Source organism: Haemorhous mexicanus, chromosome 5, assembly GCF_027477595.1.
Source record: "Haemorhous mexicanus isolate bHaeMex1 chromosome 5, bHaeMex1.pri, whole genome shotgun sequence".
In the NCBI taxonomy this organism is placed as follows: domain Eukaryota; kingdom Metazoa; phylum Chordata; class Aves; order Passeriformes; family Fringillidae; genus Haemorhous; species Haemorhous mexicanus.
In genome coordinates this window covers 72,493,289-72,777,704 of record NC_082345.1, presented here as the reverse complement: position 1 = coordinate 72,777,704, position 284,416 = coordinate 72,493,289, and the positions used below count along the sequence as shown (strand labels likewise).

The 284,416-nt window shown below is 44.6% G+C and overlaps 6 protein-coding genes and 4 long non-coding RNA genes across 24 annotated transcripts; 7 read left to right on the top strand and 3 right to left on the bottom strand.

The window, feature by feature from the left end:
- The first annotated feature begins 46,267 nt into the window (after positions 1-46,267).
- LOC132327896 (uncharacterized) lies at positions 46,268-167,545 on the top strand. 5 transcript variants are annotated; one of them, XR_009486647.1, is made up of 5 exons: positions 46,268-46,531; positions 81,806-82,064; positions 105,403-105,471; positions 165,608-166,212; positions 167,423-167,545. It is a non-coding gene; the product is annotated as an uncharacterized LOC132327896 (long non-coding RNA). The 5 variants fall into 5 exon arrangements; XR_009486646.1 differs by lacking the exon at positions 167,423-167,545 and having other exon boundaries at positions 165,608-166,483; XR_009486644.1 differs by lacking the exons at positions 165,608-166,212; positions 167,423-167,545 and having other exon boundaries at positions 105,403-105,539.
- On the bottom strand, positions 138,182-141,305 carry LOC132327890 (uncharacterized). The gene is made up of 3 exons (XR_009486641.1): positions 141,079-141,305; positions 140,279-140,436; positions 138,182-138,789 (listed from the first exon to the last, which is right to left on the bottom strand). It is a non-coding gene; the product is annotated as an uncharacterized LOC132327890 (long non-coding RNA).
- LOC132327895 (uncharacterized) lies at positions 157,872-174,936 on the bottom strand. 2 transcript variants are annotated; one of them, XR_009486643.1, is made up of 3 exons: positions 174,577-174,936; positions 173,908-174,055; positions 157,872-164,141 (listed from the first exon to the last, which is right to left on the bottom strand). It is a non-coding gene; the product is annotated as an uncharacterized LOC132327895 (long non-coding RNA). The 2 variants fall into 2 exon arrangements; XR_009486642.1 differs by lacking the exon at positions 157,872-164,141 and adding an exon at positions 166,840-169,344 and having other exon boundaries at positions 174,577-174,934.
- A 9,691-nt stretch (positions 174,937-184,627) lies between these two features.
- Positions 184,628-204,917, top strand: LOC132327892 (endonuclease domain-containing 1 protein-like). 4 transcript variants are annotated; one of them, XM_059847566.1, is made up of 4 exons: positions 184,628-184,782; positions 198,662-198,778; positions 201,397-201,712; positions 202,847-204,917. In XM_059847566.1, the coding sequence occupies exons 3-4, from the start codon at positions 201,431-201,433 to the stop codon at positions 203,390-203,392; spliced, it is 828 nt and encodes a 275-aa protein (XP_059703549.1). In that variant the 5' UTR covers positions 184,628-184,782; positions 198,662-198,778; positions 201,397-201,430; the 3' UTR covers positions 203,393-204,917. The 4 variants fall into 4 exon arrangements, with proteins under 4 accessions (XP_059703549.1, XP_059703548.1, XP_059703547.1 ...); XM_059847565.1 differs by lacking the exon at positions 184,628-184,782 and adding an exon at positions 189,323-189,464; XM_059847564.1 differs by lacking the exon at positions 184,628-184,782 and having other exon boundaries at positions 198,518-198,778.
- Positions 192,748-197,339, top strand: LOC132327894 (endonuclease domain-containing 1 protein-like). The gene is made up of 2 exons (XM_059847568.1): positions 192,748-193,785; positions 195,801-197,339. Exons 1-2 carry the CDS (start codon positions 193,501-193,503, stop codon positions 196,338-196,340), a joined length of 825 nt encoding a protein of 274 aa, XP_059703551.1. The 5' UTR covers positions 192,748-193,500; the 3' UTR covers positions 196,341-197,339.
- Positions 204,918-208,483: 3,566 nt separating the features above from the next.
- LOC132327891 (endonuclease domain-containing 1 protein-like) lies at positions 208,484-213,466 on the top strand. 2 transcript variants are annotated; one of them, XM_059847562.1, is made up of 3 exons: positions 208,484-208,634; positions 210,690-211,011; positions 211,639-213,466. In XM_059847562.1, the coding sequence occupies exons 2-3, from the start codon at positions 210,724-210,726 to the stop codon at positions 212,182-212,184; spliced, it is 834 nt and encodes a 277-aa protein (XP_059703545.1). In that variant the 5' UTR covers positions 208,484-208,634; positions 210,690-210,723; the 3' UTR covers positions 212,185-213,466. The 2 variants fall into 2 exon arrangements, with proteins under 2 accessions (XP_059703545.1, XP_059703546.1); XM_059847563.1 differs by lacking the exon at positions 208,484-208,634 and adding an exon at positions 209,031-209,134.
- A 9,596-nt stretch (positions 213,467-223,062) lies between these two features.
- LOC132327886 (endonuclease domain-containing 1 protein-like) lies at positions 223,063-229,312 on the top strand. Of its 2 annotated transcripts, none has more exons than XM_059847556.1 (3): positions 223,063-223,095; positions 225,151-225,472; positions 227,488-229,312. In XM_059847556.1, exons 2-3 carry the CDS (start codon positions 225,185-225,187, stop codon positions 228,028-228,030), a joined length of 831 nt encoding a protein of 276 aa, XP_059703539.1. In that variant the 5' UTR covers positions 223,063-223,095; positions 225,151-225,184; the 3' UTR covers positions 228,031-229,312. The 2 variants fall into 2 exon arrangements, with proteins under 2 accessions (XP_059703539.1, XP_059703540.1); XM_059847557.1 differs by lacking the exon at positions 223,063-223,095 and adding an exon at positions 223,461-223,592.
- A 1,346-nt stretch (positions 229,313-230,658) lies between these two features.
- On the bottom strand, positions 230,659-250,636 carry LOC132327888 (interleukin-2 receptor subunit alpha-like). 3 transcript variants are annotated; one of them, XM_059847560.1, is made up of 8 exons: positions 250,294-250,636; positions 246,347-246,400; positions 241,583-241,768; positions 241,260-241,373; positions 240,746-240,973; positions 238,953-239,006; positions 238,038-238,110; positions 236,248-236,770 (listed from the first exon to the last, which is right to left on the bottom strand). In XM_059847560.1, the coding sequence occupies exons 3-7, from the start codon at positions 241,716-241,718 to the stop codon at positions 238,058-238,060; spliced, it is 585 nt and encodes a 194-aa protein (XP_059703543.1). In that variant the 5' UTR covers positions 241,719-241,768; positions 246,347-246,400; positions 250,294-250,636; the 3' UTR covers positions 236,248-236,770; positions 238,038-238,057. The 3 variants fall into 3 exon arrangements, with proteins under 3 accessions (XP_059703542.1, XP_059703543.1, XP_059703541.1); XM_059847559.1 differs by lacking the exons at positions 236,248-236,770; positions 246,347-246,400 and adding an exon at positions 230,659-231,894 and having other exon boundaries at positions 250,294-250,635; XM_059847558.1 differs by lacking the exon at positions 246,347-246,400 and having other exon boundaries at positions 250,294-250,634.
- Positions 245,428-266,604, top strand: LOC132327889 (uncharacterized). The gene is made up of 2 exons (XR_009486640.1): positions 245,428-245,801; positions 261,043-266,604. It is a non-coding gene; the product is annotated as an uncharacterized LOC132327889 (long non-coding RNA).
- A 698-nt stretch (positions 266,605-267,302) lies between these two features.
- RBM17 (RNA binding motif protein 17) lies at positions 267,303-278,397 on the top strand. 3 transcript variants are annotated; one of them, XM_059847554.1, is made up of 13 exons: positions 267,320-267,371; positions 268,126-268,184; positions 268,578-268,718; positions 269,852-269,968; positions 270,820-270,986; positions 272,862-272,959; positions 273,479-273,535; positions 275,207-275,348; positions 276,266-276,417; positions 277,067-277,140; positions 277,481-277,579; positions 277,899-277,971; positions 278,117-278,397. In XM_059847554.1, the coding sequence occupies exons 3-13, from the start codon at positions 268,596-268,598 to the stop codon at positions 278,218-278,220; spliced, it is 1,206 nt and encodes a 401-aa protein (XP_059703537.1). In that variant the 5' UTR covers positions 267,320-267,371; positions 268,126-268,184; positions 268,578-268,595; the 3' UTR covers positions 278,221-278,397. The 3 variants fall into 3 exon arrangements, with proteins under 3 accessions (XP_059703536.1, XP_059703537.1, XP_059703538.1); XM_059847553.1 differs by lacking the exon at positions 268,126-268,184 and having other exon boundaries at positions 267,303-267,371; XM_059847555.1 differs by lacking the exon at positions 267,320-267,371 and having other exon boundaries at positions 268,006-268,184; positions 272,865-272,959.
- The last annotated feature ends 6,019 nt before the right edge of the window (positions 278,398-284,416 follow it).

Genomic DNA, 284,416 nt, shown 5'->3' with positions numbered 1-284,416 from the left:
TTTTATTTTGACTAATGTATTTTGCTTCTTTGTCTTAGGAAATACAAAAATTAGGGAAAAAAAGCCTTGGTCTGAAATGTGGTTTATACAAACTGAAAACACATTGGGATGCAGTCAGTAATCCTGAGCAGAAGTCGGCTACACAGAGCAAGGCCCAGTTACCAGGGCAGAACAAGAGTCAGGGCTAAAGATCAAGTTTCGTTAACATCTCTGCTAATGATCTGGAAGGGCAATGCATAAAATGAGATACACAGAGGATGGTAAATTTGAAGCAGTTTGGTAAATCATAAGGAGTTGTCCCTGGTTTTCTTGCGAACACCTGGAAATTTCCATCCAATATCAAGCAGTGTTGAGCGTGCTGAAACATATCCTCTCTCTGAGTGACATCTCCATTACTCACCACTTAGCCCACTCAGTGTCTCTTTTTAACCTTCCCAATTTACTTATGGGCATATTTCCCAGGTCTTGCTGCAGACCCAACCCTGGGTTGATATTTAGAGAGACACTTCTGGAGCAAACAAAGCAGCCCAGCACACACAACCACCTTCTCCAGGTTCATTCTCCTTTCCTCACCTGCAATGAACCCTGCTGGAAAGGATGATGATGATGAGCACTGTGCCTTCAAACATGTGTTCCATCCCTCTTCTCCTCCAGTGCTCTGACACAGCGTGGCTCAAACTGGTCCCCCCAGCTGCCTCCAAGGTCTGTGCTGGCCCCATGTTCCTCTGGCCGCCTCCTCTTTGCACTATTTGGGTGATTCACGGCTGTTGCTCAAGACCTTTCCATCCGTGAGGGATTGAGCAACAGCCGTGAGTTGCTGGAGTGGCCTGATCCAGGTCCCTGGAGCACTGAGCTCTCTGGGCCATCAGGAGACAGGGAGCAGCAGGGGACAGGGACCTGGCAGCATCTAGACAGACACAGGGTGTTTCTGGGGACGATTTCATGGCCTTTTGTCTTTTCTCACAGAACAAGTGCAGTGGTGGAAGGGAATCAGAGAAAGTGTTATCCTCAGTAAGGGAACCAGGAGTCACTATGGGAAGGAGACTCCTTCATCTGTCAATCTTCTGGTAAGGGAGAGAGGGAAGAGGTGAGGATTGCAGGAAAAGTGGTTTTCACCTACATTTTCTACAGTTCCAAATCCTCATTCCCTCTCCTGGCTGTCTCTGCCTGTGGCAGATGCCCTGGTCAGACCAATTGTCCTTGGGGCTGCAGCACCGTGGTCTCAGACACCAGCAGCACATCAGGAGGATAAGGCCTGAAGAAGGGAGGGACATAAAACATTGACACCCTCAGGTCTGCAGGTGTGGTGGGATCTGGTTCTCAGGGGTCCTCAGGAGGTGCATTATCTTATTCCAGAGCTTTAATAAAACTTTAAACAGGAGGTAGGGGTTGCAAACTCTGTCATCACCCACTGGAATTCATGAATGCCTCTGAGGCAGAGGAGGAAAAATCTTGAAGAGAGCAGAAATTATGGATAGAGTGACTGATGAGGGGAGCATGAGCAAAATTACCAGGTCTGGCTGGGTCAGCTGTGGAGGCTGTACCCTGCACAGGACAGGAGCAGGCGGTGTGGGGTAAAACTTTCTGGAGAGACAATATTTATCCAGTTTGGTTTGAGACTGTTTGAAGCCGCTGGATAATTTGCTTCCAAACAACCAAACGAACAGAGGAAAAAGAAATGCATGTGAATGGATCCAAATGTCTCCTTATGGTGTGGGGTTTCTTCCCTTTTTTTTTTTTTTCTTAATGAAATTTTTGGATTTAATGTTTGCAGCACATCAGGGCTAATTTTAGGAATTATTTTCTTTAAAAAAAATAGCTGGCGGAGGGGGAAGGGTTGCAAAAGATAATGCATGGTCTTCATCCCCAAAGGCTGAACCTTTGGGTTTCCTGCCAGAGAAGCAGCAATTCCTAGGGTGGGAGGGCAGGCTGTCAGCAAGGCCCTCCAACCAAGCCATGTTCCTCAAGCAGGGCAGGGGGCCAAAGAAAAATTCTGCCCTCAAGCACAGGAAGCAGGGTGGCCTTCCCAGCTCTGGGATTACCAGAAGCTGGTGGCACCTGCTGTCTGGTACCTCCTTGTCCCTCCCAGCCTCCAAGGGACCTCCTGGCTCAGCAGGGACAACAGCTGACCCTGTCCCCTCCCTTCACGCTGCTCCCCAGGACCATGCTGGAACTGGCCGCGGGCACCTCGTTCTCTGACTCAGCCGTTATATCTGGGGAATTTATGGCTTTTCCTTCCTGCCAGCCTTAGTAAATAACCCTGTCATCTGACTGGCTTTTGGGAGCCAACCAGGAGCAGGAGCCTCGCTGGCAGGCTGAGAGAAGGACCTGCACCCAAGCAGGAAGCAGCACTGCCAGAGCTGGGGGTCCCCAGCAGGACCCTCAGTTGTGGGAGCACTGTCCCCTCCACTGTGGAACTCTCACCATCCCCAGTGAGACCCTCACCCATGGCACCACCATTCCTGGTGGGATCCATGACATCAAAATCCCCAGCAGAATGCAGAACCAGGACCAGGAGGTCTAACCCAGAGTGTTTCCCCACTCAAGAAGGGGAACACTGGGCATAGCTGTGCTCCAACACCTGTGACATCTGGCTGGGATTTGGCTTTTATTCTCCTTTTTTTTGGAACATCATCCATGAAACTAGAATGAGGACATGGAGACAGGAGGGGGTGGGGGGATTGAGGCCATGGAGTAAGCAGATCTCCATCAGCCATGTGCTTCAGCACTGTTGGTACCTCCTTTGCTTCTTTATTCACCCAGTAGGAGCTGCTCAGGTAGAGAGATGCTTTCACCCAGGGCATCCCAAAGAGCATGGGGCTCCAGTGGGTTGAGCAGAGCAGGGAGACCCAGGTTCTGCCTGGTGGACACCTCATTGCTCCAGGACAGATCAAAGTCACCTCCATAGATTCCCTACAGCCAATTTGGGCATCCTGGCTTGCCCCCTGGAGGCGGCCCCAAGCACTTGGATGGAGGCAATGAAAATGATGCTGGCAGCAACAAGTGTGAGGATGAGCTGATGGAGAAGTTTGAGCACCTTTGAAGGGCTCTAGGGAGAAATATGCACTTTTGGAATGTTGAAGCAGCTCTTTTGGATAGATGGGACCATGCTGGACTGGGGATAGGATGAGCCAGAACTTAAATCCAGTGTCTAAGCCAAGGCATGTCCCAGGACGGATACTCATCCATCCCAGAGCACTTTCTCCCATTAGGCACCTCAAAGTTAATGGGAGTTTTGAGCAGGAAGATCAGAGAGGTGTTTTAACTCCCTGTGGTGAGGGAGGTCAGGCTGAGCCTCGGGGACTGCTGTGGAAACTGCCATCCCTGTGCCAGGAATTATGTGCTACATCCTCCTGGCATGGGCATGGGGAAATGCCTCTTCCTTCCTGGCCTTCCTCTCCCCTGTCATCACCTCGGCAGGCTTTGAGGACTGCTCCAACAGAGGGTCTCTGCTCCCTGTGTCATTGCTGAAGCCCAGATGACAATGAAATGCCATCAGGCAATGAATGCCATCTCTCGTCCTCCCCTTCCAGGAGTTTGCTCTTTGGAGGGTCTTCTCACAAGAAGACTTTTCCTTGTTGTCTCCTGCACCAGCCAGTTCTCCCCAGCATCCTCACATTACCTGTCACCAAAGCTGCCATTCTCTATTTAACATCCTCACAGCCCCCAAATCCCTCTCCTCCCTGCCATGGGTGTATACAATGATCTCAGCTGGGGAACTGATCCAGCACAGAATAAACTTGCAAATAAAAACCCTCCCGAGGCCCTGCTTGGACAGCATGGCTGCTGGAGAAATGTTCCTGGATACTTTAGGAGTGAGGCTGGCACATCCCTGCATCCACACAATAGTTTGAGTTTGAAAGCACCTTAAAGATCACCTACTTCCAGCCCCTCTGCCATGGGCAGGGACACCTTCCATGAGAAGCAGCCCTGTGCTACTCCTAGAAGGCTTCAGCACACAGTGAATTGGAGGAATAACATGGAACAAGAGCCAACCTCCAGACCCTGGAGTACCTGTGTGTACTCTTGGGAGCTGGGCTGCACAAGGTGTAAAATATCCTCTGTCTCAGGGCTGAGCATTATTTCACCTTCTCGTGGATGTTGAGCAGCTGATAGTACATAATTAATTCCTGTTCAGTGTGCACTTATCATGTCTGTGTGTTCTCTGCATTGGGTGGAGAGTTCATAAATCAAAAGCTTCCAAGAACTCTTCTGTCCCAAAGTGCTTTCGTGGGCAAGCAATTCCCAGGAGGCCCCAGAGCAGTGATTAATAGCACCCATCTCTCTGTTTGGGCTGGTTTAGGGCAGCCTGAGTTACTGTTCTCACTGAGAAATTCGTAGGTTGGCACAACTTCTCCCCCCCAGAAAGCTCAAGGCAGCAAATCCTTGTGAAACACCCGAGTCAAAAATAAGTGAATAAATAAAAAGTGCTGCTGGGAGCCTGCTGGAGACCCCGCAAGACAAAAATTGTAAAGACAATCTGCAAATTGCCACTCTGGACCAAGCTGCGGAGGCTGCCTCTAATCACTATCCTGATGTAGGGCTGCCTTAGTCATCCTTTATTGATTCCCTTTTCTGTGAATCATCAGCTCCTCGCGGGGAAGGGCTCTCCAGCTCCCCGGCTCGGAGAGACACAAATTACAAGGGAGCAGCACGTAAACAGGAGCGGGAGAGAGGAGATGCCGACGGAGATGCGCTCGGTCATGTGCCCGGCAATTTGTGGAGGCGATTAGAGCTGCTAACCAGGAGAAAAAAAAATAAAAAATTGAATTTTCAGTGGGAAAATGAGCCGAGTGAAAGGTAGCAGACACACAGAGGAGGCTGCTGGTCTTCTCCACGAGGGAAAGTCACCTCCTGTTCACTTTCCAGGGAGCAACAGGGAAGGGGTTTCTCCCTTTGATCAAGCACTCTCAGTGCTCTTATTTAATCAGGTGAGAGGCTCCTCAAGCCTGAAGCAGCGGGAGCAGGTCGGGAGCAGTGATTTGAGGTCACCTACTTCTCTCCAACCTGGTCTAAACCCCATTGAGTCATCCGCGCCCCATCACACCCGACTCATGCCCTCCCCTGCTCTTCCCAGGAGATCGCTCAGTCGCAAGACCCGAAATTTCCTCTGCTTGCCCCGTGGCCACATTTGCTCTCACTGTGCACGGAGCAAGGGGGGCACTAAGGAAGGAGTTGGACCTTTTTGGGGGGATCACAAGGAGAGCAGCCCTTGAGGCAGCTCCGGTCGGCTCTGCTGGCTCTGGCTCTGAGCACAGCTGGCCTCAGGAGCGGCTGCAGAGCATCCCTGGCTCCGCAAACACAAACTGCAGCAACAGCATCGCGGGGGGAGGAACGGCGGGTGCCAGCCAAAAACCGGGGTGGCTTCCTAAACGCTGAGGGCTGCGTCCTTGCGATTAACCCCCAGGACATGGGAAGGGCTGGAGTTCATCCCTGCTCCAGCCTGAGTTTATCCTCCTGCCTTGCCGGGGGAGACAGATGCCGCCGCAAGAGCGAGGCAGGCGGTTCCCCTGCAATCCAGAGCAGAGCGAAGGCGAGCAGGCGCTTCCGCTGCCAGGGAACGAGCTTGAAAGGGATCCAGCGGATAAAGAGATATTCAAAGTTCAGCTAATGAGTGAGATGAGTCACTGGCTCAACGAGACAAAGGTTAGGCTGGAAAATAAAAGCCCTCGCTGCAAGGAGCGGGGCTGGTGGGGATGCAGAAGGCAGAGGATGGGGCGTAGCTAGAAGCAATAAGTGCTGTCAGGGGCAGAGGGGCAAAGCAGCGGCTGTGGCTTGGTTGTGACCTCGCGTCTGCCCCAGATTTGGCCCAGGATGAGTGTGGGGAAGCTGGGAAGGTGGTCGTGGATATTCAGGTACATCGCAGCTCCCTCCAGCAGTCAGCAGCCTTTCCAGCCTCTCTCTGGGGTGAAGCACAGTTGTTTGGGGCCCCAAGTTGTTTGCAAATGAAACACAACAGCCCTTCCTTCACCACCCAGTGCTGATGAGAAGGGACAGGGGATGGTCAGACCTCAAAAAACACTAATTAATCACTGGGAAGCATCAGCCTACTTCCAATGCTCTCATTGTTACCACTGTGCCCAAAGAAGAGAAATACTGTGGTAAATGTGGGTCCTGCTCCAAACCATCCTGAAAATGAGGACAGGAAAACCATCACCTTCCTGCTCCTTGAGGGTGCTGGCTTGGGGGTACCCAAAATCCTGTTAGAGCACCCCTGTGTCACTGCTGAGCAAAACAGAGGAAAAGTTCTTCTCTCTCCATGGTCTTTTACAGTCCAGAAACCAAAAAGCTGCAGCTTATAGACAGCACAGAAGGGGTGTGTGTGGCATGGGGAAGGTGCAGTGCTGAGGGACTTTGCTAGAGATCCAAAGACTTCATTTTTGGATGGGCTTTTATTTCCTTCCCAGCCAGGTCCATCCTGGGCCAGCTGAATTGCCACCCGAACTGCTACACTGAAAAAAACATTCCCCTCCTCCTGAGAAAGTGAGAAAAAAAGAAATGGTAAAGCATGTCATGCAAATATTAAATTGACTGCATTTGGAGATTTTTATGGTCCTCAACATGCTTTGGAAGCCTTAATTAATCACACACTAGTTTTGCACACTCAAACTGGCTCTGCTTTGCCAGGTCACTGTCCCTCTGCTCACTGAGACCTGTGGGACAGGCTGGAAACAGTGGGATGCACATAAAAATTCCTGGCATAAGGGCCAGTGGTTTCAAACTGGAGGAGGGTTGATTTAGATAAGTCGTAAGGAAGAATTATTTTACAGTGAGGGTGGTGAAATACTGGCAGAGGTTGTCCAGAAAGGTTGTGGATGTTCCATCCCTGGAAACATCCAAGGTCAAGTTGAATGAGCAGGGGCATCTTCAACTAGATCAGAGCTCAGAGCCCCACCCAGCCTGGCCTTGAGTGTTTCCAGAAGTTCAGTCACCTCTCTGGGCAGCCTGTACCAGTGTTTTACCACCCTCTTTGATTTCAGACCTGAATGTGCAACCTGGGAATGAATGTCTGAGCTGGGCTGCCCCAAATGCATCACCTGCATTGGCAGTGTTAGAAAAGCCAGCTCAAAGAGGTCCTCCTGCAGCCCCAGATGTTGTCACTGCCAGGAGCTGGACCTGCTGCTGTCACCAGAGCTGATGGAAGCACCTCTCAAGATGTGAGGAATTGGGTGGGTTGAATAGAGATAAATGGATGGAGTCATCAGGGACTTCAAAGAAAATGGTGACAAGTCAAATTGTTTTTAAAAATTATTTCCACTCTAGTGGTTGAAGGCTGCCACGGATTTCTCTCAAAAGCCCTACTGATGGAGAGTGACTCAAAATGATGCCTTCTGGTAATCAGAGTGTTGGCATTCCTCAGGCTGCACAAAGAGGGCATGAAAAGATTTTGATTAAAATAAAACAATCCCATGACTGATTGATGTTTACAAAACAAAAACATGGTTAAAAGGTATCCATGTGGACAGAATAGGGCTCCTCACACTAAGAATCAGAGCAAATGCACCTCCTCAACATCATCACTGGTACACAGGGGAATCCAGCCTACAGTAAGGACTAGCCATACCCCACAGGCTCAAATCCTGCCCCCATCTCTGCTCCTGTGCCCCTGTGCTGTGATCAAAGCCCTCCAGCAGCTGTAGACTACAATGATTTGGTTATTCTGGTCACAGTCCTACCCAGGGCTTAAACAACATAATAACTGAGTAATTGGCCAGTGCAGCTGTGGCTGCCCCATCCCTGGAAGTGTCCAATGCCAGGTTGGATGGGGTTTGGAGCAACCTGGGATAGTGGAAGCTGTCCTTGCTCATGGCAGGGGATTGGAACTAGAGGGTCTTTAAGGTCTCTTCCAACCCAAACCATTCGGGGATTCAATGATTCCATGAACATGCACGGGGGGCTTAGAGAAAAGTTTCCTTGCAATAAAAAGTTTTGCCTGTGCATATTTTCTTGTGCATCTTGAGCTAATCCTTTCCCAGGGTGGTCCTGAGGAGCTTATTAATTTTATAAGAGTGAAAACCTACCAAAATACCCTATTTGTTTTCAACCATTGGTCTGAAATGCCCATAACTGAAGTGGAAGTGAAGGATCTTCTGCACAAAAGTGATGCAGCCAAGCTCTCAGCAGCTCGTGGTGCTGGAACAGCATCATCCCAGCTATCCCCTGGGAACACCACGGACAAAATACACCTTCTGAAAGCTTTGAATAAAACACCGCTTGTAAGGATGTGAAATACAAATGGGTTTGTGTCTGTACAGCCAGAGTAAAAATGAGACAAGGAGGCAAATGAAAATAAACAGATCGGGGTTGAGAGCGATTTATGCCCAAGGGATGAGGTGAGGGCTGGACTTTGAGAAGTCAGCACCGTGTTTTTGCCATGGGCTTCAGAGCAGTGAGTGTTTCAACAAATATTTACCCTTTGCATGCGTTTATCACACTTTTTTCCACCTTCAAGCACGACCTGGAGGAGACTGGCCTTTCTGATGATGCATGAAAACCCTACCTTTGTGCCAGAGAGGCATGAACAAGGAGGGGACCTGATGCAGGGAATCCATTCTGCATCATCTCAGGCACCTGGGAGCATTTAATTCACCCAGATGATGCTCCCAGGCTAAACAGACTCATCCCTTTAACGTGACATTATCTTGTTGCTGCTGTGACTCCTGTTATTAGCTTGGAAACAAGCTTTAGGACGGATTGCCAAGGGGATAAATTGGGAATACAGGGGTGAAATTAGCAGAGGGAGTGTTTAGGTTAAATGCTGAATTTCCTCCTGGTGGAAATACAGTAAGTTGCCTCCAGCATGTACACTTGGACAAGGCTGAAGATCAGAAAATAAATAGAACAACTCTACACTGGCAGGGATGAGAGCTGGGTGACCTGACATATCTTCCCTCTCTCTATGGCCAGAGCAAAGATTTTGCTTTAATTGGCTTTAAACCATCCATCTAAGTCACTCCTAGTACTCCAGAACCTGAACAACAGCCAAGTTTTTAATATACTCATCCTCATGCAGCTCTGCAGGGATAGGAAAATACCCAGACCTGTTTTGTACATGGAAAACTGAGGCAAGGAGAGGCCAAAAGCTTTAACCACAGCTTGCAGGGTGGGATGGCTTCACCACTGGGTGGGATACAGCACGCTTTCCCAAGAAAAGGCCAAAAGCATGGCACATCCCTTAGGATACAGAGAATGGCACTGACTGTGGCCAGCTTGAGAGAGATGCTGGACCACTGTGTAGAGCACCATTTCTTGACTGAGCTGGGTCTGTTCTGGCCAGATTTCTGTGGAGAATTTTCAGGTGTTGTCTGCAGTGTGAGTTCACCCACAGATGCCACATGGGCTAGAGTGGGAATCCTCTCTCCAACATCTATCCAACCCTGCCATTCCAAAATCCTGAAATGTGCTCCACTCCACACAATGAACCAACCACACTCCAGCACTGCAGAAAAATACTGCTGGCAACTTATATGAAATACCTGGATCTCCTGTGAGTCACCTAGGAAGCATCTCCCTGTCAGTGATGTATAGCAGGTCTACAACTGCTGGATTTGATGCCAATTTACAGCTTGTGTGAGCCCATGCCCCCCTCAGCAAGGCCATCAAGGGCATTGATCTCCAGCACCTCCAGCAAACACCCACCCAGAGATAAAAACATCCTTCCTCCTTCCCTCAACAGAGCAGCTCTTCACTTGGATGTTCTGCGTGACTTGATCCACTGCCAGGCTTTGAGCTTTGAGCAGATACCAAATTCATCAGCTTTTGCCTCAGTGTGTCCAGGCACACATTCCAGGTGTTGAGCTGATGAACTGGTGGGACCCAAGGTTGGCCAAAGGTGACTCTGTCATTGGCAACGACTCCAGAGTGATGCATCAGCTCCTCTCCAGCCAATGGCACAGCAGAGGGGGATCCCAGTTTTCCAGGCTCCTGCTCCACTGTGGAGTCACTGCTCCTTGTTCCTCGTGGCCTCTTCCCTGGTGGTCACATGAAGGCAATTCCTTGGTGAGACCCCAAGGGGATGGAGTCACACTGAGCAGGGGAGGACTTTACTCCTGCCCTGTCTTTGCAGCTAGTCCGGGACAAGGTTCAGTGTCTAGACATGAGTGACTGGCAACAAAACAGGATCATTCTGGGCAGCCTTTGCAAGTCAGCAGTGGCTGGGTTTTGGCAGGGACAGCGGGGACCAAGCCTGGCGCGGGAGCTGGCGGTGACACGGTTGGGCGCCATCCGCTGCAGCCCGAGGCTTGGACCTTTTCCTCTGCACAGTGAGGAAGGATTGTCCTTCCTTGTCCCAGCAGGACTGTGCCAGACTCCAGGGAAAGGGACAACACTCTTCTTCCCTGACTTTGGTGGCAAACAGGAGCCTTCTGCTACTCTCATCAGCCTCGGCTCCCTCCAGTCACCCGCTAAGGAGAGACACAGCTGCACTTGGAGGCTGGTCTGTCACTTTTGATGCAGACCTTAAAATGAAGCAAATCAGACCCTTCTGCTGCAATTGGCATTTATAATGTTATGATCTTTGTTTCTTGTGAGTTATAAAGGTGCTTCAGTGAGACACTCCACAGCCCACCCACGAAACCTGACCTTTCATATAAATGGTTCTGTTTGTCCTACAAACATGTCCAGGTCTTTTAACATGGCAAAGCCTGGCATCCATTTAAGGGGTACCACGTGCCTGTTGAGTTCACAGGATAGTACAAAGATAATCCCTACAAAAGCTTTTCATTCCTTGGGGAAGTACCTTCTCTCGTTTATTACAATGGTCAGCTCAAAATCTGTGGTTATGGAGCACATATCAGGAAGTCCATGAGCAGTCCGCCCTGGCTCACCAGAGAGCTCTGTGCAAGCCAAATCTCAAGGTCTCATTCTCAGTATTTTGCTCCAAATATTTCTTATAGATCTTGAATATCCTTCAGGGCTTTGTTTTTTACCTCTGGCACAGAGGAACCCTGGGCAGTGGGGAGTCACCAAGAAGATGGCTTTGTTGGCAGATGTTCTGTTGCCAGCTCTCAGTTTGGCCAAGGCATCCTCTCTCTCACAATGATGTTGGTCCTGAATTTCCACATCACATGGGGAGGAAAGGGATTGCAGACCTTGCAGGACTCTCAGGGGCCACGTCTGATGTGTTGGGAAGTACACAAAGATGATGGTTTTTATTATCAAGTTTTAGAGCTCTGGTTCCCTCTAAAATGGCTTTTTTCAGGCAATTTATAACACATCAGGTGTCTTTTTTGTTCAATTTTGTTTTCCTTAGTTAATACATTTATGAAAATTTCTACCTCCAAACAGAGACCCTGCAGTGGTGGGATTACAAGAGGTGTGGAAAGACTCGAGGTGTTTGTTTCTGTGCTTATCATGGGTATTTCTAATTTCAGTATTTCCTCATTGTCCTTCATCTCATCAGGTTGAGATTATAATTTTTTTGTTGTTAGTTCCATAATTATATTTTGTCTTCTGAACTCTTCAGAAGCCCTAAGGAAACAAAGTGGATTTTCTGGTATCTTTGATGGCTTGTTTGTTTAAAAGATTTTCTGTGGAAGAACAAGCAAAACATGGCTGAGTCTAATCTGGAAATTGGATCTTTCAAAGTGGTCCCCTTCCTGCCTGGCACTCAGCTGAGCTAGGCTGCTTCTGGAGCAGTTAATTCCACTGAGTGATGGAGACATATGATTTTTAACTTCTAGGTAGCACTCCAGGATGGGTTAGTAAATCACCCAGAGCTTCCCACCAGAAGATGTATTACCTTGCTTTTAACACTGTGAACTCTGGAACATTTGGGCAGAAGTTTTCTGTGCTGAATGTTTTGTACTAATGCTCAGCCTTCAGCCAAAACCAGGCAGCCATTTCTAAGACCAGGAATAGGGAAGAGCAAGATGTTTCTCCCTTTTAAGAAAATATCTGTGGATTTCAGCTGTGGAGTGGGATTGCTTTTACTTTGGATTCCATCATCTTCAAAAATGGCCATTGGCCATTCAGTGTCAGCCCCTGAAATCCCAGCACACTCAAAGCCCACCAGGTGCCTTCCCTGCACCTGGAGAAAGAGCAGGAGTATCCCTGTTCCACCAGGGCTGCCAGGTCCATCAGCTCTGCGGGGTTCAGCCTGGAGCAGCCGAAGAACAACACTGATTAGCTGCTCATTAACTGAGCACAGCACATCCTGAGCACTAAATGAGGCAGCAGCTCGGTGCAAAAAATAGCTCAATTAAGGGCCATCAGGACTCACCCACACAAGGGGGATCATTGCAGGTTGCAGGGATATTTTTAAGCCAGGGTCTTCCCAACTTTCATTTGCTCATCTTTGCTTGGTGAGGATGTCATATCACAAAAGTGCCTGGAGTCTTTTCTGCTGAGATTTTCATCTGTGACAAAAAGTACTAAAATTCAGCAGTGGTTTCTTCTTTCTCATGCCCCAAAAGGACCTTGCATCCCCTTGTAGGGGCAGACCCAAGAAGAGCCACATTCCTTTACCCACAGGAGCAACCACTCTCATTACTCCCAATGGGCACCAAGGCAGAACAAGTGTTCCAGAAGCACGTCCCAAGCACCTGCCCTGTCCCACCCGTGGTGGCAGGAGTAAGGTGACCCTGCCCTCGCTCTGCAGGGTCCCTGTGTCACCTCCCCTGCTCCAATTTCAGGGTGGTCACACGGTGCTTACTCAGAGGGGATGAGGTAACACCCCTGTCAGCATGACGCCATCGCCTTCCCCGTAAAGCACTCTTCTTATCACCTTCTCAGTCATGTTTTCCTGGCTGGCAGCCCAGCTAAAGGATATGGTAATCTCCAAACGCTATCAGGGTGATCAGCTGAGGCTGGGATATCTCTCTGTAGTGTTTGTGGTGATAGCATCCATCCCCGTGGAATAAAAGAGTCCTTCTGGCTGGAAAACGTCCTTAAGATCATCAAATCATTCTAGGTTGGAAAAGACCTCTTGGATAATGAAACCCAATCATGAACCCAGCACTGCTGTGTTTACCACTAAACCGTGTCCTCAAGTGCAAACAGTCTTTTAAACATTTCCAGAAATGGTGATTCCACCACATCCCTGCTCCAGTGCTGGACAGCTGTTTCAGTGAAGACATTTTTCCTAATATCCAACCTACACCTCTCCTGGTGCAATTTGAGGCTGTTTTCTCTCCTCCTGTCCCTATTCTCCAGGAGCAAAGACCATCCTGGCTGTCCCCTCCTGTCAGGGACTTGTGCAGAGCCACAAGGTCCCCCCTGAGCCTCCTTTGCTCCAGGCTGAGCCCCTTCCCAGCTCCCTCAGCCACTCCTGCTGCTCCCACCCCTTCCCCAACTCTATTCCCTTCTCTGGACACGCTCCAGCCCCTCAGCGTCTTTCCCATCATCAGGGCCATCAAGACAAGACAAAGATTTCTGGATCCCTCAGGCTCTCTCCCTCATCTCCTGTCATTCCCTTCCTGCTCTCCTCATGCCTCTCTCCTTTCCCACCATCCTCTGTCCCTTTTTGGTCTCACCACTGCCAATGGAATCATCCTGCTGCTGTCTCCTGGCCCTTCCAGGGTGATACAGAGGGGGTCTCCATGGGGTTCCTCATCTGGAAAGGAATCCTAAGTACCAGGTGTGGGTTGCCTAATGCACAGCCCAGGGTGGATTTTAGAAATGCACTTTTTTCCCCTCTGGATGGCATTCTTGTTTCTCATGGGAGGTTTCAGCGTTGCTGACTCATGTAATTTTATTATAAATCTTGTGATATTTCATGCCATCGGTGACGCAAGGGTGGCCAGGGTCAGGTGGTTCTGTGACAAGGAGCTTTCATGAGGGGCAAAAATAGTCTGGTGTATTTGTGCCTCTCATGCTATGAGGGAAGGAGGAAAATATGCCCCCTAAAGGTTTGGAAAGAAGGCACAGAAATTAAAGAAAAAACAAAACACAGCCTAAATCTGGATGGTCATTTAAAAAAATGCCATGATTTTTAACCTGCTGTGATTTTTCCTGGTGCTGGTTCACAATTCCTGCTCTCCCAAGAGCAGCTGCTGTGCTGGCTTCCAAGCTGTTCCCTGAAATGTGGAAATCCCCCTTACACAAACAATGGCACTGTTAGTCTTGCTGATTTTCTGGAAGCACAAAAACATGTTTGTTTTCAGCCATGATCCTCTGAGGGAATTTCCTCCCTGATTTGGAATTTGAGAATTTTTTTTATTTTTTTTTTTTTTATTCCTCTGAAAGCCATTTTCCCAGTTTCCAAGTTCCTCAATAAACTACAATCACCAAGATTAAGAGCATTATGTGGTTGGCATCGGACGCAGACACAGCCCCTGAATTGTGATTGCTTTGGTGGAATCTGGCTGGAATAACTGAGTGAAATGATCCCTTCTCCTGCAGAGGGTGAGGATGTGGAATTGATGTGCCCCTGTTTGGGACAACAGGTCACCTGTGGCAGAAATTTTGCATCCATGGAAGCTCAGGCACCTGCCCCAAGTGCTGAACTGTGGAGAATAGGCAGGGAGGACCTGCTGGCAGCATCACAAGGTGCTGCTGGGGCACTTGCAGGTTCATGGAAAGGAAGTTCAAGGGCTTTTCCCAATAATGACTGAGTCCCTGGTGTTGCTGCTGGCCAGCACATCCTGTGTGTTTTCTCCCATGGTAACACTGCATGGCTCTCACAGGAATTTGATGGAGGGATGGATGAAGGGAAGGGCAAGGGACTCAGGTCATCACCTGGCTGGGTGACAGGGAGGAACACACTGTCCTCATGAGGAGCATGAGAGCGTCACTCCTGGAGCTGGTGCTGGGTTTGAGGGCATGGAGCCTGTGACTCCTCTGAAATGATCCATCCTGACACTGGAGACAGGAGGAAGAGCTGCTCCATGGGTAGAGCTTCTCCACTGGCATCCCTGGCAAATGCTCTTGTGGTTCCTGGAGCTTCCTGCTGCTGTTGCTCCAGCTGCTTACGTGCCCTAGTCTGGAGAATTATCGGCAACACCAAATCCCGCCCAGAGCTCGCAGGGATGGCCCAGTGCCACCAGTGGAGAACAAACACTGACCCATCCCAGGGAGGCTTTTGGGAGCCAGATGAGCTGCAGCTCTTGGAGCTTCCAGTGCCGCCCTTCCTTCCTTTGTGTTTCACTGCCTGTGGCCACCCTGTCCCTGTGCCCCGAGCCTGGGTGGCACCTTGAGCCCTCTGATCTGTGCCACAAACTCAGCAGTGCTGTGCAGACACGGAGCAATGCCCAGCCAGCTTTGGGAGAGCACTGGGTGCCTCAGCTGAGGGATCTTGGCAGATCTGAAGGGAGGTTTGACCCTCCTGAAGGCGGCAGAGGTGGGGAGTGCCACGAAGGCTCCACGCACATCCCTCCCGAGGGAGGAAGAAGCTCCTCTGCCAGGTACACTTAAGAACTTCCCAGTAGGGAAGACAGCAGTTATTCAAGGAGGAAGTCTTTGAAACTGTACTCTGCTGCAAGTAGCTCAGACATCCTCAGTGACCCCAGGATGAGTAAGAAAGGACCTTTTTTTTTTCCTAGAAGAGGTTGAAGGATATGTGGGATTTCCTAAAATCCTCCTATTTCTGCGGCTACGTATCTTTGATTCCAAGCTGCCAGGCACATTAGCAGCTCAGCACATCCTTTGGAGGACAGAAACTGCTGTTGACCAAGGTGGATCTTTCCACCACAGGTACTCAGTGGAATACCTGTGGTGGAAAGATCACCCAGGTGATGCCAAAAATTTGCCAACATCCATTTTAATCAGGCACCCACAGCAGGCTTTACAAAAACATCCAAATCAGCCCTAAAGATCGTTGCAAGGGAAGTCTTCTCCTGCCACATCTGCAGCTTGATGGTGGGATTGCAGCCAGTGCAGGAGGATGAGGAGCCCTCACCCCTTTTTCTGGCTGACCCTGAGATACTCAGCACTGAACTAGATCCTGTTGGGCTCAGGAGAGCATCCCACAGATGGATGTGCAGCAGCAGCTACGCCCTGGTGGGCTCAGGAGAGCATCCTGCAGACAGACACGCTGCTTTTCCCACGGCGGCTTCCCTGCAACGCTCCACCAGCGCGAGAGCTGCGAGGGAGGCAGGACTTAATTAGAGGAATCTGGAGAAAGGCAGATTTTGTCATGTAAATGATTCCTGTCACAGGACACGTTCTAAATTTGGATTCTGAAGCTGGGGCTGAGCAGAACAATCTCTGCCGTAGCGTGGCAGCTGTCAAAGGTAGGGAGAAGCGTAGAATGCCTACAGGAGTGATGGCTGGTGCCTTTTATTTCACTGTGGGGTGCTTTCAACCTTTGAGCACATCAAGTGATTTCATATTGCTGGACAGGAACGATCCTGTGAGACAGCTTCCATCATCCCCACTCCTTTTAACTAAGGTAGCCAAACCCCCAAGTCCGTGTGGGCAATAAAAGGAGTTGTTATCGCAGACATGATTTGATCCTGGATTTCCAAACCCCTGTGCCTGTGCTGAGGCTGTCAGCCAATATCACAGCCTCTTTCTGTTTAATATTTTCTTTCTGGGTTGCTCAGCCCCGCACAGCATCACAATGGGAGGCAGCACTCTCTGCTCAGCTCCACCTGCTAATGGTGCCTCTCACTGTGCTTTTCTTGTGATGCTGCACCACAAGGTACTTATTCCTTTAAAATAACAACTTTTAAATACATTTTAAAACTCCCTAAAGTAGGTATGGTAGCAACAGATAAGGTTCCTGATAAGGATGCCTCCTGAGTGTGAATTCTCTTGTGCCTCATGGGGTTGAGGCTCACCTTGCTTGCAGGCAAAGGTCCTACAAGAGTTCATTTCTCTCTGGATTCCCCGGGGAGTTGCAGTCAGCCTGTAATCTTTCTTTTCCTTGCTGCTCCCTTTGCTTGTTTCATTAAACTTCCAAAAAACGCTCATAGAATCACAAAGTGGTTTGGGTTAGAAGGGACTTTACAGATCATCCACAGTTCCAGCCCCCTGCCATGGACAGGGACACGTCCCACTAGACCAGGCTGATCAGAGCTCCACCCAGCCTGGCCTTGGACACTTCCAGGGATGGGGCAGCCACAGCTTCTCTGGGCAATTTTCACTTCTCCATCTATTAAATTCAGATGAAGATGCCCACCAAGTTCAGCAGCTCTGAGAGGTGCTGGAGAGGCAGGTATGGAAGTGTGGCTCCAAATAAACGGTGCTCAAACATGTCAGCTTTGCTTCCTTGGGAATCCAAGCTAACAGGGAACAGTAAAAACTCTCCTTGGAAAACGGCTGGAACAAATCCTGCTGAATGTATAATGTGAATAATGTTCCAGCATCTGGGAGAAGAGCTAAGAGAACCAGAGCAGAGCGGTAAGTGCATCATTCATAAGCACCAGCTTCTTTAACAAACGTGGCTCCTTATTGTGCTCATGAATTATCCATGGAGGAATCACAACTCCTGATGGTGCTGGGCGCTCGCAGGCTCTGGGTTCAGCCACGTGACCCTGCAGGGACCAGGCACCGGCGCCACTCTGGAGCTGATTCCATTTGGATGGGATCATTCTGGCTGGCCTGAAAGCATGGCTGCTCCTGACTGACTGATTATTCCAACAGCTTCAGCCTCAATGTAAATCTCTCAGCTGTGAATATTTAGTTGTAAATTTGATGTACAGTTTCTGTAAGCCGCTAAAAGTTCACCTAGATTGGCAAAACTGTTATTGAGCTAAAGGACCCCACCCACTCAAAACACAAATCTAGCAAATCTCCTGGAATATGGAAGGAAATAGAGGCAAAACACTATTGGCAGCATTTGCTGAAGGTTCTGAGAGGTAAAATACTATTGGCAGCATCTGCTGAAGATTCTTTGTCAGATACCAGTTCTGTGACCCAGAAAACACATCCATATCATATTAAATCAAACACACCATCCTAATAAATCATTTTCAGGAGTAAAACCCCTGAGGGGGAGGTCCAAAAGTCAGACTGCTTGCTATGCCATCACGGACAGCAGTGATCAGCCCTCCTCCTGCCCTCTCCATCTGCAGGGAGTGAGAAGCAGCAATTAGCCAGCCTGGGGGTGTGTTCCCTGCTTGGGCTGAATGACTCCCTGAGCCCAAAAAGTTCAGGTGCGATCCTGTTTGGTGGCAAACCTGGCTTGGGTTCAGGCAGCCAGCGGTGAATGGGGCTCTAAGGTCAAGCTGAGTTGGCAAAGTGGAAAAACCCAGCGAGCAGCAGCCTGAAATCACACCCCAAGTGCCCTGATCCTGGAGCAGACATATGCCAGGCTCAGGACACCAGGTCCTGGGCTCTGGCTCATCTCCCACTCAAAGACGTGGTCCTGATTTTGGAGACCTGATCCTGAGCTTGGCTCAGCTCCAGGGTGGAGGAAATGACTCAAGTGACTCTTTAGCAGCAGCAGTGAAGAGGAAATAATAAAGAAATCCTTGAAAATAAAAATATACCATCATTAGCAAAGGACAGTGAAAATCCATCAGAGTTTTTGTGGACTTTTCCCCCAGGTGAACAACCAAACTCAGAGGGAAGCAGCACATGGTTCAGAGTCTTCCTGTACCTGGGACTGTATGTATGGACAAGGATGGGCTGTGCAAGGAGGACAAAGCCAGAGCAAAGGACTCACCTCACCCCAGTGATGGCTTCCACCTCCTGCGTTTGGCACAGGAGACAGCAGATGGACTCAGATTGAAGGACACATAAATGAATATGAGATCTCAGTGACAAAGCCATCTGTCTAGCCAAAGTCACCCACTTTTGTAGTCTGTGAGGCTTGGATCCACCCACTTGTGTTGTGGAGCCAGACTCTGAGCTCAGTGATTCTGCTCATGGTGGAGTGTGGTGTCTCTTTTATAGGGAGATGGATTGTACCCTAAGGGTTTGTACTTCTCTGTATTTACTGCAAACTCAGAGTAGGATTTATTTGTTGTTTTGTCATCTGTAGTCAACACATCCCAGGCAGACACTCAACAGTTCAGCTCGTGCTCCATTAGAGATAACTTTTTTTTAGTGTCTTGGTATTTAGGGCTTAAGTGATGGACAAGCAAAGAACTTCAGGATATTCTGATGACTTGACCAACCATCAACAGGATTTGTGCTCAGAAGGACCTTGTCCTACCTCTTCTCACCCACTGACACCTGAACACATCTTCTCTCAGACTAGGAAGAATTTAGGAAAGATTTCTCCACCAAAAGGGCTGTCAAGCACTGGAAAAGGCTGCTCAGGGCAGTGGTAAAATCATAATCCCCAAGGGAATTTAAACTACATGTAGATATGGCACTTGGAGTAGTGGCTTAGTGTTGACCTTGGCAGTGCTGGGTTAATGGACAAGACTTGATGGTCTTAGAGGTCTTTTCCAACCTCAGTGATTCTGTGGTTCTGAACTCAAAGGGCCCAGTAGGAGCACAGTGAAATAAAGCCTTTGAAATTTTGGTGCAATGATCTGTTCCAGCTGGAAGAGAGGTGAAGTTCCCTGCTGTGCCAGGAGTTTGCTTTTTGGTTTTGTGTGCTTGGATGTGAAGAACTGACTGCTCACCCAGCCATTCATCCCAGTGCAGTGTTTCCTTTGAGATCCTGCACACTGGGAACTGGCAGGAACACCTTGAGCCACTTGGAAGCACGGGGCTGAAGGAAGTAAACACCTCTTGGGCCACTAGAAAGAAGCCAGCCAAGAACTCTCATTTTCTTTGGATTAGGCTGGCTTTGTGCTGGTTTTTGTGTCTGCATTGGCCCCACAAGGCTCCTGTGGACCAAACCCAGAGCCCCTGGTGTGGGGCTGGCTCCCTCCCTTCCTCCCCACCCGTGTTGCTCACAAGGACCTGCCTGAAAATGAAGCTGCAATGTCTCCACCTCCATGAATCCCTAATTTCTATTTACTAAACAGTCCAGTGGGTAATAAAACCAACCACTTCTGCTGGTTTGTCCCACTGGATGGAGGGGGCTTCACTTGCTGAGGGAACTTGGGGCTTGGTAGGATTTTGTTTTCGTGTTGTTATTTTGAAATGTCAGGGCCACTTTGCATTGTGCTTCTTGACATCAACAGGAGCCACCCCACCACCCATGTGGGAGAGGACAGGGAACAGGGAGCTGGGTCTAGCCCTGGCAGAGCCTCATCCTGGGAGGGATTTGCAGAAGCCAGCAGAGAGCCCGTGCAGAGTCCCAGTGCTACAGTCAGGAAAGGCGGCAGCTCTGCTTCCAATGTGTTTCCTCTGCTGTCCTCCCACCCGAGCTCCTACAAGCTCCTCATCATCATTTTTACAGCACAGCTGACAATTGCCTCCTATATTTTCTGTCCCTGAGAACTCTCTGTTCAAAGCACCAGCAAGAACTGCCAGGTATTTAGACCGAGAGCTCACACAGGTTCCCCCTAAGAGCTGTTTCTCCACTATTTACCTGCTTTTTCCTTGTGCAGTCTACAAAGTATTCGAGGGAAAGTCATATTCACCCTCTGGGCTCCTGGGCTTTTTTGTGGAAAGAGCATCAAAAGCTCCAACCTTTCCAAGCTGTGCTGCAGAGCTTCTTGCGGAGTCATCTCTGTCCTCTGGCAGTGACTGTCTCGTTAAAATACAGGTTCCCATTATCTCTGGCTCGGCCAGGAGTGTTACAGGTGCCTTGCCAGTCCTGCACGTGTTTCTCCTGCAAATGCATCACTTTCCTCTGGTCAGGCTGATTTTTCCAACCCTTCCCACAGCCACTCATTGATTCTTTCAAGCAAATTGCAAAGCAAACAAAGAAAGAGGAACAAACCACACCAAAACTCCCAAATACAATACAAAACATAAAACAAACACCCCAAGCCTCATCAACCTGTGTAGTTTAAAGCCAGAGAATACATTAAAAATTTCCATAATGGAAATTTCCTAGCTCAGCATGGAGATTTCCCAGTATATTAGACTCTTCTGTTTTTCAGGGCTGCAAGCAAAGAATGGAAATTTCCAATTACTGCATCAAAGGCTGCTGCTCTCCTGACAGTCTGCTTAGCAGGGGTCATCTTCTGCTCCTGTAGGACATTAAATAATTTAAGGGAGGGACAGGGAGGATTTGCTCAGCTGCACCATTTCCTGCACGAGGCATGAGCATTTCCTCTGCTGCTTGGTGGAAGGGAAGGACCTAGGTAGTTGAGAAGGACCTCAGGGTCAGGATTTTGGGAAATGCTTCTCCCTCATGCTGGCAGACTGGTGTGCAGAGGTGGGACCAGGGGAGTCTGGCCACCTTTGCCTTGACTGGAGCTGTCCAGCCCTTGACCTGTTGCACAGCTGAATTCCCACCACTGGGATGCACAGGCAGAAAACTTCTCTCTGCCAATGGATTAGCACTTCTTTCTCCTCTCAGAGCATTGGACTGGGAGGAGAGGGGAGGAGGGAATATGCCAAATCAAGAAGGGATCATACAAACCCCCCACTTTGCAGCTGTGCCCCACCAGCACAGGCTGCAAAAAAAGCCTCACTGGCCCCTGCCAGCCAGGGTGTGGATGGAGGGAGTCAGACAGGCAGGAGAACCAGCCCCTGTTTCTTCTCCCACTCCACCATGGGACCAGCAAAGCCCACCAAGCCCTGACGTGGTGTTTGGCAAAGGGGGGTGATGCACAGTGGGGTTTAATCAGTTTGTGCTCGTGGATGGTGTTGAGCTCCCAGCTGCAGGTCCTGCACAAAAGTGCCAAGTAATGCCATTACACGGGGATTTTCCTTAACAAGTCTCGGTGCTGCAACACGAGAAGCACTGGGGATGATGCCATTAACAGTAACCAGCTCATCTCCTTTGGCAAAAGCAGCGGGGAAGGAGGAAAGGGAGGGAGGGAGGAGAAATGAATACATATGAGTCCTAGGAGAATTGAGATTTGAACTCGGGGTCTGATTTTTCACAGGCCGTGTCTTATCTGTCTTTGTAAATCTGGCTCCAGGGCATTTAAAGGAGCTCTTTTGTACTAATGCTTCTTCTGAGCTCTGGTACTTACAGTGTGTTTTTTGTAGGTCCCAGCTCATTACAGAGGTAATCATGTGAGCCTCTTTATTTGAAAGGGAAACTAGATCTGAATGTTCTCCAGACCCAGAACACCTTTTACGAGCATGAGTCTGCAGTAGTAACTGTCTGTACTTCTGCAACCTCTCCCATCCAAGAAATTCAGGACCCTTCATAAAGCAGAGTTGTTGTTTCACTCAGAGTGACAGGGAAATGGAGAGAAAAAGGGGCTTCTCTCAATGTTTCTTTCTGATTTATTGGTAAAACATGATTAGAAGCTTGGTCTTGTAGGCTCATAAAACTTCTCCATCCTCTCAGTTTTAAAATCAAGCCAGGCTGATTGTGGTCAAGCTCAAGAGCAGGTATTTGTAGCATCTGAGAATCAACATGGGTCACACAGTTGAAAAACAAAGTCAAATGAACTTTTTTACGAGTTCATCTTCATAGCACATTACAGAAAATGCAACTGTTTTTAAGAGGAACGTCAGCATGAGTCAGGTACAAAGACAAGTTTCCTGCAGCCAGCATTAAAAAACATCACCAAGCCTTCTTAAAATTAAAGGAGATAATTTCTGACACAAATGGTCTTGCACCAAATGTGAGCCAACTGGTTCAAGCCTCATAATGACAAATAAAATTATATTTATCACAGGGCTGGAAGCTGGTGGCTGTTCACAGCCTCGTGAACATCACCTGCAACAGCATTTGGTATGAACTAAGAGAGAACAGACCCAAAGAGAGATACAGCAGCTGGTGGCACAGTAGGTTTCCCAAAGCTGTGGAGAGAAATGGGATAAAACATTGAGATAGAGCCCCTTGAGTGGAAAAGGCAAGGTTGAGAGGAAGAGGTTTTTTTAGGATGTCCAAAAAACTCAAGTGTTCAGCGTGGTGCTCATCTTGGGTGAATAGTAAGATGAAAGCAGCAAGAAGAAATAAAAACCAGAAAACAATCAGCAAAAAGTAGGAGAAGAAGGGGATATAGACACTGGATAGAAAGTGTCATGCACCAATTAATTAGGGGAACTGTAACTGCAAGAGGTAACACAGGAATGGTTGGGCTGAGGGGCACAAGGAAGACAAGGAGAAGCACTCAAGGCAAATGAGGAGCAAAGGGAATGCTTGCAGTGGAGATGTTAAATCACTGGCAAAAGGGAAGAGGGCTACCCAGGCTCAGTGCCTGATGCAGCCGCCTGCTTTGCCTTTCTAAGCAGCTGATGGAGAGAGACACCTCTCCTGGAGAGTGATTCAGTCTCTCCAGAGATGGGTGGGATGAGTTGTTCTAAAACTGCTTCCCTCCATTGACTAGAGAGGGGGAGGCCAGACTTGGCTCACACCGAACACCTGACGTTTTGGCAGCTAAAATTAGGTGAGATGAGTCTCATCTGTTGGTGGAACCAAGGAGGATATTGGATATCTACTACAGACAAATATTTTTAGATTAGCCATCGAGGAAATTTGCATCAAGTGGTCCTCAGGAGCTGCCTCCATAGGCCTCTGGATTGATTGTGCTGATATTTCTGCATGCCTTGGCATATGGAGGAGTTCCTGAAGGCCAGGAGAAGGATAATTATAGAATCATCAAATCCTAGAATGGTTTGGGTTGGAAGGGACCTTAAAGATCATCTATTCCAACCCCTATGCCATGGGCAGGGACACCTTCCCCTGGACCAGGTTGCTCCAAGCCCCATGCAGTGCTGATTGGTGACAAGGCAAAGAGGAAAGCACAAGTAATTATAGGCATGACAACAGTCCCATGCAAAACAGTGGACATGCAATTCAGTCCATATGGTATAAAATTACAAGAATATAATCAGCATCAATCAAGTCAGTTTTGATAGAAAACCAGCATTTTCAGCTGAGTTTAGCTTAGCATTCTTGAGTGAAATTACAGGTTTGTTTGATGGTGGCAATGATGACAGTACAAAATGCTCAGACCTTTGTCCTTGCACCCCACACTCCCTCGTTGGGAATATATTTCCATTAAAAAACTGGCACTGAAAATGAGCACAAATTATTATTTGCAAAATGGATTAAAAAGTGTCTGCCTGGCAGACCTCGAATTCCAGCTTTGGCTGGGAATTAGCACCAAATGCAATTTGGAAGGTGAGGTGTCACAGGGATGAGCAGTCTGGTGGTAAACACAGAGTCACTGCTGCTGCTGTGCCTCTTTCTGATCACACGTGGTGGGATGAATAGATTGACTCGGGTTCCCCAAGCAAACTCTGCTCATTGAAATACTTGCTGATGGCAAATTCTCCACCCAGGGAGAAGGATGGCTGGTCATCCCTGTCTGCTGAAGGATTAAACTCTGGAAGATGGGATCATTCAGGAGACAAAGAACTCAATATGGTCTGCCAGTGTGAGACTGGTTGAAATGGTTGATGCAAACCCTTTGTAAGAAGCACATCCTCCTTTCTGTGCATGGTGGGGAGCTCTGTCCTGCCCATGGTTGTGAGAGGATGTTGGAAAAGGGGTAAAAGGATCAGGAGAGAAGTATCAAATCCAGAGTAAGGAACAGAGCTGGGGAAGGGTCTGGAGCAGCAGGAGAGACTGAGGGAGCTGGGAAAGGGGCTCAGCCTGGAGAAAAGGAGGCTCAGGGGGGACCTTGTGGCTCTGCACAAGTCCCAGCTGGGGGAAATCACGCTCTGCCCTCCAGGAACCAGCAATAGGATGAGAGGAAACAACCTCAAGTTGCACCAGAGGATGTTTAGATTGGATATTAGAGAAAATTTCTTCACTGAAAATGTCAAGCACTGGCACAGGCTTCCCAGGGAAGTGGTGGAGTCCCATCCTTGGAAGTGTTCAAAAGGCATGTGAACATATCTGGGGATGAGGTTTAGTGGGGAATTTGGTGTGTTGGGTTAATGGTTGTATTTGGTGATCTTAGAGGGCTTTTCCAGCTGTCATGACTCCCTGATTCTGTGATCAATGCCTTGGGGACTGGAGGCAAAATTTTGGAGGGAGTGGTCAGGAAATTCTGGCTTTTAGCTACTGATAAGCTGGGCAGAAGTTTGCCCTTCCACAGGATGTGAGGGAGTAGGCTCTCATGGGCTCTTTAAACATCAAACAGTCACAGCAAGACCCTATGACTCCAAGTGGAAGCCAGACAATCTCAAAGAAGAGAAGAGCTTCAAAACCACAGCAGGAAACCTGATCTACCAGGGATGAAGTGGTGGCTCCTTCCCTGTGTGATGATTTTCTGGAGCACATGGGCATGTGCAGGGACCCCCACGCTGGGCAAACCAGGGAAATGCATCAGCTCATCACCTCAGAAAGGCCCAGCCATTCTCACACCACTCATGACTCTGATTTGAGCTCCCCACGTCTCCATCTCCCTGGGCTGGGGCACTTGCCAAGCCCATCTCCCCTCCAAGGGGAGCTCTGTGTCAGAAGGAGGAGCCCTGCAGAGCCAGCAGTGCCTCCTCTGAGCCAGCTGTGCACCACTCACTGCTGGGATTTGCTCCAGCCCTTGGGGTTTTTATCCCGTCCCTGCTGCCGGTCACACGGCGGTGACAAGGTCCTGACTCACGATGGATGTGCCGTGTGTGCACGACTCCATCTGCCTCCCTGACCCACTGCTCCTGTGCCCAGTGGGCATTTCAGGCTCTGGATGTTTTCCTTGCACCAGCTCAGATGACTTCAGCCACAATATTTCCCCGAATGCCCACGGCTGCTTTTCCTGCAGACACTTCAGCACCAGCAGCTGTTTGGCAGCATTTTGTGCTGCTGCAGTTGGGATGGAGGACAGTGGATTTTGGGGTGTGCAGCCTGTGGCAGGGGTGGTGACAGCCCAGTGGTGCTGCTGGCACTGGTCTCGTTGCCAGCCAGGCAATTCCCCGTGACTGCTCAGCTCAGCTCAGCAGGGATGAGCCGTGCCACCCACGGCCTGAGCACAGGCTGGGGAGGGAGAGCTGCTACACAGGGATCTGCCTCAAAAAACACCTTCTCTCCCAGGAGTCTCCCACCACGTGGAGAACAAGACAGCTAGAAGATGGTGGCTTCCCCAGGTGCATCTTACAAAGTGGGATTTGGCCTCCTCACAGCTTGGGAAGGAGACGTGCAAGGAAAAGGCAGGTAGAAATGCTGTGTGTGAGCTAGCAGAGATTCTCCTTGCCTGTGTGAGGGGGATCTTATGGAGCACGTGGAGGAAACACCCTCCATCCCATGTCCAACCTGTTTGGTGATAGCTAATCTGTGCACTCATTCCCCTGCACGTGCCTCAGTTTCCCTGTTTATAAAACCCAATTCCATAACCTGAGCAATACAATGATCCCCAGCTGCATCCTACATATCAGGTGGGAAAGAAAGGTCCTGGCTGTGGACCACAGAAGGTTTTGTTCTTTCAAATCTTTTTCTTGGCTGAACCTGCTCATTTTCTTAAACATGGTTCCCTGTGAGGGTGGGGAGGCCGTGGCACAGGGTGCCCAGAGAAGCTGTGGCTGCCCCTGGATCCCTGGAAGTGTCCAAGGCCAGACTGGACAGTGCTTGGAGCACCCTGGGACAGTGGAAAGGTGTCCCTGCCCATGGCAGGGTGTTGAAACTGGATGAGCTCTAAGGTCCCTTCCAGCCCAAACCATTCTGAGATTTCTTCAGGCATCCTTTGGATACTTGGCCACCCAGGTGGAATTTCTCCTCATCCTCACAGTGAAGGTAAGGGGATTTTCCCCCTGCCCCATTCAGACAAGTTGTGTGTTGTCTCATTAGAGGCACCACCCAGCACCAATTTAATCCCATAATAAACCCCTCCAAATAATGAAAAGATCACTGAATAATTCAGTCTAGCCTTTCACACTCAAAGGACAGTGTTTTATGGATGGCAACAAATTTTCCAGATGGGTCCTACTGCTCTCCTCATACCACTCTGGACTTCCAGGGACTAATAAATAAATGTGATATAACATAGGATGCCTTTGTGCCAGCCAGTTACACTTTTAAAACAGAGTCAGAGATTTGCCACATGAGTTGGCAAAAATTACTCCAGTAGCCCAAAAAAAGCATTGCCAAGGCTTTTTTCATGGGATGCCCAAGCAATGATGCAATCTAATGCTTCTTGCAGCTTCACTATATCATGCAGAGACAGCAAGAGAAGTGTGCAGAAAGTATCCAAAAGTCCTGGGCTGAAATCCCAGAAAATCTGGTGGCAGGATTTCCATCCATTTCAGTAGAGCCAGGACATCTCCCCTGAGAATTCCTGCTGGCTCTGCTGGGCTGTGTGTCCATCTCCAGCTTTTTTTTATTTTTTTTTCCCCCTGTTACCAATACAAAGAACACAGGAGCCCATTTTACTCGTAGGGGTGTTGGGCAATTTAACTCACCCATTCTTGCATGGTGGGTGGGAATTACCTTTTTGGAGGGTCAAAACGACCTCATTATTCTCTTTATTGCCTGAATTTCTGCCTATGCTGAAGGGTAGGAGCAGATTCATGCTCCCAGGCCATGTTGTGCCTCCAGATGTGAGGTTTGTGGATGGAGTTCTGCTCCCTCTCCCCATCCTCCCTCATTACAGGCTTTAAACTGTGGCCAATTAATATGAATAATGGGATCAGAGGTGGGTTTTCCTGGTGTTTCCTCTTTCCTGCCTGGGTAACAGGTGAAATCCAGCCCAGTGGGATGCCTGGGCTGGGAGCTGGACCAACATTATGCCATTGCTACATAGGGATCCATCCATCCATCCATCCATCCATCCATCCATCCATCCATCCATCCATCCATCCACCCATCCTCTGAACAACTCATGGGTTCTCCTGCTCTACATTTTCTGGTCCAAAAGTAAAGTACAAGCTCCATGTATTTTTTAGATATTTTCATCATGCCAGTCGCTATTGCTCTACGTTCATCCTGGACCTTGGGTTTATATCCTTCAAAAAAAGCAACAAAACCAGGGCTCAGACTGTGCTGGGGGTGATTTCCTCCAGGAAAGATTCTCAGATCTTCATTGCCAAAGGGCTGAGTTAGACTCTGCAGCAAAGAACCATTCCCAGATGGTTTGGTTCCCCAGTGAAACTCATGGTGGTTGAAAATCCCTTCAAAACACAAAATCATAGAATCATAAGGTTGGAACAGACCTCCAGGACCATTGAGTCCAACCTTTGACTGAAAAGATCAAAGGATGGTGGGGTATCCTACATCTTCTCCATCGGATGAGCAAGGGTGAGCCAGTTCCTCATCAGTGTGTCATGCCCACGTCTTCCCAAAAAGCCAGGAGATATTTGCGTTTAAAGACTGAAATTTGTTTTCCTAAGCAAAAGAGAGCTCCTGACACAGCATCCCTGTGATCCCAAGACAACAGGAGAGGGCTTGAAGTTCAAAGAGGCAGAAGTGTGGGAGACAATTTTGCCACTGCATGTGTCATGGCGGGTCAAGGCCAGGAAGAAGGTGACATCACTGGTACATCATCCTGCAGATAAAAGTCATGGGTAGGATGGGAAACCAAGGGATGAGTCAGAGCCAGCTGCTGGGAAGGAGACAACCCTGCTGTGCTGGGTCTACATTCCCTTTGCTGTCTCAGGCAGAGGACTGCCTTGCTTGGGTTTATAGCTCAGTGTAATCATCCAGTGAGGTCCTGGAGTATTCCCTCTGGGGGATGGACTCAAGTACCTGGAGCAGGAGGCTCCATCCAGCCCTGGTAGGATCTATCCCAGCCTTACCTCTGGTATCCTGTGTGTCCTCCAAGGTCCCACATCCAATCCTCTGAGAGCTCCAACATCCCAGGTGGTTTTCTCCATTCTCACACTGCAAATCCATGAGGATCCAAGTGATCTGCGTGAACCCAGGCAACAAAGGGGAGCCCCAAAGAGCTTGCCAGCAGACCCACTGCAGCTTTTTCCTGGAGAACATTTTCAAGGCTTCCTTACTTCCCATGTGCCAGGCAAGCCCTGGGCTGGGGAGTGCTCAGGTAAGTTGCTGCAGCTCTGCCCATCAGCTTTTTCATGTGGTGATTCAGATCCCTTGTGTGGCTTCACCCCGAGCGCTCCGTCCTCGTGCAGCGCGGAGGCAAACACTGCCAGGAGTTTGTGAGTTTGAATATTCCTGGCTAGCAGGAAGCCAAGGCTTGAGTTGTTCAGCACTCAGGAGTGTTAGAGGAGCCCTAAATGGCCGAATTGTTACTTGTGCTGAAAGAAGCAGGCATGGTGTTTCCAATTATTCTTCATTTCAGACAACAGCGAGCTGTTTTGGTTTATTGGAGCAGCAGCTGGGTAGAGGAACAATATTGAGTAAACGATGCTGAAAAAGGCTCAGTGTGAGGCAACAAATTTTTCTGACATAGACCCAACCTTACTCTGGAATATTGCTGGCAAGTCAATAATAGGTAGGGCAGAAATCAATCGGGAATAATGTTGCAAATGAGGCAGGGAGCACAAAAAGTTCTTTCAGCGCCGTAAATAAATCCCTGTTTGTTCGAACAAGTTAGCATTTATGACATGATATGGAGCTCCCAAAAGCAGAGATTTGGGCAAGCAGGGGAAGATGTTGAGTTTATTAAGCAGACAAGAAATAGGCAACCTCTTTCTTCTTTTCCTCCCAACAGCGTAGAGATGAAATATTAGGAAAAAAAATGCAAGCAAATGGTTCTGGAGCTAAAACATCTTACAGAGATTCAGCTGGGGGGAGGCAGTCTCCTGCTAGAGACGCTGCTCTCTTGGGTATAAAATTATTTTTAGGTTACAAACCTATGTTAGGATCCTATAGAATTTAGCAGGAAATTATACCTCTCCGTCGAGCTCTTAGCTGATATTAAATCAGCGCAATAGAATTTTAGAGGTTATTAAAAACTTTGTAAAAATTAAATTATTCTCTGTTTAACTCTGCAGATTTTAAAATAACTTCTATAAAACTGAGTTACATTTCTATGGACTCCCACTGCTTTCTTTCCTTACCCAGTTCTACGAGATTTTTTCCCCATAAAGCTTTATTACGTAACATTAAAATTGCAGTTGATTTTCACTTGCAAGTGGACTGTCTTTTAGCTATTTTAGTATTTATTAAAATGTACTACTTGATAGTACTAAAAAATCAGTAGCATGGCAGAAAAATTGCATTAAATATCCACAGATACATATGAAAAGAAATGTTGTGTTAAATTCACTTAAAATATATTGAAATTGTGGGCTTTAAACCTTGGAAGGTCTGGTATCATCTAGATACTGAAAAGACCAAGGGAGAATCAAACTGCAAACAAGGAAGGGCATTAGAAAAAAAATCAGATTTTTTAATGCATGAGACGGAGTAAGGAAACCTGGAAGGAAACTGGCAATCTTTCAGACCATCAGAGAGTAAAAGGGGCAATTAGGATGTTGCAGAGAAGAGAAATGATTTCTTTGTGTCTGTTTCCAATCCAGAGGTTGTCAGTGAAATACTTGTTCTGTGCTTGCTCATTGCATGTAATAAATCTGGGAATATTGTCAAAGAATTAGGCTAAACTCATACTTAAACATTTTGCTGGAATAACTGTGTCAGCAGAAGCCCATGTGCTTTTTATATTATAGCAGAAAAAAGTCAGCATAATGCAAAAGACAGCTTATTCTGCTGGAGGGAGCCTGTTTACCCAAAATTAACAAAAACTGAAGTGTCAACAGAAGATAAATATGTGTAATATCCCCACTGAGGCTGCACAGCCACATCACTTCCAGGATGGGTCAGGGAAGACCTGCAGGGTTGAGTAGTTCCTTCCCCACAGAAGTGTCCAAGGCCAGGTTGGATGGGGTTTGGAGCAACCTGGGACAGTGGAAGTGTCCCTGCCATGGCAGGGGGTGGAACTGAAGGTCTGGAATGTCCCTTCTCACCCAAACCATTCTGGGATTCTGTAATTGGTGGCGCAAGGAGCCAGCCTGGGAGCACAGGAAGAGCCAGGCAGGAGAGCATGGTTAGGGTCCCAGAGGTGCTGCCTCAGGGGGCTCCCTGTGCCAGCTCTGGTCCTCTTGCTCCAGGGCTTGTGCTGTGGACCTGGTGCTCTCCTGGGGGCTTGGATGTCCTTGGCACACAGGACAGGCTGGTGCACATTGGTCTTTCTTGGGTACAGATTTAGGACATGGCCATAGAATCACAGAATCATTAAGGTTGGAAAACACCTCTAAGGTCATCCAGTCCAACCACCAACCCAACACTGCCAAATTTATCACTAATCCATGTCCCCAAATGCCACATCCACACCTCTTTTAAATCCCTTCAGGGATGGGGACTTCGCCTCTTCACTGAGCAGATTGCTCCAATGCTTGACCACCCTTCCATTAACAATTTTTTCCTAATATTCAACCTAAACTTCCCATTGTGCAACTTGATGCCATTTCTTCTTGTTCTGCCCCTGTTCCCTGGGAGCACAGCCCAACCCCCTCTGGCTGTCCCCTTCTGTCAAGGACTTGTGCAGATCTATAAGGTCCTCCCTGAGCCTCCTTTTCTCCAGGCTGAGCCCCTTTCCCAGCTCCCTCAGCCTCTCCTGCTGCTCCAGACCCTTCCCCAGCTCTGTTGCCCAGCTCTGGACACAAAGAAGGCCCAGGAACCAAGGAGCTGTTTTCTCAGTATGGACACAGCTAATGTCCCTTTCAGAACATCCCAGGCTGAGCCTCATCCCATACAGTGGATTGAGAGATGCAGGGATCCGTTCAGAATATACACCTGTAGTGCCTATTCCTGGTCCCTAGAGGACATTTTTGGATGTTCTCATGCAAACCACATCAACAATCCCCAAGAACGAGCAGGCAAGTGCCCAGGGCAGTGTCCCAGCCACGGTTTGTATGTGCTGGCTGTGCTGCCAAGTGCTCTGCTTTGGGACAACCCCAACTATTGAGTATTTCCTAGCACCTCTCTCTGAAGTGTTTATCTGGAGAAGTCATGTGAGGGCAGAAAGAGATGCTGGAAAAATAGAATGAACTGAAAAGCAAGAAGTTTTTAGGACTATTTCATGCATTTCCACATATTTTGGGGGAAATTAACTCTGAAGTATTAAAGCCATTAGGAAATACATGTGTTAATTGCATTAAAAACCTGTGACAAACCAAAGGCCTGGAGCACACCTGGGTAATAGTGCACTCTGCTATGAAAGAGCAGAGGAATATCAGCAATACTGGCTGTCTTCTCTGGCCCTGAGTCCAACTGGCAGCATCTGACCACCAGGATAAGCTCTTTCACTCTCCAGAACAGGGACCTCCTAGTCCAACTGCCCAGCAGAAGAGCTCAGACTCATGCCCCCACATGATGTGGGAGAGCATTCATTCACCTTTGCCAAAACTAGACCAGGGACCACCCTAAAAATTTAACAACGTGGGCAACGCTTGTCCCTGTGCCCTGATCCTGGTGTAGATGTCACTGTTGCATCAGACAAAGCTCCAAGCAGTCCAACAGACAAGCTCCTGAGATGCCCCCACACCCACAGGGCTGTTTGGAACAAGCAAGTCTCCACCCAGGAGGAATTTGTGACTGTGGGATCTGTCTCACGTCCTGCAGCATTGCGCAAAAACAGGAAAGCCGTGCAGTCACCGTGGCTAAAAGTAAATTCATGATGAGCTAATATGTTTTGCTCTAATAGTAACATAGTGATGTCTGGTGCTAGCTCAATAGCCAAAAATGACTGGTGATAGTTACACCCTGTGCTTTGCACAGAACAATAAATAAATGATCCAACAAAAATGCCTTGCTCGGCTTGTCCCGTTTCCTCGCTAAGGTGCAGGAAGGAGTGCCAGTCCCAAGCTCCTAGAGCCAGGAGTTGTCATGTTTTGGGCTGAGACTTCCAGCATCCTCCATTTATCACTGTCCTCAGTAGCTCTCAAAAATCTCAGCTATGAAGCAAGTATCCCAAGTGAATGCAACAGAAATAGTTGTGCTGGTGAAGGCTCAGCTTGTGCCCTGCGTGGTCACAGGCTACAGCCAAAGAGCTGCAGACATGCAGGGGAGACTTCCCTCAGGTTCATCAAAGGCCACAGCATGTGTTGGGGACAGCTTGTGTCCCCCAGGGCTGCTGTTGAGTGGCCTGGTGAGGGGGGAGAGGCAGCCTTGAATTCCTTCAAGGAGCACCATGTCCGTCCAGCAAGAAGAGTGCAATGGGATCCCAGCTCTCTCCACAAAGTAAAGTTTGTAACAAGCTGGGGCTGCCCCATTCCTGGAAATGTTCAAGGTCAGCTTGGACAGGGCTTGGAGCAACCTGGGATAGTGGAAGGTGTCCTTGCCCATGGCAGGGGGTTGGAACTGGGTGATCTTTAGAGTTCCTTCCAATCCAAACTATTCTATAAAAGGGCTGCAAGCACCTGCTGAACCTTTCTCCCTTTGGTTTCCAGCTGCAGAGCACTTCCCAAGGAGCCAGGCAGGATCTGGCCCAGCAGGAATGATGTGGCTTTCGGCTAGTGCTTTTCACCTGTGGCTCTCAAAGCATTTGGCATGGGGCTCCCCTCACTTTCCTGTAATTGCAATAATCTCAGCAATGCACATAATGACTCAGAGGTTTTATCATTACATACCTTCGTGCAAAGGACGTGGCACAAACCCGCCTATCTGCAACTCAAAATAATTTTCCCTCGTTAAGGTTGCAGTCAGGAGTTAATTGCAGGAAAGAAAATGCAGAAGACTCCAGTCGCAATCCCAAGAAATTGTTGCTGTCATTCATCCAGCTGGTCAAAATGTGACCATCAGGATCAGTTACTCAGCAACTGACCTGGCATTGGGCTCCTTTGATTTAAGGTCCCGTAGACTCACTTGAACTTGCAGGCAGAAATAAGTTCTCCTGAGGACAGATAGTCTCCTCTTGGAAAACTAGTACTTCTTGTGAATCCTGGAATTCCTTTGAATTGGAAGGGTGGAGTTTTTTCCACAGGGGAGCTGACTGCTTGTGAATCAGACTTCTGAAGAAAAAAATTTAATTTGGTGATAATTTAAGATTTAGCTAATGCACAGGACAATCTTTTGGCAACAGTGTGATGCAAGCTTGACGTTTTCAGGTTATAAACCTCAAGCATATAAAAAGAGAGAGAAGGATGGCTTCGGAAAAGTTCCATTGGGCTGTAAGTCAGAGGCTGTTCCACAACATTTTATCTCTGAAATGTCATGCTGTACTGGCCTCAAAGCAAGAAGAACAGACGGTTCATCTAATACAATTATTTTAGGATCCTTTCATCATAAGCAGTGTGCATGCCAAAATGAAAACGTATCATGGGAAAGCATTTCTCATTGAAGCCTGAATCTCCTCCCTAATGTTTATTCTATGTCACGGAGAACACTAGGGGCCAAATACACTCTGGGTTAAAAACACTGGCATCAGTTCTTGCAACACAAACCTGGCAGGGATTCAGGATGTGACAGCTGAAGGAGGCTGCAGCCTCTCTTGTACCAACAAACCAGTTGGTGCCCAGTGCTGGTCAGTGAGGAAGGGGGAGGATGAGGAGAAATCTGGAGCATGCTGTGGAGGTTTGCTCCCTTCTGGAGCTGCTGGCTGGCACCCTGGATCACAGCTGTGGTGTCCCAAGAGCCTGCAAGGTGCAAGGTAGGTGGGCAGCAGCAATATCCTCCTCCTGTCTTGAGGTGGTGAATGTACCTCCTGGCAACAGCTCTTTGAATGCTATCCTGGATGGCAAATTAATCTCTTCTTCATCTTCAAGAACATCCTGAAGTCTTTTTCTTGGAACAACAAAAAAAAAAAACTCTGCTTGATGTTAGTTGAGTTGGGGTACTGCAAAATTTTCTCAGCATGTTCCCATTTAGTGGATTATTAGGGTTGTTTTGTTGTTCCCACATTCTGGGCTGTTGTCTTTCTTCTTGCCAACACAATCCACACATTCAACAACAGTGACACTGCACTTTGGTGCATTTAAATTCACCTTATTTCCTTGGCTTTCTCCTGCCATGAGTCTGGAACTTCCACGTCATCCTCAAGTTTATCAGTGATGATTATTATCATTTCCTCTGGGTCAATCCCAAAGACACTGAACAACCCAAGGTCCAAAACAAATAAATGGAAGACTTCAATATCTCTAGTCTAATTGAATTTCAAATTGCATTATAAGATCTCTTGCTGAAATAGTTTTAAATCCATTTAGTATCCCAGATTAGGTTTTGTACTGTTTTCCTTTAATTGGGACTGTGTTCAGGAACTGTTCAATAACTTGCAGAAATCTAACTAATTTATAACAGGCTTATCTTTATTAACCAAACTTACATTCTCATTAAAAAAACATTCATTTGTTTGACATGACAGACTTTCCATAAAACTGCTCAGGCATATCAATCAGGTTAGCATCCTTTAATTCATTACTAATCATAGCCTATATCAGATTTTCTTTGATGCTGTTTGGGATCAGGTTTAAACCACTGAATTTGTAATTACCTGGGATTTTCCTATTATACAGTCTTTGGATTCTGCACAAAGTATCCTTACATATTTATGCAAAACAGAACCAACACGCTGGGGCAGCTTTGTAATTTTGCTGGCAATCAGCTGGAATGAGCAGGACAGCAATAGGACTGCCCCAGACCCACCCATACAGGATTTCAGCATCACAGAGATTTGAGGAGGGAAAGACCTTCAGGTATCTTCAGGCTCCTCTCTCACACCCTTCCATCAGATTTCCCAGAGCCTTTCCCTGGAAAAGGGGAGGATAGAGATCCCAAAAGCTCTCTGGACTCCTGTTCTAGTTGTTAACTACTTTAGTTGTATTTTTTTCCCCCTCCTAATATCTAGTTTTAACATCCTTTTCTGCCACTTTGGTTGGTTTTCTCTTGTCCTATCACTGTGCAACTTCAAGGAAAATCTGGTGTTGTCTTTTCCATGATCTCCTAGAGGCAGGTAATGACAGCAATAAGCCTTTTTATCTTAACCTCTACTCTTCTGGGTCCCACCAAGTGTTCTCTGTGGGCCCAGGGCTGCCTCCAGTGTGGAGAAATGCCCAGCTTCACCAGTAGCCCCTCTGAGAGCTGCTTGTTTAATGCTCTCTGCCAAAATAGAAGATATATTCACCCAGATATATTCACCCAGCCTAAATGCTACCTCAGTCCTTGGACCTGCTCAGTGGAGAGTGCCCATGAGCCTGGAGAGCCCAAGGAAAGCCTTGAGCAAGAGTCAGCTGTGTGCAGTTAATGAGAAAGAAGGGGCAGGTGGATCTACATGGAACTGCAGGTCTCTGTGACCTTGCAGGTTTGTGTTCTTCCTTGTTTACAGATGTAATCATTTTATGAAGAACAGTGACCCAGAGAGCCGGGGACTTAATTTAATACATCTCATATAGGCCTGGGGTTGTTGTCTGATTTATTAAAAGATAGCAGTACAATTTTTGGTGGGGAAAAAAATACCATCTCTGTGCTGGACACTATAAAATCTGAAAGGGTAAAGGGATGCTTCAATGCATGGTACACTCAGATCCCTTAACTGCCTTTCCTAAAAGCCTGCTTGGTCTCACACTGAGCTGGAGAGAGGAGCTTCAGCAGGCAGGTGATCTCTGAAGGGCTTGCAGGAGCATCATCCTCATCCACCACCCTAAAAAGGGTTTTAATGAAGCCTCCTAAATGCATGCCCTGGGAAGAAGAGGGAAAGAGATGAAGGGATGGAAAATGTCCTCTTCCAATCCTTCTGGATGGAGAAAAAAGACAGGGCAAGGACTGGCATATTGCAGAGGTGAGCATGGGTTTAAGAGACAAACTCTTTATTAATTAGATCTGCAATAATGGACTAAAATAAATAATGGTGTCCTACTTGGCAAATGAGCCAAGGGTGCTCTGCAAAGAGGGACTGTGCAAAAACTGCCTTGCAAGCCCAGCAGGAGGGTGTGAAACAGTGTTTGGAGGCAACAGAAGTGCAAAGGATGGAGCAAAGTTCCTGTGGGACAAGGACATTGGAGCTCTCTGGGATTGGACTGACTAACAGGGAGGAGACTGCTGAGGACAGGAAGGTGGGGGTTAATTAAGTTAGAGAGGTAAGAAAATGATGGAACATCTTCCTCCAAGGAAAGGAAGGAGTGAGGGAAGCAGAAAAAGGAGGATGAACATCAAGCTGTACAAAGGGGGGAAAGAAGACTGGGAAAATTACGTGTGTAAAAGAATAGTGTGACTATGGAGGACTAAAATGAGAAAGACCAGGGGCAAAATGAGTTTCAATTAGGAAGGGATATAAGGGGTGATAAAAGGGTGCTCTGCAAAGGCATTGAAATAGGAGGAAGGCAATGGAAATTATACATAACTGAATTAATGGAAAATGAGAGAACAGAAATAACAATAGAAAAAAGACTGGAGCATTCATTAGTTTTTATGCTTCAGCTATGGAGGAAAATAAAATATTTTAAAAAAAGATTATGAACTGGTAGTTATCAGGACCACTTTTACTGCAGAGGGTAGGACAATCCAAGCTAGCAAATAAACACCACTAAAATCATTCAGAGAAGTTAGGTAAATTCAAGTCAGCAGGACTGGATGAAGTTCCCCCTAGAGCACTTCAGGCACTGGCCAGAGCAATCTGACTCATTAGTAATTATCCAGGAGAGCTCATGGAGAAGGGAGGAGATCCCAGAGGAGGGGAGAAGGGCAAACACAGTGCCTGTCTTTAAAGAAGGGGAAGCAGGACTTGGGGAATTACACAGCAGCCAGTTCAGCGTGTAATGCAAAAACTGCAATACAATAAACTGTGCAACAATCTCTTTGTGAGCATTTGACTCACAATAGAAAAACATACAGTCAGTCAGACTGGATTTGTCATAGAGGAGTGATGGTAAAACCATCCAGATTCCATCTTTGTACCCAACAACTGTGTTGTAGAATAAGGAAGATGGAGCATATGTCATGAATTTTGAAAGAAGCAGGGTTTTTAACACCATTTCACATGACATTTCCATAAGCTGACCAGGAACTATGATCTCTGTCAAATCGTCTTAAGACATACTTAATAGAAAATAAATGTATTCACACAAGAATTACTAATTCCTTTCCTTTGGATTTAGAAGGTTTTCCAAAAGGGCTCCCTCAGGGTTTGCTCCTGGACCTGATTCTAATATTTTCATTAGTTATTTGGATGACAAAATAAAGACTATATAAATACTCCAGAGGACGTGTTCCAAAATGTGGCTGGGAAATCAGGATAACAGTATAAAATCAACCAGATTTGGTTCAGTAAAGTAAAAAGCAACACAATATGTCAATGCAAAGTGGCAAAACTCTGGTCAAGCAGGCATTCAACAGAAAAAGAGCTGTGAAAGAGGCACTGGAGAGGACACAGCTGTTGCAAAATAAGGCAAATCTGATTCTGGGGCGTATGAACAAGAGTGAAACATCAGAAGCAATGATTCCACTCTAACAAGGAAATACCAGGGGTGGGTTTGGATGCTGGGCTAGGAGAAGGTAGAAGAATGTCATAGACAAATTGTACAGGGGCTGGGGGAAAGCAGTGAGAATTATGAGTGGTTCAAAAAAAATTGGAGGATCTTCTTTGCTTTTTCCAGGAGGGAAAAAACATGTGAGAAGATGAAAACTGCCTTCTAAGGCAGCAGAGACTTATAAAAAGGTTATTGACAGTTGTTCTGGGTCCCACAGAAATAAATTGTCAAAGACTGTTGTTACTGGATATCTGGGAAAGAAGAAAACCCCACAAATTAAACCTAAAAGCTTTCTAATTCAAAGCAAATTTATATGAATTAAAATTTCTAAATCGGTTTGTAAGTATTTCTCTCTGGAAGTTGATTAGCTTCTCTCAGGGATGTTTGGATCCTGCTCAAGGCACCGAGGAGAATTTGTGGACTTTCTCCATCTCCCCTGTTCCATGACTGTCTCCTCAAGGCATAACAGGGCTTCCATCTTCCCCATGCCTGGCCAGAATGTGAAATACCGACGCAAATCCTGTGTTTGCACTTTAGCAGAGCTTCAAACACTCCGTTGGCGTTAATTAATTAGCCAACAACAGCAGGAAGCCAGTGATACCAAAGGCAGCACAGAGCTTCCCTGACCAATAACAAAAGCAATCCTTCCTCCTGTGCACTGCAGAGCTCCACCAATTCTCTTCCCTAATGCACCACAAGCAGAATGAAGAGCCTCCTTTTCTGCAGACCTCCCACAGACAGCGTGTGCCTGCTGGGGATGAATGTGGTGCTGAGGTCCTCGCTCCTGAGGGCCCCAAAAATTCAGGAGTGAGCTGGAGGGCAAAGCAGCCATGCAACAACACACACTGCATATCAGGGAAACAGTGTGTTCCTCATTTTTCCCTAAAATGAACATCTAATTTGTGAATAAAGGAATAATACATGGATAAAGTTTGCCAGAAGTGTTGTTCAAGAGGAGCAGGTGGTGAGGAAAAAGGAGGAGGACGTTCGCAGGCTATATTCCTATTTGGAAGAAATATACTTTCTCTGAACTCTAAGAAGATTATGAAACAATCTGCTGGATGTCTCTGGGTAGTGATAAAGGAAAAGAGAAATCAAACAAAACCAGGAGCACTCTCATGGTAGAGTCCATTGTACTTCAACTAATGAAAAAAAAAAAGGAGATATAGGAGCAGGTTTTTTAAAAAAAGAAAGCAATTATGTAATGAACAAGTGCTGGTAGACCTGAAGGAAAAGGATGCATCAAAGATATGGTGAACTTTAAAATGAGAAAAAAGAGAGGAAACAAAAAAAAGGAAAAGAGACTAAAAAGACAATAGGAGGAACTTTGGATTTTGACTGATGCACAGCACAGCCCTCAGGATCTTTGGGAATTTTCTGGTACTCTGAACATGTTGCCTTCTTCCTTCTTAGACTAGCACCAAGTTCTGAATGATCAGGTGGCAGAGATGGGTTTTTGTGGGCATCTTTTTTCTTGCAAAGCACTCAGCTTTCTCCATAAAAGTAGCATGACTGAAGACTGAACTTCTCAGTATAGATGTGCAGCATGAATTTGAGGAGGGAAAGATATCCATCTATATTTTTAGAGAGGGCAACTAGTCAGTTCAGCTGGTCAGGCAGCATGGAGAGACCCTAGTGCCTATGAATTTGCTGTTCTGTTTTACCTTGAATATTTAACAAAGGTATGGTACCAAAGGTTTTCAACTTAAATATCACTTCATGGATCTTGTATGATGCTCTCAGCCATGATTGTATGCTAATCCCTGTCCAGCAATTAAATAATTCCTGTTTCTAGGAGGATGATACAGAGACCAAGAATTCAGCAATGTATATTTGGCAGATTTGATGTTCCTTAAAGGTGGGACCCCTTTGTTCACTGGGGAGATAAGGTGTGAAATCAGTATTCATACAGTCTCTGCACCTCTCTGCTCGGTCGCTGGGGTGGCTGCAGCTACTGCACTTCTCATGCTGCTGAAGAGGTGGATGAGGAAATGATCTGGGAGGGTAGGATGTGGTTAAAGCCTCAGTTTGCTAACTGGGGCTAATATGAGGGAAACATATTATATCTCACATCCATTAAGGCCTCCAGCAATCACCTCCCACGAAGGCAAAGGAGTGGTGGAGAAGGAATTGTGACTTCCTGAGTCCCAGCAGCTCCTAGAGCTGTTCCTGTTAATATTCAATTATGTGTTTCCCTGGACTTAGAGCAGCTTAGAGCTGAACTACATCTCACTCCAGCCCTGAGGCTCAGCTGCAGCAAACACAGCTGCAGGAGGCTGAGCCACAGAGAGAAACAGCCCCAAAACAGGGTTATCGCACCTCCAGCTGCCTGTGCGGTACCAGCACGTAGGAGGAACTGCTCTGTTCACCCCTGCCCTCTCCAGCTCCCCTCTCCAGGCTGTGAGACTTTGGGGAGCTGGTTATTCTGTGAGCTGTGGCAAGGGTCATCAGACTCTTCCCCCCGTTTTTTACCCTGGATGTGCCAATTGACCACAGAATGTTCTGCATGTGTTTCCTCTGCATCCCACGCCACACAGCTTCTGCTGTGGCTTTTCCTTCATCTCATTCCCACCCCCCCTGAAGTGTGTCCCATTCTCATTGACCCACCCACCCTCTGATAAGCCCCTTCCACTTCCAGATCATGGCATTAACTTGACATTTGCAAAAGGTCATCATGTTTGCTCTGCCTGAGTGTTATATTGCTCACTCTTTTGTTGTTCTGCTTTGTAAGCTCTTCAAGGCAGAGGTTATCTCCTTGGGTGTGACTACACAGTGGCCAGGAGAACAAGGCCCCTGGTCTCAGCTGGTGTCTAACAGCTAAACCAAAAATAATAACTTGGTCATCGATGCGGAGGCTGGTTCCAATTTTATAGATTATTCATCAGAGTATAATGAATCTTAATTTAAATGCAAAACCCTTCCTTCCAGAAGAGGTCCATAAGCAGGATCACAACTAATGTCTTAATTTCAAAGACTACCAGCATCAGATCCCTGCTGTATTTCCAGGAGTCCGTTCGGACCATGTGGTATTGCTGGAGCATATGCCATTTGCTGCAGGAACAAATGTGGGACATAAGGGAGGTGACACACAATACATACTTGGTGCATCCAGTTTATGCAGATGAAGTCCTGGCTTTTTTTAGCCTGGAGTTTGTCACGCTGGAGCTGTTTGTTGCATCAAACTAATTGCAATGGAGATGAGCACGTATGGTACGTGCAGCGTCAGGGTGTCCCCCCTCTGGTGGCTGCTCCCAGCGAGATCAGCTGGTGGAGAAGGGACACATAAATTAATCCTTTACTCTCAGGTGGGAAAGGATCTGATCCTGTCTGCAGTCCTAACCTGACCAGCATTCCCTAAGGTGGAGATGCAGGGCTGGAGCTCTCCCATCTCCGTTAGGCAGCCGGGAGGGCTCCAGCCAAGGTCGAGACCCAGCACTACCCATAAGGAGACACCCCAGGCTCGGCTCTTCTCAAACATAAACCAATTCTGAGCCTCAGCTGCAGCCAGGCTATGCCAGAAAGGAAGATGGGAGAGTGGGGCTGTCAGATGCAGTAGCCTAAAGCCTGTGGTTGAGGCTGCTCTTCACTTGATGTTGGCATTGCAGAGGAAATGCATCCACGTCTGGAAGAGGTGCGGGTGGGGGATCTTGGCCTTTAGCTTTAGTGCCAAGAGCAACACGGCACCAGACTGACAGTTGTGCTGGCTCTAGGAACAGCCCGACCTGCTCCTCTGCCATGGTTTGTTTTGGGACTGACACAAAAACTAAATCATTGCCACAAACAATGTACAGCCATTCCCAGGTATTAACTTCTCCATTGCTTATAGTGGTACTCCTTAAATTCCTCTGTTATTTTGCCTTGAAAACAGCTCATTCCCTGAGTTAGCCCAGTTCCTCTGCTTTTCCCTGATATCCCTTGCCAGCCAGAGAAAACTGTACTAGGCAGGCTTGGGCAGTGCTGTGGCTCAGAGTCACTACACTCAGAGATTAATTGCCTGCCAGGAGTGGGTTGGTGGCTTGAAGGTGGATGCCAGCCTGGAGGCGTTGGCGCTGAGTTCTGCTTCAATTCCCGATCCGAGTCTCTCCCTCCTGCCCGTGTGCACCTCGCAGAAATAGAATTGAGTTTAAGTATCTGTTTCCTCCCAAATTCATCTGGAATTCATTAATGGGTTCAGAAGCTTTTGGGAGAGGGGGATGGACACCTACCTGCACAGAAAAGCAGCGCAGCAGAACCTTTATTTCCTTAGGGAGGCAGCCTAAAGAAATATTAGCATTTATTCTCATCTGTTGCTGAGCTTACGACCCACACAAATAACAGGGAATAGCGAGCGAGCAGCCGGCTGCAGAATGGGAAGAGGGAAAATGACTCAGCAAGCTTGGCACCAATCTGGAGAAAATGCAGGTACATCATAACCTTGCTTGAGCATCAATCTCATCCGCGACATGACGTAGAAACAGCAGCCAGTGTAGATATTTGGATCTGATGGAAACATTCCTTCTGATAAATGATTTAGCTCTGCTCTTGCAAGTAGTTATATCTAGGAGCAGAGCAGGTGAGAAGCTGCCTTCATATATGCCAGCAAAGGAGAGAAAAAGTTCAGTGAAAACCTCTCACTGTTTTATAAATATGCTTTTTTTCTTCTGCTATCAGTTGACAAATAGCTGCTGAATTATAGTTTCATGCTTTGTTCATGTCATTTTCCCCAAGAACAGCATTTCCTGCTACATCACCTTAGAAACTCGATCAACAAACACTCTGCTCTACACATAAACAAAGCTTTATTTTACCCCATTTTTGACAGCAGACTGCATTTTAGAAACCAGAACATTTTGGGTTCTCCGGGCTATTTGCCTCAATTTCACAATCTGATTTCGGTTTTGAGGGCCTGTCAGCATTGTTTATACCTATATCTGTTGGAGTAGTGATGTTTTTGTGTGAGTGGCAAGGAAAATATATTGCTGCAAATTGCTCTCTGGAATCAGACTTTCTTCTCTCAAGAGTCTAAATGAAACTGCACTTTCTAACACATGGGAACTAAAGAATGAAATGAATTGGAAAGAGAAGTGAAACAAGAAAACTCAGTGTCAACAACAAAAATGAATAAAAAAGCAGCAAAGACGACTCTGAGAATTAAGCAGGACCATCTTCAAAACTCACACTCCAAATTCAGGAGTGTTATCTCCAACAGAGAACCAGAAGAACTCTGCAGCCAACTTCAGCTGTTTCCTTGTGTAATAACATCAGATCTTGTCCTGACCTCATGACAAGGTCTTTCTTTTTAAATGTGGAAAAATAAGATCAGAGCCCTATAAAGTTTTCTTACTTTGTTTCACTAGATGTGCATTTCCCAGGTAGAGGCTGTGAAGAAACAAATTAATACAACAGCAAACAGTGGATTTTATCTGTCAGTTTTTTAAAACCTGCACAGGAGTCCCAGCTACTGAGCCTCCTGTGATCTGCCACCACAGAGTCCATCAGTTAGGGATTAATTTTAAGGCAGATATTAAAGCCTATCACATGATCAAGGATTTTCCTATATGTGGACTTCAATGGGATGCTTTAAATCCATGGGTGCACACGTGTATGTGCACGCTGGTGTTTATTCATGGGCAGACGCAGCCTCAGGCTGCTTCAGGCCTTTCCAAGAAACATAAATTTGGGAGAGGGGACAGAGAGAGAGAGAGAGAGGAGTCATCTCTAAACTTCAGATTTTTGAAAGCAAGTTTTTGAAGGAGACAGGCTGAGGGGGAGAGAGCCAAGATCGTAAAGATTTTATAACTAACAACATTTTTTAAGAGGAGACAGAATCTCTGCTCTTTTTTAGTGCAAGATCTTGCAATAATTTAAAGCAAATTTGGGAAATAGCTCTCTTTTGACAGAAATGCTTCATTTTCCTTTTCTGCTGGGCTGTAACCTAAAGCATCTTGGCTGGAGAAAATGAAATAAAGCTGAGCGATGACGTGCTGTCACTGCTGCTGCCGCCACTCTGCCTCCTGCAAAGCTCCCGGAATCGTGCACAGCTCTCCAGGTCAGAGCCCAGGAAGGCAGCAGTGCCTTCCCCTTCCAGAATCAATCCTGCACCAGACAAACTTACCCGGGGCATTGTAAAGCACAGCTGGGGTTTGCAGCGAGCGGCTCTGCCCGAGGTGCCACTTCCAAGGGTTGGTGTGGAGAGGAAACTCTTCCCATGACACAGCAGAACAGCCACAGCAGCAGCAGCAGAGTAAAACAGATCAGTTCTGGCAGTACTCCTAAAAGACTGCTTTAAATCGCAGCTCCAGCCTCTTCCTCCTTTAAGCATGATCTGAGGAAGGGAATACGGAATAAAAAGAGGCTTAGTGAGGCAGGGAAATGAGGCCTGGAGATATGGGAAGCAAGGCAAATTGTAGTTAGGCTCCGCAGCAGCGGGACAGCCTGGATAAATGGCAGAAAGGAGCCCAGAGAGGAAATTCCTCCAAAATTGGATAGGAAGGAGAGATAAACATAAACAGTGCGGAGGGTGGATGAAGGGAAGACTCTTGAGAAGAAGTAAGGAAAGAAGGATGAACTGCTCCTCACTTTGTTAACTCTTTTCAGCTAAAATCATTAGTAATTTTTACAAAACAAATTAAAAAATGAAAAAATAATAGTAGAGATATCTGAAACACTGTTCTGTTAGATATACAGCTCATTGCATGGGCACTGGAAATGAGTGGGGCAGAGAACAGGTATTCCAAGTCCAAAGCACAAAGGGGAGAGCTGATGGAGATGATCCACTGTCACTGCAGGATTGGGCCTGTGCCGGGTGGCCGGGCGGCTCTGGTCCCCTCCCGTGGCTGACAGCCATCAGCACCAACCCTGCAGTTAGCAAAAAGTCGTTTATCTGGCTCCCTTCAAGAAAACATGGTGGGCCACTGAAGAAATTAAATCCCCAACTTAAAATTTACTGCAACTGTGAATCGTGTCTTTTTAATCTGCTGAGGGGTTGCTGGAAGCTGTAAAGAAGGAGTGAATGCGGGATTGCTTTTCCTCCTTCAGTTTTTAACAACAAATCTATGTCTCTTCTCAATCTAGCCCCTAAAGCCTTGCACTTGATCACCAACACTAACATGATGCCACAAATTTGGGAGCAGAATCTGGGGGCCTCCCACAGGAACCTTCCAGAGGGAAAACCCCGAGAGCCCCCTGCGCGTTGTCAGCCCGGCGGTGGGACCGTGGAGCGGGTGGGCTTCAGCTCCCTGATCCCAAATCCTGGGGGCTGGTGGAGAGCAGGGAATAAAACCCACTTCAGCACCGCAGGCGGAACAGCAGCCGGAGGAACGCGGCGCTGCCGCCGGCCGGCCCCGCACCCCCGGCGGCTGCGGCCGGGCAGCGGGATGTGCGGGGAACCGGGGGCTGGCCGAACCACGGGGAATTGTCGGCATCTTCCCTTTGCCTTTCCGTGAGGGCTTTGCCTGCTTGCTGGTAGTGTTGCAGCGGCCAGCGCACATCCCTAGGAACGGCTTCTTCCAGCAGCTCGGCACAGAGCCGGCTGTCGGGAGCCGGCGGTGCGACGGGTCGGGACGGTGAAATCGCTTCGCTACCGACTGGCGGAGTCAGAAGCGGCGGTAGCGACCACCGCATCAACCCCGCACGGGCAGAACCGCTCACATCTGCTCCTCCTCAGTCCGACACAAACAAAAGGGGTTTTCCGCCTTATTTCTATTATTTTTATTTCTCTTTTGGTTGTTTTGGATTTTTTTTGTTGTTGTTTTTCTGCCTCTTCCAGGACCGGAGACCCGCCGCGGCCGCAGACGAGCACCGGATCCCGCAGCCTCCAGGAGCGGGGTCCATCCTTCCGCACGGTGCCTGCCCGGCCGGTTATTCCCCGGTTGTTCCTTTCTGCAAAAAGAGAAGGGGAAAAAGAAAAAAACCCCTAAAATCCAAACATCAGATCAACCCGTAATAAATAATAATAGAAGAAGCAAGCGCAGCAACTTGATTTAAGCAGAGGGCGGTAGGAGCAGGGAGCGCAGCCCCCCGAGGAGGGAAGGGAGGTAGCGGAGGGAGGGCAGGCAGGCACCGGCGGGGCTCGCTGCCCCCCGGGGGTACCGGCGGGTCCGGCGGCGGCGGACGTGAAAGTCCCCTTTAAGTTTCCATAGAGAGGCCTCCGGGTGTCACATGATGGACATGATATAACGAAACAACATCGTGGGGAGGGACGGAGGGAAGCAGTGGGGGAGCCTGGGGAGGCGTCGGGGAGGTGGCGGTGCCCCCCGACCCGCCCGCCCCGGCTGCACCTGTCTCGGCGCGCCGGGAGCGCGGTGTCCGCCCCGCTGATGGGGCTGCGGGCGGCACCTTCCCCCGGGGAGGAGGAGAAGGAGGAGGAGGAGAAGGAGGCGAGCCGGTGGCGGAGGTAAGTTACCGGCGGGACCGGGGCGGGGGGCGCAGGGCGCGGGCGCGGTGTGTGCGCGGAGGGGTTGCGGGGTGTGTGTGCGCGGGGTGTCCGCGGTGTCCCCGCGGAGCGCCGGGCGTGTGCGCGCCCTCCCGCCCTCCATGTCCGCATTCCAGCTCATGTTGCGCAGATAAAATTCAAACTTGAGGTAAACACAAGCGGCGGGGGGGGGCGGACGGGGAACTGGGGGGGAGGGAGGCTCGCTCCATCCCGGCTCCATCCCGGTTCCATTCCGGCTCCTGCCGCCCCCTCCCCGCCGCTCCCCCCGCTCCGCACCCGCGGAGCCCCCGCGCACCTGGGGGAGCGCCGGCATCGCGCTGCTTCCTCCGGGGAGGGAGATCCGAATGTCCCTTTCCCCGCAAACCCGGTAGGACACGGCTGGCCGGGGGCGGGGGGGGGACGCGGCGCGGCAGGTGCGCGGGGCGCTGTCGCGACATGGCGGGGGGGGGGGTGTGTGCGTCGCGACATGGGGGAAGCAGCCAAGTGACAGCGCGGAGTGGTTGGGGGGAAAAGAATGGGGCTGCGCCGCGTTGTTTTCCTCGGTGTTGCGTGGATATCCCGATTAGAGCGGGAATAACAGCGGTGCCCCCCCGATCCCGCTTTTCTCCATACGCATTTCTAAGTGCGTATGGAGAAAACAAGATGCGGAGCGGGGCGGGCCGGGGGGGGGGGGGAGGCGGGGAGGGCCGCACTGGCGTTCGCAGCCCCGGTCCGTGACACAGACGGTGCCGCCGCGGGGATATTTAAGCGCTTTAAGCAGGGCGATGATGGAGGCGGCTGAGGGCGCCCCACAGGTGGGTGCGTGCATGGAGAGGGGCCGAAGCGCTGGTTGTGTGGGGAGCGCCAGAGCGGTCCCATACTCCGCGGACTCGTGGCGTGCGGCGCTGCCGGGGCTGAGAGTGAAGTGGGGTGCGGGGACAAGACCTGGCAGCCGCCGGTTGTTGAGTGGCGCAGCTCCGGGTGCCGCGAGCGGTGCGGGGGTGACGGCGGTGCAGCCATGGCGGGTGTGAGGGAGCGGCGCCCTCAGGGGGGTCCCGCGGCTCCGCCGAGGGCGGGAAAAGCGCGCACGGCCCCCGCCTGGCGCCTCCTCAGCACTGCACCAAGGCGGCGGGGCGGGAGGGGGGGGCACAGGGGGGGAGGTGGCGGCCACGCCCACCGCGCCCCCCCGCCGGCCAATCGCCGGGGCGGCGCGGCGGGGACACGCCCCCCCGGCGCGCTCCGCGCCCTTCCGACCAATCGCAGCGCAGCTCGGCCCCCCCTCCATCGCCCCCCTTCGCCCACCCGCCTGTTTGTTACGGTCGGGGCCACGTGCCGGCGCCTCGGGCCGGTCACGTGGCCCCGGGGCCGAGGGGTCTGATGGGGACGGTGTGGTCTGGAGCTCTCCTGGCCTTGGGGGTCTGACGGGACCGTGGGGTCTGGAGCTCTCCTGGCCTTGGGGGTCTGACGGGACCGTGGGGTCTGCAGCTCTCCTGGCCTTGGGGGTCTGATGGGACCGTGGGGTCTGCAGCTCTCCTGGCCTTGGGGGTCTGACGGGACCGTGGGGTCTGCAGCTCTCCTGGCCTTGGGGGTCTGACGGGACCGTGTGGTCTGCAGCTCTCCTGGCCTTGGGGGTCTGACGGGACCGTGGGGTCTGCAGCTCTCCTGGCCTTGGGGGTGGGGTTGTTTGATGGGGATCTGGAGGTGGCCTGTTATGGGATCTAACAGGGTGACATTGCGGGGTGTGGAGCCCTCCTGTCCAGGGGGGGAGTCTGAATGGAAACAGGGGGGTCTGCAGCTGTCCTGTCTGTGGGGTCTGATGGGGAACACGGGGGTCTGCAGCTGTCCTGTCTATGGGGTCTGATGGGGAACAGAACTGGCTGCCAGCTTGGGTAGAGCCTGAAGCCCCCTAGCCCACAGGAGTCTGACTGGGCCTGACTCAGGCTTCCTGCCCATGGAGCCTGAATCCCCCCATGTCAGGGAATGCGGCCAGCATCCTCTTGCCATTGCCCCCAGGCCCTTGCTCACCGTCAGCGTCCATTTGGCCCTGGCCCCATTAAACCTTCACAGAAGGGCCTGTCCCTGGCTGCTGTTCCTGTCATGGCCGAGCCGTGACAGCCTGTCCGTGGCTGGCTCTGGCCTCCGGAGAGGGAGGTGTTTCTCTCCCGAGGAGAGCTGTTTATGCCCAGTGGTTTTTTTTTTTTTCCTAATTTTTTTTTTTTTTTTTTACTTCTTTCCCCTCCCTCTGTGCTCTCCTGCGTAAGCCACAGCAGCAGCTCGGTGTCTGCCCAGCCTGGCAGTGTCACGGCACGGCTCTTATGTAGGTGAAGCCGGGGAACGCTGCAAGGATCATGTGGAGCTCTCAGTCTCCTGAGCCTGGAGCTTTGAGCCTATTTATAGGTGGGTTGGGCAGTGTTCCGTGTGAAGGTCTTGCTCCACGTTCGAATCCGTGGCAAAACAAGGCGTTTTAACGATGGTGTTTTGGTTTTGGGTGGTTGTTCCTGGGAATAAGGTTTTATGAAAGGCTCTGGAGCACGGGGTGTTAGTTGGTTATGTGGAGAAAGGCGAGTCAGTTTGGAGTTAAGGAACGTGATGCCATTTTAATGCAACTTCTCGGGTGGCAGAGCAAACAGTAAGAGGATACTCGGTTCTAGATCAGCAGCTTTCGGCTTTGCAGGCAGTGGACAACTCAGGGTCAGTGGGAAGCCACAGAGGAAAGGACATTGTGTTTTCTGTAGGCTTATGCTCATTATACTGTTTTCTGCACTGGATTTGTGGCTGACAAGCTGGAAAAAAAAATAGAAATCCACTATTCTAGATCCCTGAGATGTTTTGGTTTAGAATAAGTGGAGGAGAGGTGGGAGAAAACCCCTCAACTGTGTGTTTTGTTGCATATGTTTCTATTGTACAGCTCAAAAATGTAAAATTCAGTGTATTTTTAAGAGTTACATAACCTTTAGTAACGTGGTGAGTCTCAAGTAGCCTTCAAGAGTTAAATAACAGCAGATCAACGAGGCTGGGTTGAGAAGAGGAAGAGAGGGTTTTATAACGGTGAGAACTATACACAGATATTTAAAACTGCTTTGGTGTTGCACTAGAAACAAGTCTTTGCTCAGGAGGAGGAGGTTTTTAATACCCTATAAATACAGAACATGAGAAGGAGGATAGAAAGATGAGGTTTGCAGTTTTATGCTGCTCTAGTCCGGTAAATGGATCAGGAATAGTTTATGATATTTCACATTCTTCAACTTCTCTACCATCTTGACTTTTCCAGTACAATTTTTTGCAATCTGAAATGATGAGAACTTCCAGATATTGACCACTGTGGGTGAGGAAGGAAATCCACCCTGAAAATAACAAATTCCTGAAAGGAGTGAGGGGCACTGCAGTGGTGAAAGAACTGGGGTGGTGACACATGTCCTGAGAAAGAGAGCTGGTGCTTTGTGTTGCTTACAGGAGTAATTCGACACGGTGTTACCTACAGAAAGATGTTTATTCAGCCGGGGTGGTTCGTGCTGGCATATCTGTGTTATCTTTGTATTTTTGGGGGCAGGGAAAGAGCCCTGCCTTGATAGAGGAAATTGCTGGGGAGCAGTTGACGTGCTGGAGATGTGAGGATACCTGGAGATGCGCGGCGTGCCGGCGCCTCGCAATTCGGAGTGTGCGTGGAAGTGCTGGCATGGAATTGATGCAGCAGGAAATTGCTTTCTCTCTTTTTGTTGGTGAGATGCAGTTAACATAAAACGAGCCCTTTGGATCCCCCATCCCATTTCTCTTTAATATAACTAAGATCATTTATCTCGTCAGGTGGTGAGAAGGGGGGGAAAAATACTTTTGTTTTGTAATTTGGTTCACCTTCTCTAGATTTGCTGTCAGCTTGAGACAAGCACAATGTGTGCTGCACACTGTGTTCCACTGAGCTGTTTTGGTGACAAATACACCATATAAAAAAAAAAAAGGGCTATGAAAAATAGGTGTTATGTCAGTTTTTATAGAAACAATCTCCATTTTTCTCTAAGGTACACAAAAAGTGTCATATTAGGGTCTTATGCCTTGTCAGTTTTGGTGGCAAAAAGCTCGATGTTTTAGTCTTCAGAAGTATTCAAAATGCAACTGAAAAGGAAATATTGAAATTAGTATTTGTATTGGTTCTGCAGTAGGAAGTAGTAAAACCTTTCGTCAGTTTTAATAAAAAGGGAAATTGTGAACTTATTTTAAAAAATGTCTGTTTATGCTGTATTAGGCTCCTGTATTGTTAAAATTAAGAGGATTTCTTTAATCCAAGCTAGTCTTAATTGCTATAATCACGTGTTTACTATATTTCTTTTGTGTTTATAAATAAAAACACAGAATCATGGTTTTTGACCCCGTGTATAGCATGACTGGCTGTAGTTCATCCCATATTTGCACGGTGTTTTTCCATAAACATCTTGCTCCTGGAATTATTAGTAGCACCAGAATAAGAGCTTGAAAATACTGTCACATAAAGGGTTCGAGCACTTGCAAACAGGAATGCCGAAATTGAAAGTTTAAAGAAAAAAAAAAAGCCTCTCCCCAGCAGTTCTTTCAAGTCAGTTTGATGATAATTTTGGATCCTGACTCGTGGGTTTCTAAATGGCTGGAGATGGAATTAATGGGGTTGCAACTCTTTGTCATGAATTTCAGCATAAACAATATTTTTCTTTCGGCTTTGGATTTCATTTCAAATGCAGTGAAAAATCCCCTGTCCTTTTCCAGTCCCTCAGGATGCTGCACCTCAGCCAACAGACGTAGTGTTGTTGTCTAACAGCGAGGCTGGAAATGGGAGTTGTTTGTGCTGAGTTTTACCCTTACCAAGGTCAGAGATTTCATCCTTCCTTAGATTCCTCATCTGGGAATTTAACACTTGCACTGGGTCCTGATTTAGGAATTTTCATGAACTTCTCAGAGCTCTGGAAGGAATTTAAATGTCCCTGTGTGGTGCTTGTTCCCAAACGTAAGTTTGGAAATGCCTGAAATGGTGACGTCTGTGTGGCAGAAATATTCATGATGGTAATAAAGCAGTCAAGCTGAAAATCCAAGTTTCTTACATAAAACTGATTTAATTGGCAGGACAAACAAAGGCGATAATTGTAATAATATTCCTGTTTTAAATAATTTTGGTTAATGTGGGCACTGAAGTTTTCTTTTGACAGTGGTTTATGAGTTGTGGGAAGTAATTTGGATAAAGAGAGATGGTCCTGCTCTGTCTCTCAGTGGGCTGAATTTCAATGTACTGTTACCTGAGAATTGGTTTTTCATAATTATGAAGTATTAGTGAAGTATTAGTGAGCCCATGGTAAATGCTTTGGTTGTGTTGTTTTTTTTTTTTCCCCCAATTCCTACTGTGATACAAATTTCTTACTAAAATATAAGCAAAGGAAATTGAGAAACAAATGGTTGAGAGGGCATTTATAGCACCAATTGTAAGCCCTGATTTTACAAACACTCCTCTGAATGTGTCTTGTGTAAGGAGCAGGTCCTATTAGGGAACATAAATTGTGCAATTGCGTAGAAAATCAGCAGAGTTGGTAAATTCTGAAGCAGTCATCCTGTTTTTTCTGTCCTATATTTCAAATCCTTGCTCTCTTGCAGCCAAGCCTGTGGTGTGCTTACATGTGCAGAGTGCTGAACAGTAGTCTCATCTAAACAAAAAACTTGTGAAGTCAGCCTGCCAGTAACAGTGACGTGATATTATTATTTATTTTATTTTATTTTTCATTTGTGTCATCTTGCCAATTATCAGAAGCAGCAATCAGTTGTCGGGGGGGGGGGGGTGGAAGGTGAGATGAACAAGATGGGGAGAAGGAATCCTGATAAACATAAATTTCTGGTGTTACAAAATTTAGCTATTTCTGCCCCAATTTACCTGTGAGCTACACCAAGATGTACCAGTTTTAGTGCAGAGCTTCAAGTAATCCTTGTTTTTTGTAATGATCATTAGCAAAATATAAATATAATAATCATATTATTAGATGATTATCATCATTATAATGATTATAATTAACATCATCCACAGAACTTCTCCTGGAATAGGTGGAGCACATTTGGATCTCTCTGGAAAATATACCTTGAATTGGGGCTAATTCTTTTTTATCTTTGTTGTCCTTGGGTATATTTTTTGGTAGCTTTCAGATTTTTCAGAAAAGCAAGATGATTTTTGTGTTCATTTAATAGCATTTTGTGTGGAATTCCCCTAAAATGTGCTGTTTTGAGTAATACCTGCGTTATGCTCAGGTTGCTGAATTTTAACACAACTGTAGTAGCTTCTCCAGGAGCTTCTGCAAAAATAGAGTTGTAAACTGAAGGCAGGTGCTGGCCTTGGATAAATTCCAGTGTGCTGAGGAAACAAGGCAAAATCAAACCGAGGTTCAGAAAGAAAACAAGCATTTCCCTGGGTTTTATGCTGATGATTATTTACATCAGCACAGGAGGGTGTTCACCGGTGATCAGGTGCTGGTGAGACGTGTCTGAAGCAGGAGGGATCCTTGTGTTTGGATTATTGGAACTTGGGAGATTTCTTGCTACGCAGCAGCTCATGTGAGCAGCTGTCAGCTCTCCTGGGAGGGAGACGAAGCCTCCAGCCACCGTGTTTACTTCCAGCAGGAGGAGGAAAAGGACATTTCTTGCTATTATCTGGCTGTGTTTTGTAAACTGAAAGCGCTCTTAATGCTCCTGAGCAGGCAGGGTGTAGTTGCTGTATCATTCTGCAGTGTCGTTCTCCACCCCCCCCCTTTTTTTTTTTTAAATTTTAGCATAACTTCAACACAGTGTTCGGCTGCGTATTGATGGATCATCCGTAGCTCTTGGGCGATCCTTACATCCTAATTTCTCTGGCTTCGTGGCGGTGCTCCAGGACCCTGGAGCGATCGGGATTGCATTTATCCCATTGATAGAGAGCGGGATTCCGAACGTGGGAAGCAGCAGGTAGATTTTTCGCTCTGTGAAAGGCCGGCACGGGAGATCCGTGCGGAGGAGAAGCCTCGGCAGCGCTGGAGCCGCGCGGAGCTGCGGGCGCTCCGAGGCAGATGCCGGTGGTGCCTCGCTTCCATGGAATAAATACTCCGCTCCTTCCCAGGCGGTTTTTCCAGCGTTGCCCTCTGCCGGAGGAGACCAGGGATTGCTGTGTGGGCTCCCTGGATGGAGTCTCTGGCGTTTCCTCGGCAGCTCCAGCTCCAAGAGCCTACCTTCCTCCTGGAGCCCCTGTTCCAGGCAGAGCATCTCATTCCTGCTCTTCCTCCTGGAGCCCCTGTTCCAGGCAGAGCATCTCATTCCTGCTCTTCCCTTCTCATCTCTCTCCGTGGGCATCTGTTCAGGGAAGCCGGTGGTTGTTTGGATAAACTGAAAGCCAAACAGTGGATCCAGCATTATGGGATCAGCTGCTTCTCCAAAGGTTATTGTCCCGGAGCCACAACTAATTCTGGCAGGGGGTTGTGCACCTTTCCCATAAAATAGATTTAACATTTGGATTGTTAGCCCTGTCTGCCTTTGGTAATCCAGACGGTTTTAAAACAATATTGATCTAAAAATCAGTATTTTGAATGTTAATGCACTTAAATTTGGTTTAGATTTGTTTGGTGTTGACACTATATGAAACAATAATAAGGTTGGATTAACACTGCCTGTATCTGCTGTTCTGATCAGCCTGTACTATAGCACAACTCTGTTGTGGGTTTTCTTTGTTTTGGTTTTGTTTTGTTGTTGTTTTGGGTTTGGGGTTTTTTTTTAGGTTTTTTTTTTTTTTTATTTGTCTGGTTTTTTGTTCTTGGTGGGGTTTTTTTTGTGGTTCGTTTTGTTTGGTTTATTTTTATTTATTAATAATAGTAAGATAATTGTAAGTTTTTGGGGAGGAGGGGCAAATTTTATTTTCCTTTGTGGTTTTGTGACTTAGGAAAAGGCCTTCTTGGTTTCCAAGAAACTGCAGGTTTCATGTGTTGCTGGTGTTGATGTTAAAAGGAGTTAAGCAGGGCAGAGTTCAGCTGTACTATTTCAGTAGGATTTGAGTGGAGACCTCTGTTCTCCCAGTCCTTGTTAATAGAAGTGCTGACATTCACGGGAAAGTCCTTGCTGAATATTGGAGACAAAAAAGGCAGAGCTGGTGACTGTGGAGAAGCAAGGAATTGTGAGCTGAAATGCTATTTATTTATTTATTGAATGAAGCTGAATTCCTCAAAAGCAGTATTACTTCAGCAGTGAATGAGTCACATCTATAAGCAGCAATAATTTGTACTGGAGCCCAAAATTGTGTAATACAGTGGGGGGAAAATGCTGGTAGGGACGTTTGATAGGTTAACCCAGGCCTCCAGCATTGTGATGGGAGAGCAGCATCTGTCAGAGCACTCTTTCAATTACAGAAGCATGGAAAATAGATCCTCATTGTGCAGCCTGGATGGCAGGATCCAGCCCTTCACTACTGCAAGCAGATGTGCAGTGTGATTCCTGCAGCAGATTTCAGGCTCCGAATTGGAGCTCTCATTGCTCCATTTTTCAGCTTTTTTGTGCCCTTCCCCCTTTCCAGGACACAGTGCAATCCCTTGTCATTTAAAGACCACTGGTTTCAAAAACAAGCCCTTGCAGCCTTTTCCTGTGAAGCAAATTTTGTTTTCCTGTGGTTAAAGTTACTCTGAGGAGGTTTATGGAAGATTATTCTCCTGGTTGCCTGGATCAGGTAAATACTATAAACATGATTTGTCATGTCTCATGTTCTCCTGGTCAAGTTCTCTGTAGGATATATCTGGTTGTATTTATCAGTTTTGTTGATGTTCTCTTTTGCAATTACAAAGTACTCCTATATCATGAAGAGGTTTAATTCTGTTCCAGATGCTATGGGCTGATAAAGTGCTAATGGGTCTTCTGGCAGTTTCTTGTGAGATCAGTTTCCATGAAAAAATTGTATTTACCCAACGTAAAGTCTGCTTTGGAGCACAGGTTTGTGATGTGCGTACAATTCCTGGTAGACAAGAATTGTAATTTGGTATTTTTTCTAATTCTGCTACTTCAGAAAAATCTCCCTGACTAGATGAAAACTGTAATTCAGCTCTGAGACGTTCAGATGCAGTCTCTCTGGTAGCTGTGTCAACATTAATTATTGTATAGCTCTAATGTTACGTATAAAAGTGACACGTCTTCTGGCCTGCAACATTTCTCCTGGGCAAGCTGTGCTTGGCTTATTTAGTTTTCATATTTGATACTTAAATCTTTGTAAAGATCTTAAACAGTGTTGTTCAGCTGCTCATTGTTCTTTCTGGTCATGTGGACAGAGACGCATCATGTTTTTGAAAGAGATTGCAGTGATTCTTTCCCAGTTCACGACTTTTCCCCTGAGATGTTCCTTCATGGTTATACCTGCAGTCAGTGTCCATACTAGGATTTGTTTTCAGGCTGCTGCTGCCTTGCAGGAAACAAAAATGAGGTGACTAAGTCTGTCCTTTCCCTGCAAGTGGCATTCGTGATTTGTCTGTTTTCTTCAGTTGTTTTTCTGCGTTTCCTGCAGCAGAAGGAGACTTTGCCTCATTCCTGAGAGCTGGGTTATCTTTGTGGTTTGTTGATTCTGGATATGCAAAGAAAGAATCTGCAAGAGCAGAAATTCCAGCAGGGAAGGGCAGTAGTAGGGAGGTTCTCTGTTCATCCAGTTGCAGTCAGACTCCTGAGGTCAGCTTTCCATCCTGATGAGTGTTTTATTTCCTTCTGCCCATCACTGCCACCAGGTATCCAAAGCACAGGGATGGGCAAAATCCATCCTGGGCTCTCAGCACTGCTTAAGGCAATGTTCCATGGATTGCAGCAGTGTGGTTGATAACTTAGAGGTTTCTGGAGTTAAGAATGGGATTGTGGAGTCATAAAATGATTTTGGTCGGAAGGGACTTTAAAGATCACCCAGTGCCACCCTCTGCCATGCACTGGGACACCTTTCACTGTCCCAGGCTGCTCCAAGCCCCATCCAGCCTGGCCTTGGACACTTCCAGGGATCAAGGGGCAGCCACAGCTTCTCTGGGCACCCTGTGCTAGGGCCTGCCCATCCTCACAGGGAAGGATTTCTTCCTATGAAATAATCCTTCCAGTTTTTTCCTCTAGACCAGGGCCTGTAAGTAGGTGATTTCCAATCCTGTGGTTGTAAATTATGTTTTCCTGGTATCTCTGCTGTGTATGCTAGATGGATGAAGGTTTTCAGCATACTTGATTTTAAGAATGATTTTCTTGCATAACTGACTACAGAATGAATTTCCCTGCTAGCATTTAGTTTAAAATGGATGAAGATTATAAATACATGTTTTTTCAGCTAATCTTACTCAGCTGACCCCTCTACTTCTACATTCTGTGTCTCTCAAGGGTTTTGTTAAGTAATATATATATTAATAGTACCATCTACTGCTGAATCCCTCCTGTGGTTTTTAAGAGCATATTTAAGTATTACATTATGTTAACCAGCTGCACTGGTAGCTCAGAATTCAAGCTGTTTGTATTTGCAGTTCTGCTGCTAAGTCCCTCATCTCCTGTGAGTGTTGTAAATAAGATTTGGACCTGCAGAGAAGGAGGCCTGGGATTGTCCAGCCCTGCAGGGAAAGGGGATGTCCAGAGATGAATCCACAGCCACCTTTGCTCCTGGGGAATTTGGGGGGTGTGGGTCACTGTCACCAGCATTGAGGGCACAGCAGAGGAGGTAGGGAGGGGATTCTTCTCTCTGAGAATCTGTGATGTCTGTGAGCACAGTGTAGAAACACAGAAACCCCAGATGGGTAAGATTTAAAAGTCAGAGACTGTGAAGAAGAGACGAGTGGCTTACATAGGGAGACCAGAGTAGAATCATAAAATAAATCAGATTGGAAAAGACCTTTAAGATTGAGTCCAGCCATTAACCTGGTGCTGCCATGTCCACAGCTTAATATAAAAAGTCAAACAGAACTGTTTCCTCTGTACACAAAAATCAAATTTGAAGAGTTCATTGAACTTTTCTATATTATATCTGCTTATTACTAATTCATGTTCCTAGTACATATTATTAGGCATTTTTGCTAACTTTAGGAGCCTGTCAGTTTACTTTTAGAAACTCTGTGTTATATTATTATATAATTATAGTACTATATTACCTACCTCTTGGTGGGCAAGATAGCTGTGTATCCATCTGGGAAGATGTCACCTCGTGCTCAGCTCCAAGAAGAAGCAGCAGTTTTGAGGCTTCCACTTTGCTGTCTCATCTTCATAAATGTTGGATTTCTACTGGGAACTTCCATAATCCTTCCAACTGGCTGTGCTTCCTGTTGATTTGCTTATTGCTCTTCCTAATGAGTGCTGGTGTTCAACCTGGTTGTGTAAACACAGAAGGGTTTGGTGCCTTTTATTGAAAGAAACTTGGAATTGATGGAGGAATTAACTTCAGGGATGTCAAATGCCTGGAGCTGTAGTGCAGAAGTTAGTGCAGGAATAATGCATGGATCTTAAATTTAGATTTCATGGAAAGATATATCTTTGTGTTGCCACTAGATTAATGTGTTGGCCCAGGATAATGCTGTCTTTTGAAGAGCTTATCTTAAAATGTTTAAAAATCTGTTCGTGTGTTTTACCATAAACTGATGTGGTCCAGCAGTCATCTGGCTCACATACTGGAAATATTTTGTTTTTCTTTTAACATGACTCATTACCATGCATTTGTAACTATGGTTATTTTCTCTTAAAGGATTTGTTCTGCCCTTTAATTATCATGTTTTGGGGCATTCAGGTTTGACTGATTACTAACGTAGAAATTCCTCCAGGGACTTCTAGCATCCAAAGAAATGTTTTAGGCTGCTTGCCCGTAAAATTAGCAGTCCTTATTACTTCTCTGTTAGTCTAAATTAGATCTTCAGTGAGGTTATGTTGCCCTAGTGCATGTGTGAATCTTACAACGTATTTAAGGTGTTAAAAGTGTTGCTTTTGATGTGTTTGGGGGAGTTCAGCTGCTGGAAGTGCTCTCACTTGCTCAGTAGCAGTGGTGTGTGTTTGTACTGATGAAATAACAAGTGAACTATTGTGGCAGATGTTATTACTGATCATTTGGATGTGAAAAAACATGAAGAAGCATTATCCATGTATTCCTGTTCTTAGTAAGGTATTCCATTAATAGCTAGTGACCAGTTCCCTTTCTCTGTCTATTATTATGTATGTTCTTCTGGTTTCTCTTAAGAGAAGGAATTCTTAAGAAGAAGAAACCTTTTTTTTTTTCAGTCAGAGAATTACAATATCTGTTTTTGTTTGTTTTCTGAAGGATGATCTTGCAGTTCCTGTTCATTTTTTTTTTATTGCTGAAGGGGTTATTTTAAATAGCAGAACTTTGGATTGGGTCAGTTTTGTTCATAATCTCTTCAGTATTGGATAATTCTCTTTCCCTACCTTGGTTTCCTGTCTAAGGCAGTTATTGCAGATGGTGTTTGTGATATTCCTGAGAATTAATACTAACTGCTAGTAAGAATATTGAACTGGGAATGGTTTCCTAGGATTCCAAGTCTGGTCACTTGATATAGGAAGCCTGATGTTGTATAATTGCTATAGAATTTGTACTTTAAAATATCAAACTCCATCTTAAGGACAGGGTTTTTTTACTTCCATTATTGGAATTAGAAAAAAGACTCCAATTTTCAGAGCAACCAGGATCTTAAAAGTCTTGAAATTGCCAGCCTAACATTTTGAAGAGCTGTTTCATGCTCACTTTTTCATGATAATGGCAGAGTTTGCCTTATGCCTCTTTGCTTGTATTTATTACTCTAATGCTTTTATGACCAGGAACTGTATCAGTTACTACCTCTTCAGTCAGGTAAGCAAACAAAGCCTCTAGTCTACATTCAGTATTGAATTTTCCATTCTCCCAAACTGTGCCTGCTCTGCATTCTTGGCTCAGCTCAGAGCTGGTGTTGCACCTTGCTTTGCCTGCAGCCAGAACAGTTAAACCAGCATGGGACACAGTGTCCCTCCCTGAGGATCTCTGTATTCCTCCAGAACGTCTGTGGTGAGTTCAGCTTGCCTTGCTGGGCTCTGACATGCACTTGGAATCGTTCATCAAAGCACAAACAGGATTTCAGGAACTGTTCCTAATCTTGTTGCTGTTGTTTGCTGCAGCTGAGGCTGCACGAAACGAGTGCTGGGCTCGCCCTCCATTTCCTGCCTCACAAACCTCGTGGTCCTGCCTTTCATTTTGGAGCTGCCCTGTTGTTTCCCAGTGTGGAGGCTGCAGGTGCTGCTTCTCCTCTCTGCTCTCAGCTGATTCCTGCATTGAATGCTTGAACACAAACCATGGATGGAGGAGAGGATGGCAGAGCAGGAGCTTGTCCAGGCTCTGCCATCCTCCTTCTTCAATTCTGGGAGGCAGCAAGAACCAGCAGCCACTGTCCTGTGACTGCTGACACTGATCTTGGCTGAGAAATCAGAGTTTTGGGTCTAAGGCTATGGCTAGTGGTCAAACAGTGTCCTCTTTTCTTTGTGTTTTTTTTTTTTTTTCTTTGTCCTCTTAAGTTTGCAGTGAAATGGGCCAGGTAAATCTGCCAAGCACAGAAGTTGCATCTGCTGCCATTCCTGCTACCTAAAACCACCTTTCTTTCCATGTTCCAGTATGAATCCAGTTCCCTTAAGCAGGGCATGCACAGTAATTAGGTGAATTTTCCAGGCAGCCATAAATTGGGGTTACAGTTGCTTTATTTAGCAGGTGTGTCACTCTGATGATCCATGGTCATGTAGTAATGGGCTAGGGTTTTTTTCCTCCTTCATAGTTTCCAAATAAAGGAGCTGTTCACCTGGTGGGAATATGTATTTTACCCAGGTATATGACTGCACATCTGCTGCTGTTGAAATTCAGCCTACTTTTATTATTTAATAATAAATAATCTGTTTTTTAAGTTCTTTTTGTACATTCTCCTGGTTCTCCTTTCCTAATTCAGTTTTATCAAAAGCCATAAACAAAATCCAGGATTACTAGTGGGGGGAAAAAAAACTTCAAAACTTACCTCAACCTGGCAAATTTATAATTCTCAGCATCTACACATGTCCACCAACCAAGACCATGACTAGTTACCTGTGAAGAACTTAGTGCAGCCCATGTGTTGAAAAAAATGGATTTTTGCATGTTCTCTTTTAGCAAGATTCAAAACTGTCCCAGAAAATATGGGTGGATTTAAAAAGCAGATGGTGTGGTCTTCTTGAAGGTGTTGCAGCTCACTTGGGAATCCTCTGCTCAGGGAGGTAAACAAGACAGAGATCCTGCAGATTTGAGGGCGTTCCTCCAATCAGTGGTACAAGAGCTCATAAGAGAATGGTTACATTTTTGTGTAATCTGGGTAGCAATAATGGCTTCAAATCCAAAAACTTGGCAGAGTTCATTAAAGAAGAAACAACGTAAAGAACGGAGAAAGGATTAAACCTGCTTTAAAAGATGAGATAAATAGAACCTGAAAGCCCCATGTCAGACAGTGATAAATAGATTTCAAAGAGTCTTCAGTCAATTCACATCAGAAAAAGAATGGGGAAACACAGCTCTCATTGCAGGTGATGGCATTTAACAGTTGGTTCCATCCTTTGGAAGGATGAGGAAAAGGTAATTAATGGACATGATGGTTTAGAAGGTGGCTAAGAGGTAGGGACAGGTGGTTTTGGAAGGGAAGGAAAAGGGTGGGTTGATAGAGAATATATGGATTTTTGGTGGTTGGCGTGGCTGTGAGGAGTCACATCATTTGCCTGTTGGGACTTGGCACAATGGAGTTAATATTCAAAATGTAAGAAAATCGTTGAAAGGTTGTGATATTACAGATAATTAATTGTGTTTAACTGCTTGGACATGGCAGGAGTGTTGCATTGATCTGTATTTTTAGACCTGTAAGAACCTGATCCCTTTGATCTGCAGTTTTCATTGTTGGGTGGCATTGAGTGAATAGTGAACATGCTAAAAGAAAGAAGCAGTGAGAAAATACTGCTCTTTTTCATGTTGTCATTGTGTGGTGTTTACATGAAGCTGTGAGGTCACTGGCTTCCGGTACGAGCCGCTTCCTGAAAACCTTCTACATGGTACATCTAAAAATGTACTTCTTAGAAAAACTCAGCTGATTTCTGTTTTTCCTCCTTCTGCTGCTGCCTGACCACCTGACTTTTGTTTCTACTGCAGAGCTTGTAGAGCAGTGCAGGATAGTGATCCCCTGGAATGGAGGGTGATGCTGCAGGAGGCACAGGATGTGCTGGAGAAGGTTCCACAGAGAAATTGGGCTCACAAAACCCAAAGCAGGCAGTGGGAGCATGGAAACAAACACAGTCTGACAGGTAGAAAGTATTGATAGTCTCAGGCTTTAGCAAACTTTGAGTCATACACTGGCAAGTGATGCAGTCAGGTTTGAAATAATGAGGTAAAACCAGCATCAGCAAAATCGCTCCGTGTTCCTATTTTCCTGTTGAGTTTCAAGTATGTAAAAAGCAATTAGTTACTTGCAAAACCTGTTGAAATTAAATAATTCTGTTTTTTTAATGCAAAGTTCTCATGCTGTTGTTGGCTTCTAAACTTGTGTGTTTGGGAATCATGGAATATTAGGCTTGGAAAAGACCTCTAAGATCATGGAGCCCAACCATTCCTTCAGCACTGGAGAAAAACACATTCTCAAATGCCACATCTTCGTGTCCTTTAAATCCCTGCATGGATGGGAAGTCTGATATGTGCTGGGCAGCCTGTTCTAATGCTTAACAACCCTTTTGGTGAAGAAATTTTCCATAATACCCAACCTAAACCTCCCCTGGTGGAAATTGCAGCAATTTCTTCTTGTCCTGTCTCTTGTTGCTCAGGAGATGGAAGTAGCCATCAAATTTCGGTAAGACATGAAAGATTTGGCAATAATAAAAAACCCCCAAGCTTATATATGTGTGTGTGATAAAGGAAACAGGCAGCCAAGCTTTATTACTCATCACATAGAACACAGTTTTGTATGACATTTATAATGTAAAAGAGTTGATTCCAACCAAAATGCCTTCTTTGAAGTGAAATATGGTCCTCACAGAGCAATATAAATTAACTAAACTCTGGCAGGTCAGCATGTGTGGGAACCAGGAAAGATGAAGAGCATGTCTGAAGGAAGAATTAGAATTCTAATGTAGTTTTAATAAAGTTATGTCTCTGTTTTTAATTCTTTTAACCAGATTAGATGAAGTGACATATTTCAAAAGTGTATGTATTTTTTTAAAATAACAGTATAATCCTAAAATGCCTGGATGAAATATTAGAGTTGAATATTTTTTTTATTTTGTGAGGATTTTTTTCTTCATAGTAATTAGCTAAAATACTACTTAAGGCTAGTACATAACCTAGCAGAGTAAAGACTAGCTAGAACACCTTTAAAGGAGTGCTTTTATTTATAAATTATCTAAGTGTTGCAGTATATGAAAATAAAGACATTCTGCTGTGAAAATGAGTGTTTGAACATCATGTGTCACTTTGAAGGTTGAAGATAAATGTGAATTTCTGGGGTTAGTAATACACTCACTAATATCAAATCAGGTTATTTTGTTTGATGACCATGCACAATATACTGCAACTTTCCAGACTTCACAGAAGTGATAACAATGGGAAATTCTTAAATACAAAAAGTTCTTAAATTCATAAGCACTTTTAACAATACTGTGGTTTTAGCCAGTCATCATGCTGTTTTGTAACAGCTATAAACTCTCTTTCCAGAAAGACATGCTGCCTGTCAACCTAAAGTTGGCAACATTCCTGTGAATTTCCATGGTAATTTTATTGGTAATTAGCATTTGTCAATAGCTTGTCTGTCGTAACCCTTACATGTCTCAAACGTCTTCTGTAGCAGTGAGATTCCTAAAATTCAGCTTTGTGGCTTTTGTCACCCCTGTGGGAAGAGCCAGGGGTTTAAACTCCCTCAAGGTATTCATGTTCACTGTTGTGTTGATATTACATTTTTTTTCCTGTCATTGTCTGGGTTTTAAACTTGTAGCTGTGACACCAACATCCTCACCTTCTGGTTTGTATTTTCTTTTATCCTGGGTCTTGGGGAGGACGACGTGTGGTCATAAGAATTGCAGGTTATCCCAAAAAGTTGTATTGCTTGAGGTCCAGGTGAACTTTTAGTCTGGTAGAGCCCTTGATGATTTTTGAATTTCTCTGTAGGTTGGTGTTGTAATTGATGTGAAATAATCTGGGAATATCTCTTTAATTAGTTTTTTTTTTTTTTTTTCAGTTCTCGGGTGAGTGCATGACCACCTGACAGGTGGGAAAAAACCTAGATAAAGTTCTGTTTTGGATGAAATGAGATAACCTGTGATAGAAAAGGGTTTAGATAAAGTGGCCTAAAGCCTTTGGCCTGCAGAGCTGTAGTCCAGCTGCACTGTAGAAATGAAGTCCATGAATCTTCTGCAGTGATCACACTGGAGGAACATTCGTGTTGATTCACATTTTAAAAGTTTTGTCTTTGGGTGAAACTGGCACATAGAACTTAGCTGAAAATTGTGTTAGGGTCACTTAGTTTTCTATGTTGCTTAAAATCCTAAACCTTGAAGTACTTTACACTTTGTGTGTTCTTCTGAAACATTAAATTGTTTTATTGGTTTTACATTTGCTGTGCAGTAGTTACTAGTTACCTTTGCATCTTGATTTTTATATCCCCAGTGAATCCCTAGTGCTGAGCTTGTGGGAGCTTTATTTGGGTGAGTAACAGCAGTATGAGGCTTGGCAGCTGGAATTTCCCAAAATCAAAGTGAAATGAAGGAAATTAAGAGTTAAAGCAAGGGCAGGAGCTTGCAGCAGCGGATCAGTGCAGTTTCAGATAGTTATCACTAGGAGGACACACAGACCGTGATATTAAAGAACTAATTGTTTATCTTTTCTTATTAACGGGTTTGATACTGAAAAATTTTGTCTTGAATGGGTGCCATATGGTAGTGTGTTAATTAAGATACTTGATTTTACTAGAAATTACAAGAGGGTTGTGTAATGGACAAAACTGGAGTGTGATGACATGAGGAAATCTCCCGGGGATTACTTTGTTGGTGAAGCAGAACGCGGATTCTCGAGGGCGTTCATCCACCAGACATAGGTGACATTTAGGTAGAAGTGATCCCTTTTTTTACCATTTACTTTCCAGCTTGGTGTTGCAAGGAATTCCTTACACCTTTCTGGGAAATATTTGTGGTGTTTCCTGCTGGTCAGGACACGACGTGAGGTGGATCAGTGGCTGGGATTTGATGCGGCTTTGGCTGTAATCTTCATTTAATCTGTTTGTTGGTGTTTCACAGTGTTTGCAAATAGCTTTTCTTTTACTTGTCTATATGTGTTTACTTAGATTCTGGTGTACAGTGTCTGTGTCAGGTTGAGTAATATGGAAATTAGTCTAATTGATTTAAATAGTTTGTAGACTGCCCATGTTGCTGAGGCAAGCTGTTACCTTATAAAGACTTTGGAATCTGACTCTTTCTGTATAGAATCATTATTGATATCACACATGCAGACAAAGATGATAACTGAAGCATATGCTTCAAATAAAATGACACGAGAAAATGAAAAATGGTTTCAAATTTGAAGTTACTGAAGGATGCACGGAAATAACACCAGATGGAGAGAAAGAGAAACTAAGACAGAGATTATTAATAAGTGTGGTGCGTTGCTGTGGTATAGAATAGAATCCTACAGTGTATAAATCTTGTTGTTACTTTGGTTATAGTCCCTGTGATGTGTAAAAGTGAAAATGCATCATTTCACTCCTCCAAAATAATAGTCCCTGAGGCTACAAAAAGTAGCACAAGCCAGTTCAAAGTCACTTTGGAAAATGTACTAAGAGTTTTGCCATGGTAGATGGTCAAGATTGAACTATATCTTCCTGAAAAATAATGTTTTGGAATGAATGTGATTTTATATCTCTGGCTTCATAAACTATCACTGGGAGACATTTTCCTCAATATTGAAACTTGTTTCTTTAGTTCCATTTTGTCAGACTAAAAAGCAAACCACCGAATCTCTCTTTGATAAAACACATGGTCTGGAACTGTTGCATTGTTGTTTTGTCAAAATTTCTGTGTGGGAACACACTGGTTCACCTTCCCCAAGGTGGCTGTGTCTAACTCAGTTTAATTTTTCACACATTTCTTTCATCTTTGCAGCAAATCCTGCATTTTACTTTTCCTGCAGGCTACAGTTCCTGTCCATCCATTTGTAGTCCCATCAGTTCAGTTGACTTTATCATTTTTCATGTAATCAGTCTCCACCTTCTAACAAAAACTTGGTGTTCTGTATGAGGCCCTCAGTTGTTGGAAAACAAGGATTCAGCCTGGTTCCAAACTCTTGAGTTGAGGATCTGTTCTGACTCTATGGACAGGACTGGGAAATCTGTAGATCTCAAGCTTCAGCCTCTTGAGTCAATTAATTCTTCATCATTTGGGCTAAATTGTCAAGGTTTGTCAGGGCACCGTTTTATTTTCTGACCCTGCAGAGATTTTCTGTATTTTGCAGAACTTTCTACAAGGCTTGGAGGAGGACCTGACTCAGCAGAGTTGTTCAAGTTCTTTTTATTTACTGCAGAAGTTTTAATGACTGAGGCTTCTCAGTCTGTCTTTATGATTTTTAAAAAGATCTTGTAATCACTCATCCTAAAAATAGCCTGGAATACTCTAAACAGTAATTGATGTATGAGCAGAAACACTGTATGATGTCATTAGAGGTCTGCACTGGTTTTCTGAATGATCTAATTTGAATTTTGGAGAATTTTGAGCTTGGAAGGGGAAGATGAGACCTCGTATTGCTACCCAGAGGAAAGATGAGGATCCTTTTTAATTTTATGAGGAGAATGAGGTTGAGGCTGCAACACTGAATTGTAGAATGTTAAAAATAAGGGTTGGGTTTTGTTGGGGGGGTTTTGCTGGTTTGTTTTGGGGCTTTTTTTTTCCCCAAAAACTGGGTGAAATTCTGTGTGCTGAGGAGTTGTACTAGATTACTGGAATAAGAGAAGTTGATCTCAGGATGAATAAATATTGAAGTACATTTCTTGTTCATACTAGGGAATAGTGGATGGTTCTGTCAGGGTGTTAACACAGAGTAATTATAGTAACACAGAATATTTGCAGTGTTGTAGCTAAGGAGATTTTTGATTATTCAGACCCTTTAAATTAAAAACTGCTTTGTAAGTTTATATTCAATTACACACATCAATTTGATCAGGTTTTTGTTTTACAACAGAGATTCTTGACCTTTGACTAAAAGCAGTCCTGTGGAAGTCATTCAAGGCGGCACATTAAGATAATCATCCAGATTTTGAGAGCAATGAAAACAGATCAATACTGACTTCTTGTTCTGTGAGTAGTAGCAAATTAAATCCTCATAAACTCAGCTGGGAGACTGAGGGATGGGCAGCTGGGGCAGGGCAGGATGGGGGGAGGCAGGAGGTTACAGCAGAGGGGCTGACTCTTCAGAAGGAGCAGTGCAGATGGCACCACTGCTGTGAGGATTGGTATTTGTAGGGTAGCACATGAGGATCCTGTGTGCACTTACCACTAGGAGTGTACTCACTCGTGAAATCCCAATTTCTGCAGCCTTTAGGCTCCCTTAGGACAGATTTGCCAGACTTGGTGTTTTGCAGCCCCGTGAGGTGTTGCAAGGAGCAGATCAGGGATGAATGAAGCAGCTTTCTGCCTTCATCTTCCCAGGTGGATAGTGTGAGATGGGGTAAAGGAACTGCTGAACAGAGGCAGGGGCTGAGGAAGTTCAGACTGAAATAGAGGGTTGCTATAGATCAGCTTTTCTCAGCTGGTTGCTAGAACTGCAGCACTTTTCCCAAGTTCTTGTGGGTTTATTTCCAGAACATATAAAGCATGAAACATCTATTTTGCTCTATTTAGAAGACCAAAAAAAAGTCCCCTGCTTATGGGGAAGGCTTTCCTTGTCTGCACAACTCTTTGGGATTTTTTATGCTGTTCTTTCAGTGAATAATCAGATGTGGTACTTGTTTGCCTTGGTGTAGAGGTGCATTAGTGGTGGTGAAAAACTGTGTTTGGAACACTTTATTGCCAAGATTGGCATCTTTTACATGGTAAATGTGGACAGAATCAGATCCTGTTATTGTAGCATGATTTGTTGTAGCTCCTCTGTAATTATTGCCAATTTCTGCTAATATAAGCTTAAAAGTAAGAAACCAGTTTTGCATGACTAACAAAATTTTCAAGAAATCATTTGCATTTGGATTTCTGAAAATTCTTAGGCTAAAGCAGAAATTCTAAAATTGATCTTACAATCATAACAAGCAATAAAAGGGTTCTATCAACTATTCTCCAGTAGTAGTAAATGGGGTTTTTTTTGCTGTACTCAATATTTGATAATTTTTACCCTCCTGCTTTACATTAAAATCTTTTTGTCCTTTTTTGTTTCCACCCTTTAGCCTTCTTTTAAAAACTAATAATGGTTTTTGTTGCAGAGTGGGTTTTCTGATTTTAAGTGCCACAGGTGGCAGCAGTATTGGGGTACTGGATGAGTTTGGGAATGACAAAGAACTGTACATTGTGCAGTTGTCAATGTTAGAACATGATCTTTTGTTTTGACCTGAAGGATTTGTTTTAACACTAAAGCAATTTCTATGTCTTTCATGTCTGTATTGTCATGTAAATAGTTCTGGGAGCTGCAGCAGAGAAGTTCATGCTCTCAGGGGCTTTATCCAAATCCATCTGTTGTGCAGTTTTGATGGAGATGCAGGGTGCAGGAGGGGAGATGCAGGGTGCAGCAGTCCCACAGAGTGCCCTGGGTGGCAGAGGAGTGTTTTTACACTTGTTTTTTTAACTGTCTTATGGGAAATAGATGCTGCAGCCCAGTGGAGCTGGCTTATTGAAGATGAAAGGTAATTGAACCAACATGGGATTAAATAAGGCTTTTCCATCTCTCCATGTGACCTGTCTTAACAGCTTTTAACCAAACAGTGGAAAAGTACAGAGTGTGTCCGTGGCCATTTGGCAGTAAATTTCTCCAGACACAATTTCCAGGGCCTTTGGTTGTTCCCTTCATTTGCTTTAGTCAGTTTGTTGAATTTGATAACAGTATTTGATGTTATTTGATAACAATATTTGATGTTATTTGATAACATATTCTTCAAGTTGGAATCAAAACAGAGTGGCAGAACAGAGAAGAATGAAGGAAGGTATGCACCCTGTTTAATGTGAATAGAATAGAAATAAATAAATCACATGAATTCTTGTGTGCAAATGGTGGCTGGGGTCTGCTCAGTACATGAGGGTTGGTCAAGTGTGGTTTGTTTTTTTTCCCAACAGAAACAGTGGAAATTGATATCCAGAGAGAGTTTCCCAACTCCATTTATTCTCAGTTATCTCAGAGCTGTTGGTCACTAAGGGTGAAGCTTGCTCAGCTTGCTTTAACCACAGGACTGATAAATTCCAATGGAATTATGGCTCTGGGTTTCAGAGGATGCCTTGAAATTTCTTGGGAGAGGAAGATGACTGACAAAAATGGATCCGAACAGGAAAGGAAGGATGTTATTCTTGGTATTGTTCAGGGTGTTTTTCTCTTCTGTGGAATCCAGTTGAATCAGTAACAGGAATGCCAGACTAGGAGGCTTGGAAGGGAGTGCAGTGATCAAACCTGATAGTCCTTGCTTAAGGAACCAGACCCCTTGCTGACACCAGGTCTGTGTCAGTGAAGTGCCTGTTAAAACAGCCCAGGAGCCCTTCTGGATCTCAAAGTGGCAAAGACTCAGTAGAAAACTTAGTAGTTGATTAATCTTTTTTTATTTAATTTTATGTATTTTTTTAAATTTTTTTAGAGAAAGCATTGAGTTTGCTGGGTATATTTTAGTGCTTTTTTTGGGGAGGGGGAAATGTTCTGTTTTGGTTTTCTAAGCAAATGCTGAGTAAATTAGGAGTTCCAATCTTGCAAGTTGTGTTATGGGGTAACAATATTGTCTAATTATAAGACATAGGTCACTGACTGATGTAAAGATCAGGTGAGGGGAGCTGATCTATACTGTGAAGGGGAGAAATTATGCTTTGCTACCTCCATTTCATTTGTGTTTTCTTCACCCTAAGGTTCTTGTCTATCTGTTGTATCCTCTCTGGATTTAAAAGACTCAGCAGTTTCAGGAAATAAAATCAGATGTGATGGTTCATTTCTCTCACAGAAAGATGAAAAATCATTTTGTCAACAGAGGGAGGTTGTGGTCAGGCCAGGAGGGCAGAATGTCTTTGTCCTCAGCGTCATTTCCTTGGCTGATGACCATGGGGTCACTGTGTCTTCAATTAATATTCTGGGCTTGTGTATATTATTTTTGATATCAGAAGTACAAATATTCCTTTGGCCAAGTGTTTAATTTTTTGGACAGGAGTATTACCTTGAAGCCACCTAGGAGAAACTTAGAGTTGCCAACAAGATGAATCCCTCCAGACTCCAGGAACAGCAGTGTCAGGGAATGACTGATCTGAGCAGGTCACTCTGGACTTCACAGTCAGTGGAGGGCTGCCTTAAGAAGTTTAGGATGGGATTCCTCATTTTCTCTTGGAGAGAGCTGGATTTAGTAAAGTGAATCATAGTGAAAGCTCTGCTAGTTTAAGAAGACCTCCTTTACCTACAGGGGCACCTGGACAGCTGGTCCTTGGTGTGGACAATTGAGATAAATCCCAATACTCCATGATTTGATTGCTGTACTTTGTAAAAAATAAGGGTTTGTTACAGATGTGGTGTTTTTCTGTGAAAATCTGCAGAATCCAGGTCTTTTGTCTCTCAAAATGAAGACAATATATGCCATAATATGCTTTTGAAAGCACAATTGAAAATTATTAACATTGCACTTCTCCTTTCTTTAACATAGGTGTTGATTTAAACAGAATCTTTCTTGAGTTGTAAGAATTGAGTCAGGCAGCTGGAGGGGAATGTGCTGGGTTAGAATAAAATTAGTCTGTCAAGTGTAGATACATAATAGACACCATGGTGCTACCTTGGCCACTGTGTCATTAAAATCCCAGAAATAGTCCTGATGAATTTAATTCTGTTCTTGTAATCAGACTGCAGTGCAGTTGACTGTAGCCTTTAAATACTTGTGTGGATTGAATAAGAGGTGCAGAATTACAGGGCTGTGCTGTGATGTTCCCAAATGATTTCACCATCTCTGGACATGTCACCTGCTGTTCAAATAATGGGAGGGAAAGTAACAATTGAGTCATGTTGGTGAAATTAGAGATTTTTTTGGAAGGTTTAGGTGGGCACTGAGTGCCCTGCTGAAATGATGAGGTGGGATTTTTCCCACTTGAGTGTTTTACACCCAGGAGTAAATGTTATCATGGAGTAGAATATTTCAGTTGGAAGGGACTTGCAGTGATCATCTAGTCCAACTGCCTGAGCAAGTCAGGGCTTGCTAAAGGGTTGAAGCATCCAGGTCATTGATAAATACCTTGATAAAACAGGACTGGCCCTAGGGCTGATCCCTGAGGAGCACTGCTGGTGACAGTCCCCAGGCACCTGGAACCTCATGGTGCTCTGCCCTTCAGCCAGTTTGTCACCCAGACCTTGCTCATCCCACAGTGGGACAACTTGCCCAGAAAGATACTGGGAATGCCAAAAGCCCTACTAAAATCCAGAAAAATGAAATCCCCTCCCTGCCCTTCATTCCCTGGGCAGTCGATCTTATCATAGATAGATATCAAATTAATTAACTTTGGGTTGACAGTGCCTGACAGATGTATTCTTCAAAAGCCCCTCAGCAGCATCCAGTATAATTCTCTACATTTTTTTTCCAGGAACTGAGGTCAGACTAACAAATCTGTCCTGTTTTTGGCTGGGATAGAGTTAATTTTCCCTAGTAGCTGGTGCAGTGCTGTGTTTTGGATTCAGCGTGAGAATAGAATTGATAACACACTGATGTTTTTAGTTGCTGCTGAGGAGTGATTATTCCAAGTCAAGGACTTTCAGTTTCCCAGGCTCTGCTGGTGAAGACATGAGTGGGACAATATCCCTGGACTGGCCAAAGGGATATTCCATACCGTGGGGCATCATGCCCAGTGTATACACTGGGGGATGTTATCCAGGAGTCAGGGATATTTTGGGATGTGCTTTACATCAAGTCACTGACTGGTGACTTGTGCATCACTTGTTGTCTCTCTTTTTATCATCTCCCTTCTCGTTGTATTGTATACTATTATTATAATAATATTTGACTTAAATTATTAAACTGCTCTTATCCCACCCCACTTTTAAACTTTTCCCAGTTCTCCCCATCCCCCTGTGCTGGGAGCAAGGGGCTGTGTGGAGCTTAGTTCCTGGCTGGCATTAAACCACAACACTTTTTGGTGTAAATTCTTCTCCACTTATTTTCAGCACAAGTGGATGTCTCTTGCAGATAGTTTAATTACCGTGGATTATTTTAGGTATCATATTGATGACATGGGTGAGCAGAAGGAAAGGGAATGGGGTTGTCATGACTACTGTGATTTTTTTTTTTTTTAATTTTTGTGCTTCGATTTAAAAATATTTATATCTCTAAATTTTTAGGAATAAGTGCTGTCCTTTGCTGATTGTAAATTACTGGTCATACTTCAGACTCCAGTAATTCTTGCAGAAGCAGTTTTTCAAGACATTTTTTCCTGGAAATCAGGAAAGGGTGAAGAGAGAGAGCATTCTTTTGGCAACTTATATAAAAGAAAACTGGGTTAGCTTAATACTCATGTAATAGTTGAATATAACTTACTGTGGTGCTTACAGAAGGGCTTGATTTGTTTCAAATCAAGTGATTTTATATAGAATTCTCTGGAAATTTTAAAAAATGCTGGTAATTTTTGCTTAAACTAGTAAATTCCTGCAAGCTTGCAGCTACCATTACTAACAATAATTTCATTGTTTTATTTAAATCAATATAATTATTTTTTCACGAGGAGATCTTGCAGTGCTCATGCCTTAGTTGTGGTCAGGAATGAGTTTCTCTTGTGGAACTGCTTTAGGCCTTTAATTATTTTCTAGCAAGGGGAAAACTGATGCAATTTTAAGGTATTTTCAGTCATTCAAAGGGTAAATGAACTTCTTCATGACTAATTAAGTAAATATTTCTCTAATGCACAAGAGTGGGTGTCTTTTTTGTTCCGGGTGTGTTCATTCTTGACCTTTGGATTACTTGGACCATAAACATGGTAATTCAGGGACAGAATTTCAGTGTTTTCAGCATTGATCAAGCAGGGATCCTTCCACAGTGAACAGCTCAGGCCTGGCTTTTAAAAAAGAGAAGGAATATTCTTGCATTTTTTAAAATATATCAATTAAAAAAAAAACACCAACAAACCCAAAAAAAACCCATCAAAAAACCAGTCCTTGCTTGGATTATCCCTAAACATATATATTTATGTGATTATTACCATATATATTTATGTGATTATTACCTACACAGTTCCCTCCTGAATTTGATTGATGCCTCTGGCCTCCTTTATGTGCTTACTCAGCAGCAGCACTGTCTCTGCTCTGATTCCCAAGCTGGTTTTAGCTCAGGTTGGTGATATAACCAGATCAGTCCAAGCTGAAAATGGGTTCATTTGTCCTGTTTCTGAGCCCTTGCTGAATTGCCTGGTACATGAGTAGGCTGCCACTTGTCCCCCTGGCTTGCTCAGTCTTGTTCTTAGACAGTCTGGCAGTCAGTGTTGGAATTAAACTGCAAAAAAAAAAATTACTTCTCAGTCATCCTTTGGTTGCTGGTATCTCTTAACTGGGTGGTTTTGTGCATGTACTGCAGGCTGATAATTTCAGGTATTAATTTTCTGAAAGACTGAAGTGCTCTTTTTTTTTTTGTTTTGGGTATTTAGAAACAGCACTGAATTTTTTTTTTGTTTTTTGTGAAACATTGTTAATAGTTTTGACTAATATAAATTATAGGATGAGGAATCTCCAGCAATGGATTTTTATGCTGACTGTGACCTGCAGCTCACTCAGCTGAGGAGTTTGTCTTAAATCCCACACCTGAGCTACTTAAAGGAGCAGATCTAAACAGAGGCTGTGAATTTGCAGGAAGTGTAAAAGGACTTTAAAGCCTTGTGTTGCTGAATATATTTCTGTGCAGTGTCTTCCTTTACAGATGGTTTCAAGGTGTGTAAAACCTGAAGCATCAGGTGTGAGAAGTGATGGGTTTGGCTCTCCCAGCCCTGGATTCCCATCCTGTGTATCCATGGCTGTTCCTGACCACTCTTCCCCAGTCCAGTCTGTCTCTGCATGCTGGATTTAAAAGTATAGTTTGCCCATGGTGGTGACAAATTCCACTTTCCTGGTCATGCTGAAAGCAGGAGAGAATTGGAAAAAATCCTGATTTTTCCCCCTGCTTGTTTTATTTCTACTTCTCTGACAGGTGCTGCTTTGTATGTCAAGGATCTTGTAGTTAAACGAGCACAGTCTTTATTTTAAAGTGAAAATAGGATTTTGGCAGAAGTTGGAAGATGCTCCTACTTTTGCCCTGAGTGGATTGTTTCTTTCCAGAGGGTGTTGTGTGTGTCAGAGGCTGGAAAAGAGAGGGATAAATGTGTGGAGGCATTGGCAGCAGGCCACACTCTTCAGGCCATGCTCTGGATCTCTGGATCATCCCTCCCTTCTCCCATTGCCTTGCAGAATGTATAGGCTCAGCTATATGAAATAATACATTGATTTCAAAATTGTGTTAAATGAGCTCATCTCAGTCACTCAGCAGTTATGAAATCCTGCCAAGTGCTACACGTCTTGTAAATTTAGAGGGCTTTTTTTTTTTTTTAATTTAATTTGCAAAGCATGAAATACTACACAAGTTACTGAGGCAGAGAGAAGGCATCTTCCTTCACCCATAACATACTGAGGCACGAAGGATGATGCTGAAAGCCAAGGTTTCTGATCTGACCCTCCTCCTCAGAGCTCCTGAACCTGAAGATTCCCAGCTCACAGAAGCTGTCTGCTTGTGGCAGGCAAAATTATCATTTCTTGCACTCACAGCTGAGGGTTTTGATGGGGTTGGTGACCAGCTCTAGCACAGCACAGCTCCTTTTCCTTCTCCTTTTCCTTCTCCTTCATCACCAGCTTGGAACCAGGAATGGGTGAGACTTCTGCTGCTTCCCTCCTAACGAGGTATGAATTCCAGATCAAATGTTAAGAGCTGCTTGTTTCTACGTGAAGAAATCAGATTCAACCCCTGGATTTGTTCCAAGCAGGGATATCATTACATTTGACTCTTGTGTTTGAAACTGTTAAAGCCTGCTGATCTGACACAGCTAGGGATGGAACTCAAATATATCAGCTTTTCAGAGATGGGAGGCAAAAGGAACTGCTGGGTAATTTAGTCTGACATTTAGGGTGTTGCAGGTCATTATATGGAACTGTTACTCCCTGTTTTGAGCTCAGTAGCTTATGTTTGACTGAAAAATTGAAAAATTAACAGGCATCTGCTGAAAATGCTTTTCAGAAGGGCAGGCTGGCTCATTTGGGAGTTACTTAGAAATGAGGATTTCAGTATCTCTCTTAGTAATTTTTTCTATGGGACAAACAGTCTGTGCTTGCTTCTTTCTCTTTTTTTTTCTTTTTTTTTTTTTGTATTTTGCTGCATTTCTAACTTGGATATGCATAATTCTTCATAGTTTCATGGAATTTTAAGCTAGCATAAACCAGCAGAATTGCTGAAAGAAGCAGTCAGCATCCCCCAGTTCCTGCCTGGACACCAGCTGGCCCCTGGTCCTGGCCTGGTGCTCCTATAACCATGGGTGAACCCACTGCAGAACCAGCCACAAAAGCAGCAAAATCAGATTTCTCCAGGATCAGTACCAAGATGTAGTTCATGGCACAGCTGCATGAAGGGGAATGAACAGTCAGGGATGAGAAATGGGTAAAGGCGGCTTCAGCAGCAGGTGGTGAAGCCACAGAGTTACTTTCAGCTGTTGGTTCTTGGCCCTTTTCTGATGGGAATAGTGGTGGTTTGTGTTGCTCTGGAGCCAGCAGGGTCTGTGGACTCATCCTCCTGGTGTTAACACCAAAACTTCACAACCAGGTGTGTGCCAGAATGCTGGAATGATAAAAAATTACAGTTACTTGATGTAGCAAAAGCAGTTCAAGTGTTATCTTGGTATTAACATTTACCTTGTTGTTGAGCTTTTAGTATCTGTGTTGTAGTAATTGGTAGCTGTACACAAGGGAAAAGGGCTTTGGATTTACTGGAGGGCTTATATGAGGCAAATTAGTCTGAGTGTTGGTAGGTAGAAGGTGGAAATTCTCAGTATGTGATGACTGTTTTTAGTAAAGATTTTTTCAAAAAATAAACTCTGCTTTAAAGACACAAATGGATATTTATCTTAAGACCAGATGTTGAACAGTATTTAGTGCTAAACCAGGTGACCTTCACACGAAATAATTTTGTTTCTCAATGGAATGATTATTTCTCTTAGGAGAGCATTTGGTAAGAAATCTCTGTGCCAGCTCTCATGCTTTTAATACTTTATCATGGTTTGTAATAAGAGGAGAGCATCTTTGCCTGTATAAATCTGAGATTTGCATCATACTAACATGGTATTAGTTTATTCTTCTTCCTCTGTAGTCTGAGGAGGAGGAGGTTTTCTGAGATAGAGGAAGAAAGAGCTGAAACTGTAAAGACCAGGATCCGAGGACAAGTCAACCCCAGCAACAGAGGATTGTGCAGTCTGGGCAGGGGGATGTCTATCACCACAAAACACTGTGGAGTTACAGACTAGAAATTCAGAATATGCCCATCTCCTGGAGCATCATATACTGATGTTGTTCTCTAAAGATGGAAAAAGATTTTTTTCCAGATACTGCTGAAAGCGTTGACTGATCGTTTTTTTTTTTAGTACTGTCAAAATAATTTTTGTTGTTTTCATTTCAGTTTAGCAGTAACTCTTACTGTAGTGAAAGTTGTTAAATAAAATTGGACTGTATTTTCTTCCCAAAAGATTCCAGTATTGTTTAAGTGATGGTGCTGAATGGTTGAAGCACAAAGTCACAATTCAGCACCCTGATTCCATGTCTCTTCTGCTAGCACAGAGCAAAACTTCCTTGTATTTAAGACTGAAAAGTATTCAGTTTTCTTTTCAGATGGATTTGCTTTTGGATAATTTGTGAATTATTTCAGCAAGAGTTCACCTTCACAAGTTTCAACTGGTACAGGTCTCATTTTAACCATGGGAGCTGCTGAACTCAGCTGTTCAGGCTTGTTTTGCAGAGGAATCTTCTTCCCCCTTCCATTTTTGTTCAGGAGCTCCTGACAGCCCAGGTCATCAGAACTGTTGCCACCACTCATGTGGAAACCCTTCCCACTGAGATCTGACCAAGTGTTCATTCAACTCAAAAACATCTTTTAAAGTGACCATCTGATTTTGGGCTGCCTTAATTGAAGCTTCTCAAAGTTGCCTGGCCACACTTGGTCCAAGGATGGTCCCAAGGATGGTCCCAAGGATGGTCTTGGTCCCAAGGATATTCTGCTGCTGTACCATGAGAGTTTTGGGTTCATGGTTGGACTTGCAGGTCTTCTTCCTAAACAAATTCTGTGATTCCTAAATTCTTCTTCCTGAATAATTCTGTGATTCCCTTCTCCAGGTGTTCTTGTTGCTACTGACTGAGCCTCCAAACTTTGATACCTTTCTTGCCTGTTTTACTTCCTTCTGTACTTAATTTCTGGTTGGCATCTGATCCTGAGTAGTCCTGTCCCAGGCAGTGCCTTGTGTCCTGGTTATTCTTTTTACCTGTGTTTTGTAAAATCTTCTGGTTGAATCTGTGGAAAAGCTTGCTTGGCTGAAATTTTTCTGGCAACCTGAAGTTTTTATAGGGGAAATTACCATATTTCTCATTTAAAATTCTTACTTTAGGTTTTTATTGAAGACAGCAAAGCATGCTTTTTCTGGTTTTGTTTTTGGTTTTTTTTTTGTTGTTGTTGGGTTTTTTAATTTGCTGTTACTGTTTCTTTTTTTAAAAAATACTTGTTTCAGTATTCATTGTGCAGTTGTGTATTACCCTGGTAAAGCTGTAAAGTAGCCAAGCTGTGCTGATCTTCACTGAGGTGGAATAGTTTAAAGAAAGCTTTGTGGTCTGCTTTAGTTGTTTATACTTCAAAATAATTTAAGGGAAAGGTGCCTTTTTATTTACCAAGCATTTGCAGGTAAACCTTAAAAACCCATCACAGCAAATAGTAAATAATTTTCTTTACAACACAGGGCCTCTTTTTTTCTGAAGAGATGGGATTCTTGCCAGCCTTCAAAGTTTTCAGAAGATTGCTCCTATTTTCTCCTTATTATGTGTCAAATTGTAAAACATAAAAAATTGTTGACAAGCTTTAAAAAAAAAAAAGATATCCAAGATTGACACCTTTTGCTAAAATACCATTTAACTTCTTTTCAGGTAGAAAATAATGGCTATTAGAAGAGAAGATCAGTGAACAGTGCTGAAATAGAAGTTGTTTGGGGTTTTTTGTCAGGTTTGGTTTTTTTTTTAAGAAAGAATCTTAAATCATTAATTGCTTCTGGAACCTTAATACAGTGGCTTTGGAGTTTTCCAAAGGGGGCAGTTGGACTCACTCTCAATGCAGTTCCAATCTGCTGTTGTAGCTATGACTTACTACTGGTATACATATATTTATCATATTTATAAGATATGTGTGTGTGTGTGTGTAATATTTGAAACATTGAATAAGAATGGAGTTTTGTACTTGGTTCAAGCTGTCTGGGTGCCTTCTGGGGATGTAAAAGTACAGTTATCAAGGAAACATCAATTTTCTAGCTGGCTAAAAAAGGTGGTTGTGGTTGTGTATCACTTCTGTGCGTCAGTTCTGAAGAATTTTAAAAAAACCCTACAACTAGAGAAACCAAAAGCTTCAACTAATGGTCATCTATCTATTCATTGAGCTGTGACTGAAACCCAGAACAGGGCAAAGAGCTTTGCCCTAAGAAGTCGTGGCTGAAATGTACCAGCCATGAACCAAACAGGAAATTCTGCAGAGAAAAAGGGGAAATAAGAACTTGGATCTTGTTAATTAAAGTTTTGGCAAGCTGACCTTTTGGGTCTTTTTGAAAACTCCAGTGTGGGATGCAGCACGACTGCTGTTGGAATTTCTTGGGTCTTTTCTGACCACAGGGTGGGGGAAATGTGTTTGCCATCAGGTGCAAGTCTCTGGCAGGAGGAGATGGAGCATTCCCTGAAAGTATCTGAGGGTATTTTTGGGAAGCAGCCTTTTGGAGGATGGGATAGAGACTGGTCAGAAAGGAGCCTTTGACCGGAATGGAGACTGAGGAAGGCAAAACTAGCAGTCTCTGGGAATGTTCAGACAGGGAAAGAAAGACTTATTTCAGGGATGCATAGGGATTTGGGAAATTAGGGTTTTAATGGATTGAGAACAAGTTTGGAAAAAAAAAAAAAGAAACCACAGTGGACCAGAGAAGTTACTTAAAAGTCTTTTATTCATCTTGCTTTTAATTTTACTATTCAGGAGTCCCATGTTTTATGTATTTTATTAATAACTTGGGGCTCTGGAGTTTACAGAGCTTTTAGTGTTTAATGATGCTCATTCTGAAGAAGGGAGCAGAGCACCTCCATCACTCTCTGTGACTCAGGGTCCCAGAGCAGGGGTGGTAGATGCAAGATGTGAACCTCGAGGCAGCCCTGGGCCAGGAGGCTGGAAATAAACCAAAACCTGTGTCCTCTCAAGCCTGAGTTAGAAGGTTTTATTTGTATTTTGAAGAGTCAGTAGCATTCTTCCACACAAGTCTGGAAAAGAATTGCAGAGTGTGACATCCCTTTCTTCCAAGGGTTGGTCAGAAGCTCCATGTACATCCAGGTGTGAGATGGATGAATGCTGCAGAAAACAAAGGAAACCCAAGTCTTTCACTGAGTTCATCCCATGGCTCCCATGCTTTAAATGAAAAGAGAGAAAGTCTGAGAGCCCAAGAATCCAGACAGATCACCAGACAGGCAGAGATTAAATTGGGATTAAGAAGTTTGAGCAGGAGGAACATGGCAGAGATAAACCACAGCACAGGTGGGATTGTTCACAGAAACAGAATGTCTGAAGGGTATGTGTTAAAATTAGCATATTTAGCATAAATAAATTGTATAGAGGTTTCCAAAATACATCGTAAAAAAAGGGAAAAAAGCTAGCAAGAACTCTCTTACAGTCTTTAAAGTTATTTACTTAGTCTGAGATGATGGAATGGGGAAGAGATGCAGTGGTTTCATCACCTCCTATAGGTGAAGAAAACAGAAATCAGCTTGTTGAGGCATTCCTGTAGAAAAGTATAGGATTTAAATCAAGTTAGAAGAAGACTTTCAATACAGCTTTTGACTTATTCTCAGAGCAGTATCACCCTGAGATTAAGGCAAATGAAAATGACAGGCATTGGTGCCTGTTGAGAACTGCATGCCCTGGTTTTCAGAACATCTCAGTGGGTTGAAAGAACTAACACTGGGAAATTGGTCAAGCACCAGATTCGGTCTGAGATAAAGTTCACCTGTCTGCCCTGTGAGAAAAAACAAAATGGGATCATGAGTGCAGAGTGAGGATGTGCTTGAGAGTACTGTTGAGGTGCCTGAGGCAGGGATGAAAAATCCACCTTTCCTCAGAGGAAGGAACCATCTGTGATAAAAGGGTCATTTTGAGGCTTTGGAGACTTGGTTTGCCAGAGACACTTGAGGGAGCTGGGGCAGAGGAGAGGTTTTCTCCTGCATTAACAGGACATGCAAGAGGTTAGAGCTGTTACTAGGAAGAGAGGAACAGAGAAAATGCTCTGGATTTTCCACAGTGTTTTAGAATGCCACTTCTGCAGGGAAAAATCCCCAAAAGATGTTTAACAAACCAAACCTGTTGGGCTGAAAAGGAGGCATATTTCCCCTCCCAAAGTATGGAGGGGGATGGCTGGATGGCGGGTGTGCCCTGGGCTGGTGGGATGAGGCAGTTGGGGAAACTCATGTTCATCCTAAATCGAATCCAGACAGGATTAAACAGGTCTCACTTCTGGAACTGCTGGGAATCAGGGAAAGCAAGTGCCTGGTTTTGTCATGTCATTTTCCAGAAATTTGTTCATAACTGGGAAAATGAGGTGACTGGAAGAGGTGTGGAGAGGGAAGCAAGAAAGGGAAAACTGTGGAACCCACCAGGATTTGCTTTGTTCTTGGTGGGATTTAGTGACAGAGAGAAAGAAAATGGCTTCAGATTCTAATTTTTAATCAAGCAAGTGACTGAAAAAGGCAAGAAAGGGACAAGGACCTGCTCTAGAAGGGCAAAGTGAGCACTGAGGAGATCACTCAGAAACTGTTTCATTTCTCTTACTTCACGGTAATTTTTTTCTGTGCAATAAATGGATATTTAATCCAGTTGGTTCTAGTAAAACTCAGCTCTGGAATTAACAAACACGCTCTTGTGTCTTTTGGGTGTCTCATCATGGATGGGTGGAAGCAAATCCACCTCTTACTGTTGGGGTGCTGCTAGGCAATTTGTGATAGCACAAATCCAAGCACTTACATAAGAGTGAGGTCTCAAGAAATCACTGACTTGGACATACTGATCATATCAGTAAAGAGAGGTGCAGGAGGTGCATGAAAATGGGTTTTTTAAGTCTTATGTTAACCTGGTTTTTGTTTAAAAAGTGAAAATAGGGAAACAAAAAAGATTTTTGGAAAATTGAAATTTATCGTTTTGACCAGTAGCAGAAAGTGAAATAAGATTTTGCTTTGGTTTGGTTTTTGGAGGTTTTATTGATATATTTATTTGTGTGCAAATTAACAGCTTTTGAAAAATGATGAGAAATCGGGGAAAAGGAAAATCTTGGTACTTTTAGACCAGCGACACAAATGCAGAGTTGGATGCTTTGCTGGGCTTCTAGCTGTGTTTTAAGTAAAGAGAATTTTCCTAGTTTTTCAGGCTGAGTGAAGTTGGGAGCAATTTGCTCTATGATACGGAATACAGTGAATCAGCATTCGCAATGGCAGCTATTTATAGTCACTCTATTTTTATTCAAAGCAAAACAATAGCACTGAATTTCAGGCAGTTGGACCAGACACTCAGGAAGGTCTCTTTGGAAGCTGAGGGGAAAATAATCTCATCTTGCTGGATCTTGAGGGCTGAGCTCGTGAGCTCCGCCGGCATCTCCATTTCAGTGCCGTCCTCCGAAGGTGAAATCCGGGGCTATGCTGGGGAGCTGCAGGAGCAGATGCCTCTAAAATGTGGTTTTATCCACTCTTCAGGGGCTATCAGCATTCCTTGTATTTTCTGTGTGAAGGACTGAGCAATGTAATTAATGCCTGTTAATTTTAACCATCTCTTCCAGGTTTTCTGTGACTGTTCCACATCCTCCTGCTGCAGCCAACGTGGATCTGAATGCCGTGGCTACAAAGGCTTGTCACTGTCTCATGCTGGGTCCCTCACATCCAAGAGCTACTTGGCAGTTTCCAAGGCAACCACCTGTGGAATAATTAAAAAGGATGAAGTGTTAGTGTGCCACATATAAGGAATTCTTGCCTGGAGAGAGCATTTCACTTTTCTTCCGCCTTGAAGAATCAAAACGTGCTTCTGCCAGCAAAGTTAAGGTAGTACAATTCAAAAGTAATGGTTTATTTTTCTGGCAAGTTTTGAGGTGGAGCAACAAGCCTGATATGGCTGTGTGCTGTACAAAAATGACCATGGTTCCTTCTGGGTTAATATTTTGGTTAGATTTAAATGGAAAATGCACGAGAAAGGTGGTGATGGAAAGGCAGTAATCAGCATTTTGCATTAGTAAAGCGGTTGCATGGACTGTTTTGCAATTTATGCCGTCTTCCCTCAGATGATTTTAAGCTGGGAAGGACTAAAATGGAGCATACATTAGTTGGAGCATAAATATAGGAAGTGCAGCCTTCATGCCAAGTACACTGAGATTTCTTTGGCATTCAGTGCAGTGATAGATATAAAAGGAATCTAGGAGTGGGCTCACTGCAAAATGACAGTCGGAATCAAGGCTTGATCTTTATCCCAGAGCTTAAAGGGTGGGCAGTGCCTGAGTCCATGCTGAACCAAACTGATAATCAGGTTTAGCTGCTTCAGTGAAGCAGCAGCTAAAACCATTTTGAAGTCACATATTCCCAGATTCAGAGCTGAAATTGCACGGTGGGGAAAAAACAAGTATTAAGCAAAAGAAGCCTGTCAGAATAACAAAAATGGCAAATTTGTTTCTGAAGGTTTGAAACGTTGCTTCAGAAGTTGATGGCAGAGGTGTTAGACTTCAGACAACTGGAAAAGTTCTTCTCCAAGTATTTTAGGTTACTGGATGTATTTGCTCATTATATCTTCCTTCTCTGCCAGTCATTCAAATATAGTTGAATAGAAAAATATTATTCATTTCTGACAATGGACTTAAATGGAGAAAAACCACATTCCCATTCTTCCCATAGTCCAAATAACTGCTCAGTTAAGTCTGGTTACCTTGCCTGATGCTCTCGTACAGTTAATTTTAGGCATGATGCCTTTGTGTAATTTATTTTAAGGGAAAAAAAAAAAGAATCCTAAATTTTCAAGTAGAAATATTTGGGATGCCATCTGGGCTTTACATAATAAATTTTTCCTGCCAAAATGTTTGTGGGATTCTGTTGGGATGTGGATGGGATTTCACATTCCATCCCTCTCCACAGCACAAGAAGATCATTGTTTTTTAGATATGGTGAATCCAAGAAGAAATAAGAATTGTGTGGTGGCAGCTCTATGATCTGGGGGAATACAAATAGAATATATCCAGTAAGGACTCTCACCTTTTACAGATGTTGCCTAATTTCAACAGCAGATATTTGCAGGTACCAGCTGAGTACAGCTGCAGTTTTCCACCCTAATACTTGATTTCCTGTCCATTGGTTGGTTGTCACCACATCTTAAATGCCAAAATGGTTTTCTTTCTGCAAAAATTCCTCAGCCTCTTAATTCCTTTCGGTATGGAGCTGAGGAAAGTGGTTTTTTCAGGCAAATGCTGTTTTCACATGTGGAAGGAGTGTTCTGGCAAAGTGTCTGCAGCAGGCACAGTGAGGAGGATACAGGATGGAGACACTCTGTAGGGTACAGTGAAGGTGGTTGGTGTGTGTGGATGCAGATCCCTGATCTTTCCAAGCAGCATCAGTAACTCTCAAAGATGGAATTGGGTACTTGTGAAAGAGCACAAGAGTGTATTTGTGGAAGCCTGATGTAGTAGCAATCAGGCACAATGATGCAGGATTCCAGGAGTGTACACAGAGGAGTTTCAGCTTGGATGCTTCTACAAAACATCCCAAACACATACAAATACCTCCATTTTTCTGTTTTACCTCAAATGCTGTGGGTGAGGTTTTTCTCATGAAGCTTAAATGTCCAGGTGCTGCTGAAGCCATGGGGAGCAGCTTCCTGACAGTTCCTATTCCACACCCCCTTGAGGGGGATGACTTCTCTCTGAAAAGGTGCCTGTAGAAATGAATCCATCTTTTCCATGGGTAGTTCTGCCTGGATTTAGATGATTTAGCCCAGCTGGCAAACCTTCCAGGAATTTCAAGTGTGTAATTAGATATATTTGTATATAGAATTAATTCATCTATGCTTGTTTCTCCATATTCCATTCCTATTCCAGACTTTTCAAGGCTGAGTGGAGTTGCAGTTGATCACTGGTACATCCCCCTTAATCATCCTCCTCTTCCCAACTCAGATATTTGACCCTGTCAGTTTTCCCAGCCTTCATCTGCAAGCCTGTGCTTCAGTGTCAGGGGTAGTGAAGAGCCCCACAGAGTTTGTTAACATAGTTTGTACGAGAAATAAAAACAGCCAGGCTAAATTTAGGCAGCTGTGCTGTGTGAAAGAGAATGCAGCAACAGGCAAAATTGATTTCTGATGTTTTTTGTATAGGTTATGTTCTAACAGTCTTTATCCCTGGGAAGTTTTACAAGACTGAAGGGAGGGAGTAGGTGGTTAGAGGCAGTGATTTGTTCAATAATTTTAATCTCTTAAAGTGATTCAGTACCTGTTGACATAGAAGTTGTTTCTGTAACCTTGTCTATTAAAAATTGGTGCTATATGCACCCAGAAAAGTAGAATTTTCTTTTGAATTCTCTTTCTGTGGCAGAAGATTTGTTTTGCTCCATGTTGGAGTAACTTGGTGTCTTTTTGAGAGGAAAAAAAATGGGACATAGTGATATGGTAACTCTGTCAAAGATGATTTTGATGCAGTGGTTAATATTTTCCTATTTTTATACCATCAGGTCAACTGTATCAAGAGTCAGTTACAGTGTGGTAGTCTAAAAATGTCATTAAAACACCCATTAATTTTGTTAAATGAATTAGGACTGTTTCCTGGAATAGATAGGACTTTTCATCTTGTTGCTTGGAAATCCAGGTGATTTTTGAAAGGGACTTTTTCCTTCTAACAAGAGCGGAAATGTAGGGGAAATTCAGGGAAAGAGCAATAAGCTCAAGTCACCTTTGTGGAAAAGGGAACTCAAATAATAAATGGACCCTTTTACCTATGCTTGATTTTCGTTTGAGAAGGAGGGAACTGTTTTGCTGCCCTTTGGTGGGTGGATGTTTTATGGGGAGCAAAGCTGCATTGTAACTTTAATGCAAACAGAATTCACCACAGGCTGACAGACTTTATGCTTAGGCACCTGATCCCTTTCACCCCTCCAGCTGCTCCTGCTGGGCATTTTGGATATGCTTTTCCAGCATTGTTCTGATGTTTTTCCCTGATAGACACCACAGAAAGTCTAGAATAGAATAGAAAAGTCTGACAACTTGGAGAGGAGTACTGAAGGTAGAAGGAGAAAAGCAGCTCTTGTCATTTACTGACCTGGAGCAGTGATTTGTCTCCAGCAGTGGCCACAGGTGGGTTATTGAGGAGCACAGCAACAGAATGGGAACAGGATCCTCCTTCTGCACACCCTTCATTGTCCAGACATCTGTAGGACAGGGGTGGACTGAGCTGGATAGTTTTTGGGGGTTTTTGTTTACTGGATTTCTCTTTTGGAATTCATTAGTGAGATGTACTGGGGAGTGTAAAGCTCTGTGGTTCTCCAGCTTTACTAACACATCAGCCTCCTCAGTTCAGTGAGGAACCATCTTCTTTTGTTAACTTTTGAGCCTGAACTCCATTTAAAATCCACTTCTTGCCCTGGAACAGGCTTAAGTAATTGACACATAACTATTTCCATTGCAACCATCATTTTCTAGAGCTCTGCCTGCTGCAAGTGTTGGGTCAGTTCAAAGCCTGCTGACCTATATACATGAAATAGGACCACTTGCCCCCACCTCCACTCATCCTACTTCACATTTCATTGAGAGTCCTCATTAATTTCACTCCTGAATTTCATTTCAAGATTTTAATGTCCTGTAAGTTATCTGCACGTATTTCTTTTTGGTTTTTCCTACTTATTTACTGCCTGTGCTACTGTGAATAACTTTACTATCATCAGCAGAGGTTGTCATCTCACTGTTGAGCCCTTTTCATGTCATTTATGAATTCATTGAACGGTGCTGGGAACAGATCCCAGCTGAGATCCCTGTGGAAAGAAGAGCTGAAATGGCACCAAGTCCTGCCAAAAGCAGAGTGGGTTTGCCCACTTCTGCACGTGGCACAGCTGAATTTGTGGTAGAATCCCTGTCCTGTTTTGGTACACTTGTAAATGTGGAGTCACTGTAAAATACTTTTTAGGAATAGATAATAATATGTAAGATACAATGTCATTCCTCATCACAGAATTGCTAAGGTTGGAAATGACCTCTAAGATGACCAAGTTCTGCCCTGAAGCACCACCATATTCACCACAAAACCATATCCATGCATTTTTGACTCCACCACTTCCCTGAGCAGAGTGTTCCAGTGCTGCCTATTTGTAATTTCACCTTTGAAATACAGGGTGGGCAAGGGATTCACCTTTTTGCATGACTGAGGATGATGTTCAGTGTTTAAAAGGTCCATGCCTGCTTTGTTCACAGCATTTTTCATCTTCTGAGTTTTTAGTCTCAAAACCAACTTGGTTGGAGCCTGCTGGTTTGTCACTCTCTGCATTGCCAGTAAATATTGAATAAGGGGAATTAGGTAAGAGAATCAATCTCCACAATCATAAATACACACTTCTTTTAGATGATTTTTTAGGAAATTGCCTGAGCAGTAGAACTGCTACTTGCTCTTGTTTTTCAACATTAATGTAGCAAACATCTAATGTTTGTAAAACTGGGCCAGATTTAAAGGATCTGTAGCATGAAATAACTTTTCTAATGGTGTCCTGCAGCTGCAGCCTAGGGTAGTAGAGAGTTGAGGACATGAAAGTGCTACATAAGAGTGCAGTGTCCCAGGGCTGCTTCCTCTTACCACCTCTGTTCATTCCTAATTACTCCTGGAATTCTCTTTGCTTTTTCACTGCTCCTGTTGTCAACCACTGTGAAAACTGTATTTTCACAAAGCTATCTTCAGTGACTTCAAGGTCTCTCCTAATCAAGAAAAAAAAAACTAATTTAGAACCCCTCATTTTCAGTGTGTAGTTGGCTGCTTTTTTCTATATACAGGGCCTTAGAATTAATCTACTTTGAATTTCATCTTCTGTTTTCTATCCCAGTCACGCTGTATAATAACTAGCTGGAAGAAAAGACTGAGGATAACTGCTTAGATGCATTTACTGGTTTATCTGTAATAGACCTGGGACCTCACAGTGTGTCCTTTTCAGCATAATTTATTGAAATGAGAGAGGTCTAACTCCAGACCTGTACAGGAGTCTGGTTTGATGTGTGTGTATAAGGGTTTATGTTCTCTGCATGTAAATTAAGTGTTGGTTAATAAGACCCTTCCTCTCTTCTGCTCTACAGCTGAGTTTTCTTCAAGATCTTGTGGAGAAGTTGGTAATTTTTAGGGACTCCCAGTATCCACAGAGCCCTTTCAGAGCCCTCCTGTCTGTGACCTGCAGACTGCAGTCCATCAGTTGGTATTTTTAATAATTTGGTTTCCTTAGAAATCTGGCTGTGTCCCCGTGCTCCTGGCTGTGTAATTCCTGGTAGGCTTTGGCAGTGAGCAATGCTCAACTTCCCGGAGAGGATCCTCTTTCCTGCTCCTCTCTGCAGGCAGGTGCCAGAGCTGGAAGTTCCCTGAACTGTTCTGTCCTGAGCACTGAGTTCATCTGGGTTTTCATGTGGCAGAGAAGCATTTCTGAGGTTTTTCCTCCTCCCCACAGCTTTGTCCTGTAAAGCCTTTTATCTTCTGTCACCTACTGGCCTAGCAGGCTTTCTCATAAGCTTCACTCTTCTGGTGCATTTGATAAAATTTCCTCTTAACACATCAGTTCTCAATATTTTTTTCAGCTTAAAATTTTGCCTTTAGTTTGTTGAAGTCTGTATTTTTTCCTGGAACCACAGTATGACTTCTCTTTTTGAAGGACGTGCTTTTGAACGCTTTCTTAATATTGTTCTTTATTTTGTTTTAAGTTGCACTTACTCTATTCTTCCGTATGCAGTATGGGATCTTTACCAAGCTATCATCCCCTTAATACCTTCCCCTTTTTTTGCCTGTTCATTTTAGTTTTCTTTGTAGCAGTTTCCTTGTTTTACCATCACAGAATGCCTGATCTTATTGAGGACCTGACTTAGGTCACCTGGTCCAACCTTCATGCTCAAGCAGGGATTTTTTTTTTTTTAGTTGCACAGCCAAAAATAGAGAAAACTACTGTTTCAAGTACTGAACTTGAGTGCTTTGTAATCAGTAATGCAGCCACTCTTCAGCAGTGAAGATCCTATACACAGGTCAGGACTGGGTCAAGTTCTGCCTCTGATGTGGGTTTTTGGAGTTGTTTGAAGGAGTGCTAATTAATGGTGTCTAAAAATGCAGTGTTTACATTACAGTGACTACACTGAGGATTCATCCACCTCCAGAATCCTGCAGTTTGGCCACTTGAATTTCAAGAGGTGCTGTTTGATGCTGATAACTGTCAGGTACCTTCATGGGGCTGGCACGTTTCAGAGCCACAGAATGGTTTGAGTTGGAAGAGACATTAAACACAATCCAGTTCCACCCCCTGACATGGGCAGGGACACTTTCCACTATCCCAGGTTGCTCCAATTCCTGTTCAACCTGGCCTTGGACACTTTCAGACCTGGAGCATTGTCTGGAACTGGGAAGTCTCCGTGTGCTGCTGATCTTGGTTTTGTCTTGTTTTTTTTATTGTTGGGAGAGGTTTTGAGCTTCATGGGCTTCCATACACTTTGAGATGCTCTTGTCAGACAAAATGACATGAGACAGTTTTTACCAGAAATTTTTACCAGAAAATTTCTCCTTCTTGTGGCTCTCATCCTGCTGGAATAATTGGAGGATGCTGCCCCAGCCAGTGAAGTGGAATGAGCAGTTTGGTTCATCTTTCTGTCACCATCTCTGTGTGGTCAGATGAGCTGCTGTCTGCATTCCCTGAGCTGTAGTGAGGGATTTGGATACCCAATATCCTCAGAGACCCTGTGCAGGTATTTGAAATAGAATGAAATAAATCCCACCCTGGTATTTCAGTATTCTGAACTGGCCAGTGCTTTCACTTTTAGAGAGTTTTTTCAATCATGATGGTTAAGAAAGAGAAATTTGATGCTTGATTAAAAGCAAGGAGAAGGCTTGCAAAGTCTCTTTGGATGAAAGAAATTACAGGTCTGTGGGTGACCTAAAAATATAAAATATGAGTGGAATTTTAAATCACATATAAAGGTGTTATAAAATAATGTTGATTGCAAGGAACAGCTTGGTTTGACTTGGGTGCTTGATAGTTTCCCCTGTTTTTCCTCATTCTTATATAAGTAAGTGAAAAATTTGGAGATGTACTCAGAGACCGTATTTCTAGCAGTATATATTCCATTTCAGGGACTGTTTGCAAAAGCATGGGGTGACAGGAAAAGGGGCTTCAAACTGAAAGAGAGCAGTTTTAGATGAGATATTGGGAATAAATTCTTTACTGTGAGGGTGGTGAGGCCCTGGCACAGGTTACTCAGAGAAGCTGTGGCTGCCCCATCCTTGGAATGTCCAGCCTGGGATAGTGGAAGGTGTCTCTGCCCATGGTAGGAGGTGGGACTGGATGGGCTTTAAGGTCTCTTCTTACTGAAATCATTCTGCAGTTCTTTGAAATGAGGAAAAACCCCAGCATACTCAACAGCAGAAACTGGGTGAGATCAATCTGCCTTTAAAGGTCAGACTGAATTTGTGTTACCACTTTCTGTTCGTTCCATATGGTCAGTGGCAGCATCAGTTGAGCTGTTTCTGAGTTTTTAAGATGAGTTTGTGTCTGGACTTATTCACACACTACCAGGAAAAGGAAAACCCAAACCCAACCCTGAAGCAGGTCTTTTAATTTATTAGTTGTTAGTGGTTGTTCATCCAAATGAAGGACTGATCTGACTCGCTGGAAATTTTGTGGTGCTTTACCCTCCTTAGTGCAAGGTTGCAGGGCTCAGGTTTGTGTGGGTGAGTGGGCAGTCCTGCCTCAGTGTGCACATACAGACTCCTCAGCAGCCCCTGGGCTGAGGTTGATGAACTTTTTCTGTTCTCTTTTGTTCTGTCTGTAGCTTCCTCAGTTTTGGGCTCTACAAGAATGCAGACTGGTCTAAAAACTAAGTAGATTACATAATGTAGGGCTGGGGTTTCTTCCAACTGAGTGCTAGCTGATCTCAGTTTCTTGCAGGTTTGAAAAACTCTTCTGCCCACCACACCTTAGAGCAGGTGTTTGCTTCAGCAGTGGCATTTGCTGATCTCTTTGTTATGTTAATTTGGGGAAAGACAGGATTTTCTGGAGGTCTGAAGGATGCTAAGAGCTTGGTGTTTATTTGTTCCCATCAAATAAGTGTGGATTGAATGCAAATGTTCAGGGATGGTGTCAGGACAGAGAGGGGTGTTTTCAGTTAATGTCTGCCAAGAATTAAGGAAAATTAACACAAAATTCTTGTGGTTTGGGACAATACTCACTGCAGGAATTGTCTGCTCCACAGATGGGGCTGTACAGAGTACTTGGGATAACTGGTTTGAAGCAAGGTTTGTGTACAGTTTGCAGGGGGGTGCTTGACCTTCTTTAGATGCAGCAATTTGTAGTTAGCTGTTGAGCACTTCTCAAGGGAAGGACCCCACAGTCCTTGCTCAGGCAGAAATCTCACTGAACTCAGTGGTAAGATTTGTTGGTATCAAGGCCTGAAAAGGTTCTCCAATCAGTGAATAATCACCTTGGTGTTTACTTGGAGAGTTTGTTTCCTTCAAGTTGTCTATTTTCACCTTCTGTAAGGTCCTAAGGTTATTTCAGGAATGGAGTTTCTGGTGTTGTCTATTTTAGACACTTGACGTGGGATTTCAGACTCTGCTAAGGTGTTGGCAGTGGTACAACATGTGGCTGGTTCATGGTGACTCCTGCTCAGATTTGTGATGCAAATACCATCTCTGCTGCAGGTTTTCAGAGCTCTGTTTCCCCTGCAACTGAGGGTTTCACCTAACCAGCATTGTGAAAAGTGACATTCATGTTATCCCACTGGATTAAGATTAATCTCACCTGCGTATCTGATTTTTAAAGTGAGATGAACTTTATCCAGAGTCTCCTAATTGCTGGCATCATTCCAAACAACAAGTAGTAAGATCTTATCTCCTTTTTATCATCATGGTTCTAACGAGGGAACTTGAGCTTCCTTCATAGTTATTTCTTGGTGTTCTGCCATAAAAAGCCTGTAACAGTCTAAAGATAATTGGGCAAAGGAAACTTGGTTCTCAATGTGGAGGGGTTTTTTTTGTTGGTAGAAGAGCATGAGCATCCTGAAGATTTAAGTGAAACTCACTTAAAAAAACCAACTTGATTTGGTATATAAGCAGTTTTTTAGAATGATGATGCTGCTGCTCCTCCTTGAAGCTCTTCCAACTGAAATACACACTGCCATATGCTGCTGGAATACCAGCACACGAGCTGGATTAAAATACAAATGAGCAGAACTGCAGTTTGAGGCATTAGTTCTGCAGAGGGATCCAAAATGGTTCCCTTTGTCACTCTACTAAACACCTAAAGTTAGTTTTACAGCATGCCTGTGCAAAACATTTCGGAGGCTTTGGGTCTGAAATGAGGATGAAGAGGTTAAGAGGGTGGGAGAAGGAATTTTTCCAATTTTCTGGCCTTAATCTAGGGGCAGGCACAGGTGATGTGATGCCACTGTACCACCTATAGCAAACAAAGAGATAAAGGGAATTTTGTAAGCAGCTCAAAAAGCTTGGATACTTCACTGGGCATCCAGTTATCCTTTTCCATGGGATTAATCAGCTATTTGGTAGCTTCCAGAACTGTAGCCATAGCTCCACACTCATCTCTACTGCTGCTCTTTCCTAAAAATAGCTTTAAGACTCCAATATTTAAGTGTTAGCTAGGATTTGGACTTTTTAATGTGTGTGTTAATCTTTTAAAATCTACTTGTGTAATATAGGAGAATTTGTGTACCATATAAACAGCCTTTGTAAGTGGGAGCAGATAGTTTAGATGCCTCATTTTTATGTTTTACATAGATACTTGCTAAGAAAAAAGGCAAGGTTTCTCAGCTAGTCCTCTCCTGAAAGTTGTTTTCAGCCAGAGTAATGATGAATAATAATGAGCAATAAATTCACAGAGCTGTGGATTGCTGTCATTGATGGGGAAGTGCTCCTGCTGATTTTATTCCAAATCCTGATCCCATAGTGGTTGATGCTGAGATACTGGGAGGAGACATCTTAGTTTAATTCATGTGTTTTATTAAAGCCATAGATAGTTACTTTAATAAAAACATCAGGTACTTGTACTCTTAAAAAGGCTGGAAAACTGTGATGCAAACTAGTTCTCCTTTCTTTCTTCTCCTCCTTTCTTTCTTCTCCTCCTTTCTTTCTTCTCCTCCTTTCTTTCTTCTCCTCCTTTCTTTCTTCTCCTCCTTTCTTTCTTCTCCTCCTTTCTTTCTTCTCCTCCTTTCTTTCTTCTCCTCCTTTCTTTCTTCTCCTCCTTTCTTTCTTCTCCTCCTTTCTTTCTTCTCCTCCTTTCTTTCTTCTCCTCCTTTCTTTCTTCTCCTCCTTTCTTTCTTCTCCTTCCTTTCTTCTCCTCCTTTCTTCTCCTTTTTTTTTTTAATTTCTTCTCTTTTTTTCCCTGGATAAAGAAGACCTGACAGGAATGCATGGAAATTATCAACATTCCTCACCAAGTATTCAGGAACAATTGGGCTACTAGTATTTCAATAACTGATAATTAATGAGACTTTATAAATAACACTTTGAGTTCTTTTTACGTGCCTGCTGGGGTTTTTTTGGAAGGGGGAGGAATGTCAGACAAATTTCTGGCGTTTCTGTGCTACCTTGGAGACTAGAAAATGTTTCATTATTGGCATATGAGATTCTTATGTAACTTGGAAATTCTGGGAACAAGAATTTTCAGAAAAATGCTGAGCAGTTCAAATCTCCTCGTAAAATTAGAAGATTTAAAACCACTGTGCTAAATACTTCTGTGATAAATTCCCCAGAAATACGAGTATTCCAGGCTCCTGGAATGCATGAATTTTTCTAGGATTGCATCCTTAAGGAGTTAAAGCTCCAAATCCTATGGAGTGAGTGACACACTGGCAGTTATTACATAAACCCAGTGTGTTTGCTTTTGCAGAATATTAAATTGGGATGCAGTGGAAGGTGAGGAGCTGCTGCCTCGTGGCATCAGGAGCAGAGCTGGTGCTGTTCAGGATGTGGTTTGTGTGTGCAGCCCTCAGCACAGGGCAGTGTGAAGGAGGTTGCCCTGATCTCTTACTGCTGTCAAGAGGTTTTTTATTTGTTTTCTCCAAGTTCAAGGTCTGTAATTCCAGTGGGACGAGCCAGGAAAGGACTTGCCCTACTTTTTTTGTGTAAAACAGCGTGGCTTATCTTATCCACTCTCTTCAGAACTCTTGTTATATTCCACAGAGAGGGCTTGATTGAATTTTTTTTTTTTTTCAGTATAAAGTGAAAATAGTGGTTTGTTAGTGTTCATACCTGCTGTGTGAATTTCCTGATTCTTAAGTGGATTAGAAATTGCCCTATTCCATTACCTTCTTGAGGGCACAGATAGTCTGACACAGGAATCCACTGATTTGGGATGACTCAGAATTAAAAATGAGTCAGTTATGCCTTACTTGGTTTAATTTTATTTTTTTGACTTACAGAATTAGAAATAAGCAGGAGGTCAGAATCTATATACTTTATTTCCTGTATCAGGAAATTATCTTCTTCATTAGATTATTTCTTTTTGTGTTTTTCATTTCTCAGGGCTCATTTGTGGTGTTGGCCAGTTTGTTCTCTTTGTTCTTCTCTCCTTGTGGAGTGCAAGGTGTTGGTAGAACAAGTACATCTGAAAGTCTTATCTTTTCCTGGATTACTGAACTGGCTGTGCTGCGCACTTTGGTGCCTCCAAGGACTGTCTAAACTTCAGTCAAAAATTCAGGTTCAGGAGTTGCAGAAGGGGTGGCAGTAAAATGTGTTTGGATGATAGAAGGGCTGGAAAGAGAGAGCTGTGTCATGCAAGCATATCTTTAGTCACTTCTGTTAAGTGCTTTTCTGGCTAAACCAGTGTCCTCTTGCATAAATTCTCATCATATTCTAATAATGCACAATCAGAGTTACCATTTACTTTGCCCCAAATTAAGGTAACACATTTTCTTTTTTTTTTTTTTTTTCCTCTCTCTCTATTTTTCATGTTACTTCCTGAGGTAATGAGGTGCAAGAAAAATAACAAATCAGGTATTTTCCATGCCTGTGTTTTTGCAGATAAGTTTACCAAGGAGGAAAACAATCTCTAAAATTCTTCTTTAAGGCAAGGGAGCACAGTTGATCTTGAGACAGCATAAAGCAGTAGGCATTACATAGCAGTAACAATAAAATTAAACATGAAAATTAACTTCATTACTAGCTTCAGGGTTTTTATTTCTTAGTAAAAGGCAATTAGTGTTAGGACAAGGGGATGATTAAAGCTGAAGGAGAGTAGGTTTAGATTGGTTATTAGGCAGAAATTCTTGGCTGTGAGGATAGGGGGGCCCTGGTACAGGTTGCCCAGAGAAACTGTGGCTGCCTCACCCCTGGAATTTTTCTAAACCATATTGGATGGGGCTTGGAGCAACCTGGGATAGTGGAAGGTATTCCTGCCCGTGGCAGAGGGTTGGAATTGGGTGGTCTTCAGGATCCCTTACATCCCAAATTATTCTGTGATTCCATGGAATTTTTAGATTCATGTCTCTGTATCAAGCCTGTGTGGTTCTCTGTGAAAGAAGGTAAGAACTTTTCCTCAGAAGTGCATCGTGATGTGCTGTTAGAAGCTCTGCCATCCTAAAACACCAATGAATGCTAAATATTTAGCACTGCTGTTGCTAAAAAAGCAAGAAATTACTTCCAATTCAAGCTTGTTTCTCTTCCAGCTGTAATATCTTGCTGTGCCTTTCTCTCCCAGCATTGAAGAGCTGTTTGTTACTTGACATATTCACCAAGTACCTATGAAAACAAGGTCAGGGACTCATCTCCCTGATGCAGGAGACGTTTGGCCTGGCGTCACAGAGTCTGTATCCCAGCCAGACCCACTGTTTTCTAAACTCTTCCCTGAACTCTTGCCAATCCCTTGGCGTCTCCTCAGCGTGGGTATCAGAACTGGACATGAAGTTCTAGCCTAGAACTCAGCTTGATTTGTTGCATGAGCACAACAAATCTGATGTCATCAGCCAAGCCCTCCATGTGGATTTGCCCTGCACTGGCTGTCCCTGCCAGGGTGATTCAGTACGGCTGCTCCCGAGCCCTTTTCCAGGAGAAAGTGTCCAGGTCATGGAGGAGTAGCTTGAACTCCTTCACATCTGGGTAACATTGATTTGTTAGGATTAAAATCAATTGTTAGGATTAAAATCAGTTGTTGCCTTCAATCGCTGTCTCCCTGTAGAGTGTTTACTGTTTCCTCTGCCAGTTCTTCAGTTATCCACAAACTTAACTCTCAAGTGTTTTTATTTTTATTATGTAGATTGTGGAAACCCAGGGCACTGGGAATATTTCTCTGTCTGCTCTGGGGTGCCCTGACCCCCAGGAGAGCACTGACTTTGACCCTCATTCAGGGAAAAAGTTTCCCAGACTTCAAGATGGACTGGAATCCACAAAAGTGTGAAATAGATTATACAGAGTAGGGTAGGTGTGTCACTGGGTGAGAAATTGAGGGTTTGGGATTTTTAGTGTGTTGTGGATGGAAGCAAGATGGAGGGCACAGGTTGTCATCCTGAGTTTCTTCTTCATGCTTCTTCTTCCTTCTTCTCCATGGTTTGGGTGGCATTTTGTAATTGGGCAGAAAAGTCCCCATTGTGGGCTCTGTGAGATCAGTTATTGGGTTAAAAGGGAAAATAATCCAGGTGTCAGTTCTTAATTGGATAGTTCAGTCTTAAAAGACCTTGTATCAAGAGATTGTTGGCCATTTTGTGTCCTCTAATGAAAAGCTGCTGAACTCCCAGTAGTGAGACTGTTTTACTGATAAGAAATAATAAACACCTGAGTCTGAACATGAACTGCCATCTCCAGTGCCTTCAATCCAGACACAGGAACCAATGACTGAGACCCCTAGAGTAGATGGTTTATAAAATTTCCAGGGCCCAGTTCCATGTCTGTTTCTCCTTCATGTCACCCACTGCTCTCATGGGGAAGCCACCATCCTTTGCAAGAAAAAGCAGTTACCAGCTCTGGAAAAGATGAGAGGACTTGGGTATCCCAGGTGAATATTCTTACGGACAGAATGAGTCATTTTTGTGTGGACTTCTAACATGTGGGTGAGTGAATCATCAGGTGTTGAACAGATTAATCTTTTTTAATAGGACATGCACAAGATAATGTTTCCTCACTGAGACAGCTTGTAGCTGCCCAAAGACAGTATTACAGAGGCAGAAACACAGGGATGTTGTGTGCTTTGGAGCATGGTGCCTTGGGAGATGATCCATGACACAGCCCAGTGTTGCTTTTCATAGTTCTTGGTGTGCCTTAAGTGGCCTTTAAAGAGTTGTTAAAAATAGAAGATTTTTGATGGGGGGGAATAATTCAAAGTTGACTGATAGTTGTGTAAGAAATTGAGTGAAAGTTTGACTTTCTGATGTTCTTGTGTTACAAAGCCAGCTGTAGGTAGGTTGTGCTTGTCTTTTCCTGGTGATAGGGTGGGAGGAAGTGGCCTCAAGTTGCACCAGGAGAGGCTCAGTTTGGATTTTAATAAAAATTTCTTCGTCATTGGGGTTGTCAGGCTCTGTCACAGGCTGCTCATGGCCGTGGTGAAGTTGCTGTCCCTGGAGGGATTTAAAAGATGTGGCACCTGGGGATGTGGTTTAATGATGGCCATGGCACTGCTGGGTAAATGGTTGGACTCTGTGATCTTAGAGGGGTTTTCCAACCTAAGTAATTCTGTTTAAATTTGCACACCTCATGGTGTTGGTCCAGCATGTATCAAGAGTTGTGAAAAAACAAAACCATGTCTTTGGGGAAGAGCTGTGCCCAAGGCCCATTTCAGTAGGAAAAAAAAAAATGCTGAATTTCTTAGATTATCTAAATGTTGGGGATTTTTTATTTTTTTCCAGTCCACAGCCAAGTTCCACTATCCAGAATTATGCTTAGTGCTGGGTTTTAATGAGGTCTGAAAATGACAGAGCAAAACCGTCTTCCTGTTATGGCTGATGTAGGATAGGAAATGAAGTATGACATTTAGCCATGGGTTGGCAGGGTTGAGGGCTTCAGTGAAAACTCACCACAAGTTTACATGAAAAGCTGGTGGTTCTTTCCTAGAACTTCATTTAAGGTTTAGTTTTGTACCAGCCCTGTGAGCTCAGGCAGTTTTCTTCAGGTTTCATTGGAAAGCCTTTCTCAGTAGGTGTCCTTTAGAGGGTTTTCAAGGGATGAAAATTATTTTGGAGAGCATTACATGGACAAAACAATTTTCTGAGCATCACCACTTTTTCCATAAGTCAGGACTACAGGCTAGAAACACATATTTTGGTCAGCAAAGTAAATTTGAAGAGAGATTCATTCATTGAAAAGAAGGTGCAGATGCTTTTAGAGCCTGACCAAATCCTTGTAGGTAAAAGCAACTTCATGCTCCCAGACTTCTGAATATGGATTTTCTATGGAGTAGAAGGGTTGAACACCAGAAGTGCAATAATAATAAAAAACCACAACACCACCCCCACTCTTCACACCCCCCCCTTCCCAGCTGTCTAGCTCAGTGAATTTCACACCACGGTTGCAAGGCCAGAATGATTATGAATTAGGGTTAGCACAAAATCTAGCTATTTGAAAATTTTACAGCATTTTACTGTAATGTAAAGGCTAGAACTTCTCCAGAAATCAAATCTGAAAAAAGCATGAGGGCAAGGAGGTCTCACTTTGAAAACCCAATTCATTGTGACAGAAAATGAGATTTTTAACCTTGTCTTTCACTCAGAACAAATTGTGCCTTGTCCCCTTGCACTTTGCCATTTGAGTTCTCATCTGTTCTGCACTCCTTCAAGCCAAGATCCACATCCCTGCTTGAAGCACATTAAAAATCTTGGGTATAATCAATGTTTTTTGACTACTGGTTAATTTTTGATCTTTTTTCTGAGTGTCCTTGGGCAGGGCCCCAGGCTGTCATGACCAAATTCACAGGAGGTGCAGGCTATGGTGAGGTTTTTTTGAAAGCATTACACTGTGAAGAGACTCTCTGAGGGAGTATCTTTATTGTGGTAAAAGTCATACAGCAGGTTTTCACTGTGATTGCAGCTTCAGCATAGCTCACTGTAATTTAGTTAGCCCAAGGCTATAACATGCTGCTTTTCAGGATTCTAGAATGGCCATTAATGGGAATTTGCTGAGAGTGGGTGTGTGTGCCTGAAGGAAAGTGTACATAAAAAATTAAAGCCTTCTGCTCATGATGGTAGTTGGTATGTGCTGTTGTCCTTGATCTAACTTAACTGGGTCCTGCAGGTGAGAGCAGCACAGCAGTTCTCTAAATTAGTCACTTCAGCCTTGAAGTCTGCATTTGATAAGATTTTGTTGGCCTCAGTAGTGTGCAGCTGGTTCTTACAGATGAGTTTTCATCTGTGTGCTCAGTGATTTACATTCTTGCATACAGGGAAGTGTCTTTGCTTTATGGATGGCAGAGCATACATGGCTTTCAACTCTCCTGTGGTTTTCAAATATCCTTCATGCAGGTGGTATTTAATTATATCTTACAGTAATTGGTGATAAAGATAAAATTCCAGAGCTCAGTGCACGACCCCTTGCTCTGGCCGCTGTCACCTTTTCTTGTATTGGCTTTTTTCATTTTATATGAAAAAAAGGCAAGTTTAGATGGAATTTTAGGAAGAAATTCTTCCCTCTGAGGGTGCTGAGACCCTGGCACAGGTTTCCTAAAGAAGCTGTGGCTGCTTCGTCCCTGGAAGAGCCCAAGGCCAGGTTGGACAGGGCTTGGAGCAGCCTGGGGTAGTGGAAGGTGTCCTTGTCCATTGCAGGCAGTCTGAACTAGGTATTCTTGAAAGTCCTTTCCAACCCAAGCCATTCAATGACTCTGTAATATTTAATAATACACATTTTTTCAGACTGCTGCTATTCATGGCAGTATCAAGAGGTAAAAATTCTTTTATTGCTGTGGAGGAGTATTTATAGAAATAAGCTCCATCCCAGCTCCCTGCTTGCTGCCATGTTTTAAAGGAGGTGTGAGGGCTGTGAATGCATCCTTCAGGGTTCCAGGAAAGCACTGATGCTTCAGTGTGCTGAGCCAGAACACCTCAGTGTTTGTTAGGATTTAGTGACATCCCCTAGAGATAAGTCAGAGTTCCCCAAGAAATCCCAGACAGAAAGGAAAACCAATGCACATGCAGGAGAAATGGTGCTTGCCACTGTAGATTTAACAATCTGCCTTAATTCTCCTGAGACAAAGTGAGGTGGCTTGATGGCTGCTCTTCTTCTTCCCACTCCTTTAGCACAGCCTATTCCTGTGGGATAGGAGGACAGGAAAACTGCTGTGTTCCACAAGGCACTTCCACACAGGGCTCTCTTAGCCCTCTCTAATTATGCTCGGTGTGGCAGCTACTGCTGTTAAGGACATGCTGCACTCATGGAAAAAAAAATTGCTAGAATTTAGCTTTTAATTTATTTGTCCTCCCATTTGGAGAGAACACTTAATGTGATTTTGTGTAATAAAGCCAACTATGTGTGCAGCCACCGAGGTGATTTTTCTAAATTTAAGGTTTCCTTTGAATTTATTCTTATCTCAAACAGATTGGATTACTATAGGCTGTGTCAGCGTGAGTCACTTGTAAGTGCCTGTTAATCCAATAAATCTGAGTGGTTTCTTATGAAAATACTGTTTTCTGATTTCTATTTCTATGATGGTCCTGGTCTTGTTGAATCCACGCTGACTTCACTGGAAATATCTCTTTGGAAAAAAAGTAGTACAATTCCCCATGCTAATGGAAATTGCAGTGAAGCAGTAAAATGAAAAATAGCCTCGAGTAATTAATAAATGGTTTAGAAGTTCTTTGTGTCACCTTGATTAGGTATTTTGTAGCAATACTGCCTGAGACTAAAAAGAATCATCAGAGGTGTTTTGTTTTGTTTGCTCTATGGGTTTTTCTCCTCAGTTATAATAATGCTGTTCAACTCTCCATACTATATTTTTACATTACCCTGCAAGTTTTTTTCATTCACTTGTTGCCACTGCCCTACTAAGGGGTATTGGTGTTTGCATCACTTTGGGCAGTAATTTCCCACCCATAACATAGTCAACTGCTGAAAACTAAACTCTTAAGTAGAGAAAAGAAGCTGTTTTAAAATAACTTCAGCCTTTTTCTGGTTTACTTCTGCAGCAACTGGTATTCAGTAGCAGCAGAAGGCAAAAGCTGTGCTATGGTTTGGAATTTTTGCCTGAAATAAGAAGGAAAAAATCAGTATAAGATATGTTTTTCCAGCCTGAGATCAGTGTGCTTCTGTACCAGAGAGGAAGGGTCTAAACAATCCTAAAAGCTGGCTGGTAAAACCTGGTCCTCGTTTGAGCTGGAAAGTGCAGAACATAACGATTTATACTATGCATTGGGAATTTCTAGTGCTGAGGTGGGGAAAAAAATGCATTTACTGGAAATAGTTTGACAAAATTCAGTGTTTGTAATGTGTGTAACAGTGCTGCTACTGTAAGGCACCACAATTTTCATAATCCTAAATTTGCTCCTATGTACCAAGTTTCCAAATACCTTCCTCCTCTCTGTCTCTGCTGTTGAATCTTCTCGTGCATGGTACGAGGGATGGGATGCTGAAAATCCCTGGATCTTTGACGTGTTAAGACAGACTTCTGTGGCTGTTCACTGCCTGCTTGATGACACATGGAATGTTTATTGAGCCTGTGCAGTAAAATGCTGCTGAAGCAGCTGGGTCTGTAGTGGAGGAGTTGAGAAATTTTAATCCTTAACTGTGGCGTTTTGCAGAGGCAGCTCAAGACTGTGAGGTTGAGATTCTGGACCTCTTAGGGGTAGTTGTTTATTGGTATCGACTCCAGATCCTGATTAATTGGGATTTCAGCTAATTTTGCCAGCTAAACATATGACCTGGTCTAGGGGAAGGTCCTGGTCTAGTGGAAAGTGTCCCTCCCCATTGCAGGGGTAAGAACTAGAGAATCTTGGAGGTCCCTTCCAACCCAATCCATTTATGATTCTGTGATCTCTCCAGAAGATGCTTAAAAGAAATACAGAGGATACAGAGACACTTGAAGGTTTACAATGTCTAGAATAAAATGAGAAGAGAAAAGGGAAAACAAAGCTGTGAGTCACATTGATATATTAAAGATGTCATTGGAAAAGCAGATACAAGGATACAATTAAAAATCAATGTAAAAGCACATTAGAAGCACAGAATGGTTTGGGTTGGAAAAGACCTTAAAGACCCTCTTGATCCACCCCCTTCCATGGGCAGGGACACCTTCCACTATCCCAGGTTGCTGCAAGCCCCATCCAACCTGGCCATGGACACTTCTGGGGCTGGGGCAGCCACAGCTTCTTTGGGTAACAATTAGATAGGGTTTATATGAAAGTCTAAGGTACAGAAAGATGAATAACCAGCATTGCTAAGGAACATGAAAAAACCCTTGTGAATACATTGGAAATTGGAGGAAGTCGAGGGAAAACGCAGGTCTCCTTAGCAGAGTGAAGATAATAAATCAGAGATACCACACTGAATAGAACTGCTGAGTGTAACTGTGTTTAATCATGGATCTTCTGAAGGAACCAAAATCCCTTTGGACTTGCTGTGAGAATAATTTTGGTAATTAACAGGTTATTTTGAAAACAGTGAATTGTGATTTTTCCCATCTGAGACCAGTGCAGACTCTGGCATTTTACTGGAGAAGCAGGTGTGGGCAGTGTGTGTGGGCAGGCTGACTGAGAGGCTTGGATGCCAATTTTTTTAAAACACTGGTAGTTTAGAAATAAGGAATTTATAACTGTTTAAGTAAGTATATTTGTTACAGTGGATTGGACAATTTAGGTAAAGCCAAATTGATGTATCTGACCCACACATCCTGCATAGCAAAAAGAGCAATGTGTAGAGAGATGAGGAGAGAAAAGTTGTGGTCTGAAACAAACCTGCTGTTTCCTAGATAAATCTGGTCTCAAAACCCAGTTTTTATTTCATACAGAGGTTAAAATTAAATTTTCTCATCTAGTAAAAGCACAGACCTGTTTCAAAAAAGGATTCTAAACCAAGAAAGGAAGGGCACAAATGTTTCCAGTACTGGGACACGGAAGCGTTTTTTGAATTTGTGGCCAGCAATGTGGCAGAAATTGCCAAGACCTGGGTTTGAAAGCACTGTTCCCTTCTAAACACAGACTAACCATAAAACCTAAAGAAAATAATTTTTTTGTGGTTTATGACCTTGTTGCACTCCCACAGAGTGGGAGAGAAAGGACTTTGACCCCAGGTGCTTGGGCACGTGAGTAAGGAAGGATGAGTTCACCTTGTAGGTTTGCTGGTTTATATGGAATCATGGAGTTCTTTGGGTTGGAAAAAACCTTTAAGGTCACTTAAATCCAACCACCAGCCTATCAGCACCATTGTGTTCACCACCACACAGTGTCCTCAATTGCTATATCCTTTTTTTTTTTTTTTTAACACAGGGCTAATGCCTCCACCACTGCTTTGGGCAGCCTGTTCCAGGGTTTGACCACTCTTCCCATGAAAAAATTCTTTCTAATGTGTAGTGTTAACCTCCCCTGGCACAACTTGAGGCCATTTCCTAAAATGAAAGGTTCAGTTAATAGGATATTTTAACAACAACAGCAACAAAGTGATGCAGTCTGTTCCATAGCCTTTGTGCAAACCTGGTGTTCCCTACTTGCTGCATACTCCAATGGAATGATGCATGTCCTTTTTAGAGCAGCAGATCCAATCTCTTTGCCATTTGATGGGTTAGGTTTGGTGCTGGCTGCTTATCAAACATTGAGAGCACTGCAGAGAGGGAAGTAGGGGAAGAAAAAACTCAAAAAGTAGTAGCAGAAGATGTTTTGGCAGTTAACTACTTCTCTTGTAGAAGAGTTGTTTCCAGGACAACAAGGTTGATGGAGTTACAAAGTGAGTGTGTGTTTTCTTTCCTCTTCAACTGGTTAATCAGTGAGGTAGGAAAACTTGCTTTGTAGGTGAGTTGGCTTTCATGAGTTATTTTTAGTCTGCATTTGATTGTCTGTGTGGCTCTTTTCAGCTATTTAGGAGATAACAGACATGCAATAAAATCACATTTGCTTCGTGGGTTTTTTTAAGGTCATACAGTATTTTTTTAAAATGACAATCTAGACTATTAACAGCTCTTTTTGGTATTTTTTAATGTGTTTGTTTCTCAAAGAAATAAAACAGCTTTGTTGCTTCAAGTTTCAAGCTCATCTCACTGGTGGGATGCGAGTTTCTTTCACTGTTTGCACAGAATTTTTCCTCTGTTGGTATAATACTTTTTTTTTTGTATATACTAATGATATACTGTCATGCAAATTAATTTGGAATAAATTAAAGTATTAATTTTCTCCCAGAGTATATTCAGCTGTAGGATTCCATTGTGAGATCTATTTTCAACTGGAGTTTGGAACTTGGAATAAGGCAGCACTGAATTAAATGAAGTTGCCAATTTTAAAGGGGCACAGCTCGCATAAAATCACACCCATCTCCAAAATATGTTGATCTATTTAAAATCTGGAGGAGTATGATGAAATCTGTACTTGTGTGGTTTTCCTTTGTATATTTGATTGTACTCTGAGTTTAATTTTTTTTAATGGTTTTTTTTTTCCTGCACAACAACGTTTTAAGAAAGAAATGCCTTTTTTAAAAAAAAAAAAACGCAAGTATTGGCTGTGCATTTTAGAGGCAGAAATAACAAAATAGTGTCCAGGTCATTAGTGAAAAACAAGTTCTGTAAAGCTCTATTGTTCTGCTAAATTAAATAGCTTCAAGTTTGACTGTGCCCCTTTTAAATGAGTTGATGATCATACCCCTTAATGATACATGTATTTATTTCATATTGACATTTTAGAATTTAGGATTAAGAACACACTGACTGTGCACAGTTACCTGATGAATTAATGAGATACTCAGCTTCTTTTGGCCTGTGTTGGGGTGCTGCTGGTGCTGAAAGTTGGATGCCATGTGCTAAGACTTGGTGATCACTTGAGAAACATTAAGTTTTATTCTCCAAATCCATGATCATTTATTGTTTTGAGACCATGACATGGCATAAAAGCAGCCATGCTCAGGTGATCCTGGTGATCACTGAATTATTTCTGTATCCTGGGGTTTTCTGACTTCTTGGAAAGGGAAGGGAAGCAGTTTGACAAAGCCACGCTGGCAATTACTTGTTGCTTTGTTATCCCTTCCTGGCAGCAAACTGTAGCCAGAGTCAGGATTCTTTCTGACTGGTGTCCTCCTCTTTCCATCTCTTTCTCTTTTTTTATTTTTATTTTTTTTTAATTTTTTTTTTGGCAAATATTTTTTTTCCCTTGCAAATTACCATTTTCAGCAGAACAAGAACTGCACTGACCTTGAGCGTTGAGATGTTCGGGGCTTTGTTTTCCACTCTGTCCCCAGTTATTTAGTTATTCCATCATCTGGAGCAATCCAGTTCTTCTTCGTGGAGGTTTGAGTAGTTCTTGCAGGTCGCTACTTAGCCTAGTAAGGGAATGAGGAATTCTTTTTTGCTGCTTCTGCTGGAAGTTTACTAATTATGTGTGGTTAAATAGAGAATGTAGCATCGGAGCATTCTTTTTCAGGACAATACTCTCATAACTCTACTTAGATTTTTCTGTTTGTTTTTCTGGTTGCTTGCTCTTCTTTTGCTGCAGTTCCCAGTAAGGTATGGATATAATTTTTCTGTTTCTATAGATTTGAATCCAAAGCACAAAGCAGGACATAAGGAACAACCCTTTCAATATTCAACTTCCACTGAAGTGTCTTAGGGTGCCTGGAACACAGGGGTAGCAGGTATGACCCCAAACCAAGAGCAACAAGTCATCACCTCTCTGAATTAGGTGCTAGAGGCCAACAAAAAACACTGACAGATATCAGAAGACACCACAAAGATATCTTTGAGCAATAAAATCCTTTAAAAAAATGTTTATTCACTTTATCTGTGACTGCAAGGGGTTTCTTTGGTAAACTCTGCAGTAGGTTTTGGAATTTATTTCTAGTTTGTCAGTGTTATGCTCAAATCACCAAGCAGTCTCCAAGGTTCATCTTGATAGAGCAGTTTCAGGAATACTCTGGCAATCAAAGTCAGAGAAACAGTCAAGAAGGATGGAAATATTTTCCAGTGTTGAAAGCAAGCAGTAAGCTTGAAGCATTACTTAACAATGTAATGAGAAACGTCAGTTCAAGCAAATACTTTATTTTTTTTAACAGAATTTGTTTTCTTTGTTGTGTTGCAGAAAAAGAAACGGTGGCCGAGTTGCGCAAGTGAACCAGGACGACGCAAAATTAGATCATTTTCCTATTTTGTAAGTCTGTTGGTCAGCTTTTCTATAAGACATCCATTTAATTATAAAGGCCATTAGTTTTCCTCATTTCTTGATTTGTGAGTGCAGTTTGTAGAACTGTCTGGGTCTCCTGTTTTTGAGCCACGTGGCTCAATGTGAGGGGCACAAGGTGGATCTTTTCTCTGCCTTTGTCATCACTGTGTCAAGGCACAAAGGAGGTCAAGGCTGGGTTGTGTCTTTATTACTGTTGTAGCTGTGGTGATCCAGGGATGTGCAGAGGAGAGGTTTGAAGGCAAGAAGGGCTGGAAAGGGATTTTGGCCTCCAAAAGTTGGTAGTATTGTCCATAATACCAGCTGGTGTAAGAAAAGCTTGGGACCTTACTTTGAGGCTGCTGTATTTTGGCTGAGTATTTTGGAATACATTTAAAACGTTCACTTGGGTACTGTAAGAGCTCATGATTTGATGGGGCTTGGAGCAGCCTGGTCTACTGGAAGGTTTAGCACAAGAGTTTTTCCATTTTGGTCAAAAGGGCAGCGTGTTCTTCAGTGGTATTTTGCATAGCAAGCCTTACAGACCATCTTTGTGATTCACTTGTAGTCTTCAGTGGCCCATTTTAAAGAGAGCTGCTTCCAACTGTCTTGAACAAGAGCCTGTTCTGTATGATAACAACATCTACCCTGCAGTTGTAATAACAAAACCCAAGGTGCTTTTACTGAATCTGGTTTCACACCAGCTAACAAGTGGACTCATTATAAGATGATGTGAGGTTTTCTATGTATTGACTCAACTCTAAAATATCTATAACTCTACAAAATGCGTCTCAGCTTGTTTACTAAGCGAGAAGTGTTATTTTTAATGCACAGGTTTTGAAATTATTGGTGACTCCAGTTTTTCCATCAGCTTTTGTGGGGTGTTTTAGTTAAAACTGTTTTGTACTTTTATGGTTGCCATTTTAGTTTATACCTATATCTTTATTTTTTAATTTTTTTTTTCTGTCAGAAAAGTTTTTAAGTAATTCTGCAGAGTTGCTTTTTATAGACACTCAATATTTAAAAACAAAAAGAAAAAAAAATCAGTAGAGCATGTGTCAGGCATCTGCAATTCCTTCAGCATCATGTTTTCCACAATGATTTAATAGCTATTGAGTCTCCTCAAATATGTTTGTTTCCAAGACCTGTTTTATGGTAATAAATCATCTTGGCTGTTAAATTCTTGAAACGATTCAGTAGGACAGTCGTTTCCTTAGCACATTCCCTGAGAGATCATAGATAGAAATGGAAAAGTCCTTAACCAGGTCAGCTTTTTCCCTGCAATACATGTGGTCAGTGCTGGAAGTGATAATGAAGTTGCCAGCATTTGTTCTGGTGAACTGCAGTTGTCCAATGTTCCCTGTTCATTTCTTGCTAATTTACAGTGAGTTTTCTGTTAGAGGTACTAAATTGCATTGAGAAATGCTGAGCCAGATACAGAATAAGAGACTTGTCATGGTGTGGTGGAACTTCTAATTTTAAAAAAGGTCTGTCTCAAAATTCATATAAAAATACCAATGAAATCACCCAAGACTTAATTTCCTCTTCCATTTGCGCCTGGGGTGGTGGTGGTGCAGTCCTTGGGGTAGAGGTTGATTTAATAAATTGGCAGGATATGTGAGGGTGGTTAAGTCGTGATACCTGTTCTCTCAATCCCTACCATGGGGTAGTCATGCATTATGTAACCCCTTGGGGCTTTCTGACACCTTGAAAAAACACTGTTTAAATTGGTTATTGCTTACTGGGAGCAGGCAAGGAGATAATTCAGCTAAGAGTAGGTGAGGAGTTTTCTGTATTAAGTTGGTCATCTAGAACATCACGTGTGTAAATAAAAAGGACGTGTGGTTTTGGTCAAAATTCTGGATATCTGGAGTTCAGGAAATAACCAGCAGGTTAGAGAGGGATTCAAGGAGAGATGGTATCTCTTGTCCTGAAGTGTGTGTTTCTGTGAATTACTGCTGGTTTCTTTCTGTGATGTTTTCCAAGTTGAACATCATATATGGTTGCAGCCTCTGTGGTTGTTGCCCAGAGAAGTTGTGTCTGTCATCCCTGGAAATGTCCAAGGCCAGGCTGGATGGGGCTTGGAGAAACCTGGAATAGTTTCCCTGCCCATGGGAGGGGGTTAGAACAAGATGATCTTTAAAGTCCTTTCAAATCCAAGCCTTGTTATGATACTTGAATCATCCTTTAGGTTGCGTGCTGAGGATAGCAGTAAGTTCTGGTGTTGATTACTCACATACACATTTCCTTAAAATAATCAGGCTTTGTGATCTGGGGTTCTTGGTTCTCTTTCCTGCCTCAGCAAAGGAAGCAAAGCTTTGCAGCTTCCCCAGAGTTTTGAGCAGATTAATGTATAAAATTAGATTAAGTCTTTTACATTTGTTTTGGGAAAGGAAGACTTGTATTCCTACAGGCCTCACCTGCCAGAGATAATTCCTTTTTGACTGTGCATTTTCATCAGGTGCTTTTACTGCTAGGCATAAACCTTCGTGTTTTCAGTGATGTCCTTTAAAGTTATCCAAAATAACTTTTGTTACAGTCACAATAGAGAACAACTTCTGCATTTAAAAGATTGACTCCAGAATTCCATCTTCCCTGTAGGCTCTTGGCAAGAGTATGCTGTGTCATGGCATTGTATTGATTCCAGTTGATGTTTTACAGAAAAAAAAAAACCACTTGTACCATGCACACAGACATATTTAGGGTTGGTAGAAGTATTTTCTGTCCTAGCCCTGTTTAAATTGTTGATGGGTTGTGTGAGGCTGGTCTTAAAAGGGACCAGATGATCAGAAGCTCTTCACTGGCTGAGGAAGCATTCTGCTAACTCATGTACCTTCCACCAAGTGGCTTTGTCATTGTCACTTGTACCTGTGAAGTGAGGGCACCAGGGCTGTTTCAGATCTCAGGAACAACAGTAACTATTGATATTTTAGCTCTTCATCAGTAAAAGCCCAATATCTGACCTCAGGGTGAGCTCACTCCTGCCTCATCTCTGTGCAAGTAGGTATCTTAGAGCAGGTTCCCCTTTACTCTGAATGAGAAGGAGGATTTGAAAAGAAAGTAGCAGACAGCAGAAAGCCATTTTCCTCTTTAGGAGTCCCTTTTCTTCTGAGAAGGTCCATGGGTGTGGATGGCATGAAAGGAGACAAACCCTGAAGGGGTCAGTGAGGGGAGTAGCCATTCACACAGGCAGGGGGTATTCAAAGAGAAACTCTCCATTTGACAGTGCTGTCTTCTAGATGACTTAGAAACATAAAAACACCGGTTGGTTTTAAAAGAGAGCTTTTAATTTATGTCAGATGTGAAAGTACCTGCGAGTTTAATGTGTGCTCTGCAAAAAAAAAAGAGGAGCTTGCTAAAATGAGTTCTTAGATGTCCTTTTTGTGCCTTGTCTCTGTGGTGAGGTGGCTCCACAGAGAAGACTGGCACCAGCATGGACACTGAGAACCTTTCATGTGTCTTTTGCTGGAGCAGTCCTTGTGCCACATGAGCTGTGTGCTGGAGTGATCTGTGTTACTCACTGCACTTCATGGGGCTACAGGATGGTTTGTCAGTGTTTTGGATAATTGCCTCATGTCTGCCTGCAGTGAGGTGTATCTGCATCTGAACAGATAATACATAAAATGCATTATACATGATATTAGTGCAGGAAATAGAAGCATCATAAATATATGTATTTAGTAGCATCTTAGCAATTTCAATTTTCATAGTTTCCAAGCAATGTTTTCTCTCTTCATAGTATGGAGTACTGCTTCAAATCTGTGTTCAATGTGCCCATATGAAAAGAATATTTGCTTTAGATAAAAATTTAGGACTTTCTTCTTTTTTCCTGTTTTCTTGGCTCTGAAATACTAATTCCTTTTCTATTGTACATGTACAGAGGAGGAGATAATGGATGAGATACCACATCAGGAAAAAGAAAAGTCTAACCAGCCCAGAATTAACACTTAAATCTATGTGGAAAACTTTGCTGGAGTGCAAAATGGATTTAGGTTTTTAAAATGAAAGAATGGTAGGACACAGAGATGGAGCCTGGAGATCTGTGTGTTGTTTGTGCTTCTCATCTGTTGCATAAGCTTGGACAAGCTGCTTTCCATTTTCCTGCTTCATTTCTACTGTCAGAGATCTGTGTGTTTTACTTGCTGTTGGTAAAGCACTTCAAAATCTTGAATTAGTATTATCATGGGCTTCTCTAAGCTTACTTAAAATCCATTTCCTCCTCACTTAGGCCTTCCTAAGGACAAGAATAAATAGACATTTCTTTTTTTTCCTGAATGCTGTGGATCGGCTGATACTCTGCAGCTGCTCAAGTCAGATTTAACTGCTCCTTTCTGCTGTCTGAGCATCCCCTGAGCAGCTCCAAATCCAGAGTCCTGTTGGGTACATTGTGTCTCTAATTCTCTTAGGGACATGATCTGTCAAGAGGTGTTTCCTTCTTCATTGTATTCAGCAGCTTAGAGTTTCCAAGCTCCAGGTGTAACAGACCTTCACAGGCTGATCTTGCACAGAAATCAGCCAGAGCCTGGAGCTCTGTGGGTGGGTGGCTGACCTGGGTGATGCTGCAAACTCAGTTTGTACCCCCCAAAAGCACTGCCAGGGCATCACTGTTCTCTGCAGCACCCTCAGGTGTGTGGCACAACGCTTCAGCACCTGTGCACCTCCTCACCTCCTGGTCCTCAGAAGTGCAGGACTGATGTTCCTGTGCCAAACTGGGGCACAGAGGGTGTGAACCTCAGTGCAGGGAGACGTTCTCGTCCTCAGGTGCTGCTGTTGCAAATACATGGTGTGAATTCAAGCAGGAGTTAGAGGGTGTGGATGCAGTGGTTACCTAGGAAAGTGCACTGATCCTGCTCAGCCAAGTTTTGCAGAAATTTAGTTTGTGGAGTGTTAAATCACTGCTGTTAGAAGAAGCCCCTCTCCAGTGAAACATCCCTGCTCAGAAGCAGCTGCCATGCTGCTGGGCAGCTCTGCCTGCTCCATTTAAAACATTACCAGCATCCTGGCAAGGATCCCAGGGACTGGGCTGAGGAAGTGGATGGTGTAAAGGAAGAACTGTTTGGGCTTTTTGTTCTGCCTCGATCCCTCAGCCTTGCTGGGGCTGTGCTGTGACAGAGCATCTGCATCCCACGTCTGGAGACACGGAGAGTGAGCTCCTGAAGGGTGGCTGCTCATCCCTGGGCTTCCGTTCAGGGGTGTTAAAAGCCCTGCAGGCTGTACACAAGCAAACTGTAATTTATTTTAATTAAATACAATAGCTGCATGCACGCTGCAGAAGGGATAAGACAGGGATTCCCCACCTCTGATTTATCGTCTTGCTGTTTGGATTTCTTTGCCATTGTCTTCCCACTCACAGATTTATGCAGGCATGTCTCATCCTCTCCCTCCTGTGTTGTTACCAATGGCATCTGTCTTTCAAAATACAATTTTTCTTAAATTTCTCTGTTGTTGAGAAGCCATTCTTGCTGTGTATAGCAGAGCTGTCCCTGCCTTCCTGACACACACACACACCTGTGCAACATTTATTTTAATCAGAGAGCTACAGGAAGCAAAATCCCCATCCTTTGCAAGCCTTCTCATAGCTGATTTTTTTTTTTTTTTTTTGAATTAGGGAGCTGGGAGTACCCACCCTGAGGCTGGCAGGCAGCCTGGCAGGAAGCTGGACAGACTGGCCTGCTGGCCAATCTTGTTGCCTTTTATAGAGCTTTTTGGTTAAATCAGCACATTTCCACGCAATTGGTGCTTTGCAGTGCAGAACTGTTGTATTTGGGAGGTTTTTGGCTGGCTCTGGTTTTAGTCTGCAGCTTGTGACTTCCAGAGATGGCTCACTAATTTTAATAATTACTAGAGATGATTTTGTGAGGAGAGAGGAGAGGAGATGTTTCTATGGAAGAAAATCCTTTTGGAATAATGCTCCTCAGCTGGTGTGAGGATTGCCTGATGCATGACACTGTTGGGGTAGGTGAGTTGGCTGGCAGCAACCTCACAGTCCCCATCCACAACTCTTGCACAGCAACTCTTTCTGATCAAATTGCTGCACAGTTTTTTCTTTGAGTGGCTTACCTGGGGGAAATTAAAACCATGCAGGACCTGGATCTCCCTCCCACCTCTTTTGGTAGGACAGAGCAGGGACAGTCAGTGGGGAAGCACAGCCTGGAGGAGCAGCAGAAGCCTTTGGGTCTGGAGGGCAGCATGTAGCTGTTCTTCATCTGCACAGCCGTGCCTGCTGCTCCATCAGGAGTCCTGGGAGGAGTTGAGGAAGGTTTGAAGGAGCTGGGGCTGTTTAGCCTGGAGAAGAGGAGGCTCAGAGGTGCCCTTATTGCTCTCTACAACTCCCTGAAGGGAGGTTGCAGACAGGTGGGGTTGGTCTCTCCCACCGGGCAGCACTGACAGAACCAGAGGACACAGCCTCAAGCTAGGGAAGGGATAGGTTGGATATTAGGAAGAAGTTTTTCACTGAAGAATAATAAAGTAATGGAATGCTCTTCCCAGGGAGGTGGTGGAATCACCATCTCTGGGTGTGTTTAAAAAAAGACTGGACATGGCATTTGGTGCTATAGTCTGGTTGAGGTGTTAGGGCACAGGTTGGACTTGATGATCTCAGAGGTCTCTTCCAACCTCATTATTCTGGGATTCTGTGATTCTTTGTGACTCTGGCCTTTGGGTCATGGAATTGCTGGGAGGAAGCCAGCTTGCATTCCAAGGCTGAAGGCTGAATGATGCTGGCTTCCTCAGCATCTGATGTAAAACCCCTCAAACCCACTGGCACAGCAGAACCATGCATCCAGCACTTGAGACTGATCAGGCTGATCATGAGTATATTTTCCCTCTTAGATCTCTTCAATAAATGAATTTGCCTCCTTGGAAGGTTCTTTAGATTATGAAGCATTTTGAGGCTCTGAGTATACAATGAATCACAAATTAGCAGTTCCTAAAAAAATAATGTCAAGTGAAATCAGTCTTTGCTTAAATTGTTGCTGCTTTCAGAGTAAACATGAGTGTGACATGGACTCTCAGAAGCAGCTCATACTGTTGTGGCCTTGTAGTATTCCTTAGAATGGATCTGATGTTTACACAGGCATAAATAATCATCTGGATAATTTTGCTGAGCCACTCTTAAATGGAGTGCCATCCACCAGGGAAGGATATATTTGGAAGTACAAAATACTTTATATGTTTGGGGTTTGTTGTTGGCTTTTGGAGCTCCAGTATTTGCAAAGTCACTGTGTGAAAGCTGAGTTTGTAAATCCCATTGGAGGAAACCTCAGATGATAACTGAGAGCACCAGTAAAAAAATAAATAGGAAAACTCTCCTATTGTGTAATTAGTTTGAATAAGTTTAGTGGTTCTTGTGTACAGAGTGTAACTTCACACGATCCCATCCAGGTACACAAGAGATAAGTAGTTCCTCAGAAATCAAAGGAAGTTTAATCTTACAAAACTTTCATAATAGGAAAGTGTGGCCTTTTTATCCAGAGGCTAAGCTGGCTAAGCAAACATCTAATATTGACTTGCTTCTTAGTCTGGCTTTCTGTGTGAAAAGTATCTCTTCCGAAATGAAACATGCCCCTTTTTTAAAAAATGTATTTATCTTCTTCCCCAAAAAACTGTGTGTGCCATGAGCTCCTGCCTTAGCAAAAGGTGACTCTTTTAAAACTCCCTTTGTGCTTGGTTTTCTCCCTGTGCTCTGCTCCAGTGCTCAAGGTGCACAGGGAAGTTGAGGTCTCATAATATGGCTGTTGTTAAATAAAACTAAACTGAGATTCAGGCCTTCAGAGCCTGCAGGAGTAAGTCTGCAAAATAGTTTTTTCCATGCCCAAAAGTGAGTCAGATTTTGCTAAATGAGTCAAAGCTGTCCTCAGATTCGTTTAAGATGCTGGAATGGATGTGTAAATTAGACCAGTATTAATACTGTGCACAGGAATGGCTTCTGAACTGATGTAGTTTGCAGTGTCCTCTTGAGTTCAGGGGGGACAGGGTGGACAGAGGTGATGAGGATGTGCAGCAGTTCAGTTTTTCTGGGAGCACAGGAAGGGCCAGGAATCCTCCTGCAGCACGGGGGGTGCACACAGGTTCCCTTTAGTTCATTGTTCCCCTGGGAGTCAGCCAGGGTCTGAGAGGTGTTAACGTGAGTGTGCTCATCCTGGGTGATGCTGCTCAGCTGTGCCTTCCTCCTGGCAGCCCCACAACACAAGGATGGCCATTGTCCCTGGGACTGAAAAGAACTGTGCCAAAACCCTACTCAACTCATCCCTTGGGAGGCGTGTTGGGCTTCCAGACACCACTCTCACAGCAAGAGCAATATTCTCCTCATGCCTTCCTGGAAATAAATGGCTTTCCCCATGCTTTCCATTCCTGATGCCAACATTCCTGTGCATAAAGCTGTCCTCCCAGGTCAAGTGTCTGGAGCTGCCACCCTTCGCCAGGATGTGAGTCCTGCATGGTTTGCTGCCTGTGTCATGCAGGAACCCTCCCTTTCCTCGGAAGGAACTACATGACCATTAAACCTCGAGCTACAGGAACCTTCCAAGTCTCAGTTTCTTCTCTTCTGTTCCTGTGTTTAACCCTCCCTCTGAGAAATCTCTCTTTGGATTGTGACTTTTTGACCGGGAAGTGAATTTGATGGCTCCGTTCTCAGTCGTCGCTCTTTGACTGGCCACAGTCAACAAACATCCTAATATTGTGCTCAGAAAAGTGACTAATCCCTCCTGTGTTGAATGAACTGGTAGACAGGCATGCATTTACTTTCCCTGTTCCTGTGTGTAATCAAACTAAAAGGAATTATTGAAATTTGCTTTTTTTCCCCAGTTTTTTTGGTGGGGACCCAGAGGAAGTGAGTGATGGAATTCAAATGTAGCAGTTGAAAGATTTCTGCCATTACTTACTTGTGGTACAGAGATGGGTTGGCAGCATCAGATACATGATATGCACAATCTCTTGTAGTTTTAATTCTTTATAACTCAAACCAGCACTCAGTTGTCTTCACTCTCAATGAAAAAGGTCATGTTTTTGAAATTTATTTGGTTTAGATCATTCAGATCTTCATTATCTTTCCTAAAGAGTTTTGATTTGTAAGATGATGATTGTAGAAGAGTGGAATTCAGGATTCCAGCAGCAATCTTGTCACTTTTTTTTTTTTTTTCCCCTCTAGTTTAATTCTGGCAAAGTTTTGTGAAACACAAAAAAAGGTGTTTTTAAAAGTGTTCTGTACTTTTTTTACTCCTTTTCTATCTTGTTCCTGACTTGTTCCATCTATGTGAGTTTGTGACTCCATTACCTTCCTTCATCTCCAATCTGCCAGTAATTTCTGAGTTAATTAGCAAGAAGCTGACAGCAACAGGTTTGAGATTTTTTTGTGCTAAGATTTCATTTTGGGAAACTCTGTGTTCCAGTTGGAGAAAGTATCTTTTGCCTGAGGGAATTCAGAAGCCTGCTTCCCTGTCATGCTGACCTGCAAAGCTGTTTCTCTCTCTGATGTTCATGTAAATTTTTATTTCTAAGGAATTTAACAAGATTCACCATTGTCAGTTGCCTCTCTCTGACAGCTGCTCGAGGAGGTAGTTTGAAGTAAGCCTGTAATTTTTTGGCACCTGTAGCTGAGTAAGATAAACCCAGTCCTGATCCATACCATAGTCTAGTCACTGTTGTATGGGTGCAGAGTCTTCCAGAAGGTGTTTTGTGTACATGAGTGCTTTATCCTATTCCCTGCAGATGGTTAGGGATGCTGGAGTGATTCCAGAGAAGACAGATTTCTAATCAGAACTCACTTTTATTCAGGATTTTGCACCACTTCCTGGACAGTATGATAAACAGTTACTTGAAAAAAAAAGAAAACTTTTTATCTTGTTTGGAATCTTTCTTGGGGTTGCTGCCCCACATGCTAAAGACAGATCTGGCTGTTTTGATGTACAGGAAAATGCTTGAGGATCTGGTGTTTAAAGACTGAGAAAAACCACTTTAGGGAGTACCAGTTGTATTTTCAACCACATACATTATTGCTCAGCTCTTTATGTGAGGCATGTGCCATGTCTCCTCAGACAGTACAGAGAAATTTGTCTTCATTGAATCTGTGTGTCATTTTTAAACACATAAAATAATAAAATCACATTGTTCTGGAACACCAGACAGTATCACAAACCCCACGTATAAAATTCACCCAGTTGATTCATGTTCTGTTGCTGCATTGTGTGAAATAGAATTGAGGTTTCTGACCCATAAGAAAATGAATTGCCATTATGGTTTTGTTGTCTGCACACGTAAAGTCTGTATTTTTCACCAAGTGTTTGTCAAAAGGGAGGAGAGTCCTTCACTATTTAAAAGAGGGCATCACATTAAAACTGAGCTCGTACCACAGTGTATTTTTTCTCTCTCCTCTTTTCCATTTTTGGGTCAGATGATTCAGGTTTTCCTCAGTGCTTTTAACCTTTTGCCATCTGACTGAGCTGCTCAGGGGACAGCAGAGCTGTGAGGGCATCACTGAAAAAAATGCCTCAGCTGGGAAAGCTCTGTTTCACTGTCTCACAATGTTTGCTTTCAGTTCCTAGCCCTTTGTTACTCTCTATTTTTCCTCAGCACTCAAGTGGCATTCTGGTAAACATTCCTATATGCTTTCACCTCTTGCATTTTCCCCTTCTAGTGTAGAAATCCATGTGTGAGATAGAGGAGAAAAAAGGGTTTGTAGCTTGTATAATTTACCAGCTCATCGTAGAAATGTAGACTTAATTGCTGGCAACAGAGCAAAAAGCCAGACCATTACTTTTTCTTACTGTTGTTTGGGCAAAAATTTCCATACCTTGCTGGATGTTACATCATAAAATCATCCTCACATTTTGTTCCCCAAATAATAAAGTGAATGAACACTTTAACTTCCTTTGTGAAATGCAGGAGAGAATTTCCAGTGCACTTGTGGGCTGCCCTTTGTTTTAATACTTAGAAATCCATTTTAAATAGGGGTGTGCAAGTGTACAAGAGTGTGTAGCACAGCAGTGAGTAGCTGGATTATTTGGATGCAGAGTGGTAGAGATGTCAGAAATATATTTGAAAATACCTTCCAAATAGTTCATGTGGTTCTTGTGCAGTGCAGAAATTCTTGACTGAGCAGACCTGAACCAATGATTGTGTTTGAAAAGCAGAGGCTAAATTTTGATTTTAAAATGGCTTTATGTCCTCACGAAAACCAAGTATTTTATCTTGTTTTGAACATTATAAATCTGCCAAAGGCAACGAAATTAGAACAGACCCTCATTGGTGCAAGTGAAAGCTGAATTTGGTCCTTTTTTTCTGTGCTTTTTGGCCATGTGATAATCTTTCCATAAATCATACACTTGAAAGGTTTTACTTCCTGCTTTTACCAATCAGATCATGTAAAATGCAGATGAGCCCAGCTTCTGGTTTATTAAGCATAAGCAGAGCACCCCCTCTAAATCCCCTTTGGTCACACCAGCCCTGTTTTCCCCTCCTGTGAAAAGAAGACAGCAAGAATGAGACAAACTTTGACTGATAAGGCAGAGTTTTTTGGTCTCCTCCCTTTCTTACTCTGACCTGCACTTTGCTTTCGTTATAAAGCGAATGTAGAAATGACCCTGTGGGAGTGGTGAAACTGCAGCACAGAAACAAAAACTATTTGGATTCACCCGAAAGCTGCTCATTCGCTTGCTCCTCTTTTTATTAACGGCTCCAAGCGTGCAGCCTGTCTTGTTCTGACTACGTGTCTGTCAGCAAGAGCAGAGGTAATTCTTCATGTGTCTCTTTCCTTTTAATAGTGCTTTAATTTTGCCAGAAAAGCTATTTATATCTTTATGATTATCTGTTATTTTAACTACTTTAAATATGTGCTTAGAGCTGCCTCCTTTTCCAGTAACTTTTATGGTTTTTTTGAGTAAAGAAAAGGGGGGAGTTTAGATTCAGAACCCATGTTTTACAGGTGGAAATCCCAGCTGTCTTTACTGGAGGTTGCAAAGCAGCTTCCAGCAGACATCAGCAGCCAAAATTCAGTCTGTAATAGGTTTTTGTTTTAATCATCCACGTCTACCACGATGAACATCTCTGTGTGCTGTTGGTGTTGCCAGCACTTTCGTGCTAGGGAAAGTACATTACTGTAAACTGATGAGCAAGTTCTTGTTGCTGTTTGCTCTGGCGGGGTAGGATATTTTTAGAAAGTCGCTTCAGAAGTGTAGAACTTCCTGATACTTTTTTGTTCATTCTCTTTGGACTGAAAGCGCAGGACTGGCAGCGTTTGAGTTCCGAGAGGATCGCTCTTCCCAAGGCACAGGGAAGTGTTCCTGGTCCCTGGCTGCCAGTGCAGGTTGTTAGAGTTATGAGACCAGAGGTATGTTAACGACCAAAGAAAAGTTTGGTTTGGCTGGTGGCTGAAGCAAAAAAGCCTCTTAAATATCACTGGGTAATTTCGTGCTCCTTAACGCCTTCGCAAGGTTTTTTGCGTGAGAGAAGGAAGGAAGGAAGGACAAACGGAAATCCTTTAGATTTTGGTAGCACTACCTTAGATAGACCCTTCTGGAGCTGTTCCAGAAATCTCACTGGGTGTATTTCTGTGTTCTTCACATGAAATATTTCCCAGAGCGTTAATCCTGGAAGGTCTTGGTTCTTCTGGCTTGTGTTGCACCAACAAACGTGATGACTCTGTGAGTGTGTGTCTGTGTGCAAGGGGAAGTGGTGGCTGCATGGGAGATGGCAAGATGACAAGTCTAAAGAAAGAAGGACCCTCTAGTTATGTGCCCTGGTTTTAAAGAATATTGTCAAGTGCTTAATGATATGTAGAAGTGTGGCTTCTGACGTTTGCATTAATTTTCATGGCTGCAGTACAGGTCAGTATTGTCTCTGCAAATGTAGATTTTCTGAAGTGCTTGATGAACTCTGTGTTTGTCAGTGCAAGGACTCGGAAGAACAGCAGTCAACTGTATTGAGCAGGGAAAATGTACATCAGAATCCTGAAGTTAAAGGTTAAAATTAGAGTTCTCTGCCTGTGATCTTGGGCATGTGATTGCATTCTTCCGTGTTGCAGTTTCCTATCTGGAAAATTTGGATTAATATTCCCTCTTGGTAGAAGTGGTGCTTAGGGACATGGTGTAGCGGTGGACCTGGCAGTGATAGGTTAATGGTTGACTCAGTGATCTTAGAGGGCTTTTCCAGCCTTAATGATTCTGCTTTTATTTCCTTATGTGAAGAAAATGGAATTAATTCTTTACTGTTGTTATCCCAACATAATCCGTAAGAACCAAGAATTGTTACAGTCAGGAATTCTTCCGAGTGACCCTAAAGGTTTGACAAACAAGACACGATGAGTTAAAATTAATGGTTAAACTCCATTCCTGTAGCAGCTCATGCCAGTACTCTGATTGCTTCTGTTGAGTTGCAAGCTGATTAGAGCCTAAAATTAGGTTTGTTGAAGAGCAAGAAGAGTTTACATGAGGGGTAGTCATTACCATCAGCTAAATAAGATTTTATTTAAATTAAAATTGTGCAGTAATTCATGGTTGGGGGGTGGAACTAGGTGATCTTGAAGTCCCTGCCCAACCTGACACCTTCAGTGACCAACCCAGGATGACAGAATTCTCAAAAATAGTTGTGCTGGCATGGCAGTTGTATTCAATGATTAACTGCGTGGGTTTTTTTTAAATTCTTTTTAATGTGTATTTCTCCAAACTTAAAAAATAGCTCAGCTCTTTGAAATTTGGATTTCAGCCTCTTTGCTCAAAAGCTGTGAAAGTGCTAACATACATTTACTGGGTGTAAGAAGCTGACTAAGTAGAAATTCAGTGTACAGTAGATAAGCAAGGTGATGCTGTCTCTTCTTGCTCTGTTTAATCTGGGATTTAAAGTAGTAGATCAGTGAATTGTTTTTAAAATATTTGTAGTTTTGCCGCCCATTTCCAAGTTTTTAAGGGAGGAATGGTTGTTCTCGTTTTTGCTGAAAAATGGACATGAGGGGAGCAGAGTTTTTTTTGCTCCCTGGCTTGCTGAGTCATTCCTGGGGTGGACTTGGTGTCCCTGTTGTCAGTAAAATGAGGATAATACATGAACGTGTTCACAGGTTCAGAAATTCTTCACTGATTCTAAGCCCCTATGAAAACAAGAGATGGGAACTTACAATTAGTGCCAATGTTTTGAAGTGGTTTTTAGGACCAAAACTTTGCAATCAGTTTGCACCTACATGGCAGCTGTAGAACCTGCCTATTTATGTCCTTTCTTTCAACCCTCTGCTGAACCACAGCACACATCAAAGTATTACCAAAAAATAGGAGCGTAGGAATTCATATTTGAAGAGCATTATCCATAGATGACTTCATGTTTATTCCAGTCTTCCTTATTTTGAGGTTCTGAAATGCTTTTGTAACTTTTTCCATTCACATCCCTGCCTTGAACTGAAGCCATGTTGAAAATGATTTTGCATTCTCTAACAAAACTTCCAGAATTTACGTCCAGCTCCACCAACACTTCACTGCTGTAGCCCTTTTTTTTCCTAATCTGCAGAAAGGAGCAAATGGAAATGAATAGAAGCTGGCATGTTTCTTCTTGTGCAGTTTTATTGGTGTGCATGTTTGTTCATTTGTCTCTTCACTTGTAGAATTCCATGATCTTACGAAGTGGTTTGCGGTTGGGTCTGAATTGGGGGAGACTTTTCCTGTTTTTCACATTTCAACCATTTCTTACATATTCTTGCGATAGAAACAATGCAGCAGAGGAGCCACTGTTCTTTTGAAAAAAGCCTTTAGATGCATTGGTGCCATCTCACTGCTTTGAGAAGCTTTGAAGAGTATCCTGATGGATTTTTAAGCATATTTTAATGAAGATTTTTAGAGGCCCATTCATTTGTATTTCCATGCCCAGTTGTCCAATGTGGATTTTATGCACAATCTTGATAAGGGTGCCTGCCGTTCTCGCTGATTTTTATGTGGAATATCTGGGTTGCTGCTTACCTGCAGTCACTCATTAGGTTGTTCTCATTCTTTGGCTTAAAATGGGGGAGAATTTGGCTGTATCCTAAGCATGGGACTGAGCAGCAGCCTGTGGAACAGGGTTTGGTCAGACTTATGTGACTGCTGGAACGTGGATTTGAGCTTGATGGCACATCCACAGCTGTATTTTCTTTCAAAAGCAACACTCTGTGCTGTACACACTGTAACAACAATAATACTCTGAAGCAAGAGGTCACATTGATCCACACTGAAGTTCACTGGTCCTCAGACTTCAGCTGAGGTCAGTAATGAACTGAAACAACCTTTCCAGCATTTGCTTTTCCTAGTAATGGTGCCAGTGGAGGAGCTGGGAACGGCCTCCTGGAGTTTTCAGGGAAACTCATTGTTCACATAAACCCTGAGAAGGAATTTCCCTTCCTTCTTGGCCTGCTAGGTATGCAGTGAACCATACAGTTTGCTTTAGCTAAATACCATCTGCATTTTATTTTTGTTTTGTTTACTGACTTTCCACCCTCCAGAGTATCACTATGTTGTTGTATAGTCCACCTTTGTCAGCAGCCTGAGATTTGCTGCTGGTGTTATGCAAGTTGTTGGGCATGGAAAAAATGGAAATAGGTGTAAATTTCACCTGTATTATGCCTTCAGGGAAATGAGCACAAGTGCTTTGGTTGTTTTGGGGCTGCAGTTTGCCCAGGGCACAAGTGGTTACGTATTTTGTCCTGGTGGACGTCTGTGTGCTGGGACCTGCACTCCTGGGAGGGCATCGCTCTCCTGAGGATGAAAGTGGCTTCTTGGTTGTGTCTCTAAAGAAGGTCCAAAGCTGGTGCACTGCAAGAACAACCCCAGGATGCCAGGAGTCCTCTGCTGTTGGAGCTGGTGTGCATGGTCAGGCTGGTGACATCCGTGTGCAGAGCTTGGGGTGGTGACCCTGTGGTGGCCAAAGAGCTGAGCAGCCCTGTTGGCTCTGGACTCTGGTTGTGGAGGATTTGTGCAAAGACAGGAACTGCTGTGTACAAGCCCTCAGGTGCTGCGTTAGAGGAACAGGGCCACGTTGCTCTGGGATCCAGGCTGGATCCGTGCCTCTCGGAAATACCATGGCCAAGGCAATAAAATCACCCAAAGATGCCAGGAGCTGGCTTTGCAAAGAATAGTATTGTTATGGATGGTTTTTCATTAACTAGGTTACTCCAGCTTCCTGTTATCAGACATATTTGAGAGTTGACTGTGCTGCATTGTATCAGAGTTCCTTTCTCCTGCTTCATGGTCCAGAAGTTCGGCGTTTCTTTAGAGATAGCATTAAGCTGTTTATTCAGTATCCCTTGTGATCCAAACATGGTCACGTTGTTTGGAGACACAAATCTTCAGTATCACTGTGGTCACTGTATGAGCTTCCTCAAAGCTGGGTAAGATTCAACAATTGGTTAATTTTCAGTGAGCAAAATTTCCTTTTTTTGTACAGAACTTGCCTCCACAAGCAATGTGATGATCAGGCTGGCTGCATGACCACATATAGTAAAACAGTCTCCTACCAAGGGTTCTTGCTGTTAAATAAATCAAAACACACTATTTCACTGGGTGGCTGGTGGGAAATTAAGTAAAAGTTTTATAATTGGAGCCTCTGCAAATGCTAAATAGCACATCACAATAAAATCATTCAAGTCTCCTTACGTAAATTGTTTATATGCTGCTAATCCTTTTTTACAATAAAAAGAGCATTCAGGGGAGGTTTAGTATGGGGAATTTGTATAATCTTGTACTTACTTACGCATTTGACTTTCATGGTTTGGCTGACAAACCTATTGACAGTTTTTAAATCTGAAGCTCCTACCAGCACCCAACTGGAAGTTTCTTGTCTGGAATATTTCTCAGATCTCCCATTAGAACTACAGAATAATCTGGATTACACTGACTCTGCAAAGGAAAGAGATTACACAAAATGCATTTTATTGTCAGTCTTTCCGGAGTGAAATTTCATGCTTCTTGCAGTACCTTTGTCCCCAACATTCTGCTAATGATCCTTCCCTTTTCACTTGCACACCAAGTCCTAAATCTTCGTTCTTGAGTGCTTGCATGTTGAAACCTGGGAGAGACCTTCTGTAGCCTTAACCTTTCCTTGCCATGGAGAGCAGCCAGCACATAGCAAAGCACTGGTGGAGAGTTCGGGATGCGATGGCCAACGCGCGCTTGCTGTACTGGGAGTGAAATCCCTGGGTTTGGCTGGAAAAAATTAACCCAAGAGCTCCAGATCCGTGTCACTGCTTGTGGAAGAAGACGTGAAAGGGGACTGGTTCTCAGAGGATTAAGTTCTCAAGGTTTTAGAAGACGTAAAGCAGCTTGGTTCATGTGTGCAGCACTGTGACCTTTATAACACGTTACATGTACGTGCGTGGGCTGGGGGAGGCTCAAGGAGAGGCTGAGCTGAAGTGGGGTGAAAACAGAATTAGGGCTGACCTAAAGTCTGCACTCAGACTCTGGGGAATAGAATGATGTACTGAGAGCAGCGTGGTTGGGTGGAAGTACATGGTCAGATTTTCCCTCAAACCCTCAAATCTGGATGGTAAATAAGAACACACTGTCTCTTTTGGTGACCTTCCTTCAGTTGTACCCATCTGGTTGCTCCATATCCTTGCTCTTTCCAAAGAGGAACTCACAGGGAAATAAATAAGGTATCACCGACTGTGCCAGAGTGAATTTGCTTATAGACATGTGAGCATGAATGGTGTTATGAAATGGAACAAGCTGGGTGTAGGGAATTTTCGGATCCCAAGAGGGAAATAATTTCGGAGAAGTATAGACAAGTTTGAAGCTTTACCACAAGAAGTGAAAGTTGGTAGGCTTTTTTTCTTTTTTTCTATTTTTCTTTTTTTTTTTTTTTTTTTGCTGCCACCTTATTCCCTACCTTTTGGCAGCAGACAAGGGTTTTGTTTTGTTTTGATTTTTTTCTCCACAAGACTCAAAAAACATGAACAAGCCTGCATGGATTTTTATAACATGATACTCGCATCATGGGATCACAGAACAATTTAAGTTGGAAGGGACTTCATGAGGTCTCCAGTCCAACCTCCTACTCAGAGCAGGATAAGCTTTCTCTGGCATTTACCTGGTAATGTTGCTGCAAATGAAATTTTAGAATTGGTTGTGATTATTTAGTCATTGTAGTGAAAAAATACCTGGGAGAATAAAGGCCACTGGTCAATGCTGTGGAAAGAAAATAGTTAATTTCCAAAAAGCAGGTGTTTTTGGGCGATGGAGGCAGAGAGGACAAAGGAAAGATCAGACACAGAAATAATGAACTTACTTTAATGATGATGCAGAGTTGGGAGAGTGTGAATGGTAGGAGGATGTGTGAGGTCCCCTGTTTCAGCAGAGCTTTGTTCCCTACTGGACTGCACTGGAATTGCTGGAAGAATTGGAGATCTCCTGATAGGTCCTTATCTAGCAAAGTGTTTTATGCATATCAGAAATCCACGTGAAATTAGGATTTTGTACACTGAGGCCTTAATTTTTAGTAACAGTTACTTCTGAAATTCCTCTAGGAACTGAAAGAACGACAATAAAAATAATTATGAAAATATCATATGTCTTCTAAAAAATGGGATTTCCTGACTTCATAATTAGACATAGTGGACTGACTTCAGAGTCTGAGTACTCCCAGTTAAGACTGGGGACCATTATTGCTGAATTTAAATGATATTTGAGGTGAAAATAATGTGACACAAATGTTGGACCTGGAAAGAAGTAGAAGGCTCATTATTTTTGTAACTAATGGAGCTAAGGAGAGAGTTAATTCCTGGGTACTGGCTGAGGCCAGTGGAGGGACGTGGGTGCATGTACTGAGAGAAGAAATTACATGACAAATCTTAGAAATATCCAGCACATTTGGAAGAAGAGGCGTTCAGATAAGCCCCTTTGAAAAGCAGGAAGTTGTGCTTGTTAAAATCAGTCCTTAAAATCAGTGAGCTGCAGGTCTCAGCACTGCTTGGCACTAGGGCTTGTCCAAGGAATATCTTGGCACGAGCTGGGCTTGACCAGGAAATGGTTTTTTCTGGAGCCTAGTGTTGAGGGGAAGCAGCTTCGCTTCTCTTTGAAGGCATATCTGGGGAAGGTGTATCACAAATGACTCTGCCTGAGCAAGTTGATAAAAGCGTGTCTGGGTGACAATAAATGTTTTCAGCTTTGCCCTAAGCAGCCACTTCCTTTGAAGTTCCTGTAGTTCCATTATATGATGTTTGCAGTGCTGGGAGAAGTATATCAAACACATTTACAAGGTAGCTTCTATGGTACAGAGAACTCCCAGAAGGTGAGAGAAAAATCTTTACAGAAAAATGAGGACCCTACTCCCCAAAGTGTATTTACAGGATCAAAATCTCATTTATCCCATGTTTTAATCCATGTTTTTCTGTGCAAGCTGTCATTTCCCAGTTTTAGTAAAATCTTTGTCCCTCCTAAATCTGGCTCAATCTACAGAGGAATTTTACTTCTCTTTCCATCAACCCGTCATGGGAGGGGAAAGAAAGGGAATATCAAAAACTGAGTTATGACTTAGTTGTCAGGGCAGATAGAGTTGAAAGGGAGCATCTGAGAGAATGTAAGGTTTTAATCCTAAATTAATTTTAGTGGTAGTGAGTAAAAATGGGCTGCAGAGTAAAGGCTTTATTAAATAATATTCTTAGGTGTTGGTTTAAGTTGGGCCTCTAATGTGTAGGAAGACTGACTGAGGGATGAACAGTGCAGAAGAGACTTTGGGCATCTGACTTTTACATACCCAGCAGAAATTGACAGGGTTCTAGTAGCAGCTTTTTTCTTCCTTTTTTTCCATTTAATTGTATCTCTTGTTCTGGGAAGTGTGTTCTGTCATGGAGTTTTATCTGCAGGACAGTGTGCTTGATATCTGCTTAAGGTTCCAGCATGCTGTACTTCAAATTTTCCATGGACAGGAGCTTGCAGCAGCTGATATCCCTGTTATTTGGCACACAGACACAGCAGGAGTGGGGTGGATAAAGGCAGTGTGGAAGCAGGAACCTGCTTCAGATACAGCCACAGAAGCAGTGATGGGTAATAGCAGTGCAGTGTTAACAAAATGTTCTTCTGTTAAAAGGCAAATACCCCTTCAGACCTGTGCTTCTGCCCTGGGAGACAGCTCTTGGCATTAACAGAGGGGTGTTGGGGCACAGTTTATAGGAATCTTATGCAACCTCCAAGTAAATGTTCAAACTGGGTGTAGCAGCCCTGACTGGATCAGGTGGGAGGCCAGGACTCAGGTGATGTGGAGCCTGATTTTATCCTGAGAGTCATCCTGTTATTTCAGCACACCACTTATTTCTCTGTGCATTAGCCTCCTGATTTTTGCAAAGGAAATCTAAAGGTTTCAGTCTTTAAAGTCTGAGTGAGGAAAAACACAGAGATGTAGGGATGGGAAAGGTGTGTTTGGCTCAGCTCTGTTGTTCATCAGTACAAGGGTAGCATGAAAGACCTCTCAAAGGTACAACAGGTGCTGAGGAATTCACTGAATCCATGTGGCTGTTTGGGGTGGGATAAAACACAATTTTTTTTTTTTAATTCACAGAATGAAATGAAAAGGTTCCTGTGGAGGGAGATTGGGTACAACCACAGGAATGTCAGCCGTGGGAATGCTAAATGAGAATTGCAGGTAGGTAGGTGGATAAACAGGGACAGAAGCTGTAATTATTGCCTGCTGTTTGGAAAGCACCCTGGTGCTCTCCAGGCCTCCCAGTGCAGCCCTGTGATGCCAACATACTGCAGAGGAGCCACAGCTGGGTGCCAGCGATTCATATCCATTTTGTGGAGTGGCTTTGAGATCTGCAGATGATAGAGCTGCTAAGTGTTGTTATGAATGATTCAGAGCTTCTGGCTCCTGTTTCCATACATGGATCATCAGGCTGTCTTTCTCTGCCATTTTAAAATAATTGTCTGAATGACCTGAATATCTTCGAAGTAGCTTGAATTTGCACTCAGGCGCTGGCTTTAGAAGTGAAGTCTTTCATCTGATACACTTAGCGTTAATTTTGCTTCTTTAATGGGATTCTCTTTACCCAAATTTACATGATTCAGCTTGCAGTCTGTTGGAGGTGATGTTCTCTCCCAGTGATAAATTTGCCCGAGCATCTCCCAGTATGTGTTGGGAGACACGTAGGTAGCTGTGTGTGTGCCACCCGCTTCCACAGGCACACCAACAATCAGGGGTTTGTTCGCTTGTTGCCCAAACAATACTTGGGAAAAGCTCGTGTCCCGCCTGGCTGTCATTTCTGTTGTTGTACTTTGCTCTTGGTGACATCATTTGGTGGCAGCTAAATGAAGTTTATTAATTGTTGGATGCTCTTTGGCCGAGGATGTTGGCTTTCCCTGGCAGCCAGGCAGGTTTTTCAGAAGAAGCTGCTAATCTACCATAATGCAGTAATTCAGTTACGAGCTTTCGTGAGAGTGGACTGGGGCTGTTTTTTGTAGATGGGAGATAAATAAAAAGAGAACTGAAAAGCTGGAGAGGGACTTCTGACAAGGGCATGTATTGAAGGGAGGAATGGCTTTAAACTGACAAAGGGCAGGGTTAGATTAGCTATTATGAAGAAATTCTTTACTGTGAGGCTGGTGAGACCCTGGCAGAGGTTGCCCAGAGAAGCTGTGCTTTCCCCATCCCTGGAAGCATTCCAAGTAAGGTTGGATAGGGCTTGGAGCAACCTGTGATAGTGGAAGGTGTCCCTGCCCATGGCAGGGGGTTGGAATGAGGTGAGCTTTAAGGTTCCTTCCAACCTGATTGTCTGAATTACTTTTTTGTTTCTGATTCTGCACCAGCAGGAGTGAGCTCAGAAATGACAGAACTGTCTGCTGTGTTCCCAGTGAGCGTGGTGTCTCAGAGGCCAGTCCTGGCATGGGGAACTCAGACAGTCCTGGCATGGAGAACAGACTGCACAGGGCACAAGGACACAGGGCCAGGCCAGTGACGCCCAGGGACACGCAGTTGACTTCCACAGAAGGTGATCCCTGTGCTCTCTCCAGTTTTTCAGAAAGCTGTTTATGTACTTCTGGTTGTCTGCTGAGGAGGAGAGCAGCAAGGTCAGCGAGGTTAAGGAAAGGCTTGTGCTCGTTCTCCTTACGCTGAGAACAAGGCTGAGTGGCCTGGGAGTTTCCAGATAAGATACATCAAATGCAGCCGTGCTGCAGAGGCCAGAGAAATGTCATGAGTTTCAGCTCTGCTCATTAATAGCCACGTGCTTGTGACTGTCCATGAGATCCATCCTCTTCGCAGTCAGCTTTTCCATACAAGGGGGGAGCTCAGCTCTTGATGCTGTGCTAGAGAAAAATGGCCTCATCTTCCTCCCAGTACTTCCTTCCCTGACTGTGTCCTCTTCAAAAATGTAGATCTGAGGCTTTAAACATAATGTGTGTGACACTGAGGTGGAGACAGTCATGAAAAATACAGTCTAGAGCTGGCAGTGCACTTTGAACATCTTGCCCTTAACTACAAGTTTATTCCTCCTTCCTCATAAAAATCCTTCTCTTAACATAAAAGGGTATTGCGTGATGAAATCCACTGTCTGCTCTTTAGGTTACTGTGTTTGCTTTCCAATTAATTCTTTTAAGAGGGAAATGGATCGGTGGCTTTCACATTGCCCAGAGTTCTTTGTCCATCTCTGTGTTCTGGGCCAGTGCTGCAAAATTTAGTTTGCAAATTTGAGGATGAAAATTCTTGGAACAAAAACTCTTAAGGGGCAACATTCTTACTTAGGGTTTTCCATTTAAATAAGTAAATAAAAGTTTATGCCACAAATCATTATCTAAAAGTTCCCTTTTTTTTCCCTTTCTTTTTCTTTTTTTTACAGTAGCTTTAAGCAGCATTTGAGAATTTGGTATCACTGTAACTCATCTGACAGGGCTGTGACGTTCCTGGCTTCCCTTCTGAGAGGGATAACATCCCAAATAACTGCCTGGAATAAGTCAGATGAATCATGTCATGCAAGTGACAATTTCTTTGCACTGACTTTAAAGGAGTTCCCTGTGACTAACCCAGATACCAACATCTGTGCTGCAGGTATTTAAATAGAAGTGAGAATGATCCCACTCATGAAGTATTTTCCTTGCTTTCACTTGGGATGCAGTGCATTGAGTGAGGTTCATTAGGAGGGAAATCTGAACCAGAATTCCAAGGATTTTCATTTATAGATGATCTACCATTTTTTCCCCCAACAAAGTTTAGCATTGGGATTTGTAGTTACACTGAGGAATTTGTCTGTTGGGGTACCTGTGGTCTTCATTTAAAAGGAGTCAAGGCACTGTGGTATGTTCCTACTGGTGAGAGGTTCAGCATCATCCACCACTAGAGAGAGGGATGATTAGAGGGACAGAGCTGCATCCAAAGGGAACTGGAAAGATTCAGATGAGATTCTTGCATCATTATGTTTGAAATTGAATCCTCTTGAGCTGTTTGTCCATTGAAATTACAGGCTTTGTTGGAATATTTCAGCAGGATGCTACAGCCACGTGTTGATGTCTTACAGACTTGCTGGCAGAGCCTGCAGACATTGACACACAGGTGTACTCTGGTGTGTTTTGAGGAATATTTGCCCAGCAGGTCCATACTGTGTATACAGGAGCATGTAAATGCACAAATAGTGCCAAACTGATGGAGCAGGGAAGAGCAGAATTCCCAAAGAGTGTAGGATGGATGGTGCTATGGCAAAGCTCTCTTGTGCTGCCTCAAGAGTGTGTTTTGGTCCTTCAGTGAGGCTGGTGATGGTGAGGGCACTTTGGGCACTTCAGCGCTAAATCCTACATAAGGAAAGCTTTTTTTTTTTTTTTTTTGGCTGCAGTTCTGGGGCTGAGCTCTTCTTTTTTGGAAGAAAGAAGATGGTATTTTTTTCTTCTACCCAGACAAGAAGCACTCTTCTGCCATTGCCCTTGTGGGGTTTATCAACATCTCTCTCCTTCTCCAGCTCAAATTGACAGGGTTTTTGGTTGTTTTTTTTTTTTTTTCATTGACACCAGTGCCCATTCCAAAGACTGAGTCAGATGTTGAAGTGCACATAGTAAATTGTTAATCCCTGTCTATTGAAGTTGCCCACGGAGGGAATGTGGGGTGCAATGCCATGACAAGTACCAGCTCCCAGCGCCCGCGATCGTTACGGTGGTGCTGAACTGACTTGTTCTTCTTTGAGGGAATGTTACTTGCTTGGTTGGAATGTTGGTACATGCTTGTGCTAATGCACTTTCTAAGTGGGTTGAGTTAAATTAAGGAACTGGCAGCAAGAGTGAGCCAGAAGCCTTAAGGAAGTGGTGCTGCCAGGCTCTGGCATCCCTGCCAAGGCCAGTATACCAGGGCACATCTAGGCACACTCCAAAACGTGTCCTGCACAAGAGGTGACTTGCTCATGAGGCTGTGACTCAGTGTCATGGGCTGCTGTGTGTTTGCTTATCTGTTGTGGAGGTCTGTGGGGCGGGAAGTGCTTGACATCTCTGGAAAAGTCACATCTTGCATGGGATGCTGTGGGTTGGCTACTTTTTCCCCTCTTGTTTGGTGGTACCCTGAATGTCTCCCTGCCATCAGTTCGTGCCAGTGATCTATTGGAGAGGCTGTGGATGGTTTTTGGTCTGTTGAGCTCTCAGGGACATGCAGAGAGCAGAGCATTGCTCAGCTCACAGTGGAGCGTGGCGTTGTACATCCAAAGGCTCAACTCTCACCCCCCCTTTGCCATTTTCCTCTTGTCTCAGCTCTCTCTGGCATTCAGATACTCAGCCAAGACATGAAGAGATTTACCAAGGCCACACTGAGATGAGAGCTGGAAGTTCTAGAGCTCAGCTCTCCTTGGCAGTCCCTCCCTCAGCTGGCTGGCAGACATTGCCTTCCCAAGCAGGCACATTTTTCCATGCCATTGTCTGCCTGTCCTGGTTCTTTGGCTCCTGAGATATCATTTTACCTGTACTTTTCCATCCCAGGAGGGGATAAGCACGATGTGATGCCGAGCAGAGACTTGTGATTTCACTGAGATGCCAGGAGTTTCAAACGTGCCATCTAGTGGTATGAGCTTGGAGCACTCAAAATAAAGGAAATCCCCCCAAAAATCCACCCTCCTCCAAACGCTCATTATTTCTGAAGTGTTCCCGTGTTTGGGGCAGAAAATGAGTGTTCATGGCCCCTGCTACCCTGTTGGGGTTTCTGAGTGCTGGGGAACTGAGCTGTTTAAGGATTTCTTAATCAGAAGAAGGAACAGGGAGTTTTTTAGTCTGTTATTTAAAGCATATGCTAAGAGATCTGTACCTTCATACCAAGAAAACATTCTTCATGCTGCTGTGGCTTCCTATTGGAGGAGCTGAATCAGCTTTGCAAACAAAATAAATCTTAAATTAAGATACCCTTTACTGGTGAGGACGGGAGAGGGAGGTAGCAGTGATGTGCTTGTCTGTATCTGTGCAACAAGTGAGATGCCCTGTGTTTGTGGATCAGTACTAGAACATATTCCACCCCAGCTCATAACCTGAAGTACTTCCAGCTTCCTCCCCAATAAAGAAGAGAGCACCAAAATTGCAAGAGGCTTGGGAAAAAACCAAACAAAAAACTTTCTAAAATCCTACATTCATCACCAAGATAAGAATAGGCTTACAATGAGGAGTGTTAAAAGGCATGAGGTTTGTACCACAATTCTGGCATGTTCATGCAGTAAATTACAGCCTGAATTAAATCTGTCTTGGGTGTTTGTCTTTGCTGTTATCTTCAGCTCAGGCTCTGGCACAGAATTAAAGTTGCTCAGGTTGATGTTTATGTGTGCTTGCTGTTCCCAGGATTTTTACCTAGAGGTCATCGTGCCCTTTTCTCTAATTACCAAGAAACTTGCTGGCTGTTTGCATTGGATTATATGATCCATCTGTTGTAGCTACCAGAGTAAGTCAGGAGAGCAATTCCATCCTGCCTTGCCTGCCCCTCACGTCATCCTTTCCATGCCAGAGTCACAATTCAGCCATTCCTGTCAGCTTCTACAGCTCCAGAATGGATTTGTGAACATGGCTTGTGTGCAGGCCCATGAAATGCAATCTAAAAAACTGCCAACCCTGGAAGTGCAGACCTAAAATAATACAGCAGACAGCTGTAGAATGAATGAGAAGAGTTAAGAATTTCTGAATTGCCGGCAAGTGAAATGGGAAGAAAAAGGTATGGCAATATTTAATGGTGTTCTGACTTGGGGTCTGCTTAAACAGCTTGGATAAAACACAGAAAGAGAATTAAGAAAAGAAATTAAAACATGGACTTCCAAATGCCCTGAGAAACCCTTTTCTCTGTAGGGTAAGGGTCAGTCATCCTGCTTGGAGCCTTTTATGTGATTTGGGAGCTGGGGCATATTTCAGAAGGAGGAGTGAGAGGTCACTACTCTGCTCATAAATGTGTAGTATCAAAATGTGCATCAGTGCCAGTGCCAGGCTGTAGGCAAAGGAGGAGAAAAAAAATACAAGTCTCCCCATTCCTAGGGAAGAGACTTTGCAATAGGAGGATGCAGAAGGGCGAGTAGCATCTCTTTCCCAAAGAGAATGTTAAAAACTGTTGTGCTTTGTGCTAAACCTCAGTGCTGGGTCGTGAACCCCTCTGAAAAGCTGGGCCAAGGTATCTGCAAGGTCAGTCCTGTAATAATTTAATCTTAAGCAAGAGGAGGTTTAGTTTTGATCTGGTTTAGTCCTTGAGCTGCCTCTGCGTGGCAACACAAAATGGGACGTGGCCGCGGGGAAAAAGCCTTGGTGCTATCAATGAAGTGCTGTGCAAAGTGCATGTGCTAATCCAGTGGAGACTGATTTATTTATTTATTTGGATGTAGACACCTAAATGGCACCAGAGTGGCTGTTTCTGTCTCCCTGGCTGTGTCTGTGCTGCCCTGTGTCTGTCCTCCCAGCCCACCTCAGGCATAGATGCGTTGTGCCCAAACAGCTTCTCTGCAGCTACGCAGCGTGGAGACCACCACAAGATTTTAATCACAGCCTGTCATTTCTGTCAAGTGGGGTTTTTTTGTTGGTTTGTAGGGTTTCAGTGGTATTTTTCATTTTAAAGCTTCTGCTGCTTATTACCAATTTAGTGGTTTTTATTTTGAGTACAAGAGCTTGAGTTTTAACACCTAGTCACATACCCAGCTTTTTGGTCCTGATGACAATTTGAATTTGGAGGGAATTGACTCCCTAGTGATCCTTGGAAGCGTAGATTCTGCTGGAGCAGTGCCAGAAGCCTGCATGGGGATGTGGGAACCAAACCTGTGAGATGGCCTGACCTGTGCTGCATCCTGGAGGGTTTTTGGAGCAAGCCATCCCTGCAAGCACGCTGGCCTGTGCTCCCTCCTACCAGGGCACAGGGATAATCTAACAGGTTTATGCTGCAGCCCACGGTTCAGAAAGCTGTGTTATTTATTAGTCAGAGTGGACGTACCTGGCAGGAAATATTTGTTTGTACTAGTGGGAAGCAGCATTTGACTTTATGACGGCAATGCAGGTCTTTTATTAGTAAAACTTAATGTGTAACAGAATAATTCCGTTGCACCTACTACTATACTGGCATGATTTTGTACAAAATAAGTTTCTGTTTCCTTGAAGGCCTTATATAAGGCTTAAAACTGGGAATGAATCCAGCCTGTTCGATCATAATAAAGGAGCTGCTTCAGAACAGGCTCTTCTTTGGGAATAGCCGTAAACACATTTATATATAGGCACTGCTATTATACACAAAACTTGCTGAAGAAATGTTTCCTGAGATCCGTGGTTTTACTGTGTGCCATGGGGACTCTGCTCAGGCTAAACCTGTTGTAGGAATCAGGGGGAAGGTTTAAAACACAAGATCATCTCTCAAATCCGTGTCTGCTGGCAGGGCTGGGTGTTGAATGGTTGTAAAAAAGGCATTTGATAAAAAGGCTCGGAAACTTCGGCTGGCATCCTTCATATGCAAATGTAGGTGCTGTCCATGTTATATTTGGATTTTAGGGTTTTTCAGATCCATTTCCAGGCAATGGGTAGCAGCCTTATGTGGTTTGATGGCTGGCTTTCATCACCCATCCTCAATTATTATACATGAGATCCACCAGCCCCCTCGAAGCCACAGTGCCTGCAGCTGAGCATCAGCACGGTTGGGAACAATAAGGGGCTGGCATTTGGGAGTTTCTTTCCCTTCTAATTGGGCAGGACCCAAAATTACCCCCCTGCACAGCTCACCCATCAGGCTCCTGTCTTCAACAGGTACACTTCCATATGAGCAGCGTGGGGATGTGAGATTTTGGGAGATTTGTGATCCGTTTGCATTCAGCATCGTTGGTTGTGTGCTCCGATAGAGTTTCAGAGAGGTGCAGGACAAAACATGGGAAGACTTCTGCCTTTGTGATTGATTTTTAAGGATAATTTGCCATTTTGTTCCTCGCCTCCTTCCTAATGAGCTGAATTGTTAAAATATGTTAATGTAAAGAGACACACGAGGAAGGGTGAAGCAATATACTGACACGTTGGATAATTAGATCATCTCCTGCGCAGGAAAAAAGTCAAGTACGAAACAGGAACAAGAAACGCTTCCCTCCCCCCCCTTGTAGAGGCACCAGGTCTGGCTCTTTCTGCATGCAGAAGCAGGTTAGACAATTAGATCTTTAGTATTAATTAATTTTTGTGAAATTCCTGGAGATTCAAAGCAGCATTTGTAGTAACTGTCTCGTATTTGTCGGTTGCTTTTTTGGGGAGAAGTTGGGAGCCTTGTTTCACAGGGCTGAATTTGTGTGCTGCGTAATGCGTGATGAAACAAAAAATGTCTGTTGCTGGGACTGAATTTGTGAATGTTGTAAGTGGTTAATCAGATCTTCTCAGGAAAATACTAGTGAATTTTGTCCTGAATAGGCATTAGAGCAAGGGGATTTTGTAGAGAGGCACAGGACATTGTGGCTGCCTTAATGCTAGTATTTGGTGTTTTGGCAAAGCTGTGCTTCGTATTTCTAATAAGACTTACTTCTTTGAAATAATAATTAATTCATATTCACTAAGATCCCAGCCCAGTGTGAACTGATGCCTGCAGGGAGGGCTGTGACGGTACTCCACCTTTACTCACAGGAGTAAGCCCTCTCCATGGGTTAAGTTCACTTGTTTGATAAACATAACACTTTGCTTTTGTTCTCTTAATCACTTCCTTCGAAGAGTTAACTTCCTAAGCAGCCACAGATTAGTTCTCTCAGTTGTTTTAATTATTTTTCTTGTCACGCACAGTGAAGGTCTCGTGTTTGTGAAATGTCTTCTTTTATTTTTGTCCCCCCTTCCATGGCAGCCTCCGTGATGCTGGCACTGAGAACCCAGCTGGAACGCGCTCTCCCCGCACTCCTGGCATTCATTTTTATCCTTATTTTAAACCAAATTTCACTTTTTTTTGAATGGGAGTGCTACAGGACGTAACACTTTCCTTTCAGGGTGATCCCAGTGCTCCAGAATGTTGCATTCCCGTAAGGGGTACGCCAGAGGCTGTAGCAGAGGCTTCCACGTGCTCGCTGCTGAGTAATTTCCTTTTGTATTGCTGACAGGTGACTCAAAGCAGGAGGGAGCAGATGGCCACGTCGTTAGCTGGTGGCCACAGCCTTCCCAGATGAGTTTTGGAATTTCCATCAAAGTCGGGATTAGGCTCAGGATATGGCACAGAGCACCCCTGGGGAGCGTGGAAGAAGAGGAAACTCATTCATAGCGACTCATCTCGTGGTTGGGTGAGTCAGGGGTCTGCTGTTGGTGGTCAGAAAGGCACGTGGCTGACGACACCGCCTTTGTGTGCTCTGCAGGATGCAGACTGTCTCCAAAAATTAATTCTCCCTGCTTGATTTGTCCAGTGAGTTATTTCCAGAAAGGAGTTACTGTATTTTCTGGAATGAGTATTGTGAAATTCTTTCTCTCTCTCGTTTTTATTTTTTTTAAATACAGTGGGCAAGTTTTCAGCTGGTGATTTATCAACAAAGTATTTTACAGGATCGTAGTTAAAGGCTCATCTTAAAAAAACCTACACCCTGTGCAATAGGGAAAGTAAAAGCATCTCGGTTTCCAAGTGATGAAGGAATAACCGAAAGAGCTGGTTCTTGGAATAGTAGCTCCATTGGCAGTCATTGGTGATTTCCTGTGCATTTGCTGCAAGAATCGCTCTGTGATGTGAGTAGGTGGTACTAAAGGGTTATTACGAAACCAATTTTCAACCAGACGGTTTTGAGTCATGGATGGGGAAGAGGGCTAGCAGCTCCGGAGCTTTCTCTTTGTTCAGGCGCTGCTCCTGAAATGCACACCCGGGATATTCTGTGCCTGCACGGAACCAGGCACGCCAGGGGACAGCCGTGGGGTCACACCAAGCGCTCTCCTTTGTGCCACTCCATCCCAGGCACGGGAGATGGGAGCGTGGGCTGCCAGCCGGCACAGCCTGCGCAAGGTGCACGCGAAGCAGTTTGCCCGGCTGCCTTTTCCATTGTAAGTATTTTCTCATGGCTTTTCCCAGACGTGGGAGACAAAATGGAGTTGCGTCAGGATGGATGCCTGTGCCAAAACGAGGTGGTGGTTTGGAGTGCTTTGGTTCTGTTCTGGAAGCAGATGGGCTGCCACTGGCAGGAGACAGTTGGCTTCTCCATCAGAAAGAAAAAAAAAAAGAAAAGAAGGGATGTTTAAGGGAATTGGTCTGGCTCCTAAACCGAAGGAATTGTTGACCCACTGACTCAGTTCTGAAGCATTAGGGAAGCAGTCTTCCTGTGGTTTCTTTTGTTGGTGGCAGATTCAGAGCCCGGCTGTGAGCGTTCGGGTGTGAGCAGCAGAGCAGAGGCAGTTCTGGTACCTGCTGCTGTGGGATTTACTTGGTGCCAGGGAGGAGCTGAGGTGCTGACGGCTGAGTAACGCCTGAACTTTATTTCTGATGCTTCTCCTGATACTGCTTTGGTAAGTTTATGTGCTTATTTTCAGTGCTGAGATGGTATCTTGCTAAATGGGATTGAGAGAAAGCCCTTCAGCAGCTCTTTGAAGAGGTGCTTTCATTTTTTTTTTCCACTGGAGCTTTTGCAGAAAGCACTGGCTGCCCTGCCACAGGTTAGGAGTCTGTGAATGAGGGAGAAACTTTGTTGATCAGGGTGACAGAAACATTTTGAAACTGCTTTTCCCTCCCACCTTTCACCTACAAACCTCTGCTGATATTGGTGCTGAGCAAAGGGGATGGGCCAGAGCTCCAGCTTTGGGATCACATCATCCCAGAGTCATGGCTAAGCTGTAATTTCCCTGTAACACCGAATGAACAAGGCTCTGGTCTTCAAGAATTTCACATGAAAATCAGATGTTCATCCCTGGAATTAAATCTAATGATACTTTCCCTAAAATATGCCTAAAATAGAAACTATGTTATTTTTAAGTGTCTCTGTAAAATGCCAAGTTAAAAAAGATATCAATTAGTGGTTTCTCAAAAAAACCCCAAATCATTAACATACTATTGGCTGGAAGGAATCAGTTGGCTGACAGAGCTAGGTCTGGAAGTTGTGCTCCCTGAATCTGCTGTCGACTCTGTCGCTGTATTTGGGAGGAATTCTTTGGAGGGGGGAGCTTCTTGGGCAAGGAGTTTATTTTTAGTTGTCCATGAAATGAGGACAGTGATATTTAACTTCCCTTTGGTGCTTTACCAGCATTGAGACTGTGTTTTCCATTTAGAGAGGATGCTGAGATGGGATAATGTAGCTCTTGGATTTCCAGAGCATCGTTTGGAATGCTGAGATGATTAGAAAATGGGAAAAACAGAGTAATGATTATTGACTTGGTCTTGCTCTGTGACCTGTCTTCTCCAAACAGCAGCTGTAGGAATTGCAGGTTCTCCACGAAGGGAGGGATCCACTGCTGCTGCTATTTCCCTGGATGGTGACACCAGGACACCTTGCCATCCCAAACCCACTTGTGTTGGCACTTACAGAGAGCACTCAGGGATATTTTTTCCCTTTTTTTCCAAAACAGCTGCGGAGGAGGCTCTCTGTGCACCACACATCCCTGCAGGACACCAAATAAACCCAGTGGTTTAATGAGGGGGAAAAAAAAGAAAAAGGAAGGTTCAGCATTGTACTGGGTTTCCTTTCCCTTCCTTAAGTGCTTCCTTTGGATCTTGGGAGAAGAGCTCAAGAGCGGGGAGCAGTTGTACCAAAGGCGTGGGAGGCCGGGTCAGGGAAGAGTCACTTGGTTGTTATGTGGGTGTGAAAAGCCTATGAAAAGGAAAGGGTGGAGGAAAATATTTTACTTGAATTAAACAAATAAAGGGGAACGTTATATGAATTAGATATTCAAAGATAGATTTTTTTGCCAAGTATTTTTGTAAATTCACTGCGTGCCTCCTGAAAATCATTTATTTAACCGTAACCTTATCAGAATGTTCTCAGAAGGGATTTTTTTTTTCCAAAAGAAAAAAAAAAAAATCATTGTTTTCTTATCACTTCAGATGAAAAGAAAGGAAGTTGCAGATTTTTATTGCTGCTAAATTGTTAACTGTTAAACCTGGACTAAAGCAGCAGATCAAATTTCCTCAGGATCACAGTGGAGCAATTCGATTTACTGAAAAATCCCAAGCAGGCCCTGTTTGAGGAGAAGGAGTCTTAGATCTTGAGTTCACTGCTGTGAATCCACCTGTGGGACAGGGAAAGTGCTGCTCTTGAAAATCATCTGGTTTGGGAAGGTGGCTTTTACTATTGATGCAGTGCACAGGGATGGTTTTCACCCAAAAACTGGATAAAACATATTTTGAAACCTGATTTTTTTATTTTACATAGAGTCACAGAATCATAGAATATGCTGAGTTGGTCATGCATGCAGTATCTCCTTTTAGTGGCAGCTTTGAAAATGTCACCTAATATTATTGAACAAATCTAAATTATATGTTGCAAAGGTGATGTTTTCCCATGCCTTTGGTTGTTATCTTGAGTTTGGAACAGCACTCTGTCTCTGAAGCAGAGTATTGTTCATTGCAGTAGTCAATGTGAATTTAAAAAAAAGCAAACAGGCAAACTAAAAAAAATTAAACAAAAAAACGGCCTGCATCATAAATAGTATGTATTGAAACACAAGTCATAAATTGCATGTAAGGAAAACACTTCCCAGTCCAAAACTGGATACACAGGTGTGTGGTGTGATGTCTTGTACCATGTGCTTGGTGTTTTAGGTCTGGGTAGTGTTTTGGTAGTGTGGATTTTTACTGATGTCTGAGGGATTCCCATGTGGAAGTTCACAGGCTGTTGTTTGTTTTGTAAATTTTCAGGCTCTTTTATGGCCTGTAGCTATCCAGAGTTCACAGCTAAAGTTTGCATAGGAAATGGTGAGCTCAAAATTGGACTTGGAAAAGAGGAGTGAGGAGTCTTCCATCATTCTGCTGGAATGGTAACACCAACATCTAAAAAAGAAGAGATAATTGAGGGAAATAAAAATACATGTTTTCCAACAGCATGAGGTTTAATGGAAGCCACTTCTATCAGTGCATTTTCAGGGTAGAGTTGTGTGTGATGATCTCTGCAGTCTCATCCCCTCGCTTCCTTCTCACATCGTAAAATCACAGAATGGTTTGGGAGGGAAGGGACCTTAAAGAACATCCAAGTGCATCACCCTGCCATGGGCAGGGGCACTTTCCACTGGACCAGGGTGCTCCAGGTCCTATCCAGTGTGTCCTGGAACATTTCCAGGGATGGTGCATCCAGAATTGGATTTATTTCTGCTGCCAAACTCTAGGACACCTCTAGGCAGTGCTGTCATGTCCTGCTGGGACTGCAGGTGTTCCCTGGTGCAGCAAATGGACACTAACAGGCAGTTTCACTTCTCACCTAAGTTTGGGCACCTGAATTGTACCTTTAAGAGCCCAAGTGGCTACAGAAATTCCCCACATGACCTGTTATTACAGGCTCAGGTGAGAGTGTACATGCGGTTTTATTGCCAAAACATGAGGTTGGCAGAAGTGAGTCATACCTGGGAAGATCTCAGCTTTGCTCTTTGATTTACTTTTATCCACCAAGTATAAAAATATTTCCAAGAATACAGGTAGGAATATGCTGTTCTCCTGTTAGGGCAGAGCTGTCACTGGCTCTTAGGTGTGTTTACATAGCTCATAGGATGTATTTTTGAAGCTTTAGTATAAAGGGAGCTATGTATACATTTTATCTAATCTTCTGTGCAGTAGGCATGAGCAGTTCCTGGAGAAGGAACCAGAATATAGGGCTCTGCCCCTACTCCTGGGAGTCTCTTTCTCATGGAGTCATACTTGCCCTCCAGGGCTTTCTCTTTATGGCTTTGTGAGTTTTGAATTCCTCTGTGAGCTGGCCCAGCTCCAGTGGGAGGGCAGAAAGCAGCCTCAGCCCAAGCTCTGCTTGAAGCCTGCTGGTTCAGGGACTTTGCAGGAGCTGGGATCTGCAGGGGGGGAATTGCCCAGCCCTGCGAGAAATGCCCAGCCTCCCAGGTGAGCTCTTAACCAGTGGAATACTCTTTCAAGGTGCCAGTATTGTCTTCTGTAGACATGGCTTTGGGTCACAGTGGTTGTTGGACGTTGTTTTGCCCTTGGTGTTTCAGTGTGAGCAGAGGGTACCTGCTCTGCAAGTCTCACCTGTGGTTTCAAGATCAGCTCTTTCCATGGCCATCCCCGATGACCAAGTGGCCTTGGAGTGATCCAAACTGAAGAGCTCAATTTGCTGAGCTAGTTTGAAAAAGTGTTTTTTTCTTCTCCATTTCTTTTCTCTTGGGAAATTAGAGCTGCTCCATGCCATGGCATTACTGCAGTGCTGCTGATGCTGATGGGGAGGTGGGAGGAATTCATGGCCAGAAGCAAAAGAGAAGGTGACACTGTCACTTACAGTGACAGCTGCATGAATTTCAGCAATGTGTACAGGAAACCTCACCTTCCCTGTCTGTTCATCACAGTGGAGCTCAAGGAAGAGCTAATTTAACCTTTTTCTCCAAAACAAGCAGTCTGTTCAACACTCTTTCCTCTGTTCCTTTGGCATCTGGGTTTTAGGTATTTGCATTTAACTTCAACATCTGCTCAGAGCAGAAGTACCTAAGAAAAAGAAAAGTACCTATGATAATACTGTGTGGTGCCAGAGAGGAGTCCATCCCTTGCTAAAATTTCTGGTTACTGGTCATAGAATCAAAGGATGGTTTGGACTGGGAGGAACTTTAAAGATATCTAATTCCAGCCCTCCTTCCATGGCCAGGGTCACCAAATCCCACATTGCTCCAGCCCCATCCAGCCTGGCCTTGGACACCTCAGGGATCCAGAGGCAGCCACAGCTGCTCTGGGTAACCTGTGCCAGGGCCTCCCCACCCTCAAAGCCAAGATTTTTTTCCCAATATCCAATCTGAACCTTCAGTCTGACTGTTCTATATAAATATATAGAAATAAACTTTATAGAGCCTGATAGGCTCATGACATTTATCAAACTGGCATTTTTTCAAACAGCATTGCAAATTGTTCTTCTGTTCATACTTTTCAAAAACCTTCCCTTTGTCTGTTATTCCACAAATCATGTCCTGTCATAATCAGAGCCAAGATAGAATTTCCATTGGCCAGGAGGGGAAAAAAAAAAGGCAAAATGCCCCTGAACCCCTCTCTCTGCAGATGGTTTTGGGGCAGCAGTAGTTTGGGCAGTTGGCTTCCAGCAGGCACAGCACAGTTGGGAAGGATTATCTTTCTACATACCTCTACTTTCTACTCTACTGCTTTGCTGGTTTTTCTCTTCTTCTGCATTTTTCTCTCATTTTTCCTGATTGATTCTTACTGCAGTTGCATTAATCCATTTTTCTCACACCACCTCCTTTAAAGCACCAGAGGTGCGCTCATGCCTTGCGTTCTTCTGCGCCGTCCTCTTCCTGCCTGTGTGCTTACCTAACGACTTGAAAATAGCAAACAAAGCACATGATCTGAGAAACAAGCTGGTATTTTACCCTGAGGGAAGATTTTCTCAGTGCACAAATCAAGAGTTAAATAGTTAAAAATGCTGTATAATATAGATCCAGCCGCTCTAAGGCTCGCTCGCACGTAGGAGCGAAGTTATTTGCATACGTAAATGTTGACACAGTTGAGCTCTGTGTTATCAAATCCACTGTCAAAAGCTGACCCCGGGCGTTTTGCAAGGAAGATGATGATTGTCTCTTTAATGACATAAATTCTGTTGTGCCTGTTTAGGAGAGTTCCCCACAACCCTGTCATTACTAAGCCCCTGCCAGTCACATCCCTACTGGCACGGCTTTGATGGGAAGTAGCTGCAACACTCAGCTCCAAGGGCTTTCTTTTAATTGAGCACTGTGATTATCACACACCAATCAGTTGACTGAGTTGCTGCAGAAGTTGGCCAGCCCTGTGTTGAGAGCTCCTATGGAATTACAGAATCAGAGATGTTAGAGATGGAAGGTGCATTAGATCATCCGGGCCATGGTCTTGCCAGTACATGTTTCCTGCTGCGTGGGTTTGGGTGGTTGTAGGTTTGGGGTTTTTTTTTTCTCCCCTGCACTTTATGGCTAGAGATGCTTTAAGAACTGAGCCTTCCACTTTCATCCTCTGGAATCTTTCCCACAAAGTTCAATAGCAAGATTTTTCTTTGCCTAATATGTGCCCTAATTTTTTCCATTTCTTTACTTCATAATATTTCATATGATTTCAAGTCTACGTTCTCATCTTTCAGCAATTCGCTCGGGTGTTAACAGCCTGTAAATATGAGTGGAATAGTATTATGTGCTCTTGAATATTAAATGTATCACTTATCTTAAGTGCTGCATGTTCAGTTTTTCAGGATTTGGGAAAATTCTACTGATTGAAGATAGATTTTAAATGGAACTGCTAATAGTATAATTTTTCAGATGCATATTTTATTTTAGTATAAGAGTGGTCTGTTCTGGTGTCATTTGAGAAATTGTTGAAAATTACCTGAAAAGGCCAATTTGAATTGGAAATGAAAATGTTTTTGTATGGAGGAGATAAAATTTAAGTGATTTTTAACTCCATTGAGGCATTTAAACTGTGAGGAAGCTGTGTGTGCAGACAAGTCTGCAGAGGGCATTGCAGGGAAACCAAAAAAACTAGTTTTCTATTAGTGACAGAATTAGTGGAAGTTGCAGTCAAGTTACTGGAGTCTTCCCCAACCCCCCTATCCCAGCTTTCCATTCAAATTCTTCATAACTATTGTTCTTTTTATAGTTTTGCTTGTTTCTGTGGGATTTGGGGTTTGCCTGTTTGTTGTTTCTTCCTCAGGGCTTGCTCTTCACTACCAGAAGCTTCGGGTGCCTAGGGAGGGTTGTCTCAAAAGTTTTCCTTTGTCTTGACCACTGAAAGCTAGATCCATATCCCCTCCTTAAAGAAAAAAAACCAAAAAAACTTCAGTTTTTTTATAGTTCAGTTGACTATAAAAAGGACAAGTGGACTTTGTTTTATTTGCAGTCACCCCATGGGAGAAGGATGGGGTGGGAGGTTGGTGTGAGCTGGCACACAGCCACGCTGGCTTGAGCCAGGCCCTTCAGAGCTGCCCTCTGGACATGATCCAGCACCTTTCCCCCAGTCCTCTGCATGTTCCTGAAGCATTACCTCTGTTTTTCTTTCCAGAATATTCCAGAGGTTGAGAGGGTTGGGTTGGAAACCTCCAGGAACGGGGTTTTGGCAGGGTTGGGGTGTGTTGGGTTCCTGCTGGAGGCACAGCACACCTGGATGTGGCAGAGGCATGGCCAGCACTGCCCAGTCCTTATTCCTTCCTTCCTTCCTTCCTTCCTTCCTTCCTTCCTTCCTTCCTTCCTTCCTTCCTTCCTTCCATCCATCCATCCATCCATCCATCCATCCATCCATCCATCCATCCATCCATCCATCCTCACTCTGTTCTAAGGAAAGATCAGCAGTGATGTGGGTGGAGGTGGATTTTATGGAGCCTCATGCACATGGGGAGCACAGAGCAGTAAGGTGCCTCCCCTGAAACTCTGGGAAGCTGGATGCAGGGCATGGGGATGTTGATGAGAGAGGCATGGGCAGGTGGGTCTTGGGAGGCAAAGTTCTTCTCCCTGAGTGTACTGGAGGTGTTTGAGGCTCAGGTTGTGTGACTGAGCAGGGAGATGAATGAGGAATGTGAAAATGGGTGGGTTAGGAGTGAGTAAGGGAAAGGGTGAGTGGGTGGGTAACGAGACTGGCAAGTGAGAGAGGAGGTGGGAGGGGGTGAGTGCATGGGGAGGGAGGTAGCAAAAAGTTGGAGTAGTGTTATGGGCTGGCTTTGTGAGAATACCTGGGAGACTGGGAACAGCCACCTTCCTGGAGGCAGGCAGAGGGGATGGAGAGCTGCCACAGGGGCTGTGGGGTGTGCAGGGCAGCACACAGACCCTGCTGACCTCTGCTGCTTCCCCTGGCATGTGATTTACTCTGCCTGAACTTCACTGTGTCTGGGCATAAAACAATAATCCTCACCCTGGTCAGCTGGTTGCATGTTGCTGCTGTTCCTGCAGAAAGATGTCAGACCATAATTATGTATTTGCAGGTTTTTTTGCTCTGACAAAGTCACAGACAGAAACTTTTAATCCATATGGCTTATTGCAGCCTGTAGTGGGCATTCCCAGGAGCTGAAATGACCCAAGTGCTGCAGGGGGGAGGGAGTTCCCTGACTAATAAAAGGTGTGAAGGTGAAGGATGTGCTGGAATGACAAACCTGCAATGCCTCTGCATGAAGACAGCTCCCAAACTTGAAATTCCTTTAATGGTAATGGAGGAGATGGGAAAGTAAAGTAACTTTAAATCATTACCAGACTCTGCCTGTCAAGGTTCTTATTAGGATATTTAACTATAAGTGCTGTAAGGTTGGATGTAGCTCACTGTGAGTAATCTGTACCTGTTTTTGATTAATTACTATGGCAGAGTTACAGCCCCAGCTGTGACCTCTCTGTAGTCAGGTGCAGTCAAGCTGTTGTCCAAGGTAAGGTCTCTGCTGCCCTGTTAAGTCATACTAAGTTGTACACAGTCCATTCTCAATACTTACTGTAATAGAGCAAGTCCTTTTGAAGCCCAAATAAAGATGAGTGACTGCAGGAAGTGACAGGGCTTGTCTTAGCTGCCAAAAAGGTATTTACTAAGGAATAAATTCATAGGCAGTGTTCTGAAAACACCAGTCCCTGCAGGTTTTCATTGGTAGCCAGATAAGATGCCCCACCACCCTCAAAATAAAGAATTTCTCCCTAATACTGAATCTAATCCTGCCTTCTGGCAGTGTGAAGTCATTCCTTCTTGTCCCAAGTCTCTCTCCAGCTCTCTTGGTGGCCCTTCAGTCCCTGGAAGGATCTCTAAGGTCTCCCTGGAGCCTTCTCCAGGCTGATCAGCCGCAGTTCTCTGGCCTTTCCTTATGGCAGACATGCTCCAGACTTTGGACCATTTCAGTGGAATCTTCCTCATCTTGAGCATGGTCACCTGTTGCAAAGTACGTTTCCTATAAAGCTTGGAACTGCTGCCAAGACAGCTTGTACAGTACTCAGTGTTTACTCATTTTTTTAATCCTAGACAAATCCAGAAACAATTTGCTGTACTTAAGCAGATGTTTCTTACCATTAAAACAGCCCAAATCCCTTGCTGATGTTCAAAAGCTGTAGTAACTGTGCAGAATAAAATCCAGAGGAACGTGGGGTATGTTTAACAGAAGCCTGTTGGGTTGTAGATCTGTCAAACCCTCACATTTATATTCCTTACCTAAGCAGAGATCCTGGTGGTGTTTACACGTGCTTTGGGAGCTGCAGGAGCTGAACTGCCTTGCCAAAAAACTCTGCTCCCAATTGCCACCTGTGGGTCTGCAGGGACACAGTTAAAATACTTACAGTGGCAGGACTAACTAGAAGTTTGTTTGTTGTTCTGCTTGATATTAACACTTACCACAACAATCGGAAGAGCAGCCTGAGACCTCTGTGGAAGTGTGGACAGATTCTGAGTGCACACAGGAGCAAGAACCTTGAAGTTTCCCTTCTGGCTAATTCATAGTTTGGGTTTGTCAGTGACAGGGCTGTGCAGCATTTGCAATAAGCCTGCTTTGTCTTTGGCCATTTTTTTCCATATGGGTGTGTTCTTCCTTTTCATTATGTTGTTTTTCTTTCCTTTTTTTTTTTTTTTTTCTCTTCCCAACACAGCCACTCCTCTTATTTTAAGAATAAACTAGCTGCTTGCTGAGCAGAAAAAACAAAGTTTCATGAACACAGCAGTTCTGATCCGTGTAATCCTTTATTACCTGTAGGGGCAGGTGCAGGAAGCTGCTGCAGGAGTGGAGGTTACTGACTTTTCCAAGACTTGGGTTACATAAGGGGTCAGAATGTTGTAGCTGCTACAGTAGAAGTTGTGAACAGCAGATCAAAGGTGCATTGATGAGAAATAAAACTTTTTTAGCTTGGCTTGTTTCACTTCATTCTGCCCCTGAGAGTTGTGAGCCTTTCAGCTCATGTTTTAACCACCACACTGACATGAAGTTATAGGATCCCAGGATAGCTTGGGTTGGAGGAAACCTCAAAGATGCTCTTGTTTCAACCCCCTGCCATGGGCAAGGACACCTTCCACTATCCCAGATTGCTCCAAGCCCCATCCAGCCTGGCCTTGGATGCTTCAGGGATGGGGCATCTTCTCTGGGCAACCTGTTCCAGTGCCTCACTCCCCTTATAGTGAAGAATTTGTCCCTAATATCAAATCTAACCCTGCCCTCTGCCAGTGGGAAGCCATTCCCTGTGTCCTGTCACTCCATGTCCCTGTCCAAAGTCCCTCTCCAGCTCCCTTAGAGCTCCTTTAGGTGGGTGAAGGCTGTTTCAATGTCTCCCTGAAGGCCCTACATGTTATCCTAAATTTGTTTCTATCTATAAAAATAGATTTTATTACTGGAGGTTCTGTCTTCTAATGCTTTCATTACCCAGAGTTTTTCTTGTTTGTTGCTCAAGGGAAAGTGAGGGGAACCACTCACTTGATCTCAGCAAACCAGAAAGCAGCAGTTCATGGCTGTAGTGGCTGCGTAATGCTGAGATAGTGTCTGTAGGAAACAACCAGACAGCTTCAAGAAACAAGATACATTTTTTTTAAACTGTTTTGGTTTTTTTTAACATGTTGAAACCATTTAAATTGCTGCAAAGGGGTAGGGCAAGGAGGGTGGTAAAAAAATACATCACCCATCCCTTGTGATTTTGTGGTTTGGTCTGAATAATTTTTTTCTTAATTCTCTACGATCAGCCATGCATTTCAGTTGTGATAGCTGCCCCAAGAACGTGGCTGCATGCAAGATGTCTCATTTGCCTAATATTAAAAATATGTGTGTGTAATAACATTTTTTCTAATGCTTCCCATCTGGAAGATACGTCACACACTTCTGCATTAAAATTCATAGCACCCTTTTTACATATTACAGTGCTTTGTGATGGAGACTGTGCATGGACTTGTTAATTTGCAGTTCTGGGCTGAAAACTAGTTCAAAGCAGCTTGTTATTTACTGCCAGAAACAAGTTTTCACTATTTGTCTGTCTTAGTCAGTCTGGTAGAACCAATACGTTTGTGAGAGGCAATTTGTCTGCTTAAAATGTTACAGTTCATTTACCAGAAGAAATGCTGAGCAACTAAGACAAAGTGAGGGGTCTGAGGACCTTCTTCCTCCAGTCCTTCGGGTGATGCCTGGAAGCTTTAAGGTTTTGGTCTAAAATATGTGTATTTCAAATCTTAGTGTTATCATAGCATGAGAATTCCTATCAAAAATTGTCTCAGAATGGTACAGCTGTTAAAAGATAATGGTCTTGCCATGTGGATGAGCAAGGCTGCATTCTTTCCTGAGTAAACTTAATAAAATAGTGCCAAAGAAAAGGTGCAGAGATCTGTTAGGATTATAGTATATAGGAAAGGAGCTTCTTAAGCTGCTTGTGTATTTCAGATATATTTAGTGATAAGTACTGGTTAATACACGTCTATTTTCAGTGTGTAACCATCCTTTGAAAGGCATGATTTCCAGTGCCAGGCAGCAGGAAGCACCTGCGTGCTTAATTCCAGCTTGTGGTGACATCTTCTGGATGCTGAGCACTGGGAAAATTTCACCTGTTATTTGAGCAGTTGATTGAAAGTTGAGTTTTTCTGTGACATGATCCACAGTCAGTGTTGTACTAATAGGACAAACCAGTCCAAATCTGCTGTCGCCCAGGCTTGTTGTCCCAACTGTTATAAAATATTTGCTGTTCAAAAGGCTTTAAAAACATAACGATGCAAATTTGAACACTCTGTGCAAATTTGACCTGTATTTATACCAGTCTGTTTAGAAGAAGCCCATCAACTGATTTCCATGCTGGTTTCAGTGTCTCTCCACTTTATTATTCTGAGAAAATTCGATGCATCTGCAGCGTGCACGATCTGGTTTTCTGATATGCAGATGCACAGCCTCGCCTATCTCGTGGAATCAGTGTAGCAACCGCTCCTACAAACGCTGTGACAATGTACAGCCTCCTATCTGAGAACCAGATCAGACTGAAATTGGGACTCGGTCCAAAAAGCAAAATACTGCAGTCAATCTACTTACTGTGTCAGCACTCAGCTCCGTTTGTGTTCTGTGCACTGCAGGGAGAGGAAGCGGGAAATGCACTCTGGCATCCTCCTGAGTCACGGAGGATGGAGGGGATGGGTGCCGGTAAAAGGAGGTGCTTAAAGGTTCCCATTTTTGCAGACGCTGTGTGTGGGCTAAGGGATGTTGCAGGAGATGTTCTGAGCCTGGGTGGCACTCAGGAAGTCACTGCATGACACTAGGGATGGATGCCATGTGACTTCCCTGTTTACACTTGTCTGTGTAGTGACAGTGAGCAGATCATGTCACAGCGTCCTTGACCTCTTGTCATGACCCTTGGTACCAGCGGGGATTTGTGGAGTCAGGCCCTTGCAAAACCACACTTCAAGTGCTGATGTGTTCAGACTGGAGTGACCTCTTGCCTAAGACCAAACATTTCCTTCCCTTCCTCTGGCCCTGCTGCTATTCTGGGCTGTGGGCTGGCACCGCTCCTCATCCAGCGGGCATTGGCATCGCTCCGGGGGCAGGTGGGCTTCCTGCTGCAAGGCTCAGCCTCCACTCTGCCTGCTTCCCACTTAACCCTCTCATTCTCAGTCCCTGGGCTTACCCTTCTGTCCTAAAATTGGCTCAATCTTGGGAAAATCATCCACCCACGCTCCTGGAAGAGGGGAACCCATGTGCCCGATGCCGCTTGGATTGCGCAGGAGTGCAGCGTCTTCTGCACAGCAGCAGGGTCATTTTGGGGTTGTAACACTAAATCTTTCAAAAGTAATCACACTTCTAGAAGTGATTTAAGCACTCAAGTTTCTGGGTGATAGCCAGTTGCCAGGGTTTAATCTGCACCCTAAGTTCTACTGGTAGATCTGACCTGGCAGGTCTGCCTGCGTATGGAGGAGACACGGATAGCAAAATACTTTCCCTGATAAAGAGCAGTGGGATCTTTAATGTGCACAGCAAAAATATAAATCCTTTTAAAGGATTTATAAAGTTGTTACTGCATTGTAGATGTGCAGCAGAATCCATGGATGGTGTTTGGCTCTCATATCATTATATTTTTTAATAGTAAACTGGGATGTAAAGGAACTTACTGCAGCTGGAGCTCTGTGCTGAAGAAAATCATTGGGATCCAGTGCCAGGAAGTTTTCATGGCTGTTGAAAACAGTCCTGAAACAGCTTGTTGCTTACACTTCCCATATAACTTTCAGTGTCACAAGCACTTTTATTTATCCATTAAGCTTCTTATTTTGGTAAAGTAAAATTTTTGGTTATGTTTTCCTGTGGCTATCTAGTAAATACTGAGTTTCTTTTAGGGAAGCAGGGGGACCATATGTATTTTGAGCCAAAGTACTATGGCACCTAAGAAAATAGGGTTTCTGTTCTTAATTGCCAGTTTTCTTTCTATCTTTTATTCTGTCTTGGTTTAAAAAAAAAAAATCAACAAGCCCATTGTGATGCTTTTGATGAGGCTTCAGCAGAGATAATAAAAGTGTAGTGTCCCTTTGTGAAAGGAGTTTTTAATTATTGTTAATTGTACTTGCCAGCTTCATTTCTGAAGGGAAACGGAGGTGACCTCATCCTGAAAGTTGTCAGTCTCATGCTGGTGTCATTCACTGCCTGGAAAAGAGGTTGGGGTTTTGTTCCTTGTTGCTTCTTTTAATGAGGAGCTGTCCACAGGCCTGATGGGCTCTATGGCTTTGGGAATGCTGTCCAAACTCTGCTTCACTAGCAGGCTTGTTCCTGGAATGTCAGAGTGAGCTGTATCTTAGGGCATCAGCAGAGTCTCAGACCTTTGATGTGCCCATTCCAGTAACATCTCTGGCAGCAGCCAGTACAAAAGACTTTAGGGAGAGGTGATGGACTCCTTGTAAAAGTCAATTATTAAAGATTCAAAGGGTTATTTGTGCTCTTTCATACTAGTCTTAATAACCTTGGGTGTTTTCACTATCTCTCTAAAAGTTGAATTTCTCCAGTCCTGGCTTTGGCATATTCTTGTGAGGTCCCCATTTCACCTGTGCTTTGCATTTAAAAAGATGACAAGAGAGATTTTCTCACCCTTTGGACTGCAGAGCATGCAGGGTGGGGGGATTGTATGTCTGGGGAGGTTCCAGGGTATCAGGACACATATCCTGGAAGTCACATTCAGTTTTGGTCGTGATATAAATGCCAAAATATTTACAATCATTTCGGTTCATTGAGCATCTCTGTATGTCAGGAGAAAGATGACGAGGATACGTTTTTGTCTCCCTTCACTGTTCTCTATTTCTTAAACTGTTACCTCGTTTCATCTCAAATGAACCTTCTCTAAAATACCCTGAACTTTTCAATTCCATTTCAGTTCACCCAGTGCCATCTGCCGCGGTGTCTGCGATGTATTTCAGTCCTGACGAAATCCCCCTTCCTCAGCGGTACCTCCGCACGCTGTCGTAAGGATGATGTGACAAGTGAAGCTGGCAAGTTGTTCCCACCTTTGTTGCCAATTATAAAGCAGTGTAAAGAGGCAAATTCTGACAGCCTGTGTCCTTAGAGGTGTTTGAATACTGAACTTGTAGTGAAATCATCAGCAGTGAGGCTCTAGAGCATCCCTGAGGCTCTGGGCTGGGCTCCCCGCTCACCTTTTGCTCAAGTAGTCTTTCCCTGACATTCATCCCTTCTTTGCCTGACTCAAATGTGTATTTCAGGCTGCTGATTATTCATCAGCATCAAAACATTTACATGTAGATACAGAGAGTACAGTTCCCTGTAAAAGGGAATAAGCTCCCTGTAAAAGGGAATAAGCTTTCAGCTGGAGAAATCTGCAAGGTCAATGAGCCTGGCGTGTGTAATGGGTCTCCTCACAGCTGCCAAATGTGTTGGGGACTGTGGTCTGGAACTCCCAGTTTATCTCATTCCTTTGCTTTCTGCTGCTCATTAAAAGATCTAAAAAGAATTAGAATCTCAGTGGTGTGAGATGTTCAGGCTGTCTGAAATGGTTTTCATTCTGCGGCTCCCGGATTTTGTTCAGGCGAAAGGAGATGAAATTTTCCTGAAGAAAACCACATTTTTCAGTAAAAACAGAACACTGAATTCAGGTCACCTCAGACTGACTCTGCTCAGTCCTTCCTTTGCTGTCTTAAGCTGAGGATTGCAAGAGCACCTTTTAAAGGATTGTTCTGAAAACTATAGTAGTTAGTGCTTCTGCAAGCCTGCCAAAATACATATTAAATGCAAATATTTTTAAGCCTTTTCACCTCCCAGAGTTATTTTATTACCTTGTTCTATCCTGAAGAGAAACACAGGAGCTAATATCTTGTCTCATTCTCACAAACCAATGCAAAAATTGTAGCCTATAGTTGTGACTCCCATGTTTCAAAATGGGATAAAGAACCTGTTCCCAGCAGGAGTAAATGCAACACAGCTCCTCTCCCATGCCAGACAAGCTTTTCATGGTGTGTTTTGGAAGTACGTGTTTCACATGGGCACAACTAGCTCTTGATTTTAAAAAAAAACAAAAAAATTACTTGAAACTACTCAGGGGCACAAATAAATGACTGCAAGAATACCAGAGAATTGAGCAACAGGCAAAGGACATGTTGTTTCCTTTAAGAATTCTGACTAGAAATGACGTCACTTAGATAGTTGGGATGTTTGTGAGCACTACAGGACTTGGAAAGGGAAAGCAAATCGGAAAAACACTGGGAAGTTGAACAATTTGTTTTGTTTTATGACTCCCTGGTCGTTTAATGAGGGAGCTATTACTCATGCGCTGTCACTGCACATCTAGAAAATTCCTCTGGGTTTAAAAACTGGCAGGGAAAAGTAGTTTCCTAAAAAACACTGAATTAATGAGATAAAACCCATTGCTCAGGAGTCCCCAACAGGAAGGGTCGGAGGCAGAGCTGTGCAGGGCTCCCAGTGTGCTGGAAATCTCCACAGGGGATTTCAGAGAGCAGATAGAGCTGGCAGGGATTCAGGGAAGTGATGCAGCAGATATGCTCAGCATCTGGCTTTTAGGGTACAGAACTATAGATTTTGAGCAAATAAAAAAATACAAGTTTGATCGGGGCATTGTAGCCTTCCCCTCCATTCCTTTGCATTTGAAAATATCTAGGACTGAGGTGTTTAAAGAAAGAGGTTTTGTAGCCATGGACAATGATACAAAGCAATGTATTAATAATACTGACACATGAAGTGAGGCCTGTTGTATTTAAGGAGAAGAAGAAGTAGTATTTGTGGTGTGGGCTTAATTATCCAGCTTTAAATGAATTTCAGTAGCTTCATAATCTGTATTCCTATGGTCTGTCACACTTCTGACTTCTTCCTTTGAGTCTGCATTGCTTTATAGATCTGTATGGTATTTTAAAGTGCAATTTAATGCATTTTTACTTCAGTTCTTTTAGTTGGTTTAGCCTATCTTGTCACATCCACACAGGATACACATTATCCTCACCTTAACTGGAAACCTAATACAACTTTCATGGCCCTGAGGGCAGAATGGGGGTTGTTCCAGTGAGGTGTTGTAGAGAGCACAGTGAGCAGAGTGCTGCTCCCATCTGGAAATGCAAGGGAATATTCCTCACCAGCCCCCTGACACAATTATTCCCTCGTAGCAGAAGTTACTGTAATTCCTTTTGCCAAAAAAATGCTGATAAAGCAGAGGCTGTCAGGAGGGAAATCCATAAGGAGTCTGGAAAGTGTGATGTAAGGATTAGTAATAGAATTAGCAAGCTGCTGTAGCAGTTCTGCTACAGTTTGTCTTAAATTACAACACCTCAAACATAATCATCATAATTCCTTGTCTCACTGCAGTGCTGTGCTCTAGTCTGAATCAGTTTTATCTTCTCTGTTACTGTCCTTTTAAGCACTTTCAAAATTCTTTTAATTATGCGTTTTTCATCAAGATTATCACCAAATTTTCCGTGCAAATACAGAAGTAGTTCAGGAAGGGTTGTGTATTTTAAGCTTCAGATCAAAATGATGCTTAGCTGTGTCCCCCCCTGTACATGCACCATGTACCCTCTTGAGAAATATCCAGTTTTGAGCTTTTAAAGCACATAGATGCCCAGTTTATTGTATCCATGCTGGACTTTTGCCCTTGGGTGTGGAACTCAACTGCCTGGGCCAGAATTAGGAAATAATTCCTACATGTGATGTGAAAAAAGTCCTGGAGCACAGGGCAGAGCTCCGTTCCCATTCCTGAGACAGAAGGAGACTGAAAAGCCTGGGGGGGACCCCTGAGGTGTTGAGAGGGTGGCAGGGGTAGGGATGTCATGTAATTTTGGAATCAGAATAAGCACTGCAGAGAGACACTCCAGAGGGACCTTGTTTGTGACACATGAGACAGGGATTTGGGCAGCAGTTGCTCTGAGCTTGTGTGTGCCTGGCAGGGAGCACAGGGAAGCTCAGGTTTGGTGTGGAGCAGCCTGTTGGGTACCAGGAGCCACACAAACGATGCAGAGACGTGTTCAGCCTCGTATTTTGCATCTCTGCTGCTCCAGTTTTCCAGGGTGGACTGAAGCTGAAGGCTGAGCAGGCACAGAAAGGATCTCTCCTGCTTTTCAGGTGGTGCTTCAGTGTCCAGTGGAAGGTTGGTAACCACCAGAGCCTCTGTGCAGCCTTGTTTTGGAAAAAGCTTGGGTGTTGGCATGGATTTTGGTGGATTTCAGGCTCTTCCAGGGCACTTAATGGTGTTCAGGCTGCTTTTTTTATCACAGAAAAGTCTAGGTGAGAAGCAGGTTCCCTCACACCAGCTGGGACACCTTTGGCTGTGGTACAGCACATGCTGATGCCCCAGTGGCTACTAAATAGAAAGTTCTATCACTCCAGAGTCTAGGCATCTAAATCCTGCCAAAATCCAGGCAGAGCTGAGACAGGCCACGTGGCTGATGCCTGCAGACTCCCAGTCTCATGGCAGGGGACACTGTGGACAGCCACGTGTCCCTGCCTGGTGCTGCATCCCCCATGAAACAGGACTGGCCTTCCCAGAGCTCCAGCCCTGTGTGCCTTGCACTCGCACAAGAAAAATTTTATGGCTTGTTACTGAAACCTAACTTAATTTTCCTGTTAATGAAGCTGTAATTGCAGTCCATTACTGTGATTATGGTTCAGCTGGTTGCCCTCCTTGGCTGAGGGTGCCTCCAGTGCTATCTTCCCTCTGTGCTGGAAGGGCTGGTGAGTGTGAGGGGCAGATCTGACCTAACTGGGGTTGCTCCCACCTTGGCACTGCTGCAGGTGCTGCCTGAAACCTCCCTCCCAACACCCATCCCGAGCTCTCCTCCCAGCTCTTATTTTACCCATGGCTTTTGGAGTGCAGATATGTTCAAGGGACTGTCAGGTTTTATATTTAAAGACTTTCTTCTTCTATTTTTTTCTAAAGCTTTACTCTGTCAAGGCCTGTGCAGCTGGCATTACACAGCACATACTTTATTATCCCAGTCATCACTTCAACCATTTAATCCTTTTAACCTTCACGGTGGCTACAGTAGGAATTATGGGGAGTGAATTTCCTCTTGAGTGAATTTCCTTGGCCACTGTTAAAACCACAAAGAAATCCAGAGTAGTTCCATGAAAAAAAGGATCTCTTGATGGAACTGTTTGCAAAGGACTGGAAGGGGTGAGAGAAATGAGAAGTCAGTCTAGCTGCAGGGGAATGGCTGTGGGGACACCACCATGGGCTGGCAGCTGCCACATTCCTGCACCCAACTTCCCAGACCTGTTCCAACCACAGAAAAGTTAATTCAGAGCAGCCAACCCTGCTGGGCAGGGAAAGGACCTTGCTGCCAGATGCCATTTGTGTTGTACATTATCTCCATAGGTTTTGCATCTGTCTTTGCTGCAGTTTTATTTCTTGCCTTCAAAATTCCCTTTTTCTCATTGTGTCTAGTAATTGAATTTGCAAAATACTAAAAAGTGGCATTAGGATGTGCCTGTTAACAGAGGAGAATAAATTAATTACACGCTGTGAACTAACTGAACTCATTTAGTAATTGATGAATTAACTTATGTCTGCAAACAGGAGAACTTGAATGCTGGCTGAATAAACAGTGAAATCTCTCACTGACTGAATCACTAGAGGTTTTTTTAGGTTTCTTTTTCCTTACTTTAGTAATGGCCACATTTTTAGAATTAGGAAGTTACACCAGTCATTTGCAATTTAGGGTTCACCTCTGTGATTGCATCCTACACCACTTCCAGACTGACATCTGCCTCTTGAATTCATTGGAAACTTTGATGTTTCCAGTTGCTTTTTCTTATCCAAATATTAACACTAGTTCTTCTTCCTTCCTTTTTTTTACACTGGTCAAACTTTCAACAGCATCAGTCATGCTTCCATTTGAGATTCCATCCTGACTGGATAACCATGGTTCTGGGGGTTTTTTGTGGTCTTTCTTAATGATATTTTTAATGTGCACAGTGGTGTTATCTTCTCTCTGTGCACATTCTGCATCTTCTCTCTTCCCAGATTTCCACTGCAGTAATGGATTTGATTATGCTCTTTCTTTCTCTCTGTAGTCAAGTTCCAGACCTGCACCTGTGTGCATCATTCTGTTTTCCTTCCAGGATGTTTGTGTGGCTTGTACACGTGGATTGATAGCAATCTGCTGCAGCTCAGTTCTGTATCAACAGAAAGGAGCTTTCTGCCATGCCAAACCTCTGTAAATACCACAAAAACACCTTTGTGTTCAAGCCTCTATTTTAAAACTTTATCTTCCTATGCCTGCAGTAGAAAGGCTCTTAATCTGCCTTTATATCAGGTTTTATTGTCTTATTATTCCTTATACTTTCTCTTTTTTCTTTTTTTTTATGTCTCTCTTTCTTGCCTCAGGCAGTAGACTAGAAAACCAAGCTCATTTTATACTGTTTTATACGAAGCTTCTAGATCAGTGTGTCTTGATCTCTGTCCTGCTGCAGTAGTTTCCTTCCTTGGAAGTCACTGGGAAGGTAAATACCTTCTGCACAAACTGAGTTTCTCAGGTCCCAAAGAAAAGCAGAACTTCATCCATCCTTTAATGCTCCAGTTATGAGATGCTGACCTTGTTTGCAGCTTCAAAAGGTGGAGCCAGTTGTGGGGAGGAGACTAAAAAGATCAGCAGTAATTTGGATGTATGTTATGTTTTCTCATGGACAGGGACATATTTTTCTAATGCAGCTAAAGTTGTTCAATGGCTGTTGTAGATCAAAGCAAAACCCAATGTATTTTCAGAATCCACCAGCTCCTTTTCCCATCCCTTGCCTGGCTGTGTTCAATACATGGAGCATTATGTTGTCCTCTAATGAGCTCTGTAATTTCCAGGGTGTGTGCCAGCATCAGTGTTTACTATTGAAGCACAATGTCTGCTGTTATCCTCATGATGTGACTGTCCTGTCACAGAAGTCACATGCACAAACTGAGTAGTAAAAGGGGTTCAGGAGTGAGGATCAGTAAATATTCTAAGCTGTGTGCATGGTTGTGCAGATGTAATTGATTGCAGCACTGCCAGGTGCTCACCAGTTGATCCAGATGATCCTTGCTCAGCATGCAGTGAAGATCCCTCTCATCTCCTGGATCTTCCAGTCCCTGGCATGGCTAACAGGGCATTGATCAATCCCTAAAATCTTTATTTTTTACCATGACCGTGTGACTTCCCTGCATTTCATGAGGAGAAGCTGAAGTGGAAATGCAAACACACATTTAAATAAACCATTTTATAAATTCCAGGTGCTGATCTCAAGAGGGCATCTTGCATATGCCAGAGGAATATGTTGTTTGAGGGAAAACCTGCTTATAAATCTGTGCAAATTGAAAGGTAAATAATTTCTGTTTCCAGTACCCTGATGGAGTAAAATCTCTGCACTGGTTATTTTTCCTGCTATGAAGTCTGTAGTATATAAATGTAGCTGGCATATGTATTTGTCACTGTGCAGCAGCAGAATGTAGGAAGTGAATATCTGAAAAAAAATACTGATTTCTGCTTCATAGAATCATAGAATGGTTTGGAGGGGACCTTCAAGACCATCTAGTTCCAACCCTCTGCCATGGAAAGGAACACCTTCCACTATCCCAGGTTGCTCATTGCCTCATCTGGCTGCTTTGCTTCTTCAGCATAACAAGGAAGGGTTCTAAAGTGCTTTGTTTCACTCTGAAAATATTCCTGGCTTGGGTTTCAGGGTTTTTTTTTGCAGTGTCATGTGTGATGGGAGGAGTACAGAATATTTGTCTTTCACTGAAAGGTCCTCTGCAGTGTGTTCCTGAGGCGTGGGAATTGAGCTGAGGTTAAAACTTGAAGTGGTCTGATTGAACTTCCTATCTTTCTTAATTGTTATCTTCTTTCTGTGTGATAATTTTAATTTCGCTTCCTCTTGGGTAATCGTGGAGTAGTCTGAGTTTGTGTTTTATCAGACAAAAAAAAACACAGGCTAATAAAATTTTTGGTGCTGTTTACTGTTATTTTTTAAAGGTACAGAGGAGCAGTTCCTTCCAGGTCACTTTGCATGCTTTGACAGACAAAGTGCCACGCTGAAGTGTGGAGCAGCACAAATTAATCCAGTGCTGGAGATAAGCAGAGGGGCAGCAGTGCCTGGATTTGAGAGCTCACTTTGTAGGGACAGAAGTGGCTGTGATCCAGCTCATGGCACGAGGATACAAACAGCAGGTGTAGCTTTGGAGTGCTTCATGACTGGGGCATTTCTGCTCAGGGCTGGGATTAGAGCTTCCATTGAAACTTATATAACAGCCACAGTGCCAGGGTGGTTGCTAAAAATGATGCTCATCACTCTTACGTCCCAAAAGCTGGAAGTCAGAAGAACTATTTTAAGCTGAAGAAATATTTTGGTTTTTTTTTTTGTTCTTAATGGCCATTGTTTTTCTCCCAGATCCCACGGAGATGATTTTAAATGTGTCAGGCAGCAGTGGCAATGAAAATACCTGTTTTTATAATGTAAGACATGGACAATCAGCTGTGAGTTTTGTTGTGGGTGGCTGCTTCATTATCATACCCTCATTAACATAGCTCAGCAATCAACAGGGAATTACATTTTTTTATTATGGCTGTCCTGTCCAATTTCTAAAATACAACATCAGCTGCTTTTATCCAGCAAATGGTGATCCATTTGGGGGGAAAAAAGCTATTTTCCTGCCTCTGCTGCCCCAAAGGTTGGTGCTCTGCAGAAGGAGCAGTCAGCTGCTATGGTGATGGGCACAAGGTGGGAATGTGGACAGAAATAGAGGGAGGCTGAAGCCAGCCTGTTCCAGCTTCCTTATGGTTTCAGTAGCCCTCTCTGAATTGGATGGAGACTGATTCCAAGGATTTCACAGGTTATTTGTGGTTTTCTGCCTCAGATTCTCACAATTAGCACAAAATAATAGGCAGAAAAAAGAGAGTGAGATTCCCAAATGGATAATGTTTGTGCAGGATCTATGTAATTCCTTGCAGAGCAGCCTGTGCCTGTTGTGCTGGGATTTGGATGCACAGAAATCTCCCTCCTCCCATCCAGACTGAAGTCAGTTTTTGGTAATGCATAATTCATATCCTGAAGCCTTTGTCACAAAAACATCTTACTGCCTTTCCCCCAGCTTGATAAGCCTGCTTTTGTATTTTTAGGATTTCCTTCTCTGCTAATCCCCCAAATCAGCCTGATGAGGTTTCAAAACAGAGTTCAGAGTAAATCTGAGACAACTTTTACGTCAAGGATGTTGCTCTGTGCAGCAGGTGATTCTCTGGCACCTGCTGTTCATGGATTCTGCCTCCACAAAGAATTGCTTCCCTGTGGCACCACTACCACAGTCAGTGCACAAGTGGACTGCAGCTCCAGAGATTCTACCAGGAGCTTTGGATGTATTTTGGATACATCTCACAAGGAGTGCCCACACACACATTTTGTTATGAAACAAAGACAGCAATTTTTTTGGTGAATTTTTGGTGAGCTCTAATCCAAAATTACTCTTTCCATAGGGAGCATGATGCCTGTATTTAGTGATGGGTTAGTGGCACACCTCGATTGCCTGTTCTGACTGTGAGTGCACTCCAACAAGTCCAGATTGTGAGGAGTCATAATGTGGTTTAAAATCTGTGTAAAACCTGCAGGAAAAGAAAAATGATTCTCAAGTTGTGTTTTAATTCATCTTTTTGCAGAACAACACAATTCAAACAACTTCTGGTGTTTTCTTCTTCCAGATTCTGAGGACAAACCTGTCAGTAATGAATTGTTCCAGAAGTACACAGAGAAAGCTCTACATGGTAGAGGCTGTTTTTTCCCAGGTACAGCACATCCCTGTCCCTCCTTGGCATCAGTTGTTGCAAATACCTTGTAGCCATCAGACCTTTCCTGCTCAAAGCTTTGAGGAGCTTTGAAAGTACAGAGATAAATGCATGGTGTGCCTGCATAATGGGTAAATTGGATGTTTCACTAGTGGGAAATAATTGCCTTCATTTGAGGGCTCTTTGCCTGTTCCAGAGGATTGTTCCCCAGATCTCTTCACTTCGTAGCACTTCTCAGTGCAGCTAAACAAAGCACAGGAAGGAATGTGAAGTACTGTTATCAGTGTAGGAATCTTTTCAGTAATGGTTTGTCATTATTTTCCTCCCAAATGATCCAAATGCTTTTTTTTTTTTTTCTTGCTGTTTATATCAAGCCACCACAGACCTTCTGATGATGTTAAATTCCAGCTGTGGAGGCTTTGATTGTTTCTTGCACATTGCTTATTTTAAGATGACAGAATTGTTCAGTGAGAGAAATTCAAATGGAAAAATTCAAGGGAAGGTTGAGCCGTGTGTAAGAATCCAGTAAAACTTGAGTAAGAACCTCAGAGTTCAGTGTATTGATTTTCTTGTGAAAGTTCAAGAACTGTGTTTCCTTGCAGGCTGAAACTCATCTCAACTCCTCATGACCAGCTGAGCAAGAGAGATGGGATTTGATGCTATCCAAGGTGTAATTCCACAGTTCATGTCTTCTGCTAGTGCCAGCTTAATCAGTTTCTGCCCACTCCCAGCCATTCATTCCCAGCTCAGCAGCAATGCAGTGCCACCTCCTCCCTGACCCTGTGGAAAACCAGATGAAAATAACCTGGTCAAGAAAAGAAACTCTTCACTTTTTCCCTTTGTATTAGAATAATTTGATTGAATTTCACGGCCCACAGGCAGTTGTATTGGTACTGAAGGTGACAAGAAATGCAGCATCAGAGGCAGCAGTGAGCACTGGAGGGTGTCCCAGTGCTGTGTGATCTTGCTGTCAACAAAAATCTGCTCTGGGACCATATCCTGAATGAAGGGCTTTCACTAGCCACAGGATTATTTATTGAACTGCTGCTTTTCATTTATTTTATTAAGGAAGATTAACATCTTCTTGTTAGGGCAGGTTTATTTTTTTTTAACTTGAGGAGATAAACCAGCTCTGTGAGAAGTCAGTCAGCTTTGTGGACAGCCATGAATGTCAATAAAGTCTTGGCAAACACAGTAGGTATTTATTCAGCATTGCAAATTAAAAACATTTTTCCTGCTTGTTTAGTGAAGGGAACAAAAAAAGACAAATTACAGAGCGGATGAGCTCTCTTGATAGTTGGAATTCATTAAGCTGGTGGTGAAAACGCTGGGGGATTGATGGTGCAGAAAAAGAAAAGATGGAGCAGCTTTTCCCCAATAGCTGTGGCTTAAGTTCAAGTTGAAAATGACCAAAGAAAAAAAAAAATCCCTTAAAGACATCTGTAACTGACTTCACAATCCCAGTTTCTGTCTGGGTAGACAGTTCTTTCTCACTGCAGTTAGTATTAATTGGTTTTTCAGTTGACAGATAATTTCTCAGTGGCTCCTCCATCTCCATCATGCCATGGGGTGTCTGCAGCAGCTCATAAATGAGATCCATGGCCAGACATTAAGTAGAAAGTTCACACAGTCCCTTCCCATGGTACAGACAGAGCCTTTCTGCAGACTTGTCACTCTGTCATCTTCCCTCAGCTCCACATTTTATTATTAAAATTTAAAAAAAAAAAAAAGGATTTAAAAAGTTACAGTAAGTTGAGCAGTTTGTCAGATGTGATGTTCTCACAGGCCATTGTCTGCAGATTCTGGCTCTGCCTTTCAGATGGATCGTAAAGCTGTCGTGAGTGCAGCTCTAACAAAATCCATTTACATGGCTCCTGTTATGGCAGGGCTTGGAAAGGAAGCAGTAGGACTTATTTTTTAATGAATTTCCTGTACAGAATCATTAGTCCACCATGGAAGTCTTTCCAAGTCACACCCAGTGCATGCTCTGTGTGATTATCCCTGATGAATGGGACAAAGTGCCCACAGTTGACACTTGGAGTCACAGACAGTTCTCATGTCATTCCAAGTGCAGGAATTCTGCACTTCATCATCAGAAGAGAGAGGGTTCCCTACTAAGTGTTTAAATGCAGCTAAACCACCTGTAAATCACTAGAATTATTCAACAGCAAAACAAAGCCTTTGTAAACTTCATTCTTGCAGTGCTTTAATTGCAGACAAAACTTTACTCATTCAAGTGATCCCATCAATGTCAAATGAAAACAGGAATTATGAAGCTTGTAAGATTAGAGCTTGATGTCACTGACATGTCGTTCCCATAATTTTCTCTGGAGGATTACAGAAGACTTAATTTGTAACTGCAGAAACCTAAGTGTAATCAGATGTTCTTCCATCTACAGTTTTTTATCTAAGTCACTGAATTCTGGGTTGGTTCTTTCCTCTTTCCCAAGTTCTTACTTGTAAATGTGAAGACACTAACTGCTCTGTTCTTCTTCTTCCCAGTTCAAGGAGGAAATTGCCTTCAGCTCTTCGATCATAAAATCTGGGAAGGATGGAGCAGTCCAAGATTTGAAAATGTTTTCAAACTTCCAGCACCTAATTAGAAGGAGGCATCTTGGAGCAGCACAATAGCTCTCTATCTGCAGTTCATTTGGTTTTCCAATTTAGAAATGACAGTTTACAGCCCTGGTGCCAGTGTGTTTCTCATTAGGCTGTTCTAGGAGAGTTATTACAAGTTTTGAAAGATGCTTTCTTCAGAAGTGCAAATGATATTAAATGGCAGAATTTGCTCTCTGGATAGCCACATGGAGAAGCTGTGGTCTGCAGCCATCCTAAGGCTGGTGGTAAAGGCAGAGCCAGGCAGTTGGACCTCAACTTCAAATCTGTGGATGTCATGGATGCAATTGCATGGAAATGATGCTGCAGCAGGAATTAGCCTTGTCCAGAGGAGACAGCTGTGAATTGTCCATGCTTTCCTTGTTTCACAGATGGATCTCTGGTTTCTTGGGCTTTTCCCATGAGGATTTTCTTGGAGAGGAGTGTGTTAGCTGTGCTGCTGACAGATACCCTCGTGAGAATGTCCACACTTGCTTGATTTTCCCTCTTCAGGAGCTGGATTCCTGGTCTCAGCTGGTTGGGTTTGTTGTCCTTGGGGTAAATGAAGACAGAGCTGTGTGTCAGCAGATGATGAAACTTGAGGAACAGGTGTAATTAATTTTTTTACCTGATTTTCTGTCCCCTGAAGAGGAGATTGAGAATATTTGCCTGTCCTCGGGACTTGACAGATGGAGTCATCTTGCATGGTGGTTTAGGGTCTGGAATGTCAGTTCTACAAGGACTGGCTGAGGGTTGAAAAGGAGACTCAGGAAAGACCTTATTTACCTGAAGACCAGCATTTACCTGAGAGAAGGTTGTGGTGAGGTGGGAATCAGCCTCTTCTCCCAGGTAACAAGTGACAGGACACTGGCAAACAGCCTCAAGTTTCACCAGCAGAGGTTGAGGTTGGACATTAGGAAAAATTTCTTCACTGAGGGAGGGGGTTAAGCATTGAAACAGGCTGAGGGCAGTGGTGGAGTCACCATCCCTGGAAGTGTTCAAAAAACAAATGGACCTGGCACTTCATTATAGGGTTCAGTGAGCATGGTGGTATTAAATCAAAGGTTGGACTCAATAATCTTGGAGGTCTTCTCCAACCTCAGTGGTTATGTGGTTCTAGTCAATTAAAATCAGCTTTGACAGGGCTCCCAGAGGCAGGTATGGAGCAATCCCAGGTGTAATAAACTGCAGGAGGGAAAAAATGAAGATGCTTCACCCTTCTTGAAAACACTGCAGCAAGGCAAAATTCTGGACTTCTGTATTGCTGAAGGAAAAAGAGTTTGGTTCTGCCTGCACTTGAAAGCAGCTTCATTTTACCCATTAGTGTTTTGTGAGCCTGTGTGGAAGATTCCCAGGCAGCTGCATGCTTGGGGCAGAGCCCGGGGACACGGGCACAGCTCTGTCCTGCTGCTTCCTGCCTGCTCTGCTCCACACAGGCACTTTCTGGACAGAAAAGCTGCACAATAAATCCAGTGCTGATGTGGCCTGGCGTGGTGACAGCTCTTCCAGTAACTGCAGGAACTGCCTGCTTGCAGAGGCCCAGCCTGCTCTGATGGGTTGTTTTCCTTAAAACTGTTGTTCTGCACCAGATGGGGCACACGGTGTCTTTGTGCCTCCCTCTGCCTTGCAGACACTTTATGGTTCCTTCTGTGCCTCTGCCCGGGGTGATTTGTTCCTTTCTGAGAGGCTGTGATGGACCTGAGTGCTTCCCAGAAGATGTCACTGAGAGCAGGGCTGTGCAAACACTCGAGACTTGCTCGACATCGCTGTGCAGATGGGCTTCAGGTCTGATGTTTGCTCTGCCAGCTGAGATGAGGGGCTGCAGAGAGGTTATGAAAAAAGAAAAGAAAAGAAATCTGTTTCAAAGGGAGCAAATTGTCCAGAACATACTTGACTAGCAGATTTTCAGGAAACAACCCTCTGTCAGACTTCTTAGAAGCTGTGCAGGCTCCAGGTGCTAAGAGCCAGGTCTGAATAGCCTGTAATCAACTCAGTCCTTAACATTAGGTTTGGAGACACACTTTGCCCCCCAGTTTGCAAATCCCACCTCAGCCAGAGCTAGCTGACACGTGGGCAGGTTGCCAGGCTGTCTGCACACTTTGGGATGAATATTCAGCCTTTAAGAACTGATGTGCAGCTTCTGTCACACGCTGGTCTTGGTGCTGCTGCTGTTGAAATGAAGATTTGGTAACATCTTACGTGTTTTGCTGTCACAAGAGGGAGTTTTGCAGCAGTGCTGCCCTTGCTGGTGTGTCTAGATGTAGCCTTGCTGTGGGCAGAGCTCAGCAGACAGAATGTGTTAATAGAAGACAGCAGCACAAGCAGGATGAAGGTCCTTCATTCCTTGTTAAAGCCTTGTACATGTTGTTCAAGCTTGACTAACAAAATTCCTCCGAGTGACACTGCTGCAAGCAATTCTCTTGCTGTTGGTAGCACTGTAATGGAAAACAGAAGTGAGCATTTGAGTGACTCAAACCAAAATCAAGGGTAAGAATAAGAAAAAAGCATCAACTGTTGAACAGGAAAAATAAAAACCCGACGTGGCTAGGTATTCTTCTGTGGCATTTCCAATTTATTGTTACAGGAATATCCTCCCAGCTAGACTCAAGCTCCCTCAGGAAGCTGGTTTCATATGGTGGTTTAGATTTAACTATTCATTGTCTAGCACCATTTGAAATCAGTGTTCTTGGAGGAAGAATGCCTGCCTTCATCAGGGAAATGGACCCTCGGGAGCCTCAGAGAAAAGAAGAGAAAGTCAAGATCTTCCTTTTATGGTTCTGCCACTCCAATTTACCTCCACCACCAAACCAAGTCCCTCAGTGGGACTCCAGGGGTCTGTGACCCAGGTGAACCCTGGGAGAGCAATGCACAGAGTCATTTCAAAGGCAGAAATTCTGCTGTCATCATGTTTATAATATTTGTGAGTGGTGAACAACAACTTCAGAACTCAAGAAGATTTTGAGACAGAAATGAGGCAAAAAAGTAAAATACAGAATTACAACTCAGTATTGAAGATGGTGATTTTAATGCCCCAGTTAGTGCAGACTACTACAACTAGTTCATACAACATGGTGAAGAATAAGGAGGGAGCTACATGTGTTCTAAATTCTTAGCTCAAATTCCTAAAACTGTTTTCTGCCTTACCTAGATCTATTTTTCTTACCACTCCATCACACTTGTAAATACTTTGTACATGTATCATACAAGACAGACAGTCAAATTTGAAACAGGTAATTCTGCATTGAAGCACTGGGAGTTCTGGATGCTGTCTGCATCCCTCCTGTGTGTTTGGCTTTTTGTTGTGGCATGTTTGGCAGATCAGAATGTGTTACTTACTTTGTGTGACAAGACTTGCCAGCGGGCAGTTTGGTGGTTGATGTGCCCATGGAAATGGCCAGCAGCTGAGAATTAGACCACAGGTGGTTGGTCACATTGTCCAAGTCTGCTGAAATCTGGAGAAGTCTTTCAAGATTATATTTTTTGAAGTATTTTTTCTATACTAAAAAATGTGTGTACCTAATGGTTGATGTTTAAAATTTTCACTGTCTAAACCTCTGCTTTCTCACCAGTGCTTTAATAACAATTATATCAAGTATTTGGGGATTCTCCAATATGAAATGCTGTCTTCATCCTTGCAGATCTCCATAACCCCTTTAGAGGATGACTGATTTCTTTTGGTGTTCAGAGTCAATAATAATTTCTAGCACCATTTGAAATCGGTTATAGTGATTGGGGAATTGCACCTCGTGAGTTTTTACAGAAGAGGCCCTGGAGAGAAGCTTTAATGGTATGAAAACAGGGAAGTGTGTTATTTTAGTGAATGGAATTGCAGAAATGCTACAAGTTTAAACTCTGGGAGGTGGAGAAGTGTAAAAATGTATAACCCAAGATCTTGGTTTAGGTCCTCTGTGTGAAGATGATCCTTGGAATGGTTTGGAAAACCTTACGGTGCTGGGAGGGAAGATCAAGGGAGATGGTTTTCCCAGTGAGAATAACCAGTGTGGATTTTGGATCAAAGAAGAAGAACCCCACCCTGTTGGCTTAATGATCTGTCTGTGAGGTATGAGGAAATAAAAAAAGCAGCAGGAAACTTTCCAATCTGCATCTCCCATACTCTTTACGTGCTGAAAGCAAGATCTCATGGAGGTTTTCCCTGCCAGCCTGAGAGCTTCTTCCATTCTCCTCTTGTACACTCCTTACAGAGTAAGACATAAACAACATGAGTCACCTCTCCAAGGGTGTTTAATATATATGAATTCCACTGAAATTTCAGTTGTAGAGACACAGCTGGCTGGAGGCAGAGTCAAAGGTGGGTCCTGTCCCCAGTTCCAGCAAGATCTCATAATCCAGGAAGATAATCTCTGAAAATCATCCTTCAATCAGCTGATCATTTTACATCCAGCCTTTTGGGAGTTAATAACACCAGCCAGCCTACAGCAACACATCACACACACCACCCTGCAGCAAGGCATCCCTGTAGCTGGGGATGTTTTCCTGGATGTCCTGGTGAGTTCAGCAATGTACTCTCTTCCATGGGGTAACTAAAAAAAAGGGGTTTTGTAAACAAGTGGAGCAACTTTTGAATATTCAGAGGAATTTGTAAGGTTGTGTCTGGTTGTTGGAAGCAAATTTACCGTCCTTTTATCCCCTCCACATTTTTTATGTATATGAAAATGTATTGAAAGTTTAGTGAAAGCTGGAGAAGGAATTTTGGCAAGGAGATAGAGTGACACGACAAGGGGGAATGGCTTTGAACACAGAGCAGGGTTACATTAGATATTAGGAGGAAATTTTTCCCTGTGAGGGTGGGCAGGCCCTGGCACAGGGTGCCCAGAGAAGCTGTGGCTGCCCCTGGATCCCTGGAAATGTCCAAGGCCAGGTTGGATGAGGCTTGGAACACCCCAGGATAGTGGAAGGTGTCCCTGCCCATGGCAGGATGGGTTGGAATGAGGTAATCTTTATTTCTAATTAAGATAATCAAAACCCAAAAGGGACTTTTGTGACCTCTTTGAAGTCTCTTGCTTCCATCCATTCACAAAATCCACCCTCATGCTCTGTCTCTTTTCAGACAGAGCTTTGAGAAAGTGGTGAGTACTGTGTTTAGTACCAAAGTCTGTAGCTTAAGCCCTTAAATTAATAGAACAAATTACTGAAATATGGAAAATGTAGACTGGCTAGCAGCATGGGGGTTTTGCAGCAGGATGCAGAGCTCTGCATGTTTTAGGGGGTTTGACAGATGTTCTTGAGCAGGTTAAAAGCTGTGCAGAATTAAGTGGTGTTGGAACTGTGACTTGCAAGTAATCACTTGCAATGTTTTAAGTACATCCATTGCCTGAGTTGCTCCCATGCAGACAGTTGCTTAAATGATTCCTTGTGGGAAGTCCTTGAAGGAGCAGATGGATCTGTTTGGACTTTCGCTGCTTGTGCTGTGTGTGTAGCATCAAAATATCTGGACTTCAAGGAAACTTGTTAACACTTGTTAATCTTAAGGTTCAAACCAGTTACAGAGTGGTGCAGAAACAGGTGAAGAAGGTAAATAACGTTTTAATTCTTTCTGTTGAAAGGCAAGAGGTTCTTTGCACCCTGTAGTCAGAAAAATGGAGCTGCCAAGTGCTTGGATCTCATGAAAGTATTTTCAGACATGAGCAGTGGTGGTGGTTTGCTTGTGTGCTCACACAGAGGATTGTGTCCTGCTCATGGTGCATCTTCTTTACAGCAACATGGGAAGAAAGGATGAAAAAAGGAAGAAAAATACCTGATGAAAACAGAAGCATTTCAGCCTAAAATACATCTGAGGAAGAGGGAAGTGTATGTAACGAGTTGGTTTGTTTTGTTCTGGTTGTTTTGTTTTTAATTTATCCTATTTGCTCTCAGCTCCTGGCCTTTTAAAAAAGTGAAGCTACTGGAAGACAAGTCTTCCTTGTCACACAGATTTGGGTGCAAAATGGCACCTACAAAACCTGCACCAGTCTCAAAATGCCAGTCAGGTACCACAATGGGTAACTTAAATTATTTGTTAGCAAATCTGCTCCATCCTCCCATTTACAGAACCTGCAGCAGTCACAAAATGCAATGTGCAGGGGGATTGTTTCCATGGCCAGAAAAGTTTGTCCCATTGCCAGTGTTCTGGGATGATGTTAAAATGAAATCAACACTTGGACTAAGCCAAAAGCAGCACTGGAAGTCAACTGCTTCTCCCAAAAAAACCCTCTCACTTCTGGATTAGTATAAAATGAGAGGGAGAGAGAGATGATGTCTCTTGGGAAATTTTTAATACAAAAATATTTCAGAAATGTCTGACAGTGTGTGCATTTTTTTATTAATGAGTCCTGAAACCCACTTCATTCTGCTACATCAAGCTGAAATTTCAGTTGTTGCAATTCATTTGTCTGAAATTTTTGTGATCTTGCCTCACAGTCTCAAAATGTCAGGCTTCTACATAAGGATGTTCTGTGAAATCCATTGTATATTGGGAATCTGGGGGAAAAATAACCTCATCATGTGGAGTAAGGCTTGGGGTGATAGTGAAAAACTGCTTTGTTTTCACAGCAAATAAATTGAGGGTCAGAACTATAATTTTCATTATAATTGGTAAAATATTCAGCATTAATTGATGGAACATGCAGGCATAGGATGCTTGTGAAAGATTAGACCAGTAAACAAAACAAAATTGTGATATTTTACAAGATGCTCCCTGATTCCTTCAAGCCAGTTTGAGACTTCTTAACCAAAAATTGTGTGGGATCTGCTGTGTCCTTAGCACACATTTCCAGTGTCAGAATGGGCAGCAGAGGTATGAGGAGGATAAATTCAGGAATTGTGGCTTTTACTGTGGGCTGGTTGAGTCCTGCTGGGACCTTTGCTAAGTATGAAACAGCAGAGGCTTGTGTTGGCAGAGCTTTGCTGTGCAGTAAAACAGGCTGTTAGAGCTCACAGCAGTGTAAAGGTGCCAGCAGAGCAAATTCTTCCTTGTTTGGGTAATCCTAATGAAAATGGTGTTAGAATTTCTAACTATCTGGTGAATCAGAACCAGTGAAGGCAGTGAAGCCAACCTGGGTTAAGCTGCCTGCAGCAAGAGGTTGTCTCTTTTCAGGTATCACTAAGATAGCTCTGTTCTCCTGGTTTCTGACAAAGGTCCATCAGACTGCTGGGTTCTCTTCTCCAGGTGCTGCAGGTGCATCTCCTCTGGAAACATCCAGAACTTTGGGGCTTCAGGCAGAAAAGCTGGACCAGCTGTGTGCCCCCACCTCTGCTGCTGAGCAAGAAGATGTTCAGTGTGTAATAATCAGTGTGGTGATTACAGACCCTGGGTCAGAAGATTGTCCCACTCAGCTCCTTGAAGTACGAGGCAAAAAATGTTTTTCCTGATGTCATTCTCACTCAACTGGATTTCCAACAACTTTCCAAGAACAGTCCATGGAGAGATGTGTGGCTGCCTGCTCTGCTGCCTGGATTGCTGGGTATTTAAGTCCCCTTATGTGCAGTTTCTGTCTGTGCTGCCTTCTCAGCATCATGTCTGTCTCCTCTAGAGGATTCCCTTCTGGAGAACTTGCCATGGAAGCAGATGATCTGTCTTCAATTCTGGGGGCAAGTCAATAAAACCATTTTCTCCATGTCAAAGAAGTTTCTTAAAGCCCCCTTGACCAAAAAAAAAAAAAAAAAAGGAGAAGTGAGCCTTGGGATCTCAAAGATTTGAGTTCAGTATTTTGGTACTAGTGAAAGTCAAAGATTGGTTTGGGTTGGAGGGACCTTAATGCCCATCCAGTTCTCCCAGGGTGCTCCAAGCCCCATCCAGCCTGGCCTTGGACACTTCCAGGGATCCAGGAACAGCCACAGCTTTTCTGGGCACCCTGTGCCAGGGCCCCAGCACCCTCACGGGGAAGAATTGTTCACATATTATTGCAAAGTTTTTTTGGTCTCTACTTTCCCAAAGCAATCAGTGTGTCAAGCCCTGTGTAACTCTGGCTGGATTCCAGCCTGGAAAGCCAGACCCTGACCCTGATTTGGAGCAGCACAGCCTGGGATGGAGTGGCTGGGAAGGGGCATCAAAGCTCTGTGTGGAGGAGCCGGCTGTGACAACAGTTTGCCAAGCAACACATGGCAGAGTATGGACATCAAGGCAACTTTTAACTTCATTGCTTCAAATATCATGACTGTCTGTTCTTCTGTAACATTGCTGCATAAAAACCCAGCAGGATTTATTTATAATTGATGATTTTACGTGGAAGATACTCCAATGCCTCCGTGCGGATTAAATCCCAGAACAGACTGACAGCTGTAAAATCCATGAGCACAGGTGAGTGAGCTGCTCTGTTAGTAGCCTCCAGAGGATCACAAAGTGATTTTCTTAGATTTTGCCATTATTTAATCTTCAGTCTTGCCTGTCCTTACTGTGAAACAGACTAGGAAGAGAATGGCTTGATAGTTCCCCGTATCATTACTAAAAATGCCATGAGGTGATGGGATTACCTGCTAAAAGGTGTCAGAATCCTTATAAATCCAAACCTGCTCAAAAGTCACCTCTGGGAAAACCTAAATTTCTCAGGAAATTCATGGGAATTACCACGGATTTTCAGGCTTCCAAATAAGTTGTCACGTAAAGACTCTCCACTATGTTTCCAGTGTGAGAACTGAAATCACAACTTGAAGGAAGAGAAATTCAGTGCAAGTAAATTTTCAAGATTTCTCTATGCAAATCAAAATTTCAGTTGGAGAACTTTGGAGCGAAACAATGGTGTAAAACCCCCCTCACTTTTTAGTTTGAGATTAGGCTGGAAATTTTAAGGCACTCATGAATAATTTATAAACCAGCCTTCCCACGGATGAGCAGCAGGATGAGAGCGTGGCTACGTTTGTCACTGTATTGAGATGTTTCCTGGCAATGGTGGAATTTTTATGGTGTTCTTTCTCATAATGGAGTTGTTGCTTAGCTTTTAATGTCCCAAATGTAAACAGATCTGAGGAAGCAGATCGTTAAAAACGTTTAGAAAGGGCGAATGAAAAAGTGAAGTACTTGCGTGCTGCGTTCCAAGCAAAGCCTATAAATCACCTCCATCGGAATTCTCTGACAAGGAGCAAATGGTTTTATGGACTCACAGAAATGGCATCAGGAGGAATAGTGAAAAGATTAATATTTTAAATTCATGGCAGAAGAGCTGAGGGAATAACCCGAGAGGTTTGAGAAGCTGTCTTGTGCTCTGTTTTAAATTTTAACACTTTGGTTTAACAAATCCTAATCTGATTCAAATCTGCTTTCCCATCTTCAGCTCCATAGTCTCCGAAGCCATGGGACCAGTCAACTTCGCTGCCTGGCAGGGAATGCTTAAATCCATGCAGAGGTTTTATGTGTGGGAGCAGCTCAGGAAAAAAGGGTTAAAAAAAAAGGCAGTTCTCATTTGGTTTTCAACCCTCAAAGCTGCTTTCTAAACTCAAATTTGGGCTTGCAGCTTTCGAGCCTTCAAGAGTCACTTCAGTGACCCGTCACCACATCCTGGGCGGGAAGCTGGGCATCCCTTGGGATGCAGGGGTGGAGATGCCAGCCTCTGGAAGGCACTGGTGCAGGGGGATAGGCCGGTGCTCCTTGGCTCCCCTGGCCCTGGCCGAGCCAGCCCAGCAGATGTGAGACGCTGCCTTGGCACGGGCAGCAGCGGGAGCCGCGGTTGGGCTCGTGGGGAGAGGCCGTGGGTGGAGAGGAGCTGGCAGGGATCCCGGGAGCCGCTGGGAAGAGGCTGCGCGGGGGAGGGCGAGCTCACCACCCACCTCGGATGAAATCATGGAACGGGCAAGCGCGAGGAAAGGCTGGTGAGGAGAAGGAGACCTAAAAACAAGGGGGTGAGGGGGACGGGAGAGGAAGGATGCTGGACCTGCGAGGAGGGTAGTTCCTGTGCTGGTGGGTTTGAGGAGGATCTGGTTCTCACAGGAGTCACTTGTAAAAGATACAGAGCCAGAATAAGGGCAGGAATTTGTCACAGGAAGGTTTGCACCAGAAGCATAGAAAAGAACTTTGATACCTGACCCTTCTGATGGAAATTCATTAACATGTGTCTGAATGGAGTGATTGTTCCCAGGCAGGCTGTTGCTTCCCTAGTCTAACCTCTAACCTAGCTTGGACCAGGAAGATGCATTCCTGGAGTGAGAAGGAGCTCTCCTCTGGAGCTGGCTGGTTTATAAGAGTGTTTTTAAGGGCTGCTGAGAAGGGGACTTTACTGTGCACTTTCCTTAAGCAAGAAGTAGGTTGCCTTGGTGTTCCCAGTTGGGTGGGCACATTGTCTCATCCTTACTGTGCAGACCAACAAGGAAAAAGTCCAGTGTGGCTTCCTGTTGCACTTTGAGACTGAACATTGCCCAGTGTGATCTCCTTGGATTCCCCCCCCCCCCCAATATTTATCTGATTTTTGATAAATTACACCACTCATGAGAGTAACTGTTTCAATTCAATGAGAAGACTTTCAGTGTCTGTGTTTTCCACATGGATTTGTGTCCAAGCTGCCTCCTCACAGCTCATCCCACATCATTTCTGGAGAGCTCAGGCAGGCAAGGAGCCAGTGGAAGGAGCCAGTGTCCCTGGAGCGATCAGCACGAGGTTTTGTCCAGTGCACCCACTGAATACAGCCTGGATCTTCTGCTGGGTTTTGCTGGATCTTTTTTATTCCTTGGAAACACAGTTCAGGACAAAACTGTCACAGTCTGACTTTGAGGAATGGGATTCTCAGCACTTCTGTCTCTGCTCCCGCCAGCGAAAACTGATGCGTAAGACTCCTTCTCCCCCCTGTCAACTCCAGAGGGTGCAAAGTTGTAACTGTTTCAGAAAAGATACAGCCAGGAAAAAAAAAAAAAAGAAACCACCAAAAAACACTTCCCTAGCTCATTTTCTTTTCCCAGAAAACCAGATGGATGAGTCATTACAACAGCAGCTGTGACAGGGGACCAGACAACAGACTGAGCCCAAAGCCCAGCCCAGTCGAGGCAAGATGAAAAACTGTCCAAGGATTTACCAGCCCTCCCTCCCACATCGGTTTAAAGGAGCAAGACTCCAGGATTAGGGCATGTGGATTTTATCCTTCCTCTTGCATCTTCCGTAGCAGCAAGAGCAGCCATTGCAGAGACCAGGGTCTAATAAATCCAACAGGATCTAGCAGTGAGGTCCAGTGAGGTAACGCGATGGTGTGGTCAGTGATGATCACCAAAACAGAATCACAGAATGGTTTGGATTGGAAGGGACCTTGAAAATCCTTTAGTTTCAACTTCCCAACAACTTTCATTAGACCAGGGTGGTCCAAGCCCTGGCCAGCCTGGCCTTAGACACTTCCAGGGATCCTGGGGCAGCCACAACTGTTCTGGGCAGCCTATGCCAGGGTCTCCCCACCCTCACCGGGAAGAATTTCTTCCCAGTATCCCACCTAACCCTGCCCTCTGGCAGTGGGAAACCATTTTCACTTGTCACTCCATGCTGTTGTCCCAGCTCCCTCTCCAGCTCTCTTGGAGTACCTTTAGGCACTGGAAGGGGCTCTCAGGTTTTCCTGGAGCCTTTTTTTCCCCCCACCTGTCCCAGCCTGGCTCCAGAGCAGAGGGCCTACATCCCTACAAGCATGTTAGTGGCCTCCTCCTGATTCACTGCAATGCATCCCTGTTTTTTCCTGTGTTGTGAGCCCCAGGGGGGGAGGCAGCTCTGCAGGTGAGATCTCACCTGAATGGAGCAGAGGAGCAGAATCCTCTCCCTGAGCTGCTGCCCACACTTGTGAAGCAGTCCAGGACTGGGGTGTGTCTGGGCTGCCATCAGCCATTGCTGGGTCATGTTGAGCTTCTCATCCACCAACATCCCCAAATCCTCCTCCCCAGGGCTGCTCCCATCCATTCTCTGTACCTGTTCTTGGAATTTCCCAAGCACAATATCCAGCTCCTTAGACCAGAGGGAGCAGCCTGGAGGCTCTGTTTGTTTGTGCCTTTCCTCTGCAGGCAGAGTTATTTGTGAGATACATAGACATGCTCTTAATATAGCAGCGTCCTATGCGTAAAATGCATCAAAATAACCCCAGAAGTGACAAGGTGGAGAAAGTATTTGAGAGTTAAGAGAGACCTGCCTTCAGGCTGCCCACAGAACCCCTGTGGGCATGTGTGGTTCATCCTTAATTACACTTTTGGGAGGAATTCTTTATCCCAGAGGACACTGCCCCGCTCCCCGCACGCGATGCTGGTACTCACTTGATGAAAAGCCATTCAGGGTTGGGGTGTTTTTTTTTTCCTTCTTCATCTTCATCTCTGCAGAATCCAAGTGCTTTGGCTGGAGCAGTTGCTCTGATGACATCTTTTTTTTTTTTTTTTCCCCCTTGGTGAGGCTCTCTTGTGGTTTCTGCTTTACAAACAAAGAACCAGAGCACAGAGAAACGAAGGTCAAAGAATCTATTAATTTCGGGTGCCCATTTTGAAGTAGCCAGTGCAAGACATTCAGGACTCTGTGTTCAAAGCGCAGATTCCTCTCATGCCTTTCTTTGTTTTCTTCCAACCCCCTGCTTTGTTCATTGCCCTCTTCCAACTTCTGCCTCTTGGGCGCTGTAATTACAATTTTTAAATTCAAATGCTGCTCTTAGCTTTTGAGTGTTTTCATCGCTGACTGAAAAGCTGTAGCTGAGCTCCTCTAGGCAGCAAATGTTCCCTTTCTCTCAAGGTAAACAACGAGTCAGGGAAGGTCACTGCAGGTAAAAAGCCACAGGTCTGGAAGAAGAGAGCAGGACATAATTCAAGCCAAAGTACTCATGAGCAATGTGGAGATCTCTTCACCTCTCCTACCTTCTGCGGCTCCCGTGAACCCTGTCACAGAGCAAGGGTAGCACCAAGAAGCTGGATCTGGGATAAAAAAAACCTGGGGGTTACCTCAGGTGCTCAGGGCTTGGCTCCATTGTTGCTTTAGCAGAGGCAGCTATGGAGGAATTGTGTTTGGGGAAGCAGAGCAGACCACGGCAGGAGTGGGAGGGCAGAGGGAAGCCAGCGGTACCCAGCTTGTGCTTGTTGTGTTGGGAATAGCTTGTACTTGTGGGACTTGGTCAAACGCCAGGAAAACCCTGAGGGTGAGGCTGCTGTGCTCCTCTTGAGATGTTCCAGCCCCTGGAGCCCTTGGGAACAGCAGTGCTGAACGCTGTGTGCTCCCAGCTGCCCCAGGCACAGCCGGATCCATCCGCACAAGGACACGTGTCCTGGGCTCCCTCCAAGCTGGAGCTTGCATCCACCTTTCATTTCTGCTGCAGAGTCCTCTGGCCAGGCAGGTTTTGACTGACCGTGTCCCATGTCTGAAAACACTCTCCAGCCTCAGCACCTCCCACTTGGCTTTGGCAGAGGGAAGCAGTGGGGCAGTGAGGGGTGGATTTGTGAAGCTGCATTAGTGCCTTTAGTGCATTAGTGCTGGTGAGTCTGCAAAGGATCTGTCCCAAATGCAGGACAGGAGCTGGGGAGACAAGCACAGCACCAGTGAGCTGAGACCTCAGAAGGCCCCTGGAGTGTGGGTTTGAGTAGGAGAGAGCTGAGAAGAACTTGGGAGCAGGAGGAATGGTAATTCACCATGGAACAATGCCTGGATGGCTCTGAAGGAGACCTGGCATCCATCTGGCCAGGCATTTCCTGCTGCCCCAGGGGATTCCTGTGCTCCTCCTTGCTGCTTCCTCCACCTCTGGATCTCTGCATCACTGTTGCTGTTGGAAACACCAGTGTTTCATAAGCTGGAGAGCTCAGGGCTGCAGAGACAGCACAAAAGCAGCTCGAGGACACACAGAAGCAGGAAAACCAATTTTTTTTTAATCAAACTTGCATAGAAATGTTGGGTCCAAGGAACATCTGAAGTCCAGCCTCCCACTCTAAGCAGGACTATAGCCAGGGTGTCAGCCATGTTCTGGCCCTACATCACCTAAGTATGGGGGGGTACAGTTTAGGTGGTTTGTGTCCCAGGACAGCAGTGTCTCCCAGCAGGAGCTGGATGTGTCTCCCATGTCCCACTTTGCCACTGGTGCCTTTTGTCACAGTCCAGCACAACAGGGAGGAATCTGGCTGTGTTGTAGCTGGTTCTTAGCCCACCATCAGCTCCTCAGGGCCATGCAGGGCTTTCTCCCCACTGTCAGCACCCTTTGCTCATAGTGAAAGCACAGAAACCCTCCTTCAAACCCTGCTGTGCTCCCCCAAAACCAGGGCAGCAGCCAGAGCATCCGTGGGCACACCTGTGGGGATGAGTCACCAGCAGCAGCATCTCCCACGGGACCCAGCCCTGTCTCCCACGCTGGGGCCTTTCTGTCCATGTGGAGGGCTCCAGAGAGCAGCTTACAACTCCCCCCAAACCAAACACCTCCAGAGTGCTGGGCTGGGGAGATGTGAATCCCTGGAGGGAGCAACTGGTCCAGATTTCCTGCTAGACCCAGCCCCATCCAGGAGACAACACCCAGAGCATCCTATCCTGCCCTTGGAGGGGCTGGCAGCAGGGGAAGGAGATGGACACACCACTCGTGTTTCCCATGCTAGAAACCTTCCTACGTGCCAGTTCATGAGGATGAAGCTGCAAATCAGCAGGAAAAGCTTCTCAGTCATCACCATCCGGGGGAAAGAACTGTCTGGGAGGAGAGATAAGGGGTGCGTTGGTGGTCCTTCATTGTCCCCTTCCTCCAGACTTCATGTGGCGATGTAATTAATGATTAATATATATGTTTTCACTTTTAATTTCACAATGAATATGAGCAAGGCGAGCCCAGATGCAAATAGCAGCCGAGACCCTTCTGCAGGGACCTCAGGGGACTCTCCGGCCGCTCCACACTGAGTCACCACAGCCCCCGGGAACCCCGTGCGGGACCAGGAGGGGACGGAGGGGTGACAAGGCACAGCTGCCTACTGAAGAAAAAGTCCCCAGTTTGTTGGTTTAGTAAGGAGAGGAAAATAGAAGTTAATGCTGCGACCTAGTGGAGAAAAACCAGACGTGCAGAGTCACGGCAGAGCTGGTTCAGGCGAGGGGAATGCAGAAGTTTGTGGAATTTGTGCCTGGTGGAGGCTGGACCACAGAAAGCTGTGATAGTGAAGCTTATTTTTACAGGATTTCACACCTGAGAACAGCGTTTGTAGCCTGTTCAGGTCTCCAGAAGGTGCTCAGCTTAGCCCTAAATGATCTGGGGGTTGGAACTAGATGATCTTTAAGGTCTCTTCCACCCAAACAGTTCTGTGATTCTGTTTCTGTATTGTCATGAAAAGGCTGTGAACATCCCCATGGCCCACATCAAACCCAGCACACCACCAGTGTGACTGCAAACGGGGTGGGTAAAGGTCTGCTCCCAGCAGTGTCCACTTGGGTTTGGATCTGTGCTCCCAGCTACTTCATCCAGCCCCAGAAGGAACTGGAATTGGAGAATAAATTGTTTGCTGGGCAAAAACGGGGGGAAAAACAAGTCACTGGTGAGATGAATTGCCTGGTGCCTGCAGCTGTGTAAACCTGAGCTTGGCACGGTCTGGGATGAGATCCAATGCTACAGCACCTGCACTTGGGAAGTGGAAAATCCCGAAAAGGTTTTGGGTCAATAATCACCCAAATGGGAGACACAAACACCACCTGAGCTAAGGGCCACTGTGAGTGAATGTCAAACCAGAGCAGGAAGAGCAGTGGGGAAAGGCACAGGGATGCTGTGCCCAGACCTAGGGTCCATGCTGCAAAAAGGGGGCTGGAAAATGGGAAGGATTTTAAAGGAGTGAGGAAGAACTCTTAAAAGGGTGAAGCTGAGCTCAGTGTGTTACCCAAATGAGGAGGGTGGATTTCAGCCCACCAGCACTGTGTCCTGTGCCCAAGGGTGGCCTTGGTTCCTGTGGCGGGTGGCCTGGAGAGCACCCAGGGACTAAACCCCTCTGCTGAGAGCCCACAGGAGTTTGTACATCCTGGAGGGTTTGACACAAGGAAAGGGTCAGGGGAAGCTCCCTGGGACACAGCCTCTGCCTGACCAGGATCTCCCTTGTGCCGAGGGCACTGCAGAACTGAGACACCTCCAGGATTAAAGAACAGCTGAGCTGGGGGATTTACAGACCCAGGGCTTGGCTTTGGGTGCTGCAGTTGGCATCAAGCTACCTAAATCCCCCCTCTCCACATCTTCAAAGACAGCAGCTCCTTTGGATCTGTACCAGTGGTTAAAGCCACCCAGGACACCTCGTGCTTGTGGCATCACCTCAGGTAAATCACAGCTGTGGAATTGTATTCTTTCTGAACATGGAGGAATGAAGGGATAGGCTTGATCCTGCTGTCTTGTGTGTTCAGCCTGGATCAGGGAAGGGTGGCAGCCCTTCAGCCTGGTGCCCAGAGGCTGGAGGCACCTTACCCTGAAGCCCTGCTCATGCCATATGTCCTGCTGCCCTCCAGCTTCTGGTTGTCATTGGTGGGGAACAATGAGACCATTAAACATTGCATGGAGAAGGCAGCAGGGGAATTAGATGGAGGAATACAGCAGCAGGAGGAAAGTGAGGAGGAGGAGGAGAGACTCTGGGGGAGCAGAGAGGAATTTACCAGCTCAAGGCAGCTGCAAGGAGCCCAACAGCTGGAAGCCAGAAATAAACCTCAATGGTGAATCAATTTGCTCTGGGGAGTGGGTGAACTGGGGGAAGCAGCAGCCAGGGGGAGAGGACGGGGCAGCTGATGAACTGAGTATGCAGGAAAATCCACAGAGCAATGAATCACCTCCCCAAAAATCCCCTTTTCCCGAAACAAGGCAGTGATGAAGCAGAAAGCACAGAAACAGAAACAGTTATGAGGGAAAGGGAAGTTTTCCCCCAGTGAATAAACATGCAGAACTGGCTGACCAGAAGTCAGGGAGTCAATCAGGGAGTGGATAAATCAGAGTGAGCAAGGCATGGTGGTGGGGCCTGGCTGCCAGAGGCACCTGGAGTGATGATCCCTCAATGTGTCCACCCAGCAGAGGGGCTGCAGGGCTGCCATGGAGACATGGGGGACCTGGAGATGCTCCTCCACAGCTGGGTGCCAGTCCCTAGGTGATGGGAGGACAGGGAGTCTCAGGCTTGGGGAATTGGGCTGCAAATGTTGAGCTTGGCAGAGGAGGGGATGTTAGGCACTGCCATGGGATGGGTGGTAGGTCCCAGGGACCAGGATGCAAAGCCCCCTAAGCTCCAAAACACATTTTTTGGGCATGGGATGAGGCATTTGGAGCATCACAGACAATAGCTATTGGGATCATGGTTTGGGTCGTGGAACAACCTTTGAGGGTGGCTAAATTTTAATAGAAACTACATTCAAAGCTCCTCAAGCAGCAGTCTAGCTGTTAAACAGTGATGAGGAGAGCCTAGAAAAATTGTAGAGAGAAACAGGTTTCTTGAAGAAAATGCTTCATGTACAGAAGCTTTGGAATTAAAAAATCTGCTGTGAGACATCACAGAGATAGTATCTTGCAGAAGGCATGGATTTTTTTTATTAGGACATGGCTGCTTTTGACCACCATAGGAGAGACCCTGTGTAGAGCAAGGAACCATGATTTGTAAATGAGTTTTGGGTGTTTTATCAGAAAAGAAGGAATTTGGGGCAGCTTTATTTCCAAGCTGAGTGCCCTAGACACAAGACTGGAGTCCATCCTCAGTGTTCTGCCCTCTCCATCCTCTCATTGCTGCTCCATGAGGCTGTTTTAGGAAAAGGATGGTGGGCATGAATACTGGAAAAACTTTGGAGCTGGGCTTGTATGTGTGGGAAGGGGTCATGTCTCCCACCAACTGCCCCCTCCCCGTGCAGCTGCTCTCCAAATCAGCCTTTCCCAGTATCCATCCCAAGGGTCTCAAACATCCCAGCACTGTGCTGGGAAAGGGAATGTCCATGGACAGCTGCAGCCAGAGAACGTGGACAGAGAAATGAATATTATTCACATGGACACCGAATCTTTCATGTCAAGCTCTACACGACTCAGTGTTGATGGAGATGTTCCCACCCCCCATCCCTGGGGATTGCAGTGAGGGCTCCAATCCCAAGGGTCCCGTCTCCACGGGCTCCAGGGAGGAGCAGTGGTCCTGCTGATGTGCGGCCGTGCTGTCACTAGAGGGAAGCAGAACCATGAGCACGGGGCTGGGCTGGCATCGCCGCAGCTGCTGTGGCAGCCAGGGGACAGTGTGCAGAGACACCCAGAGCAGTTTTGAGCTGGAGAAAGGGGACATCTTCGTCCCCTTGGGCTGGGCAGGGCGCCAGCGAGGGGCGGCGGGTGAAAGCGACAGGGAAAGGAGCGGCTGAAGTGATGCTGGACTCTCCAGGGACACACTTGGGTCCCGTGTCCCCTCTCTGCAACGCCTGTCACTGCTGGAGAGCTGACACTGGGGACTGAAATGGGGTTCGGGGGCACCCCATAATGCAGGGTCGGGGCCGGCAGGGCTGGCTGGGGACTTTGAGCACTGTTTGCTCTGCCAAGGAGGTTGCACTGGTCCTGGGGACAGCTCATCGGGCAGGGCATCCCCCTGCCACCACCCTGCTGGGAGCTGTCACCCTCCTGGGATGGTTTAATGGGGTCTGGGGGCAAAGGGGGAGGAGGCACGAGGTGGCAGGAAGGGGACAGGGCCCCAGATTGCCCTTAGAGGGATGACCATCGGGGGATGACGAGGTAAGGATGACCCCTGGAGAGCTGACCATGGAGGGATGATGATTGTGATGACCATGGAGAGCTGACCATGGAGGGATGATGATTGTGATGACCCTGGAGAGCTGACCATGGAGGGATGATGATTGTGATGACCATGAAGAGATAACCATGGAAGGATGATCACTGGGGGGTGACCAGGTTGTGTTGGTGGTTCTGTCAGTCTGTGGACCCCAGGGAATGTGCAGCACCCACTCATGGAAGCCACACCACCCACAGACAAGGCTGATCTCCAAACCAGCTGCTCTGGGACCTGGAGATTTTCTCATTTATGAAGATGAGCAGTCGAAATAGTCATTTCCCCTTTGCCCCTGGAGATTTGGAGGATTCCCCTCCTCTCCTTGCATGCTGGGCTTGGATCCACTTACACCCTGAGCTCTGACATGGCCTTGGCCACAACCCACCTTCAGCCCATCCACATCTCTGGGGAAACCTTCCCCCAAGCATTTGTCAGCTGCAGATCAGGATAATTTCCTGGCATATTTGGAAGCAAATGCATCCTGTAAATTTCTTCTGTTTTCTATTGCTCCTGAGAGATTTTTGATGCAAAGTTGACCTATTCACCAGCAGCTGCCGGGCGTTTAGTTCAATAACAACTCTTGCTGACAGAGTTCTGCCCGTGTCAGTACAAGCCTCAGTCATTGTGGTTCTCCCAGTGCAGGTCATGGAGCCTGGAAATGCCAGGACTTGCTGCTTTGGCCAGCACAGGGCTGTGTCTCTCTGCCAACTTCATACAATACAGGTTAACTTGCTGTTTTTCTCAATGCCATCTCTCCTGCAGAGATGGCTTACGGTACATAAAAAATCATTGCAATGAGGAAATAGGTTTGTTTGTCTGCTATAAAGTGCTGGTTTGGAAACAGGAGATAAAGTATTAGCTGATATTAGATCTTGAGCTCAACAGCTTAAAATTACTGCCAGCAGGAGTGATTTGGGTGAGGAAGGAGAGACACATAGACAAAATGGCTCACATGGGAGGACAGAGGCCAAAAAAATGACTGCAAGGTAAAAACAGTGTTGTATTTTTTGTGTTTTGTTCCCAAGGAGTGGAGGCCACTGGAAGTCCTGGGGGGATCATAGTCCCCTGGAGCAACAGCAGGCTGGGTGATGGGTGCAAAAAGGCTGCAATATTGCAATGACCTGAAGGCAACTGTGAAGTGAAGAACAAGTGCTAACGAATGCCTTGTTTTTAAAAGGAAGTTTTCTCCCCACCAGAGAACTTCCTGCAGCAAAAACAAGTGCAGCTGCTTCTTTTTCGTCTTTCTTTTTTTTTTTTTTATGATTATTTCTTTCTTTCAGATTTGCTGTTTGAGAAGGAGCTGGTTGAAAACTGGTTCTGTGGTACCCTGTGAGCTGACAAACTCCTGGACAGATGGGCACGTGGCAAGGGCTACTTCAGCCTGCTTAAGTGGCCCCAGTCACCAGCCAAACCAAACACTTGAAGTCAAAATCAAAGCCTAGAAAGAGCAAATCAGTGCTTAAGGTTCCTACCAAAACTCAAAGTCCCACAAAGTGGAAATCAATGCCACGGAATGCCATGACTATGGATACTTTCCAGCACCACTGATGGCTTTATGTTCTGACTCCTTCTTTGACTGCTGGGCTGGGAAAAGAGACTTTCTGACACATCTTGGGGTCACTCTGACCACAGAGACCCCGAGACCCACAGGTATCCCAACACAGTGTGTCAGCCTCTGGTCTCTCAAACACTGCCATGGGAGACATGATCCAAAGTCTTTATAAAAAGAAGCAATATGAAATCATCTGTCTCCCCTTTACCCACAAGGTCTGCTACCAGCTCACAAGAAGAAACCTGACTGGTCTGAGAAAATTTGGTCTTTACAAACCCTCTCTCTCATGCTGCTTTACAGGTCCTTGCAGAAAGGTGGCCTCAGCAGTTGTTCTGGAATTAAATGAAGCTCATCCTCCCAGGTTCTGGGGTCCGTCTTTTCCTTCCAACCCTTTATTTCTAAAGACAAGCATGACTTCCCCTCTTTCTTCATGTGAAAGCATTTTCTCACCCTGCTCAAACTCCTCAAGTCAATTTCTAGCAGCTGTTTTTAAACATTGCAGAGGAGTCCCTACGACAGGCAGGTGAAGGCATCTCCTGCTCCTGGGTACTCCCTGCTTTGTAGATGACCCCATCAATAACCACCTGTGCACTGACCAGCACATTCAGACCACTCCTGGTCATATGATGATGGTCAGAGCACCTAAAAAGGGATTTTCCATTGCCCCAGATCAGGTGTGAGCTCTGTTTGGCCTTCCTCATTTAGTCCCAGTAAGCTCAACATAAGGAGGCTCATCTCTTTGAAGCTGACCTGGTTTCTGCTCTATGCCACCCTGAAGCTGAGGTCAGTGAAGAGCTTGAGATTCATCTGACCTGCAGTGATGCTTCTTTCCTTCACTTTAGAGAACTCTGACCTTGAGTTCTTATAATTTATTTTATGTTAGGAACAAGTCAAGAGGACAGGCATATGTGTGTTCAGCTATAAGCATTTGCAAATCTGAATTTCAAAACTCTTCCAAAACATCTTTAAAGAAGAAAAATTATGGTTAGTCATAGAGCTATTGACTAATGGAAAGAGCAGATTTTAGGACCTGAAATAAAGGGTGAATTTGTAGGTTATTTCTCCTTTGGCCTGACTAGTTTAAAAAAATCTTTTCAATTATTGAAAGCTGTCCTGAATCACCAATTGTAGTACAGGAAATGGCCTCAAATTGTGCCAGCTGGGGAGGTTTATATTGGATATTAGGAAAAAATTTATTCACTGAAAGGGTTGTCAAGTGTTGGAGAGGCTGTCCAGGGCAGTGGTGGAGTCACCATCCCTGGAAGGACTTGAAAGATGTGTAAATGTGGCATTTGGGGATGAGGTTTAGTGGTGGCCTTGGCAGTGCTGGGTTAGCATTTGCACTTGGTGATCTTAGAAGGCTTTTCCAACCTAAATAATTTTATAATAATGCTGACCTCCTCCTCCTTGATGGGCTGATGGACAGAATGTTAAATCAACCTTTCAGCAATGTCAGTAACTAACATGTTTAGGATTTACAATAGGAATAAAATAATAATCCAGCAGTAAGGGCAGCCAATGCAGTTAGGTAATGCAGGTAAGGATGTGCTGCCCAGGCATGTGGTGGAGTCTACAATAAAGAGTTTTTTGTGAGTTGAAGGGATGGGCAGCTGCCAGGATTGGTGTAGTCTGGATTGAACCTTTCTGGAGGTTGGTGGTGAACCAAGTGCCCTTTCTAGGGCAATCTGCTGTGCCATTTGGGACACTCACAAGCTCCCAAGTGTTTCATGTTGGTCATATCAAGGTAGGGAGGCTGAGGCAGAGAATTTAGGAGTTTGCAATGGTCCTTTGGCAAGCACCAGTGAAAGCTGAGGTCAGAGCTCAGGAAACCCTGGCTCCCACCCTGCAGCTGGCAAGGTGTTGTTCATAATAGCAGAGACAAGCCAAAGGAAGACCAAGCCTGACATTTCTCATAAAGAATTTTGCTTGTGTTCACAAGCTGAGTGCACACCATCGTGCTTTGCCAGCCAAAGTCTTGCTGGCTGGAGAGTAGCTCAAAGCAAAGATAAAGAGGTTTTCTGCTTCAAGGCAAGGATCCCATACAGCTGCTTCATGGGGCTCAAGTTGAGAGGAATAGTGGATTTGTTTTTACAAACAAGCTGTGGGTCTGCTGGTAGATAAAACTAGCTCTGGAAGATAAAAGAAACAATGGGAAGGATTCCACTGATTGATGAGTGGAAGAAGATATTTGCTTTTACAAATAAATGTTAGGTTTGCTGATAAAATTAGACATTGAGAGATGAAAGAAACAATAGGGAAGAAAAACCCCTAAATTCCATAAAAATTAAAAACTAAAAGGGAGGGTTATACTTTAGAGAGAAATTTTTGGGAAATCTTCGGTATCAAGGGTATTGAAAAGTCTGAACCTCTCAAGTACCTCGGCCAATGGAGAAGGAGAGAAGGGAAATGCAGCTGGGAAATTGGGATAAAAAGGAGGCTGCATCTTCCAAAAATTTGAGAGATCCCAGGGGAATGCCCCATGGCCTCTCCCTTATTCGAATAAAGCCAGAAAGGACTCTTCTGTCTCCTTTTTGGACAAAAACCTCTGGTGTTTGTAGATTCATTTTCCTAACAGTGTCAATCCCCAGCCAAATCCAGGGTGCTGTGGTCTCAGCAGCCGCTGTGTTCGCGGAGGAGTTGCGCCACTTCCTGCGCGCAGTCGCTGAGCACGGTCTAGCACAGGCAACTTCCTTCCTGTGCCAGGGTTGTTGACACTCTTCTGCTTCTCCTTAAAAAAAAAAAATGGCCAAAAAACATCCCTGGTTCCAGGAAAGCCTCTTTCCCAGCCTCTTCCCCATCTCAGCACAGTGCAGAACATGATGTGGCGGCCTGGCTCTGTTCCTTCTCCGTGTGACATCTTCTTTGCAGTGCTCTGGGTAGGATGGAGTGAAATATATGTACTAAAAATAGTTGGGGCTTTTTGAAAGTAAAACTTGATTGCCTTGTGTTTTATTGCTGGTGTCAGTTCCTGAAAGCCTGTCAGCTTTGGGGTTGGGAAGACAGGACGTTCATGATGAGGTTTCTTCAAAGAACATAGTTAGGCAAAAAAAATGTCTGGAGTTTTTATACCTTGTATGTTTTGCCCTTGAACATCACCAGGCAGAAAGGAGACAAAGAAATTCTCCATACTGGCATATTATTTTTTCTCAAAGCTTAACAGTAAAATCATCTAACTTTATTACAACTAATTGCAAAATTGAAATTGAAAAATATTAATTGCAGTGTTTGGAACGCGCTGAAATTTGCCTCCTACAGCAAAGTCAGTCTCTGGCAGACAAACCAATAAAAGCTGGGCATTTTTACCTGCCCTTAGTAAATGTTATTTGCTTGTCTTTGGGACTGGTTGTTTCTGCAGTTTACTTTGTTTGGATGACTGAGGATAAAAAACATGCAGCCTTTTAAAGATGAACTGCCTGAATAGATGCTAAATGAAAATAATTTGGAGAATGAAGGAGTAGTTTGAGAGTAAATAATACCTTTATGTCTGTTCCTCTGTTTTCTGAACGTTTGAGTGATTTCCAAGAGTAAAAACCAAAGTTCAGTAGACAATATAACACACAGAGAAAGAATCTCAAATTAGCAGAAGACTTCATGGTAAAAGCACTAAAAGATAATGCCCAAGTAGTTGCAGGGCACCTGTGATCTTTAGGAGAGCAGAGCTCTGTACTGGAATAATCTGGTTGGGCAGCTGCCCTAGGTTACAATAAAGAGGGGGGTTCCCTGTTTTAATCCTGAAGAAATACAATGTTTTGAAAGGTTGATATTAAATAATTGCATGGACTTTAATGGCAAGTCTGTGCCACTAACCTCATCGTGCCTTCAAAATAATGCATCCACAGGGCATGGATGGAGGGCTGGAACACCTCTGCTCTGGAGACAGTCTGAGAGTTGGGAGTGTTCAGTCTGGAGAAGAGAAGGCTCCAGGAAGACCTTAGAGTTCTTTCCAGTGCCTAAAGGGGCTCCAAGAGAGCTGGAAGGGGGTGCTGGACAAGGGCCTGGAGGCACAAGACAAGGGGGAATGGCTTCCCACTGCCAGAGGGCAGGCTTAACTGGGATATTGGGAAGAAATTTTTCCCTGTGAGGGTGCTGAGGTCATGGCACAGGTTACCCAGAGAAGCTGTGGCTGCCCCTGGATCCCTGGAAGTGTCCAAGGCCAGGCTGGATGGGGCTTGGAGAAACCTCATCTTGTCAAAGGTATCCCTGCTCATGGAAGGGGATTGGAATGAGATGATCTTGAAGTTCCTTTTAAATCCAAACCCTTATGTAATTCTATGATTATAATACTCAGGAACAAGTGTGAGAGTGGTATGCAAAGAAAGGGTGATGTTCTCAGCACTGTGTTTCCTGTAGTACAGACTCCCAGGATACCCTGTTGGGGCTGATGATAACAGCTCTGTATTTGTAAGAAACAGTTGTTAAAAAACCCATAAAAGTATCAACCATTGCATTTTGTGCTGGTTTCTGTGATTTTGATCTGCAGCTGACTGAAAAACAAGAACCAGCACATAGAAACTGAGTGCTAAACCTGGTATTTTCAACCTTCTTATTGCTCCAGCTTTGCCCATGTTGACCTGCATTTTGGTATTATTTTGAATAACTGCCCTTTTTTTTTTTTTTTTTTTTCCACAAAACCAATGGCTGCATAAAGATTTGCCTTTTGACATTTGAGGCTGGACTTGGCTCACACTGACTCCTTCTCCCCACCATTCTCAGAGGTGAAACCTCTGCACCAACCTCTGTAACAAGAAAGGTATTTTTTTAGCACCATATAATCATTTAGGCTGGAAGACCTCTAAGATCATTGAGATCCTTGCAGCAGATCTACCTTAATGCTGGATCAGACTGCTCAAGATTGGCTCCATCCTGAGCTTCATGTTGTCTCCAAGGTTTCCCACAGGACAATTGGATCAAATCCATCTCTTTGCATTCAGTACCTCCACCTTGAGGTTGATGGGTTTCTGGTTTAGGGTTCCCCACACCCAAATTATGATGGTAACATTTGCTCTTGCATTATCCAGGCACAACAGCCTGTAGCAGAACTAGTGAATCTGACTTTTTCTACCAAGGCAACCAAGAGCTCCAATGAGGGCAACCAGGTGTGGTCTAACGCCAGAGATTAAACCAGCACAAATACCTCAAAAGCCCTTCAAAATTTCATTGTTATGGGATCTGCCTCTTATCAGCCAGTCTGGATTTCAAATTCATCTCCTGTAAACCAGTTTTGCTGGGCTGGTTTCCTCACTTGTGACAGCAGATGCTTTTGCTTTTGTTTCTCAAGAATGAAACAACCTCTCCTTAGACCCATAGCTGGGCTGTGGATACTGCTGCCCAGCACTTCCCTAACCTCATCAGCTGCCTTCTCTGCCTCAGAAAATATCCCTCACTGAGAGCTGAGTCCTGGCAGTCAGCCCCTGGTGGGAAGGTTGTGTTCTAGGGAAGTGCTTTATTTGTCCAAGAGCTGGCTGAGGTGAGGTCTGAGCTGGCTACATGCAGATTCCTGCTTTTCCCTGATAGGTTCCTGTCTGGTTTGGTTTGAGGAAAATCTTGGCTCATCACTGAAGCACTTCCCTATTCTTATGGCTCATTTTCTCATCCTGTTCCAAGTTACCCTTGCAAACCCATCCACCCTCCATGTTCCCATTCCTCTCTCTCCTACTTGGGAAATGAGATGCTGCCCGTGTACAACACTTTCAGAACCACATCAGTGCAGAATCCCACAAAACAAAGGAAATTCTGAGTTTGCTTACCACATTTTGTGACTCATATCTTGTTGACCTAGTGCTGGAAATACCCATCTAAAATTTCCACAGATGCTTGTTATGGACAGAGGTATATTTTTACCATAATCTTGTTCTCTGGATCTTTCTGAGTGAAAAGGAGCATCGAGTTGGGCATCCATAGCATTCAGACTCAGGATTTTCTCACACATCCCATTGGCAATGGTCATGTCCCACGAAATGGTATCTGCAGCAGAAAACCAAGTCATAAAGGAAGCATCACTGGTCCCTTCAGATGCAGAGGAAGCATCACTGGTCACCTGTTTGAGATGGAAGAGGAGCATGCTTCATTGCATCCATGAGCTGGTTCGTAGTCCAGCAGGAGGTCTGACTCAGAGCAAGTCACCTGCACAAAAAACTTTTGACTTCACTTCTCAAGAATACAAATTTGCATCTAGTTCATGGCCAGTTTAGCATGAGGTCATTTTTAAACCAGGTGATCTTGTAGTGCTATCTGCTCTTTTGGGCTTGAGTAAGGCTTAAAACACATAGCTAACCCTGCCAGGAAGTAAGAAAAATAATCTCTGTTCCTTACCCTCTATTGTCTTCCGCAATGACGTAAAACATCTTGGTCTGAGAACGCTCAGACTGAATTGCATGAAGTGCATCCTTCCCTCCTGTTCCTTGCTATGCTGGTTATTTGTTTGTTGTGCTCTCCAGAAAACATCCTCCCACACAGGTTACAAAACTCCCCTGAAATTCCTGCTGGATTGACACATCAAGAAAATGAATGAGGAGAGGCTGTTTGCTCTGAAGGTCTGTCCAGAAGAAAGGGGCTTTGGAAATTGATGGGTTTTGTATTTTTCTGTTATGCTTTGGCTAAATAATGTGATATTGACATCATGGATTTAGAGACAGCAACATAAAGTGGGACTCAGCTAATGTAATGTTGGAGGTGTAAGTCAGAACTTAGCCCTCTGTGAATCCTCATGGTCATCAGAGAGGAAGAAACACTTTTAGAGTGCAATTCCCTTCATCTTCCAGATGTGAGCTGGAAATGTGGATATTCCTCTTGTATTGACTCTACAGGTAGTGCTGAGAACCAGCCCTTAAACAGGGTGAATCCTGCTTAACCAAAACCAGAGCTCCTGGGACTACAAGTCATTTAGATGGGGTGAGCCAGGAGCAAGTTCCTACAGCTGTTTGTTTGTGTTAGTCTGTCCTCAAGGGTCAGTTTCTTGCAAACTCATTATAATGAGGACATGTTCTTAATTAAGCCAGGAGTTGAGTCTGCCACCTCCTACAACACAGTGTAATCACATCTTTTCTGGCTGGAGGCGGAGAGCTCTGAGTGACACCTTCAGAGGTGAAGGTTGATCAGCATTGCCAAGTGCACACAGCTGGCCCTCCCTTCCATGCCACATCCACGGGCTACAGGGGATGCCAAGCCCAGCAGAGATGACCAAAGGCACAGCCCCTGAGCACAAGGGTTGCTCTTCCTCATGAGCAACAAGGCTCTTCCTCTGAAGTGGTCTGACATATTCCCCCTTGCAATCAACAGCCTCATTTCCACGTGGAGTCAGCCAGCAGCCAAACTGGAAACCATGTTGACGTAACTGCTAATTACCTCGGCATAACTAATGTGCAGTAGCAAAGTTTGTATTCATTGGAGGGTGGGGATGGCTAGCAGAGGAACCAAATTGGTGCAGACACTGTTGAAAAAGATCAGCCTCTCCTTAAGGAAAGAGATGAGTGGCTGGGGTCTCATCTAGTTGCTGTCTTTTCCCCAGAAGAGTCTGAACCAGGATTCTGGAAGTGTGTCCTCCTCCTGGCTCTCTGAGGTATGTGGTATGTTTTTTATGACTTTGGGCTATAGAAAGACTTAAAAGTACAACTCTCAGGACCAGAGGATTTGGCCTGTGTCGACATAATTTTCCAGGCAATATTTGAGTGTGGCAGGTCAGGGTGGGGTGGGATGGGAAGAAGATGGGAGATATCTCTACCACAGGATCAAGGAAATGCTGTTTGGCAACATCAGCCACAGGACTCTAATTCAGCTGTGTTTTCATCCGGCTGAGCCTTGAGTCACCTCTGCAATTTGTCATTTGTCATTTCCCAACAACCTGTTCCAGGGCTGTAGTAGGTGCCTAGAGGCAATTTTTATCCTGCTGTGCAACCTCCCAAGCCAGTCTGTGGGTGCTGCCCTTTGTTACAGTGCCTGGCTCTGCCACAAAGAGCTCAGCTTTGGTGTTCTTGACCTTTTGAGTAGCTGCAGGCGGCTGTTGGGCTGCCCTTCAGCCTCCCTTTGGCCAGACTCAACACGTCTGAATCCCTCTCACAAGGTGTGAATCCCTTTCTAAAGGTGTGTGCTCTCTGCCTCAGATCACCTTGGTAGCATATCTGAGAGCAACTTCAAAGCAGCCAAATCTCAACAGCATTTGGGAGTCCTCATACATGGTAAAATCCTAATATACAAACATTTTCCAGGAAAAGAAAAATCAAAGCAGGCTTTATAAGGAGGTTGTATTAATAAGTAAAGGTATTTTATCCTCCTAAGAATGTATCTGTATGAAACTACAGCATGGATTAATTTCTATACAGACCAAAATGTGACTGAAATTGAAGTGCAGTTATGATTGCTGCTATAGCTTATGAGGAAGTGTGTTGCTATCACTGCATGGTGGAAATAAAATTCCACAATTTCAGAATTCAGGCTCCAGAGTAGCATTAATATGCTGGGACTTCCACTTTACCTGAGGAACAACTGCAGAATGTGAGAGACCAGAAGGGAAGGGTAATCCAGGTTCTTGTTAATAGATCCTTTGAGGTGGAGTAGAATGAAACAACACTGAATGACCAGTGTTTTTTAAGAATATATACGTATATGGGTTTGTTTTAGAACAATTTGTTTGCAATGGAAAAGAAGGTCAGTAGTCATTTTGGTTAGTATTATCTTTATAAATATCCATACTATATATCCATATAATATACCTGTATATATATCTCCATAAATATATATCCATATTTTTATTTTTAATATATATATCCATATATAGATTTATATATCCCTTAAAAATCACTTAAGGAAATATATAAAGGAAAGAAAGAAAGGATAAGAGTAGAAAGACCTCACCTCCCATGGATCCAGGAACAAGATTTTATTGTTGCTACTTTGATGTCTGTTGGTTGAAGTGATGGTCACAGTCTTGATCCATTGGGTGTGGGGGGGAAAGGCCCCCAAACAAAAAGTCCAGTGAGTTAAAATATGTTCATCCTGGGTGGGAATGCCCAGCTACCTCACCTGGGGGGAAGCTTTCAGTCCTTTGGTGGAAGGTCTCAGGAATGAGTCTGGAGACACTTCAGGGGCTCTTTGATGGTTTATGACCTCTTCTCAGCTGCCTCTCACATCAGGGAAGTTAAGGCTGTTATGGCCCATCGGAAGGGATGAAAACCCTCAGGTGTGAATGTGACCTTCCCCAAGGGCAAGGGGTAGGAGTTCTACAGCTGAGCCATTTGTTTAAGGGAGTACAACTGCCATGGTAAAAACACCATCCTACCTCCACGGGGGCTGCTTCTTATCATCCTTCTCCCTTATCTGGCTCAAAACCTGCCTTGTAGCCTCCCGTGGTGGTTGTTCTGAACAATGGTGGTGGTGGTTGTTCTCTGAACTATGCAGTTCAGAGGTTTTGCCACGTGAGGATCTGAAAGTGAAAATAATATACTGATTTTTGGTCTCCAAAGCCAAAAGAAACTGAAAGAGTGTAACCACAGGGAGCCTGACAGCTCTCAGCTGTGAGTGTTAGTAGCAGGGTGGTGCTTCATTGGTGGCAAGGAGGTGACCCTTCTGTCACCTCAGTGTTACCTGCTCTGCATGCACAGGGACCGTGGCACTTGGTCTGGTGGAGTTAGTGTAACCAAGGATATCCAAATCCCACACCAACTTTTTCAGCTGAACTGTACAATATTAAACAGCTGTTGATCCTTGTGAGGAAAAAAAATGGATTGAATAATTTATCTCCAAAATTCAAGGATTGCCATGAGCCAGCATTTGGAGAGTTGCATAGAAAGGCTTGAGGAAAATAGCTTAAAATGGATAATGTACCTCTGCTGTCCTTGGGGGGGATTCAGTAACATAGTCAAGCTTTAATATCCTTACCTTTTCCTTGTACTTTTCTCCATAAAATTGATACTTTTCATATGGCTCTGGACAAGGAGTCTATTTTTCACATAGAAAATGTTCCTTGAGGCAGAGCTGCACAGCAGAGGTGCTTTAGGGTCACTTCTGGGACACAGGGGAAGAACAGAAGAAGCAGCTGTTGCCTTTTTTTGTGAACCTCAAATCTTTGGTCTGATTGGGTCAGTGTTTTACCCATCACTTGAAGCTCACTCTCATTTGTACACCTGGCAAAGGTGAACATGTGAATGCCCCACCCCTGGAAGTGTTCAAGGCCAGGATGGATTGGATTTTGAGCAACCTGGTCTAGTGGAAGGTGTCAAAACAGGGGGTTTGGAAATGGATGATGCCTAAGGTCCCTCCCAGTCCAAACCATTCCATCACTCTTTCCTTGATTCTATGAACATACCTGGCATGTAAGGTGAGACCTGCATGTATCACCATCCTGGCTGATGTAAAGAGTGCTGGCCTTGAGGTGTCTACACTCCCTCTCTGTCCTCACTCACAGATCCTGCCTGTGGCCATGGGAGAACAGGCAGAAGAGCACAAATCTCCTCAATCCACCCATCCAAGCAGCATTCCTGTTTCTTGAATTTTGTTTTCTCATGTGCATTTGTTTCTGTGATTTACTTTTCCCTGAAGACCTGCAGCCCTCCATGTACTTAGTATCTCTTCAGCTATTCACTTCCTTTTTCCACAGGGATTGAAAACTCAGGAGAAGGCTTTTTTTTTTTTTTTTATTAGAATCACAGCATCATTTAGGTTGGAAAAGATGCCCAAGATCATCAAGTCATACCTTTGATCAATCACCACCTTGCACCCAGACCATGGCACTGAGTGCCACGTCCAGTCATTAAAGTAGAAACAGTACTGCCCTCTGGTTCAAACCCCTTCTTTCCACTACTGCAGTCATAAGAGCTGTTTCCATTTCCCTGCATTTGCCCACCTACTTCCCAGCTTGCCCTGTTTTACCATGAGGTTGGACTGCTGCATTTACCATCTGATAGAAAGAAAACTGAGGGAGAAATCAGGAGAACATCCACTGGGAAAAGCCAGATCTGGACTTCAAAACAATTTCACTAAAAACGTGCTGTAAATCCTGTTGGTTTTTTTTGGGTTTCTTGGGTTTTTCTACCATGATATGGAAAACTTACCAAAAGTACTTCATGTAGGAATCTCTGATCTCACAACTGTAAGAAGACTGGAGGATCCAACAGAATTTTTTACAAGTAGAAGAAATGGAGGTTTTTCTTATGGAACAGATCACAGAATCATTGGGCAGCAGAGCTCACTAAACATCTTTCATCCAAATAGTACACAGCTCAGGGCAATATGTAGGCAGTGCTTCCACTGACTTCAAATGCAGAGAAGATCCAGTAAATAGGCACTGGAGCAGAGATTTTTATTAAAAAAAAGTGAAATGCAAAACCATGAGCTCATAGACCTCAGGAGTTCTTTCAGAGATTCATTACTTCATAATCATATCTGGTTAAAACAACAAACGCATTATTACTGTATTCCTGGAGTTTTGGAAGTGGAGGAAAATGAATCCAGTTTAGTTGTCAATGAATGAGCAGTGGGAATAGACAGCTCCTCTGCCAGCTGTGTCCCACCTGCACAGCCCATTTTCAGCTCTCCTAGCTGAGTTTCCCTCTGCATTTGCCTTCCAGGGAGCCAGAGCCCTTCGCTGAAATCCTGCCACCATGCTGGGGCCGCTGCTGCTGCTGCAGGTGTTGGCCAGCTGCCTCTGGCTGGGACACAGCGAGGTGGTGAACTCCTTTACAAGTTGTCCTCAGTTTTTCTATGCAGGGATTCCCCCAAATGATGCCCTGAATCCAATGAACCCAGCCTGGATCTGTCAGCGCTTCAGGAACTCGTATCACTATGCCACCCTGTACGACAGAGACAGGAGAATTCCAGTGTACTCTGCTTACATCTTCCACCCTGGACCTGGAAACAGATCTAAATCATGGTTTGTTCAGCCCCAGGTGGGTGTTTCTCTTACAGCACATTAGCCTCCAGCCACTCAGAGATGAGCTGCAGCATTCAACCCAACTTTTCTATTTCCTCCCACTTCCGTACACACATGCAAATGGACACACTGGACAGGATTCCTGTCATTGAACTACAAACCCCTGCACCACATGATTCCTCTGGTGCATCTGAGACATCAGCAGGAGCATGAGATGAATCACTTCCCAAAGGTGCCCAGCTCTCTGCCTTCACCTGACAGGAACAGCAAATCACATTTCTTTGCATAACATGACAAAGTCAAATGCTTCCCCTCCCTGTGCCCTGCTGTGCTGGGTGACCAAGTGATGGGGAAAAGGCCTCCAGGAGAGGCTAAACTTGAGGGACCAACAGTCCTGCTGGCATCTGATCCCCACTTTGCCCTGAGCTGTTCTGCATCCCTGGCAGAGCTTCTCTGCTCCCAGTGAAGAGCCAAACAGACTTGTGAGTGGTGTTAGTGAAGTGAGGAGAAACTCAGAAGGGGGTGAGGTGGCCCAGGGACAAAGCCTCGAGGAAAAAGGCACTGGAGATGAGAGGGTCAGGTTAACTGGGGAGGAATCTCTGGAGTGACATTTCAGGCAGTGCAAAGTGAGGAGCATCAGTGCTGGTCCATTCAGAAGGGTGAAATCTCTAACCATGGGCAGTGACCCCTGAGCACCTTTGGCTTCAGGCTTGGTCCAGAAGGATCCAGCAGACTGACAGAACTGCACAAGCTCTAGAGCCCTCACCAATGTCCTTCAGACAAACTTCAGTAAGACAGGCCAGGCCAATTAAGGAAAGGAGAACAAATTCAGGACCTTTCTATGAGCAGAGTAGGAGGAGAGTTTTGGTGAAAATGTGCACGATCTTAATGTCCAGTTCCAGAGGAAGGCTAAATATGCTTGCCTAAAGATGAACAACAAGGTATTGAAGTTATGAAAAAATTACCATTTGCACTTGTTACTCACATTAATACAAGCAACTAATTTCGTCTTGCACCACTGCAGTCTCCACATTAGGGAGGGATAAAAACTTCAGTCTCTTTGTAGGATCATAGAATCATAGAGTGGTTTGTGTTGAAAGGAACCTTAAGTACCATCTCAATCCAAACCTCCTGCATGGGACAGGCCACTTGCCACAAGACCAGCATGCTCCAAACCCATCACTGGCCTTATGTTCCTAGACCCTGGACACAGGGTACCTGAAAAACCTTTGATTTTGGTAACATTCTCCAGAGGCATTTTTGGAGTATTTAGTTTTCAGAGGAGTCTTTTGGGATTACAGGCTCTTCTCAGAAGCTGATGTTTTTTAATTTCATATCAATGATGCTGCAGAAAATGCTCCCTGGCCCCCCTCAGCTCTGAGACACATTCTCAGCACTTCTGTAACAGATTCCATTCACATTGAAATCTTTTTGCTTACTGAGCAAAACCATTCATCCTTGAACAAGCTGCAGCCCTCCCAGGGAAACCTCAGCACCAGGACTGATTTCCTGACACATCTCCCTGTGTATGGGGTTACAGGAGGCAACCTCTGGTGTTCTATGACTGGGGTACACCTGTAGCAACCACCCATAAAATCCCAGAATCATAGAATCACAGAATCACAGCGTGGTATGGGGGGATCCAGGGAGAGCCCTGGGCAGATTTGGGATGTGGAGACAGGAGGAGAGGGAAGCAGATTTGGCAGGGGAAGTGTCTCACCAAAGTAACCTTTCAGTCCTAGGAGTAGGAAATGCTTCTTGTCTCATGCATGCATCCATGCTCCCAGCACAGGCTGCAGGCTGGATCACAAAGGTCACAAGTCAAACTGAGAGCAGTCAGATTCTGAGCTACTTTCTCTTTAATGCTCTTGCATTCATGCAGGAGGGTCATGTGTATGATTTCTCTCAGATTCATACACTGAGATGACAAAAAATGGAATTTTGAGCATCAGAGCCTTCTGCTCCATGGAAATCTGTTTCATTACATGAATCCTCAGTACTGACACCTTTTCCTCTTCTTACCCTGTCAAGCTGATCAACCCAACTTATTCCAGAGATATAGATACAGAGACATCCATCAGTAATCGATACCAGATCACTCCACAGCAAATCGGCCAGAGTCAGGCTATCAACCAAGACTACAACAAGCTCCAGGGTTTGGACCGTGGTCACTTGAGCCCCAGTGGCCACCAAAGTGGCAACAGCAGCAAGTGGGCTACATTCACCCTCACCAACATAGTGCCCCAGAACAGCACACTCAACAAGGGCCAGTGGAAAGACTACGAGAACCAAACGATGGCTCAGAATACCCAGGGCTGTACAACGACCTATGTGATCACGGGTGCTGTGCCTGGGAACACCTACATCTCCAATAAGAGGGTTAACATACCCAGCCCTATCTGGTCAGCTGCCTGCTGCCAGACCAACACCAACAGGAAGACTTGGGTGGTTATTGCTGAAAACAACAAGAACCAGGTGCAGAACCTCACACGGGCACAACTGGAGGCCAACTTGACCCAGCTCTATGGGAGGGGACAGGTTTCTCTGTTCCACAGTGCCTGTCCCCCCTAACAAACCTTATATCCTGGGTGGAAAAGGCTCATGAGCTTTTCCCACATGTCATTAGAATCACAGAATGCTTTGTGATTTATGAGACTTCAAAGATCATCTTGTTCCATCCCTTTCCCTGTGCAGTGATACCTTCCACTACACCAGGTTGCTCCAAGCCCCATCCAACCTGGCCTTGAACACTTCCAGGGATGGGACAGCCACAGCTTCTCTGCTCACCCTGTGACAGGGCCTCACCACCCCCACAGTATAGAATTTCTCCCTAACATTTCATGTAACCCTGCCCTTTGTCAGTGTGAAATCATTCCCTCTTGTCCTGTCACTCCATGCCCTTGTCCAAAATCCCTCTCCAGATCTCTTGGTGAACTTCTAGGTAGTGGAAGGGGATCAAAGTTCTCTCCACAGCCTTTTCTTGTCAAGGCTGAACACACTCAGCTGTCTCAGCCTGTCTCCAGAACTGAGATGTTCCAGACTTTGAAATATCTTTGTGGCCTCCACTGGACTCCACTCCAGCATATTTTTTGTCCTTCTTATGCTGTGGGCCCCAGACCTGGACAAAACGCTGCAGGTGCAAGGACAAGATTCTGGACAGCCTGCTCTAGATGATCCTCCTTGACCAAGGGTATGGACTAGAAGATTTTGAGTGGTCCCTCGTACACTCAACAATTCAGTGATTCTGTGATCCTGAGACATGCTTTTGTTTGCTTGCTTTTGAAACTGCACCTTGAGAGCAGCACCTGTGGTATCAGACAGGCAGGATGAGGCATTAGATATAATGGAAGCTTTGAGCAGCCAAAGATAAATTACTGTGATGCACTGTTTGGATTCCTTAATTCTCTGCCCTGCTTCTGAAGCTTTTCTGCAAAATTACAGGGAACTGATTTGGGGAAATGTATTCAATATATTCAATGTATTCAATGTATTCCATGTCATAATCAAACAATCATCACAGGACAGATCATTTAGTTCCTGAGTAGTTCACAATAAAAATTGTTTTCTGCAGTGCTGGTTTGCAGGGTCATCTCATGTATAAACCACAAGTTCCTTCTTGCTGAAATTTCTGCTACCAATAATGTCACAGTTCCCAGGACGTCAGCACTATTTCAGGCTGAAAGACATTCCAGTACCTCAGGGGCTGCCTCTGACTCACTCACCGACCTCTGCACCCTGGCTGGGGCTTGAGACCACACTCATCCTCATCCCTGCTCATCCCTGGAAAGCTGTTTCAGCTTTCCAGGCTTTGGAACTATGGGTGATTGACCAACCCCATGAATCCCACCTCCATCACCTCCTTGTGCTGTCCTGGGGACCTTTACCCCTGGCAGTACCCAGAAATGCTCTGTACTCCACAGCAAGCTTGTGAAATACTTGGGGAGCCAAGAAGAAGAAGGAATCGGTTTCACAGAATTACTAAATGACAGAATTCAAGGTTGGAATAGACCCCCAAGGTCATCCTGTCACACCATCCTCTCTCAGCACTACCACTGTAAACCTTAAACCACAATCCATATCACCCAGTGCCAAATCCAAATGCCTCCAGGGATGGTGACTCCAGCACCTCTCTGGGCAACCTTTTCCATTGTCTGACATGACAGTTGAAAGTGGTTTTTCTAACATCTAATATGAATTTCCCCTGTCTCATCTTAAAGCCTTTTCCTCTAGTCCTCTCACTACTGGCATGGTAGAAGAGACCAATTTAAACCTCATTACAACCTCCTTTCAGGCAATTGTAGAGTGCCCTGAGCCTGCTCTTTTTGAGACTGAAATGTAATACTAACATCTAATCTAGCTCTGCCTTCTGTCAGTTTAAAGCTGCTCCCTGTTGTCCAGTCACTCCAAACCCTTCTCAAAAGCTCCTCTCCATGTGAACCACTCTCAGGTACTGAAGGAGCTCTAAGGTCTCCCAGAGCCTTCTCAGCAGAAGGCTATGCATGAATAAGGGCTCTTACAAAGCCTTTGCAATCAGGCAAGGGAAAATATGCACCCTGACCCTACTAATTGTGTTCTGAGAGGCTGCAGAAGAGCAGACTGTGAACATCTGGGTGTACTCAGAGATAGGCCAGTCAGTCTAATGCCACAAGAGACGTTCTGCCAGGAACAGAAACACATGTAGGTCCCCATTCATGGGGGATGAGGAAATTAACAGATAAGTCACCAGACCCAGTTATTTTCTCCTAACACGTGATGCTGCAAGAACCTGGGAGAAATCCTGAGGAAATTACAAATAGTAACTGTCACCCCACTTCAGGGTGGTTGTGAACAAATCTCCTTGATTAATAACAGAAACCTTTCTTTTCAGTGAAATTTTCTGTTTATCACAACAGGCAGATTTATGACCAGGTATATATTGCACTGGGACTCCTGAGGGATCAGCCAAGTATTTCTTCAGGGAGAAGAAGAAAGGAACTATTTAGCTGCCTGTTCTGAGACTCTGCTTCAAGGTAAGCTCTTGCTCCTTTCTCACCATTTACTCCAATATTTCAGGACTTTCCTGAGCTTTGGAATAAATATATATGGGCAAAGCCTAGGTTGGAGTTGCTGAGTTCCAACATCTGCTCTCCAAGCAGCAAGGAGAGCTTATGCATGCACTGAATTTTGCAGCTCTTTAACACTTTCTGTAAAGGAAGTCAAGGACAGAAGGAATGATTTGGGAAAGAATTTCAGGCCAAGTCAACCGGAAAATTAACATCAAACTGTCCAATAAGAAGGAGGGGTGAGTTTATTGAGCACTAAAACTCCACCCATGCCCTTGGAAGAGGCCTCTGGGCAAACACAGGTGGCTGAACTCCTGGACGAACTCCCTCTAAACACTGTGGGAAATCTAACAACTCTGCCTACTTGGAGATCATATAGAAACAGCCAGTCTGAGACTGCAGCAGAGGCATTTGAGAGTCCTCTGCCACTTTGGGGCTGTGAGCAGAATCCTGTGCCACTCTTTCCCACGGTAGGCTGGTTCCTATATATCTGATATTAAGATAGACATTAAGTTGGTTAAATATATATTTAAGCTTGTGGAGGGGGTCATACAAAAGGACTTTTCAGGAACTTCTCTACTTGACTTGGGGCAGCTTTGGGCATGTTCTGCACAGTACTATAAAAAGTCACCATTTGTTGTTCCTGTTCTTAGTTTCCAGCTTACTGATCCAGGGTTGCTAAAGAGAAAAAGGACCAGATGTCTTGCATCAGAGCCAAGAGTATACATAGCTTAATACCCCAATGTCAGCTGAGAGGCAGGACCCCAGGTGGATCAGTTGTGGTTCAGTATTGGGTCTGACTGGAAGAGCTGAGTGTCTGTGTGAACCTGGATGGGGCCAGAGACCTGTAGGAAGTGCAGCATTGCTGTTCTTTGCCTGCCCACTGCCCCATGAGATTAAAGCCCAGCTCAGCATTGCAGGGGGCTGAGCAGAGTCCGTGCCCAGCTGCAGGTGTCTGCTGTGGGAAGGTTCTCAGAGCAGGAGGGAGTGACAATAGCCTGAAACTGAGTCAGGGAAGATTTAAGCTGGATATCAGGAAGAGGTTTTTTCACCCAGAGGGTGGTTGAGCCCTGAAACAGGCTCCCCTGGGAAGTGGTCATATCACCACACCTGCCCGAGTACAAAATGTGTTTGTACAATACTGTCAGGCACATGGTGGGATTTCTGGGGCTGTCCTGGGCAGGGCCAGAAGTTGGACCCAATGGTCCTGATGGGTCCATTCCAACTCAGCATCTTCTGTGATTCTATTAGATCATGTTTGGAAGTAGGGGCTTCCCGGCCCTGTTTAATTGAAGGATTTTTTCTCCAGTGCCAGTGCAAAAGCTGAGCTCTGAGCTCAACAGAAATATGTTGGAAAAGGTGACCTTGTCTCAGTGCCATATCTCAGTTCTATTATAACTTTGCCCTGAGAGCTGTTTAGGCATTGTGTGGGTTTGGAACACCCCTCAGACAGACTATGCCCCCACCACTGCCTCCTCTGGGCACCTAAAACCTGTTTTAGATTTCATACTCTCATGTGAAAAAGGGAGATTTGCTCAAACCTTCAGTGTGTGTTCAGTCTGTTACTGCCACATGAAAGCCAAAACCCTTCTCAGTCTGTTGTGTCCTGTGGTAGGGACCCTACACTGAGCAGTTCTCTGGGTTGGAGGGTTTGACTGACTTGTTCAGGGTCACACACCAACCAGAGAAACCCTCCTGGGTCTCCACACTTTTACCCATTGCCAGAAATTGCCAGTGCCCCTGAAGGACTCACTTTAACTGTTTACAGAACAACACTATCAATAAAACTGTGACAGGTTGAGGTTTGAGGTTTGCCAGTGAAAGTATCTGACTGTAAAGAGATATTCAAAGTGTGATATTAATTCAGAACAATATATTAAGAAGTTTAATCCCAACAAAAGCTGGATTGAGGTAATCATTCAGCATGCATAAAGTAGGATTCTTACCCAATAGGCATCTCTAAGGGAGAGAAGGCAGTTCAGCCCATCAATTGACCCCAGAAGTTACAATGGAGTCTTCCATCACTTCTCTCCATTTTTAATTCACTTTTATACTATTTCTTTACATTTAGGCGGTGTTTGCATGTAGTCATACCTCTTCTCAGTAAGGGGTTCTCATGCCTTGGGGGTGGATATCTCAGTAAAGTACCTGCAGTAACCTTGGGATGGGGAGGTTCGTCAGTCCAAGGAGAGGAATTTTGCCACGGTTGCTGATTCAGCAGCAGGACATCTTCATTTGTCTCCCATGGTTTTCAGTTGTCACACAGATTATCAGCTAGATAATGCCACCAAGGTGTCTCCTCTGCAAGGGTTTTGACAGAGCCTGGCCATGGTATCTCCACTCCACTGCACCTGCTGTGTAGGCCCACCTTAGATTTAGTCCTTCTTAGTCCTGTGTGGGAGGCCAGGTTTCATTCAGGGAGGAGAAACTGTATTTTCTTCTGTAACTTCTCTACCACTATCCTTATATCCCCAGTCATCTCCCTGCACAACCCTATAGCAATGATGATTTTTCCACATCCAGGAGGACAGAAGTTACACCCTGCTTGGTCTCTCATAGTGTCCTTCTCTGCATTTTCCTTCCAGGGGAACAAGACCCCGTCACTGAAATCCTTCCACAATGCTGTGGCTGCTGCTGCAGGTGTTGGCCAGCTGCCTCTGGCTGGGACACAGCGAGGTGGTGAAGTCCTTTGAAACTTCATGTCCTCAGTTTTTCTTCCAAGAGACCCCCCCGAATGAAGCCCTGGAGCCACAGCACCCAGCCTGGATCTGCCAGCGCTACAAGAACCAGTATTACTTTGCCACCCTGTACGACAGGAAGATGCGTATTCCTGTCTACTCTGCTTACATCTACCAGCCTGGACCTGGCAAAAGACCTAAAACTTGGCTAGTTGAGCCTCAGGTGAGTGTCTCTCTTACAGCACATCACTCTCCAGTCATTAAAAGCAATATTAAAATAACCAATTCTATTTTGTTCCAACCCACTACACATGCAAATGTACCCACTGGACAGGATTCCTGTCATTGAACTCCAAACACCTGCACCACATGATTCCTCTGATGCATCTGAGACATCAGCAGGAGCATGAGATGAATCACTTCCCAAAGGTGCCCAGCTCTCTGCCTTCACCTGACAGGAACAGCAAATCACATTTCTTTGCATGACATGACAAAGTCAAATGCTTCCCCTCCCTGTGCCCTGCTGTGCTGGGTGACCAAGTGATGGGGAAAAGGCCTCCAGGAGAGGCTAAACTTGAGGGACCAACAGTCCTGCTGGCATCTGATCCCCACTTTGCCCTGAACTGTTCTGCATTCCTGGCAGAGCTTCTCTGCTCCCATTGAGGAGCCAAACAGGCTTTATGAGTGGTGTTAGAGACGTGAGGAGACACTCAGAAGGGGGTGAGGTGGCCCAGGGACAAAGCCTCGAGGGAAAAGGCACTGGAGATGAGAGGGTCAGGTTAACTGGGGAGGGATCTCTGGAGTGACATTTCAGGCAGTGCAAGTGAGGAGCATCAGTGTTGATCCATTCAGAAGGGTGTGATCTCCATCCATGGGCAGTGACCCCTGAGCACCTTTGGCTTCAGGCTTGGCCCAGAAGGATCCAGCAGACTGACAGAACTCCAAAACCAACAGAGATCTGCCAGATGCCTTTCAGCCAAACTTCTGAACTTTAGGAAAACAGGCCAAGGAAATAACGGGCATAAAAAGAGGAAATTCATGTCATTGCTAAGGACAGAGTGGCAGGATTGATTTAGGTGTAAATGAACCACAGAAGAAACCCACATGCAGCGTTACAAAGGAAAGCTAAATATAATGCACTAAGTGTTAAATGAATTTCTGAAACAAAAAAAAAATTTGCAGTTTGACGGCACTTTGAGTTCCTCATAGAAACTCAAGCAACTAATCTGGTATTGTACCACATCTGGACCAGACAAAAAACAGGATCTTGACACTCAGAGACTTCTGCTCTGAGGAGATCTGTTCAATTATGCTCATCCCCAATACTAACACCTTTTTCTCTTTATTTCCTGCCAAGCTGATTGGCGCAACTTATCCCAAAACTATGGAAAAAGAGTGGACACTCTTAAATCGATACAATGTCACCCTAGAGAAACTCAGCCAGAGCCAGGCTATCCTTCATGACTACAAGAACCTGACGGGTTTGAACCGGGGCCATTTGAACCCCAATGGCCACCACGATGACTACAGCAGCAGGATGGCCACCTTCACCCTCACCAACATAGTGCCCCAGGATGAGAAACTCAACGGGGGTGCCTGGAACAACTACGAGCAGCAAACGATGATCAGGAGGACCCAGGGCTGTAAAACTACCTATGTCATCGTGGGTGCTGTGCCTGGGAACAACTACATTGCCAAGGGGAGGGTTAATAAACCCAGCCACCTCTGGTCAGCTGCCTGCTGTGTGGTGGACAACAACTACATAAAGGCTTGGGCGGTCATTGCTGAGAATGACAAGAACCAGGTTCAGCTCCTCACACTGGGAGAGCTGGAGGACACCTTAACTGAGCTCTATGGGAGGGGACAGGTTTCCCTGTTTGACAGTGACTGTCCCCGAGAATAAGCCTCACATCCTGGGGAGAACAGGCTCAGGAGCTTTTGCCACATGTCATAAAATCACAGAAAGGTTTTGGTTTGAAGGAATTTCAAAGATCATCCCTCTAGTCTCAGCTCCTGAGCCATGGGCAGGGACACCTTCCACTATCCCTGGTAGCTCCAAGCCCTGTCCCATGGTAGTGAGCTTCTTTGTTATGAAATTGTGGTGTTATAAGTTCAGAATTATTTGTTCTGCTTGTCCCCCATGCATATTGGTTTGTCCCTGAGCAATGTCCACCCATTCCCCTGTTCATCTACTTAAAGACCTACCCCTTATTCCAGAGTCTTCCCTGCCACTCAGGGAGACCCTGCCCTCCTCCCTTGTCCATCACAGAAACCCCACCTTTGTTTCCACAAACTTCTGTGTCCATCCTGGATCCCTGGAATACCTATTGGTCTGCTTGGCCTGCTCTCCTCCCCTGTTGTCTCCCACTGGATGTCATGATGTATACCCCACCTTGTGCCCCTTCCCAGGTGTCTCTCCATTGGTCCAAGTTTTTATCCTCCCTATGTTCCCTCCCCTGTAATTAAGATGCTGTTACCCTATAGAGCTCTGTCGCTTGTTCCTGGATCCTGTCAGATTAAAGTCCTTTGAGGGTCTACACAAGTGATCCCTCTCTTTTCCTTCACTCTGGACTCCTTGACTTGGGATTCTAGCAGCAGCTGCACAGAGCAGCTTTGCTGCTTCTGAGAGCGAGGCAGCCCTGCTTTACTGCCACGCAGAGTGACCCAAGGGGCAGACAGGGAGCAGCCACTCTTGGCACAGGCCAGGAGCTTGGGGTAGCCATGGTCATCTCCAAGCAGTCAGCCCATGTCACTGTCCAACCTGGCTTTGAACACTTCCAGGGAAGGAGCAGACACAGCTCCTCTGGACAATTTATGCCAGGGCCTCACCACCTTCACAGTAAAGAATTTCTTCTTAACATGTAATCTAACCCCATCTGCTTTCAGTTTAAAGCTACTCGCTCTCATCCCATCACTCCATCCCCTTGTCCAAAGTCCCTCTCTCTTAAAACCATTTAGACACTTGAAGGCATCCAAATTCTCCCAAGAAAGAGTCTTTTCTCCAGGCTCCCTCACTCTCAGCTCTTTCATCCTCTCTCCAGATGTACTTCAGCTCTTGGAGCACCCTTGTGGCCTTGTCTAGACTCCACTCCAACAGCTTTGTCACCTGTTGTGGATCCTAGAGCTGGAGGCAGCCCTACAGGTGAGGTCTCACCAGAACAGAATAGAGGGGGACAAATGGACTGTAGAAGGGAGCAAGACAACTCAATGCTCCCAAAGACTTGGGAATAATTTCCAGGGAGGTCTGAGAGAGCAGACTTCACATGATATCTATGTTCCATTAGGAAGTGAGAAACCTGTCTTCAGGTCAGGAAAACTTACATATAAAAGGATACCCACTGCCACTTGCTTATAGAGTAGTTTGGGGACTAACTTAACAATTTCCATGCCAAGTGTGTAATTTACTAATAAAACCTTGTGGAATTTTACATATCTTCTGATTTTTGTTGCTCCTTTTGACCATGAACATTTTGGGGTCTTGGGTGGGGTGGGGGGGGGGAGGTCCCTGTTCATTGAAAGTGGTTTTGGGAGTTTCAGGCAAAGCTTAAAAGAGAAATCTTCTCTATTTGAGTTTAGTCATGAGCTGCAGAAAGGACCCTGTGGCTTGGTAAACTCCTTCTGAGGGAGCTGTGTGGGTTCAGTTGGATCCAGCCTTATCCCCAGATTTTGTCAATTGTTTCCATCTAAAGGATTATATAGATGTAATTGAAACTTTATACAACTTGTCCTATAGGTATGAGGATTGCAAACCATACATATTTACATAATTATATATGGTTTAAGGTTATAATGATAAGGCAAAAATATGTTAACCAGAATTATTTAGTTCACAGTATGGAAGCTATAACTGCTAGTACAATATTGTGTACTATGAAGCAGTATTGAAGAAAATACATTAAAGCATTTATATTAAAACCAGCAAAAACAATTAAATAGAGATCACCCATACCAGTGGCCATGATCAAATCTCATTGGCTCAGCCTTGAAAAGTGACCTTGAGAGGCATCTTCACTCCAAGGAGGAATCTCTACACACACACACTCCAGAAACGTGTGTGCCTGGTGTGCAAGAGCTAAAGAGAGCAAAAGCCAGTCTCTACTTCACATCAACAGCAATGTTCAGACACTTGCTGGGAAGCAGGGCACAATTCCTCTAGAAGGCCAGCATTGAAAAATCATGTGCACCCCTCTTTCTTCCTCTTTCCCTTAGCTTATATATCTGAGCTAAAGTCATGGGGTATGAAATATCCCTTTGGTTAATTTAGGTCAGCTGGCCTAGTTGTGTCCCCTCCCAGGATCTTGCCCACTCCCATCCCCTGTGATGAGGGAAGGAATGTCAGAGGGACAGTGCTGCTTTGCAGTAGCCAAAACACTGGTCTCTTATCAACACTGTCCTGCTACCAGTACAGCAATGTAAGTGCTGTGACCTTCACCTCGGTCAGTCCCAACACAGGCATTCATAATAAAGTTTACTTGCTGCAGTGCTGGATTGCAGCTTCATCTCATATATAAAGCACAAGTTGCTTGTCACTGAAATTTTCACCAGTAGTACAGTCACAGCGCCCATCCTTGCAGGAGGTTCAGTTTCCAAACACAACCAGAGGATGCCATAAAACCTGCACAAATGTCAGCCCCACACTCCACATACTTCTCCAACAAGTGAGGAAGAAGAAGTGGGTCAGGGTGCCAACAGGTCGTACAAGATATCCCCATGGCTCCTGCAATGAGACTGCAACTCTGACATCCTCACTCTTGATCCTTTGGGGGTGAGGGCCTTTGCATCAAAGAGTTCAGTGGGTTCTCTGAATTCAGGACTATGTGGGGTTGCCCCACTTTTCCCCGGGAAGGGGTTTTACACTGGGTCATGCAGCACTGGGGAGTTGGAGACACTTTGGGGGTCTTTGGTAGTTTATGGCCCCTTCTAATGATGTGACCACTGCTGGGCCCTGCTTTGTTCTGTCAGTTGGGCCTCATCAGAAAGGAGGAGTTTGCCCCACTTCCACCATGTCTTAAGTGGCTAAACCTCACTTAAGACATCAGTCCCAGCTTAACAGAGACAAACCACAGGACTCAACCAGTGTGTTTAAACCAACTTTTGTCTAATACACTTCTGGATATTCCTGGCTGTAACAACAAACTAATCATTCTGTTATTCCTGGACTTTTTGAAGCAGAAGAAAATGTATCCAGTTTAGCTTTAAATGAATGGATGGTCATTGAATGACAGACTATTTTGGTTTTGAAAGGACTTAAATGACCAGCTACTTCCATGCCCTCCCATGGACAGGGACACCTTCCACTGTCCCAGGTTGTTCCAAGCCCCAGCCAGCCTGGCCATGGACACTTGCAGGGATGGGGCAGTCTCAGCTTCTGTGGGCAAACTGTGCTGGGGCTTCAACATCCCACAGTAACAAATATCTTCCTAATATCCACTTTAAACCTACACTCCTTCCATTTCAAGCTGTTTTCCCTTGTCTCAAGCTGCTCCAAAGGAAATACAAGTTGGACACTAAGAAAAAAGTTTTTCACTGAAAGAGTGATGAAGTTCTGGATAGGTCTGCCTGGGGAGGTGGTGGAGTCACCATCCCTGGAAGAGTTTAAAAAAACGACTGGATGTGGCACTCAGTGCCACGGTTTAGTTAAGATGTTGGGGCATGAGATGGACTCCATCATCTTGAAGGTGTCTCCCAACCAAGTCATTCTGTGAATTCTGTGAATTCTGTCCTAATGATGTGGTTTAACCCCAGCCAGCAACCACGCCCCATGCAGCTGCTCCCTCACTCCCCGACCACCGGGATCAGGGAGAGAACTGGAAGGGAAGAGCTGGAAAACACCTGGGTGGAGATGGAGACCATTTAACAGGGAAAGCAAAAGCTGTGAACACAACCAAAGCACTTGAAGGAAATCTTTCACCATTTCATATGGATAGAAAGGTGTTTAGCCATCTCCAGGGAAGCAGGGCCCCATCCCACCTACCAGCTAGCTGGGAAGACAAAACCCACCACTCCAAATGTCCCCTCCTTCCTCCTCCTTCCCCTCACATTATATCCTCAGCATGATGTCACATGCTCTGGAATATCCCTCTGGTCACTTGGGCTCACCTGTCCTGGCTGTGTCTCCTCCAAACCTCCCAAATACCCCCAGCCTCCTTGCCAGCCTGGCAGTACAAAAAGCAGAAAAGGCCTTGCCCTGTGAAAACCCTGCTCAGCAAAACCAGAAACATCTCTGTGTTATCAACTCTGTATTCAGCAGAACTCCAAATCACAGCCCCATCCCTGCCACTGTCAAAAAAATTAACTCTGAATCCATCACAACTATCAGCTCCATGCCTTTGTGCAAAGACTATCTCCAGCTCTCCTGTAGACTCCTAAAGTACTGGCAGGTGCTCTGAGATATCCCCAGAGCCTTCTCCTTCCCAGCCTGCTGGGATGGAGCTGTCACACAGCCATGGCAACCAGGCAAGAGAATATTTGTAGCCTGGCCATTGGAATGATGTTCTGGGAGGCTGCAGAAGAGCAGACTGTGAATATCTGAGTGTACTCAGAGTCAGGCCAGTCCATCCAATGTCACCAGAGATGTTCTGTTGGGCGCAGAAACACGTGTAGGTGCTGGAGCAGCAGCAGCTGCAGCTGCTGGGATTGATGAAATAAATGATCAAGGAAGTCACCAGACCCTGGTAACTGACCCTGACATGCCATGCTGCAAGGCAGCCAATATGGGAGAAATTCTGAGGAAACTATGACAAAGAACTGTCAACAAATTTCAAGGTGGGTGTGAACAAACTCGCTAAATAAAAATAGAAAACTTGTCTTTCCTTTGGAATTCCTTGTTTACAAAAAAGGGCAACTTTGTGAGTGGATGTATAGTTAACTGATCCTGATACTCCATGTTGCAAGTCAGCAAATTCGGGAGAAATTCTGGAGAAATTATGACAAAAACAGTCAGCACATTTCAGGGTGGGTATGCACATACCCTCTGAATAAAAATAGACAACTTCTCTATTCTGTGTAATTCCTTGTTTGTAACAAGGGGAAATTTATGCCTGGGTATATATTGCAGTGGCACTCTTGAGGACTCAAACACTCCTTTTTCCAGGGACAAGCCAGAAGGAACAGTTCACGTGCCTGTTCTGAGACTCTGCATCAAGGTAAGCTCTTGCTCCTTTCTCACCATTGACTCCAATATTCAGTGTCTTTCGTGACTTTTTGAAATAAATATATATATGGACAAAGCTTAGGCTGGAGTTGCAGAGCTCCAAGGAGCAATCAGAGCTTATGCATGCACTGAAATTTGCAGCAGTTTGGTATTTTCTGTGAGTCAGGAGGGCAAGGACAGGAGGAATGATTTGGGAAAGAAACTCGAGCCAGCTAACCTGAAAATTAACATCAAACTGTAGAATAAGATGGAAGGGGGAGATTATTGACTACTAAAACTCCAACCATGACCTTGCAAAAAAAAGTCTGGATAAACAGAGGTGTGATCAGAAGTCCTGGGAAAATTTACTCTAAAGGCCTCTTGGGAAATCTAAAAACAGCCTCTCCCTGGAGAGTATATAAACCCAGAGAGTCTGAGACTGCAGCAGAGGCATTTGAGACTCCTCTGCCACTTTGGGGCTGCGAGCAGAATCCTGTGCCACTCCTTCTCAAGGTAGGCTGTTTTCTATGTATCTGTTCAGTTAGATATTACCTTACTTAGATATATTTTCATTTCATGGAGTGGGTCATGCAGAGGAACTTTTCAGACCCTTCTCTGCTTGATTTGGGGCAGCTTTGGGCATGCTCTGCAGAGTACTGTAAAAAGTCCCAAAATGTAGTTGCAGTTCTCAGTTTCCAGCTCATTGGTCACCACATTCCTGATCCAGGGATGAAAAGGAGGAAAAGGACCAGATATCTTGGGTCAGAGCAGGGCTGTGTGCAGCTCAGCATCCTGAACCCAGTGGAAAGGGAGAGATGAGGGGCAGGGAGAAGAACAAGACAAGGGCAAATGTGCAAGGTGACTTGTCAAGCCCTCTGCAGTCCTGAGCTCAGCCCCTTGCCAGCCCAAGGTGGGCTTTGTGCTTTAGAGGCTGTGGCAGCTTTGTCTGCCAGGAACCCTTTGAACTGCCTGTCCCAGCTGCCTTATTCCAAATGCTGATGATATCAAATATCTCCAGTGAGTGTCTGGCAATGCAAATGGAAGCATCCCTGTTCTCCCAAACCTGTATGGCCTTTGAAAGGAGTCAAAGCCCCTTGCTTGCTTACCAGCATCCCAGGGAGCTTTTCAGCAGTTTTCTCATAAAGGAATGACCTTACTGACTGCTGAAAATCTCATCAGCACTGAGAAAGACAAAACAGGAGAGGTGGCTGTCCAAGAAATTCCTGCAATGGTGCCTTTGCCTGTACAGGGAAATCAATCAGCAAAGCTGAAGATGGGCATCAGCAGGAATCCCAAGCCACCTGAGGGGCAAGAGCTGCCCCTCAGGGCTTGCATTGCAGCAGCCACTGTGCTGATAGGATAGAGGTGTTATCCCTCATGCTTGCTGCTGCCATCTGCTTGGCCCCTTCATTTGCTCTCTGCATGTGTCTGCAAGTTCAGAGTCTGGGGTTGGTTAACGTGGAAATGCAAGGTGAGCAGCAGGACACCCGTGGCCCAATGTCAGCTGAGAGGCAGGACCCCAGGTGGATCAGTTGTGGTTCAGTATTGGGTCTGACTGGAAGAGCTGAGTGTCTGTGTGAACCTGGATTGGGCCAGAGACCTGTAGGAAGTGCAGCATTGCTGTTCTTTGCCTGCCCAATGCCCCATGAGATTAAAGCCCAGCTCAGCATTGCAGGGGGCTGAGCAGAGTCCGTGCCCAGCTGCAGGTGTCTGCTGTGGGCAAGTGCTGAGAGCAGGAGGGAGGTGGGAAAAGGTGACCTTGTCCCAGGGCTGTGCCTCACTTGCAAGATCACTTTGCTGTGAGAGCTGATTGCAGTCCTGGTGGGTTTGGCTCCTTCCTCCTACAGGCTGAGTGTTCCCAATGATGCCTCCTCTGGGCACCTTGACTCTCTTTTAGCTTTCACCCTTATTGTCCTCATGATTTTTCCAAATGCAGGGGGACAGAAATTATTCCTTTCCTGGTCTCTCATAATCCCCTCCTCTGCCAGCTCTGTCCCCCTGCACAAAAAGGCTCCAGGCCATGACCTGCTCTCTCCAAGCTCAGTGTCCCTCTGCATTTGCCTTCCAGGGCAGCAAGAGCCCTTCACTGAAATCCTGCCACCATGCTGGGGCCGCTGCTGCTGCTGCAGGTGTTGGCCAGCTGCCTCTGGCTGGGACACAGCGAGGTGGTGAACTCCTTTACAAGTTGTCCTCAATTCTTCTATGAGGGGACCATTCCAAATGATGCCCTGAATCCAAAGAACCCAGCCTGGATCTGTCAACGCTTCAGCAACTCGTATCACTATGCCACCCTGTACGACAGAGAGAGGAGAATTCCAGTGTACTCTGCTTACAAATACCAGCCTGGAGATGCCAAGAGACCTCACACATGGTGGTTTGTTGAGCCCCAGGTGAGTGTCTCTCTTACAGCACATCACCCTACAGCCACTCAGAGATGAGCTGCAGCTGTAGACCTCCCAGGGAAACTCAGCTCCAGGACTGATTTTCTGGCACTTTTCCCTTTGTATGGGGTTACAGGAGGCAACCTCTGGTGTTCAAGGACTGAGGTACACCTGTAGCAACCACACAGAAGGATCAAAGAGTCATACAATCTCTGAATCACCGTGTGGCGTGGGGGGGGATCCAGGGAGAGCCCTGGGCAGATTTGGGCTGTGGAGACAGGAGGAAAGGGACACAGATACGTCAGGGGAGCTGTATCACAAAAGCCACTTTTCAATCCTAGGAGTAGGAAATGCTCCTTGTCTCATGCATGCATCCATGCTTCCAGCACAGGCTGCAGGCTGGAATACAAAGGTCACAAGCCAAAGTGAGAGCAGTCAGATTCTGAGCTGCTTGCTCTTTAGTGCTCTTGCATGCATGCAGGAGGGGCATGTGTATGTTTTCTCTCAGATTCAAACATTTTCCTGCACAGAGATGACCAAAAATGGGATCTTGACCATCAGAGGCTTCTGCTCCAGGGAAATCTTCTCCATTACTCCCATTCCCCATTCTAACATTCTTTCTCTTTCTCTGTCCAGCTCATAGGTAAAAATGATCTTAAAGAGATGAAAACAGAGTCGTTCCTCACACAGGACGACAAGTTCTCCTTACACCAAATCAAAGAGAGCCAGGCTGTCCTTGACGACTACAAACCACTGAAGAATTTGGACCGAGGCCATTTGAGCCCCAATGGCCATCACAATAGTAGAGAAGGCAAGACAGCTACCTTCACCCTCACCAACATAGTGCCCCAGGACAGCAGTCTCAACCAGGGCCAGTGGAACATCTATGAGTCTAAAACAATGCCCCAACTGGCCGACGGCTGTACAACCACCTACGTGATCACGGGTGCTGTGCCTGGGAGAAACAATGTCGCAGAAGGGAGGGTGAACAGACCCAGCCACATCTGGTCAGCTGCCTGCTGTCTGGAGGGCACAAAGCCCAAGAAGGCTTGGGGGATAATTGCTAAAAATGACAAGAATCAGGTGGAGAACCTCAGCCTGGGGGAGCTGGAGAAGACGTTGACCAATCTCTACAGGGGGAAAACAGTTACTCTGTTCAACAATGCCTGTCCCCGCAAATAGTTCTCACATTCTCAGTGGAAAAAGCTCAGTGGCTTTTCCCACATGTCACTGAATCACAGAATGGGTTGGTTTTCATGGGACATTATAACTGTTAAAATCCTGTCATTCTGACCTGCCTAAAATGGGCAGGGACACCTTCCATTGCACCAGCTTGTTCCAAGCCCTCCCCAGCCTGGACTTGAACCCCTCCAGAGACAGGGCAGTCAAAACAGCTCTGGGTAACTTTTACTTGTACCACAGCCTGTTCAGAGTAATTTATGTCTTTATAATATCCCAGCTAACTAGCCTTCCATCAGTATGAAACCATTTCCTCTTCTCCTGTCACTCCATACCCTTGTCCAAAGACCCTCTCCAACCCTCTTAGAGATCCTTGAGCTACTGCACTCTCAGCAGTCTTTCCCAGGCTGAACATCCCCAGCTCTCTCACCTCCTCTCCAGAGCAGGCACGCTCCAGCCCTCGGAGCACCTTCATGGCCTCCACTGGACTCCACTCCAACAGCTTTGTATCCTTCTTGTGCTGTGGGCCCCAGAGCTGGAGGCAGCACGGCAGCTGGGGTCTGAGCAGAGCAGAGGAGAGGGGCACAAATGTCCTGTGCAGAGTCTGTGCTGCTTCCTTCCTTCTCTGGTGTGTTTCCAGCTCTGTCCCTCAGGGCACCTCCCCCTCTGCTCAAAGGCACAGAGATGTGGGCAGAGCCTCCAGCTGCTTTGCTTTGCTGCCCATCTCAGGAGAGAGCTCTCAGGAATGGGTCCTCTCCTCCTTAGCTGTCCCCAAGAATGTGCAGCTGACTTGTCCTTCACCTCCTTAGCAAGGCTGTGGCACCAGGTCCCCTCAGGTTGCCCAGAGATCCTGTCTGGAGATCTCCATGTCTGGAGATACCCAAAGCCCAACAATACAAGGACAACCGGCTCTAGCTGATCCTGCTGCAGCCTGGAGTCTGGACTAGAAGATCCTGAGAAGTCCCTCCAAAACCCAACAATTCAGTGATTCTGTGATCCTGGCACATGCTTTTGTTTGCTTGCTTTTGGAACTGCACCTTGAGAGCAGCAGCTGTTGAATCAGACAGGCAGGCTTTGGCATCAGATCCATAGAGAGCTTTGAGCAGCCACTGCTGAATTCCTGGGATGCACTCCTTGGACACCTTCATTCTCTGCTCTACTGCTGAAGCTTTTCTGCAGATTGATGGGCACCTGATTTGGGGAAATGTATTCAGTGGTTGTCAAAGATCAATGTGTGCCCCATCATGGAGTTTGCAAGAGCTTACAATAAAAGTGATTTGCTGCAGTGCTGGATTGCAGGGTCATGTTTGTATAAACCACAAGTTGCTTCTTACTGAAATTTCTAGAACCACCAGTAAAGTCACAGTGCCCAGAGCATCCTTGCATGACATTGGGTGTGCAAATGGAATCAGAGGATGCCATAACACCCACACAATTGTCAGCATTGGACACCAGTTATTCTCCTGTGAATGGCATGAACAAAATGGGCCAGGGTGCCAAGAGTTCATGCAAGCTGTGTCACTTTCAGAGGTGTCAGCTTGGGAATGGACATCTCAGCTCAGGAGCTGTTGCTCATTGTCCTGCTGGGTCTCACCGCTCAGCCAGGACCAACCTGGTCGGGGGCTGCAGTAAAACACAAGTTCTGGTGGACGTTCAGAGTGAGGCAGCCCCATGCAGGTGTCTCCAGGTGTGTTGGTGTCCCAGCAGCTGTGACCACAGCCAGCAGAGCTGCAGGCCTGCCTCAGCTGCATAAAGAGCTGCACTCTGGGCCCCGGCAGCTGTCCTGAGCTTTGGAGAGCCCCACTGGGGCTGGCTGATGTGCTGCAGGATCCTGGGCAACAGGCAGCCCCAGCTGGGCCAGCAGCCAGAGGCCAGGCCCATTCCCCAGGGGCAGCTCTGGGGGCTCTGCACACCTGAGCCCAGGGCACCAGATCCCAGGGCAGGCACGGGACATGGCCTGGGAGCACCAGGGTGTTCTGCTCCTGTTGCCTCCAGCTGCCATGGGCACAGCAGCAGGAGCCCTGCCCTGTGCCAGCTGGGCTGCACAGACCCCTGGGAGAAGATTTTGCTTTCAGGAGAACAAAGTGAGCACATGACTCTCACTGCCTTTGCTGGACAGCTCCTGCCATGCCAGGTCCTCTGCCTGGATGGATTTTTTCTGCTGGGATCAAATGCTGACACAGCCCCTGATGGGATGAAAGCATCAGAGTGATTTCAGGCTGAGGCCCCTCTGCAGACACCTCTGCTGTACCTCAGGGTATGGCTCCCTCTGACTTGCTCACCCACCTCTGCACACTGCCTGGGGCTTGGGACCACACTCATCCTCACCATTACTCATGCCATGCCCACTGCCCCTGCTTTCCAGGCCTTGGAGCCACTGGCTGCTTGATCATCTCCATCAGTCCCTCCTGTATAAAGTTCCCAGGCTCTTTTCTGGACCTTTCCTCATGGCAGTACCCAGAAATGCCCTGCCATGCACAGCAACGTTGAGAAACACTTGGGAAGCCCAACAGAGAAAGGAATCATCTGAGTCACTTCAAAATCCCCTTTCACAACAGGGTTTACATTTCCTTGCATTTGCTTTATTTATTTCTCGGGAAAAAAACTCCAGCCTAGTCACCTTGAGAACTAACATAAAATATTTATTTAGAAGGGGGTGGGAGCATTGTGATTACCAAAACCCCTCCCCAGACAGTGCAAAATCAATCTGGACAAACACAAGTACTGGCAGAACTCCTGGACTAGCTCACTCCAAACCCTGTTTGGGAAATCCTACATATCTTCCTTCCAGCAGTTCCTAAAAAATAGCCATTCTCAAACAGCAGCAGAGGCATTAGAGAGTCCCCTGCCACTGTGGCAGAAATGTCCTGCCTTCCTCCGCAGGAGGTGAAATACTTGGAAAGCACAAAATAAAGGATCAGCCAGGCTGCTGCCTTCCCACAGGCATTAGAGGTGCTTCCCACAGGAACCCAGCTTGGAGCTGAGCAGAGGGCTGCCCCAGCTCCACAAGCATGCTGCCAGGCACCTTTCATCTGGCATTGCCTCTCTTTTCTGCTCAGCCTGCTGTGAATGGGCAGTAGGGATGGAGCCCTTTGCTGAGCCCAGAGCTGCTCCATGCCCACGGTGGGGTGGAAAGCCCCTGTGTTCCCTGGGAAGATGCAGCTGCACGGCCATGGCAGGCTAATTTTGCAGTTTGCTCTGTGTCTGTCCATCTTTGGGGAGAGCTCTGGGCTCCAGTGTGTCACAGGGATTTTAGCCAGCATGGGAGCATGATTTTTGCTGGGAGCTTGAGGAGACACTGCCACCTCAAGGCTCTTCACTTCAAAGTGTTGGATCATGCAGCTGGCTTAGCCCTTTTCCAGTAACACCAGTGGTTCACATTCTGTGGACTGAACATGTTGCCATGTGCTGTCCCAAAAGAGAAGGCAAGAGGAGAATCAAGACAGTGACATCTTCAGGCCTCGGCTTGAGAGCGCAGCTGGGCAAAGTTCATTTGGTCCATCCAGGAAACAAACTCTCCTGTTTGGCAACCTTTATAAGGGTTCATTGTAAAGTTACAGCTCTGATTTCTGAGGAACTGCTTATCAGTTGTATATCTGACTGGCTTTCTATTACAGTCCCTGCACTGAGGTTCTCACTTCCTGCAGCTGGGCAAAATGTCCCTTGCTGATGGGCAACAGCACTTTGGCACAGGAATATCAGCCAAGAATCCCTGGGGTCAGGTCAGGAGGTGTTCAGGAATGCTGCTGCCCAGGTGCTGTGCCACACACGTGAAGATGCTGCAGAGAACATTGTGGACAACCTCCTCTAGCTGATCCTGCTGCAGCCTGGAGTCTGGACTAGAAGATCCTGAGAAGTCCCTCCAAAACACAGCAATTCAGTGATTCTGTGACCTGGCACATGCTTTTGTTTGCTTGCTTTTGGAACTGGACCTTGAGAGCAGCAGCTGTTGGATCAGACAGGCAGGCTTTGGCATCAGATCCATAGAGAGCTTTGAGCAGCCAGAGCTGAATTCCTGGGATGCACTCCTTGGACACCTTCATTCTCTGCTCTGCTGCTGAAGCTTTTCTGCAGATTGATGGGCACCTGATTTGGGGAAATGTATTCAATGGTTGTCAAAATCAATGTGTGCCCCATCATGGAGTTTGCAAGAGCTTACAATAAAAGTGATTGACTGCAGTGCTGGATTGCAGGGTCACATCTTCTATAAACCACAAGTTGCTTCTCACTGAAATTTCTACAACCACCAGCAAAGTCACAGTGCCCAGAGCATCCTTGCAGGACATTGGGTGTGAAAATGCAATCAGAGGATGCCATAACACCCACATAAGTGTCAGCATCAGACACCAGTTATTCTCCTGTGAATGGCATGAACGAAGAGGGCCAGGGTGCCAACAGTTCATGCAAGCTGTGTCACTTTCAGAGGTGTCAGCTTAGGACTGGACATCTCAGCTCAGGAGCTGTTGTTCCTTGTCCTGCTGAGTCTCACCACTCAGCCAGGACCAAGCTGTTTGGGGGCTGCAGTAAAACACAAGTTCTGGTGGACGTTCAGAGTGAGGCAGCCCCATGCAGGTGTCTCCAGGTGTGTTGGTGTCCCAGCAGCTGTGACCACAGCCAGCAGAGCTTCAGGCCTGCCTCAGCTGCATAAAGAGCTGCACTCTGGGCCCCGGCAGCTGTCCTGAACTTTGGAGATCCCCACTGGGGCTGGCTGATGTGCTACAGGATCCAGGGCAACAGGCAGCCCCAGCTGGGCCAGCAGCCAGAGGCCAGGCCCATTCCCCAGGGGCAGCTCTGGGTCCTCTGCACACCTGAGCCCAGGGCACCAGATCCCAGGGCAGACACGGGACATGGCCTGGGAGCACCAGGGTGTTCTGCTCCTGTTGCCTCCAGCTGCCATGGGCACAGCAGCAGGAGCCCTGCCCTGTGCCAGCTGGGCTGCACAGACCCCTGGGAGAAGATTTTTCTTTTAGGAGAACAAAGTGAGCACGACTCTCACTGCCTTTGCTGGACAGCTCCTGCCATGCCAGGTCCTCTGCCTGGATGGATTTTTTCTGCTGGGATCAAATGCTGACACAGCCCCTGATGGGATGAAAGCATCAGAGTGATTTCAGGCCTAGGCCCCTCTGCAGACACCTCTGCTGTACCTCAGGGTGTGGCTCCCTCTGACTTGCTCACCCACCTCTGCACACTGCCTGGGGCTTGGGACCACACTCATCCTCACCATGACTCATGCCATGCCCACTTCCCTCAATTTCCAGGCTCTGGAGCCACTGGCTGCTTGAACAACTGTTGTGGCTGGACACTGGCCAAACACCTGGCATCCACTAAAGTTGCTCACTCAGCCTCCCCTGTCATAGCTGGAAAGTGGAGAGAAGAAAAAAAATAAATGAATTATGAGTTGAGATAAGGACTGGGAGGAAACACTCCCAAGGGCAAAACAGGTTCAACTTAGAGATAGAAAGTGAGTTTATTACTAACACCATCTGACAAAGCTAATGACAAGTAAAATAACCTTTAAAAACACCTTATTTTCCCTCAATATTTCCCTCCTTCCCACCAACAGCACAGGGAGACAGAGTGAGGGAGGACATGAACTCCATGTTGTTTCCCTCACATGTTCTCACCTCCTCCTAAACTATGTCTGCAATTCAAACTGCATGCCCGTCTTTCCTTTGCTATTCTTCTTTAATATGTTCTTGCAGAGGTGTTACCAACATCTCTATTGGCCCAGGTATGGCCAGCAGCATGTCCATCTACAGAGCCAAGCAGATTGGGACTGCTGGACAATGGTGGAAGCTTCTAGAACCTTCTCACAGAAGCCACATCTGTGGCCCCCCTGCTCCCCAAAGCCAGGGTGTGTAAATCCATCAAACCAACCCCATCAGTGCCACCTCTGTCAACTTGCCAGGCTCTTCCCAAGACCTTCAACCCTTGCAGCAATCAGAAATGCCCTGCCATCCACAGCAAGCTTGTGAAATACATGGGGAGCCCAACAGAGAAAACAATCAGCTTGGTATCTGCCTTATTTCAGTCCTCCGTATTTATGAGGACAGTTGCTTTCCATCGGTTCTAATCAGTGCTGGCTCACTGGGGAGGTCTCAGATGCCTGGAGTTTGGCCATGGTGACACTCATCCACAAGAAGGGCTGGAAGGAGAATCTGGGGAGCTACAGGTGTGTCCCCCTGACCACACTTCCCAGAAGGGTTTTGGAGCAGATTGTCCTGAGTGTGATCACAGGTCACATCCAGGAGAACCAAGGCATCAGTCCCAGCCAGCAGGGCTTTAGGAAAGGCAGGTCCTGCCTGCCTAGTGAAGCTGATCTCCTTTGATGACCAGATGACCGGCCCGGCAGATGAGCGGGGAGGCTGTGGCAGTGTTCAGCTGGACTTCAACAAAGCCTTTGGTACAGTGTCCCCCAGCATTCTCCTGGAAAAGCTGTCAGCCCAGGCCTAGGAGAGGTGCTCTCCTGGCTGGCTCGGGAGCTGTCTGCATGTCCAGGCCCAGAGAGCCTTGGTGAACAGGGACACATGCAGCTGGCGTCCGGCCACAAGCGCTGTCCCCAGGGACCAGTGTGGGGCCAGGTCCTGCTGAAGAGCTTTACTGATGATCCGGATGAGGGGACCCAGTGACCCCTCAGCAAGATCACAGATGATCCCAAGTTTGGTGGGAGGCTCAGCCTGCTGGAGGGCAGGAAGGCTCTGCAGAGGGATCTGGACAGGCTGGATCCTCGGGCCGAGGCCACCTGTGCAGGCAGTGCAGAGCAAGACCATGGAGCTGCTGAAGGCCCTGCAGGGAAAGGCCTGTGAGGAGCAGCTGAGGCAGCTGGGGCTCTTTAGCCCAGACATGGGGGCTCTGAGAGATGATTTCTCTCTCCAGCTCCCTGAAAAGGAGGTGCAGCCAGGTGGAGGTCAGCATTTTCTGCTGGACAACCAGTGAGACAAGATGGCAAGGCCTCGACCTGCAGCAGGGGAGATTCTGGTGGCACATGAGGAGGAATTTCTGCACATAAAGGGTGATTCAACATAAGAATGGACTGCCTGAGGATGTGGTGGAATCCCAATTCCTGGAGACTGGATGTGGCACTCAGTGCCATGGTCCACTTGACCAGCTGGTGATTGGTCACAGGTTGGACTCCACGATCCCAGAGGCCTTTTCCAACAGGAATAATTCTGTGCTCCTCCCAGGAGCCCAGCTTGGAGCTGAGCAGAGGGCTGCCCCAGCTCCACAAGCATGCTGCCAGGCACCTTTCATCTGGCATTGCCTCTCTTTTCTGCTCAGCCTGCTGTGAATGGGCAGTAGGGATGGAGCCCTTTGCTGAGCCCAGAGCTGCTCCATGCCCACGGTGGGGTGGAAAGCCCCTGTGTTCCCTGGGAAGATGCAGCTGCATTGACACGGCAGGCTAATTTTACAGTTTGCTCTGTGTCTGTCCATCTTTGGGGAGAGCTCTGGGCTCCGGTGTGTCACAGGGATTTTAGCCAGCATGGGAGCATGATTTTTGCTGGGAGCTGTGAGGAGACACTGCCACCTCAAGGCTCTTCACTTCAAAGTGTTGGATCATGCAGCTGGCTTAGCCCTTTTCCAGTCACACCAGTGGTTCACATTCTGTGGACTGAACATGTTGCCATGTGCTGTCCCACAAGAGAAGGCAAGAGGAGAATCAAGACAGTGACATCTTCTGGCCTCGGCTTGAGAGCGCAGATGGGCAAAGTTCATTTGGTCCATCCAGGAAACAAACTCTCCTGTTTGGCAACCTTTATAAGGGTTCATTGTAAAGTTACAGCTCTGATTTCTGAGGAACTGCTTATCAGTTGTATATCTGACTAGCTTTCTATTACAGTCCCTGCACTGAGGTTCTCACTTCCTGCACCTGGGCAAAATGTCCCTTGCTGATGGGCAACAGCACTTTGGCACAGGAATATCAGCCAAGAACCCCTGGGGTCAGGTCAGGAGGTGTTCAGGAATGCTGCTGCCCAGGTGCTGTGCCACACACGTGAAGATGCTGCAGAGAACATTGTGGACAACCTCCTCTAGCTGATCCTGCTGCAGCCTGGAGTCTGGACTAGAAGATCCTGAGAAGTCCCTCCAAAACACAGCAATTCAGGGATTCTGTGATCCTGGCACATGCTTTTGTTTGCTTGCTTTTGGAACTGCACCTTGAGAGCAGCAGCTGTTGGATCAGACAGGCAGGCTTTGGCATCAGATCCATAGAGAGCTTTGAGCAGCCAGAGCTGAATTCCTGGGATGCACTCCTTGGACACCTTCATTCTCTGCTCTGCTGCTGAAGCTTTTCTGCAGATTGATGGGCACCTGATTTGGGGAAATGTATTCAATGGTTGTCAAAGATCAATGTGTGCCCCATCATGGAGTTTGCAAGAGCTTACAATAAAAGTGATTTGCTGCATGCAGTGCTGGATTGCAGGGTCACATCTTCTATAAACCACAAGTTGCTTCTCACTGAAATTTCTACAACCACCAGTAAAGTCACAGTGCCCAGAGCATCCTTGCAGGACATTGGGTGTGCAAATGCAATCAGAGGATGCCATAACACCCACACAATTACCAGCATTGGACACCAGTTATTCTCCTGTGAATGGCATGAACAAAGTTGGCCAGGATGCCAACAGCTCTTACAAGATATCGCCATGGATCCAGTAGTGAGACTTGCAACTTTTATTTCCTTACTCTTTATCCTTTGGAAGTGAGGTCCTGTTTAATGCGAGGACTTCCCTGCTCTCCTAACGAAGAGTTCAGTGGGTTCTGTGAGTTCAGGATTATGTGAGATTGCCCCACATTTACCCTGGGAGGTGTTTTACACTGGGTCATGCAGCACTGTGGAGTTGGGGGACATTTTGGGGCTCTTTGATGGTTTATGGCCCCTTCTAATGATGTGACCACTGTTGGGCCTTGCTTTGTTCCATCAGTTGCGCCCCCATCAGAAAGGAGAAATTTGCCCCACCTCTACCAGATCTGCTTCTTCTTGGCCTTCTTCCTCAATCTGGTAAACCTGACTTTGTTTAAGACATCAGTCCCAGGTTAACAGAGACAAAAGGAACCACAGGACTCAACCAGTTTTTTTAAACCAACTTTTGTCTAACACACTTCTTCTGGATATTTCTGGTTGTAACAACCAACTCATCATTCTATTATTCCTGACCCTTTGGAAATGGAAGCAAATGTATCCAGTTTCATTTTGAGTGAATGAATGATCATTCCATCACAGAACATTTTGGTTTGGAAAGGACTTAAATGACCAGCTACTTCCATGCCCTCCCATAGGCAGGGACACCTTCCACTATCCCAGGTTGTTCCAAGCCCCAGCCAGCCTGGCCATGGACACTTGCAGGGATGGAGCAGTCTCAGCTTCTGTGGGCAAACTGTGCTGGGGCTTCAACATCCCACAGTAACTAATATCCACTCTAAACCTTCACTCCTTCCATTTCAAGCTGTTTTCCCTTGTCTCAAGCTGCTCCAAAGGAAATACAAGTTGGACACTAAGAAAAAAGTTTTTCACTGAAAGAGTGATGAAGTTCTGGATAGGTCTGCCTGGGGAGGTGGTGGAGTCATCATCCCTGGAAGAGTTTAAAAGAAAGACTGGATGTGGCACTCGGTGCCACGGTTTAGTTAAGATGTTGGGGCATGAGATGGACTCCATCATCTTGAAGGTCTCTTCCAACCAAGTCATTCTGTGAATTCTGTGAATTCTGTCCTAATGATGTTGTTTAACCCCAGCCAGCAGCCACGCCTCACACAGCCACTCCTTCACTCCCTGAAAGCAGGATCAGGGAGAGAACTGGAAGGGAAAAAGATGGAAAAGTCCTGGGTGGAGACAGAGACAGTTTAACAGGGAAAGCAAAGGCTGTGCACACAAGCAAACCACATCAAGGAATTCCTTCACCATTTCCCATGGATAGAAATGTGTTCAGCCACCTCCAGGAGGGCTGGGCCCCATCTAACCCAACACTTACTAGGGAAGACAAAACCCACCACTCCAAATGACATCTCCTTCCTCCTCCTCCTTCCCCTGACTTTATATCCTCAGCATGATGTCACATGCTCTCGAATATCCCTCTGGTCACTTGGGCTCACCTGTCCTGGCTGTGTCTCCTCCCAACCTCCAAGTTACCCCCAGCCTCCTTGCCAGCCTGGCAGTACAAAAAGCAGAAAAGGCCTTGCCCTGTGAAAACCCTGCTCAGCAAAACCAGAAACATCTCTGTGTTCAGCAGAACTCCAAAACACAGCTGCACTCCTGCCACTGTCAAAAAAATTAACTCTGAACCCAGCACAACTATCAGCTCCATGCCTTTGTGCAAAGACTATCTCCAGCTCTCCTGTAGACTCCTAAAGTACTGGCAGGTGCTCTGAGATATCCCCAGAGCCTTCTCCTTCCCAGCCTGCTGGGATGGGGCTGTCACACAGCCATGGCAACCAGGCAAGAGAATATTTGTAGCCTGGCCATTGGAATGATGTTCTGGGAGGCTGCAGAAGAGCAGACTGTGAATATCTGAGTGTACTCAGAGTCAGGCCAGTCCATCCAATGTCACCAGAGATGTTCTGTTGGGCGCAGAAACACATGTAGGTGCTGGAGCAGCAGCAGCTGCACCTGGTTGGATTGATGAAATGATCAAGGAAGTCACCAGACCCTGTTAGCTGGTCCTGACATGCCATGCTGCAAGCCAGCAAATTTGGGAGAAATTCTGGGGAAGCAATAGTCAGCACATTTCAGGGTGAGTGTGCACGTACCACCTAAAAAAAAAGAAAAGAAAACTTCTGTATCCTATGGTATTCCTTGATTATAACAAGGGGCAAATTTATGCCTGGGTATATATTGCAGTGGCAGTCCTGAGGATTCAAACACTCCTTTCTTCAGGGAGAAGACAGAAGGTTCAGCTGCCTCTTCTGAGACTCTGCATCAAGGTAAGTTCTTGCTCCTTCCTCACCATTGACTCCACTAATCAGAGTCTTTCCTGACTTTTTGAAATAAATGTATTTATGGACAAAGCCTAGGCTGCAGTGCTGGGCTCCAAAGAGGAATCAGAGCTCATGCATGCATTGAATTTTGCAGCAGTTTGGTATTTTCTGTCAGTTAGGAGGACAAGGATAGAAGCAATGATTTGGTAAAGAAACTCGAGCCAGATCACCTGAAAATTAACACTAAATTTTTGAATAAGATGGAAGGGGGAGATTATTGACTACTAAAGCTCCACCCATGACCTTGCAAAAAAACTATGGACAAACACAGGTGTGGTCTGAACACGTGGGAAAATTAACTCAAAGGCCTTCTTGGGAAATCTAACACTGCCTCTCCCTGAAGAGTATATAAACCCAGAGAGTCTGAGACTGCAGCAGAGGCATTTGAGACTCCTCTGCCACTTTGGGGCTGCGAGCAGAATCCTGTGTCACTCCTTCTCAAGGTAGGCTGTTTTCTATCTATCTGTTCAGTTAGATATTACCTTAGTTGGATGTATTTTAATCTCATAGAGTGGGTCATGCTGAAGGACTTCTTAAACTGTTCTCTGCTTGATTTGGGGCAGCTTTGGGCATGCTCTGCAGAGGACTGTAAAAAGTCCTGACTTGCAATTGCAGTTCTCAGTTTCCAGTTCATTGGTCACCACATTCCCGATCCAGGGATGAAAAGGAGGAAAAGGACCAGATATCTTGGGTCAGAGCAGGGCTGTGTGCAGCACAGCATCCTGAATCCAGTGGAAAGGGAGAGATGAGGGGCAGGGAGAAGAACAAGACAAGGGCAAATGTGCAAGGTGACTTGTCAAGCCTTCAGCAGTCCTGAGCTCAGCCCCTTGCCAGCCCAAGGTGGGCTTTGTGCTTTAGAGGCTGTGGCAGCTTTGTCTGCCAGGAACCCTTTGAACTGCCTGTCCCAGCTGCCTTATTCCAAATGCTGATGATATTAAATCTCTCCAGTGAGTGTCTGGCAATGCAAATGAAAGCATCCCTGTTCTCCCAAACCTGTATGGCCTTTGAAAGGAGGCAAAGCCCCTTGCTTGCTTACCAGCATCCCAGGGAGCTTTTCAGCAGTTTTCTCATAAAGGAATTACCTTACTGACTGCTGAAAATCTCATCAGCACTGAGAAAGACAAAACAGGAGAGGTGGCTGTCCAAGAAATTCCTGCAATGGTGCCTTTGCCTGTACAGGGAAATCAATCAGCAAAGCTGAAGATGGGCATCAGCAGGAATCCCAAGCCACCTGAGGGGCAAGAGCTGCCCCTCAGGGCTTGCATTGCAGCAGCCACTGTGCTGATAGGATAGAGGTGTTATCCCTCATGCTTGCTGCTGCTACCATCTGCTTGGCCCCTTCATTTGCTCTCTGCATGTGTCTGCAAGTTCAGAGTCTGGGGTTGGTTAACGTGGAAATGCAAGGTGAGCAGCAGGACACCCGTGGCCCAATGTCAGCTGAGAGGCAGGACCCCAGGTGGATCAGTTGGGGTTCAGTATTGGGTCTGATTGGAAGAGCTGAGTGTCTGTGTGAACCTGGATTGGGCCAGAGACCTGTAGGAAGTGCAGCATTGCTGTTCTTTGCCTGCCCAATGCCCCATGAGGTTAAAGCCCAGCTCAGCATTGCAGGGGGCTGAGCAGAGTCCGTGCCCAGCTGCAGGTGTCTGCTGTGGGCAAGTGCTGAGAGCAGGAGGGAGGTGGGAAAAGGTGACCTTGTCCCAGGGCTGTGCCTCACTTGCAAGATCACTTTGCTGTGAGAGCTGATTGCAGTCCTGGTGGGTTTGGCTCCTTCCTCCCACAGGCTGAGTGTTCCCAATGATGCCTCCTCTGGGCACCTAAACCCTCTTTTAGCTTTCACCCTTATTGCCCTCATGATTTTTCCATATCCAGGATGACTGAAATGACTCCTTTCCTGGTCTCTCATAATCCCCTCCTCTGCCAGCTCTGTCCCCCTGCACAAAAAGGCTCCAGGCCATGACCTGCTCTCTCCAAGCTCAGTGTCCCTCTGCATTTGCCTTCCAGGGCAGCAAGAGCCCTTCACTGAAATCCTGCCACCATGCTGGGGCCGCTGCTGCTGCTGCAGGTGTTGGCCAGCTGCCTCTGGCTGGGACACAGCGAGGTGGTGAACTCCTTTGAAAGTTGTCCTCAGTTCTTCTATGCAGGGCTTCCCCCAAATGATGCCCTGAATCCAAAGAACCCAGCCTGGATCTGTCAGCGCTTCAGGAACTCGTATCACTATGCCACCCTGTACGACAGAGACAGGAGAATTCCAGTGTACTCTGCTTACAAATACCAGCCTGGAGATGCCAAGAAACCTCCAGAGTGGTGGATGGTTGAGCCCCAGGTGAGCGTTTCTCTTACAGCAAATCACTCTCCAGCCACTCAGAGATGAGCTGCAGCATTTGAATTACCACTTCTATTTCCTAACAGCCCACTACGCTCATGCATATGGACACATTGGATAGGAATGTCCTCGTTTTGCTTCAAACCCCTGCACCACATGGTTCCTCTGATGCATCTGAGACATCAGCAGGAGCATGAGATGAATCACATCCCAAAGGTGCCCAGCTCTCTGCCTTCACCTGACAGGAACAGCAAATCACATTTCTTTGCACGACATGACAAAGTCAAATGCTTCCCCTCCCTGTGCCCTGCTGTGCTGGGTGACCAAGTGATGGGGAAAAGGCCTCCAGGAGAGGCTAAACTTGAGGGACCAACAGTCCTGCTGGGATCTGATCCCCACTTTGCCCTGTGCTGTTCTGCATCCCTGGCAGAGCTTCTCTGCTCCCAGTGAAGAGCCAAACAGACTTGTGAGTGGTGTTAGTGAAGTGAGGAGAAACTCAGAAGGGGGTGAGGTGGCCCAGGGACAAAGCCTCGAGGGAAAAGGCACCGGAGATGAGAGGGTCAGGTTAACTGGGGAGGAATCTCTGGAGTGACATTTCAGGCAGTGCAAGTGAGGAGCATCAGTGCTGGTCCATTCAGAAGGGTGTGATCTCCATCCATGTGCAGTGACCCCTGAGCACCTTTGGCTGAGGCTTGGTCCAGAAGGATCCAGCAGACTGACAGAACTGCACAAGCTCTAGAGCCCTCACCAATGTCCTTCAGACAAACTTCAGCAGAATTGGCCACGCCAATTGCAGAAGAGAAAATGAGGCAATTCCTGTCTTTGGTAAGGACAGAGCATCAGGACAGCATTTGGGAGAAGGTGAGGCAGAGAAGGAAGCCACATGCCCTACTCCAGGGGAAGGCTAAATATGTTTCTGTAAACATGAACAAAAAAATGTTGAAGTTATGAGAAAAAAATAATCTTTTCATTTTTTGCATAGGAACTTGAACACCTAATCTGGTCTTGCACCACTGAAGCCTCCACATTCTCTCTGTCTGGAGAATCATAGAATGGTTTGTGTTGGAAGGAACCTTAAAGACCATCTCAGTCCAACTCCCCTGCATGGGCCAGGACACTTGCCATTAGACCAGCATGCTCCAAGCCCTATCCAACCTGGCATTTTCCTCCTGGACCTTGGACCCAGGCCACCCAAAAATCTTTGACTTTTTTAACTTTCTCCAGAGGCATTTTTGGAGTATTTAGTTTCCCCAGGACTTTTTTGGAGTAACAGACCCCTCTCATAGGCTGATCATTTGTAACAACTTTTCAGTAATGCTTCAGAAAATGCTCCTTGGCCCAGATCAGCTCTGAGACATTCCCAGCACTGCTGTAACAGATTCCATTCACATTGAGATCTTTTTGCTTACTGAGCAAAACTGTTCATCCCTGAATGAACTGCAGCAGTCCCAGGGAAGCCTCAGCACCAGGTTTCCTGACACTGAGGTTTCCTCAGCACCTGATTTCCTGACACTTCTCCCTGTGTATGGGGTTATAGTCCTGTATTCTAGGACTGGGGTGCACCTGTAGAAACCACAATAAAATCACAGAATCACAGTGTGGTGTGAGGGGATCCAGGGAGAGCCCTGGGCAGATTTAGGATGTGGAGACAGAAGGAGAGGGAAGCAGATTTGGCAGGGAAGGTGTCTCACCAAAGTAACCTTTCAATCCTAGGAGTGGGAAATGCTCCATGTCTCATGCATGCATCCATGCTTCCAGCACAGGCTGCAGACTGGATCACAAAGGTCACAAGTCAAACTGAAAGCAGTCAGATTCAGAGCTGCTTGCTCTTGAAATCTCTTGTATTCATGCAGGAGGGGCATGTGTATGATTTCTCTCAGATTCGTACGTTTTTCAACACTGAGATGACAAAATATGGGATCTTGACCATCAGAGACTTCTGCTCCAGGGAAATCTTCTCCATTATTCCAATTCCCCATTCTAACACCTCTTTCTCTTTCTCTTTCTCTGTCCAGCTCATAGATAGAAATAGTCTTCCAGACATGGAAAGGGATTGGATCCTCGTAGAGCAACACATATTCACCTTAGACCAAATCAAAGACAGTCAGGCTATTCCTGCCGACTACAAAGGACTGAAGGGTTTGGACCGTGGCCATTTGAGCCCCAGTGGCCACCAGTTCAGTAGAGAAAGCAAGATGGCTTCCTTCACCCTCACCAACATAGTGCCCCAGGACAGCAGCCTCAACAATGGCAAGTGGAACACCTATGAATCTAAAACAATGCCCAAAATGACCAAGGACTGTAAAACCACCTACGTGATCACGGGTGCTGTGCCTGGGAACACCTACGTGTCCGATGAGAGGGTGAACAGACCCAGCCACATCTGGTCAGCTGCCTGCTGTCTGGATGACGAAGAGCCCAAAAATGCTTGGGGGGCCATTGCTGAGAACGACAGGAATGAGGTGGAGGTCCTCAGCCTGGGGGAGCTGGAGAAGAGGTTGACTGAGCTCTATGGTGGAATGGTTACTCTGTTCAACAACGCCTGTCCCCGGCAATAAGCCTCCCATCCTCAGTGGAAAAGACTCAGTGGCTTTTTCCACGTCACAGAATCACAGAATGCATTGGTATTGATGGGACCGTAAAACCTTAAAGATCATCTCATTCTCACCTACCTGCCATGGGCAGGGACACCTTCCATTGCACCAGCTTGTTCCAAGCCCTCCCCAGCCTGGACTTGAACCCATCCAGAGACAGGGCAGTCAAAACAGCTCTGAGTAATTTTTAGTCGTACCACAGCCTGTTCAGAGTAATTTATGTCTTTATAATATCCCAGCTAACTAGCCTTCCATCAGTATGAAACCATTTCCTCTTCTCCTGTCACTCCATACCCTTGTCCAAAGACCCTCTCCAGCCCTCTTAGAGATCCTTGAGCTACTGCACTCTCAGCAGTCTTTCCCAGGCTGAACATCCCCAGCTCTCTCACCCTCTTTCCAGAGCAGCCAAGCTCCAGCCCTCGGAGCACCTTCATGGCCTCCACTGGACTCCACTCCAACAGCTTTGTATCCTTCTTGTGCTGTGGGCCCCAGAGCTGGAGGCAGCACTGCAGCTGGGGTCTGAGCAGAGCAGAGGAGAGGGGCACAAATGTCCTGTGCAGAGTCTGTGCTGCTTCCTTCCTTCTCTGGTGTGTTTCCAGCTCTGTCCCTCGGGGCACCTCCTCCTCTGCTCAAAGGCACAGAGATGTGGGCAGAGCCTCCAGCTGCTTTGCTTTGCTGCCCATCTCAGGAGAGAGCTCTCAGGAACGAGTCCTCTCCTCCTTAGCTGTCCCCAAGAATGTGCAGCTGACTTGTCCCTCACCTCCTTAGCAAGGCTGTGGCACCAGGTCCCCTCAGGTTGCCCAGAGATCCTGTCTGGAGATCTCCATGTCTGGAGATACCCAAAGCCCAACAATACAAGGACAACCTTCTCTAGCTGATCCTGCTGCAGCCTGGAGTCTGGACTAGAAGATCCTGAGAAGTCCCTCCAAAACACAGCAATTCAGGGATTCTGTGATCCTGGCACATGCTTTTGTTTGCTTGCTTTTGGAACTGCACCTTGAGAGCAGCAGCTGTTGGATCAGACAGGCAGGCTTTGGCATCAGATCCATAGAGAGCTTTGAGCAGCCAGAGCTGAATTCCTGGGATGCACTCCTTGGACACCTTCATTCTCTGCTCTGCTGCTGAAGCTTTTCTGCAGATTGATGGGCACCTGATTTGGGGAAATTTTGTATTCAATGGTTGTCAAAATCAATGTGTGCCCCATCAAGGAGTTTGCAAGAGCTTACAATAAAAGTGATTTGCTGCAGTGCTGGATTGCAGGGTCATGTCTTCTATAAACCACAATTTTCTTCTCACTGAAATTTCTAGAACCACCAGTAAAGTCACATTGCCCAGAGCATCCTTGCAGGACATTGGGTCTGCAAATGCAATCAGAGGATGCCATAACACCCTCACAAGTGTCAGTATCAAACACCAGTTCTTCTCCTGTGAATGGCATGAACAAAGTGGGCCAGGGTACCAACAGCTCATGCAAGCTGTGTCACTTTCAGAGGTTCCAGCTTGGGAATGGACATCTCAGCTCAGGAGCTGTTGTTCCTTGTCCTGCTGGGTCTCACCGCTCAGCCAGGACCAAGCTGGTTGAGGGCTGCAGTAAAACACAGGTTGTGGTGCAGAGTGATGCAGCCCCCTGCAGCTGTTTCCAGGTGTGCTGATGTCCCAGCAGCTGTGACCGCAACCAGCAGAGCTGCAGGCCTGCCTCAGCTGCATAAAGAGCTGCACTCTGGGCCCCTGCAGCTGCCCTGAGCTTTGGAGAGCCCCACTGGGGCTGGCTGATGTGCTGCAGGATCCTGGGCAACAGGCAGCCCCAGCTGGGCCAGCAGCCAGAGGCCAGGCCCATTCCCCAGGGGCAGCTCTGGGGGCTCTGCACACCTGAGCCCAGGGCACCAGATCCCAGGGCAGACACGGGACATGGCCTGGGAGCACCAGGGAGTTCTGCTCCTGTTGCCTCCAGCTGCCATGGGCACAGCAGCAGGAGCCCTGTCCTGTGCCAGCTGGGCTGCACAGACCCCTGGGAGAAGATTTTTCTTTTAGGAGAACAAAGTGAGCACATGACTCTCACTGCCTTTGCTGGACAGCTCCTGCCATGCCAGGTCCTCTGCCTGGATGGAATTTTTCTGCTGGGATCAAATGCTGACACAGCCCCTGATGGGATCAAAGCATCAGAGTGATTTCAGGCTGAGGCCCCTCTGCAGACACCTCTGCTGTACCTCAGGGTATGGCTCCCTCTGACTTGCTCACCCACCTCTGCACACTGCCTGGGGCTTGAGACCACACTCATCCTCACCATGACTCATGCCTTGCCTCGCTGCCCCTGCTTTCCAGGCTCTGGAGCCACTGGCTGCTTGATCATCTCCATCAGTCCCTCCTGTATGAAGTTCCCAGGCTCTTTTCAGGACCTTTCCTCACGGCAGTACCCAGAAATGCCCTGCCATGCACAGCAACATTGTGAAACACTTGGGAAGGCCAAGAGAGAAAGGAATCATCTGAGTCACTTCAAAATCCCCTTTCTCCAGTGCAGCAATCACAATGGAGCTTACATTTCCCTGAATGTGCTTAGTTTATTTCTTGGGAATATACTCAATCCTAGTCACCTTGAGAAGCAACATCAAATATTTTATTTTGAACAGAGTGGGAGCATTGTGAATACCACAACCCCTCCCCAGACAGTGCAAAATTCCTCTGGACAAAACAAGTATTGGCAGAACTCCTGGACTAATTCACTCCAAACCCTGTTTGGGAAATCCCACACATCTTCCTTCCTAGAGTTCCTAAAAAAATAGCCATTCTCAGACAGCAGCAGAGGCATTAGAGAGTCCTCTGCCTCTTTGGCAGAAATGCCCTGCCTTCCTCAGCAGGAGGTTAAATACTTGGAAAGCACAAAATAAAGGATCAGCCTGGCTGCTGCCTTCCCACAGGCATTAGAGGTGCTTCCCACAGGAACTCAGCTTGGAGCTGAGCAGAGGGCTGCCCCAGCTCCACAAGCATGCTGCCAGGCACCTTTCATCTGGCATTGCCTCTCTTTTCTGCTCAGCCTGCTGTGATGCAGCCCCCTGGGCAGTAGGGATGGAGCCCTTTGCTGAGCCCAGAGCTGCTCCATGCCCACGGTGGGGTGGAAAGCCCCTGTGTTCCCTGGGAAGATGCTGCTGCACGGCCATGGCAGGCTAATTTTGCAGTTTGCTCTGTGTCTGTCCATCTTTGGGGAGAGCTCTGGGCTCCAGTGTGTCACAGGGATTTTAACCAGCATAGGAGCATGATTTTTGCTGGGAGCTTGAGGAGACACTGCCACCTCAAGCCACTTCACTCCTAAGTGTTGCATCACCCAGCTGGCTTAGCCCTTTTCCAGTGACACCAGGGGTACAGATTGCATTAAATGAACCATTTGTCAAGTGCTGTTCTGGAAGTGAAGGAAACAAGAAAATGAAGACATTTGTATAACCTGGCCTCTGCTGGGCAAAACTCCTTTGGTCCACCCAGGATTATCTTTGGCTGCTCATTGGGAAGGCAGCCTGGGAGCTGCTTCCTGCTGCTTTGCCATCCCCTGGTCAAAGGAGATGCCATCCCCATCTGCTGGGTCAGACACATGGGAGCTCCTAGATCTCTCTCATGTAGGCAGCAAATGTACTGTCTGTGGTTCTGCATGAAACACTTTCTGTTTGTGGCACTGCCAGGCCAATCTCCAGCTGCTCCTCCAGGGAAAATGCACAGCTCTTCATCTCACCTGCAGGGAGAGGCTTTTTCCTGGGAACTGATGACCAAAGGCATGAAGGTCATTTCTGAATCTCACAGGAGGTCCTGCTGGGAATTTCCTGTCTTAAATTAAATGCTAATCTAGAAAAAGGAAAGAAAAGAGTACTTTCAGTAATCTAAGTGCTTTATCTTTCTGGGAGCTTTTAGAAGAGAGGACAGTTAAATTTATCAAAACACAAATATTTATTCTCATGCATTATTTTTACATCCAATGTCAGAATGAGACACTAAGTAAATATTAGATGTTTGCTTAACCATCTTAGTCTCTGGATACAAAGGCCACACTTTCCTATAATGAAAGTTGTAATAAGATTAAACCTGCTTTCATTTCTGAGGAACTCCTTATCAGTTGTGTACCTGGATGGGATTGGGTGAAGTTACACTCCATGTACACAAGAACCATTAAACCTATTCAACACAATTACACCGTAGGAGAGATTCCATAATTTTTTTTTTTGGTTGGTTAGTTTTTTTACTGTTGCTCTTGGTTATTGTTTGGGTTCTCCATTAATGGGATTTACAAACTCAGCTTTCACACAGTGACTGTGCAAATATTGGAGCTCCAACAGCCAACATCAAACTCCAAATATATACAGTGTTTTATTCTTTCAGATATATCCTTCCCCAGTGGATGGCACTCCATTTAAGAGTGGCTCAGCAAGTTTATCCAGGTGATTATTTATGCCTGTGTAAACATCAGATCCATTCTAAGGAATACTCCAAGGCCACCACAGGAGCTGCTTCTGAGAGTTCATGTCACATTCACATTTCCTCTGAAAATAACAACTGCTTCAGCAAAAGAAGTCTGATTTTACTTGACATTATTTTTAAGGAACTGCTAATTTGTGATTCACTGTGAACTCAGAGCCTCCAAATGCTTCATAAGCTAAAGAACCTTCCAAGAAGGCAGAATCATATAGCAAAGAGAACTAAGAGAGAAAATACACTCAAGATCAGCCTGCTCTGTCTCAAGTGCTGGACTGATGGTTCTGATGTGCCAGTGGGTTTGAGGGATTTTACATCAGATGTAATCAGAAAATGCCAACACCCTTGAATGGCAGTACTGTACCTTGGGAGTGCAAGTTGGCATCCTTGGCTGCTAAGTTTCTTCCAGTTTCAAGCATGAGATGTCTTCAGAAAACAGCAGTGTAAGAGTGTCAGACAGATTGTGATTATCAGTGAGCACAGGTGAGGAAGGCAAAACATGAGCCATTGACCACGTAGTTTGGGAATGCATAAGCCAGCTCTTGTAAATACACATGCAGATATTCCAGGTTAACATATCACATCCTTTTCTTCTAACAGCTGCAGAAAACTTGTTTTAAGCAACTGTAGTGCTATGAGAAAAGGGGAAAAACACTTCCTGGGTCTTCATTTAATTATGGAATGGTTTGGATTTGAAGGGACATGAAACATCATCCAGTTCCAACTCCCTGCCATGAACCTTCCACTATCACAGGTTGCTCCAAGCTCTGTCAGAACTGGCCTTGGACACTTCCAGGGATGGGGCAGCCACAGGTTCTCGGGGCAGCCTGTGCCAGGGCCTCAACCCCCCCACAGTTAAGAATGTATCCCTAATACCCCATCTCACCCTGCTCCCTGGCAGTGGGAAACCATTCCCCCTTGTCCTGTTACTTCATGCCTATGTCCAAATTCCCTCTCCAGCTCTCCTGGAGGATCTTTAGTACCACTGGATGTGGCACCAAGGTCTCCCTGGAGTCATTTATTCTCCAGGTTGAACACCCCCAGCTGTCTCACCCTGGAATATGGCTGCAGAGAATCCAAACTTGCCCGTCTTTACCCCATGAAGTGCAGCAACACACATCACTCCAGTGATGTAACTCCAGTGTGTGTAACACACACTTTCCTGCTCATGTGGCACAAGAGGAGCACTCCTATATAATGTGCATAAAAATTTATCAGTGACAATGGTGGTGCCAGAATTTTCTATATGAAAGCATTATATGCCAGGTAAACTCATAAAATGGAAATCTGAGAACTAATCTTAAAACACATCTCTGTTTGCAGAGCACACATTAAACTTGCAGGTACTTTCACATCTGACATAAATTAAAAGCCCTCTTTTAAAACCAACTGGTATTTTTATGTTTCTAAGTCATCTAGAAGACAGCACTGTCAAATGGAGAGCTTCTCTCTGAATACCCCCTGCCTGTGTGAATGGCTACTCCCCTCACTTCCAACATGGACCTCTTCAGGGTTTGTTGTCTTTACTGCCATCCAAGCCTGTGGACCTTCTCAGAAGAAAAGGAGGAAGGAGGAAGAAGAGGAAATGGCTTCCTATTTACTCTTGCTGCCTGTACTTTTCAAACCCTCCTTCTCATTCAGAGTGGAGGCCCATGTCACAGAATCACAGAATCAATTAGGCTGGAAAAGACCTCCAGAATGACTGAGTCCAATCTTTGACCACCTTGTGGCACCATGTGCCATGTTCAGTAATTTCTTGAACACTTTCAGGGATGGTGATTCCACACCCTCCCTGGGCAGCCCATTCCAATGCTTAACCACCCTTTCAGTGAAGAAGTTCTTCCTGAGGTCCAGTTTGAACCTCCCCTGGTGCAGCTTGAGGCTGTGTCCTCTCATCCTGTCATTGGTTCCCTGGGAGAAGTGACAGACCCTCACCAGAGTTGCAGAGAGCAAGAAAGTCTCTCCTGAGCCTGTTTTTTTCTGGGATAAACAATCTCAGCTCCCACAGCCACTCCTTATAGACTTGCCCACTAGGCCTTTCATTAGCTTCCTTGTCCTTCTCTGGACTCACCAGCACCTCAATGTCTTCCCTGAACTGAGGGGCCCTGAACTGGACACAGGACTCAAGGTGGGGCTTCCCCAGTGCCAAGCACAGGAGGGCAATCACTGCCCTGGTCCTGCTGGCCACACTATTGCTCTTACAAGCCATGATGCCATTGGCCTTCTTGATCACCTGGGCACAGCTGCTGTCACCAGCCACCCCTGGTCCTTTCCCACTGGGACACTTTCCAGCCACTTTGCCCCAGCTTGTAGCACTGCGTGGGGTTATTGTGGCTGAAATGTGGGACACAGCACTTGGTCTTGTTGAACCTCATTCCATTGGCCTCCCACCATTGATCCAGCCTGTCCAGATCCTTCAGCAGACCCTTCCTGCCTTCCAGCAGATCAACATTCCCAGCATACTTGACATTATCTATGAGCTTACTGAGGGTTCATGCAATAAGATATGTAGTACAAATAAATCCTATCCCAAAAGGAATAAAAAAGCCATGGGAAATACAAACATCAAGTCTGTAGAGTGAGAATAACTCAACAGGAATACTAACCAGTAAAGCAATGACACATACACTCTATATTGAAACAGAAAACTAGACCAAAACCTCCTCATGTCTTCTGAATTATAAGGTAAGGATCCATCCCCTTTGGCTTTTGTCATATGACATATAAGTATATGTAGTTAATCTGGTCAATTTGGGCATTGTTAAAGTCAATGCAGAGTAACTGGTAAAGACCCTGAGTCATTTGACCTGTATATATACATAAATAATTATATGTCTCTGTGTGTGTATAAATAAAAACATATTCATATACATATATTACAGAATAATAATACATGTATTATTATATATAATATGTAATTATTATATATATATATATATAGGCAATAGGGTGAGAAGAACTGCTCTCCAAAGGGACTTGTTCCTCCCCACTGCCTGCCTGAGACACAGATATGTGCATTCATGTAGGTGAAACCCATCTTACCCCTCTGAGCGTGGCTAGAAAAAGGCAGAAGAATATTGCAAATTCCCAATAATAGCCTGTCCTCAGATGCTTTTGTGCTGGGCTCTCTCACTCTCTGCAGCTACAAAAGGAGCTGTCAAATTAATTGGCTGCCATGATCTGCATCATCCTTGTCTGAGCTGGAGGAATGATATAGGAACTGTCATGGAAGGCACAAATCCAAAATAATTGGGAAGAGGGGAGTGATGATGAGGAATGCATGTATATAGGAAACCATAAGGGAATCCAGTCAGATTTTCAGCTGCAGTGGGGTGAAGGGGTTTAATTTCCAAGGGGAACAATCTGAGGAGAAAAGTGTGCCTGTGCTTGACCCACCTGGATGGGAAAGAGGCAGGGGGACATCAGATGTCCAGCAAAGCTGCTCTGTTTGTGGGGAGGATGGTGTGTGGGCTGAAATGACAGTGGCACCATTTAGTGTGCATGGGAGAATGGTCCATATGTACTCCTGGTGGCTTGGGAGGGGCTGCAGTTATATTAGAAACACATCTGCTGTGTGGTAGGAGGAGAAGTGGGTTTGGGAAGCAGTTTCAGGCAGGGCTCTTTCCCCAGCAGTCAGTGATGGGGTGCAGTCCTCCTACCAGCACTCTGTAGTATCAGTGGTATTTTTGCCCCAAGGTCTGGGAGGAATGATGAGGAGGACTCCATCTCATCAGAAGGCTAATTCATTACTTTATTATACTATATTATTCTATATTATATTACACTACATCTAAACTGAATCTGCACAAAGCACTCAACTCAACTGCCCAGCATCTCGTGACTGTCTGCTGACCAACAGTCTGCACACACACCTGGCCCTGACAGGCCAAGGAAACAAAACACCATTGCTTTGGGTAAGCAATCTCCACACTGCATTCTGCTTTGGCACAACACAGGAGCAGCAAATGAGATAAGAATTGTTTTGATCATTCTTTTCTCTGCTTCTCTCACTGCTTCTCTCAGGTTCAGAGAATGTGAATCCCACACTGTAGGTGGAAAGTCATGCTGTCCCCATAAGAGTTGAGCTGTAACATCTTCTGCCACTTTCACACATTGGATTTGAGTGTCCAGGCTCCCTCCTCATTTGCCACTGCTGGTCTTGGGGTTGTTGGTACAATCTGGTTTCTTCTGTGGCAAGTCATTAATTTCACAAATTTGCATCTGAATGCCACAATTCCCTGAGAAGTCTTCCCTACAACAGGAAAAATGCTTTACTACAGATGGGAAATTCAGGTTTTCTATGGTTTCTTATATATTTACTATGAGAAACAACAGAGTATTTTTGTAGAAGACACCATTTGGGGTCTCAGTTACTCTTTCATTTGTCAGTTACTATTTCATCTGGCATTGGCTATTTCACCTTGGTTCCACCTCAGAGCCAGTACAATGTAGATCATTCTTGACACTTTGTCACATAGCACATTTTCAGAAATCCTACAATGGCCCAGGCAATCTGCACTATGGTTGACTACCTTCACTAAAGCATGTTTCAAAGCATTTTTTACACTTTATATGGCTTTATCCAGCCATGAATTGACAAAAATCCACTTTTAATGTGGTTTCACGAGGTCCTCCCTTCCCACTTTTCCAGAAAAATCCCCATTCAGCTAAGAAGCAGCAGTGATTAGTAAGGAACATGAAGAGAAACAGGGATGAGGATTAGCAAAGAGAGAGGAGAAGAGGAGAATTTCCAAATGTTAAATAGGAACATCTTGGCTTAACTAGGAAGGGGAGCCTGTGAACAGGAACAGCCTCGGTGAATCTCAGTGTAGTAACAGAAACAGGGAGGAGGCCAGACTGAAATAAATCTGAAGTACAAAGTTGTCATGACACAACTGTGAAATTAGGGGGATGTAAGAAACAAAATTACGTGGCTGTGGTGGCAGATGCTTCCCCACACTTCCCACAGTTTGGCCAGAGAGAAAAAACTGATTGCGTAATCTATCAGAAACAACTATTTGCATGGGTAACCTTAATTTTCCCACAAAGTTAATATCCCAGCCACTAACTGAACTGCCATTCTCAGTTCCACAATGGCTGGGACAAAGACTGCTTTTTAGCATTACAGAATCACAGAATTATTTGGGTTGGAAGAGATCTTAAAGCCCATCTCGTTCCATCCCCCTGCCATGGGCAGGGACACCTTCCACTATCCCAGGTTGCTCCAAACTCCATCCAACCTGGCCTGGGACATTTCCAGGGATGAGGAGTCCACAACCTCTCTGGCAAAATCTCTGTTCTGAGATTTTTTGATTTCAAAAGCTCTGATTCCTCATTTTCTTGTGCCAGTATTTAACAGCTGAATCAGACAATCCCAAAACCCAGGGTCATATTTAACACCAAAAATGTCCAGAAACCTAAGCAGTACAATACAGAGAGGCTGATCCAGTTGATAACTCTTCCACCTCTAGGGATTTTTTTGGTCAGATTTCACATTTTCCTCATTCTGTCCCACTTACCTTATTGGCTGCTTGGTGAGTCACACAAAGGCAGTGGGAATGATAAGCAGAACAAACCAGATAGCTGTAAAACCTGAAAATCAATATGGTTAGCACCTGGAGTTATCTTAATTATTACATTTACTCCAGCTGGGAGAAACAGGCAAGATCAGGGATGGGGTCTCATCTTGCCCCTCTGCCCAGAGGCAGGAATTTTTCCATGTTTCCCCATTGCTCCCAGGACCCAATCAACTAGAGATTGACCACAGGGACTGCTGTTGTTGTGGTCTCTGGAGGAGTTTGCAAGACTCCTCCTTCCCTTCCTTCACCTCACTCCGTTATTCCTTCTCACCATAATGTGCACTATAGTTTTCAACAGACTCCAGCTGGAATCAAGATCCCTGTGCAAAGTCTTGAGCATGTGCACAGTCAGACATAATTTCTATTTCATCAGCTAATGGCTGAGTAGAAGATGGGGAAGGGGAAGAAGAAAATCCCTTCAGACTGATCTAATGCACTGGTGAAGAAATGTTCTATTTGCCCATCTTTTTTTATTCCTTTGAAAATGTGAAAGAACCTCAGCATTTAAATATTTACATTTTTTTCTGCTTTTTTTCCAGTTGAAGTGATTCACAGAAAGTCTCAGAGAAGAATCTGAAGATGGCTCCATATAAAAAACCAGACTTTTGGTTGATCTGTTTTCTTTTACATTCCTTACAAATATTTGAAAACTTCTTTATAAAAGCTTAAGTGCTTAGACAATCTGTTTATACTGTCTTTACTAACTGCTCACACAATATATGGATATAGATTTGTCTTGCAGCATATTTAGTAGCTCTTCTAACAGAAATGGATCTCTTTGGAATAGAATGACAAACTGAAACACCAGCTAAGTGCTCTGGGTGGTGGAATGAAGTCTTTAATGAAATGGCATACCTGTAACTGGCAGTGTCCCTGATGAGGAAGGGAAAGAGGACAGAAGGCTCAAACCTAAGGAGAGAGAGAGAAATGATTGATTTTTGTATCAATTTGCACTTCTGATGAAGAGCACCAGAGCAGTGATGAGGACAGAGTCGGGCAAAGAGTCAGCTCATTCCAGCACCAAAGCAGTTCCGAGGGTGGAGTCTGACAGCTCTCCCTCTGCACAGAACACTTTAAAATTGCCATGTTTGTTTCTTGGCCATCAATAGAACTTTCCAGCCTGGATACCAACACATCTGCTGACCTCATACCTGTTAATGGTGGGCATAAAGTGAACTAGAATGAGATCCATCTAAGATCTTTACTTCATATAAGACTGGAAGGATGACTGTCAAGGTGTCAAGCTAGTACTTGAAAACATGGTTTCAACCAGGACCTGGTTTTGTCCAGAAATGTAAGCTAAACCTTCCCTGGTGCAAGAAATTAATTGAATTTCTCTCTTATCCTGAAAAGGAAGCTCTGAACTTGCTCCTATATGGGGCAAGATTTTTAACAAGACGTCCTGTAATAGTGGCTTCCTGATAAATTTTTTATGCTGAATGCTGAAGGAGAGCTGAGAAAGTTCCAGCCTCATTACAGACATCAGATCATAATAAATACAAAGGCAACACTTTAGGGGAATAAACATTTGGTGCTCTATTTGCAAGGACCTGACCTTCCTGAGGTTTGGGAGCATTTTGCAGGAAACTGGAATTACTGTTTCATTAAATTAAAGGCCAAAGGGACTTCTTTTGTTATCCAGTCCCATGTTTTTCACAATCCCACTTTAAAAATTCTAAAATATTTGTAATTTTTAAATTGCTGTAATTCCAATAGGCTGTATTATTTTCTATGACAGGTTTGTTGATGGGCTATATCTATCATAGCAAGAAATTCTTTTATCTGGATAGCACCAAGTGAAATTTTCAATGGTGTCATGATGGAAAAGACCAGACACAAAATTGTAACTTCTGTACCAGGAACACTCTGAACCAGGCACCACAGGGGAATAGATCTATGAAATAGGGGAGAAGGTCCTGGGCTGATGCTGAAACAGTGTGTGCAGTGGTCTGGTATGGTCACAAGGGCAGGAATGACAAAATAGGCTGAATTTCTCACTGACAGCCATTCATTTTACAGATATAAAAGCCACAGCAAACTTTCACAAAGAAGAAATCTGTACATTTTCCTGGAAATGTGTGGAGTTTCTCCCGTGAGTAGGGACACCTATTTAATGGTTACTTCCCAAGGGATTGAGTGAAGGAATCTGTCTGTGTACATTATGATCATTTCAGTGGTAAGTTACATTTGACTCCTAATCAATACTATTTCTTTTGTTTGCTTTAATATAGGTATCTTGATACAGTTTTATATTAAGCTATAATCTGCTAGTAGTTTTTTTAATTTTATATTATAGTAAGTAATTCTGATGAAAGTCTTTTGTATGTTACCTCCTGTTCATTTATCTTAATAAACAACTCCTTTTTATATAAATAAATCTGATTTGCCATCAACAGAACTTGCAGGACAGAGTGATTCCTTAAATTTAAACTGTTGACAAAATCTGAGGCTAAGGAAGGATTTGCCTTCATTTCAACCCCTTTCTGTGAAGGTGTTTAAACACACAAGGGAGTTCTTTCTTCCCCTCAGTGGCAGAGCTTCCTTAGTAAATTTTTTGAAGCTTCCACTCTCCCCATGACAGCTGGGGGGGTCTGAACCCCCCATGAGCAGGTCAGCACATTGCTGTGGTGTAATCACAACCATCTTACCTGGCTCAATGGTCTGTGGTGGCTGCTGGTTGCTGTCATTGGTGCATCTCATATCAAGGTGGGTCCAGAAGGTTTTGCCATCCACTTCCTTGCACATCCTGCTGCCAAAGGTGGGGAGTCTCTTCTCATAACCTGTCTGGCATTTGAAATGTAAGACTTGTCCCACGTAATGCTGTTGGGGCAGCCTTATGGAGGCGTGTGGAATAGTCTTGGGAGGACCACAGAAATCTGTGGGAGCACAAGGCAGCACATGGTTAAAGCAGACAGATTTTGCATGCTGCTTCTGTTCTTGAAAATCTTAGAAAGTATAGACAGGCAGGACATAGCAAGCCTTTCTAATTCTTGGTTAGGATGTCAAATACTCATTTGCTTATATTGTATCACCTGATTCAGCCAAGATATTACAGAAATAGTTTCTTTCCCTCTGCCTGCAAAATAATTAAATATTATTCACCATTTTTACACTACTTCCATGGAAATTAGCAGGAGAAATACTGAATGAGCTCTTATTTACCTTTTGGTTTGGACTCTGAAAGGTCTTCTTGCTTCTGGGGTGCAGTGCTCATTTGTTCTGTTTCTGGCTTCTGTGTAAGTTCTAAGTCCATCATTGAGGACAAATTTTTCATATCTGTGGAGAAGTGACATTTGTTGAGTTACAGCAGGACAAATATCAGAACAAAGGGCCAGAGCCCCCAAGCTTCTAGAGGTTGGATAAAACTGTTTCAAGTTCTAACTTAGAAAAATAAGCACAAAAGATCTTTTGTTAATGTTTTATACCAAGTTACACATGGAGGAGAAACACCTTTATGTATAGAAAAAAGAACAACACTCACTCACCAAAGCATTTAAATGGTTGGTATTTCCAAACAGCACCCTGCTGTTCAATCTTGCACTGAATTCCTAGGTATGCACTAGCTCTTCTGCCATAGCCAGGGTCACACTCATAGTACAGTTTGGTCTGTGGTGGATACATGTCAGCAGTAACATCAGCAAATTCAGGAGGTGGAAGATGTGGGCATACACCTGCAAATAGAAAGCCTGAGGATCAGGACAGCCTGGCACTTTACTTTATGGATCAAGGACTGCCCCATTCTCAATACCAGACATGTCCAGCAGATGGACAACACGAAACATTTTCTTAATGAAGAATCATTATTATCAACATTTTCTTAATGAAGCTTTACATAATTGTTTTGGAAAGCAGCTACCCCCACCAGAGTGTGCAGCCCTCAGTCTATGGGGAGAGGCACAATAGGCAAAAGTAAGCAATTAAGAGTTGCAGTTGTCTATAAGCAAACATTGGGAATGGGCATAGACTCTCAGTTCTGTCTGAGGACACCAAAGAGCAGCTTACTGTGAAATAAGTTTGCAAACCTAAGTATAACTTGCCCCAAAACAAGGACGTGAAGTGTTGTGTCATCAGCAAATCAAATATAAATATACTTCTCAATCAGTTGGAACGAGTTAAGTTAGATCATTTCAATGCACTTGAAAAGCCTGCTCAAGCTGAGCTGGGGACCCAGAGGTTGATAAAGGCACTACTTAATGATTATTTAAGGCCTAAAGGCTGAGAAATTAAAAGATCAAATAGTCTGGTTGCACCAGGCCTGGCACTCCGGATCTTTGAGTGTATGGTCCGTGGTCCTTTATGTTTATGCACAACAGCAACAGCTATCAGGACTGAAACTTCTTAGTCATCATATCCTCACACTTTCTGCAGCCATAATTAATGCAGCCTTGGCAACTAGCAGGAATGACTACCAAAGGCCCTTGAGTCCCTGATAGCTGTTCCTCATTTGGTGTCTGCCCTTGACTCCCAAAGTGGTTTCTCCTTGAAAGACCAACAGCAACTCAACCTGTGACTCCCAGCTCCAGCCCTGCAATGCCCATTTCTTTCATTTCCTCACTTTCATATTTTCTACCCTTTTTACTTTATATTGTCTTGCTGTTTAGTAATTTTGAAGAAGGCAACAAAAAGTATGTGAGCAGTTTAACAGCTAATCTGCATAAGGGTTGTTTTAATCCCCTTGTACCTTTGTGTTATCAAAGGATTTGCCTTGTAAACGACATCAGACTGTGGCTTTGAGAGAAGCGACTGCACACGAAATAGTTAACCACATGGTTTACCACAGACTGTCAGGGTGATTAAAATTAAAGAGTTATCAGATCAGCAGCAAGTTGAGATCATGTACTCTCACTTTCCCTGAAAGCTAAAAGCTTGTTTCCCTCAAGACTTCAAAAGCCTCTTTGAAGCAGATTGCAGATCTGAATCTCAGCATAAGGCACTCCAACCTACAACTCATTAGTCTCTTCTTAAGAAAACCCACAACATTTAACCGACTCAACATAAAGGGCAAACATTCTTTTAATTGATGATCAGATGTTGGGTTCTTCTGAACTTGCACACATCAGACAGGGATTGTGCAGAAATGGTGCACTTTGGAGAAGGTGAACATCCACAATGCAGCTGGATCACACACAACCTTCCTTGGATCCAGCCTTTTAATTTCATCCACATTGCTCTAGTTCTTGTCTTCTCACATCTAAATAACTGCAGTATCTTCCCTGACCTTTACAACCATATTCCTTTCTCTGATCCAAAAAGAATTTTGGAAGAGGAATTTCCCAGGTCTTGGTGTGACCTTGTGCCTGCTTCCCTTTGACTTTTAACTGCTTCATTGTCACATAAAATATTTTGCTCCCATTTTCAAGAACCTTCTCCTTTGCAACCATCATAACCTTTTAAAACACTAGCTTCTCCCATACTTCTCACCAATGTGTTTGATCAAAGTCATCAACTTTTGGGTTTATTGTTGTACCTCACACTGGGAGGAGCTGTGAATGTATACAGATATTGCAAAATATCCTTTACCATGATTCTCTTAATTGTCTCAAAATATCTTATATGCCTTCAGAAGTGCTTCTCTTTATGTGGTTTTTACTCCACTTTCTAGAAAAAGTAGGTACTCACCATGTAACCCATGCACCCTCCTGCCAAGCAGTTTTAGAGAGTGAGAAGATCCTCCCTGAGCCTCCTTTTCTCCAGGCTGAGCTCCCCCAGATCCCTCAGCCTCTCCTCATCAGACCTGTGCTCCACTGCCCTTCTCTGGACCTGTTCCAGCATCTCCACATCTTTCTTCTGTTTCATGTCATGGCACCTCCTGGAACAGTTTGGGAAAACTGCAGAGAGGATGCAGACCTAGTGAGGTCTGGACCATATTGACCTCTGGAATTGTGCCTAAAACTTCATTCCATCTTTGTTCCCCTGGAAACTACATGGTTTGCCCCTAAAATCAACATCCTTGCTGTGTGAGTGGGGAAAATAGCCAAGGGATTGGAAAAATCCAGGGAGTACGAAATGGCAGGGTAGATTTTTTTTCTTCACCAGATTTCTGACTTTTTTCATTTAGGGAAGATTAGTTTTGGTTTTGGGGTTTTTTTGTTGTTTTGCACCTTGCTGGTAATTAGCCAATCAACTTGTTTGAGTTGGCACAATATGAAAATGTCAATCTTTTAAAAGGCTCAATCTTTTAAAAGGCCAGCACATCTGGGCATAACCTGCCTCACAGCCTGTGGTGTTCTACACAGCCTGGCTTTCCCTGGATTCTGCATCCCTCCACAGCTGTTCCAGTGTTGCCTTCCTGCTATTACTGGTTTGAAATACTGCCCTCACATTACCTTGAGATGTCTTGTTGTTTTGTTTGCCTCCTCATTTTCCCTCTGCACTTATTCCAATTTTTCATCCCCATGACAAGGTGTTGTCTGCCACTATTTACTTCTCTTGCTATCCTGATGTTCACTGTTCTCTCATTCCTTTATCCACAAAATTCATCCTCCCCTGCCAACTATCCTCACTTCCCACAACCCAGAAATGTCTGGGGACTCCATTTCTCTGCACTTAGAGGTAGTAAATGGGCCAAACAGATAGGCTGGTGTAATTGTGTTCACAGGGATTTAACCTTTCTGTCAGTTACAGAATTATGAGAACACTTAGCTCTCCTAAGGCAGATGGGGATTTCTGTTTCTCCCCATATTCATGGATTTTTGGTGCCTACAGCATTTCTGGAAGTTCTAGAGGTGATTTCCATTATTATGATGGAGTGGATGGAGACAAACCCTGGAATTAAGGGACTTGTGAATTGAGACAATAGACAGCCATGAAACACAGAAACTAAAAAGTAGTTATTGGTTCTGCTGGAGTGTTCCCTAAACTAAGTTTGAAAAGTTTTTTGAGACCTGCAAGCCTTGTCATCTGTGACCTGGGGTGTCTGATGCCATTTGAGATGTCTCAGGGCATCTGGGGTTTCCACACGAGCTGTCAGATATCACACAGGAGATACTGGAGGGAAAGAAACCCAGCGTCTAAATCAGCATCAGCTCTTTCAGATTTCTTCCCTCACGTTTCCCATTCATCTGTGTTACTCACCCAACCACAAAACTGCTCTTGGTGGGTGTGCTGGCAGTACCAGGCTTTGTGAAACCCTCCCTCCTGTTTCTCTTCCATGTCTGAGCTGGCAGAGCAGTGAGAGATGAGGCTTTAAAACAACACCTTTAGTCCACAAGAAGTGAGTGTGGAAAATTCGTAACAGGTATTTTTAGTGCTAGGTAAAACACAGACAGTGAGTCACGCCACACTAACCTAAACTCAGAACTTCCTCTGTCACGTGGCTGTGTGTCACCAGCACTGACATTATCCTGATCTCAACTTAAAGCAGCAAGGTGCAAAAATAGGACAATTTTCCCCTTACTACAAAGGCAGTAGGATGGGGTTGGTAGGAAACTGGATGCTCTGAAGTTTTGGGGAGAAGCAGTGGAAGAAACCAGGCACTACACACACCTGCCCAGTTCAGAGATGAAGAGCACCTCTCCCCAGAGACAACAACAAATCAAACCAGGTGAAAATGAAGATACTTCCCCAGCTGTGCCTGAAAAGCTAAATCAGCTCTGGGGATTTATGTGCTGTGAGAAACTGGGCTCTCTAAAGGGTTCAGTCTCATGAAGATGAAACTGATACAGGCAAAGCGAAGGAATTGATACCAACAACAGGACTGAAAGGGTAATTAACTTTTTCTTACTTCAAAACTTATCCTCAAAGGATCCTTTAAAAAGCAAGCCTCAGCTCTGCAGGATTCTTTTTCCCATTAATGTAATTTATTGCTTATGTATATTTGTAAGATGGGAATAGATCCCAAAGGTGGGGTTGGGGTACAGACCCCAACTTTATTGTAATTTGCCTGTGAGATTATAATTAACTGTTCCTTGGATTATAAAGAAATTATGTTAAAAAATAATTTGAGTAATAGTGAGTCTGCAGTAAGTGGCAGAAATACAATGCAGATAAAATGACCAGGCACAAGTTTTAATACAAGCAGCAATGGAGGAGACACCAGTCTTGGGGGGATGGAGGTGGGTTTGAATATTCCCAGCAGTAGAGAACAAGAATGTCCTGTTCTAAGGATCTGGCAGTTCAGTCCCTGCTGAGTTTGCTGTGCCAGCACACTTTCTCTGTTCAAAAAACAGTGTAAAGTAAAGTGGAATATGAACTGTCAGGAGCTCTAGGACCACAGAAAACTGGCTTTGGGAGAAATGCACTTCTCTTACCTCTTGGCTTAATCCTGCTGACCAGCTGTTTGCTATTGACCTAGGCAGTGGAATCTAATGGAAAAAAAATCCATATATAACAAGGCTAGAGCATGTTGCACAGTGGATTAAGCTTTGTCATGCTAAGCATAATTTATCCTCAGGAATGTGCCTTCTTAGCTCCTTCTGTGAGAAGTGGAGCTGGGCAAACCTCTCAAGAGCACAGGAGACACCTAATTTACCTTCTCCAAAGCAAAGCTTTAAGGTGCTTCTCTCTTTTTATCAGCTGCAGTGGTGGAAGAACATTCTTCCATGCTCACATTAACAATCAGAGTGGTTTACCTGATGCACTGATGGATCTCACACCTGCCCTAGCAGAGAGGCTGGGCTGGGGACTTGAACTCAAAATGTGGAATTGGAAGAGGGAACATTAGCAAAAAAAGGAAGAGGAAGGAAAAGTAGCCTGAGCACAGTGTGCTGCATAGAAAGTGCATTAAGTAAACAATGGGGAACATTTGTTTTTGATTCTGGGTGTTTATAACATCCTTGGTTCTGTGGTAAAGCCACGGAGCTCAGACTCTGAATGTAACCATGGCACGTGGTTTTGTAGCAGAACACAGAGCCAAGGTTTGAGAATATCATACATGAAAGCCTTGCTTTGGTGTGTCACACTTCTGCTTAAATAGACAATCTCAGTAGCACACATCTCTTTGACATTTTCATCTAAAAAGAAACAAAAATTGTCTTTTTAAACAACAGCAGAGATACAGATTCTTTCCTTTGTCTGGAATTTTCTCAGCCTTGCTTTTTGTAGGTCTGAAAGAGCAGTAGAGTATATCCTCTCTGAAGATAACTGAATGGTCTGACCAGTGTGTGTCCCAGACTTGGAAAATTGGAAAAAAGGTCTAGTGGGGAAATTTTGAATTCAAATATGCCCTAAGGACTCATCTCACCTGACTTAGAGACAGCATGGTCATGGAACTTTGCCCTGGAGATCTCAAGAGTAAGACGGAAATTTTCTGCACATGGCAATGATTTTTCTGATGTCATGCAGGAAATATTTTTCCACATAGAGAGGGTTCTATATTCTTTATGGGAAGGCTCACACTTTACAAATCAAGAACATCAAGAAAAAGCAACAGATGACAGAGTGCTGCTCCCTTGGCAGGGCTGAGGAACAGGGAGTCAAGTGAGGAAAGTCATGAAAGGACTTTGGAAATGTGAGTTTTGGGGGAAGCATTGGAGGAGATGGAGCAAAGACTAAGTGAGCCACGTTGTTCCAAAATTCAGGACCAAGGTCAGGGAATGGAATCCGTGGGTAGAAAATATCCAGAAGCTGGGCTTTGAAGATAATATTAAAGCAACAGGGAGAACAGAGCAGACAAAGCTGAACATTGAGGAGGGAGGGAGACCAAAATAACAACAATCTGAAGGCAACAGTGAGCAAAGTCAGGAGCAGTGGCTTTCCAGAAGTAGATAAAGAGTGGATTTTTTCTGCACTAAAAGGAAAAAGGAGGTAACAATTCCTCCAGCTGAAGAAGCAGGTACTGCAGGATCTCCATCTGGCTGTGATATCTGCTTTCCCTCAGTAGGATCACACTTTGAAAACATTTTTTTCACATTTTTTTTACTTGTAGCTGGATATTGAGCCCTTTGTTGCTGAAGGCCACTGTAGCTGAAAGGTTTATAAAGGTATTTGCTCTCTAGTTGACCTTACAAAAATCACTTTTCTGTGTTGGACAACTTTAATGTATTCTGCATTGCATTTTAAATCCATGGGAGCCAGCACTAATATGCAAGTATAATGGGAAAGAAATTCCTCTCATTTACATGACTGAGATCGGGTACCCATCTTGTGTGAATGAAATTCACTTGAATGAATTTCTATCTTTTGTGAGTTTTAATCCTTTCCAGGTTTAAGTTGCAAATCTGTTCATTGTATCCCTGTATGATGAGCAGCAAGATGGAAAGGTTGTAGGAGCACAGACCAGCTTTTACCTTGTGTTTGACCCTCACTTCAGGCTTCACCCATGCCTGCAGCTTCTAGGCACTGCTGCTGTGCAGAATAAAGGAGATAAATGTGATGCTGTTGACAGGAAAAGCAGCATTTCTCTTCTTTTTAGCACTAAGGTGTAGTTTAATTTTTATTAAATGACTGATCATCCCATGCCTTAACTTCCCCAGTCCCCCAGGACTTTTCCCTCCCAAAACACTTTTAGAACTATTAGAGAAGCTGCTCTGTAAAACAAATGGTCTTTATTTCTTTTTCCCTCTAATTATATTTATTCCTGACAGTGCATTTTTACAAACACCATCTAGGGCTGGATGTATTTACAGAACTGAACTTGCAGTGCTGGGATAAGCTGAAAATACTGAGGCAGAATAATAAAAAAAGCTCTGTATGTGCTGAGGCCTGGTTGATTTTTGACCAGTTTGACCCAGCCCCTTTCCCTTTGCTTTGCTTATGTCTATTCCCAGGTATCTCTGTTGATCCCCCTAAGGAATTAAATCAACAGGTCTTAGAGCCACAATGCCTTAAGTGTCTCCATGATTAAAATCCCCTAAATTGGTGAAAGGTGGTGTTTCTACCTTCGCATATTATTTGCAGGGAGAAATTACAAATATATATATAAATATTATGTTTAAACATTGGGAGAGGCATTGAAAATAAGTATAGGAAGCTGAGGAAAGAAGAGCTTAGAAATACAGTGGGGAATGCAATCCTGTGCATTAATTCATTCAGTGATGAATAAAATTACATGAAATAGCATAAAATGCAACTGCTCTGACACCCCTCGATTTTTTTTCCAAAAAACCAGAACGGTTTCTGATAAACGAGAACTGCCAGAAAGAAATTTCACAACATGTTCCAGGCAGAGTAATTCAGAAAGTGTGATCTGGGGAACCTGACTCATCCCAGAACTGATCCCACTGACACATCTCGGGCTGAGCAGCTCGTGGTGCTGCTCCTGCACGCAGCACCAAACACTTCCCCTGGGCTCTGGCTCCTCATCTGGCAGTGAAAGGAGAAGGTGCAGCATCTACTGGCAAAATAATGAGAATAAAATCACCTGGGGCTTCAACATTCCTGAAGGTCCTTCCTGCATTAATCAGTTCAGTCATTAGCAACACACTCTTCCCTTGAGATGGCCAGCCCTGAGGAAAATTCCCAGCCCTGCTAAGGATGATCCATCAGCAGTTACAGTACCAGCATATCTGAGAGCCTGCCTTAGGCTGTGTCTGTTCATACCTCTCAGCCTGGACATCATCATCAGACACAGAAAGAAATATCACATTTATGGAGTGCTGAGAATGGAAGGTTTTTTTTTCCTCCTGCCTTTGAACAAAGCAGTTTAAATTAAAATAGACTAATGCATCACCAGACCATTTCTCAATGCACCCCCTTGTCACAATAAATAAGCCAAATCTAAGCAGTGTCACCATTTATAAATGTGTAAAATTATCCTGAATTGGAATAGCTGTCTCCAGTCACAGTTTATAGACACTGCTGATTGAAAGGCATGGCTGAAAAAATATTTCATATCTATAGTACCCATAGCAAATTTGGATGGTACCTTTTAACTAATAGCATTGCCAGCAATTTTACCTACAGGGGTGCTGGCATTTCAGTGTCTATTTTTGTTTCCTAAAGTTACAAGCAAAATGGAAAAAGGAAATTCAAAGGGCTGCCTCAGGCTGCTTTGATCTGCCCACTGTTCCAGTGATGGGTTGGAGGATACATACATTAGTCAGACAAAAAATATCCTCTAAAGCTCTGGATTTTCTGCAGTTGACAGTTTGTGGGCACAGAACCCATTTCTCTCATTTCCTTAGAATAATAAATTCCTTAAGCTCCTTAGCATCTTTCCTTTGCTGAAAGGAGTCAGGATGTTGTGAACACCCTCTAACAACCACCAAAAAACCCAAACCATTTTTTCCCTCCCCAAAAAGCAAAAAGAGTCTTTTACCTGGCCTGTTCCCCTTGATGAATCCAAACAAGAGCCACATCAAAAGCCACTTGAGCTCCATGGGACTTGTCCCCATCTTTTCTCCACGCCTCTTGAGGATGGTGAAGTTTCTCAGAAGTGATGAGCTGTTGCCAGCCAAGCCAAGGAGCTGATTACTGCCTGATGAGGCTGTCTGGGAAGATTACCCACGTGTGCAGCGAGGGGTTTGGTCAGCAAATCATCGTTTTGCTGGCTCCACAGGAAAGAACAAAGGCTGCTTTCTGTTCAGGTATTAGTTTGTTATCCAGGAAACCAAAGCCGATGCTCGGTGTGGCGGAGCTTGCCATCGTGTATAGGAAGTGGTTTGACACATCAGAGCTCCTGGCTCCACAGCTCTTTCACATTTCACTACAACTGAGGTCAGTAGAAGCAGGAAGACTTTAATAGGTTTGTTCAGGCACTCAGCCCCAAATCTGTGGCGGGACAGGTACTAGAGATGGACCAGGGCTGTGGGATTGATGTCTGGTGTGTGACAATGGATCTCAGGCAGCATCTGTGGGCTCTACCTGCAAAGAAAAGGTTCCATGGCTTATCCTTTTTGGTTTTTCATAGGTCTTCTGTTACTGATGATAAATCCATACTGCATTTGGTTTTGATGGAAGCATGTGTGCAGTTTCCCTGAATCATAGCTGAGCTTCTGAAGGATGGACAGCTTGATTAAAAAAACAAACAAAAAAACATGAGGGTGAGGCTGCCAGGTTTGGAAAAGGTTTCCCTTGCTCCTAAATTGTCTGGGTGTGACATGCTTCAGTGAAATTTTTGCAAATGCCAGTGGAAAACTGGAAATTACCAAGGAAGTATCACGCTTTATGTAGCTTTTATTCAGCCTTTTACACAGAAATTATTTTCTGTTAGTAACTAAAGAATTAATTGGGATAGACTATAGAAAAAAACAGATTTAAACTATCTGTGGTATTCTATCATGATTAATACATGCTGGGCATTTATTTCTCCTTTTACAAATCCTCAGTGAATTAAATCTTCTTAACAGGCAAGCTAAGGAATAGATGCAATACATTTTTAACTGCTGCTATGGCAGTATCCATCAGTCTGCCACCTTTCTCCTGATAAATCTCCCTTTGCTCTTTCCATGAGAGATTTTGTGCAGCTTTGTGATGCAGGTGACAAATCCTCCTGCAGGGTCTGCCAGCTGTGAGGCTTTGCCAGGAGATTACTTCTCAAATCCAAATGCAACAGGGCATAGAGAACAAGTAAGATTTCTGAAGCAACTGCTGAGGGTAAAATGCTCTGCTCACCCCGGGGCTGCTTCATGCTCCACAGTATTTACTGTCCTTGTTTCAGTATCAAATAATCTTCCATATTTAACATTGTAATAGGAAAAGCTCATGCCAAAGCCCTCTGAAGGACTTAAGAAAGTTTCACTCCTGAAAAATCTGTCTGAAAGTCTTAGACCCCAATCCTTCACCTTTTTCCAAGATGCCTGGAGATATGTAACTCCCTGAACCCCTGCAGTCATTTGGACTGGTGAAACATATTTATTATGTTACCTGGAAAGAAATCCCAAACTTTTTATCCTTTCCTTACTAAATACAGGGTCTGTTCTTTTGAGGTGAAGGCATTTACTTGGCAACATCTTCAATTTCTTGCTTGCTTTAACGATTAAATTCCACAGCTATTTTAATGATGGACACAGAGATGAGGGATGTTTTCTGCAGTTCTCCATCCAGCTCAATCTTTCATGCAGCCATCTGTTTTTATCAGAAAAGGTGAGTTTTTATCCAGGAATAAACAGGAAGCAGTCAGTTGTACTGGAAAGAATGGTGACTTCAGGTGGCTCATTGCTACAAACACAGATTGCATAAGAAAGACCTGTAAGTCAGCATTTACACCTCTTAAAGGTCAGAAAAAACGGTTATGGTTGTGAGAGGAATTAGCCAGATCAGCTTTGGAAATAGGTCAGGTTGCTGAATGATTCTACAAAAAAAAAAAAACCAAAAAACAAACAAACAAAAAAAAAAACCAGAGCAGATTCTGCAAGGAACAGACCCAAAGTAGAATGAGGGAGAGAAGGGGAGAGTGAGAGCAGAGAGACCCAGCAAGGGGGAAAGGCACCCAGGCACAGGTAAAAACTGGGGTTTATGAGGAAAAAAACATAACTAGCATTATAATTTACATGATCAACATGAGATGTTAGCAACAGAACTAGATGTGACAATAAAGGATGGGAGGTGCTGTGAAAACTCAGTGGGTATCTGGGCAGTGGTGGAGGAAAGAAAAAAAAGAAAAAGGGCATCTTGAGAATTAAGGAAAATGTAGAAGGAAAAGAAGGTGCTGGGATATCTGTTGCTCCTTGACTTTCCTCCATTGATCAGCAGAGCTTTGCTGCTCAAGTAAGTCCTCTGTTTCAGCAGAGAGCTGGGAGGAAAAGAGCCTGTCATGTAGCTCAAGCCACCACAGACAAGATTATAAAGATTATTTTTATTCAATATCACAAGATCACAAGTACAGAAAGGGAGTTGCCATGGACTAAACCACAAACACAGCTACGGCCTTCTTAGGTCTAGGTTTAACAAGGGCTTTTTGAAATCCTGCAAGTGCTTTTAAAACTCTGCACAAACTCATTTGGTCTGGAGGAGTGTCCTTTCCTTAAACTGGTGTCTCAGCCAGCTTGAAGAAAGGGCAACACTGTGATCTTACTGCAGCCCTTCCCAGTTCAAAGCAGTTGTAAACTTCTATGGAACTCACAGAAATAAGCAAGCTTTGTGTTTTATTCAACTTTTCTGCTGTTAATCACTCTTACACAAGTCCTGTATTCAAGGGAATAATTTTTCATATGGACTTTCCCAGGGAGGGTGTGGGGGTGGCTCTAGCAGCAACCTAAACTCTGTTAATCAGAATATTGCTTATGCATCCTTAAAATTATGGTAATGGAGGTTGTGAACTCACATTGTGCACTCACAAGGGCCCTTCCCAACCTCCACAGCAGCATCCAGCTCTGCTGCAGGGCAGAGGTTTGGGGAAGCCCGAGTTATACCACCCCCTCAAAATTATCATCAGAAAATTTTCATTCAACCTAATTATCTATAAAGGTCAAACAGGTTTTAATCACTTTTTATTTCCCATAAAAGTAAGATGGAGCTGACACGAGGCACACAAATTTCAAACCTTAAGTGGAGCATCTTTAGCATGTCCATACAGAGTTCAGTTCAAGAGAGAGCTCTATGGTTAAAGTTCTTCCTTGAGTCAGTGGAGAGTCAATAAGAGCATCTAGAGAGTGATTCACCTCCTCTTCTGAACATCTACATCCACCAGATGAGTCACTCTTATCTTCTCTCCCTCTCTCCCTTCCATCTGCACACAACTGTTAACCCAGCACAACAGGTCTTTTAGGTAGCCCCAGCTGGATGAGACCAATCCATCCTGAAAATCCATACTGGGTTTGAAAATAGAATTTAAATTGATTGTTTAGTGACTGAGAACAGTCTTTTCTGCCAAACATCCTGGATATGGGTCATCATGGCTCATATTAACTATTCCTTTCTTTGATGCTCAGATAAATATGTGAGGAACATGAAAACCTCTTGGATATGTTTAGTTTCCATGTAGTGAGTACTGCCACAATGTTCTTAACACACCAATGCCTAGACTGGGTTCCTTAATACTTCCCCATGCAAATACAGCTGAATAGTACAGACAACTTCCTTCCTGTTCTTATTAGCAATCATTCCCTTGGCCTTAATAAAAACAAAAATTGAGGAACTGGTAAATGAAGTGTATTATTGCATGGCCATATTTGCCCCTACTCTTCTTACCAGGAAGTTATAGTGAATCAAGTCTATTTAATCCTGTAAAGTGCACAAGTGCACCCTGCAGTGAGCTTCTTACCCAAGATACCATTTCTTTGCTTGATTTCAGTAATAATTGTTTATATTATCTATAAAGTTATGGAAATATGACCTAGATGAATTATGAGATGAGTATGAAATTTATTGGAAAATCCCTGAAAAGTTCCCTTAAAATGGTTCAAAACTGCATCAAATGAAAGGTCATATTGAGAGGCACTGATTAACTGCCAGAAGAGAAGGATGCACTGAAAGGTGGTGCCCAGGTGGGTCTTTGGTTATTCAGTATTTCCAGCAGTTCCCTGGATGATGAAGACCAGCTGGCAATGTCACACATGAAAAACTTAAATCTAACCCTGAACTGTACAGCACATGCAAAGAAATCTCTTGTTTTGTGCTGTGACAGTGAAGCTGTGGACAGGATGCTCTCCTTACTCAAGCACTGCACACTGAGAAAAGCATGGAGCAGCACTGGGAATGAAAAAAGGGTCTAGAAAACATTTTCCAAAAGAAAGGACCAAATAACTTGAAGCTGTCTGAGGAATGATGATGGAGAAGGGGGCAAGGTAAGAGCCTTAGCAGTGGAAGTGATGGAGCTCATCTAGGCATGGACTAGATGAGCCCTCAAATCTCCTTCCAGCACTGGAGTCTAGGGATTATTTAAATAGGGCACATCCCCTTTATTAGAGGCATCTAAAATCAAGAGAGACAAATGTCAGCAAGCTTCAATGCTCAGTTTGGCACATCCCACCTTTGGCCCTTAAATTGCCAAGTGAACTTCCCATGGTTGAAGATCACCATTAGAAATCTTTCTGCTGCATGTCAGAAGGCACCTTTCTGCATCTTCTTTACTTTCATGGGCTGGGTAGATGCTTCTGTTTAGAAAGGCAGAGCTCAGTGCCCTCCTTTAGCTCAGTAAAAGCACAGTTAATCTTGTCTGTATGAATTTTGTTGAGTCAGCTCTGAATTTACCACTTCATAGGAAGCTGATGTAGATGTTCCAAGAACTGGGGCTAAATTGTCTGCCACAGAAATTAAAAGCAAACACTTTCATTTCAGGTCCTAGACCCTAATGTAGTGTCTTACCCTGGGAGTGAAAAAAAACCCTTCTGAACCGGATGGATTTTAAGGATTACTTATAGAAAAGCAAAAAAACTAGAAGTTCTAAATGCAAATAGTAGTAGGAACTATTTAGAGAAGTTCTTCAGCTTGAGTAACTTGGAAAATTTCTAGATCTAACCACTAACCAAGAAAAGTTGGTGTTCAAGTGTTAAAATTGGTGTGGTACTCAGAAAACAAGTTCAGAGTGAGAAAATGAAAAACTGTGTAGTAAGCTCAGAATGCATTTTGCTTCAGCCAGGCTAAAGAAACAGAAAATAATAGGAGTTTTTCCTTCTTGAGCAGAAATTATTAAACATGACCCTTTCATTCAGTGCAGAATAAGGGTTCATGCTTTGTGCCTTTGCTTCTAATGAGGCTCAGGACTTTGTCCAACATCTTTGTGATGACTCCCAAATCCTCTTCTTAAGAATTAAGTGCAATCCTTCCAATTATTGCCAGAGTAACTCAGGCTGAGATTTGTTACAGAAGTCAGACCTGATGATTTGGGACGGAATTTTGAAACCACGATTTCCTGTGATTGCTGTAGGATTTTTTATATGGCATTTTTCTAATGCACATTCAGTGGTTCTCAAATACTCCAGTGACACCAGTATTCAAGCAGTTGTAGATGAGGCAAACTAAAATGGGACAATTATGAATTAATGAGGGAGCACTGACGTTCAGCAGAGCCAGACACTTGAAGACAGAAAATTATGGGTGAGATATGAAATAAATAGCTCACTGGTGGGTACCCTTTCCATTGGGTCAGATCTCCATGGCCTGTTTTGGTGCAGTTAACCTTAAACCATTTTCATTGGCTGAGCACTATTTGTGCAGTGGAGAAGGGTGGGGTTGGAATGGGATCTTTGGAATATCAAATCATACAATTATAGAGTTACAGTATGGTTTGGGTTGGAAGGGGCCTTAAAGATCATCTAGTTTCTACCTCCCTGTTGTGGGTAGTGCCACCTTCCACTATCCCAGGTTGCTCCAAGCCCTGTCCAACTGGGCCTTGAAAACTTCCAGGGATGGGGAGTCAACAGTCTCATTGGGAAATCCATTCCAGTGCCTCACCACCTTCACAGTAAAGAAATTTTTCCTAATATCTAATCCAACTCTACTGTCCTTTGGCTTAAGGCCATTTCCCCTTGTCCTATCACTCCATGCCCTTGTGAGAAGTGCCTCTCCAGCCCTCTTGTGAGCCTCCTTTAGATACTGGAATGCTGCTCTAAGGTATCCCTGACCATGAGATGATGGATGTTCAAGGTGCAAAGCTCTGAGTAACTTGACAGGCCTGTGGAGGATTCCAGGGCACTTTGTGTCTTTCTCCTGAGGGAGCTCAACTGCTGAGACAAGATGAGAAAAGAATTTTGGATCAACAATGTGGTTTTCACATTTTGCCAGTTAATGACATGTTGGTGTAGACACAGACTTTTGAGTTAGTCACCCGTCTGCTGTCATGGTGAAAGGAGAGAAGCAGCAGCTCAGATGACCTATTTCTGATGCCTGCATTGGGGTGAAATGAGCTCCACTGTGAAGTGGCTGCTTCACTGCACTGGCTGTGAACACCCAAATGCTGCAGATGTCACATTTGCTTTGGGGATACCCACCAAACCTCCCAGCTGGCATTCAACTAGCACGAACAAACTCTGCCTGCTATAATTAGCACCAAACATTGCCCTGTGTTGCCTTGGTGTCCATAACAGTCTCCCAGTGCTGAGAGACCTGGGCAAAAACAACCTCCCTACCACCAGGTTTAATCTCTTCAATCAGATGAGCTAGAAATTTGTCAATTGTCCTGGATCCAGACCCTCACCATCTTTCTGACTCTTGTGCACAGGTAATAAATGCTGGAGCACAGCAGGTTTGGGGCTGGATTCTAGACAGTTTCACTCTTGAAGGGTAATGCAATTAAAGGTGAAAACAATGAACTGCAGCTGGCAAATCTGTAGTATGGAAAGGCCCAAGATGTCCACATGAGTGCCTGTTCTGTTCAGGGCCTCTGATTGTCAATGCCTCTCTATTGTTGGGAGGAAAAGGAAAGAGGAAGGTGACCTAGACAGTAAAGCATGCTAATGAAATACAGGAGTTATTTCCATAAAGCAGTTCATATTTCATGCCCTGGAGCTGTTCTTCCAAGAAAACAGCAGCTATTTATCAGGTTGTTCACAAGTACCCTTACCCTGAGGAAGTTCTCCTCTGACCCTAAGGAATGAAACTGACCACATTTTACAACCAGACCTTATTTCATCACCTGCATCCATCCAGCTGAGGGAACTGCCTGGTGGTTGGCTTTGCAGGTTGCAGAGGAATCATTCATGTGGGGCAAATGGCCTCAAACTTTCTCCCAGAGATAAGGACAAAGCTCATTGTACCTTAAGGACATTCCGTGCTGAAAAGGGGTCCTCACCCCAACATGCTGAGCTCAGACAGTGAGTGCAATTGGCTTAGAATCTGATTGTATTTACCAACTGCACAAAATGTGCAAATTTTGCTGGAGGTCGCCTTCATCCAGCAGAATTCCATCACGTGTGGGATGGTCATGTGCTTTGAAAGGGTACAGTGACACTGCAGGCAGGAAATCAGATAAGAAAACAACATGTGGGATCTTTTGTATCTCTTCTGGATGTACACTAACCCTCTTCTCTATTGATACCTCTGATTATCACAGTTCAGACCTTCTGAAGTCCTGTCTATTTTGATCCCTGCATGGTGATAACCATAACCCTATGCAGTCCTCTGAAGAAAGCATTAAAAATCTTATAATTTTAGGCTCTGTCCTAAGGTGGATGGTTCCTAATTTTCTTTATTTCTAGTTGCCAGAGATCAACATTCCCTCATCTTGAGTTTCACTTGCAGCTTACTTTTAATATAGGGAATTATTGAGTAAGTCTTTGAAAGTGAGAATATTTTGGGTAGAGTTTCACATGTCCCCATGTCACACAGAGGCTGATGTCACTTGTGTTGAAGGAACAAAGAGAGGACAATTTCCAGGGCTGATTTACTTCCTATCAGCCAGACTGCCCCTCACTCAGATGCCCTCATGACCATCTTCATTATATCTGTCACCTGCATGATACAAAGAGTAGCACTCCAAAAACACCTCATTAGCCGTTTTCACGGCGAGCAAGTGGAAAACCTGAATGTGTGATGTGACTAATAAAAGCCAGACACTGAGCTTCCTCAATTTGGAGTGTTTTGTCAGGTCATTTAAAGTTAGAAGTGGAAAGTACTCCAAATGTTCTGCCAGATATGTGCAGCTTAGATTATAAAAGAATAGATGAAAGATAATATGAAAAAATAAATCATAATAGAATGATAGTATCTACCTGTTTGGCTGTTCAGTATTCACCAAGATGATTACATCTGTACCATCCTTCTTTCAGTGGCTACACCCAAGATGGACAACTGGACACAAGTTTTCACACTTTAATAAGCTTTGGTCCATTTACATATTGGGGTTAATTGTCCAATTACAGCTCCAGGTTATACAGTTCCATCCTCCCAGACTGCTCCCCTCAATTCCCTGTTGTTAACACTTTTTGGGCCTAAAGCTGCAGTGGTGTCCTTGGTTCTCAGGCTGGAAAAGGATTGTTTTGTCTAACTAAACTGTGAAGAGAATTTTGCTAACACTTTATATGTTGGTTTATATCTTGGCTGGTTTTGTGCACAGGAATGTAGAAAAAGGTCTACAACAGTAAACCACCCTAATCCATCCATCAATGTGGTCAAAAGGGTATAGGGATTGCCTACCACTGGGTGAATGTCCTTTGTAATTTTGTTAATTGCTCTTAAATCTTGCACTAATCGATAACTCTTACCATCTGAGGAGACAGCTAAGAGCACCTCGTCCTAATTTTGGCTCCTCCACTAACTCCAAATGTGGATTAGGCAAGTCACTTCCTTGCCTTTCCCCTTGCCCTACACCTGTAAACTCTTGATTGCAAAAAATTCGTGATAAAAACCTTCATGTTAACTGCAGAGATGTCTCTATGTTCTCCTGCTTGATGCCATGTGCAGTCTGAGCCAAGACAGGACTCTGTCTTAGAATTACAGAATCATTTGAGAAGAAGAGGAAGATCTTCTTCTCTTAAGGAAGAGACCTTAAAGATCACTTTATTCCACCCCTCTACCATGGGCAGGGACACCTTCCACTATCCCAGGTTGCTCCAAGCCCTGTCCAAACTGGCCTTGAACATTTCCAGGGATGGGACAGTCAGTCACAGCTTCTCTGGGCTACCTGTGTCAGAGCTCACTACACACACAGTAAGGAATTTCCTCCTGATATCCAATCTAATGCTGTCCTCTGTCAGGTTAAAGCCATCCCTCCTTGTCCTATCACTCCATGCCCTCATACAAAGTCCCTTTCCAGCTCTCTTGGAGACTGCTTAGGTACTGGAAGGTGCCTGAAGTTCTCCGCAGACCCTTCTCTTTTCCGGGCTGAAGGATCATTGAAAACATCTCCTAATTCTGAATAACTAGAAAACAACAGAGCAGAACTTTAATCAAAATGTTTCTACCTTACATTTAAAAAGAAAGAGAGAAAAGCTTCATTTGTTTTTGCTTCAGGAAACTCTCTGCACCAACGGAGAAGAAAGTCCCTTTCTAAAATAACAAGAAATTCATTAGCACTGCTTGTACTTTTTTAAGGTCACCATTACAGATATTTTTGATAACACATCCTTTTACGTGCCTGTGGTCTGGTCTGATGGTGGAGATAATGCTGTTTACCTGAAGAGGAGGTTTGGGGTGGTTTTTTTTTATGTCTTCCTTGTTTTTCAGGAACAAAAGGGAGGACAATGCTCACACCTGGCCATTGCTCATTTATGGTTAAGGCAGTGGAATGAGTGTAGGAGGAAAAACAAGGCACATGGTGAACATTGTCAGGTTGAAAAAGATGAAAGCTCAGTGTTCAATTTCCATCACTTGCCTTCCATGATTCAATGATCTGATCCATGATGGGATCAGATCATCAAGGACTTTAGAGTCCTCTATCTCTGGCTACACTGCTTTTGGTTTTTTAAGAAATATAAGAGTTGACAGACTGGGCTATATTACCTATCAGGGTAGCTCAGTATCAGGCCTTTTTCAGGAACCAGAATAATATTTTTGAAGGAAGTGGCAAGAAATCCTGCCCAGAAAAATGCAGAATAATCAGCCTTTGTTCCTAATCTTGTTTTAACTTCCAGGTTGTTTTATAACATAGAAAAGTTTTCTGTGTTGAATGAGATATGCACTCAGAATAAACACACAGCTCTTTGTTTCTTACTCGAGCAGCATCTTGTGAATTGTAGAGTTATCAAAAACTGCATGGCAAACAATGATGTTTTTTCATAAAATTAAAACTGTGACCAAAAAGAAGTCCTAGGATATAAAGTGGAATATGGAAATTGTCCCCGTAAATTACGAAAGTGCTGTTCCAAGGACTGTTCTAGAGATAATTGACCACCTGGCCACAGCCTGTACTTGAAAACGTATTGGGCATCTCAGTTTTAGAAAGCTAAACCTGGATGAGATTAATTATATTCTAATTGTGTAAGACAACATCCCTGTCCATATATCCATATATATGGTCCTCTTGTGAGATGGAAAGTGTAACTTCTAAACAGCTGGAAAATGCTGCTTGGGGTTTGAAGAAGTTCCAAATCCTAAACTAGAGTCATATCCCTTAGACCAGACTGGTCAGGGATGAGGATGTTCCAGTGTTCCTGTTGGCATCACACACCTCTGTGGAAAAAAACATTTGGAAGGGCTGGAATGCAAGTCCTCTACAACTACCCTAAACTAGCATTTCTTCATTCAACAGATTCTGAACATCTGTCTTAGCTTCAAAAATTCACCTGGAATATCAATGCCACTGGACACGCTTCAGGGCCAAGGATGCTGCAGCTGACCCACATGGGAAGAAATCCACACAAAAAGACAAGACCATGTCCCAGCACAAAATTCTGCATGGAAAAGAAGCTGAATTTCTGCTTAAAAGCTGGGAGTCCCTAATGGGGGAGAACTCCTTTTGACATTTTCCCAGTGGTTAGAGCACTTGGAGAGTAAATCCAGAGCAAATCTGGATGCTAAATCTTCTCCTTCATCTTTCTGGAGAAGTACAGCAAGTAACAAAGACACAGAAATAATCCCAGATTCATCAAACAGCTCAGATTGGAAACAAGGCTGGTAATGAGATCCCGCCTGGATTTATTCACTTTGGCCTTGCAAACATCCAAGGATGGAGACTGTACAACCTCTCTGGGCAATCAGTTACTGTCCATGAGCATCTCAGTGCCCATTAATGTGCTTCTAACACCAAATAATTCTGTTTATACCAAGAATGTCGTGACAGCCACCATGGCAGGACGTCAGAGAATTCTCTTTGAACTTCAAGTTCTTGGACTCAGCTGTTTTGGGCTGAAAACAGTGGTTCATAAGAACTTGATATAAATCTTGAGCAAGAGGAAGGGTAACCTCACCTATCTGTGAATCATCAGAGCAGAGGGATTTCCAGAGCAATCTCACTCCACTTGATAACAACCCACAGTTCTTAGAATTTAATCCCATATCCAGAATTTTATTTCAATCCAAAAAGATTATCTGTAAATTTGGATAGAGCTTTCGCTCAGATGTTTGTAAAGCTGATTTTCTTCTCCCCTTCCAAACCCTCCTTCACTGTTTGCCTTGGCTTACAGTGTCTTTCCCAGTTATTAGTTTTAAAAGTGGTGACCAATGCAACAGAGGTTTAACTCCCCCCATCCCCCTCCTTTTCATAAAATCACAGAATCATAGAACATTTTAAGCTGGAAGTGATGGGATGACTGCGTCCAACTCCCAGCAAAGGTTCTTAATCCAGATCTTTGTAGGTCCATTGCAACTCAGGATCTTCTAGAATTCCAAAAAGACAAACCTTCTAAAGTCCTTCTAAAATCCCTCCAGTTTCTCAGGCAGTGGGATTTTCAGCATGTAAGAAACCTGCATTTTTGGCACAGAAACCCACTGTGGCTAACACGGGGGAGTTCTGAATAATTTCTTATCCAAATCCTTCCTCTAGCAGAGCAGCACAACCCTTTTTTTCCTCAGTGATGGCAGATATCCCATCTGTACTGAGTCTAGTCATGTGTAATATTTTCACTGCTGTGTTTTTGACGTTTTCTCACTTCTTCAAACAAGCTTGAGACTGTGGTGGTAGGACAAAATGGTCATTTCCTCATTTAAAGCATGTTTTTTTTCCCATGGCTGGCCAAACAAAAACATTCCCTGTGCAGTGTCAAAAGCAATGGAGTTTTTTTCAGTTGTCATCAAAAATATTGAAGTATGTGTATTGGAAACTTCATCTGTGATGAAATGTTTCTGTTCTGAGACATTTCTTACTCATTTTAGTTATGGAACTCAGCCAAAGTATGAAACTAGGTGAAACTGTGAAGCAAGTAAAAAATAGGGGAAAAACCCCCACAATTTTCTGGGGGTTTGGGTTATTCTATATATGGCAAAAGGCACTGTTTCCTTCACTGCTTTCACAGTCACATTTTCAGCTGTTCCCTTAGCAGAAGAAAGAATATTTCAAATGCCTTTCTAACCATTTTCAACTCCTTGCAGTTTGGGTTCTGGTTTTTTTTAAGGCAGCAAACCTAAGCTGATCTTCCCAAGCCAGGACAAGTTTTCCTCTGGGACTTTCCTCTTCATATTTATTTCACTTCTTGCTGTTGTCCTTCCAATGATCTTCAAAGCTGAAGATCACTGGAAGGACAACAGCAAGCATTTTCTGGGAAAAAGAAAAGGAAAATCAAATCCAGAAAGGTTTGGAGGTTCTGGCAGGGTCACCACAATAAGTGTGGTGTGTAGCAGGGTTGGTTCTCTGCTTGGGATCTCCACCACTGGCTGGAAACCACCATTTAATGGGATTTAATTACTTTTTGAGCAGGCTGACACTGCTCTGATCAGCCCTCATATTTCGCTTTTGTGCCACACGCTGATCCCCACCATTTCCCACCTGTGTGAGTGGGAGCTGCTCTGTTGTCCCGATCCTCAGATGTTCTAAAGAGTGGTTTCTCACAGCCACCCCAAAAAACTCCAGTTAGGTTGCCATGTACTGCCCTCTAATGCCATTTTGGCATATTAGCAGCCCTCAGCCTCAGAGGAGATCTGCAACATAAAACAAATCATCCACATCCACCAAAAACTGCTATCAGTGCTTTAGGGAAATGAGACAGAAATGAGACAGTTAATGGCTGCTTTCTCCCCAGCACAGCTTCATTTTACACATTCTTAAAGATCACCATCAGGGAGAAAAATGAGAACTCCCTATTTACCTTTTCTAGACCATTTTGGGTGCTTGATGCTTCCAGGGTCTCCTTCAGCTGTCTCTTTTCACTAACCACATCTGATTTCTTTAGGTCTTTTATTGCACTGCTGCTTCTTGGAGAGGATGAGACACCCAGGAGTGCAGGTGGCCACTCAAATGTGCATGTGCATGTTGGATTTATGAGGATACTTTCTCCTTTTTTAAGATTTTAATACTTCCCAGCAGCCTGTTTGCTTTCCTGCTTCCTTCCTTCACTAAGTAGGCATTTCAGGAAAATTATCCCAAATGAATGCAGCATCTCTTTCCTTAATGGAAGCAGCTGATTTAGAGCTGCTGCTGTGTGTGTTTTGTTAGTGCTATTTTGTCTTGTGTGCATTGCTTTGCATTCATTAACACTGGATCCCATCTGCCATCTCATCACCCAGCCAGTGCCACGCCATCCTTCTGCAACTTCTTCTTGCTTCCAGCTTTTGGCTGATTACTCTGAAAAAATTGGGATTCGCAGCAGATTTCACCACCTTGGCTGTTCACCTTTTCCAGGTGGCCTGTTGGTACAATGAAGGGTTCCAATCAAGGCTGGTGGTTCTTCTCACAGTGGGAAAATTGATTTATTCACAGCTTTTTGGACCCCCCTGTAATTAATCCCATCTCCATAATCCTATCCTCTCCTCTCCCCTCCCCCAGCTGCATCAAACTCATCTCAAAATGATGAGAATATTGTGAAGCTGGGAGAAAAGAGCTGCAAGAAAACATAAAGACAGAACCACGTGGGATTAGAAAGGCAGGTACAGAGGTAGAACTGGTGACACAGAAATCATGAGTGGGATTCAAGAGGAAAAGCACCACCATGGAAAAGTTTGAAATATGAATGGAAAAAAAATAAAAATAGCTGGAAGATCAGACTTCCATATCTGTGAGGGTCTGTAGGAGGCACAGAGCTGACCAGTGCTCCCCCACCTTTGCAGAGGAAAAGGAGATTTCAGCCACTATTAACCCACCTTCAAGATGTGCAGTGCTGGGGATGAGCTCACATATTTCTCCTCCATTTCCAGTCTGTCTGGGACCTTAGCAGCAGGGTGAGGTTTCTTTATCTGCCTGCAGCCTCCCTGAATTTAATGAGAAGGATTTTCTTGGCTCCTTTGCTCCTAAGTGGGCGTGTACAAATACACTGGGGCTGTTATTACAGTGATGGCTCAGTTTTGATCCATGCCTACTGCACTTTCCAGGCTTAACCAAGAGCTGCTCCTCTCCTTGTGAGTTATCTGATTCCTGACTTTAATAGGTAGTTATTTACAGGTCTGATAATTCAACCTTTACCCTCCCTGTTATGATTTGTTCTGAGGAGGAACTGAAATCTCCTGTTGCTCTCGTGTTTTCCACCTTTGCAGACTCTAATCTCCTTTGAGTTTCTCCCAGTGGCTGTCATGCTGAGATATTGCTCTGTGACATTTCAATCCACAGGGATTTCTCTCAGTACCTTCTGATGCAATTAATTATTTGATTCCTTCCTTTAACATAGGATACATGGTTCTTTTCTCAGTGAGATCCTTATGCTGTAAAAGTAGTGTCTTACTGATTTTTTTTCCTTCCAGAAGGTTACAGATGTGTGAATTATATCAATCCTTCCTTTTAAAAATGCATGCATTGCTAAAGCAAAAAAACATAGGAAGATGCTTGGGAGGTCCTCTAAAAATAAAGTGAAGATAATTTCTTCTTATATTTAAGGACCTTTCACTGTCATTATGAAAATAGACATATCTGTAAATGTGTTTAGAAAGATTGGGTTAATAGAAAGCAGCATGAGTAGGAGAGGAAGTAGTAGCTTTATTTTATTTATTTTTGCAGCTAACCACAGGGAAATAAACTGCACAGTAGCACAGTCTGAAGCAATGCTGGAGGTAAAGACTTTCAGATTAATACAGAGATAGTGCTTGTAAAATTTTGAGGTTGAGGTGCCAGATCTATCTGCTTCAGGGCTGGAGGCTGTGTTTGGCTTTGCAGACAGTCTTGCATGTTCATTTGCATCATCATGTGGTGCAAGTGGCCATAATTCTTAGAAAACTCAGCTCATCTATTTTACGTGCTTGGTATGAGCTGGAGATACACTGGCCCAGTGTAAGTAAAAAAGAAAATCCATTTTTGCCTCTGTCAAAAAGAAGATATTAAATAATCAGTGCGAGAGATTGGGCTGGGAAATTGGTATGGTTGGGTAAATTTTAGGCTCACACAGATGCGGAATTTTAAGGTTTGCTCTAGAAAACAAAAGCAATTTGTTTGCAGACCAAACAAATCCACTTCAGGCCCAAATGACATAATGCAGAAAGACCTTCTAATAGCCAAATATTTTGCAATAACAATTACCTAGTGGCAGTGATGGCATACTAAAATGACAGCAAACATGCTGGAATAACAGACAGAATTGTTTGAAATACACTTGATGAGGACTAAGTTTTCTGTTTTTGTAACTTTCTCAGTGTGACTGTGTTGCCAGACTCAAAAGAGTCTCATATCACTGTCTCTGTTTACCTTCCCAAAATCTCAGGTGCCCTTGGTAAGTAACTGGAAATACTGAATGGCTGTGGAGACAGGTTATTTACTGAATAAAATACCACAGATGTGGAAACCCAGGGCACTGGGAATATTTCTCTGTCTGCTCTGGGGTGCCCTGACCCCCAGGGGAGCACTGACTTTGACCCTCATTCATGGAGAAAGTTTCCCAGACTTCAAGATCGACTGGAATCCACAAAAGTGTGAAAGAGATTATAGAGATCAGTGCAGGTGTGTCACTTAGGTGGGAAATTGAGGGTTTGGGATTTTTAGTGTGTTGTGGATGGAAGCAAGATGGAGGGCACAGGGTGTCATCCTGGGTTTCTTCTTCATGCTTCTTCTCCATGGTTTGGGTGGCATTTTGTAATTGGGCAGAAAAGTCCCCATTGTGGGCTCCGTGGGATCAGTTATTGGGTCAAAAGGGAAAATAATCCAGATGTCAGTTCTTAATTGGATAGTTCAGTCTTAAAGGACCTTGTACCAAGAGATTGTTGGCCATTTTGCGCCTTCTAATAAAAAACTGCCAAACTCCCAGTAGTGAGACTGTTTTACTGATAAGAAATAATAAACACCGGAGTCTGAACATGAACTGCCATCTCAAGTGCCTTCAATCCACACCCAGAGAAACCAACGACTGATACCCCCACAGATTACTTCAGGAGTTAGAAACAGGGCATGGAAAACTCTAACAGAACATCCAGAGCAAACAGAGCTGGGCATAAATCCAGCCGTGCCCGCGGCTCCTGTCACTGTCGCCACAGAGACCAGCGCGTGCCCTCCTGCTCTCGGGAGGACGCTCCGGTGAGGCTGCCCAGTGCTCTTAAACAACCCAAGTGCCCTCAGGGCTTCCCCTCCAAACCCTTCCCCATCCCGTGGCCTCCTTCGGACGCTCTCGGTGGATCGGGGATTCTGTGATTAAATAAAACCACCGAGCGCAGACCACACCCGACGCGCGCCGTGAGAACCCAAAGGTTCCCGGGCTTCTCCTCCGCGTGGGAAGCTGGGAGGGCAGCTGGGGCTGGGACACTATTCCACCCGCCTCTTGCACTCCTTGCCGCCCTCCCAGCCTCCGGGAGGTGCCGTGCTGCTCTCCCAACCCCGGGATTAGCCGTGCCGTCCTCCCAGTCCCCACTCCTCTGTACCGGGACAACCCTGAGGGGCGGCAATGGCGGCGCTGCCGCTCCCTCCTCCCGCCGCCGGGGGGCGCTGGCGCTAAGGCGGCGCGGGGCGCAGTGCGCAGGCGCGACCCTTCCCGGCGTGCTCAGCGCCGGCTCATGGCGGCGGGGGCGCCGGGACTGGTGAGCGGCGGCTCCGGGCCCGGTCCTGGCCGTGTGGGGAGGCGGCTCCGGGCCCTGCGGGGTGTGAGGAGGCAGGGCAGGGCGGGTGTGCCACGCTTAGCCGCTCCTCGGCGGGGTCCGGGCCTGTGTGGAAGGTGGGGGGGGCGTCAGGGCCTGCTTCGCCCCCTCTGTTCCCAGAGCGACAGAGGTCGCAGCCCGCCCTTCCTTTTACTGTGGGGACAGCTCCTGGGCCTCGCTGCCTTGTCCCTTCCCCGCGGTGACAGCGCCATCCCTCCATCCATCCATCCATCCATCCATCCATCCATCCATCCATCCATCCATCCATCCATCCATCCATCCGTTGTCCCGGGAAGGGTCTGGGGCACCGGTCTGAGGAGGAGTGGCTGGGGGGGCTCAGCCTGGAGAAAAGGAGGCTCGGGGGGAATTTTTCCCTCTCCATAATTCTCTGGCAGAGTCCGAGGGGGTCGGGCTCTGCTCACAGGTAACAAGCGACAGGACAATAGGAAATGGCATCAAGCTGCACATGGGGAGATTCAGGTTGGACATTAGGAAGAATTTCTTTTCAGAAAGGGTGGTTAAGGTTTGGAACAGACTGCTCAGGGAGGTGGTGAAGTCCCCATCCCTGTAGGTGTCCAAGGAAAGACTGGATGTGGCACTGAGTGCTCTGGTCTGGGTGACAAGCTGGTCTTCAGACAAGATTGGACTCGATGATCTCAGAGATCTTTCCCAACTGATTGATTCTGTGATTCCCCAGTGCATGCTGTCTCCCCCTGGATAGCATCAGTCCTGCTGCCAAAATTCCACTGCTCTGTGGTAGGTGGGAATTCCTACAGCACCCTGTCCTCATCCTGTACATCTGTGCCTTTATAACCTCCTCTGTGTTTCATCCCAAGGACAGATGTTTAATAATCTTCAAAACCTTTTCTTTTTGCAGTAAACTTCTTGCTATTGAGCCCTAATTGTTCATAAACCACTGCAGGATTAAATTAATTATTCAACAGTTCTCATCGCCTTTCAAACTGTAACTTTTTTACAGCTTTGCTCTAGTTGTGTGTATTTATCACTAGCCAGAAAAAGGTCAATTTTCTCTGGCTTTAGGAAAAGTGAAATAAAAAGTAGTGTACCCATATATGCAAACTATTAGCAATTAGCCTGGAAATAGGTTTGTGATGTCATTTGGAGTTTTTGTTTTCTTTTGTCTTTCAGTTTTAAATTGAAGAGAAAATGTCACTTTACGATGACTTGGGGGTTGAGACCAGCGATTCCAAAACAGAAGGCTGGTCCAAGAATTTCAAACTGCTGCAGTCTCAGTTGCAGGTGAAGAAAGCAGCTCTCACACAAGCAAAGGTACAGTCCCTTTCTGTTTTTCAGACTTCTTTTATGTTCCGTGCATTGTGTTTGTGACCTCAGAATACCAATTTGAGACAATTTTGCTTTGATTTGTCTGTGAGTTTGTAGCAGAGCCTGGCAAAGCTGAAGGGAAAAAAGGGAAAATGCATTTTTCTTGATGTCTCTTAGAGGCAGTGTTGCAAAATTAAAACTGAAGGAAGCACTGATGTATGTGCTGCAAACCTCTGAGCTTTTAGCCAGCAGAGCCAAAAGCTGATCTTCAAGTTTAGCTTTAAAATAATGGAATTCAGCTTCATAAAATTATTTTTTAATGTAAGTAGGGGGTCATTTTATGACTGATTATTTATATCTTTACATCACTTTATGGTTGTTATTTAAAAGGCTGTTGGTGCTAACCTGCAAATCATTATGTTTTAGAAATTTTACAGCAAGTATTTCCAGAGTAGATGAAAAGGAGCAGTGCAAGCTGATTCTTATTAGACTGTGACAGAGCCATTTTCTCTTTTTGTTGCTGCTTCTTTATATTTCACCCTTTTTCTTTGAGCAGTGTTGATATTTTGGTTCAGGCTGGACACAGGTGCTCTTTGGGCTGTTTAGGTTCTGTAGTGAAACTACGTAATTAAAAGAAGGAGCAGTAACACTGATGCCACATACCTAAGTAGCCACAGCATTTTTTCACAGGAATTACTCCTGATTTATGCTGCTGAAATTGGGGGCAGGATTTAGTTGACAATTGGAACAAACTGCATGGATGCAATTTACTGCCTGCTGTATTAGTTATATTCTTTGTCCATGTAACTGATGTGCAGTGTATCCATAGCCCAACAGAAGAATTGGATAGGATAAGAAAACTCAGGAATTCAGAAGAGTTTAAAATATTTTATCTGATGATAAATGGGAAGAGCAGTAGATCTTTGGAATAAATCTGAGTTTCTTAGAAACTAACTGAGTTCAAACTCACCTGAAGTGATTGGATGAATTTTTAATGTGTGCTTCTGGTCCCAGTCAAAACCTAGGACCATTCACATTCACTACCATTCACCTACCACAGCAAGGTATACTAAAGTAAGCTGATTTTTAGAAAGCTGCTTTATCTTTTTAGACATTGTGTGTTTTGCTGGTTTTTGCAGAGTCAGAGAACAAAACAAACCACAGTCCTTGCTCCAGTGATTGACCTGAAACGAGGCAGCTCCTCTGATGAGAGACAGATTGTGGACACACCCCCTCATGTAGCAGCTGGGCTAAAGGTAAGACCAGGGCAGCTAAAAGTTCCAAATGTTTTGGAAATTGAATGTTACCTAGTTTTCAAAAAAGTGATTATTTTCTGCTAACATCTTCCTCTGCTGAGGGTTCTGTAGTTAACATTTCAGCTTCATTCAGACTTACATGTGGTACAGCATGGAATTACCATGGTTAATGTGCAGTTATAAAACAGTGTTCTTAGAATCCTGGATATCTTAGAATCCTAGAATTTTTCAAATTACTTGGCAAGACAGCAATTTGGGCAGCTAAATAATAACTATAATTGTGATTGCACCAGTGTTGGAACTGGACCTGTATAACAATCAACTGTAAAATAAAAGAACTAAAGCCATCTAACCTTTTAAATGAATTTCTCGTGGTAAGGAATCAAGGGAAACTCTCTCCCTGCAGCTTTTTCAAAGGAAAAGTTCAGAAATGTTTCTTTCAGATTAGAGGAGAACAGTCTGTGTGCCTCTGTTGGTATTATATTAATAGCAGCTGATAAAAGCCTGATGAGATTGTGTGGGAGGACCCCGGAGATGGCTGCAGCAACAAGATGTAATAAAGCTTCTAATAATGCATTAGTGGGGTTTGAAAAATTCCTGTCCATGCTGATTTGCTGCTGCTTTGCATTTTGAAAGGGGAGGGGGTGGTTCTTTCTTCATGGGAAAAAAATTGATGTAATGAGAGACTGGATGAAATGTTTGGTTTAAATAAAACCAAGATTTCTTCTAGCACCAGTGGGATTAGGGAATTACCTGACATTACAGAAGTCAGGAATCAAAAGTGTTCAATTTTTGCTTTCCAGCTGGTGTTGTTTTCAGATCTCAGCTAAAAGAATTTATCTATTTTCCAGGATCCTGTCCCTAGTGGTTTTTCTGCAGGAGATGTGTTGATTCCCCTGGCAGATGAGTATGATCCCATGTTCCCAAATGACTACGAAAAAGTGGTGAAACGTCAGAGGGAGGAACGGCAGCGGCAGCGGGAGCTGGAGAGGCAGAAGGAGATTGAAGAAAGAGAAAAGTAAGGCTTTTGTTTAAAGGCTTGACATATTGACTCTTATCTAAATAGCCATGTCAGTTTGTTTAGTTTTATCTCTCTGTATTCTTGGAAGTTCTTAGAGGGTTTGTGAATACTGCGTGCTTGTAGAAATAAGAGCAGTGTTTTAATTAATATGTTTTAAGGCTCTTGATAAAATTCACCAAATAGTGCAAAACCAATAAGAATTAAAAGCTTTGCAGTCTCTTTGGGTGAAAAACCCTTGTCAAAATTATTTTAATTTTACTTTGTTTCAGTAATAGCAGCAATATTTGGGTGCTTCATGCATCGTTAGCAGACTTTGACCTTGCAGGTATTTTAGAGTATTTGATGTCATTGTCACCTGACTACAGAAAAGCTTTTTCAACACTCAGTGATGAACCATCCTGTCTGCTTCTAAAAACTGCAAACTGATCCATGGATGCATTCAGTTTTAAGTGTAGCTAGTGCAGCCTTTGAGAGGCATAATTGCATTTCCTTTTTTAATACTCTGCAATCAGTAATTTAATTATTAAGTAAGTTAATTATGTGTTTATTAATCTATTGTCTCTGGATAAAGAAAATACTACTTTATTTTTAATGCCCTTTTCCCGAAATAAGAAATCTCTGTAATCATGTTAAGGAAGTTGAATGCAGATTCAGTATCTGATTGTTACAAGTGGTAAAATGTCTGCCAGCCAAGCAGAAGATGACATTTGCTCATTTCAAGTGAAGTGAATAAACCATCCTCATCACAGTATGAATCATCTGAAGTCTGGAATTACAGTTCTGCCCTCTTTAGATTGTGAAAATTAATATCTCTAGTCATTGGGTCTTCTCTGTCTTCTCTTGGTTATATCTTTGTTGTTTTGAAGGAATGCCTGAGGCTCTGCCCTACTGGCATGCAAGACCTCAGGAATCTGGGATGTCATTCCCACAGCTTCAGCATTGACCGTTCTTTGGTTGTATTTGTACTTGTGTGTGAGCCAAGAGTTTTTATACATATAAACATTAGAGAAATAGGTGAAAAATGCATAGTAAATTCTGATTTCAAGCTGGGGAAACAATCTCAGCCAAACCTTCATCAGATGTGCACTTTGGAAGTTCAGGCTGGACATTTATTTTGATTTCATAGGGTAGAGATTCAGAAATTCTGTGTGGTTCCACAGTAGATCTCTTTTTGTCATCCTTTAGCACAGTTTTGGTGGCTGTGCTAGGAACAGGATTTGATTTGTGCACCAGGTGGTGCACTTAACTTTAGAGGAAAAGTGCTTTTCCTTTTTGTTGTATTAAAATGTGTAATTTCCTGATCACATCAGAGAACAGCTGAAGTGCAAACAAATCTTGAAGCATTCCTTACTTCTTATTAGAAATTATTCCTGAATTTTATTTTAATTGCCAAGCAAGTGTCTCAGCAATCTGATGTTTACGCAGAGGATATTTTTTTATTCAGTAAATGATACTACTCTGTGTAGTCTGTGATGGGAAATGTAAAAGGGATTCTGTCCAAAGCAGGGTGATTAATTAATTAATGTCTGTTACCTTGCTCTCTGTTTCATGCAACACCTGTTCCATTCAGTCACTCTGGTCTGTTTGGACAGGATTTATTCAGGTGCTTCCTCCTTTCCATGCAGTCTTCTTGGCTCACTTGCAAGTAGAAAATGATCTTGGCTTAGATCCATCTTCTGTTTAACCAAAAATGCCCCGTGATGGTAAAAGCAAAGAAACAAATGGTGAAAGTGTTAACTTGCACTTTCGTGGGAAACATGTTAAATGCCAGTTAGATGGAGCAGAGTAATTCACCCTGCAGAGGTGGGATCACAGATTAAAAGCAAGAGTTAACTTCCATGGTTTCTCATCCTAACTTGCTGTGTCTCCTAGAAGGCGTAAAGACAGACATGAAGCCAGTGGGTTTTCAAGACGACCAGACCCAGATTCTGATGAAGATGAAGATTATGAAAGGGAGAGACGGAAAAGAAGTAAGGGAACTGCTCATGGTTCTAGAAAGAGGAGAAAAAGAGGGAGGGGAGTTCACAGTCCTATTTCATGGATTCTGTATTTCTCTGTCCTCACATGAGAACACTGTTAATTCTGAGCCTTTAGAATTAATCTGGCATTTTATTACAACATAATATAATGTAGAATACTGTTATTTTTCCATGGAGGAGGTGGCAGCCAAATTACTTGTGGAAATACCTCTGTTTAACTTTAGTTTGTAGATACCTGTTGTAAGTTTCTGCATGGTGTAGGTTCCAGGGAAGGGGTGAGACATGACATAAAATCAGGCTGTGAGAGTCACTGAGTTTTCACTATTGCAGCTTTTCATTCCTTCATTTGTTACATCAGTGCCCTTAGAGCTTGTCAGGTGATCTGGATCAGAAATATATCTTTGCATAAACAAAATTAGTCTTTATTCTCTTTCAACAACAAAGTTCCAGTAAATAATTCAAGTCTGTTGTGATATCCTCCAAATGTGTTGTGTTCCATTTTGCTCATAGGTATGGGAGGAGCTGCCATTGCACCACCCACTTCTCTTGTGGAGAAGGACAAAGAACGTGAGTGCTCCAAAATCCTCTTCTCTAATCCCAGCAGTGTTAATTTCCTACTCAACTTTCTATTTAGTTCAGTCCTCCTGCTTTTCCCATTGGATTCTTTGTAGCAGCAGGACATGAACAAGTTCTTTGTTCATGGGGGGAGGCTGTGGTGGTTCTGTGATGCTGCCCTGCTCCACATCTCTGTGCTGAAGAAATCTTTCTGTTTTGCTGGACAAATGGCTTGGCAAACTGGGCTCTTACAACCGTGTGCAGCTACTCACTCCTGATATCAAAGAAGAAATGTCACAGGCAGGTTTCTCTGAGTAGACTAGAAACCTCCACAGTCTGGAGAGGGAGTTTTTCCATTGCTCTTTCCTTGAGGAGGTACTTAGTGAATATCTTTTCTACAGGAGTTATGCACTAGAATTTTATAAATATTTCCAGGATGCAGTTTAGCTGTAGAGATTTGTGTGCAGTGGTGGTGTGAGGATCTCAGTTGTCCACGAGATGGCATCATCCTGCTATAGGAACAAAACCATTCCTTTTTTTTTTTTCCCATGTCTAACTGTTGTAAATTTTAAAATTTAATAAGTACCAGTATGTTTCTACTTTAAAAGATAATAATAAGAAAAAAATCTTATGCACACAAACTTTTTTTGGGAGTCCTCACTGTATTTATAAGAAGATTAAAATGTAAAAATATTCCTCAAAGCTTAAGTGATACAGTGAAAGCATTTGATATGTATAAACATTCAAAACAGAAAGATATTATTTCTGAGCAACTGATCAGTGTCAAGGAAAATTAAATATAGGCTGGAAATAGTAGAAATATCCTTAAGGGGAAAGCTTTTAAAATGTGACAAGGAAACCTTTGTATTGTTTTTTACTTGATGCTTAAATCCAGGCTGGAAGAAAACAAGAAAATATTGGTGTAGCAAAAGTCCCATAGTCCAGTCCAGCTTCTGTTTAAATAGGAATTATTTTTCCTCATATTATATCCTCAAACTTCATGTCTGACCTTTTATTTGATAAGATACAAGAACTAGTGTAGAAGAAAATATTCTGAAATAGGTCAGTCTGATAAAAGTCCATAAGTCCATTCAAAAGTGATTTTTTTCTAGTGTTCTAGTAAGCTTTTTTGATTTTCATTTTGCTATTTGACTTGTCAGTGGAAGGTGATTTAATAATCTAACCAGTATGATTGAGATAAACAGATCCATCTCCATCCCCAGGAATAGCTGCAGTTCAGAAATTCCCAGTGAGAAGAGTTCCATTCATTCTTTTTAATAGACTGGTTTCTCTCCTCTGCAAATGTGCAGTGTATTTTTATTACAGTCCTTGGGCCTTGAGTTGTGTGCATTGATCCATTTTTGTCATAATTCTGTTCCTGGTGAATGGGAGTTTGTCCTCTGGATAAACTCTTTGTAGTGCAGGTGGTCTCTTAAAGTTCTTTTTCCCCATTTAATAAGAGCTTAATAAATGCATTATAGAGCTGTGGAAATCTACATCCAATGTGGAAAACCCAGAATAACTCAGATGTTGTTTCTGAGAGAGAGAGAGAGGGAGGTGAGAGGATGTCAAAACAGCATGTGCAAAGGAAACATTCTTCTGATTTGGATTTATGTGTAAAACCTTTTCATAGTTTGTTAGGATTTTACTGAAAAAAAACCCAAATGTGTCTGTTTTTTCCAGCTGTAGCATCATTCCCATATGAGGAGGAGTCAAGACCTCGGGCACCTTCTTCCAAAGCAGCAATTCCTCCCCCAGTGTATGATGAGCCAGAGAGACCTCGTTCCCCCACAGGACCCAGCAACTCCTTCCTCGCCAACATGGGGTAAATAAATGAGTGACTCCTGCACATTTTGTGGGGAAAGGAATTGGAAAGTGGTGGAAACCAAAAGCTTGAAATAGTTTTTCAGGAGAGAAGAGCACAACCCATTGCATGTATGTGGTTAGTCTGAGCTCAGAGAGTCCAAACTGGCAGGATACAGGAAAAAATGTGGATTGACAGGATTGGGAAGAACACATCTGAGGTGGTTGCATTCAAGGCTGTGCTTTTAAGCCACACTCCAGCATAAAGTGTTCATGGCAATGAAGTGTGCTTGAAAACACAGGTGTCATGTTAGTTCTTCTAGGTTACTTTTCCAGCTTTGTCTTACATTTCCTATATACCAGCAAATTGATATTTCAAATCGTTTCAGCTCTGCTTTGTTGGAAAATTCAGAGTGTATTTTGTGTGAATGTAGCAGCTGTGGCTGCAAATCCATTTACTTTCCTGCCTTGTATGTGATGTTAACTACTGTGGCAACACAAGAAGGTGAATCTATAGCTAAAAACAGCTTAGAGACCTCGTTTTTGAGTTTGGTGGTTTTTTTTAATTGGCCAGAAGAAGATAACCAAGCTTGGTACTGTTGGACCAGCTTGTGCATTGTTACCACCTCTAATTAGTAGTACCGTGGAACCCTGACTTCATTGAAGGAAGGGCTAAAAATCTGACCTGACCTGCCTTACTTTGACCACAAAATTGGCTATTTCTTCTGTGACTTAATGCTTTAACCTTTCAGCATTACATAGCCAGACTTTTTACCCTTTGGTTAGAAAAAAATCATGTAACTTGTAGAAGCTCCTGTACTTTGTGCCCCTGTGTAAGGAAGTTTTAGGAGGTAGGATATTTGAGCACTCAGGAGAAATGCAGTGTTAATGTTTCGTGGAAGAAACCTTTATGAACTGATGTTTTTTTTCTCATTGCAGGGGGACAGTTGCTCACAAAATCATGCAGAAGTATGGTTTCAGAGAGGGCCAGGGGCTGGGCAAACATGAACAGGGGCTCAGCACAGCACTGTCAGTAGAGAAAACAAGCAAGAGGGGTGGCAAGATCATTGTTGGTGAATCTACAGAGAAAGGTAATTGTGTCCTGCACCAAGTGTGTGAGAAATGAAGCTCCTGGGTTTCTGTTTACCATCTGTCCTTGTTGAAAACATTGGAATTAGAAAAATGACTCATATTTGTTCTTGTGGACATTTACATTTTTTTATCTTTTTGTAAAGTGATCCTGTATGCATTTTTTTTTAGCTCACCCTCCCCTTCCTCCATCAGTTATTCTCCTTTAGTGTTGGGGAAGGATCTTCACTTCCAGGGCTGATCTTGCTCTGCTCTGATGGCTTTTTCCCTGTCACATCCTGTTGATACTGCTCTCGTTTCCCTGCTCTTGTCTGATCTTGAGACAACATCCAGGCTTCTGAGCACAAGTGATGGAAGTCAGAATACTTTTAGTCTTGTAGTTTTTATGATACAATTCTGAACTTAAGAATTATTTCCCTCTAAGAAATAGTACATTGTCAGTGTTACTGCTTAATTCACACCACTGGAACTGATTTTTCTGCTTGCTTTCTTTCTAAGTAGCTACAAGTTGTGAAAACCTGTTCCTCACCAATATGAAACTACATTTTGTGGCTGTTATTTCATTGTTTGATCAATAAGATGCTGGTAAAAGTCCCTAACTGAGCTTTAATCCTAAATTATACCATTATTCACTGTTTTGTCTTCAAACAGAAACGGGCAAGAAGGCAGATTCCAATCCCTTAACTGAGATCCTGAAATGCCCAACTAAAGTGGTCTTACTGAGGGTGAGTTGGGAGTAAGGGAATGTGTCTTGGTGCTGAAATGTTTAAATCTCTGTTCCTGATACAAAACTCTGCACAGTTCAAATGGTTCTGGCCTGCACTCATGTGGTGTTCTGTGTTCTGGAGAAATTATGTGACTTCCTGGGATACAAGCTGTGACTTTAAATCAATGCTGTTTTAAATTGTGCAGTTCCCTTGCCTTAGGGACAGGGAACTGTCTCCCCTAAACCTCTTAAGCTTTAAAAGTATTTGTGGTCACAGTTCACAGAGCATCTGTGATTTGTCTGCACAATCACCTGCACAAACTCCATCCAGTGAGTTGGGTTTGTTCTTTGACTTTCAGAACATGGTTGGTGCTGGGGAGGTGGATGAAGACCTTGAAGTTGAAACTAAGGAGGAATGTGAGAAATATGGCAAGGTTGGGAAATGTGTCATCTTTGAGGTAAGAGATAATCTGTCTTTCTTTTTGGCTGCTCTGAAAGTAAACTGGCCTCATCCCTCACAACTGGAGTGTTTCTGCCTAAGAGGGGCATACATAGAAGATCTGTCAGGGTCCTTTACTGTGTTGGAATTCTGGATTTTCTGTATCTGTAAGATACAAGCTTCTAACAATAGCAACTGTGTATAAACCACTTCAGTGTTGTGTTTTTGGAACCTTTTTATTTCGTTCTTTCACTGCCTTTGTGAAGAGCAGCAATTGAAAACAATGTTCTCACTACTGTTTTAATTACTTGTGGCTTGGGGTTTTTGTTTTGTTCCAGATCCCTGGTGCCCCTGATGATGAAGCTGTAAGAATATTTTTAGAGTTTGAACGGGTTGAATCTGCCATCAAAGGTAGGATCCTAAATTGTGTCCTGTGAAGCTCAGAGCTAACTTCTGTAGAGAGATTAAACAGTCTCACTGGTCAGGCTGTTTAGTTAAAGAGATGTTTATTTAATTGAATTGCTGCTTGCTGATCTGCTCTTTGTTTCAATTCCAGCTGTTGTTGATCTAAATGGAAGATATTTTGGAGGCAGAGTGGTGAAGGCTTGTTTCTACAACCTGGACAAGTTCAGAGTGCTGGATCTGGCGGAACAAGTTTGATTTTAAAAATCTAGCTCGAGGTGTCATTGTTTTGGCAATCACGTTTTCAGCAGTAGGCTGGGAATAAAGAAGAGAGAAGTAGCTTTCCTAGCAGACTGGAAACAAGCCTCATTGAATGGATTTTACACATTCGTTGTGACTTATGGTTTTTTGTAATATAAAGCCCTTTGAAATTAAGATTCACGTCTGTGTGGTTTTGAATTGCACATTTCTGCTTTCTGCTCTGGGGATCCTGGTTTTTTTGAGCTTTCAGATGACTTTGCTCTGTTGAAAACCCACTGCTGAGGAGATGCTTTGTCTGTATTCCTGCTTTCTTTGTTCTGGTGCTTCATCATGGAGTCCCTGTTCTGGATCCACAACAAGTGTGAAGCTTTGGACAAGGACTGTGTGCTATGGTCTTCTCTTTCCTGATGGTCTCTCCTAGAGTTAGAGCCTTGCTCTCCTGAGTCCTCATCTCTGCACACCAGTGATTTTGGTCATTGGACAGTTGCAGCTGGTTTGTTCTCCTGACTCCAGGACAAAGCTTCTGTGCCAGAACGGAGACTGAAATAACAAGGATTGGGTCTGTCTTCACAGAGCAAAAGGAAATCTATCTCTAATCCAGGGAAATGGAAGGAGGAGGGAATTTAATGGACTCTTAGCAGGAGTTCTGTGCTGTCAGGCAGTCTGTGCTGGGAATATCCAGGGATAACTGATTGCAGGTCATTAGCAGGGAGAAGGGAAACTTTCCTGTATCTGGCCAGCTGTCAGAATCTCACTTCTCTAACTCACACATAGGCAACTAACTTTGTTTAACCATTTCAAACTTGGCATTTGCTCTTGCTGTTTATATTTCTATTTTTGAGGTCAAATACCATCAGGGTTAGGCTTTTCTTTTGGGAAGGAGTGCTTGTGGAGGTTTTCAGAGTAGGAGGCCATGGAGGGAAGTTCTCATGAAAATCTGAAGAGTTGACAAACTAAACTACTAAACACTACTACTCTTAGTTTTAACTTGATGTAAAATAGTACACAGCTCTCTGCTCCTGGTTTTATGTTTGCTTTTTGTTTGGGAAGAGTGTGTGACAAAGACTTGGCAAGAGGGGACTCTGCAATGGTGGCAGTTGTCTCTGTGCCCCATTGCACCCAGAATTTGTGAGATACTGAAGTGGCTGTGAGCCTTGAGGGCATTTTAGCTGTTGGAAAGCTGATGCTGGATGTCTTTTTCCTGTTACACACATGGACTGGGGGGAGGGGGACAGACCTGTAGTTCAACGCTGTGAATATCTCCAGTTCTTGCCCTTTGGTTGAGTTTTGGCTGCAGATTTCTATGACAAACCCTCGGTCTTGTGTTTTGCTTATTTTGTTTGCTTGTGTTCCACCAACCTCTGTACAAATATTTGCTTATAAAACAGATTTTTTTTTTTTAAATCTGGTATTTTACCTGCCATGTGTTGACTTCCTTACTGTGCTCTTCTGTTGGGCACTTTCTCTGATCCAACCTCTCTGCAGCAGAGGTGAAGAACAGGCCTGACACCAAAACCACAGGACTTGGGGCAAAAACAGAATCTAGATTCTGTTCCCGCCTCTCCTCTTTGCTTTCTCCTTGACTTTGAGCAACGCTTTAAGGCCTTTGCTGCTGTGTAGTAAAACAGATTAGCCTGGTATGAATTAGCATAGGTTTGCTTGTAGTACTCAAATAATTTGGGTGGCTGCTGTCGAAAGTTTAAACACTGGTAACACAATGAGTATGATCTGAACTTAGCTTGAAATATGACTTGGCTTTAAGCAATGTCATATATTTATGGCTCTTATTTCAGCAAATAGCTCTTGAGTGACTAGGCTGTAAGTATTTCCTGAGGTACACAAGCTGTTTGGTGTGCCTTTAACCAGCTGTTCTGCTTTTTAGCACCAGCTTCTGAACTTAGTCTGATAACTTGAAGGTTTTCCATTTGCTGAGAATGTTTTCCTTAGCAACTTTTGAACCATTTCATTCTGAAAATCATTATTGTGGTTGAAGACAGGAGTAAAGTTTATCCATGAAAATGTGGGGGAGAGGGGTTTGTTCATTTAGTATTTTGTCTCGGAGATTCATGCTATAAATTAGATGTTTTTTATAGGAACACTGAAGCAAGCAAACCTGGAGCAGATTTACATCCCCTGAATTCCATCTGTGTGGTGGAGGCTGCACAAACACATGACAGTGGAGCCAGATGTGTAAGCAGGTGATGCAAGCAAACCTGCACAGCTGTGGAAACCTGCAAAGGTTCAGACACTCACTGAGCTCTGTGGTCAGACTTTGTTTGTCTCCTTAGCAGGAAGCATTTTTTTGCAAATGCACCTTCTCCCTGTTTTTCAACATTCAGTGTGTTGGCTCAGACTTCCTCAGGCATGTTTGTATCTTGCATGCCTTGAAAAATTTGGTTCTGAATTTACTTCTCTGCTGGAGGATTGGCCTCCTCTGGAATCTTGCCACTGACTTCTATTTCTAGTAGCTTCTCAAGTAACTTTTTATCTAACACCTCCAGCTCTTCCTGCTTACACATCCAGTTTTCTCTGTTTCATCAGTGAGTGCCATTTCCAAAGGCTCAGCAGCACTTAATTTGGAGCTCTTTGCAGCTACCAAGTTTTATTTGGTGGTTTGTTTAAACACCCTGGATACTGTGCAGCCACCTCATTCTGTCATTCATGTACCTTCGTGATGACTGGTCTGAAACAATAAAATTTTTGTTTTTCTTTTTGTGTGGTGCCCTAAAAGGTTCTGATTTCACAGAAAGTGAAGAGGATGATGGGCACTGGCAGTTCAGGATTGGTTTAGTGCTTCATGTGAAGCACTGGGTATTTTTCAGGTATGATTTCCTAAATTTAAGCTTTAATTCCTTGGCTTAAGCACCTGTGTAAATGCTGTGATTCTCTAATGCATTGAATAACTGCATCTCCTCTTAGGCTAAGTATGAACTGTTCATTGCTTCTGGGAATTCAGATTAGATGCCTCATTGGAGAGATCTGGGTGTCCTGAAGCCAGTAGGAAGCTGAGAGGGACGTGTAGGACGTGTCAGCCCAGAGCTGAATGAGGTGCCTGGTGCATTAACCACCCTGAGGTCTTAAGAACAGGGATTTGCACAGTGGCATCACTGCCTTGTTCTCTTCTTAATTCAGAACACTGGCTACTATTTTAATAGTGGGGATTTAGAGACTTGATTACCCTTCTAATTGTTAAAGTCCCAAGGTGTTGCTGAGCTGTAGCAGCTATTTCAGAGCCCATCATTAAGCACATGGGTTATGATTTATTTTCTCACCTGCACTGTTCTGCACTTAACCTATGTTGAATTTCACCTGTTAGTTTATTACTTTGCCTGCTCAGTAAAGTCACTAAAATCTCATGTGAGATGGAGCTTGCAGGGAATATTTTTAGCATTACTATTGTCAAAATCTTAAGTTTGCTTTGCCAGTATCTCACATGGCTATTCAGACAGAAAGTTCTTTGGGGCAACAGCTCTCACATCAAAGGTGAGAGTTGTTGCCCCAAAGAACTTTCTGTTTGAATAGCCATGGAGGGAGAGAGGCAGGAACAAGAAATATCTTGCCCAAGGACATGCAGAAGGTGGTTTGGAGAGTTGGGATTACACCCTAATCCCCTGTACCTGCAACTCTGCAACCAAAACCCACATTCCTGGCGATGCTGCTTTTTATTGTGGCAACAGAAAACAGTAGAATCTCTTAGCCTTGAGCTTTGGATTCTGAAGCAAGTTCAGAAGGAGATGTAATTCATGTGCTGCAGTCTGTGTAAGTGGTTGCTTTAGGAGAGGCTTATCTGAAACCAGGCTCCTGTGGGAGATTTGAGTGTGTCAGGTATTCTACCCTTCTGTGCAAGAGAAAATGTGTGTTGTAACATCATACAGCTTTCTTAAAGATAGAAGGACAAATATGGAAGGTTTCAAAGAGCATCTTAAACTCTCAGGTCCTTCTTGCTCCACAAGCAGAAGTCTAATGGGAAAGTGAGAACTTTCAGTCCTCACAGCACTTGGTGCAAGAGGCCCTGAGCAAGACTAAGATTCACCTTTTGTTATATTGAATTAATTCCATGTTCCTGCCTGGGACTGCTCCTCCTCAGGTACAGGACTTGGCACTTCTCATTGAGCTCCATGATGTTCCTGCCAGCCTCTTCCCAGCCTGCCCAGGTCCCTCTGGATGGCAGCATGACCCTCTGAGGTAGCTGCCACTCCTCCCAGTCCATGTGATCTGCAAATTTGCTTTAATGAAGGTGTTAAAGAGGGCTGGACCCAGCATTGACCCCTGGAGTTCACCAACACCTCCTGGCCTCCAGCCAGACCCTGGGCCACTGATCATGGGACCAGGCATTCAGACAGCTTTTGGTGTCTGCTCCTGCAGCCTCAAGAGCTTCTTTGTCAGGAGGATCTCACAGATGACAATATTTGGAAGTCTTAAAGAAGTCCAGGTAGACAATACCCACAGCTCTCCTCTGCCAGGCCAATCTTTCATTGTGGAAGGTTAAGCTGGGCAAGCATGACTTCCCCTCAGTGAATCCAAGCTGACTGTTGCTGATTTTCTTGTCCTTCATAAAAGCAGTGTTAGATTAGCTACTCCCAGAATTGTAGAAATTATTTTAAATTCTCTAAAAATTGGAAGAGAGCAAGAGCATCCACACAGCTGAGGTCCATGTATGGATGCATCTGGCACTGGTGATGTGCTCCTAGCTGGGTGCAAGACTAACCCTATTCATTTTCCAAAAAAGCAGGAGCTGCTTGTGATCATGGAGGACTTGGTGTCACTTACCAGCACTTTCTGTCACAGTAAGTCAGTACTGTAATGATTGAGTTCTTAGGGGGATTCCTGCCTTTAGGTGATGAGGCAGTTGTCCCTAAAGACAAACAGGGATTGATTGTGTCTAGCAGTGTGTGCTCTGTTCATTTGCTGTTGGTGAGCAATGAGAGGACTCAGCCAGGAGATCTGCATTCCTGCTGTGCTGCTCTGGGCAGATGTAAGTTCTTCATAGATGGGTTTGAAAGTAGCACCTGGGCTTAGGAATTTTTTTGGTGTGTCCTATAGAGAGGGCTTTGGATAAAAGACTTCCCTCTTGCCCTGTGATGCCGTGATTTTATTCAAGCTATGGAACAGTTAAAGAGCAATCCCAGTGCCTTTCTCATCCATCAGTTTGGTTTATCCTCACACATCACCACTGGCTTCTGGATGTGGCTGTAGAAGGTACTTCTGAATTCCAGCTGGAGATGATCAGGCAGCTCCTGGCAGGACATGTGGCTCTTGACTTTATGTTTAATATGTGAACACAGCTGTTTCTTACCTGTGATGTAATTTAGAGGATGAATTCATCTGCTTTGCCTTGTTTTGAATCACAAAATCATGGTATGGTTTGGATTAAAAGGGATCTCAAGACCATCTAGTTCCAAACCCCTGCCATGGGCAGAGACACTTTCCACTAGACCAGGTTGCTCAAAAATTAATCTTTTCCTAAAAGACTTTGGTGACATTTCCTGCTTCACAGAGGACAACAGGAATTTTTAATGAAGCAAAAACTGATAATTATATGAGTTGCTCATAACATCAACCAGAACTGACAGACCCTAACCCCTGGGCAGCCCTGGATGTAATCATAGATATTCATGCCTTATGTCAGGAGCAGTAAAGGAGTAGCTGCTCCTTTTTCCTCCTCACTGAAGGATTTATTAACTCTGAAACTTTTTCTAAATGAGTTCTTGGATTGGTAGGATTGCCCTTCTCTTCCTGCAGGTCGGTGGGTTACAAGTGCTGATTGCTTTGAATGTCCAGTGTGATTTTACCTCCTCTTTACTGCAAAAAATATTTTGTGCCACTCAAGGTGCAGCTCAGTAGTGGCAAGGAGGAAAAAAAAAAAAAAAAGCTGTAAAGTCTGCAGGACTTTTAACTGCTGCACAAAAACATGGGCAAGCCTAAAGTCTTTCATTTCTGTTTCTAAAGAGAGAGAATGAAAGACAAAATCCCTGTCTGTGTGCCTGTGTTTGGCACTTTAACCAGAGCTGTGCAGTAGCTGACCACAAATACCAAAGTGATCCTGTTGTCAGCTGTGCTCCTTTAGGGATCTTGCTGCCTGTGTGTGTCAGGTGGGGCTGGATCTTGCTGGTGGCTTTTTGTACACGGGTGCAAACACAGCTTTCCATGTCAGTAAGCAAAGTCCTGTTTGAATGGATAGTGAAGAGGAAAA

Coding starts and splice junctions, on each gene's coding strand:
- RBM17 (XM_059847553.1), top strand. CDS start 268,596: ATGTCACTTTACGATGACTTGGGGGTTGAGACCAGCGATTCCAAAACA. Junction 269,969..270,819: donor ATGTAGCAGCTGGGCTAAAG/GTAAGACCAGGG, acceptor TCTATTTTCCAG/GATCCTGTCCCTAGTGGTTT. Junction 277,141..277,480: donor CTAAAGTGGTCTTACTGAGG/GTGAGTTGGGAG, acceptor TTTGACTTTCAG/AACATGGTTGGTGCTGGGGA.
- LOC132327891 (XM_059847562.1), top strand. CDS start 210,724: ATGCTGGGGCCGCTGCTGCTGCTGCAGGTGTTGGCCAGCTGCCTCTGG. Junction 211,012..211,638: donor GGTGGTTTGTTGAGCCCCAG/GTGAGTGTCTCT, acceptor TTCTCTGTCCAG/CTCATAGGTAAAAATGATCT.
- LOC132327894 (XM_059847568.1), top strand. CDS start 193,501: ATGCTGGGGCCGCTGCTGCTGCTGCAGGTGTTGGCCAGCTGCCTCTGG. Junction 193,786..195,800: donor CATGGTTTGTTCAGCCCCAG/GTGGGTGTTTCT, acceptor TACCCTGTCAAG/CTGATCAACCCAACTTATTC.
- LOC132327892 (XM_059847566.1), top strand. CDS start 201,431: ATGCTGTGGCTGCTGCTGCAGGTGTTGGCCAGCTGCCTCTGGCTGGGA. Junction 201,713..202,846: donor CTTGGCTAGTTGAGCCTCAG/GTGAGTGTCTCT, acceptor TTTCCTGCCAAG/CTGATTGGCGCAACTTATCC.
- LOC132327886 (XM_059847556.1), top strand. CDS start 225,185: ATGCTGGGGCCGCTGCTGCTGCTGCAGGTGTTGGCCAGCTGCCTCTGG. Junction 225,473..227,487: donor GGTGGATGGTTGAGCCCCAG/GTGAGCGTTTCT, acceptor TTCTCTGTCCAG/CTCATAGATAGAAATAGTCT.
- LOC132327888 (XM_059847559.1), bottom strand. CDS start 250,369: ATGGGGACAAGTCCCATGGAGCTCAAGTGGCTTTTGATGTGGCTCTTG. Junction 241,769..250,293: donor CATCAAGGGGAACAGGCCAG/GTAAAAGACTCT, acceptor TTCTATTTGCAG/GTGTATGCCCACATCTTCCA. Junction 238,111..238,952: donor AGGGACACTGCCAGTTACAG/GTATGCCATTTC, acceptor ATTGATTTTCAG/GTTTTACAGCTATCTGGTTT.